At 42.8% G+C, this 243,793-nt stretch overlaps 2 protein-coding genes across 11 annotated transcripts; both read right to left on the bottom strand.

Moving 5' to 3' along the window:
- Positions 1-22,257: 22,257 nt before the first annotated feature.
- On the bottom strand, positions 22,258-113,508 carry ARHGAP25 (Rho GTPase activating protein 25). 8 transcript variants are annotated; one of them, XM_025261265.3, is made up of 12 exons: positions 113,066-113,508; positions 69,069-69,268; positions 62,271-62,358; positions 54,878-54,994; positions 40,559-40,766; positions 34,701-34,833; positions 34,172-34,249; positions 32,627-32,700; positions 30,935-31,056; positions 29,944-30,140; positions 25,618-26,144; positions 22,258-23,146 (listed from the first exon to the last, which is right to left on the bottom strand). In XM_025261265.3, exons 1-12 carry the CDS (start codon positions 113,124-113,126, stop codon positions 22,939-22,941), a joined length of 2,013 nt encoding a protein of 670 aa, XP_025117050.3. In that variant the 5' UTR covers positions 113,127-113,508; the 3' UTR covers positions 22,258-22,938. The 8 variants fall into 8 exon arrangements, with proteins under 8 accessions (XP_025117050.3, XP_044782014.2, XP_045018201.1 ...); XM_044926079.2 differs by lacking the exon at positions 113,066-113,508 and adding an exon at positions 112,780-112,885; XM_045162266.1 differs by lacking the exon at positions 113,066-113,508 and adding an exon at positions 112,780-112,879 and having other exon boundaries at positions 29,956-30,140.
- Positions 113,509-180,585: 67,077 nt separating this feature from the next.
- Positions 180,586-199,182, bottom strand: PROKR1 (prokineticin receptor 1). 3 transcript variants are annotated; one of them, XM_006077652.4, is made up of 3 exons: positions 199,021-199,182; positions 194,134-194,778; positions 180,586-183,121 (listed from the first exon to the last, which is right to left on the bottom strand). In XM_006077652.4, exons 2-3 carry the CDS (start codon positions 194,718-194,720, stop codon positions 182,425-182,427), a joined length of 1,284 nt encoding a protein of 427 aa, XP_006077714.3. In that variant the 5' UTR covers positions 194,721-194,778; positions 199,021-199,182; the 3' UTR covers positions 180,586-182,424. The 3 variants fall into 3 exon arrangements, with proteins under 3 accessions (XP_006077714.3, XP_006077715.3, XP_006077713.3); XM_006077653.4 differs by lacking the exon at positions 199,021-199,182 and adding an exon at positions 198,477-198,681; XM_006077651.4 differs by lacking the exon at positions 199,021-199,182 and adding an exon at positions 197,903-198,470.
- Positions 199,183-243,793: the final 44,611 nt, after the last annotated feature.

The following is a 243,793-nucleotide window of genomic DNA, read 5'->3' as shown; positions in this document are numbered from 1 at the left end:
TGAAATGTGTCCCCTCAAAATATATGTTGAAGTTCTAACCCCTAGTACCACAGAGTGTGACTTAATTTTAAAATAGGGTCTTCAAAAAGGTAGCTGGATTAAAATTAGGTCATTAAGGTGGTCCCTAACCCAATATGACTGGTGTCCTTATACAAAGGGCAAATTTGGACAAAGACACAGACATGCACACAGGGAGAAGATTATGTAAAAATGAAGGCAGAGATCAGGGTAACGTATCTCCAAGATGAGGAATGCCAAAAATTGTCAGCAAACCACCAGAAGCTAGGGGAGAGGCAAAGGACAAATTCTCCATCACACTCCTCAGATGGAACCAACCTTGCCGCCACCATAATCCTAGATTTTTAACTTCAATAACTGTGAGGCAATATGTTTCTGTTGTTCAAGCCACTCAGTTTGTGGTACTTTGTTATGGCAGCCCTAGGAAACTAATACAGATGCTAAGAACAATGTGCTCAGTTGCTTAGTTGTGTCCAGCTCTTTGCGATCTGCAGCCCTCCAAGCTCCTCTGTCCATGGAATTTTCCAGGTAAGAATACTGGAGTGGGTTGCCATTTCTTCCTCCAGGGGATCTTTTTGACTCAGGGACCAAATGCTAAGTACAATACATTTAATTTTAAAATCTATTTCTTTAATGATTGGTGAATTTGAATATTTGTTTTTACATATTTCTTGATTAATTTTCTTTATTCCGCTAATAGACTTGTCCTGTCTTTTACCCACTGTTCACATTCTTCTATCTGGTCTGTTGAAATCTGTATATTATATGCAATCAATCCTTTGGTTTATGCTACCAATGGTCTTCCTGATTAGACCTTTACTTTTCAACTTTCAAAAATATTTTCTTTTTCTGTTCAAAAGTCTTTAACTTTTATTTAGTCAAATCTGTCAGTCTTTTCCTTTGTAGTTTCTTGATTTTTGCATGTTATGCTTAGAAATTATTTCCCTGCCTCAAAATTATTAAAATGTTTGGTTGGCAAAGTAATATATGGTCCAGCTCAATGAAACAGTTAAATGAAGAAGAAATAAAGAGGAGAAGGAAGCTTTTTTCCTGACCAGGACTAAAATAAGCCAATTTCATGCTGGGACTGGAAACGGCTTAAAGCTTTGCTTCTTTCATGTAAGTTCTTTAAAAAAAACCTTTGCTTTTGCAACAGCCTTTGACTCTGTAGTTTCTGTGACCTGAGGGTCTGCTTGCTGCCTCCTGCAACACCCAGGGAACCAGCGGTACCACCCCCAGTCCAGGCTCTTTTGTGCTAATGTCCCTTCATGTCCTTAGGCAATTATATTGGATGGTGTTCCCATTATGCATCACTATATAAGCAACCTTACCCAAATAATCATAGTCATTTGTCTTGTTTATGAAATCTGAGTGCTGATTAGGCTCATGGGGGAAGATCCTTCTTTCCCGTCTAAGGCAGTCAGACAGGGGCTGGGGGTTCATCATCACCAAGGCTTCCTCACTGACATCTGTGGCATCTGGCCTGGGGCACCTTGGGTCTCTCTCTCTGTCTATCCATGCTATCTCTCCATGTGGCTCCTGCAGGGTAGCAAGGCATCTTCTCTGGTGGCAGAATATTTCCAGCGTGCATGTCTAGCCTTGAAAGAAAAGGAATACCACTTCTGCCACATTCTATTTGTGGCCAATAAGCTCACAATCAATGGGATGGGAGTTGGATTCCACCTTCCAAAGAGAGGGGCTTCCCTTGTGGCTTAGCTGATAAAGAAACAGCCTGAAATGCGGGAGACCTGGGTTCCATCCCTGGGTTGGGAAGATCCTCTGGAGGAGGGAAAGGCTACCTACTCCAGTATTCTGGCCTGGAGAATTCCATGGACTATATAGTCCATGGGGTTGCAAAGAGTCAGACACAACTGAGGGACTTTCACTTTCACAGGGAGATGTGTTGATGAAACTTCAGCTATCTTTTAAAACCTCCATAGATAATAGCTAAGAAATCTCGAAGGTGATTCTCTTTCTACTGTGCACCACCCACACAGAGGCCACTGGAAACACGTGCATTCTTGGCTCTGCCTAACTCTGAGACGCCCCTCCCTGCCCCTCACAGTAACTATTCTGCACTCTTCCACCAGAGCAGGTCACCAGCTCATCTCTTGACCTTAGATTTCTTGGGAGGGGCTCAGACTTGAGCTATCCAGGCCCCTCCTTGCAAACATAGAAAACATCTGTCAAGTTCTCAGAGGGGTACAATTTGAGGCAACTCTGACTATGTATGAGATGGACAAGTATTCTTCTCCCTCCCCTTAATTCTAACAATTAGAGCTAGTCCAAATAAATAAAGATACATTCAAAATAAATTAATAGTCACTAAAATTAAGTTTTGAAGGATATCTGTAGGCATGGCAAATCCTTTCTTGATAGGAAAATATTTTTCTTAAGTCAAATCATGATAAGTTTTTAAGCTTGGTGACTCGAGATGGCTAAGCAATGTGTTTAAACTAAAGTTAGAGGCCTCTTTCAGGTTCTTTTGGTTTATTAGATTTTAAAACTCTATTTGGAATTCTTGGTCTTTGGACAAAGGAGTTGCAAAAATATTAAGTAATTTAACTAAAGTCATCTAATTAGTCAGTGGAAGACTTAATCCTAAGACCTAGATATATTACAACCTCAGGTGACCAAGATGATTTTAGTGACGTTATAGACTAATGTTTGCCTCAATTCTTTTTTGTGTTAATGAGCAGCAAACAGACAAGCAAAACATCCCAGGTCCTACTAGACTACATCCTGCATTTTCTAAATTTTCATGAACGTGTTTGATCAAAAGCCAGATTTTTGACAATCAAATATTGCCAAGCAATGTTATTTAGTAAATAGGGATTTACATAATATGGTTGAATGCCATTGGCTTGAGGAGTTGCAAAGTGAGAAGCAAAGTGCTTTTGAGAGAACCCAGGACATGTGTTGAAAAGCTACATGTGGAGTTCAGTAAAGGTTGAAGGCAGTGTGGATTCACAAGGCAAGTACAGTAACCAAGTCCCATGATCCATCACCTTTGGGTTTGTTGTTTTTTGCCATGACAACTGCTTATCTTTGGTAGACGTTTTTGGATCCAGAGCTGACATTGAGGAAGTGGCTTTTCTTAACTGGTTTGACAAACAAAGACTAAATGTGAAATTCAGCAACACAGCAAGAGATTTCCATGAGGAGGATATTAAGGGGTTTATTATAACTGCTCTTTTCATCATCACACAAGTGATGTCAAAAAGACACTGAGCAGAGAATACTTGTTACTCTGAGCTCTAATATTCACAAAAAAGATGGAGTTAATCAACTACGTACAGCTAACTTGAGCCCTTTAGTTCTATTACTAGTGCTATTGCTGGCACAGGAACTTAAAATCAGTGGTAGAAAGATCGAACTACTTGTCTCTAACCCTTGTGTCCAGGCAAATTAGACCAACTTGGCATCCAGAAGGACTCCAGATTTCAGACTTTGCCATGTCTGAGCCTGTATGGCTGTCTCATATTCTGGTACAGCCCTGCTCCCTGCCTTCTTCTTAGACCACCAAAGGATCCCACCATTCTCTTTGAGCTATCTAGAACTGGGATGGCAACCCCAGAGGCCAGGTAAGTGACATAAACAAGTGAGGCGGCCTGGAGACTGTGGATCACTGGAAGACTCAGGCTCCAAGTGTGGGCAGCAGCAGCTGTGAGGAACCAGACATTTGTTGCTGAAGTAGTTTAAGGCCTGTGAGGGTCTGATTTTCCAATTTTAAGATAAACCAGAAATTTGAAATTGTAATTAAAAAAATTTTTTCCAACTGATTCCAGAAAATGTCCACATTCTGGGAAATACAAAGAATACATATCTCTGAGCCTAATTTGGCTTATAAGCCACTTCTTTTCCCTGTCTGTCCTTGGGCTTGGTTAGGACACTGAGAGAATCACATTCCCCTTGACTGGGACGGTGGCTTTTCTGCTGAATCCAGCGATCATATTCACGTTCCTCTTGAGGCTCATTCTCTGACTCCCAGCTGTTTTTCTTGATCAAAATGAACCAGGAGTTGGGTCAGGTGCTTCCTTGCCCCCCACCCCAGTTTGGGGTAGTTTACCTCTGGTCCTTGTTGATGTGAAGTTAACGGCATCCTTAATGTCCCCCACTAGACTGTTGAGCCCTATCCTTGATCCTGGCATTGTTTCTACAGCTCAACAATAAAATGAAGCTTTCTCCAGCAAAGACATGCTCTGTGTCAATGGTTCTTAAACTAATTTGTGCCTTAGAATCATCTGAGAAACAATTTTTAAAACAGAGTCCCTGGTCTTAGCCAAGAGACTTACATTTAGTTGAATGGATATAATACCAGGCAGTAGTCCTCAAATGTTTTATTCCTCAGACCCCTTTACAGCCTTAAAAATTACTAAAGGCCCCCAAAAGAGCTCACATTTCTGTAGGTTATAGCTATTGATATTTACCATATTAGAAATTTAAACTCACAAGTTAAAAAATATATTTACCAATTTATTTAAAAATTAAACTCATCTACATTAATATAAACAATGTATTTTTAAGAATAATAAATATATTTTCCAAAACAAAATTAACATCACAAGAAGATTGGCACTGTTTTATACTTTTGCAAAAATCTTCAATGTCTGGCTTAAAAGAAGACAACTAGATTCTTATAATGTTCAATTCTTTGCAATGTTATTTTGGTTGAAGTTGATGAAGGAAATGTGGCCTCCTACAAATTTGTAGTTGAAAAAGGGAGACATATTTTAATGGCATGTTCAGATACTTGTGGGTATTCTTTGACACTACACTAAAACTCAATCAGTGATAGTTTCTTAAATGTTAGATGCAAGGTAAAATCTTAAATCATATCAGTGAACTCTTTGTATGTAATTACATTAAAATCCATTGGTCTTCTTGCACTTTTAATGGATCTTTTAGACAAGAGTGAGTCTATAATATTTTGCACTTGTTATCTGGAAAATATTTGCTCAAAGATATCCTAAATGTTGACACATTTCATGTTCAATATCAGCACACATTGTGTAGCCTCTGGAAAGCTCCACTGAATAGACTGATAAATTCAAATCATGTCTTAGTATTATTATGAAAATAGCTTTGACTCTGTGGACTCTCTGGTGTAGGAAAATGAGCCCTTTCCTAAAAATATGTCTATCTGGATTTTACCTTAGGGTTTGCTACTAACTGGGCTTCCCAGCTAACTGGGCTTCCCAGGAGGCTCAGTGGTAAAGAATCCACCTGCCAATGCAGGATACATGGGTTCGATCCCTGGGTTGGGAAAATCCCCTGGAGAAGGAAATGGAAACCCACTCCAGCATTGCCTGGGAATACTTGCCTGGGAAATTCCATGGACAGAGGACCCTGGAGGGCCACAGTTCACAGGGTCAAAAATTTGAACACAACTTAGCAAATAACAACATTTTATGGTTCAGTTTCTCAATTGCAAAATGGAAGTTTGGAACTCAGTCAGTGTTTATCAATGGGACATCACTGGCATTCAAGGCAGAAAAATCTGACTTTGTGAAGGACTGTCCCTTATGCTATAGAGCATTTAACATCCCAGGCTCCCTAACTAAACATAGGTAGCACTGCACTCCACCCTCAGTTATCATAACATGCCCAGACCCTCAAAAGAGCCATTTGGAGGGTGACATGGCCTTTAGTTGAGACCGACTGGACTAAATGAACTTAAAATTTCCCTTCAGTTCTGAAGCTAATTCTATTAAACAGTGGGGAAATGAACTAAAATAACATACTTCAATTTTCTCTTTTGATGTTGTAGACATTCTTAAATATATCTGATTTGAACAAATGTTTGTGACCACTCTGGTCTAGTAACATGGAGGGAAGGTAACAAAATTAGAAGAGGGTGTCACCTGGAAGAGAAGAGAAAAATAGAAACAGGAAAAAAAATTCCTGTGTTCCTTGCCACATTTCACAAACTAAGGATTCCTGACATCTTTAATAGGGGGTAGTGCTTTGACCAGAGGTGTGGAAAGGAAGAGCTAAGTTTTCCCTAGAGTAATAGATGGCCAGGCAGACAACTCTCAGAAGGGCGGCCTCCTTTCTGCTCCTTGAAGACCAGTGTTGGCACCGTGGCTAAAAACCGAACTGCTGGAGGCAGCCTGCCTGTTACTGACCCCCTCTGTGCCTGTGTTCCCTCATTTGCCAAGTGAGAGAAATAAAACACCTTACCTTACAGACATACTGAGAGGATCAAATGTGCTAATGCACATAAAGTATTTGGAACAGTGTGTGCCAACGGGTAAGGAAGCAATAAATGACAATTAATAGTGTTACTAAGCAAAGGCAGGAAGCCCCAGTTCCTCTCCATTGAAAACCCTGGGCTACCTTTGAAGCTTTCTTCATCTTTTCCTGTTCCATTTTTCCATTCTTTTCCCATAAGGCTGAGTATAAAGCTGACTTTGTCATATATTTAAGTGTGCATGTGCGTGGTTGATTGTCGTGGCGGGAAGCACCATCTTATAACCCTGGATGGCTTCAAGGAAGAGCTCTCAGGGAACCCACTGATGTCCACTCTAAGTGAAGGCGAAGCCCAGTGGAGCCAGCAGACTATAATTCTGGGGGGTTGAAACACACATTTTTAAATGAGGTTGATCTGAAAGTCTCTGTTGGCAATGAAAGTCCCGGAGAAACAGGCCAAAATGGAATTCCCAAGATTTTCAGTGTTGCGATGACCGCTGAGAAGAAAATTCCAGACTGAAAAAAAAAGAGACCACCCTTGCCAGGACTTTTCCACAGTAAACATTTGAAAAGGCTGGGAGGTGACTCTTTGAAGAGTGCCGCCTCTTCTAAATTTGGCAGTTCATACAAAGGCCGTGTCTTCTTCCTTATCCTGCTCTGGAAAGGAAGAGATTGATTTGCAGTTGTGCATTCTGTTCTCTGAGAAACCTTCCCCCAGGCCACAGAGAATTTTCACTTTCCTGTCACCAGAGGAATGAGGCAGGAGGGGAGATAAGAAAGCAAAGGCACTCACTTCTTGGGTTAATTGTGAACCTTTCTGCAGCTTGGCTTCCGGCGGACTCACGGAACTCTGGGGGAAGAATTCTGACAGATGTGTATATTCCATCAGCATCGCAGAGATAAGGGCAAGGTGACCTCATGGCAGAGCTTCTGTCTGTTTTCGTGTCTCTGGATAAACACTGTAGTGGAGCTTCTTGTTCTGGGTTCTTTAGTGGCCCAGACACAGCCACTGTCTCGTCAAGATTCTACTGATGACCAGCTTAAGTACTTAGTGGGCAAGATGAACTTACGGGCTCATCCAACTCCATAAATATATACATTTATATATTTGTAGAGCTGGAAATGAATTCAGATTTCATCTAGTTGAACTCTTTTTTTCCAAAACAGAAGTGGAAGCCAGAGAGGCCAAATAAACTTTTGGGATCAGAAATTGCAAGACTGAATCAAGAACTCCCAAATTACAGCCCTTTCTGTTACTCTCCAGAGTTCTCGAGATTGGAGTCTGCATGCTTCCTTACAGACATGTGTGTGACTATATGGGCAAGGTACACAAAAGGGAGGGGATACAACTTAGGGTATTTTCCTAGAACTCAAGTCTTGTCTTAATGCCAGCACTTAAATGTCATATCACATGGACCACTGTTCATGTCACATGTATTTCCTGTTTCCCAGTTCCCAGAATAGTGCCTGATCAAGTGGGTAATCAATATTTGTTGGGTGAATGAATAAATGAATGTTAAAAATAAGATAGACTTTTCATCAGAAATTTTAGTTTACAATGCCTTAGAGATATGTCATGAAAATATTTTAGAAAACTATAGTGGTGTTAAAACTAGATGTCTCAAAGAAGTATCTATATTGTGGCCATGTACCTCATCTGTGGCCTCATGATTCCATTCTAAGCAATAGCAAGTCTTCTGGGGATACTTATTTTTTCAGATCAAAGTACAGTGCCTCAAAGGGAGAGGTGCATTTGTTTTCTGCTCCTTGAGTTAAGATGTGGTCAAGTGGCCTCGAGTTGAAGTGGCCATTTTGGAAACATGAGAGAAGCCAAAATGTGAGAGAAGCCAAAAGACTGAGGATGGTGAGGGATATGGAAGCATGGAAAAACCTGAGCCCCTAAGGAATTGTGGAGCTTCCCTCCACTATCTATACCACCTGCCTCCAGAGCTCTCATGAGGAGAGATAGTTATGTGTCTTCATTGCCTGGGTTGCTCTTAGTTGGGTGTCCTTTTATTTACAGCCAAACACTCTTAACTGAATCAGGCTATTGTCAGTATTAGAAGAAGAAACTAAGACTTGAAAATGGTCAGTGACTTTGCTAAGGTTGGTAAAGTGGGGAGAGAGGTTGGCATTGAACACACACAGCTGGACTCCAGAGCCTGCTGTCTGGGCACTGTCTGTGTCTGCCAGGTTATGAGACTTACATGACATGGAGCCGGATGATGGGCAAAGAAAGAGTCAGATAAAGGAAAGTCATCAGGAGAGGACAAATTGAGAAGACCAGACTATAGACTGACTAAGGAGATGGCAATTAGAGAAGTCAGGGGGGAGTTAAGGTTAAATACACAGATCAACAAAACATCTCCAGTAGAGAAAGTGATTTTGAGACTCTGATGATGATGGAGCATAAAAGATTGGATAAGAGAAGTTACTGCTGGGGATGGGGTAGGGCGTTCAAAAGACAGACCTAAAAATACTAGAATTTTTCTCTTTTTCAAAAAACGTTCTGAGCTCTTTGCACTTTCTTCAATACTATATGGAGATCAAAGAAGTAATACAGAGAGTGGCTTGCATGGGCTTGGAGCCATGGGTTTCTATCAAACAATAAAGACCCCATAATAATGGCTCTGTGTTACAGATGAACCCAATTTTTTAAGGCAATAATTCATTCTCCAAAATTCCTAGCCTGAATGTATAACTATTTCAGCTGCCACATCATAAACATAATGAATAGAGCTGATAATGGAGTCAAAGAAAAAAGAGATGAAAGATGACTGCCATCAGGAAAATGAGCAGAAGAGGAAAATTAAGTTCTTAAATTCTAGATTTGCACCAATCTGCTCAGCAGAAAATCTTTAAATGTCTAAGCTGGAGCTAAGGACAAACAACTGTTGACGGCTCTCTTCAGAGAAGGTGAACTGTGAACAATTAATATAAAATCCTGCCACCTTTGACTTCAGTCCCCTCTTTTCTAGCCTCTTCTGGGACCTAATAGCATCCAGACAGACTGATGGCTGGTTTCTGAATTAACTGATGACTCTGCTTTGCATGTGCCATCTTTTCTGCCTGGAACTCTTTCCTCCCCTCCTCCGAATGCCCCACCACCTGCTCACTATAAGTCTACGCTCAAGTGGCATCTTCTCTACAAGCTCCCCCACATCTGGTGTTGAGTGCTCTTTTTCTTGTGTGTGTCCCAACAACCTGTACACGCTTGTATTATGACACTTCTGTTGATTGGAACAGTCTACTCTCAAGGACTGTATTCTTAATAATTTAAGCCTATATCTGCCAGGAACAGTGTCTCTGCCATTTCCTTTGCAGGAATCTCTTTTTTAGGGCTCTCTCAAAAAATCTGTTTATTCTCGAGTAGTGGTGGTTTAGTTGCTAAATTGTGTCTGACTCTTGTGGAGCACGCTATTTATTTCTTTAACGGCATTAATCACAATCTGCAGTTCTTCCATTTGCTCCCATCTGTAGTTCTGCATCTCTCTCCTTCCTGCTTTAGGAGGGCCCTTGTGTGATGGCAAAGCTCTCTTCTGCCTGTCTCTTTCACGGAGCCTGGCATTCACCGGGTGCTCCAAAAATATTAGAATAAATAATGCCTGGCACATGATAGTCAAACATACCTAAAATTCAATCCAGGGCTGCTTTATTGCATATCTTTCAAAAAATGAATTATCTGTGTCTTTTGTTGTTCCTGTTGTTTTTGTGGAAATCTTTATTTCAAGCCAACCAGTATCATTAATATGATACACACAAAAACCAAAATGTTTAGGTGGAAATCATGCAAAAGATTTTTTTTTTAATTTCTTTATTTTTGGCTGTGCTGGGTCTTCACTGCTGTGTTCATCTCTAGTTGTGGTGAGTGGGGGCTACTTTGTCGTTGCGGTGCACAGGCTTCTCATTGTGATGGCTTCTCTTGTTGTGGAGCACAGGCTCTAGAGCACTTGGGCTTCGGTAGTTATGGCTCATTGGCTCATGGGCTTGGTAGCTCTGGTTCCAGGGTTCCAGAGCACAGGCTCAATATCTGTGGTGCACAGGCTTAGCTGCGTCATGGCATGTGGGATTTTCCCAGATCAGAGACTGAACCCATGTCTCCTGCATTGGCGGGCAGATTCTTTACCACTGAGCCACCAGGGAAGCCCCTAAAAAGACTTTTTTGATGGGATAGTCTCTGGTGATGAGGACTAAATACTGCTGTACAAGTACTGGTTCCTCAGAGCTTTAAGCCAAAGCATATTCTCTTTTTTAAAACAGCTCCTTTTGGAATTACTGGAAGCACCCCTTGGGCATTATTCTAGGTCTTAATAGAGCAGGGGCTGTGGCCCAGGAAATCCATTGATCACTGAGGCTCATGCATGAACCAGATAGACACAGTCTGTGCCCTGTGAGTCTATAGGTTGGCAGATGAGATCAGCATTAATCAAATAATCTTACCTGAAATGTATCACTACAAACTACGATAAGTACAGTGAAGTAAAACCAGCATGTTGCCAGCAGGACCTTGTTCTCAGGCCTGGGGGAAGAATCTACATCTGGTTCTCAGCAGGTGTTTCCTTTGGCAGCTGCAGATCCAGAATCATGCTCAGCACCATCCTTCCTCAAACAATGACTTGAAGAGAGGAGAAAACTTGTAGGTTCCAAATTGAGGCATTAAAAATAACAGTGTTAGTCTTAATGAATCCATGTTAGATTCATCGAGGTGGGTTTGAGGATGTTTATGCCAACCTCAGCATCTTTTTGTTACCTCTGGTTCTCAGTAACCATGTTCAGAAGGGGCTCTCCAAGAAAGACTACTTTAGTACAATAAGCCTTTTTTTTTCTATAAATTCTAGAGGTTGGGCCAGGGTGAATGCTCGGGCCTTTTGGAATGAACGACTTTTGTCCAGTTCCTGGGCAAGCTGAAGCTTACAGCCTGGAAGCAGACTGTCTGGCCTTCTGGGTCTCAGTGCTTTGGGCCCCTTAGGCCTCATCTCTAGGTCTGTGTTTTTTAAACTCGCCATGTATAAGGATCTGAAGAGGTGGAACTTCTCTTGCCCAGCTAGCTGTGTGGAGTAATAAGACTCAGAAGATAACACTACAGGGGAGAATTTGGAATACAGCCTGTGGTCCCCTAGTTCAAGGCCCCACCAAAATATCCTCACCCCATATTCTAGCCCATCTCAGGGCTGATAGAGGCATGAACCTAGAGCTCCCACTAGTGGCAGGAGTGGGTCACCAACGCTTCTCAACTTTTCCATTGAGGGTTTCTCAACTTTTCATTGGTTTCTTCCTTCATTCACATTGGGTTTAACACCTAAGCCAGTGGTCTTCAAGAGATATTAAAAAACATTATCTTCGCCTTTATGGGTACAGTTTTTCCAAATGCTAGCAATTTTCTATGGACCTACGGGGAACAATGGATGCCTCCAGGCCTTCATGAATGTCTCCTTATAGTTGACGCCAAAGCCTCAGCTACTAGGAGGGAAGTGTAAGGTCACCTCAATCCTGCCATCACCCCCGCTGACCTCCACTACTTTCTTTTTTTAAGGACTGTTCAGAATCAAGAGATGTGAGTTTTGCCTGCACACACACACACACACACACACGCACATACATACACACACATGATTAGTTTATCTCTGCCTCCTGCCAGCTGGGAGCTTGGAAGAGCTCCTGGGGAGTCTGGAATGAGAGGTTTAGAAAAGCTCTCCACAGGGGTTAAGGAGAGTGGTCTCCTTTGCTTCTCTTCAGGCCTGTCTTTTCTCAATGTCATTATGGGAGGTTTGGGGGCCCAGTATCTAGGGGCAGAGAGGCTGCCCAGTCCTTCTGGAAATCAGGCTGCAAACCCACCTCTAGCCCAGGTACCATGGTGCTGCCATGAGGTCCAGCTCAGGTCACCAAAGGATTAAACTGAAGTTTGGGGTGAAATCTTTATAGTAATAAAGAGCATGCAATTGTCAACATATCCCCACAAACCCACCAGAGTAATGACTGAGTGAGTGCAGGCTGGGGCAGTCAGGGCTCCTGGGCTCAAGTGAAATAGTGCCTCATCACAGCTTCCTATTATTATTAATAGTTTAATAAATAATCTAATTAAAATGCTGTATATTATAAATAGAAATCAGGTTTCCTGACCCCTATCCAATGTCCTTCTCATGACATCCATGGGTTAGTAAGACTTTAGAGTTCTGATCTTGTTCATCTCCTGTGACAGAAAATTTAAAACTAAATAAAACCATAGCCCCTAGTTTCTAGTTGTGAAGATATTAAAATCTTTATTGATGTGCAGAAGAAATTCTGAAACGTGGGGGGATCCCTCTTCACTGGAGACATAAGTTATGAAGTGTCATGTTACCGAGTGTGATGGGTTGAATCGTGTCCCCTCTAAAATTTACATGCTGAAGCCCTACCCTCTAGTACCTCAGAATGTGACCTGTAATTGGAGAGATGGTGCAATTTTGTAATTAGGGGGGTAATTAAGGTAAAATGGGATCACTAGGATGGGCTCTAATCCACCATGATTGACGAGCTAGGAGAAGAGATTAAGACAGATGTGCACAGAGGAAAGACCACATGAACACACAGGCAGAAGGCAACCATGCACAAGCCAAGGAGAGAGGCTCAGAAGAACCTGACCCTTCCCACATCTTGATCTTGGATGTCCAGCTTTCAGAACTGTTAGGTAATAAATTTCTGTTGTTTATGGCAGTTCAAGAAAACTAATACACCAAGGGTGGGAGTTTTTCTGAAGATTTTACTGGTGATGGAGAATTCAAAATGATACAATTGAATAGAGTAGAACTGGCATTCAAATTCAGGGCTTCCAAGGTGGCTCAGGAGGTAAAGAATCTGCCTGCAGTGCAGGAGACATAGGAGTTGCGGGTTCAATCCTTGGGTTAGGAAGATCCCCTGGAGCAGAGCATGGCAACCCACTCCAGTATTCTTGCTTGGAGAAACCCATGGACAGGGGAGCCTGGCGGGTTATAGTCTATAGGGTCACAAACAGTTGGACAGGACTATAATGACTGAGCACAGCAGGGCTTAGGGATTCAAATTCAGGTTAATTCTCACTCTGGAATCCACACAAACCGTAAATGTAATTCACTGTTCACCACCTTGAGCTGGCTTTCAAAAGGCAATTAAAATACACTTGGGGGAGGAGTACTTTTCATAGATAGACTGCTTTCTTAGTGGTGTGGGGGGTAAGCAGGAAGCTTCGACGTCCACCAGAGTCTCTTCACTGCTCTGTCCCACTGCTGAGGCTTCAGCTGAAGGAGCAAGCCTGACTCCTGTTTTTCTTCCAGGTGTTTCCTGCACACCAGGTGCTCTGGTGCAAACACAGTTCCTGGAAGGCAAAATGGAGAAACTAGGTCCATAGGGTTTCCATGAGCTGTGTGAGCAACTCCCTGCGTTGGAGGTTCCTTGTGTGCACATTGGGTCAAAGACGTGAAACTGCTCATAGTGACTTGTGTACTAACAGCCCATTTTCTCGGGCTACATCAGGAGGCCCTGGTGCCCTCCATCCCAGCAGGGACCCTCATCCTCAGCCCAGGCAGTCAGAGGGGCCGGGAAGGATCTGTGTCCTGCTTGGGGAGCCAGAGTGCCAGCAGGCAAGCAGGGTATAGAGCCTGCTTTCAGCACAATTCCTATTCCGGGGTTGTGAAGTGTGGAGTCCTAATCCTCCAGTAGGCCAGTAGCTCACATTTGCTTAGCCCTTTCACAACATCATCCTATTTGGTCCTAAGGGCCATCATGAGCTTTGAGTGAGATAGATCTCCCCATTGCCCCTGTTCATAGGTGAGCGAAGTGCTGTCTCAAGGGTGACTCGGAAGACCCTTGCACTGCCAGTCAGATGAACGGCATGACGACGAGGATAGAGGCGATACCTGAGAGCAGTGGAGTGCAGATTCCTGTGGCAGCTTTGTCTTGGCATTGGTTCTGCCCTCCAGGGGAAGACAGCCAAGGTGGGTTGGGCCGAGCACATGGCAGCTCCTGGGGTAACATGGGGACTGCACGTGTATACATGCGTGAAGGGAGGATGCGGCTCAGAACTACAAAGGGGCTCTGGCCCAGCCGTGGCCTAAGTGCCCCCCACACCGAGTGCAGGCAGTTGGGCTTGTCCTAGTGGCAGGCAAAGCTTTAAGAGGCAGAGTGGTCAGATGGCATTATTAGCTGTGTAGGATGCTTCTAAATAATTTCAAACTAGGAACAATTCTCCCAAGGTAATACCCTTGTTTATACTTAACTAGTACCACGCATCACCTAGACTAGAGAGAGGAGGTAATTTCAGAATGGAAGCCTGGGCATCTCTTGCTAAATTTGCAACCTACTGGTTCTCTCCATTCTTAAATCTTTTTATTTTCTTCTATTGTTGAAGTGTAGACATTTAGGTTGCTTCCATGTCTTGGCTATTGTGAACAGCGCGAACAGCGCTGTTATGAATCTAGGAGTGAATGTATCTTTTCAAATTATAGTTTTGTCTGGATATATGCCAAGGAGTGGGATGCTGGATCATGTGGCAACTCTATTTCATTCTTAAGTCCTTTTGATACTTTTTTTTAATCTATAAGAGAGCTTTTCATCAAGGGAAGTAATAACAGTTGCCTCAGTTACTAACAAAGAGCTATTTTAAGGTGGACGTTTTGGCAAATCTCTTGACGTTTAAGAATCGTCTTTTCTCCTCTGTCTCTGAGTATTCACCAAGTATTTACAAATTACTTGTAATAAGACCCAAACTTCATCATTCTCAACAGCTAGGTGGCCATTTCTGCTTCACCAAGACCAAGTTCGAGAGTCATAAGCAGCCTGTGTGGCTCTTTGGTGTCAGCTGAAAATCACTGTGGGCTGGCAGAGCCCTGCAGGTGCTGGGCTTAGCAAACTGAGTGTGGCTCTGCATGGAGGAAGGCCCCCTTCCGTGGGGTGAGAAGTCAGGATGGAGGGTTAGGGGACGGATCAGGCTGCAGACAGCAGAGTGAAGGATCTGTGTTTGCCCCCTCAGCTGTACAACTGCTCACACAGCCTGGAGGCAGGGTACACTCACCATCCCCCACCCCCGGAGTTCCAAATGGTGAATTTTCCCTGCCTTCTGATCCTCTCTACAGGGTCTGCAACCACTGCCCCAGCTCACCTTGCCCTCGGTCCTGATCTTCAGTTCAGTGGTCCAGGAAGCAACCTCTGCCTGCCTTATCTAATATTTTCCTATCAGGTGTGAACTTCACTGATGCTTTATTGGGGTTTCCAGTAAGTCTCTGTTTCCAGTTGGCCAAGCTAGGCTATTAGCATGTGAAGCAGACTAATTTGCCCAAAGGCAATTTGTCAGATGAACAATTCACCCAATTACTGAATATTGCCCTCATGTGCTCCCAACTCCATCTCCAACCCCAGGAGCTGTCAGAAAACTGTTCTCCTCTGGACGTGAGACAGTTTGCAGAGTCACCATGAAAAGCAGGAGCAAAAGCAGCAACAAATTCCTTTGCTGTAAAAAGGGGTTAGTGCTATCTAGTTCTGGGGATTTTGTTAGGATTAACTCAGATAATACCGAAAAAGCACTTAGAACAGTCTGACTGGCAATATTCAGCACACAATAAAGGTTAGTGATTATTACCATTATAATCATTATTACTTTTAATTTCACACATGCATTTAAACTATATGAGCTAAACTACACTTTAAATTAAAAATTAAAATAACAATTTGAATAAGAATGCCAGGAATAGAAGACAGATTGCAATCACTAGGCTTCCCTGGTGGCTCAGTTGGTAAAAAGTCTGCCTGTAATGCAGGAGACCTGGGTTTGAGCCCTGGGTTGGGAAGATCCCTTGGAGAAGGGAATGGCAATCCACTCCAGTATTCATTCTGGCCTGGAGAATTCCATGGACACAGGAGCCTGGTGTGCTACAGTCCATGGGGGTCACAGAGAGTCGGACATGATTGAGTGACTAACTCACTTTCAGGGCCAGTTCAGTGGTCTGTAACTTTGGTCTCATCATTTACCCGGAGGGTGGGGGGAGAGGGGCTGGAGATTGAGTTTAATCACCAATTTGAAGCATCAATTTGGTCAGTGATTTAATCAATTGTTATTATAGAATGAGGGCTTCCTATAGGCCCAAATGACGAAGTTTGGTAAGTTTCTGTGTTGGTGAACACATGGAGATGCCAGAAGATCAAGGAAGCTCTGTGCCCCTTCCCGTCTACTTTGCCCTATGCATCTCTTCTATCTGGCTGTTCCTGAGCTATATTCTTGTATAATAAACCTATGATCTAGGGAGTGAAATGTTTCTCTGAATTGTAGTTTAGAATTTTTAATTTTAAATTTTAGAAATTTTTAATTTCTCTGAAGTGCTAGTGATCCACTCTAGCACTAGGCAAACTGGACAGACTTGGGTCAGTTCCTAGCTCTGCTACATTGAAACCTCAATTTTGTCCTCTGTAAAACTGGTATCAGATCAGATCAGATCAGTCGCTCTAGTAGCACTTAATCCAAGTGTTGGTTTAAGGCACAGTTCTTGAGGCACAAGCCTATTGTGTTCCCCCCTTTGCCTGGCAAAGTAATAAAGCTACTCTTCCTTTCTCTTCAAAAAAACAACAAAAAAAGAGAAGAGTTGATGTAAGATTTAAAGACGACATGTACAAAATACCTGGCACAGTGCCTTGCAGAGAATATGTGGTATTTGTTGCTTATCAATGGTAGTGACTGTTATGATGTCAATGATGACACTCATCAAGGATCCAGAATGATGTTTGAACGTGACTGGCCTTGCAGGCGGGGAGGACAGCCATTAGTAAATGGGAGGAGAGAGCACAAAAGGAAGTCAAAGTGCCAACTTTGATCCGTTATCAGGTTTGTTTGAGGGCAAATAAGCTTTCCATCCTGCTGCTTGAATCCCCTGTCCCTTTGTAAGTCCCTGCCTCCTCACCCAGTAGTCAACTATGGATGTGAGAGTTGGATTATAAAGAAGGCTGAGGACTGAAGAATTGATGCTTTTGAACTGTGGTGCTAAAGATTCTTGAGAGTCCCTTGGACTGCAAGATCAAACCAGTCAATCCTAAAGGAAATCAAACCTGAATACTCATTGGAAGGACTGGTGCTGAAGCTGAAGCTCCAATACTTTGGCCACCTGATGCAAAGAGATGACTCATTAGAAAAGACCCTGATGCTGGGAAAGAATGAAGGCAGGAGGAGAAGGGGACAACAGAAGATGAGATGGCTGGATGGTATTATTGATTCAACGGGCATGAGTTTCAGCAAACTCTGGGAGATAGGGAAGGACCGGGAAGCCTGGCATGCTGCAATCCATGGGGTGGCAAAGAGTCAGACATGACTGAGCAACTGAACCATGAAACAGCTCTTCACCCATCTCAGATTGTATAACCTGTGCTCTCAGGTGACCAGGGCCCTCACCTGCTCTATTCTGTGGTACATCCCACACTCCATCCACGCCTCCACCCATAGCACAATTTAGCCAGCCAGGTTCCCATCTTAATCACACAGCTCTCCGCTAGGAATCAGATAACTACATGGTATAAAGATAGTATTAATAATTAATGGAAATTTCATGGGTGTCTCCTAGGACTGTCACACTCATGGTTAATATCCCAAAGGCTCCTGGTAGAGATGTTGCTATCTGCCTTGAGTCTGAAAGAGAGATGGTTTGAATCAGAGTCATTCTCAAGACTGGGACTTCCCTGTAGCTCAAATGGTAAAGAATCTGCCTGCAATGAAGGGAACCTGGGTTCAATCCCTGGGTTGGAAAGATCCTCTGGAGAAGGGAATGGCAATCCACTCCAGTATTCTTTCCTGGAGAATCCCATGGACAGAGAAGCCTAGGAGGTTACAGTCTCTGGGGTCGCAAAGAGTCAGACATGACTGAGCTACTAACACACATTCTCAAGACTCTTTAAATCAGGCTCTCAAGGGCTTACCTTCTTTGCTTATGTGAGCATTTAAAGTAAGTTGAGTGTATCCACATATATTAAGGAAGTCTCAGACTCTTTGGATTTATTTATGACTAAGCTACTGTTATATTAAAGTTGCTTGGTAACATCTTCAGGCTCAGTTTTTCCCATCTGAAAAATGGATTCATATCATAAATCCATTTTCTATCTTGTAGGCATCTCTTACCTTATATGAATGAACCCATGATAAACCAACATGTAGGGAGGACAGAGTGTATAGTTGTGTTGATTGAAAATGGGAGAGGGAGCAGGTAGATTTAATATTATTATTAGTCATGATTTGAGCCATACTTAACAGTTTTAGACTCATGTTTAACAATCCTGTCTGTATTAGAAGTAACTGAAAGTTTTTTGTATTTTTTTTTAATTCTTAGGCTCCACTCCTAATATTCTGATTCAGTTGATATGGAGAAGGATCTGATGCTGATTAAGGAGATTCTATTGTGAGGATAAGTCTGAGAACCACTGTCTTAAGACAGCTTTGGTAATGCAGAGAAGGTGGAAAATGCTATATTAGGTGGGTCTTGGTTGTGACCAAGAGCTAAGCCCAGCTCCATATTTTGGAAGCAGTGAAGTGACAGACGTTCAGTGGGTTTCACAGCATTGTCCTGGTCTGGGGGCAGAACCCTTGGACAGAAGCTAAGAATCACAAACATCACTGAACGGTGGAACAGAGGAGCCCTTTAAACCTCTTCCTCATTGCTCTGTGAACTCTGACAATTTACTTGTCTCTGGGCTTCAGTTTCACTATCCATTAAGTGAATAGGTTAGATTAGACAAGTTCAAGGGTATCTTCCAGTCTGTTATTCTAGGATCGTAAAACAGTTTCCAGGCAGCAGAGGAAAGAGAGGTTGGCCTCCCTGTTGGTATTCTGCACTCCCTTCTTGTCTGAAGTCACTCAGCAGCTCTCTCTGTGGCTGACCAAAGGCCAGCCTTGAGCAACAGCTGAATCTCCATCCCCGGGGCCTCCTTTTACCCAGCCTTCCCGGCAGGATGAAAGCTTTCCTGCAATTCTTATGAGGGCAGCCCACGTGAATTGCAGGAGTAGCCTCTGAGTGATCTCTCTGCTCCCCGGCAGCACACATCTGATGCTATCTGGCAGCACGTGACCTGATGCTATCTGCAGAGGAAGTAGTGGAATGTGGAAGTTTACATGATGTCAGCGCATATGCATCCTCCTGTCCTGAACCCAGAGCCCAGCCATCCACTCCTGTGCCATGCAGCTCCTGGCCCTCCCCTTCTCGAGAGCCTCAGGCTGCTTGGGAGCCCTCTGCTCCATGTTTCCTGAGAGGATGGGCATCTGAGCAGGACTGAAAGAATTGGTCAAAACAACAACAAAAACGATTATTGCTTGCATCCTCTGCAGTAGGTTCGGTATTGTGATGTCACATTCCATCTCTCGAGGCTCAGACTGACCAAAATTCACTGGGAAAGAATGGCTCTGGTCTGAATGTTTGCTTCCCTTCCACCCAAAATTCATATGTAGAAATCCTCAGCCCTAAAGATGATGGTAATAGGAGATGTGGCCTATGGGAGGTAAGTCATAAGGCTGGAGCCCTTGAGAATGGGATTAATGTCTTACAAAAGAGCCCCCATGGAGCTCCCCACAGAGCTTCTTCCATGTATGCATACAACTGGAAGCCTTCAGCCCAGAAAATGACCTCACCTGACCTTGATCTCAGCCTCCAGCCTCCAGAATTGTGACAAATAAATGTCACCCCATCTGTGGAATTTTGTTAGATGAAGTTAGGACTTACCCCAGGCAATTCCCTAATACAAAGTCTCTTGCCCTATGCACAAACAGATGGAAGACCATCAGGTCTGCTTCACACATAGGAGAAAACGTGCCATGCTTGAGGCAGTGAGGAAGTGAAGAATGTTGGTAAGAAGAGGGCAAGGGGTTTGAAAGTGCATATTGCAGACTTTTTGAAGTTTTAAGCATCTGTGCAGGTAGAAGAAAAGGGACGGTAAAGGGGTAGTGGCAGGGAAAAGGCAGATTCCTTAGATCCTGCCCATTGCAGGGCTTTGAAAGTAACACTGGGAGCTCCAGGGTCCAACAGAGGTGACAAAGGTCAGTCTGGGTTTGGCTTCCAGAAACTGGCTCCCGGATCCAGGTGAGCTGGAGCTATACTGCTATGCATCTTGTAGGTGGTCTTTTGGGGCTTTGATGACACTGGCCTCAGACCCCAGATCTGCTTCCCTGGCCCTTCCTTGTATTTGAGGGCCTGAGGTCCTGGAGAAATTCTTCTTTGTGTTCTCCTTATGTGGAGAGTGGCACCAGAGCAGGTAGGGGCAGCTTCGGCAAGCCAGATGCCCTCGATTGTGAAGAGGTATTGAGACACTGGCTTCAGAAGCTGGACCGGTCGCTCTGTGATCTTGTGGTTCTGGCAAAAGGCGTGGAATGAGAGGCATGATCTGACCAGGAGGCGCTTGGGACTCAAATGTGGGCCAGCAAGTTCCTATAATGTGGACCCCCAAACAAACAGGCTTCAGGGCTTCCTCGCTGTACCTGCAGACAAATGTTCCCTTTGGAACTATGAAGCCGGCTACTTCCACACTCAAGTCTGTATTAGCATCCAAAGGGTCCATGTCAGGAGCCCATGGGAACACGTGGCACACATGCCTGGCAGAACTACAGACACTCATCAGTGGACATCAAGTATTCAGCAAGTGTTTCTACGTTTGCTACTCTGTCATTGAAAAACAAATCCCAGGAAATCAAATATTCAACTGCTTTACTTAATAATGTCCCAAATCAGTCTCCCTGCCCTCAATGGGCTGTAAGCAGGCCTCTACTAGGAGCTCTATGTGTCATCCTTGTCCTCCATCCGTCTGGTCCTCAGGGTGCTGGAGGTGGGAGGAGCAGGGCCTGGGTAGTAAGACTGGGAAACAGCTCTTGTCCAGGCCTTTCACTCTGTGAGGGATATGATGACCAGAGTGAGGAAAATACAGAAAAGAGGAAGAAAGGGGAGAAAAAGAAGTAACGAGGAGACACAGATGCTGGGGAAGGCTAAACTCTCACTGTGGTAACCGGAGATTCCAAACCACTAACTCAGCCATGTGTCTTCCCGAGTTCAAGCATATTTATGGGAGTAATGGACGAAATATGTAATATGAGTACAGGTAACACCCACTGGGAAACTGGGCTAGGGGCTTCCAGAGCTGAAAGCACATTTGAGAATATTTACTTAGGTCTGTTTTTATCTCATCGTTATTCAGCTTCTTCCTGTGTATGTTTTGTGATATACATGATAGATTAATATAGTAGTATGTGTATATCATTTATAAATAAATAAACATGTTGAGAAGGATGGACTTCCCTGGCTGCTCAGATGGTAAAGAATTAGTCTGCAATGCAGGAGACCCGGGTTTGACCCCTGGGTTGGGAAGATCCCCTGGAGAAGGGAATGGCAATCCACCCCAGCATTCTTGCCTGGAGAATCCCATGGCCAGAGGAGCTTGGCAGGCTACAGTCCATGGGATTGCAAAAATAGGATACGACTGAGCGACTAACTCTCTCACTTTTTTTCATGTTGAGGAAGGTATGCTCAAATATTTTCTATTGATGGGGTACATGATCAAAAGAGCTTAGAGACTACTCAACTAGAACGATGACAAAAACCATTAGAGACTCCACCATGCTTCCTAGAAAGGCCTGGGGCCTCACTAGGGGCCTCTGCCAGGTTGGCTTAATATAGAAGGAAAAGTCAACTCTCAGCTGGGAAAGCCCTAGCTTTTCTCTAGTGCCTTGGGATCATTTAAAGAATAAAATCATATGTATTTTGGTGAAACAGGAAAAATATTATTATATGACTGTTACTATCTAAACTCACAGTTCAGTTCAGTTCAGTCGCTCAGTCGTGTCCAACTCTTTGCGACCCCATAAATCACAGCACGCCAGGCCTCCCTGTCCATCACCAACTCCCGGAGTTCACTCGATGGACATGACTCTAAACTCACAAACAGCGTCTAAAAAAAGTTGTCAATCGTGGCCCCTGAAATGCAAGTGGAACTGGAACACAGCCCATGTCCTGCTCACCGCGTGCCTCGAGAGGGATGTCTCTGCCCCCAGGAAAGGGAGTCATTTACTCTCATAAAGGTGTTGCATGGATTACCAACAGCCCTGCTGCTGCCTTTTTTTTTTCTTTATTTGAATATAATTTTCTAACGGGTTTTGCTTTCATAAATACAGTTTATTGCTTGGTTTGTCTTTGCCTAACACTAATTTTGAGTTTCCAGCCCTGGAGAGTGTGCCTCATGGTGGGGGTGGCAGAATGGGGTCCCAGCTTCAGCAGGTACAGCCCTTCAAAACACAGTTCCCCTCCCCCAAGGCAGAGAACTCAAAAGCTGAATATTATTTTTGGCCCCTGTGTCTCAGAGACATCCCAGTCAGACATCTGACCAAGCAAGTTGTTCCACAACGGAAACACAGCTAACACTTCAGTCCAGCCTCTGTTGGGGGCAGCCTGTTGCCTGTGGCCTGCGTCAGTCTCCACTGGACACAGCCATCCAGTTGTGGAAGGTGCTGTTTCACTCAGCTGAAACCACTGTGGAATAATGCAATCCTTTCAAATACAGCCCCATGGGCTCAGAGGTGTCCACACAAGTCCCCGCTCACTCTTATCCTCTTGCAAACTCCACCGATCTATTTATTGGGAAATGTGATGTTTTTCCCTCCAAATGTCGTCTCCCTCTTAGGGAGTGATGTTGCTTCCTGGCTATTGGTTAGCAGCAAGAAAGGCAGCGGTGCTGGGTCTCTGCAGGCGGTCTCTGTGGTTCCTGGGATCCTCAAGCATCGGTCTTGGGTTCCTTTATCGATCTGACAAACTCCTTGACCTCCTCTTCCAAGGCCTTGTTCCTCTTCTCCACATCCTCCCGGGAGCGTTCCACATTGCGGAGGCTGATTTCCAAGGCTGCTGACTTCTTCTTCTCATTCTCCAGTTCTTCATTGAGCCTCACCACCTTAGCCCACACGTCATAATTTTCCTTCTCGAGGCTACGAAGAAGGGAAGAAAAGAATGGGATGACAAGGCATGACCTCTAGACTCTCCCTCCGGCCTTGCCCACCGCCACCCTGTCCGTTTCACCTTCCACATCACAAGACCCATCTCCAGCCTGTGCCTCCTACTGTGTCCCACCCCAGACAGGAGGACCTCCCAGGAAAGCTGAACTCCCAGAGCGTGTTCCCGCTCCTCTTTCGTCATTTATCATCCATCCTGTGACATTTCGTGTTGTTTTTCATATAGTTTTGTGTTTTGTATCTTCCACCACCCTATAAAGTCTTTGAATGAAGATACCACCTCTAATACTTACAGCCCACTAGCATCTTACATCTGTCCTGCTCTGTGGAAGTGTTGATTGACAGCTGAATCTCACCCAGATTCCATGTGTATGGATCCCCAGCCCCTGTGTAGGGATCCCCAGCCCCTGTGTACACACATGTGCCTTCTCATCCTGCTCCATGCAGACCATGGATCAGAGCCTTCTCTCATGAAGGCTCCTGGAGACCAAGATTTGGAGAATCCAGGGAGCTGCCCTTTGAGAGCAATGGTCTTGCCAGCCCCACCCACACTTCTGAATCCCATTCAAAGTGCAAGATCTACTGGATTCCTGAATTCCCAGGATTTTCACTGTTACTGCCCCAAATCTTAGTCTCATCCCAGGTGCCTGTCTGTCCCCCTTCAGGCTATGCTGAATTAACCCTTGAAAAATGAGCATATATATGACATTTTTAAACCACAGTAGAGAATTTCAGGCCTGTGAGGAGAATGTGTTAGAAAAGTCACTTCAGAGTTTCATTCTGTGAGATACTGCCTCCATGCTACCCAATGGCAGAGACATTCTTAAATGGAGACTTGATCTCCTGTTTGAGCCCATCCCTGGGCTCCCATGGTAGCTCAGATGGTAAGGAATCTGCCTGCAATGCAGGAGACCCATCTCCAGCGTGTGCAGGAGATCCCAGTTTAATCCCTGGGTCAGGAAGATCCCCTGAAGAAGGGAATGGCAACCTACTCCAGTATTCTTGCCTGGTGAATTCCATGGACAAAGGAGCTTGGCGGGCTACTGTCCACGGGGTCACAAAGAGTTGAACACAACTGAGCAACTAACACTTTCACTGGCTTCTAACTTCATGGGCCTGGTCGATGCTGCACGTAATGGCCTCTCATCAGAGTATTGCCTACCGCTGCCCATTTCTTCTTAAAGCCAAATTAAGACATTCCTCTGGAATCCACATTGCAGGAAGATTCTTTCCCATCTTCCCTAGTGACTCAGACAGTAAACAATCTACCTGCAATGTGGGAAACCCAGGTTTGATCCCTGACTTGGGAAGATACTTGGCAGGAGGAAATGGCAACCCACTCCAGTATTCTTGTCTAGGAAATCCCATGGACAAAGGAGTCTGGTGGGTTACAGTCCATGGGGTTGCAAAGAGTCAGACACCACTGACGGACTAACACTTTTACTTTCTGTAATCCTACTCATCACAAATCTAGTTTTCTTCTCAGAGTTCTCCACATCCCTCTTGTTTAGAGGGCAACCTCACGAGACACTGCTAGATCTTGACCACTGATTCCAGTGGTGGAGAGGTAGAATCTGAGTGGGCTCGGGAGGGTGGCTGACCCGGGTTCAAATCCCAGCCCCATCAATGATTAGCTGTGCAACCTTTAGGAACCTTTTTATACTTCCCAAACTCTTATTTCTTCTGTAAAATGAGGGTATTACCTATTTCACCTCATTACTGAAGGGATTATATGAGAAGGGATGTCTGAAGCATGAAGATTAGAGAAAGAATTATGGACTGAGTCCTCTTTCCTCTCCCATGGAGGAGTTGGGTGTCCCCACCCCCCACCCAATTTTGGATTCAGAAGACTTTGTCCCCTTCAGGAGGAGTGGCCACCTTAATAAATATTTGCAGAGTTGGTGAATGACATTAATACAAAAAAGTTTTTAAATTTCTCTTAATGTTTTAAGGCAAATGCGTGAGACTCTTTGTGATCCCATGGACTGCAGTCCTCTAGGCTCCCGTGTCCATGGAATTTTCCAGGCAAGAATACCAGAGTGGGTTGCCATTTCCTCCTCCAGGGAATCTTTCCAACCCAGGGATTGAATCTGCCTCCCATGTGTCTCCTGCATTGGCAGGCACATTCTTTACCACTACTCTACCTGGGAAGCTCGTATTAAGGCACGTTGATGCTTAAACAATCACTTTTTGGAAATAGCTGGTTAAGCTACTTAAGCTACATACTTACTTTTCCATGAATTTAATCTAAAGTTTAGTGTTTTCACTAATTTGGTCATCTCCTCAATCTTTTTGCCCTTGTTCTTCATTAAGCCAGACTACTTACTATAGAATCTGTCGTCTATAATTGAAGTTTCATGATGTCACTCCTTTGGCAGAGAAAAATCCCTATTTGCTTTTAATATGGAAACCAAGTGGCTGCCCAAGCCCCTCTGGGATTGACTTACTTTTCAATCTGTTCCTCATACATTTGCTTCTGTGTTTCTATTTCCTTTCGCAGCTCCTGGACCATCCTCTGCAAAGATTCAAGTTCGTCTTCACCAGAGATTTTTTTCCCAGGCCCAGTTTCAGAATTTAGGCTGGCAAGAGCATCTCTCTTGGAGTCACAGGCCTGGGGTGAGAGTGTACTGGCTTCATCCCCAGGGGACCCGGGCTGGGTGGGGACATTATCATAGGTGGAAGTCCGCTGGGAGTCGAAAAGCTGCGGCACACCTTGAGACATGGTTCTCCTGTGGCCATCCCCAGCCTTCGCCTCTGAAGAGGATGACCAGAATTCACTTTTAAAGATCTCTGTTTTGCAGCTGTTGGCACCTTGCAAAGCAGAGGTCAAGAAGCATTTCCGGTTTGGGAGTGTCTGAGTCCTTTTTCGTGATTGCGGCTTCCAATCCCCTGGCTTGTCCCTGGATGCTTTGTCTTCTAGACACCCATCGTTTGGCTGTGGTCCAGTGGGGCTGGTTGCATCTGAGTCACTGGCCTGAAAAAAAAAAAAGGCCATGGATGTTACATGGGTTTTTGTCACATGCATCATGTTCTCAGGATAAGGATGAGAAACTTGAAAGAAGGTATCTCCTGGGTGCGCATCTATGAAACTCCAGAAGACCATCTCTTTTATTTCCTTGGTATTTTCTTTATTATTGTATTTTAGATTAGAGGATAAATACTTAACAATATTGTGATGGTCTTTGCCACACATAAACATGAATTGGCCACAGGTATATCTATGTCCTTTCCTTCTTGAACCCCCCTTCCATCGTCCACCCCATCCCACCCCTCTAAATTGTCAGAGAGCACTTTGAGTTCCCTGCATCTTACATTAGACTCCCAGTGGCTATGTATTTTACATATGGCAATGTATATGTTTCAATGCTATTCTCTCAAACCATCCCCCCTCTCCTTCCCCCACTGTGTCCAAAAGTCTGTTCTTTATGACTGTGTCTCTTTAGCTGTCCTGCATATAGGGTTGTCAATACTATCTTTCTAGATTCCATATATATGTATTAATATATGACCTTTTTGACTTACTTCACTCTGCATAATAAGCTCTAGGTTCATCCACCTCATTAGAACTGACTCAAATGCATTCTTTTTTATAGCTGAGTAATATTCTATTGTGTATATGTACCACAACTTCTTTACCCATTTATCTGTCGATGGACACCCAGGTTGCTTCTATGTCCTAGCTATTGTAAATAGTACTGCAATGAACATTGGAGTACATGTGTATTTTTCAGTTATGGTTTCCTCAGGATATATGGCCAGTAGTGGGATTGCTGGGTTGTATGGTAGTTTTATTCCTAGTTTATTAAGGAATCTCCAGATTGTTCTTCATAGTGGCTGTATCAATTTGCATTCCCACAAACAGTGTAGGAGGGTTCCCTTTTCTCCCCAATCTCTAGCATTTATCGTTTGTAGACTTTTTGATGATGACCATTCTGACTGGTGTAAGATGATACCTCATTGTAGTTTTGATTGGCATTTCTCTTATAATGAGCAATGTTGAGCATCTTTTCACGTGTTTCTTAGCTATCTATATGTCTTCTTTGGAGAAATGTCTGTTTAGGTAAGAAGACCATCTCTTAATTTGTCACATTAGTTGATTTTCTGCCAGGCATTTTTTTCAGAAGAATATTACATTAATACTTGAAGGAACTCGTGCTCTAGAAGTGAAATGCTGACTAAAATCAATTGCTTGTGGGAAGGAGTCTTAAAATAGGATCTTTTAAAATAACCTTAGAATGGGGAGGCTTTTCCATGACCAAAATCCAGAAGCCATAAAAGAAAAGTTTGATAAATTCAATCTACATGGGTTTCCATGATTTCCCAAATTAAAAGTAAGCCACAGAAATCACTACATGCTAAATCAAAAAAGAATTAACAAACTAACAAAAATATTTGCAATGCATATCACGGACAATAGGCTATTTTCCCTAATACATAAAGTTCATAAAATTTGAGAAGATCAATAATCAATAGAGACATAGGCAAAGAACAAGGTCAGACGGTTTATGTAGGAAAATGCAACTGGCCCTTACACATAAGACAACAATGTTTGGATTCTCTTACAACAGGAAAACTTCAAAATTAAAATTAATGAAATATCAGTTCTTTCCTATCAGATGGGAACCCCCACCCCCTGAAAACTAACATACTCTGCTGGGAAAAGTGTAGGGAAATAGATTATTTCATGCATCACTGGTGGAAGCACAAAAGAGGACAACCACTACTTAACAATTTTAATCAAAATTACATATTACAAATCTATTTACCCTCTGACTCATCAATCCCACTTCGAGGAATTTATGCCAGAAATATATCTGTCTGAGCATGAAATAAAGCATGGTCAAGATTATTTATGGCATCCTTGTTTGTAGTATGAAGGAATAAAAGTAACCTGCTCATCTCTAGGGGCTGGCTGAGGAGATCATGATCCATGCACAGAATGGAATACCATGTGCGTGAGTCGCTCAGTCATGTCCGACTCTGTGACCACATGGACTGTGGTCTGCCAGGCTCCTCTGCCCATGGAATTCTCCAGGCAAGAATATTGGAGCGGGTTGCCATGCCCTTCTCTAGGGGATCTTCTTGACCCAGGAATCAAACCTGGGTCTTCTGCATTGCAGGCAGATTCTTTACCATCATACATCTGCCAAAAACACAGTTTATGAAGTTGCTGTCTATGTATTGACCTGAAAATGTCTCCAGAATATTCCATTAAACAGAAAAATTCAAGATACAGAGTAGCATGTGTGTGTGCCTGTGTGTGTGTGTGTAAAGGGAGAGAATGAGTATGTTATACCTTGTATAAAAAGGGAGGTAAATAACAGTTTACATTCATATTTACTTATGTTTTCATAAAGGAACATTCGGAGGACAAAAAAGGAACTGATAAAGGCAGGGAAGAATGAGGTGGGTGGAGAGAGCAGAGGGAGCTGAAGCTCTAAACATATCTCTTTTTCTTTTGTTTTGGCGTTTTTGAATCATGGATATATATGTTTAGATTAAATTAAGAAGAAAGAGAAAAAGACTGAGCCCTAAATGTAAAATCAGAAAATCAGGGCTCAAGCTGTCATTCAAGGCTTCTAGCTTATCACCTGCATCAGCAACCCCACCTGGAATCAGAAGGGCCTGGGCCCTGAGATGCAAACTAGGTCTAAGTCCCACTCTCCTGCCATTCTAGTACCATCACCTTGGGCTAGCTGGTCCACCTCCCTGAGACTCAGCACCTCAGCTATCAGATGTGTAAGATAAATTCTGCCCTACAGAGGAAGGGTGACGACTCCAGACGTGATCTATTTAAGGTCTCCAGCACAGTGCCTCTCTTTAGTGTTACACTAAATACAGAAACCTGTCAAATGAGCAAAATGGCCACTCTCAAGGATGTCCAGGATGATTTCACTATATGAAGTAGGAACATTTCTAAATATTAATTTGATTTTAGAGTATTAGTAAGATGCACTGTATCCAGACAGGCATCACCCAAGAAAAAAATCACAACCACTACCACCTTTTTTCCAATACTTTCTTCACCATCCACAGGATTAACAGTACTGAAGGCAGCTGACAGCACCTGGTCGACCAGGAATTTTAGATTCATTACTTGGTCACACATCAAGAATCAAGCTGCTACGTAAAGTTCACATATTCTTTTAAAAAATATTTGTTTCTCTAAAGATGTAAAAATAGCTGAGCTTTGTAAATTGTTGGCCTTCGTCTAAATTTCAGAGTCTGCAGAGTTTTTTGACATTGTGAACGTGAGCCGCAATCCTTCAGTACAAATGAGGGGTTGACATTGCTGAGACAGCTTATCAGGGAAAGGGAAATAATACACAAACACATCACATACTCTGAGAAAGAAATCACGTTTCATGGCTCAGCAGGAAACCAGTTCTCTCTGGACTTTCACCCGGAATTTTCAACAACTCTCACTGAAACATTTACACTGTGGTATACATTAATTTCCCTATCAAACTTCCCTGGACTGCATTTGAAAGGGTTTCCTTTTTAATGTGGGCTTCAGTGAGGACTCCCATTGCTCAGTCACTGGGGGGGTGGGCACACATGTCACTAATCTCATCTCCAGGATACCAACAGAAACTAGATTTTGAAAGATGCCAGGCTTTCAAGATGCATTCAAATGAGTCTATACCAGCTGCATCCACTGCCATAGCATCTCCCAGGACTCCCCAGATTGCCAGCCCAGAGCAGCTCCTACATGGAATGACCTGGACTGAAGGAAGAGTTGGATGGAAAGAGGAAGGCTTTTTACACCTTACCACGTTACCTACACTGTCAGTCCTAGAAATTGGAGGGTCCTCAGTGGCATCCCAGCCCACAGAGCTTCGTGCAACTGGAGGTTTCTTGGGGTCATTTTGGGGGGCAGGGGGTGACAAAGGTGCATCCTTGGACTTGGGGAAAAGGACTTCATGGTCTCTGATCATCATGGTCATCACTCTTTGGATTTGAGGAGTCCCTGAAAGAAAGAAGAAAGAGATTTGTAGTGCAAGACCATGGGCAGGGGGCAGGCAGTCCTCAAGGGTCTCCACCCATGAGATGTCACTAAACTTGACTCTAAAACCACATGGCCCCCAAGGACTTCAGTTATTCCTCACAGGACCCTTCTTAATTGCTTGAGATAGGGGATCCTGAAAAGGATGAGACAGAAGGATATGGGACTGGGGTGAAAAAGGGTTGTTTTCAGCCTATAGTCCTCTGCATCGTCTTTGATTAGGAAATAGGGAATACAACAAGAAAAAAAATGAAGACATCTTTCTCTCCTGATGTGGTCCTCAATATGACATCTGATTTCTTACTGCGCGTATACCTAATATATGCCAAGCGTACTGTCCCCCCGAAATCATGGCAGACATCAATACTCTGTGTCAGGACTCTTGTTCACTGAACTAAGACACAGCCTCAGAAGTCTTTTCAGCACAGCTTTACAAGTAGCCTCTTGCTGAGATGTCTTATAAAATTACATTTGTTCGCACTCTCTGGTTAAGGGTGTTTAAAAATACTAAAAGACTAAGAAATACCAGCTAAATGTTTTTGTGCTAGCCTACCATACTGTGTGATGACTGGTAAATCTCTAACCTCTCTGCTCTGCTGTGACCCAGAAAATAAACGGCCTGCTGATTTCACAGGGTTATTTTACAACTCAGATAAGATAATCTACAGAAAATTCTCAGCAAATTGCAGAGCAATTTGGTAGTGATGTCACTGTTATTACTTCCTCTGCCCCTGCCATCACCATGGGACCAGCGGTACCTCTCATGATCACAGCAGGGTCCTCGACCTTCGACCTGATGAGATTCACACCAATCACAGTAGCCAGATTGTCCACACTCATTTTGTTAACTCCACAGTTCAGCTGGATTTCATGGAGGAACCTGCGGGCAGCCAGGATATCCCAGAGTGGGAGACAAGAAGTTGCCAAAAGGAAGTACTTCCAGGTACCAACAAGATCACAGAGGTATGTCTCAACTCTTTCCTCCTGGTCTCAGGAATGGGACCAGTCTGCTTTGACTACAGGAATTTGGTTTTGTCTCGAAAGATTCAAGATCAAGGCAGACAAGAAACAAGCAGCCCAGCTGCTGAGGGTGGTGTAGGGGCCAAGGGTGGGTAGGAAGTTACATTGGCACAAAGCAGGGTCCAGTGCAAGGAGCTAAGAGGAGATGAGAAAGACTAAAATGGGTGTGGACCATGCCTAGTCTTCACTTTACAGGCTTATCTCCCAGGCTTTCTGTACATCCCAGCTGAGTCTCCAGAGAAGAAAATGTTATAGTGAGATTTCATAAATGGGAATTCATGATCCCTCCTTGCTCTCATCCTCAGACTACACCACCGAGCATCTCAAATTTTCAGCAGGTGCTCAAAAACTAACAATGAATTTTCACTATAATTCTACCCAGTTGAGGCATGAAGCTCTCAGACTCATTATTAAAAAAAAAAAAAAAAAAAAAAAAAAAAACTCTGAAAAGATCAGCAAAGGGATTTCTAAATACTATCTCTAAAAAACACTTTTAAAGGAATAGGCTGAAAGAATATAAAATTCCCAATATGGAGAAATTCTCAGAGAAGGGTGTGGTGTCCAAATGAGAAAACTTTATGGAATATTACAGAGTCATATATAACCCTATTTTGCGACATAGGAAAATTCTCAAACTATAATGTTTAGCCAAAAGAAGCAGGTTACAAATATATATATATTATTAACATATATACATATTTCTAATTTGGTATAAAAATTGTTTCCCTATTATTTATATTGATAGATGTGAAGATCTAGCACAGAGGCAACAACATTCAGAAGGAAACACATTCAAAGGTTAATAGTGATTTTTGCTGGGTGAGTGGACTTGGGGTAATTTTTGTTTGTATACAGTATTTTGTATTTTGCTGGTTTCCAAACCAAGCATCTATCTCTTTTATAATTTGGAAACTATAGAAAATATAAAAAAAATAATAAAGAGAAATTCAGCTATGTCTGGGATGGAGATCCAGGTTCCCAACTCAGCCTGATCTGGGTCAATCAACATACCGTGCGTTACCACAAAGTCAGCACACAGCAGGTCCTCAGAAAGGGAACTAAGAAAGATGGCCTGGAATGAATGCCTCTGGGTGCTAAGTTATGATCCAGAGTCAGGAAAATGGGAGATAATTCTAGAAAATTTTAAGGATTCTGGGTTCTAATGTCTGTTCCAGGATTCTGGGCAGCCCTGGAGTAGGTTTGAAGGAAGATGTATGTTTCCTTTTTGTGTTGATCAGATTTTCAGGGGATCCTTTAAATTATCTTGGGGTCACAGGAAAACTACCTCAGTGGTCTGTGAATAGAGTTGATCTTCCAAAGGTCTGGACCAGAATCTCTTGAGTTCACAGAGATCCTCTTTCCTCCTCTAACTGGGGGCCTCTTTCTTGGTGTGGCTGAAAATTATGGAGCTGATTCCAGGGGCCTCTTACCTGCAGATGTAGCTCAGGAGGCTATAGTTGTCTCGGGGAAGAATAGAGAGCTGTTTTATCAACTCCTGCTGGGCCTGGGAAGAGATTTCAACACCAGTGAATGAGGCTGCTCACTTGCCAGCAATGGGACCCTGGAACATAACTGGGGTTTATCTCTGCAGGAGCAACACTTTGGCAGTTAATCCTGTCTGTCGCCATAGTTTTCTATGTTTTTAAAAAAATGTTTCATTTTGAAATAACTATAAATCCACAGGAAGCTGCAAAAACAGCATGGAGATGCTTATTGCTTTTTGTACAGTGTATTTCTTTATTCATCTGCAATTATGCTCTCCTCCCCAACTCAGAGCTACTCTAAAGCAAGAACTAAGTGATAACCATACTCACAATAATTGTTTGTTTCATAAATGCTAGAGATGTAACACTCCAATAAAGAACTGGACCAGAACCAAATGCCCCCAAGTAACTTCAAATGTATTGAGAAGGAGGATGCTTCTAAGAACTAGGATTTCAAGCAATATGGTTTTCCTGGAACATACTGGGACACAAGGCCAGGATGACCAACCTGGAGGGCAGGTGAGAGGTCTGAAGGTTAGAGCTCCATGATGACACTGAATGTCATAGAGAGTCACACAAGGGAGTGCATGTGCCAGGAAGAAGAAGGACTATAAACTTTCTTTCCTGTTTTCACTCCTAGTACCTGCAGGGGCTGCCATCACTATTTTTTAAAGATTTTTTTTTTTAATGTGGATCATTATTAAAGTATTTATTGAATTTGTTACATTGTTGCTTCTGTTTTATGTTTTGGTTGTTTCTGGCTGCAAGGCATGTGGAATCTTAGCTCCCTAACCAGGGATGGACCCCACATCCCCTGCATTGGAAAGTGAAGTCTTTACCCCTGGACCACCAGGGAAGTCCCAAATCAATAATTTTAAAATGTGACTCACTTGTGACACATATCCTTTGGTTCTCCAAACGATCCTGTTATGAAATCTAAGTTTGTACTGTCTACTATAACAGCAACTTGCCACATGTGACTATTATAAAATACAATAAAATTAGAAATTTCGTTCCTTAGTTGTACTAGCCACATTTCAAGTACCTAGTGGCCACATACACCGAGCAGTTACTACATTGGACAGTGCAGCCATGTAACAGTTCAATCATTGTAGAAAGTTCTCTTGGTCTACGAAAATAAACTGAGTCTTACAGAAGATACATCATTTGCTATTAATAAATGGCAAAATCAAAGTTAAATTTATTGCAAGTTTTTCTGCGCACCATTTTGCCAGAGAGAGCTTTTAGCTTAGTAGTGCTAAACACAAATCTCCCCCCGCCCCCAACGTGGGGAGTTAGACCCCTTTAATAGCTGTGTAATGCAAACACATTCATGGACCATTTAGTTTTGCAAATCTTGATTAAAAACCATGAAGGTTTTATCATTGTCAGTAGGGTTTTACTGGTTTATTTTGCTGGTTGGTTAGTTTCTTTAACATGATTCTAATGTGGTTAACTGTTGACTCTAAGGCCTTTAAGGAAACAATTTACCTGAGGATCAAAACTCCTGCTGGTGAAGAGCTTTGTGATGTTGCAGACAGGAACTGTAGGCCCTGCAGGCAGCTGTGGCTGAAATGAGCCAAGGAAAGTTCCTGTCCTTCCTCTCCCCAGCATATGTTCCTCATATACCCACGCCTGCCATGCATGGTATCACAAAGCTAGAACACTGGGACCTCGCATCTGCCCTCCAGGTTGGTCAGTCTGTCTTTCTGTTCCAGCAGGTTTCAGCAAGGCCATATTGCTTGAAACCTTCTCAGAAGCATCCTCCTTTTCATACTAGCTTTAAGGTGACTTGAGGGTATTGATGATAGTCTAGTTCTTTGTTGGCGTGCGATATCCCATAAAGACTGTCACCATGATTGGCTTCATTCAACTTTTTGCTGTTGAGAAAGTTCTAGTTTAACAAAGTATCTCACCAAAAGGTCCACCCTTGACCCACTGTTGCTTGCCTACCAGACTAGTGTTCAGTAACCATTACCTTCTTCTAAAGTAGGACAACTTACTCTAATGACATACAAACCTTTGCCTCATCTGAATTCATGAGCTGCCCACAGAGCAGGAACCCATCGTACTGGCTCCAGGGAACGACGGGCTCTGGGAGGTCTCGGAGGTAGAGCTTCAGCAGGGAGGCCACCGTGTGGACATCTGTATCTCTGGAAGAAAATAAGCAATGCTTTTTGAAAGTAAAGTTCCAGAATTCTCCTCACCTCCCTGCTGGCGATCCACTGAATAAAACCAGGTCCCCAAAAGGAAATTTTGCAAAGTAGACTCAGCAGCAGCAGCAGCAGAGTTTGATAAAGATGCATTTGACTACAATATTTTTGCTACTCCCCCTTCTGGAATAACAATCCCCGACACCATTTCCTTTATCTCTTCTATCTAAGAGCCTCAAAGATAAGTTGAAGGTCTACTTTTCCATTAAACCTGTTAAACTATCTAGCCTTCATTGCTTTCTTCTTTCTCTAAGTTACTTAGTATATTACAACTTAGCATTTTCTATGTAGTCTATAGTTTTTCATGTGATAACTCGTTTATAGCTATGGCCCATTGTTCTCTTTAATCCCTCAGAGAGTTTACATAGTTCTGGGCTTCATTCATATATTTACACGATCATTTATTCAACACTTACTCTCAACAGTAAGTGTTGAGAGAACCTACTAAGTTCAAGATACTATGTCAGATATAGGGATTTCAGCAGTGAACCTGAGAGACACACAAGACCCCTGTCTTCATCTAGTAACAAAGCTGTACAGACTCAAATGTTACCAGTCATTATAATACTGTGTGGTTAGTGCAAAGACAAGGGACGTTCAGGACCTGGGACTGCATCGAAATGTAGAAAAGGGATATCCAACATAGAACTGGGGAGTCCTAGGAGACGCTTCAGAAAAGATTTGAAGGATGATGAGGAATTAAGGCATAGGCCAGGCAGCACATTATCAACAAGGAGAATGAGGGCAAGACTGGGTAAACCATGGCCCAGAAGCCAAATCTGGCCCATCGCCTTTATGTGTACATCCTGTGAGCTAAGAATGGGCTTTACGTTTTTAAAAGGTTGGGGGGGAGAGGGGTGGTCAAAAGAAGAATATTTCATGGCAAGTGAAAAATCATATGAAATTTGAAGTTCAGCATCCATAAATAAAGTGTTATAGGAACATAGCCATGCTCATTCATTTTTGTATTGTCTTCAGCTGATTTCATGCTATAAGAACAGAGTTGAGTAGCTGCAGTAAATATTGTCTGACCCACAAAGCCTAAATATTTTATTTGTGGCCCTTTAAGAAAAGTCTACTGATCCCTGGGGTTTATGGAGCTATTGCATTTATCCCACAGCTCTATAAGAGAAAATGAGTCTGAATATACCATAAACTTGAAGTTCAATAGTGAAAAAACATATGCTTATTTCATTCATATCATGGAAAACTGGTCATGCACTCCACTGTTCAAAGCAGCACTATTTATAATAGCCAAGACATGGAAGCAACCTAAATGTCCATTGACAGATGAATGGATAAAGAAGATGTGCTACATATTTGCACAATGGAATGTTACTCTGCCTTTAAAAAAATATTATAATGCCATTTGCAGCAACATGGATGGATCTAGAGATTATACTAAGTAAAGTAAGTCAGATAGAGAAAGACAAATGTACGATATTGCTTATATGTGGAATCTAAAACAATGGTACAAATGGACTTACTTACAAAACAGAAATAGACTTATAGACATAGGAAACAAACTCATGGTTACCAAAGGAAGAAGGAGGGTTGGGGTAAATTGGGAGTCTGGTATTAACATATACACACTGCTGCTGCTGCTAAGTCGCTTCAGTCGTGTCTGACTCTGCGCGACGCTATAGACGGCAGCCCACCAGGCTCCCCCATCCCTGGGATTCTCCAGGCAAGAACACTGGAGTGGGTTGCCATTTCCTTCTCCAATGCATGAAAGTAAAGAGTGAAAGTGAAGTCGCGCAGTCGTGTCAGACTCTTCGCGACCCCATGGACTGCAGCCTACCAGGCTCCTCCATCCATGGGACTCTCCAGGCAGGAGTACTGGAGTGGGGTGCCATTGCCTTCTCCGATATACACACTACTACATATAAAATAAGTAAACAAGGACTACTGCATAGCACAGGGAACTATAGTCCATATCTTGTAATAACCTATAATGGAAGAGAATCTGAAAAAGAATAGATATATATGTGTGTGTAACTGAATCACTTGGCTGTACACTCGAAACACTGTAATTCAACTATGCTTCGATTAAAAAAGAAAGAAAAAGAAAAACTCGTGTTTGTAAGAGACAGCCCCAGGAGTATTTTAAAAAGCTGTGATGTGGTAAAAGGTTCAGCTGAGTGCTTCCTGGACATCAGCAATGGGGGATACAGAAGTGGATGGGCTAGGTGGGAACCACTCTTGGAGGAGGGCCAGGAGGGGTGGATTTGGGCATGAGGAGGAGAAGGCAGGCATTTGAAGCCTCAGAAACCAGAACATCACAGCTTGACTGTGGAGCTCTCTGTCTTGACATTTCATGTAAATGTTTTCTCTTTGGTTTGTTTCGATGGCTGGTGGTTGGCGCTGCCTCCTGAAAAGGCTCCAGCCTTTGCGGCCCGTGAACTCCAAAGCAGAACTCCAGCAAGCACAGGGCCATGCCTCTGCTCCACTGCTGCCCTCAGGAAACCAGGGGTGGGGACTATTCACTTTAAAGTGGGGATTATGGAAAAGACTTCCCTGCTGAGTCACTGCCTAAAAATACCTTGGCAAAGCCCTCGCATCAAAATGCAGGAGAAGTTCCCCAGAAAATAGCATCTGATACTTTGCAGAGCAGCATTCTCCTAAGTCCAGAAATCTCCTTTGTCCCAGTGCCCCTGAATCACTGTCCATCCAACGTGCATCTCTGGTTTAATTGAAGCCCTTCCCATACCGCACATCCTCTAATCTCACTCTGCAAGTGCCCCTGGAATCCCTCTAAGTCCTGCCCCTCCTTTCCCCGCCCTGTTCCAGAAGGCCATCGTCTTTTGCCAGGATTCTGCCCCAGCCCCTATTTGGCTTCCTACTGCCATGACTCCATTCTCCAATGCATCGTCCATCATGTGGCACAGCCCCCAAAACTCAGAACACACCCACAGAACAAATATGGAAAACAAAGAATTTGAAATGAGAAAAATAGTATGGATGGTACATCAAGAACCAGAAAATTTTGAAGATAAACATAACAACAAAAAAGCCAAACTCTACAGATAGCTCAATCTGGAGAAGGTAATAGCCAACATTAGAACTGAGAAAGGGACTGTAACCACAGATACAGGATTCATACTTTGAAGTTATCATCAAAAAACACAATTAGCCATCTAAATCATCATAGACTATTGCAACCCACTGAAAGCTTTCCAGTACATTTTGTCAGGGGAAGATAATTCTGCTTGGCTTGGCTAAATCCTTAGGCTTGTTTATTGTATCTCAGATTAAGTATCATTTCGGGGTGAAAGCAAAAATACTGGGTTGCCATGCCCTCCTCCCAGGGGATCTTCCAAACCCAGGGATGGAACCCAGGTCTCCTGCATTGCAGGCGGATTCTTTACTGTCTGAGCCACCAGGGAAGCCCCCTAAATCCAGCAGATCATGTCAAAAGCCCCCTGCTGAAATGAAAAATGTTGAAAAAATGAAACTAAAAATAGATGAAAAAAAATACCATCTATTTTTCATTTCTTGGCACTTAACACAATAGAACTATACAGTTTTGTCTCTAAATTTTTGGTTTAATGTCTGTGCCCCCATGGTTACAGAACTGGCTCAAATATTATGGTTATAGTCTAAATTTCCAGCATGATTTTTCCTGAGTTTGCTTTTCCTCCAACCTAAAGAAATGTCCATATATATAAATATATATATATATATATTTTTTTTTTTTTTTTTAATCAAAGACTAAGAACAAGTCAGGAGCCAAGTGACTTCTGAGTTCAATGACTGACCCATCAGAGATTAGCCAAGGCCTCTCAGATGGTCTGCCAACCCTTGCGTTGTAACCTTATAATGTGGCACACTTGTCCTTTTCTCACAGAAATATAGGTATGGGAAGTGAATCATATATGGGCAGTATCCAGCCCAGAAGTAACTCGACAAAGACATTTTAAAATTCTTACTTATATGTAATGAGAACCATATATATCTGCAGTAGAACCTACCAAATAAGAGCACCTTTGTTTTTCTTCTTTCTAGAGAGGTAATTTGGGGGATCTGATGGTGGAACTGCACACATGACCAATGTAGAAGATCTAGACAAGTACCCTAGGGGTCACGTGGCCCCAAGAGTCGGCTCTGAAGAGCCTCAGGTGACCCTTCTTACTTTGAATGTGTAAATTCTACTCCTCAGTCCTAGGGGGTGGAGCAATCAGACAAGGTGTGTGAAACTCTCCTTCCTCCAGCCCCAAATACTTCACAGGAATCAAAGACTCAACTCCAACCACCCAGGCTGACTTTATAAATGTAGGAGCTCAAGCCTCAGGCAGGTGTTTGGCAACTCCCATAATCACCTCTAGTCCTCCTGGCTGACTGCTCTCACTGCTTTAGCAATAACCCATCTGCATCTTTTGATCCATGCAAAGCTAGCTAAAAACAAGAAAAGTCAGTGTAAAGGTAGTGCACTTGGTTGAACAGGTGCCTGATGGTGAAATGTGACTTATGGTCCTCCCAGAAAGCTCTGTAAATCTGATGCCTGTAACCTGCTCTCATTCCAGTAACATCTTCGCCTGTTGCTTTCCTGTTAAAACACAGTACCTTGATAAATTAACCTGCTGGATGCCAAGGACAGCAGAGACAGACATATGATGCTCCAAACCAAGACAGTGGCTGAGAATGGAGAGCAAGAGACGGGTCTCAGCAATGCTTCTGAAGGAGAGTGGGCATCTTTGGTGACTGGAGTGGGAGGTGAGGGAGAGGGAGGGCGAGACAGTCGACACAGTACCACACTTAGCTCTTCATGGTTGCCCCAGGATCAGCCCTAGTCCTCCATCATAAACAAGCTCCTGGGGGGATTTCAATCTTTGGAGACTGGTGAGAGTTCAGGCTCGGCTCACTAAACCTCGGTTTATGGGCTGCTGATTTCGAAAGAACAATGGCTCTTTCTTGCCAGCAGGACAAGCGCGTGCAGGCAACTGAGCAAATATTGCACAACAGGTCAAAAGTATCCAATGTCGTGGCGGTTGTGCCAGTTGAGCAGGGCAGAGAAGAACCTGGGCTGTGTAGCTGCAGTGGGGGAAGGGGGAGGGTGGAAGAAACATCACTGCACCTGAAATGCCCCAAACAGGGCTGGGCAACCTCCACAGACGAGATTGGGAAAACACCAGGCTGCCATGATGTCAGTCTGTACTCCCTCCCAAAGGGTTCTGAATTAAGTTCAGAGTTGCACAGGACTGTGTTCCCGCAGATAAGCAAGAAGTCCTGGCCCTGGACATTTCTGGAAAGCCAAGAAAGACCATCGGAACCCTTGGATATTGACACGGTACCTAATCCACCACCCCAAGTCTGCCCAGCCAGCTCCGCCATTCTCCATCCCTCATCTGCTTCAAATCGTGCGCCTTGAGCTAGGTCCCATCTTTCTCCCTGAGTCCGCATTCCCCTCCCCCCATATCCTACATACCTCTTGACTGACCTGCAAGGCCCTAGTCCTAGTTCATGTCCTCTCTCACACAAATGCTCAGCATGCTTCTCTAACCATGCTCCAGGCTCCCAAATGTTGAGTTACGGACAGAACAAAAGGCTTTTTCTGTTGCAAGCCAGGGATTTTGGAAGCATCTATGCAAGTCCCATAGCTCCACTGGTAGACAAAGGTCCTCTCAGCCAAGCAGGGCACAGGGGCGACGAGGTGAGCACAGCATACCTGTCAAAGGAGGGCCGCTCCCCTGCGTCAAAAGCATCTCTCAGCTGCTTCACCAGGTTGTCCTGCCCAGGCAGTCGGAAGATACCCTCTTCATTCAGACCATGCTCCAGGATGAACTCGGCACACTTCTCCACCAGGATGGGCACCAGGTGGGGGCCAAACTTCTGCTCATAAGCCACAGTCTCATCCAAGCGCTGGCCAAACACGGCTGGGAAGAGAGAAAGCAGAGCCTGCCCGTCACTCCAATTTCCCTTGGCAGAACTGAGCAGTCAGAGTGATAGGATTTTCTGCAATGATACTGAACAAAATATACAAGACAAACCACACATCATATTTCCTGGGGCTCTAAAGTAGGGGCTGTCCATTTGAGGCTGTCAGTCAGTCTGTTTGTCTACATTTATAGTATTCAAAAGAACAACTCACTTTTAATGACTGCTTGTTTTGTGCTAGGAATTGTGCTAAATTTGAACACCTTTCCTCACTTAACCTTGACAGCCAACTCCATGAGATAGTATTGTTATACCTGTGTTACTATTAAAGATACGGAGCCTTAGAGGCGTTAATGAACTTGCCAAGGTCAGGTGCCAGGACACAGTACAAGTCAGAATTCACACCCAAACAGTAAACGCAAGAGAAGCTTTTGAATTCTGCTTGTGTCATTTAGCGTTAAAGCATAATAGTCTATCATATGGATGTCTCGTACTGTATTAAACCATCGCAGCATTTTAAATAATTTATGTTGTTTACTATGTTCTACTGTTGTTAACACTGCCACAGTGACCATGGTCACTAGCCTAGCAGAGGTCCAGGAATGTATCTAGTTCAATGTATAATTTCTAATTAATTGCTTAATTGATTAATTAACATTTGGATTGGATGAACATTGGTTTTTCCTCCTTTTGAACTATCTCCTTAGGGCCAATTCTCACATGTAGAATTACTAGGTCAAGCCGTTTGAACATTTTAATGACTATGGTATGCAAACTGATCTCCAGAAATATTTTTCCGAATTACACTGCCTCCAGCGAAGCATGTGTGGACCAGCTCCACCCAGCTCTGCCAGCATCTGGCTCTATAATTTCCCCACCCCAGCAGTGGAACAAGGTTAGTTTATGAATCAGGACACTGGCTGGCTACCCATTTCCCCACCAGGGCCCCATGCCCTTCATGTCCTGGAGGTCAGAAGACAGTCACGGTTTCATTTCTGTCCTGCCTGGTTTTCTCTCTGGCATCATTAGGGCTCTGCTGCACTGACCACTCCAATCCCTAGGACACTGTGCCCAAAGTCCTTTGGTTTCCCCATGATTCGCTCTCTGGTGGGTCCCCTTTATTTGGTCTCTAATTAATGTGTTTGCCACATGTAAGAGCTGCAGCCATATCTCTGGAATCCGGGTCCTCCTTACTCCCCACTGCCCGAGGCCAAGCTGGACTCCTTCCTTCCCTACCTCTGCTGTGGTCTCCTTTCCTATAATTGTTCAAAATCCTCCTGCTATTTACCTTTGTAAACAACTGGTCTACCCAAGTATGCTTCCATTTTTAATAATCACCCACTTCTTCCCCAAATGCCACAGCAGCATTTTTCAAATTACCCCTCAAAGCTCCAGGGGATCCTCATCACCTCAGACCTGCTGGGCTGTTATCTGTTTTACTTACAGCATTCCAGTGAGACTGTCTGCTTAAATATTTCTGTGGGTAAAAATTGAAAACCAGGGCCAGCATCCCTTAGGTCAGCAACTGGACCAGCCCCTACCTACCTTTCTGGCCTGACTTTCTCCCATGCCCCCAAAGGCACCTCACCCTGATGATCTCAAAGCCCACAGTACTCACCAGACTACACACCCTTGGACAGTCTCTTCAAGCTGCCCAGTCTGCTCATCTCTCTCCCCTGTCTACTAAGATTCTATGTCTTCCTTGAAGTGAAAGTGTTAGTCACTCAGTCGTGTCTGACTCTGCGACCCCATGGACTGTAGCCTGCCAGGCTCCTCTGTCCATGGAATTCTCCAGGCAAGAATACTAGAGTGGGTTGCCATTTCCTTCTCTAGGGGATCTTCCTGGCCCAGGGATCGAACCCCAGTATCCTGCATTGCAGGGACATTCTTCACCATTTGAGCCAGAAGGGAAGCCCATGTCTTCCTTGGCCCAACTCAAATACCATCACCTCTGCCAAGACTTCCCTGACCCAGCCTGAGAAACTCCATCCTCACTCAATGCATTTATATCCCTTCTGTACTGTCCCAATCCTTTTCTCACTGGGTTACTATCACTTATCTGCGCTGTGCCCTCTGCAAGACTGTAGGCTCCATAATGCCAGGAGTAGGCCAGGAGAGTCACCTGCCCTCAGAGCTTCTACTTCTTCTCTTGTCATTCATGTGATCTCTCAGTCCAACTCAACCTGATTTCACCCTTATGTTTAGCATGGGGACAAGGTAGACAGTCAAACAATTTTGCTGAATTACTTAATGAGCTATGCCATCTTTAATCAAGTGCTTTCCACGATTAATGACAACTCGAGCATTTCCGTAGTTTAAACCCTAACAGGGATGCCCTCAGTAAGTGAATCAGCCTCACACTGGCATCTACTGAGTGCCCTGCATGTATCAGCAGCAGGCCATGTGGAATGGGTTCTACAGACAAGGGCCTGTAAGAGGTGACTCTCGCTTTCAATTAGCCTACTACCATGTTACGAAAATGAAAGGACCCATGCAAAATGATAAGAAACAATTAGAAGGTGTCAAGAAATATATAGAATTAGGTTTCTACTTGTCTGTGAAAGGAGCTAGATAGATATTTGCACCAAATTGGAAGGAAACGATTAAATGATCTGACTTAAAGCATAGACAATGGGCATTTTAAAAATTCCCTTTGAGAGTTCTAGGGAGGGCACCTTAGATGGAAAAGCAGATGTGTTTCAGAGCAGTTGACATTTGGGCTCAAGGAGCCCACTGGATCACAGCAGAGAAAGATATCCCAAACACAAAGATGTCAGAGCTGTCAAATGTGAGCTCTATTTCTGAGGTCTTGAGGCAGATGATCTGAAATCAATCTCCTTCTTACACACCTCTGCACAGCCTGTCCACCAGCTTTCCTCCTCATCTGAGTCTCTCAGCCTTGTTCCTGTGTTCATTGTCTCTTCCTCCCATGGTCCACAGTCACGACTTTCAATGTCATTCTCCCCAGGACACGCATTTCCCAATATCCCTTTACCCTCCAGAATCTCCTCGGGTCCAAATCTTCACCACACCCTTGAGCCCACCACCCATCCCCTCCCCTCTGCCTTAGCAGGTGACCTTGTCTCCTCTTGTCCTTATCTCCCCAAACGGAGGACATCATGAAAGAAACCGTGATCTCTAGGCCCTGCCTTTCCTATCTTCCCTCCTCTGTCCATCTGCCTGTCCTCTCTTGGAGGAAGAAAAGTACCCTGTGCTTTTGTCTAAGATGATGTTTCTTAAACGGAGGTACCCTCCTTTTCTGTCTTTTCTAGGACTTCATTCTTCTTTGATATCTTAAATTGAAAGAGCATCTGCATCTAAGTCTTTACCAGTTTATTAAAGAATCATTTCCCACCCCAGCTCTCCTGCAATCAATAAATACTTCCTTTCTTTTCTTCACCAATATGCTTACAGAGAAACATGTATGCTTCTGGAAAGAGTCATCCACTCCCATGGTCTCCATTGTTTCCCTTGTTATTCATGTAACCTCTCAATCTATTTCAATCTGGTATCCTCACCAGCATCTTCCCACCCAATCTGTTCTCTAAGATTTCTCATGCCCTCTTAATGGCCAAGTCTGACAAACCTAAACAGCATATTAAAAAGAAGAGACACTACTTTGCCAACAAAGGTCCATATAGTCAAAGCTCTGTTTTTTCCAGTAGTCATGTATGGATGTGAGAGTTGGACCATAAAGAAAATTGAGCGCTGAAGAATTGATGCTTTGAACTGTGGTATTGGAGAAGACTCATGAGAGTCCCTTGGACTGCACAGAGATCAAACCAGTTGATCCTAAAGGAAATCAATCTTGAATATTCATTGGAAGGACTGATGCTGAAGCTGAAGCTCCAATCCTTTGGCCACCTGATGAGAAGAGCTGACTCATTAGAAAAGACCCTGATACTGGGAAGGATTGAAGGCAGGAGGAGAAGGGGATGACAGAGGATGAGATGGTTGGATGGCATCACTGACTCGATGGACATGAGTTTGAGTAGGCTCCAGGAGTTGGTGATGTGACTCTTTGGTCACAAAGAGTCAGACACAACTGAGCGGCTGAACTGAACTGACCTTCATTCATTCCACAATCTGCTGGTCTTCTCTGAAGACCAATGGTATTGATTCTCCTTCCTTCCTCAAAACTTCCTCCCTACGTGGCAATGAAACCATCCACCCTCATTTTAGTCTCATCTCCCCGCAGGCTCCTCTGCAGGTTCCTGTACTTGTCCATCTTCTACCTGCTCCTTCAGTGTGTCATTTCCTAGCATCCCAGTTCAGACTTCTCCTCACTCTAGATGTTATCCTTGGGAAAGTTCATACAAGTCCATGCATTTGGATAGCACCCATAAACTGACACAAATCTGCATATCTGGTCCAACCTCTTTCTATAGATATCATCTCTGCCTCTCTCATTTCTTTCTCTCTCTCCTGTATTCCTGTGAGCCCAATGTCTGATGGCAGTTCTCCCACTGTCTTCTCCAGTCTCACTCTCATCCCACTCCCAACTCTCCCAAGTCACTGCTCCTTCTATAGATTTTCTCACAAGCAATAGCAATTCAGTCAATTATTCAAGCAGTAGGCACTTTCCTAGGCATTGAGAATACAAAGCCGTTATCACAAGGTACTAATTATTGCACATTAGAATGATGTGCAACCCCTTCCTTCCTTCTTAACAGATCAGGACATTTTCAATTCACTTTAAACTGCCTCTCTTCTCAATCCTCACTTGTACTGCAAACATTATTGTAATGGGTGCTTCTGCAATTCTTTTTTTGCAAACTTCTTCCACTGGAATTCATAAAATCATTTGGCAAATATAGCCTGAGCATCTGCTGCAGCCCAGACTCTTTGGTAACTGTAGATTATGATAGAAGGGAAACCAGCCTTCCTCTTGAAAACTCTGGAGTGAAAGCCCTTCCTCCTCCCCACCGGGAAACCTGATTTTCCTGCAGCCTGAACTCAAATGCCTTCTCCTAAGAGGGAACTGGTTATTCCCTACGTTGTGCTCACGGCACTCCCTGTGTATACCTCCATCACTTCTCATGTCGTCTTATGATGATTTATTTAAGTATCTCTCTTCCACTGGACTGTGGGTTCCTCACAGGCAGACAGCCTGTCTGGCTCACCATCTATTTTTATCTCCTGGCACAGAGCCTGGCACATGACAGACGTCCTCACAGAGCTGTTACCTGCTGTCTCCCATTCCTCCTGTTCCTTGTCCCTTCTCTCCCAAATGCACTCTGGTCAGCACTTCCCCAAACTTGCACTTTACCAAGGAAATCAATTTGTTGTTGTTGTTCAGTCACTATGTCTGACTCTTTGTGACCCCATGGACTGGCAGCATGCCGGTTTGCTCAGATTCTACGTCCATTGAGTCAGTGATGCTATCTAACCATCTTATCCTCTGCTGCCGCTGACTCCTTTTGCCTTTAATCTTTCTCAGCATCAGGATCTTTTCTAGTGAGTTGGGCTCTTCCCATCAGTGGCCAAAGTATTGGAGCTCTAGCATCAATCCTTTCAATGAATCTTCAAGGTTGATTTCCTTTAGGATTGATTGGAAAGGAAATCAATGGCTTCTACATTTTTAAAGTCTGGTGATCAAATTCTCAGTCTTTTTCTGAACTGCTGCATCAGCAACATGTGACACAGCAAATCACCCCTTCCTTCTTGAGACAATTTCTCACATGGCTTTCGGTTCTCCATTTATTTCACCAGCCTCATTCTCGGCCCCCTTGGATGATTCCTCCTTTCTCCCTGTCCGCTAAAGGTTAATGTCTCAAGTTTTTCCTTCCGCCTTTGCATGTACTTTATAATCTCATGACTTTAAATATCACCTATATGATGAAGACTCCAAACTTTCCAGCTCCAGCCTAGAAATCAGTGCAAGCTAGTCTTACCAACAAGAGATGACAACTGCCTGCTCTGGAGACACCAGGACCCCACAGATCCCTTCTAACATGAGAGAAAGGGCAACCTTGTTTCTTCAGTTTGTCTACATCAGGGTTTGTCACTCTTCATGTCACATCACATGTCATGAGTTTGGAGTCCGAAATATCCCTGGAACTTCAAAGACCCAATCCTGAGTTCTACCTACCTCTGAATTCTGGATCCTGATTGCTAGAGTATCCTGAATTCTTTGATCCTGGGTGGACAAAGAATTCAAAGATCCTGCATTCTTTGATCCTGGGTGGACAAGAAATAGCCTAGCTATAAGGGAACAGATGAACTGAGAAATCAAGGGAAACCAGTGAAGGATCAGTGAAGGGGGAAGACAACAGACAGTGGGTTAGAAAGTACTCAAAGACCATTTCCCACCCCACGGATACTAAGAGGAGAAACCCAGCTCCCCTTTCTCTGCCCTCCTAGTTTGCACTCAGCCCTTCAGGGAACTGCCCTTTCTACCCTCTCCAACCACTCGTCCACTCAGAATTGCTCATTACTTTGGACCCATTACCATTAACAAACGCATTTCCATCTAAACAGGTACAAATCTTAAGTAATTATAATATGCCATATAATTATTAATAATTTAATTAATTAAGCTAATTTTATGACAAACTACCTTAAAAGTTTTCATGTGCTCTTTCATTTAGTCCTCATAAAAATAATAAATTAGATATTATTGTCCCATTTTACAGATGAGAAAACTGAGACTCAGGTTACAAATCTGTCCAAGGTCATATTAATGTTTACCCTGGGATTCTAAAACCAGTATACTTTAATCTTTCTTGTGTAAAGTCAGTGGAATAAAATTGTCCAGGTAAAATTTCAGACATCCAAAAAGCTCAAGGAGACAGAGAAAGGGGTAAACTGTGTAGTCTCCTCTCACAAGCCATCCTTCACTCCTTACTTCTCTAGCTTCCACCCCAGATTTGCTGGAAAACCCCTGAACACTGTATTAATTCTGTTAAGCACAAGTAGGATTAGCTGTCACCTCCTTTTTAATCTCATTCCTCCTTCATCATTGCTCAAACACTCCTGGATTCAGGACAAGAGCCCTCCCACCCGGCCTCCGGTCCAGCCCAGGTCACGGAGAGCCCCCTCTCTGCCTCTCTCTCCCACTCCTGTCCCCAGAGGCTCAGTCCTAGGAGCATCCCCCTCTCAGACAGGAGAGGGAAGGGAAACACTGGGCAAAGCCTCTTTTCGTGGAAGAAGCAAATCACAAAATTGGAAAGAAATACCTTTCTTTTGGAGCTTGGGGGTTTTCCTCCTGAAATTCCAGCAAAAGAGCAGTGCCAGGGCAGGAAAGCCACAGCCCAGTTCCCACCGCGGCATCCTGGGGATACGAGGCATGGCGGGGGCCCAGGAATCGTACTTTCTGCAGGGCCAGCCTCAGACCTTCCCTCCTCCACAAGCTGCAGGAACCATTCTCTCTTGTTTCCAGATCAACACATGCTTGTAAACACTGCTCAGGTTCTGACTCCAGCACTGAAACCATGGGATCTGTCGGCACCTGCCCCTGGCCCTCCCTTCCTCCTTCCCACACGTCTTCTCCTCCCCACTCACCTTAACACACATGACTCTTGGCTTTTAAAGAGTGAACATAAAGCTGTCAAGGCCCCCGCAATAAAAATAAGTGCCCCCTTTTACTTAGCAGCTAATTGTCAACTGCCATTCAAGGAGTACCAGGGAGGTGCGTTAAAAAAAAAAGAAAAAGAAAGCCCACACACAGCCCTTCCCAGCATCGCTCCATATATCAAAGCCTCTGGCAGGAACACAGGATTTCACTTAGCGCTGATGAAGCCAGCCCACCCTTCCCTAGAAATGAGTTGCACGTGGCTCAGTTGAGCCTTCAGAGAAAAGGATCTTGGAGGTGGGTTGCTGGGTAAAATGAGAAGATGTCCCCCCTCCCATTGAGAAGACTCAGCAAAGAGTGCAGCAAGCCAGCTAGGCGTGCCCAGGAGACTTGAAATGGACTCTTGGCGTCAGGGGGAAGACAGGGAAGGACAGGGAAGGACTGCCAGGTAGGATCCTGGACAGTGTGATGCTACCAACCAAGTTCATCCCTCCATGCACTCATAGAAATGGAGGACTCATCTTTGATACCGTATTCTCTTTAAGTATCAAATTCACTCCCATGTCTGGGCAATGTTACCCCTGAAACATTATACAAACCTGCTTACTTCTCTCCATCTCCACCTTCCTTACCCTCATCCAAACCACCTTAGCATAAAGACCCAGCTTTAACCAGGCTATCTCCACTGTTCACACCTTCCTCTCACTCCAGAGCCCATTCTCCTTTCTGCCACAGGACTTTTGTACATGTGGTTCCTCTGGCTGAGACACTGTGCCTCTTCCCCCTTCTTTGCCCAGGTTGCCTTTTCTGGCCTTTCAGATAGAAGCTGAATCATCATTAGTTTCCTGAACTTATTAATAAAGACGTTTTCCCCCCATATGGCATCATGAGATTTATTCTTCATGGTACTTTATGCAATTGTAATTTTACGGGTTTCCTTGGAGTTTTAACTTCTTTTCTGTGTCTTTTTATTAGACTATGAAAGTAGAGACTTTGTCTTTTTTTCTCTCCTCTTTCTCTCTCTCACTGTTGTACCCAGTGCTGGCATAGTGCTTGGTACGTGACACATGCTCAAGAAATATTTGTTGAGTAAATAAATATTTGTTGAGTATCTGTCAAGTGCTGAGGCCTCAGGGGGAAGGAGGTGAAAGAATTAATGAAAAGAAACAGAGACCATCCCTTGTAATGTCCCATTTAGCTAGAGAAAAGAAGCAGGGCACACAGGGTAACAGTGAATTACAGAAACCACACTCCCTTAGGCAACACTGGGCTGAGGGTTGTGAAATTTTGCTCTGAGGGCTGCAGACACAGTAAGAAGTGAGAGAGAAAAAGAACCCAAGGAATAGAACAATTGCATATTTATTTGCTCCATGTCTAGTGCTAGCAAACACACAAAGACTCTTAAACCGTGGGACCTGCCCCCAGGCTCTTATATCCTGGTTGGGTGGAGCAAAACTGCACACAACCTAGAGCAGCGCTTCTGTGCCCAGCGATGGCTCAGGAAAACCTCAGAGGCCAGCCTCCAGAGGAAGAGGGCAAAGCGGGTCCCCACTGAGGACCAATTTGCAAACTGGCTAACAGCCTCCTGGGGATGGGCCAGATCCAGGGAAGGCAGAGCCATCTTACTAAAGGCAGGAGATGGTTTGAAGAAAATGGGCAGCTGGGAGCCTGGGGAAGAGTCATTTAAAGTTTAGATGTGATCACTTCCCTTTCTGTTCTCCTTAATTCTAGAAAACTCAAGAATTGCATCCAGAACTTCCGGGAAAAATTAATCTAACCTTTCCAGACAGACCCTTAGGAAAAGCGTAGTAAAAAAAAGGAGGGGGGAGGAGGAGAGAGATAAACTGGTTGTCTAGGAAGGAAAAAGCTGGAACACCAAGGTGCATCAAAATGTTGCTTTCCAAGGTGCAATATCATGATTTATAATAAGAAATATACATTTGCTCTTCCACCCATTTCCTGGCACAGAGTTCCTAAAACTCTTGGAATTTCCTGAGATGAGAGTGATCAAGTGTCTTTTGTTATGTTAAAGAGGTAATTTTTGGATCCTAGCTAAGGATGGGGGCTGGTTGCTAAGGGAACCAACCAAGTGATTATTGGTTTGGAACTTTCAGTCTCAGCCTTCTCAGCCTCCCTGGAAGGGGAGAGGGGCTGGCGACTGAATTCAATGACCAGTGACCACTGATTTAATCAATCCTGCCTATGTAATGAAGCCTCCATAAAAAAACAAACAAACAAAATGGGTTCAGAAAGATGTCAGGTTGCTGAACACAAGGAGGAACTGATAGAAGGGTGCGGGGAGAGGGCTTACCCATACCTTTCCTACACATATCTTCTACTTGTCTGTTCCTGAGTTTTGTCCTTTTATAATAAACCAGTAATCTAGAAAGTAAACTGGTTTCCTCTGTTCTCTGAGCCACTCCAGAAAATTATTAGAACCCAAGGAGGGATTGTTGGAATTTCTAATCTCTAGCTGTTTGGTCAGATACATATGGTACAATATGGACTTGTCGAAGGCATATGAAGTGAGTGTGTGCTTGGGGGCAGTCTTGCAGGACTGAGCTCTTAATCTGTGAAATCTGAAGCTATCTCTTGATGCATGCGTGTGTGCTCAGTCACTCAGTCTTATCTGACTCTGCACCCCAAGGACTGTAGCCCACCAGGCTCCTCTGTCCATGGGGTTCTCCAGGCAAGAATACTGGAGTGGGTTGACATTTCCTCCTCTATGGGATCTTCCCAACCCAGGGATTGAACCCACGTCTCCTGCATCTCCTTCACTGGCAGGTGGACTCTTTACCTTTGTAGATAGTGTCAAAATTGAGTTCAATTGCATAACACCTAGCTCCTGTAGAAGAATAGCTTGAACTTGTGGGGGAACCCTCCCCCTCCCCACAACACATATCCACCGAAGTTGGTCCCAGAATCAGACACAGTTATAGGCATGTTCAGAATCAGTTCCAAGGCAGGAAGAGCCATGGGGAAGAAGTTAGGTTTGCGTGGGAACCACGTGGATTATCTCTCCCATCACGGGAGTTAGAAAAGGAACTGGGGCAGGAAGAAGCCTCAGCTCTGCAGAACTGTCATGAGAATGACTTGATGGGAAAAGGGCTTGATATTAAACAGGACGATTGGGGCAGGGCTTGCTGACATGATATTTGAGCAAGGACTTGAGCAAAGCAAAGGACCAAGTCACACAGCTGTCTGAGAAAGGAGGATTACAGACAGAGAAAGCAGTAAGTGCCAGGGCCCTGAGACAGGACTGTGTCCAGGGTGTTTGGGGAAGAGCATGGAGGCTGGTGAAGCTGGAGTGAAATGAGCACTGGAGAGGGTTCTAGAAAACAAGGTTGGAGAGGTCACAGGGATGGGGGCAGATTGTGTACAGGTTCATCCTAACGCTTCTGACTTTTCCTCTGACAGAGAAAGGAAGCTATTGGACTGTGATGAGTAGAGCAGGATCTTGATATGACAGAGTTAACAGGCTTGCTCTTCTGCTCTGTTGAAAACAGACTGTAAGATGGAGAGGCTGAAAGCCTGGAGAGAGTGTGAAGATCAAAGCCGCACTTGGAACAAGACAGTCTGGCATCTCAACTCGGATGGAGGTAGTGAAGGTGGTGAGATGTGATTAGGTTCTGGGTGAAAAAAAGTCATAGAAAGTTTCATGAAGAGCTGGAAAAAGACAGCAGCAACAGATCTCAGTGTCTTCCCGGTGTTTGAAGGATGCGCCCTGGGGATCCAGTAGACCCAGATCCGCGGCACTTAACAAGGCAAAAGAGGGCCCCCTACAGAGACAGTAGCCTTGCTGCTGCCCCTTGATACCTGGGCCCCTTGGAAAAATCATTTACTTCCTCAGGACTGGACTGTCCTGACTTAAAAACAGGAAGGACAAATGTCTGACTTGTCCCATGGCCTCCGACTGGACTCTGCTGTCTTCAAATGCCTTCTCATCCTGAGATCTCTGAGTTTGGTTTAACGGAAAACTTTTAAGGGTCTGAGATGCCACATCAAATCCAAACCTTGTTCTCTGAATAAATAAATAGTGCCGTGCTCTTATTTGTCCTCCCCTGGACTTTCCTCTGCCTACAGGACTTACGCTTGACTGGCTTTTGATGGTGGTGGCCTCCAGGTGGGGTGAGGAAGAAATCCCCGTTTGTGTTATGACCGTAGCAGCAGTTCACCCTGCCAGGCGGAGCAGAGCACCACAGGGGGCACGGGCGCTGCTCACAGCACAGCCACAGCATTCTGACTCAGAACACGTACATATTTTAGAAGGCATCTACTACCCTTGTCAGTTTAGTCAACGCACTGGATCCAGGAAAGAAAACGTCAACCATCTCACAATCCAGGGCAGTAAGGAAGGTCACAGATAAGACCAGCCAGGGTGAGCATCACCGAATAGACATTTAATAAATAAACATCTCATCTCTACTTGATTAGCACCCCCAAAAATGCCATATTTAGGAATTGGGAAATGGTTAATGAAATCACACTTTTTTTTTTTTTGGTAATAGGTTGCAGCTCTTTGTAGGAGGCAGGCAGTCTTGAGTTTAGCTGTCCCATCCAAGTCACTTCTGTTCTCACAGCCCACCCCTCAACCCCCCATGCAGGTCATAGGACAGCATCCCTGCCCCTGATCCTGACCACAGCTGAGCCAGGAGTTTGGAATGGGGCCATGATAGAGGCTGAGCTCATACTGTTCACAGGGTTCTCCAGGGAAGAATACTGAATGGGTTGCCATTTCCTTACACTTTATCAGAACCCTTCATTATGACCCATCCGTCTTGGGTAGCTCTGCAAGGCATGGCTCATAGCTTCATTGAGTAATGCAAGTGCCTTCGCCACAAGGCTGTGATCCATGAAAGGGAATGAGCTCAGCCTCTGCTGCCACCCCATTCATTGGAAGCACTGTTGCTGAAACTGAAGCTCCAATATTTTGGCCACCTGATGTGAAGAGCCGACTCATTGGAAAGGACCCTGATGCTGGGAAAGATTGAAGGCAAAAGGAGAAAGGGGCGACAGGGGATGAGATGGTTAGATAGTACCACTGACTCAATGAACATGAATTTGAGCAAACTCTGGGAAATACTGGAGGACAGACGAGCTGGGTGTACTGCAGGTCCATGGGGTCGCAAAGAGCTGGACAGGACTTAGTGACTGAACAACAAGAGGCTGAGCTCAATCTCCACTGGTAGTTAAGGGAGAAATACAGGAAAGCTGGAGCTAGCACAGCAGTATTTGGGATTGGCATGAGTGATAGAGGGCTGTTAACTAGATGAAAACAGACAAGCAGGCAGAGAAAAACAGAATGAACAGCTGCATGGCCCCTCAGAAACAAACAGGATAAGCTCATGCTGATCAGTTCTCAGTCTCAGTTCCTTGAGTCCTCCTGGAAGTTCCTGCCCTTGGTTTCCTGAAGGAGCGACTACAGATGCCCAATGCGTCCCTCTTTCTTGTTTAACATCATTTGCATAAATTTTTCCAATTAAGATTATACAACCATTTTGGAAAATTAAACTAGAAAATAAAAGGTATTGGATTGCATATAACCTATGTTTATCATCCTGGGGAAGAAGTGTGTATATATGAACACCGGCTGAAAGGAAAATATAAAAATATCTTCGGTAGCCTTATGGGTGGTTATTTTCCTATACTTTTTCAAATGTCCACAAAATTGTTAAGGTGCTCATCATTTTTGAAAGAAATAATTGGGCAATTAAAAAATACATAATATTTGAGTTGTAAAAGCACCCCCCCAAATGATTTATAAATTAACAGGCAGCATAACTGATAATCATGTATTACACAGTTATCCTGAAGTTGACAAAAATGAGTGTCTTCTTAAAAAAGTTGAATACACTCATTTGTGTTATGTGGTCCCTTGAGATCATGTCCACATCAGTTCTTTCATATTTTTTATGACATGAAAAATCACATACTGGATTCACCTGTTTGTTAATTTCATTTTTTTTCCACATTAGTTATTCACAGGCAGGGCTCCTGGTGGACACAGCATCAAGTTTCTCAGAGAGCTCAAATACTCAAGCTTGTAACCTTGAACTTGAGCTTGTACACTCAAATACTTGTAAGCCAGAAAAGTGCATACCTATAACACTAGACACAAATCCAGAACCTCTCCCCAGTCTGACCCCCACAGCAACTTGCCTTTCCTGTGCTGATCAGCCTTACTTATGCTTTTAGCATAGATCCTGCCATCAACCCTTTTAGGTTCCGAAGTCCTTATAACTGGGCAGACTCTTGGTACCGCTGAAGGTTAGTGCTGCTGGTGACTGGGGTCAGCTGCTCCAATCCATTCATTTTACAGACAAAAGCACTGTGTCCAGAGAGGAGAAAGGACCACTTCAGGGCATCACACACATTTGTCGATGAGTGCAAACACAGATCTTTCCAGCCAATCTAGAGTTGGCTTTGATATCACTGGGGGAGGGAAGTTAGAGCCTTGGCAATGAGCACGGCCTCAGAGTTGTCCCCTCGTGGTCTTCTTTGAACACTGTTCCAGGAAAGATCATGTCTGAAACTACTTCCTTCCCATCTCTGAGATGTCACAGACACCTGTTCAGAAAAGCCTGCAGGGGTCCTTACCTCCAGAGGGCGTGCCAGAGACTCTCCTAAGGAATTTAACCCACTCCTCCATTTCCGCCTGGGAGCTGGCCATGAGGACATAGGAATCCTGTCCTGTACGACTCTGGTCACATGAGGCTGGAGGAAGAAGTAACACTAATGAAGGTCTTACATTTGCCACGGAGTAGAGCAAGGGGCAGCAAGGGGGAAGTCAAGCCTGAATTGCTTCTTTGGTCCAATTAAACAATCAGTCAAACAACACAAAAGCATCTACTTATTCCTAGAAGAACTGAATATCCATGCACCTTTGCTGTTTTTGCTGAAACTCCCAATTCTATAGATGAATCACTGAACCCAGTGGTTGACAATTTTGTTGATTTGGGCTGAGATCTGCTCCCTTGAATGACAGAAGCCGTTTCCTACCAAACGTAAGAGGAAGTGCGAGGGGCAACGTCAGTACTAGAAGGGACAGGCTCAGCCCGTACAAGTTTTGAAGACTTCAGTCTATCATGCCAGTCATGGATACTTTCTTCGGCTACCCTGAGCTCAGCTGTGGGTGTAGGAAAGGAAACAGCAACTCAGGAGGGAGGGACAGTGAGCACACAGGTGTCTATCTTGTGAATCAGTACTTCTTGTTCAGGATTACTGCTCTCCTGCCTGCACGAGACATTGCAAACAGTGGCTATTGATACATAGTTGACAGACCAATGAAGTCTGTTAGGACTTTATTTACTGTTTTCACTTTAAACCCAATATTATAGACATACATCTGTAGTATGTCCTGGGTTGGAGTTGTCAAGTGGACAAAAGGGTAGAGGAAATGACGAGGGGGCAGAGTAGGGACAGGAAACCGAGACAAAGAATGAGAGAAAGTGACAGAGACAAGTAGGGAGAGAGAAGGAGAGGCATAGAGAGGGAACCCGTCAAACATAGGTCTTAAAAACAACAAGAAAATAAGGGCAACGACAAGATACTATTAAATCTCAAATTATTCTAGGGGATATCAACCCATTCTTTTCAAAATATCAGGGCATTTCCTTCAAAAAGAGTTTGTTCTACTACCATATGACCCAGAAATTCCACTCCTGGGTATTTATCAAAAAACAAAACAAACAAAAAAACCCCACTAATTTGAAGAGATACAAACACTTCAATGTTCATAGCAGCATTATTTACAATTACCAAGATATGGAAGCAACCTAAATGTCCATCAACAGAAGAATGGATAAAGAAAATGTGGTATATACATACAATGGGATACTACTCAGCCAGTAAAAAAGTATGAAATTTTGTCATTTGCAGCAACATGGACGAACTTGGAGGGCATTATGCAAAGTAAAATAAGTCAAACAGAGAAAGATAATTATTGTATGATATTGCTTATAGATAACATCTAAAAAATACAACAGACTAGTGGATATAATAAAAAAAAAGAGATGCAAACTCATAGATATAGAAAACAAACTAGTGGTCACTAGTAGGGAGAGGGAAGTAGAGAGAGAGAATCTGGGGTAGAGGATTAAGTGGCACACACTATTGGGTATAAAATAAAATAAGCTACAAGGATTTATTGTACAACATGGGGAAGATAGCCAATATTTTATACTAACTATATATGGAGTACAACCTTTAAAAATTGTGAATCACTATATTGGACACCTGTAATTTACATAATAATGTACATCAAATAAGATCAATTTCTTTTAGATGTCAGAAAACATAGTCCCAATTTTATTTGTTTTTTCATTTATTATTTTTTATTTGAGTATTATTGCTTTATAATTTTGTGTTAGTTTCTGCTGTACAGCAAAGTGAGTCAGCTGTATGTATGCATATACCCCCTCCCTTTTTAGTGTCCCTCCCCCGCACCCTCCACCCTACCCCTCTAGGTCACCACAGAGCACTGAGCTGAGCTCCCTATGTTATACAGCAGCCTTCCACTAGCTATCTATTTTACATGTTAGTATCTATATCTCAATGCTACTCTCCCAATTCATCCCACCCTGCCCTTTCCTCCACTGTGTCCACGTGTCCCTTCTCTATGTCTGTGTCTCTATTCCTGCCTGGCAATAGGTTCATCTGTTTTAAAAAAACTTTTAAAAAGAACCTGTTATATCTGCCCAGTTGGGCCCAAACCTGTATTTTCTTTCACAGCAACAGAATACTTCCAAAGTTCCTTTGTTTCCAGTCTCTTGAACCCACCTTAAAATTACCCAGTCTCACTTTCTTTATGCTTTGGAGAAACCTGATTCTGTAGCCTGGCATGCTACAGTCCATGGAGTCACAAAGTCAGACATGACTTAGTGACTCAACAATGACAACAAACCTGATTCTGAATCCATCTTATCGTTGGGTCATCAACAGCTCTTCTGGTCTCAGTCCACGGAAGCACTGGCTATTGAGGAACATCCAGATGTTTCCACAAGTAAAATAGGCAGTAAAAAGCCCTCGGGGAAGAACTAAGGAATCCCAAAGGAATCACAATATCCCTTTGAAGTAGAATAAGGCTCTACTATCATTTCTGCTCCACAGATAAATGAAGCCCAGAGGTGCAACGGGCCTTACCCATTGGTACCCAGTAAGTGCTAAGTCACTTCAGTCATGTTCAACTGTTTGCAACTCTATGGACTGTAGCCCACCAGGCTCCTCACCCATGGGATTTTCCAGGCAAGAATACTGGAGAGGGTTGCCATTTCCTGCTCTAGGGGATCTTCCCGACTCAGGGATCGAACCCACGTCTCTTATATCACCTGCACTGGCAGGCAGCTTCTTTACCACTAGAACCACGTGGGAAGCCCATAAGTTACCCAGTAAGTTACCACCAAACTCAGGGCAAGGCTACAGATCTTTCTCTCAAGAGTCTCCATCAGCCCATGGTGCTTCAAATTTGACCTTGGCCAAAATTCATCTGGTGTCTTCCATCACTCCTACACTCCAGTCTGAGAGAATATGCCTTTCAATTCACACTCATTCCTGAGAGACTCGTTTGGTTGCATCATGGCAACAATTAAGAAATACCCAGATCTTGATGTTTCTAAATAATCAGAGCTTCTGTGACTGATCTTTCTGATCAGAACAGCTGATGACAAAATGGATTCAGAAGTAGGTTCTCTCAAAGGCTAAGGAAAGTGAGGCTGAGTGAGATTAAGATAGATTTGAGAGACAAGAACCATAAGGAATTTGAAAGTTCTTGTTGCCCTACAAACAAATGAGTGTTTAGACACACTGAGGTGCTAGGAAGAGCTGTCTTTGAGAGAAACTGTTTGACATTAATACAAAGCCCAAGAATAGCAGCTCTGCCCTCAGAAACATACTTTCTCTGACTTAAACAGTCTGTTCAGCATGTGTCACCTATTGGGCTGTTTCTCTTGTTAGGAACCTGCCTTCTTTTTCCCCTTGCCTAAGGAACTCCTAGCCAGCCTTTAAAGTCAAAGTTTAATTGCTCAGTTGTATCCAACTCTTTGTGACCCCATGGACTGTAGCCTGGCAGGCTCCTCTGTCCGCAGATTTCTCCAGGTAAGAATACTAGAGTGGGTAGCTATTACCTTCTTCAGGGGATCTTCCCCACCCAGTGATCAAACTCCGGGTCTCCCTTATTGCAAGCAGATTCTTTACCATCTGAGCTATCAGAGAAGCCCATCCTTTAAAATATAGTACAAATGTTATTTTCTCTAGGGACCCTTCCTTCACATCTCCCCTCCCATTCCAAATCTAGTGGGGAGTCTTTTTTCTAAATCTCTTAACATCATATCCCTACCTCTATGGAAGCAGTAGCTAAATTACCCTGAACATTGTTTTCCTTGCCATTAAAATTGAGTTAACTACTTAATACTAAAACAAAAATACAAAGCTAAAGCCTTGATCTTCTACATGCACAAATCTCAGGAAAGCCAGCTTTCCTGTTTGCGTGAAAACCTTGAAGTCAACCTTGACTTCTCTTTGCTACATCTAATCTGTCAGCAAATGAAGTACTCTCTGTCTTCAAAATGTGTCCAAAAATTGCTTTATTTCTCACCCCCTTCATTGTCTCTATCACTCAATTGTATAATTGCAATAACCTCCTCTCTGCTGCTCCTGCTATATCTTTGCCCCTTTTTAGCCTCAAAAGAGTTTTAAAACAAAAGTTAGATCATGTTACTTCTCTGCTCAAAACTCCCAATGGCTTTCCATCCTTCCAGCACAAAAATCAAACTTTGTGGTTACTGACCAGTGCCTGTGAAACTTGGGCCCACCCCTGACCAAATTGCCTCCTCTTCTCCCCTCTCAGCACTCCACTGTAACCACCTTGACCGCTTTGCTGTTTCCTGAACATGAGAAATAGGCTCAGAGACTTGGCACCGGCTGTTCCCTTCCCTGGAATGCTCTTCTCCAGATACGCACTTGGCTCATGCCTTCACTTCCTTCAGATCTTGGCTCAAAGGTCACCTTCTCAATGATGTCTATTCTGCCTGCTCTCCTTCAAATGATAAATCAACAGTTGCCATCCCCATTTCACCCAGAACTTCCTCTCTCTTACTTTGGTTTCTTCTTATAGTACTGATCTCATCATAAAACTATACAATGTACTCATTCATTTAGCTTGTTGTCAGTCTCCTCCCTTGATTCTAAGCTGCTTACAGTCTGTTTCATTCATTGCTGGGTTCCCAGTTCCTACATGTGCAGCTCATAGCAGGTGCTCAAGAAATTTGGTGTCACATCTCAGAAAGCAGTATGAGAATTAAATCCTACATATTCCACAGAAGGAATAGCCCCCCGCTACCTGATGATTCCCTTTGGGTGGGAGATTGCTATTCTGCTTGAGTTAAGTAGGGAAGGGAAGCCTGCCACAAATCTTTGCCTGCTCCAAATAAAGAAAAGCAGAGCATAACAACAGTGGAACTCTTCTCTATGGGCTTTATACAGCTAACACTGGTGATCACAGAGAGGGGGCCCTGATTAGGAAGGCCATTTCTTATGCCAGGGTTGACCCCTGAGAATCTTTTCGTACAAAAAGATGACCAAAAAAGGAACTGAAAATTCTCTACATTGTAATAGAAAGCACTGTCTCATTTCAGGTTGGGTGAAGGATGACATGTTTGGGAAAATGGCTCCCTACCTTACTATTGCTTTATAAGTGTTGTTTTTCCTTATGTGATGAGTGTGTGCGTGCACCTACATACATGTGTGAATTTGCCCAAGAACTGGCCCAGCAGCCCAGGAGACAACTGCAAGTGTAAGTTACGATGAGAGGACAAATCTTCACCCAACCCTAGCACGGCAGTCTCCAAAGGCACTGGCTTCTTGGTGCAAAGCCCACCGTAAATTTCTAGTTGGAACTCTCAGTAGAGTCACCCTACATTGAAAAATCAGGCTATGGGATGCAAGTTATCATAAGTGGCTGTGTCTCATGATTTGTGCTGGAAAGGGGCCCTAGAAAGAGAAAAAAATTTGTGGGAAAGGGGTGGAGTTCTCTCAGAAAGGAGAGATTGGAAAAGTAGGCTCTTCCTTTCAGAAGGAAGAAAAATGGATAGCTCCTCATATAAAAATCAAGGGAAGGCCCATGAGGTGGCCACTTAGGAAGAGCTGAACTTTAAAAAAATATCCTATTTTTCTTTGTTTTCTATAAACAGTCATAGCCAGTTTGGAGATTGATTTCTGAATTTTACAATTTCCTCTGCTGCTGCTGCTGCTGCTGCTAAGTCACTTCAGTCGTGTCCGACTCTGTGCGACCCCATAGACGGCAGCCCACCAGGCTCCCCCGTCCTAGGGATTCTCCAGGCAAGAACACTGGAGTGGGTTGCCATTTCCTTCTCCAATGCATGAAAGTGAAAAGTGCAAGTGAAGTCGCTCAGTCATGTCCGACTCTTTGCGACCCCATGGACTGCAGCCCACCAGGCTCCTCCATCCATGGGATTTTCCAGGCAAGAGTACCAGAGTGGGGTGCCATTGCCTTCTCCAACAATTTCCTCTAGTTATTGCCAAAACATCAAACACTGACATGACACTGTTATCAGATACTATACCAAGTATGACATATATATTTGTTTACTTAATCCTCACCATCATCATCATTGTCCCTATTTCACAGGTAAAGAAACAGAGGCAAGGAGAAATTAAATAATTAAATTATTAAATTCAATAACTGATCACAATTACACACACAGCAGGGGCTTCCCTGGTGGCTCAGATGGTAAGGAATCTGCCTGCAATGCAGGAGACCCAGGTTCGATCCCTGGGTCAGGAAGATCCCCTGGAGAAGGGAAAGGCAATCCACTCCAGTATTCTTGCCTGGAGAATTCCATGGACCTGCTGAGGTCACAAAGAGTTGGACACGACTGAGCGACTTTCACTTTACTCTATCACACACACAGCAAATGGCAGGGCCAGATGTGGCCCCAGGCAGGCTGGCTCCAATAGTGCATGTCTACCCTCTCTGCTGTACTGCCTTCCCCCTCAAGTTTCTTATGCATACGACTGACTTGTGTGAGGGTTAAAGAGAGAATTAAGGGAAGGGGTACTCAGGGGACTTGGGGCCTCTCCTGCTGTGTCACCATGGCAGCAGCAAAACCTGGCTGCAGAGCTGGACCAGCAGCCCTGGAGCTCCTGGTGGGGCAACAGACGGGCAGAAGCAGCTTCAGTGTGACACATCAACTCCCCTGGAGACAAACTGAGACAAATTCCCCCGTTCCCTACCTGAGTTCGAGGAAGGTAACTCTTGATTAGAAAGAGGCATCTCCAGCGTGCTGTTAACTTGTGTAATAGGGGAATGACAGCACGTGACACGTAATGAGTTCTTAGGAAGTTTCACATTGCACCATATGAGACTGCTGATTACCTACCAACACGGCAGTTTCTCATGGTTCGATTTATACTTTGTTCATTTTATTGTCCCACTCACCTTCAAAGCTAAGTTCCTTTTCATGTTGTTGCTTACTTGCTAAGTCAAGTTCAACATTTTTGTGACCCCCATGGACTGTAGCTTGCCAAGCTCCTCTATCCATGGGATTTCCCAGGCAAGAATACTGGAGTGGGTTGCCATTTCCTTCTCCAGAGGATCTTCCTGATCCAGGAATCGATCCTGTGTCTCCTGCATTGGCAGGCAGATTCTTTACAAACCACTGAGCCACCGGGGAAGCTCCCTTTTAGTTAGCGAGGGTGATGTACTTTCAGATCAGTGTCCCAGTGCCCAGTGAATAGCTGGCTCCAAGCGGGTGCCCCTGAAATACTTACAGAGCTGAATCAGACACACATCCACTTAGTTTCTATGTTATTAATCAATTAGTATAGGATCATTAACTATATATAGAACTATTATGCATTCTTACTAGGTTGGTTGGCTAGCTGGTTGACAGACTCACTGAATGTAGCCTTGATTTCTGGGATCAGAAGTAACCCGGGAATGTAACGAACATCTCTCCCACTTTTTGTCACCTACCTGGAATGACTTCGAAGACAAACTTCCCCGCTTCTTCTGGATTTGTGGCAATCTCCTTGATTGTACTTCCAGGTAGATACATGCAGCCCTGAAAGATTGAAAGCAAGGCCTTTAAGATAGACAGAAATGTCATCAGCTTCAAACTAGATGGGCTGTTGGAGAGGAACATGAAAGTGAGCATCTCAGCTTCAAATGGGCCCTTCGGCTCTTCAGACCTTGGTCAAATTAAGTGGTAGCTATGTGAGCACAAGGGAGGTGCCTGAGGAAACAAAGAGGACAAGGTCTTGACCCGAGAATGAGCTGAGAGGGTGCTATTAACAACCTGTGTCTCTTCCTACTTTTCCAAGGACCCAAATTCATGGCCAAACCATACACCTGATCTCTGTGGAGGCCATGTTGAGACTGGGGGGATCCTAGCACCTGCCAGGTCACCAGAGGGGGCACTGAGGACTGAACCAAGGTCATCAAGGAGATGCAGTACTTAGCAGCAGCACACTCCAGGAGTCTGTGCCTTTGCTAAGCACTTCAACTGTGTATTATTCACTTAGTCCTTTCATCAATTCTCCAAGTAGAGTTTTGCTACACAAATTCACAAGTGAGGAAATGGGATCAGAATGGTTCTGTGATTTGCCCAATGTCACAGAGCTAGGAAGTGGCAGAAATTATCTCAGAAGTGAGTTCACAGCCTGTGCTCTTCACCATCACAGCTGAGGTGCTGAGACCCTTCAGCATAATGTCCCTTGAAGGGACAGGGGAGGAGGATCATGGATTCACGGGGGTGGGTAGGGTAGAAGAGCGAGGGTGGAACTTGTGACCTTACTCATGAAAATGTCATCAGAAAAACAAGTCACCTCCACCACGTGTGCACTCACTGCTTCACCACTGACAGTGCGCAGTCACACGCACTATCTCCTTAGACCTCAGAACAGCCCCAGATCAACAGCAGGGCAGGATGGCCACACCCATTTCACAGATGAGGAAACCAATGCTTTCAAAGTCTAAGTAACTGCAGGAAAGGACATAACTAATTTGTCCTCGAGTTACTCACTCATAATTTACATCTCACTGACTGTAATAGGTAGTGTATCTGATTCAGAGTTGAGTAAACAGGGACGTCTTATTTCTAGAACAATCCACAGATGAAAGGATTGGCAACAGAGAAGTTATAAAGGAAGAGTCTTAAGCAACTCTCATATCAGCTCAGAATCCCAAAAGAATAAATGTTCCTTGGGGGTCTAGAAATTAAAATGTCTAAGACTGAGAAACAGAGTAGAAAATAAACAAGAAGAGGAAGAGGAGGGGGAGGGGAGAAAGGGGAAGAGGAGAAGGAGTGGGAGGAGGGAGGCAGGGGAAGAAGGAAAATGAAAAATATCTGTTTATACTTCTCTAATTTTATTATTTAAAAATAGCCACCACCTACACACTCCTCATTATCTTTAAATATCAGTGGTCTCAGGAAAAAATTGACCCTGAGATTATGCTGCTGGAGAGTATATGCAGGACTTTTAACACAGATCCCAGCACCAAATAACTATTCAATAAATGGTACTTACACATTTTATTTTTACTCTATTTGAATTAAATTTATCAAATAATAGTTTAGAGATGTATTTAGGAGAGACAGACACCTCTGAAATGACATTTTATTTTTCTTCCTACTAGGCAGGGCTCCCTCCTGTCTAAAAAACAAGTGTTATGTTTTGTTCCCATAGCTCATAGCCATTATTAAACGTTAAATTATATGAACTTTCAATGAAATATTTTGTATTAAAAATAAAGATAGTACTATGCAGAATTTATCATTTTCTAATTCTTTTTTTCTTTTTTTTTCTTGCAGTTCTCCTGAGACACAAGTGACATACCACACTGTCCAAGTTCAAGATACACAGCACAATGATTTGACCCACAAACATTGTGAAACAATCACTGTAATAAGTCTGGTGAACATCCATCATCTCATATAAATATTAAAAAAAATTTCTATTTACCTAATGTTTTGCTATATTTTACTATCATTTTTCTTCATGTAGTTACATTTAATCAATTTGTGTGGTAGAAGTAGTGTCTAACACTGTGCTACCGTACTTCCGTTCTCAATTCTGAGTTCAGGGATGCTGGTAGCTTGAATCAGCCACGGTGGGAGTATTTACACCACAGAAATTGGCAAGTGCTTTATCCAAAATAGTTCCTCTACCAGCAGGCTGTTGGTTAAATACTTCCCAGCTTGCCCCCGATAGACAGCCATCTGCTCTGACTTCAGAGAAACCAGATGAAGCAACGGGACAGCTATACCAGGATTGTCTAAAACCATTACTGTAGCACAGACTTAGAGCAATTCACTGAGATTCTGTTTTAAACAACTTCCTTGACAAAGAAATTTTGGAATGAGTTATAGAAAACTAGGTCATGGACTTACAGGGCATTATACTGTTAGAGCTGGACAGACCTTTCTGAGAACTCAGAGGAAAAAATGTACAGATTGCCTTCTCCCAACCCCCCCGCCTGGAAGAGCATAAATAAGAGTCCATTACACAGGGCTCTGTAATTTACTTAATCATTCTCCTTTGTCAGACACTTTATCCAATGCTTCTCATTTACAAATAGCACTGCATATATCTGATTTCTTTTGAAGAGCTTCTTAAAACCAGAATGACAAGGTCATTCTGGATATGATATTTTTGGCTCTTAGAAATCTAGCCAAATTGCTTTCTAGAAAGGCTGCACGTACTCATCATCAGTATACATGAGGGCCTTTTTCGTATCATTGCCCTAAGATGATTGCAGCATTTTTGTGTTTTGAGCTTTTTAGGGATGTGTGTTCTTTTTAAATTTACAACTAATTTATATTTTAGTTATAGAGAAAGAGAAAATTAAAGTTTTGTGTAACTCCAGTACTCAGATAACTCAGTTAACACATCTGTGTATTTCTTTCCAAGTCTTTTCCCATAAATTACAGATTCATGATTCTTTTTTCCCTCAAAAATGGGATTAGCATATAAATCATCCTCTGCTGTTAAGTGCTTTTTTTCAAAGCAATTAAATTATCAATGTCCTTCATTTTCAAAAAGTATCAATTTCAGCATCAACAGCTGAATTATATTCTATTGTATAAATATATATAAGTTCCCTGATATAACTTAGCCCCTTTTGCTATATATTCTTTCTATGTCACTATAAACCCCTACGTTAGGAATGCAGGGTCAAATAATTTGCATTTTTAAAGAGGCATATTACTGTCCACAAAGGTTGTACAGATTCTCATTTCTACCAATTGTGCATGAGAATTCCTGTTCCCTAGTCTTCACTAATATTGGAATTTCTAGAAAATCTTTGCCAGTTTTATAAAAGAACAATGATATCTCATTAACTTCCATTGCATGTCTTTAATTACGACTGAGAGTGAAATTTTTTACATATGCCTTTTGGCTATTACATTTCTTTGGGAAATTGTTTAAGTCCTTTGCTCATTTTCCTATTGCTGTTTCTTATAGGTTTGAGAGTACTTTAGATATGAAGAATATTTACCAGATGTATATGAACAGTTTTTCCTGTTTATTCCTTGCCTTTTCACCTTGTTATTTTGGTTTTTAAGATAGAGAAATTTCTATTCATGCAATTAAAATCAGCTTAAGAAATTAAAATGTGCTTAAGAAATACGTGCTTCCCAAAGATCATGCAGGTAATTACACTTTCTTCTCGGATCTTTATGAACTTGTTTTCACACATAAGTCTTTATTCCATCCAGCATCATGAATGGTGTGAAACATAGGGTGGAAATAGACCTTTATTTTTTTCCCATGAATTTAGTTTATATCTTTCATTTCACTTCAAGATATGTGCAATGTCTATGGATCCCAAAACAATGTTAAATGATAGTATAATAAAAGTTCTTTAGTTTGTATAGATTTTTCTTTATCTTAATGAAATAATGATGGATATATGAAAAGTCTACAAGATGTCCACTTAATTCTTGTTTGTTACAGTAATATAGAAACATCAGCCCAAATTCTCAACTAATTTATAGGATGAAATTGGTTAAAAAATTATAGAATGTCCACACAAGAAATTATTTTGCCACCACTAAGAATTACATTGTAGAAGAATATTTAATAATAAGGGACAATATTCATGACATATTGTTAATTTTTAATTAAAATATTATTATACTAATTTTGCACTTAGAATAGATATTTCTAAATGTGTATGCATAGAAAAAACTGGAAGAATTGAGGATTTGTAGCTATTTCTTCCTAATGGGATAATTTTTATTTTCTACTTTCTGATTTTTTGCATCCTCCAAATTTCCTACCATGTTCCCATATGGCTTTTGTAGTCAAAATGTTCATACCCATATAATGTAAAATATTCTAAGAAACTATCATTTTATTACTAAAAGCTTTTTAAAAAAACTTTTTATATCTGAAATGAGTTTTGAATTTTATCAAATTCTCTTTTCAGCCATCTCTTTAGGGGATGTGTAATTTTTCTCATTTGACTTCTGGATCTTGACTTATTGGCTTGATACATTAATAGGTTTCCTAAAATATAAGCCACACTTGTCATCCTTGAAGCAGCTTTACTAATTTAACCCTGAGAGGATTCTGAGTTTCCTCCTCCCAAGGTAAGGGAAAAAAGTTAAGACCACCAATAAATTTATTTTACCCTTTGACATCAGTTTATGCTTTTACAAAACAACTTTTTACATGTGCTTCATATAATCCTGTGACAGATAACTGTCTCATTTTACAAAAGAAGAAAGAGGGGTCTAGAAAAATTAAATAATTACATGGCAAGATGGTAGTCGAACCAAACATAAGCTCCCCCCACTACACCTCAGTGAAGTAAGTCTCACTGAGCTGCCCTATCTGCTAATTTCAGAAGGCCAACACATTGCTATCTCCCTCACTCTTCGCAGATGGGAAGACTTCCTGACTCACTATTAATGCACTAGGAACTCCATCTTAGCTTGTAATTGCTTGACTCTGATGGGGTCTGTTTGTCAAGTGAAGAAAGTCTGGTTTCTACACACAGGACACTGATCAAGAACTCAGTCAGTGGTGGGGTCTCCAGCCCCTCTCCAGCCTCTGCAGGAACAAACACTCCCTGCCCTCTGGGTGGAGGGCCAACCAGGCATTGCCGATGTGTTACAGAGCCTCAAGCCTGCCCTTAGAGAGAACTGTCCTCTTCCAAAAGAAACGTCTCGTTTCTTTACATACCCTGTCACCCACTTCTAATATCTTCACCCTTTTGGGGGACTTTTTCCCTGCCTCCAGAAGGTTCTCGAGTCTGTTCTCCCAAGTAAACCCTTTCCAGCCAAGCCTACTCTTTCACCTCCACCACTCTAGGAGAGGGTGTCCAGCCCTCCTGGTTGCTTTGAGACATACAGTTAACACCTGGGGCTTCTCAGATGTCACTAATATCTCTTTTTGCTCTCATTTACCACAATGGCCATGAGGCCGGAAGAAAAGACCCAAGCCCAAGATTTAGGATCAAAGTCCTCTCAAGCCCCATCCACTCCACCTGGAAATCCCGTTTACTGTACTTTCAAAGTATACCAGGCAATCTGGTCATTTTCCTGCAGCCCCCAACTCCTATTGAGATTTTAAACATTATAGCCTCTCATCTAAATCACCCTTATGCCTCTCCACTTCCGCCTTGGATCTATTTTGGACCATGGTAGCCAGAACCATCTTTTTACAACACACACCAAGAATGACCCCTTTCTGCTGGAAACCTTGTTAGGCCTCCCATTTACCTCAGTATGAAGGCTCAAGTCCTCACAGAGGCCTACCGTGTCCTTTGCAATTTGCACCCCCACCTCCTGCTCTTTCCTCTCTGACTTCATCCCCTCTGATACTCTCATTCTCTAACTCTTACATCCCCACTCTGCTGTCCTTGCTATTTCCCACACATATCAGACACACTCTACCTCAGGCCTCAGGGCCTTTGCATTGCCTGTCCCTGCCACCTGGAGTGCTCTTTCCCCAGAGATCTGCCTGGCCAATTACCACTCCTTCTTAATCTTTGCTCAGATGTCCCCCTCTTCATGAAATCATCCTGACCACCCTTCTTGAAATACTACCAAGTCCCTCAAATGACCAATCCCCCTAGCCCACTCTATTTTTTTCCTCATAGAAATAGTCATTTTCTAACAAACCACATACTTGTCTTAATGATTATGTTTATTTTCTGTCTTCCCCACCCCATCTTCTAAGTTCTACATGGCAGGGTTGTTGTTGTTGTTTTTTTTTTTAATCTGTTTTACTCACTGGGGTTATTTCAATTCCCCAAAACACTGCCTGGTGCAAAGTAGATGCTCAACAAATACTGATTGAACAGACAAATAAATCAAAGCCTCAGATCAATTTTCCTGAACCCAAATCCACTCTCCCTGAGCCCTTGTGCTCTGCATCACCATCAAGACCACGCTGTCACGGAGTCTCCTTCGCTGTTCGCCTGAAACTATCACAGCATTGTTAATCGGCTATACCCCAATACAAAATAAAAAGTTAAAAAGAAAAGACCGCAGCTGCCAGGCTTGACTTAGTGCTGTGTTTAGGAAGAGCCCCAGTGATCATCTTGGGGCTCCGTGGAGCATCATCACCCTGTCATCTCTGAAGCCCAGTTTATATTATCTTGACAAGGCTGAGAAAGACAGAGAAGTCCTTTCGAATGGACAGGATGTTATCCTAGTGAGAAGCCCCCTGTGAGTTTGTAGGAATCTCCGGCTGTCTATCCGCCTCCCACGCCTGGGAGGGGACCGCTGTAGGAAGAAGGTGCAAAAAGCCTGGTTGGTACCTGTGGCTTTACGTCCTCCTCGTCTTTGTAGTAATAGAGCTGCTGCGCCCTCAGCACGAAGTACCTCTGCTGCCAGTTTCTCACGATGGACCTCTGCTTCTTCAGCCAGCCCATCTTGATGGGCCTTTCCAGCGGGTTGGGGGTGGATGCAGGGTGAAAGGCCGCCATCTGCTCTCCGGTCATCACGCTCCTTGACCGAGCTGTGGAGAGGGACAGACAGGCGGGCTGACCTGGGCTGTAAGCAGTGTGCAGGAAGGGCCCGGGAGGCACTGGGCCCCAGCCTGGCCGGGCTCAGGGCTCCAGATCTGCTGCAGAGAGGATGCCCCGGGACCCAGCGAACCAGCCGAGGGGCCCACTCCCACCAGCGCCGGCCCTGGGGCTCTCCACCCGCAAGGTCCGGCAGCTGGAGTCTGCTCCCTCCTTCTACAAAGCCAGAGATTGGCTGGAGCCGTCTGAAGAGGAAGTGGCCGCAGCATCTGACAAAAGGTGCTTCCTTTTTCCTGCGTGGGAGTCAATATCTGACAAGAGAGAGGAGAAAATAGTGCCTCTTGCTCTCAGGGTTCAGGGTGAGTCCCACGCAGCTGCAGAGCCCCCAGAAGCTGCCTGACTTCTTCCGTAGAAGGAGTTGCTGTGTTCCCCAGCCTCACTGTCTGGTTCTGCCCTGCCCCGGCTGCCCCCAAAAGCCCCTCACCCCTGACCTTACAGCCACCACGCAGGATGTGGGCACCTCCCAAATCCTTCTGCCCAGAGTTGTCAAGTGCTTTCTGTCCCCCTGCCCACTGGGCGAGTTCACAGCCCTTTCTGCTGGACCAAGGGCCTTCTGTGGCTGCCTTCCCATTACCCTTTCGGTTGGGTTGCCCCTCCCATGTGGCTGACAGCATACAAGCATTTGAAAGGAACATGAGTCTGCCAACAGGACACAGAAGCAGAATTTGAATCCAGACCCTTCAACCCACAGCACTGTGTAGTTTCCTTTTGCTTTCACAGGAGAGCTCTGCCTGTCATCAGATTAGGTCCAGGCGCCCACAGCTTGTCTCCATGGTAACTCCCACTGAGGATAACTCTCTCCTTCCCTCCTTTCCACAGCAATTGGTCAGCCAACCTGGGGTCCCCCGCGGGTCAGAACGTCCTTTCTCTGTTTCTCCCTTCCTTGTTTCCCAGCTGGTTCAACAGTGCCCTTAAAATCATGTTGGCGCTCCCTGTCTCCTCAACTTTGTGCTAAGTGAACTCTACCTGTCAGTCTGCAGTGTCTGCAGTCTCCTCCTTGCTGGAAGAAGTCTCCATCTTATAATCCCTTTGTCCAGCTTTTGTCAGTCCCCAGAACGTTCATGACGTCGCTGAACTAAGCCAGCTCCTCTCTCAGCCCATCTCATCTCACCTGGTTAAAGACTGGTTTTTCCTTTCTTGGATCTTTCAGCCTGGATACATCAGGCAACTTCTCTGAGCCTGTTTCCTCACTTGTTAAACTAAGATCATCATAGCCCCTATTCTATGGAATTGCTGTGGAGATTAAATGAATATATATGTATGTATGTATGTGTGTGTATATATATATATATACACACACACACACACCACTTTGCACAGTCCCTCCTCCAAGGTGAACAAATGTCACTCATTATTTTTATCAACAGATGACTTTACTTCCTACTTTGAAAATGGAGATCACCATTGAGGATCTCCTAAACTTCCCTGTTCATTTCAAAATGTTGCTCCATCATCAAACCTTCCTTCTTCCTTCATTCCCACCTTCAGTGCATTGAAGCAACAACTTCTCTCATGGCTTTTGATTCCCTGTTGGTTTTTCATCCTGTATTTCCGTTCACGACATGCTTTCAAATACCAGAATTGTATACAGCATTACAGAGTCTTTCTTCCACAGACCCTAATTGGATCCAGAGTTATCACCCTATTTATACATTTCATCCTGTATTGCTGTCTGAGATGGGCTCTTCCCTAACTAGGCTTCCTTGACCCCACAAAGGGCTGGGTTCCTGCCACATACTGTCATTCCCAAGGTGCAGCTTGCAGCATCACCCCTTGCCTCTCACCAGGGACTGGAGAGATCAGCCTATGTTGTACACCAGGACACAAGACATACTTAATTCACCTCCTTTGCACAGACATCATAACAGTGCAGATACCCCATTGTAGTAAAAAGTAACTTGACATTCTGATGACAATTTAGCAGCATGCTAGCCACACATTTGCTTTATATCCATGTGTCGTGGCATGCCAGTTAAGGATTTTATCTTAGATCTTGCTCTTCCCTTTACTGCTGTCTTCAAGGTCTTCCATCTGTAACTCAAAGAACAGCCACTCTGGGGCTGATCACTTGCTCTAAGGCTGTTTCAATGATCCGAGGGAACCAGAGGAGGGTTTGGGGAGGAGTACCCAAAGGGAGGAGGGAATTTGAAGTGTCTCTCTAGGCCAGAGACTGTCACTTGGAAAGGCTCACATTTGTACTAGAAAGAGGGCAGAAGTGGAAAGAATGGTTTGTACTCAGAATTTTGGAAGAAGACTGAAGACTGAGGGATTCTGACGGATGCACAGGGATCTTCTCTCACCTCAATAGCCTCTGTATAGCCCAGCTCAATGGGACTCATGTGATCATTCAGCTGAAGCAGCACCAGACTTGGGAGGGATGGCATCCCTCCTAGCAAGTGCTTAATGAGAAACCTTCATATGGCTTCTAGGATGGTGCCACTAAAGGCAGCCTGTGCAGGAGAGCAGGGAATCGGGTGGGTGCCATGTGGTGGTTCTGAAGACTCTGGTCTCCCCAGACTCAGGCTACACCCCACCCCCGCCAAGAGATCCACAGAAACTGTTAGAACTCCTCCAGGAGATAGGAGAAACCAGAGGACTCCAGAAGCACTGACGAAGTAGGAGCAGTGGAGCAGGACCCAAAAAGACACTGGAGACTGAAGAGAACCAACTCAGTGAAGAAGAATTCAGATGCTGGGATAGCTCTGGGAAATTTTTCATGCTCTGTAGTGGCAAAAACTGTGACAGTTGGACCATAAAGAAGGCTGAGTGCTAAAGAACTGATGCTTTCAAACTGTGGTGCTGGAGAAGACTCTTGAGAATCCCTTGAACTGCAAGGAGATCAAACCAGTCAATCCTAAAGAAAATCAACCCTAAATAATCATTGGAAGAACTGATGCTGAAGCTCCAACCCTTCGGCCACCTGATGCAAAGAGCTGATTCATTGGAAAAGACCCTGATGCTGGGAAAGATTGAGGGTAGGAGAAGGGGGCGACAGGATGAAATGATTGGATGGCATCATTGACTCAACGGACATGAGTTTGAGCCAAGTCCGGGAGACGGCAAAGGACAGGGAAGCCTGGTGTGCCACAGTCCATGGGGTCACAAACAGTCGGACACAACCGAGCAACTGAACAATAACAACAAAAGTGGCAAAAACAGCAGTAACAGAAACAAACATGCAAAGCTCCACACCTTCCCCAAGAAGCATCCGTGCATTATAGAATAGCCTGGCAAAGGAAGAGTAGATATACGAAGCTTATATCCTCAGACTTGGTTAAGAGGGGTCTTGATGTCCTGGTGGCAAGTAAGTGACCACTTTGTCCGCACGTGTGGGATCTAGGCCTTGGCTGACCATCTGTTATATTTCAGAAATGATCACATTCACCCATACGTCTATCAAATGTGATGTGAGTTGGGGCACTGGGCCATGAGTACAGATGATTCAGAACAAATTCGCACTGCTAGAATCAGGCCCGAATACTGGGGAGATGATAGCAGAGTTTCTGATGAGACAGTAAAGAAGCCGGGGCTCCTTCTGTCCCACATCAGAGCTGTCTCCCATCTCGGCCCTCAGTAAGGCCCCTCAGCCAGCCCGTTCATCATGAGATGAGTCAAATACCAGAGAAGAAAGCCTGATGGGCCCTAAGTTGGACTTAGTTTTAACTACATTTCCTGATTTTTTCCTTCGAACAGTCTCTCTTCTCTGTGGGTGTGACTTGTTCCTGATTAAACAAAGAAATCTGTTACTATTTATGGGAGCTGTTTCTCATAATAAAAATAATAAGTGTGATAAGTTTTGCTTGTAAGCCAGTCATCACATACTACTGCATACTCCCAGCCCTTCAGGCAGGAAGTCTGAGCTGGATTGTGGGTTGGAGAGGAGGTGGTGAGTGGCCAGTGAAGCAAGGTGGGCAGTTGGAAGGCAGTTGTTAAAAGTTTACAGAATACTCTAGGGATGTGGGAAACCCACCTTTCCTCTCATAGATAAAGAAAGAATAGGCCCCAAGACCTGCACTGGCCAGTAATATAGTAACCACTTGTTATGACTGGCTACCTACATCAAAATGAATTAGAATAAATTAAATTCAGTGCCTTGTTCACACCAGCCACATCTCAAGTGCTCAATAGCCCATGAGGCTCATGGCTAGTAATAGACAATATAGAGTATTTCCATCATCACAGAAAGTTCTATTGGTTGGCATTTCAAGCAGGAGATGAAACAGGCCATAACAGTGGGAGTATCATTTCATCAAATAGAGAAATGAAACTGGAGGGTCCAGACAAGAAGTGGCTTCTGATGGCAGAGTTAGAAGTTCAGCCTTGATCTGAGAGGTTAGAGGGAGCCAGCTCACCTACCTGAGCAAGAGAGGTCTGTGATAAAATAGACAAGTGATTTAATTGAACTGAATAGGTTGCACTCTAGTCTGCAGGCGAGGGAGGGCAAGATGAGACAGAAAAAAAGACACAGAAGAAGTGCCATATTCTCAGTGATGAAGTTTCTGCAGTAGAAGTTAGCTGTTTTTTGCCCCAAATTGGAATAAGAAAAAATTAAAGGAGGAAGTTTAAACAGAGAAGTCAGCTGGGGAGGCATTATCACTTCCTTTCTTTATCTTCTCATCGTCTGACCCCTCCCCCTCCAGATAATCAATCACAAAATCTTCTAAGGTCTACTTCACAGATGTTTCTTCCAACTTCTCTCAACTCTGCATCTGTTTAGATTCTATTTTAGAAGCTGTGAACATGTGAGTGAGATGGGAATAGTTCGGTCAAAGCCAGAAATCTCTGAAGATATTTTCTCAATATGTTGATCTGAGCAGTGCATTAGTCTGGGAACCTTGTTTAAATAAATTTGAAAAGGGAGTAGAATTTAAATGGCCACCCCCCACACACCCTCTCCTGAGCTGTGGACTCATCTACCCAACTGCCCACATGTACCACCGTGAAGATCTTAAGGTCATGTGTTGCTAGTTGAATTTAACCACTTCCTCCCCCATCTCCCACCCATTCTTCGTGTTGTGCAACAGACACATTCAAACCTGCTTTTCTATGGTTTGTTGTGACTGACCTCTTCCCAGGAAACCAGCCAATCCAGAAGGCTGCTCCATTCCTACATCCTCACAATCAACAGCTTTCTTTCTCTCTGATCCCTCCTCCATTTTGGGGGGCCCATTTATCCTCTCCCTGGATTTCTGCAATAGTTGCCTGACTTGTCTCCCTCCCACCAATCTCACCTCTAACCCACTGATAACATTGTTTATGACATGGATCTTCTGAAACACAAGTCTAACCATGTCACTCTTTGACCTAGAAGCCTTCAATGGCCCTCCAACATCTTTATCCCAAAAGATGAAGGCTAAACTACCTACCATGGGATTCAGAATCCTTTGTGATTCTCCTATGGTGTTTCCTGCCCTTCCTCCATACCCATCCTGAACTTTATCCATGACAATATTCTAGTCTCTCTGCTGGAATATTCTCCCACCCATCCTTAGCCACCCCCAGTTGGACCTCTTGGAATGTTCTTGTTCATCCTTTAAGACTTCTGGCCACACCTCCCACAAGAAGCCTTTTCAGCTCAGGCAGACTGAATCAAGCCCTGGGCTCTGGTCTCTCTTAGCTGGGGATACATGTCCTTCAAAACACTTATCATGCCTTCTGGTCCTTTTCTTATTCTGTCTTCCCTCTCTACTTGAACTCTAAGAGGACAGGCGTCAGCCTATGTCTGCCTCTTAAAACGTGGGCATTAAATGGAAGTCATAATTGTTAGCATTATTATCATAGTATAGATTTGATTTTATATTAAATGAGAGAAAAGATAGAAGTGATGAAAGGAAAGAGATGAAGGAAGGAAGAGGGAAGGAGGAAAGGAAAAGGGGAAAACTAACTGGACAGTGTACAATATTCTGGGTACAAATCCAGAGGTCTGAATTAGGATGATGGCAGGGGAACAGAGAGCATAGGAGAGGTAGTGGTGAGGTGGATCACTGGAGCCCCACACCCGGCTGAACAGGAGGTGGGGGTGAGGTTTGAGGTTTGAGTGGCTCAGGTGAGGGGGCCTTCTCCATCCATTCATTCTATGCATATTGGCCAAACACTTGGCACAGACTGGAAACAGGGACTGGATCTGGGATCTAAGATCAGCTAGACACAACCCTGCCTCCAGATAGCTCATAGACCTCAGAGGCCCTTTTGTAGATGCAGGGAAAGAAGCAGAGAGCATGGTGGGTTGGAATGGGCAGGAAAGTCCTGTTCTGGGTGTGATGAAATATAAGGGTGGGCTGGTGATTGCAGCCATGAAATTAAAAGATGCTTACTCCTTGGAAGGAAAGTTATGACCAACCTAGACAGCATATTAAAAAGCAGAGACATTACTTTGTCAGTAAAGGTCCGTCTAGTCAAGGCTATGGTTTTCCCAGTGGTCATGTATGGATGTGAGAGTTGGACTATCAAGAAAGCTGAGTGGTGAAGAATTGATGCTTTTGAACTGTGGTGTTGGAGAAGACTCTTCAGCGTCCCTTGGACTGCAAGGAGATCCAACCAGTCCATCCTAAAGGAGATCAGTCTTGGGTGTTCATTGTAGGGACTGATGTTGAAGCTGAAACTCCAATACTTTGGCCACCTGACACAAAGAGCTGACTCATTTGAAAAGACCCTGATGCTGAAGGCAGGAGGAGAAGGGGATGACAGAGGATGAGATGGTTGGATGGCATCACCGACTCAATGGATATGGGTATGGATGGACTCCGGGAGTTGGTGATGGACAGGGAGGCCTGGCGTGCTGTGGTTCATGGGGTCACAAGGAGTTGGACATGACTGAGTGACTGAACTGAACTGAACTGAGAGCTTTTGACTTCCCCAGAATTCTGGTTTTGACAGGTGAGGCCTATGTGTTCAGAAAGAGGTTATTGGGGGAAAAGAGGTATAAGTGAAAGGATGTGAGAGTCTCCTATCTGGAAAGTAACATAACAGATGTTCAGAAATCAAGGAAAAGGCTGACCAGGGGAGACTAGCATTGAGGGAAACATTTTTAAATCAGGGCACTGGAGATCAACTTAGATACAAGGCAGAAAAGTTACTGTTTTCCTTCTCTTTACAGAGAGCTTGCACTAGGTGTAAGTGTGGAAGAAGGGAAGTACAGCAAGAAAATCCAGTCTCCCCAAGAGTTTAATGATGGAGCAGGGGCTGCTGCCTGGAAGGGATGTGAAAGGAGAGGCTGTCATTCCACGCTAAGCAAAGATCCAGGGCCAGTATTGGCCCATCTCACACCCCTGGGCCAGGAGCTGTCCTGGAGGACAGGATAGTACCCCTGGAGGGATGGATGTAGCCACTCGCCAGCTAACAGCTTCATGAGAGGAGCACTGGCTGGGTTTCAGCCCTGATCACTCTTTCTGCCAAGACTCTTGACCACACACTTACACAAACGTCCATGTTCTGTTAGAGGACCCTTAAGGGTACGAGTACTGTTCAAAAGCAAGAGGTCCTTTATAAAGAAGTGTTTGAGCTTCTGATCTCAGTGTTCACTTTCAGAAAAGCATATTTGGCTGTGTAGGTGATCAAAGGCCCCATGGCTTGAAAATAAACATCTCTTTTTAAATTTATGTTTTTATAGAAGCCTAGTTGAATTATAATGGTGTGTTAATTACCATTGCACAAAAAAGTGACTCAGTTACATATATGTCTGTGTATGTGTGTTAGTCACTCAGTCATGTCTGACTCTTTATGACTTGATGGACAGTAACCACCAGGCTCCTCCATCTGTGGAATTCTCCAAGAAGAATACTGGAGTGGGTTGCCATTCCCTTCTCCAGGGGGTCTTCCTGACCCAGGGATTGAGCCCAGTCTCCTGCATTGCGGGTAGATTCTTTACCAACTGAGCCACCAGGGACTCATGTGTCCACATTCCTTTTCATATTCTTTGCTTTTTCTTTAAGGTTTATAACAGGATATTGGATATAGTTCCCTGTGCTATACAGTAGGACCTTATGTATCCATCCTATATTTAATATTTGCATCTGTTAACCCCAAACTCCCAGTCCATCCCACTCCTTCCCCCACTATCCCCTTAGTATTCACAAGTGTGTTCTCTATGTCTGTGAGTCTGTCCCTCTTTTGTAGATGGTTTCATTTATGCCATATTTTAGATCCCACATATAAGTGATATTATATGTTATTTGTCTTTCTCTTTCTGACTTACTTCACTTAGTATGATAACCTCTAGTTGCATCCATGTTCCTTCAAATTGTATTATTTTCATTCCTTTTTATGGCTCAGTCTGAATTTGGCAATAAGGAGTTCATGATCTGAGCCACAGTCAGCTCCCGGTCTTGTTTTTGCTGACTGTATAGAGCTTCTCCATCTTTGGCTGCAAAGAATATAATCAATCTGATTTCTGTGTTGATCATTTGTTGATGTCCATGTGTAGAGTCTTCTCTTGTGTTGTTGGAAGAGGGTGTTTGCTATGACCAGTGCATTCTCTTGGCAAAACTCTATTAGCCTTTGTCCTGCTTCATTCCATATTCCAAGGCCAAATTTGTCTGTTACCCCAGGTGTTTCTTGACTTCCTACTTTTGGATTCCAGTCTCCTATAACGAAAAGGACATCTTCTTGGGGTATTAGTTCTAAAAGGTCTTGTAGGTCTTCATAGAACCGTTCAACTTCAGCTTCTTCAGTGTTACTGGTTGGGGTGTAGACTTGGATTACTGTGATATTGAATGGTTTGCCTTGGAAACCAACAGAGATCATTCTGTCGTTTTTGAGATTGCATCCAAGTACTGCATTTTGGACTCTTTTGTTGACCTTGATGGCTACTCCATTTCTTCTAAGGGATTCCCGCCCACAGTAGTAGATATAATGGTCATCTGAGTTAAATTCACCTATTCCAGTCCATTTTAGTTCACTGATTCCTAGAATGTCGACGTTCACTCTTACCATCTCCCGTTTGACCACTTCCAATTTGCCTTGCTTCATGGACCTAACATTCCAAGTTCCTATGCAATATTGCTCTTTACCGCATCAGACCTTGCTTCTATCACCAGTCACACCCACAGCTGGGTATTGTTTTTGCTTTGGCTCCATCCCTTCATTATTTCTGGAGTTATTTCTCCACTGATCTCCAGTAGCATATTGGGCATCTACCAACCTGGGTAGTTCCTCTTTCAGTACCCTATCATTTTGCCTTTTCATACCGTTCATGGGGTTCTCAAGGCAAGAATACTGAAGTGGTTTGCCATTCCCCTCTCCACCAAATTCAGACTTAAATTGAAGAAAGTAGGAAAAACTCAGATATGACCTAAATCAAATCCCCTATGATTATACAGTGGAAGCGAGAAATAGATTTAGGGAACTAGATATGATAGATAGAGTGCCTGATGAACTATGGACGGAGGTTCATGACATTGTACAGGAGACAGGGATCAAGACCATCCCCATGGAAAAGAAATGCAAAAAAGTAAAATGTCTGTCTGAGGAGGCCTTACAAATAGCTGTGAAAAGAAGAGAAGTGAAAAGCAAAGGAGAAAAGGAAGGATATAAGCATCTGAATGCAAAGTTCCAAAGAACAGCAAGGAGAGATAAGGAAGCCTTCCTCAGTGATCAATGCAGAGAAATAGAGGAAAACAACAGAATGGAAAAGACTGGAGATCTCTTCAAGAAAATTAGAGATACCAAAGGAACATTTCATGCAAAGATGGGCACAATAAAGGACAGAAATGGTATGGCCCTAACAGAAGCAGAAGATATTAAGAAGAGGTGGCAAGAATACACAGAAGAACTGTAGAAAAAACATCTTCACGACCAAGATAATCACGATGGTGTGATCACTCACCTAGAGCCAGACATCCTGGAATGTGAAGTCAAGTGGGCCTTAGAAAGCATCACTACGAACAAAGCTAGTGGAGGTGATGGAATTCCAGTTGAGCTATTCCAAATCCTGGAAGATGATGCTGTAAAAGTGCTGCACTCAATATGTCAGCAAATTTGGAAAACTCAGCAGTGGCCACAGAGCTGGAAAAGGTCAGTGTTCATTCCAATCCCAAAGAAAGGCAATGCCAAAGAATGCTCAAACTACGGCACAATTGCACTCATCTCATTCGCTAGTAAAGTAATGCTCAAAATTCCAAGCCAGGCTTCAGCAATACGTGAACCGTGAACTTCCAGATGTTCAAGCTGGTTTTAGAAAAGGCAGAGGAACCAGAGATCAAATTGCCAACATCCGCTGGATCATAGAAAAAGCAAGAGAGTTCCAGAAAAACATCTATTTTTGCTTTATTGACTATGCCAAAGCCTTTGACTGTGTGGATCACAATAAACTGTGGAAAATTCTGAAAGAGATGGGAATACCAGACAACCTGACCTGCCTCTTGAGAAACCTATGTGCAGGTCAGGAAGCAATAGTTAGAACTGGACATGGAACAACAGACTGGTTCCAAATAGGAAAAGGAGTCCATCAAAGCTGTATATTGTCACCCTGCTTAGTTAACTTATATGCGGAGTACATTATGAGAAATGCTGGGCTGGAAGAAGCACAAGCTGGAATCAAAATTACCCGGAGAAATATCAATAACCTCAGATATGCAGATGATACCACACTTATGGCAGAAAGTGAAGAGGAACTCAAAAGCCTCTTGATGAAAGTGAAAGGGGAAAGTGAAAAAGTTGACATAAAACTCAGCATTCAGAAAACTAAGATCATGGCATCTGATTCCATCACTTCATGGGAAATAGATGGGGAAACAGTGGAAACAGTGCCAGACTTTATTTTTGGGGCTCCAAAATCACTGCAGATGGTGATTGCAGTCATGAAATTAAAAGATGCTTACTCCTTGGAAGGAAAGTTATGACCAACCTAGATAGCATATTAAAAAGCAGAGACATTACTTTGCCAACAAAGGTCCATCTAGTCAAGGCTATGGTTTTTCCACTGGTCATGTATGGATGTGAGAGTTGGACTGTGAAGAAAGCTGAGCGCCGAAGAATTGATGCTTTTGAACTGTGGTGTTGGAGAAGACTCTTGAGAGTCCCTTGGACTGCAAGGAGATCCAACCAATCCATTCTAAGGGAGATCAGTCCTGGGTGTTCATTGGAAGTACTGATGCTAAAGCTGAAACTCCAATATTTTGGCCACCTCATGCAAAGAGTTGACTCATTGGAAAAGACTCTGATGCTGGGAAGGATTGGGGGCAGGAGGAGAAGGGGACGACAGAGGATGAGATGGCTGGATGGCATCACCAACTCGATGGACATGAGTTTGAGTAAACTCCGGGAGTTGGTGCTGGACAGGGAGGCCTGGCCTGCTTCGATTCATGGGGTTGCAGAGTCAGACACGACTGAGCGACTGAACTGAACTATGGCTCAGTATAAGGAATAAATATCTTTGTGCTTTTTATTTCATGTCTGCAGGTGCTAGAGCTATGAAGCAGTTCTTGAGACAAGGACCATGTCTTATTCATTTGGTATCATGAAGGAGCACCCTCACTGTGTCTTGCTCAGAAAAGCTAATTGGAAGTAACAAAGAGAGAGGAAGAAAGTGTATGTGTGTGTGTTAGAAGGAGAGAAAATAATGTTGAATAAGGCTCAGCAGGTAAAGAATCCATCTACAATGCAGGAGACACAGGAAGCGGGGGTTTGATCCTTGGGTCCAGAAGATCCCCAGGGGAGGAAATAGCAAGCCATTCCAGTATTATTGCCTGAAAAAAAAATCTCATGGACAGAGAAGTCTGGCGGGCTACAGTTGAAAGAGTCTCAATGAGTCAGACAGGACTGAGCTACTAAGCCTGCACACAGGCAGAAGATTCATAGGATATGTTCTCTTTAACAAAGAAACTTATATTGTTTAAATTAATCAACCAGTAAAATTTCCTGGGCATTTCCTATGTGCAGAGCATGGTGCTAGGTAATGTGCAGAGTTTAAAATATAGAGGAAACCCTCTAAATTAGTGAACTCAAGACTTACGAGGCTTCAAACATTTGCTGTGCAGCCTGGCACACAAAAATACATTCTACTGCACCCTGATGTCTTATAGTTGACTCCACTCTGACCTAGTTATTGGTGGACCAGAGCCCTCTCATATTCCTCTTTTATAAAAAAGGGGATTCATTATTGATCACAAACCGCAAAGTATGAAAAGACAGAAGTTCAGGCGTGAGAAAGTAGATTCCCAGGGACAGGGATTTTTATAAATTTTTTTCACCAGTCTAACCACACCTCCTAGAAAAGCATTTGGTCAACTAAAGGTTGTCAGCAAATATTTCTTGAGTGAATAAAATAAATATTTTAGTGAGAAATGTGAGTCATCACCAGACGTTGTATATATTTGCAAGCAAGGGATTTCTAGATATGTTCACTTGTGCCCACGCAGTCAGAGCAGCCAGGGAAGATGGAATCCCTGATGTGAAAGATCCACACAAACAGTGCTGTATTTAGCGAGGTCTTAGCTGTGCCAGCCACCGTGCAAGCACACTATCAGGCTCAAGTCCAGCGTGGCTGAACGCTCACCCTGTGTCTTCATGGAAAGCTCTAGATTTTACAGACCAGGAACTGGAGCTCAGAGAAGTGAAGTGACTGGTCCAGGTACACAGCAAGAAATCTAATTTCAAAGCCCCAAATCCATACCTAGGCACACAGGCCATAGAGGCACATGTGCTGTGCACGAAGTTGTTTCAGTCGTGTCCGACTCTTCGTGACCCCGTGGACTGTAGCCCGCCAGGCTCCTCTGTCCATGGGATTCTCCAGGCAAGAATACTGGAGTGGGTTGCCCTTTTCTTCTCCAGGGGATCTTCCTGACCCAGGGATTGAACCTGCGTCTCTTAAGTCTCCAGCATTGACAGGTGGGTTCTCTACCACTAGCACCACCTAAGAGCCCACAGAGAGGCACATATTCTAGTGGCAAAGAGAGACACCAGGACTGGGAATCGTGTGTAAAAATTCACAGAGCTAGGCAGTCAGAGGGAAGTGAAGAGGAGACGGTTCCCCGCCCATCGTGGGAGACACCTGCCTTGGCCTCCGCCCATCTTGCTGCAATGTTATGTGTAAACCACTCTGTGCTACTTTTTCCGCCCAGCGTAAGCTCTGCAGGGCTCAGCAGGCCTTGATGAAAGAGCGATGGGGAACAGTAGCACTGAAAGTGCCACCCGGCACCAAGGCGGTGCTGACCCCCACGGGAAAATGGACATATTAGGCAGTCCTGCTGTGCCTTACTGGAGCACAAGCTCCTTTGAGGAGACCTGAGCAGAGCCCAGGGGCTGAGACCTGGGAAGTAGGAACTTGGAACCAATCCCAGGGGGCCCAGCACTCAGCGCACAGGGCAGCTCACAGCGGATCCCCCACGTGGCTGAGGGGGCAGCCCTGGGAGCCGTGGGAAACAGTAGCCCCTCATGGCTGCCTCCTGGAGATGGTCACTAGGGGTCATTACACCATTGCCTAGACCCTCCATACACCCTGCACACACACCCACACACTCATACACACCCACACACACTCACAGTCACCCCCTACACACTCATACATAGCCATACACATTTGCACACACACACACTCACACCCACCCCTTCTACACTCATACATAGCCACATTCGCGCATGCACACACACACACTTACACTTACCCACACACATATACTTCCCACACTCACACCTAAACTCACACATCCGTCCGCACTCACATACAGTCACACCCCCACCCACACACTATCCTGCCCACCACACATGCAGACCCTCAGCTATCCAGTTAACAGACTGTGGGAAGACAGCTTTCCTAGAAAAAAAATGACGTCTTTTAACTTCAGAACCTCCAGGTCCACTTTTTCTCCCCCTCTTCTCTTTTCCTTCTCCAAGGCAAACTGACCTCTATTTTGAAACACCCACTATTCATGGAGGTGGGGAGCTTTAAAAAATCTTTCCACTTTCAAAACCTGGCATTTAGACTTTAGAATACATTTATCCTGTGAGTACTCTCCTGGAATTTTGTCATAAATTCTGTTTCATTTTTAACTTTGGCTTGAAAAATCTTTGCTCCACCCCCACCCCTGCAAAAGGTAAAGAGATGTAAGACCGAGGACAGCTCTGTGCACCCAGAATGAAGTCACATGGGTCTACCCAGGACACTGGCCTTGAGACAAATTCACAAGACAGAATTCAAAGAAATACCTAAAGTTGTTCCTTGAATACCTGCCTCCAGACCCAGGACCTGAGCAGGTTTAATGCTCCTGTGTTCTATAGCTCAGAGACATTCATTGTTTGACAAGTGAGGCTTTCAGTCTAAAAAAGCAAACTCTGCCTTGCAAAGGGGCTTAACACACACAGCTACGTCTTTTGTAGAAATAGGTAAGAATGTGGTCTCCATAGATTACGAAGAAGAGAGCAAGGGTCTTCAGGCTTTCAAGGTCTACACTTTGAATTCACCTGACCTAGGCTGCCTCTCCAGGGCCACCCCTCTGGTGTTCACATTCTGGAACTTGTGTGTCTCTTGGGAATGCACAGAGCTGTTGCCTCTTGTGGGTGTGTGTCTCCATCCGTTGCAACACTTCACTGGCCCCCTCGGCCGATCTTTGCATAACAGGAAGCCAGCATAAAAACAAGAAGCACACAGAATTGTGAGCACTTCCGAATAAACACTGCTCAAGGCTGCCTCTTCCTCAGCTCATGGTGAAGAGGAGATTTGGCAATGAGTGGCACACACACCCTGGAGTACACACTGTGGCCCCTTCACTGTATCTAAGCTACCTGGCTCCCCAGACATGAACTGAAGGAGGCACTCTGCATCGTTAAGACCGGTAGGACATTAGCACAGTCAGATGTACTCATTAGTATTGACCCTTCCTCTGTCGAAGTCAGTCATGTGTTCTAGGCAAGGGGTTCTGCTTAGTCACTGGCATTCATAAATAAGTAGTGCATTAGAATGCTTGAACTATTTGCATTTTATAAGCCCAAATAAATTCTGTGGCTCCAGGAACTCACAGTAGGGACCCAGCCAGGGCCATGCCCTAGGGCTGGCCCCGATAATCAAACACTGGGCCCTGCTGCTGCTGCTGCTGCTACTAAGTCGCTTCAGTCGTGTCTGACTCTGTGCGACCCCATAGACGGCAGCCCACCAGGCTCCCCCGTCCCTGGGATTCTCCAGGCAAGAACACTGGAGTGGGTCTGATCATGCTACAAGCCATTAACTAGCCTACAGATGTCACTCCAGTCTGTTTCTAGGGGCCCTCTATGGTCTTGGGAATAGTGATTTTTAACATTACAGTTCTATTAAGAGTGTTAACAATGAACAGTTCTTGCAGTGGGATGGGCCTCGCTTACAAGACATGTTTCTCTTACTGTTGTTCAGTCGCTAAGTCATGTCCAACTCTTCGAGGTCCCCATGGATTGCAGCACACTAGGCTTCCCTATCCTTTACAATCTCTCAGTTTGCTCAAATTCATATCCATTGAGTCAGTGATACCATCCAACCATCTCATCCTCTGTCACCCTCTTCTCTTGCCCTCAATCTTTCCCGGCATCGGGGTCTTTTCCAATGAGTCGGCTCTTCTCGTACTGTACAATCTGATAAAAAGATTCTATTAAAAATGGAGGCAATTAGATTATGGATGGAGGACAAAGGATACTTATAAATTATTAGTTTCATAGATGTAATCAGGTATATGGTTAGGAAATTAAGTGTCCATATTTTCAGAGGTGCACACTTAAGTAAGGGGAATAAAGTTACACAGTGTCTTTAAAATATCTCAGCAAAAAAAAGAAAAAGTAATAGAGCAAATGTGATAAAATCTTGATAATTCTAAATTTCAGTAATAGATTTACATGGTGAGGGTCATTATTCTTATTCTGTATTTTGGTATTTTAAATGTATGTATAGTTTTTTTAAAAAGACTCCTTCCAGATTCACTAGTCTTTAAAAATAAATTCTTTTAAGCTTAATTTTTTGCACACATCAGCTGTTGCCCTGAACTTCAACTTGTTGGTTTTCCCAGGCCTGCATTTCCAGACCTGTTGGTTGCTCCTCTGAGCGTTGCAGAGTGATGTTAGACAGATGTTCTGCCACACACGTACGCATTCCCCTCTGGACAGAGCCTGCCCCTCCGTTTCCCAGCTCTGTCACTTTATCAGTTAATGAAGGGGAAGAACCCAGGAACCCCTGACGCTTTCAATTTAGGATGATATTTCCTGTAAAGTCGGCTTTTACTCAAACTGTTAGTGGTGGTGATGGTCTGTGTGTGTACATGTACATACACACACACATAATTCCCCAGAGTTGCAGAAGGAGCTTTAAAAACAGCTGTTGCAAGGCAGGCAAAGAGGCTTCATCTTGCTTGACAATTCCTTCTGGCCGGAAGTAATGTCTGGGATGTTGGACGCTTAATTCAAGATCAATGGAAAGAATGGAGTGACTGATTATCAGCATTTACAATGACAAGAATTGAAGGAAGTGCTAGTCCATAGGCTACTGAAACCTGGTAACTCGTTTACACTTGATGATGGTGACCCCAGCCTGCAGCAGACAAGCCGGCAGGCAGTCAGCCTAGAGCAGTGGAAGGCCATCTCATTGGCCGTCAAGAGACCGAAGCTCAAGTTCCAGCTCAGACACAAAGCAGCTGTGTCATTCTCTGGGCCTTTCTGAGTCTTCATTTCCTCCTTTGTAAAATAAAAGGATGAGAATAAAGCACCTTGAATGCTTTTTCCAACTCTTAATTAGAAACAAGTTTTTTCAACTCTAAATTTTTCTGATTGGCCTATTAAATATCTTTCAGCCAACTACTTTGTGCTGTAATTCTGCTTTTCAGATGCAACATGTCTAACAATTTGCCAACCCAGTCAAGACTGCATACCAAAATCACAGGTCTCTAGCAATGCATTTATGTAATTGATTAAGAAAAGTTAATGTGGAAAAAGACATAATCTGGTGATGTTAATCAAACCAGATGATTTGGCACGCTCTAGTTATAGTGCTAATTTCAATAGAAGGCTAAAGAAGATTCCTCTGAGAAGTCCAAGTAATAACACAGGATAGGAAACACAAAGACAAAAGCCTCTGTAACTATTCCTCAACGACTGACAGTTAAATAGGCTGCCTGATCAATTTATTCTGGGGTGATACCTTAGCTCCCAGATATTATGGACCCATCATCTTTCTGGATGCATCTCTCCAACTTTAAATCATGCTTTCCATATCAACATCTGCGGGTACATCCATGCCTTTTTGACCAAGAAGTCTTCTACTAATTTAGTTAAGGAGACAATAATGTAAGTAAAGGTACTCACTGCAGCATTATTGTTTAAAAAATGTAAATATTAAATGTTCAACAACATGGAATCGGTTGAATGAAGTATGGTGTGCCCATAAAATAAAATGTTGTGCATTAAAGTTGATGCTTCCTTGGGTTATAATGACATGGAAACATTGAATTTATATATTGATAGCTAGGTTAAAATCTACTTACTCCAAAATAGCATATGACTTCATTTTGTTAAATACACACACATATACATTATAGTGCAGGAAATTCACAAATATGTGTGTGGCATAGCACAGAAAAACATAATGCAATATTCACACCAGACTGATGTAGGGTTATAGGTTATTTTCCTGGTAGGTGGAATTATGGGTAATTTTTATGTCTTCTACCTGCTGTTATTTTTTCATAAAGAAAACAAGAGTTATTTGTAAAATCTCTACATCAGCTTTTTCTTCAGGGATCTACAGGCTATCTCCCAATTTAAAAATTTTAAAACTTAGTGTGTATGAGTCAAGAAAGAACTGACTGAAACTTTAGAATAATTCATTATTATTCATAAACAAGATTGGCCATGTGTTGAAAAACGAAAGAACTGAATGAGGGGGATCTGTCCCAATGTTAGAAAAATTTCTATAATCTAAACCAAGGTAAAGTCCAAAAGTTTTCAAATAAAGCGTTTCAGACACTAGTATGTTATCTTGGGCAAATCCCCCTTCCCTGCCTGATGGTATTATTTGCCAGCAGGATACAATACATAAATGTCCTATACAGGAGGGGTAGGACATTTTGCTTAGTATTATCACCATTAAGCAGGCTTCCCAGTTACGCTAGTGCTGCTAGTGATGAAGAATCTGCCTGCCAATGCAGGCAGAAGAGACGTGGGCTCAGTCCCTGGGTTGGGAAGATCCCCTGGAGGAAGACATGGCAAACCTCTCCAATATTCTTGCCTGGAAATTTCCATGGGCAGAGGAGCCTAGTGGGCTACAGTCCGTGGGGCCCCAAAGAATTGGACAACTGAGCAGCTGAGCACACACTCACACTCACACACAGCATTGTCATTTAAGAATAATTTCTGCACATCTTGGTTTCTACATATTTTAAATGGAGTGGTTGGGCAGGAGTCTTGCTAAGGTCCTCTTCAGCCCCAAATTCTTCTACTCTCTGTATCCAAGCAGTTTCTACTAATACGATATGCACACAGAGTACAGAATTAGAGAAAAGGAGAGCAGAGCCGACTCATTTTTTCAGAAAGAAAATAAGAGAGAAAGCACTCAGGGAGGAAGGGAGAGCAGTATAGTTTGGAGCCGTCAGCCAAAACATCACAGAAACCATAGAACCTGAACAAGTTCTTTGGGGCTAAGAAGGGCAGGGCTTGGGGAAAAAGAAGAGGCAACCTGAGGGATCCCAGGAAGGAAGGATCCCCTGGAATTCTGGATGATTTGACCGTATGGTATAACAGCCCCACTTCCAAATTTCCATCAGAACGACCAAAGAATGACTTCAGTAATAAGAGGACATGTGAAATGAAAGTAAAACTAAAAAAGAAACAGTGTCAGCTGCTGGTGGTGAGGAGGATTTCTGTGACCTGGAGGCTAAGCAGGACTAAACTGAGAGAAGAGTTGACCAACCCACAGTTCAGTGTCTGTGGAGGGGCAGTTGTCCATGAGATGGGGATGGTCCCCCAAAGAATCTGCCCACCTCCTCGAGCGGAACGGCAGCACTGGAGAGGGGAGTAGAGGGAGACCCCCAGAGCACGGAGGCCTGGCTGGGCAGGCTAGGCCATGTCCAGCTTACACCAGTCCTGCCAGAAAAGCAAGGGATGTCCTGTCTTGCAGATGCCTAACCTGGGCCACTGAACCAGTGAGAGCGGGGGAAATTTTTTCAGCTAACCTGGGGCAGCCCCAAAGAGGAAAAAAAAAAATGGCCCATGAACAAAGCTGAACTTCCTAAACTGAATGCTTCTTTAAAAGTTACAGGTAAGCTTTACCATGCTGCCCCAATTCCACTTCTAGGAATCTACTCAGGAGAAGTGAAAGCGCATGTCCACAGATTCCTTGCATGCAAGTGTTTCCAGTAGTATTATTCATAATGGTCAAACTGGAAATGATCCATAATCCATCAGCTGCTGGATGGATGAACACAAAGCCATGGCTGTGCAATGCATCACTGCCCCACAAATAAAAAGACATGAAGAACTGATACATGTTGCTACATGGTGACCCTCAAGAGCCTTATGCTGAGTGAAAGATGCTGAATGCAAAAGATAGCATACTGCAAATCCATGTAAGAAATATCCAGAAAAGGCAACATTATAGAGACAGAAAGCAGATGAGCAGTTACCTGGAGCTGAGAGTAAAAGTAGAGACTGAATGTGCATGGGCAAGAGGGAACTTTCTGGAAAGATGAAATTGTTCTAAAACTGAATTGTGGTTAATTACTGTACAAGGAACAATTCATAACTCATGTTACAGTGAAAGTCTCTCAGTCGTGTCTGACTCTTTGTGACCCCATGGACTATAGAGTCCATGGAATTCTCCAGGCCAGTATACTGGAGTGGGTAGCCGTTCCCTTCTCCAGGGGATCTTCCAAACCCAGGGATCGAACCCAGGTCTCCCGCATTGCAGGCAGATTCTTTACCAGCTGAGTCACAAGAGAAGCCCAAGAATACTGGAGTGGGTAGCGCCACTCCATTTTATAATTCCATTTTATAACTCATTTATAAAGGCTTGGAGAATTCCATGGACTGTGTAGTCCATGGGGTCGCAAAGAGTTGGACACAACTGAGTGACTTTCACTTCACCATTTAAAATAGATCATTAAACTCCACAAATTAAGTGATTTGCCTGTTTTCCCACTTAGGTAGCCCAAGTGTCTAGAATACTCCAGGAAGGCAAATATTTCATTATTAAGAAAATTATACAATGGTTTATTACAGCAATAAAGAATTGAAAAGCCATTTTTTAAAATATTTTGCATTTACATTTGATAAATTAACAATATCGATTGATATTACAAAATTAATTATCAAGAATAGAATACATTCTTAGGTGGTAAGAAAGGTCTATCTCAAACCAGAAACAGGAAGCTGAAAGGATACTCTACATTGCCTAAAATTCAACTACTGAAATTTGAAAGCATCTTTAAGAAAACTTCAAGAAAGAAGTTCTTAGGAGCAGGGCCAAATGTTTGGTGTTTAGCTGTGTAAGGCAAAGTGATGAAGGTGAGAGTTGCAAAGAAACTTCTGTGATGACACAGCAGAAAATTTCTGCCACTTTTCCTGGGTCGTATAATCGAGGGCTGTGGAATGTGTGAACATTTCCATTGCGGGGACAGTTTACAGTTCCATGAAACATTTTTTTGAGGATCGACAGAAGAAATTAAAGTCCACAAAACATAATCCGATAGAAAAAAAACCTTAACGTCAAGGTCTCACATAGAGCTAATGATGTGGGAAATCATTGAGATTTCACTTTTTTGTGAAATAATATTCTTTACCAGCATTTCCATCCATTTCAGGCTGTGCATCACAGTATTTGAGTGAGGCTTCGAAGAAGACAGAATTTCCCCTGTGAGTCTGCTGCTGGCATCCTGCAGTTGTGCTTCCTCTTCAAAGCTGTCAAACGTTATCAGCTGTCTGAAAAAAAATGCTCAAGGGGGTTTCCCTATTATCGCTCAAGGTCCTCACAAAAATGTTAGGATTTTTTCTGAAAGCATCTGTCTGAAGTGTGGGCTTTTTTGACAGGCAGACACAGACCTTTCCCCTGATGGCTCTCTGTAGCTGACCATTCCCCCCTCTACCCTCGATGGTCCTCCCAGCCTCTGCACTACATCTCTTGTTGTCCATAGAAGATCTAGAAAAACATCACTTTTCTTTCTTCCTCCATTATCCATTTGTTTGCTTTTAGCCAACGGCCATTGGAAGACAAACTAAGCCTTGAAGTTGTAGGTGCACAAGTTGAAGAAGCAGGAAGCCCAGATGGATAAACAGGAAGCAGAAGACAGGGAACCACACATGGGTGACTTAGTGATTGGAACTATGACACGCAAGATTTGTCCCCAGTCCCAAGTCCCTCTCTCTGGTCTGGCCCATCTTACAGCATAAAACGTAAAAAATCACTAATGTTTGCATGAGGTTTTGTTGAAAGGGAATGATTTCATTCAACTCAAGGTATGCACTAAATAAAGATAAAATAACTGACATGTTTTATAATGACTTCCATGGGGTTCAATCAGAAAAGAAGTAGCAAGCATCTTAATGTGGAATTTTAAACATGGAAGAAAAGATTTATTCATGTGCTCAAGAATGGATCACACTTTTTTTCTCCTTCAATTCCTTAACTCCACCCTTCCCCTCTCTTCTTCACTTTTCTGGCATTTCCTTAGTTTGTATCAGCTGTGAAATGGGAGGACTTCAAATCTCACCTAAGATAGTGACAGGAAGCTGTACCCAGACTTAAAAATAGTCCCCAAAATCATCTGTTCCTTTGAATATATGGAAAGATATTTCAAAATACAAGTAGACAAACATAGCTGATTAATTCACTTGAACATTAAATCCCATTGACACAAAGTGTGAGCTTTGTTACACAAGGGATGGATGTATTTGCAGGGATGAGATTCCAGAATGCCATTTTTACTTGCATAATTTTGAGACAGAGGCTTCACAATGATGTTCTGGACTGTTTGGCCATTAAAAAGAGCACTGACCGTTCCGATCTCCAGCACTTTCCTCTGCATGATAAAAAGTACTTTGGAAAATGTGACTTCTGTGATCATTGGGAGGAGGCCTGGAAAGGGAGGGCTGAGGTTTCAGAGTGACACAGGAAATCTGTGCTTGTAATGCTTAAGTGTGTGGGTGTGTTCACGTGGGCAGTGCTGGAGAGGAAACATGAAAGAAAATGTTTGCAAACCATTGCAGGCAGGAGCTGAATGAGAGACTCAAAGAGTCTATAACAACTACAAAACATTTGATATCCGTGGAGTGTCCTGGATCAGAGTTAGCGGAAACTACTCCTGCCACCGAAAGCACAGTCTAAAAGAGAAAAAATTGATGGTGGCTTTCGTCAAAATTAAAACCTTTTGCTCTTTGAAAGGCACTAAGGGAATGAAAAGCAAGCCACAGATTGGGGGAAAAAATGTTTGCCAATCACATATCTGACAAAGCTATTGTACCCAGAATACATAAAGAATTCTTAAAACTCAACTATAAGTAAACAAACAAACCAATTTTTGAAATGGGTAAAACACTGAACAGATAATTTGCTAAATGAAAAGATGCCAAACAGCATCAACCATTAGGAAAACAAAGGAAAACCACAAGAGGTACCTTTACAATCATATTAGAATGACTGAAATAAAATTTCAAAACAAACAGTGTGGACTGGCAATGATGAGAAGTCTCTGGAACTTTAAAACCTGGCTGGTGGGAGTACAAAATGGTTCAGCTACTTTGGAAAACAATTTGGTGATTTCTTACAAAGCTAAACACACACTTACAATATGACCCAGCAGTCCCACTACTCAAAATATTACCCAAGAGAAATGAGACATTATATTTATACCAAACCTGTAAATACCATATTTATAGCAGGTGATTCATAACCTCCAAAAATTGGAAGCAATCCCAGTGTCTTTGACAGGTGGCTACATCTATATGATGGAATAATACTCAGCAATAAAAAGGACACAACTATTGATAGAAGTAGGAACATGGATGGACCTCAAATACATTCTGCTGTGCAAAAGAGATAGGACTCCAGACGGGCTACATCCTGCACAATTGCATTTACACAGCATTTAGGACAAAGAAAAACTATAGGGACAGAGAACAGATGAGAGGCTGCCCAGGGTTGGCCCAGACGGGTTGATTAAAAAGAGATGGTGTTGGACCTGTCTGTATCTTGACTTTGATGGTTATCACATGACTCTAGGCACTTTCCAAAATGCACACAACTGCAGACCAAAGTAAATATGTTTCCCTAGATGTGAATTTCAAAATAATTCTTTCATCCACTCTCATTTGTTGTATGTTTGTTACACAGAACCACCTGACATTCTCACTTCCTCCTGACCTTCAAAAGTTTCCATAGCTAATATAAGTTCTGAATGGAAAAAAAAGTGACTCCTACCATCCTACAGTGACTTGGGCGAGGTGAGTGACCTCAAAAAACAAGGGAATGTCAGGAGGACCAAAATATTAAGCCAAATCTCCCCAGACGGCAAGGGAGCAGGATCACAGGAAGGATGGATGGTAGCCCTGCAAAGGCTGGTCCACCTCATGGCCTGCCATCCCCAGCACCAAGCCTACATCCAAGGAAGAAAGTCTGACCATGGTCCTCACCCGGATGACTCATGTTGGTGTCCCAGGCTAACAAGGCAACGCAGCCATGCTGTTTCCTCACCTCCACACCATTTCTTCATTGCAGTGTTACCATGTTGTAGTACAAGGAAGAGCACAATGATAGGAAGCTGGTGGGGTGAGAGACCCCCAAAAGGAGTTCTCTGGCAGCAAGTCGTAGAAGTCCCACTGCGCAGTGTTTCTGAGATCTGATTTTCCAGGCCTGGTTTTGCTGCTAACTTACTGTGTGCTTATTTGAGCAGTTTACAGAATTTATTCATGTTTTATCATTGTCTTACTAACTTTTTTTTTTTGGCTGCAAAAAACAGACTCTGAATCAAGCTGGTTAATATAGATGGATAGATAGACACATGTGTACATACATACATATATACACACAAACACACATACATGAACCAATAGCTAGATCAATCAATCGTTCTTAATGGGGGACGTTTTTACCCTGGGGTATATTTGGCAATGTCCAGAGATATTTTGTTTGTCACAACTTGGAGGGTTGCTATTGCCATGAGGTGGAGAAGTCCAGGGATGCTGGTAAACACCCCACAGTGTTCAGGGCAGCCCTCCCAGGAAACAGATGTCTAGACCAAAATGGGCCAGTGCTGAAGCTGACAAACCCTGATATAGACACACGCATACATGTGCATACCTTATGTATGTATGTGCATGTGTGCATAATTTTTGTAAAGACAGCAAATTATTTTAAAAAACTAAGGCAATTTGTGGAAAAAGACCATGGCTCAGGATGATCAGAAATTAAGATAGATTTTGCAAGTTTTGAGCTCTTAGAGTTCAAGGACCTTTCTCTCAGTGCCCTACAATTTGCAGGGTTTTGTTGCAAATGCCCATTCTCTGTGAACCTCAGGCTGAGAGAGAACAAGCTAGATGCAGCTTGAGCCAGCTCTGTCCAAGGGCAGACTTGCAAAAGCTGAGCCTGTGGCCACCCATGCAGATGGGTTAGAAGCCAAGAGGGGGAGCTGGGAATACATCCCCCAAGACGTTATTGAACGTATCTGTAAAGTGATGACAAGGCCACCTACCCACTAGAAGCCTACCATTAAATAAATGACCGTGGTTCTCAAGTCCCTTGGAAGTAGAAGCAGTAGGTTTCTCCTTGAAATGGAATTCATAAGCTTTCTTTTTTCACCCTTGAAGAACAGTTTGCATTTTTTTATGCTACTATACAACAAATAGAACCATAACTTATGTTCCCCTGTTTGCATAATTGATTCCACAAACATTTATAAGTTTTGCTTGCTTATGTCAGTCCCAAGTTATACTCTCTTAGAGCTATCAGGATATGAAGGGTAATTTTCCACCTGAACTTTATGGTTTGAGGACCAAGTCAGTGTACAGAAAGTACAGTCAACCCCCGCCCCAACATAGCAAGTGGGGGCCAAAATAAATCATCTGCAGCACAAGACCACGTTATTTTGAATCGAATGAAATGGCAAGGTGGCCTTGAACCAGCTCAGTTGCCCAAGGGAGCTTCAGAGGTCTGGCTGGGCCAACAGATCCGTCCCAGCTGCCGCTGAGTGTGCTGCCCTCTGGTGGCCACAGTCCACTTCAGCTTACACATCCACGACCGGGATGTGGTCCAGGATGCCTGGACCTGCAGGTCAGCATCAAGAAGCAGTTCTAGGAACTTCCCAGTTAGTTGTTTCCCTCAAATTGCCCCAGGCCAGGAACACTGTGGGGCCAGGAAAGGCCGTGAACTAGGGAACCGTGTGGCATTTTCCCACCACTCAGTCTTCTCTCCTTTCACTCTCTACACACGACACCCAGAAAATACCCTTGGACAAGACAGAGGACGGACCCACGTGCCCACTATATTGTGTTTAATTATCACCAGGTTCCTTAGTGAGGGTTTGTGTTTTTTTTTGGTGCTTGGAAACATAAAACAGTGGTTTTAGCCTTTGTATAGACTCCTTTGAGAATCTGCACATATAATTGTTCATACAAATTTGGGAGGGTTGTGGGCTTGCCAAAGCCAGTCCAGTTTGTCACCCTATTCAGCAGCTTAAACCCTGTGACTTGGTCCTGACCTCTCTTGAGAACAGCTGACGCTCAGTCACCTGCATGTTCTTCCAAAATAGCTTCAGAAACCAAAAGTTCTACTTCCTTCTCTTAAAGAAATTCAGAATCATCTCTCTGAATCAAATCATTGCTCCACACTAGTAAGGGCAGCAGAAAAAAACATGCATTGATCTTATTTTTACTCAAGAAATTCACTGGGGTGGAGAAAAGTTAGCAGGCCACAGGACAGTCCCCAGATATACCACAAAAATCTCCAAGATCACCCGTTTAGATTCCAGGCTCTGTTCTTAGCAGCAATGCCCTAAAAGTGAGGGAAATAGACAAAGCCCTTCCTTCAAGGTGCTTATAGTCTAGTAGGAATTGGAGATCATAAAATGAAATCAAATAAATATCATTTCTGATACTAAAGTGCTATAAAGAAAATAGAATAAAGTAATGAGATAAAGAGAGACTGGAGCAGGGGGATGTTATTATACTAGATACTGTGGGCAGGAAAGACATCTTCAAAGAGAGGATATTTGAACTGAAGCCAAATGGACGAAAGGTCATGGTAAGAGCTGGGGAAGGGCATATCAGAGAGACAGTGGCAAGACAGACCTCTGGGTGACCTTGAACTCCAAGTGTTTAAGGAACTAGAAGGTGAGTGTGGCTGAAGGGCAATGTGAGAGAAACAGAGAAGCAGCAGGTGGGTTGGGGAAAATGGTTGGGGTCAGATTCCATAGGCAGGTCTCATTGGTTTGAATCTCATTCTAAATATACTGGAGAAAGCATTCCACAAGTTGATTTCTGCTTTTAAATTCTACTGAGGGGGTGGTTATTCAATGTTCTGAGAAATCAGGACTGTTGTTGTAAAAATTATCTGGATAACAACTTCATTATATTAAAGCAAATAATTGAAGGGGGAAAAAGAAAAAAAAAAAAACACTATTGAGACTGGCCACAGTGCAGATTGTAAATTGTATAGGACAAGATGGGAGACAGGAAGACTACTTAGCAAACAAATGCAGAAGACTTGGCCGGAAATGATGGTGTTTACAGTATCAGAAATAACAACAACAAAAAAATCAGATGGGGAACCCAAATCATTAATGAATCAAAAAAATTTTTTCTGATGGGTTAGATGCAGGGTGGGAGAGAAAAAGATGAGTGGAAGATGACTGTAAGTGGAAGCTTGAGAAACCTGGTGAAAAGTGGAGTCTTTTATTGAGATCTGGTAAACCGGGTAGGGAGGAGTGAGAAGAGAGAGAATTCTGGAGTCTGTGTTGGATGTACTGGGAGAGCGAAGCCCAAGAGGGATCCAATTGGAGATGGTGAGCAGTCTGGAGCCCAGCAGAAAGACTAGGGTGAACACAGAAAAGGGTAGATGGAATTTAAAGCACCCAATGAGAGCATCCAACGAGTGAGGCTGGATAAATAGAAGAAGACCAGGGAACTGAGTCCTGAGCCTGGTTGGCCTCACAGACGCACAGCCTGCGAGGTCGCGCTGGGCCCCACATCTCAGCACCTGCATCGGTGCTCTACTTGAAGTGCTCTTCAAGCTCACCATCTTGAAATTCTTCATAACTTGGAATGAGGGGCACCACATTTTCACTCAGCACAAGGCCCTAAAAATGATGGAGCCAGCTCTGCCTTGAACATCTCAAAGCTAAGTGTCTGGTGGAGAAGGAGACTCCATTAAAGAAGACTCAGAAAGAGTGGCTAATGCAGTAAGGAAGGCCCCGAGTGTGGCAACTAGCCAGCCTGGAGACTATTTCAAGGCAGAAATTGCTAACATGGTAAAACGCTGCAGGGTAGTAAAATGAGACCAGTACAGCCATGCACCCTTGGCCCAGATATCAACAATCAGTGATGCTGACAAGGACATTCTTAGTGGAGTGGGGTCCCCAGTGATTACCTTGGCTGACTGTAGATGACAAGTGGTCAGGTTTTCACCACCAACCTTGGAGAAAGTATGGCAAGAATACAGATAGAGGCCCCTCATCATATAGCCCACACCCCTTCTCCTCCCAATCCCAGCTCCATTTAGCAGAGTGAGGGGCTTCACATACATGCATGTGGACACACCAGCCCAGACATCTAAGCTCTATTCTGGGCCTCCTTGCCAACAACCATCTGCAGAACAACCACTGGGGGGACCCAGGAAGACAGCTCTGGCCATCCTTGTAGGAATTTCACATTCCCAAGTGCTCTAGATGGCATGCAGGGCCCAGGCTACAGGTGGGAAGATGCCTTGTCTTATGAGGAGGAACACAGAGCCAGACCTGAGCAGGACCCTATAAGATCCAAGTCTCCAAATGGGGGTCCCATGTCCAGATATCAAGGGAAGTTCTTGAGGAGAAGATGGGGTTAGATGTGGGTAGACAGAAGCCCTTGGTGGTAGGAAAACAAGGCGGTTCTCAATCAGTTACACACACTTTTCTCTAAGAAATGTAAAAGTGAGTGTGACTGTGGAAGTAGGTGTTAAAGCATTCAGAAAAGAAAAAAATGTTTCAGCAAAAAGGAAAGGAGATTTATTAGGTAGGCATAGTAGGCTTCTCTGGCTTGGCTTAACACCCACCTAACATGATCGAACACAAATTTTAAGTAAATCCAGGCAGCTCAGTGGCCTGATTTTCCCTACCATTGATTAGATGCCAAAGGCACCAAGAAAGTCAGTTGTTGAGTTTAAACATAGTGAAGGGTTTTACCAGGTGATTATCAAGGCAAGATGGAAAGGCAGAGGAGTCGAGGGTGTCTGTTTAACAGCTCTGCAATCCCAAAATTATCTGTCTATGTTAAAGAGAATATAATGGATGATTGATGGTGGAAACGTGGTAGAACCAATGGAATGGGAGGAATTGCTGGAGTGCGTAGCCTGGGCAGGTAAGATGTGGTGGTCACATCACATTTCCACATGGGAAGCCTGCAAGTGAGACTTCAGAGAGGGTACAGTGATAAGAATGACATGGTTTATTTAGGACTATGAGCAGTTCCTTTCAAGAAACAGGTATTATCTGGAACTCACTTTGTATCTCTAAAGTTACAAAGGTGACTTTTGTTATAATGCTGGGTGTTTCAGGCCACAGAGGAATGAGATATGGGGACAACTTTATGATGATCACAGCCTGGTTAAGTCCAGGGCTTTCTGGAGAGAAACCAGGGAAACAACCCGTTTGTTAATGTAGCTATGTTGTCTTTGGGCGCCCTCTACTGGCACTTAGTCAGAATAGCCACCTGGAGTTGGAGGCTTTTGCGGGGCGGAGGCGGGGCGCGCGCGTATTATAATTAACAAGTGAAAACTCGCCCCTTGTAGATACTTAGGGGCTGTGGTTCAGTTGGGGCTCGGAAACTTTAGTTACAGAACAAACCCTGCGTCAGCTTTTTAAATGTTACAATCGCACTTACGTCATTTATGACTTTCTGATTCTAATGGGAGAGCCCTGCTTTCCTGTCTCTCCAATGAGCCTGAGCTACTTCAAGTGAAGATCATAGTGTTTCTTATCTTCTTACACCCCCAGCCTAGCACAGTGCCCAGCACATTGTAGGTGTCTGATAAATGTGTTCGTCAAAAGAGAAGCAAAATGGAACAATTTCACACAAGCAGGGGGGATTAATCTTACTTGGGCAATTTCAGGAAGGCTTCCAGAGGCAGATGGGTGGTGGCCATAGTGGTGGGGAGGAAGGGGTAGAATTGAAAGAAAACCCAGAAAGTATAATGGCAAACCCAGGGGCCAGATATAGATTCCACAAAGGGGGGATTTTTGTGTCATTCTGGGAAGACGTTCGGAGAAGGCAATGGCACCCCACTCCAGTACTCTTGCCTGGAAAATCCCATGGATGGAGGAGCCTGGTAGGCTGCAGTCCATGGGGTCGCAAAGAGTCGGGCAGGACTGAGCGACTTCACTTTCACTTTTCACTTTCATGCATTGGAGAAGGAAATGGCAACCCACTCCAGTATTCTTGCCTGGAGAATCCCAGGGATGGAGGAGCCTGGTGGGCTCCTATCTATGGGGTCGCACAGAGTCGGACATGACTGAAGCGACTTAGCAGCAGCAGCAGCAGCAGCAGCAGCAGCAGCAGGGAAGACGTTCCTTGCCATGACTGACAGGTGTGGCTCTAAATCTTCAAGAGAAAGTATGAGCAAGAATTTTAAAATTTCATGAAAACAGAGGAAGTTAGCATGGCAGATTCAGGTAGCTGAAGGAAGAATCTGGAAGGACTTTTGATCATAAGTACCAAAAAATAAAAAGTCAAGGTTTAAAGATGTTCTTCCTATTTATTTTTACCCTAAACTATACAACCTCATTGGAAATCCAGTTCAATGAATAGAGAGACTATTAGAATAATGGCAATTTTCTGTCAAAACATCTCAAACTTAGAGCATGGGACTAGGGTGACTTTTCTGGTTTCTATACTAGTTTCAAGAACCCGTTGAGGTCCAGGCCAGTCAGGACAGCTGGTCACCCTAGCTGAGTGGGAGAACTCAGGATGGCTCACACAGAGAAGAGAGGTGCCCAAGCTGGTCTCAGGACAGAGCACAAAGAGCCCTGGCTAAGCATGGACTGAGAGTGACAACTATGCTCTGTACCTGTGATCCTAATAACTCTAGGTTGCATGCCCGGTGAGATTCCTCATCTACCAGCAGAATGGGTTTCCTGTATCTAAATGACCAAATGCCCAGAGCAAAATGCAGAAGGACAGGGAAGGGAGAAGACACTCACAAGAGCCCTTCAGTTGCAAGAGCAGAATTGAGGCCGAGAAAGACAGAGCTCTCATTTAGAAGGTCCTGCTCTTTCTTCACTTGTATCTAAAAATAATGATGTGGAAATGAATAGATGGCTACCTGCAGGATTCTTACAGAACTGGAAAATCTAGTCTGCTGCTACTGTAACTCACATGTAAGTGATCACAGACATTAAACATTGACCCGAGTGAGGCCCAAACAAACAAGATGCAAGCTCACATCAGAGGCCAGAGACTTGTGATGTGGGCGATGCCTGCAGCCCTGGAGGAGACAGCTTCTCAATAAAACAGTAGGAGGTCTTCCCGGTGGTGTACCACCCAGAGTCACTCACTCTTTTCCCACCCAGAGTTAAGAGAAGCATGAGGAATGGCCCCCATCACAACAGCATGGAGACTGAACTTTCAACAGCAGGCATCCTACAGGAAACTTACCGGAAGCTCCTCCTTATCCTTATAGGAAAATCACAACCCAGGTTCTTTACCAACTTGGGAGAGAAATGTCAATAAAAAAAAGAGAGAGAGAAAAGCAAGAAGAAAGAAAAAGAAAAAATGACAAAGTTATATAGACATAATGGATGAAATTTGTATGTCTTAAAGAAGGATTGTGGATTGAAAGACTGGAGGTAAGGGAGTCAGAAACAAGACATGCCAGGCGACCAACACTGGGCAGGAAAGTGGGTCAGCAGATGTTGCAAAGACCATCTGTCTAAAGAAAATAGAGAGGAACTAAAATGGACCAAGACAAACCAAAGTGGACGCTAGCATTGCTGGCTGTGGCCTTCACCAATGGCTTGGCTAAAAGGAGTTGTAGTAGAAAACCTAGATTGTAGTAATGCCCTTGATGGTGATGATGATAAGTGATATTTATGAAACACATGTCAATGTCTGCTGTTATGCTAAAGGATTTTTACCAAGATCATCTCCTTTAATTATTGCAATAGCCATATGGGTTAGCACTGTGATTATGCCCATCTTACAGATAAAGAAAGTGAGAACCAAAGTCACACGACCAGCAACGAGTGACTGTGGTATTCAAATTTAGGCAGTCTGACTCCAAGGTAACTTTCTAACTACCATACTATACATAGTTGGCTCATGCCACTGTAACTAGTTCAGACTTTGTTATAAATTTCTTTGGTAAACTTTATAAAATTATTTGTAAATATTAAAAAATATTTTATATAAGCAACAGAAACATAATACTGTACCACTCCCCCTTTCACTTTGAAACCCCCAAACCAACAAGGAAACATACAGATGGTTCAGAAGTCATAGGCCAGAGTTCCAGCAGTAGAGTGTCACCAGCCCCATCTGGAAACAAGATCTGTGTGTACACATTTTGGGGGTGGATCACTATGAACAAAGCTAGTGGAGGTGATGGAATTCCAGTTGAGCTATTTCAAATCCTGAAAGATGATGCTGTGAAAGTGCTGCACTCAATATGTCAGCAAATTTGGAGAACTCAGCAGTGGCCACAAGACTGGAAAAGCTCGGTTTTCATTCCAATCCCAAAGAAAGGTAATGCCAAAGAATGCTCAAACTACTGCACAATTGCACTCATCTCACACACTAGTAAAGAAATGCTCAAAGTTCTCCAAGCCAGGCTTTAGCAATACGTGAACCATGAACTTTCAGATGTTCAAGCTGGTTTTTGAAAAGCCAGAGATCAAATTGCCAACATCTGCTGGATCATGGAAAAAGCAAGCGAGTTCCAGAAAAACATCTATTTTTGCTTTATTGACTATGTCAAAGCCTTTGACTGTGTGGATCACAATAAACTGTGGAAAATTTGGAAAGAGATGGGACTACCAGACCACCTGACCTGCCTCTTGAGAAACCTATGTGCAGGTCAGGAAGCAACAGTTAGAACTGGACATGGAACAACAAACTGGTTCCAAATAGGAAAAGGAGTACGTCAAGGCTATATATTGTCACCCTGCTTATTTAACTTATATGCAGAGTACATCATGAGAAATTTTGGACTGGAAGAAGCACAAGCTGGAATCAAGATTGCCCGGAGAAATATCAATAAGCTCAGATATGCAGATGACACCACCCTTATGGCAGAAAGTGAAGAACTAAAGAGCCTCGTGATGAAAGTGAAAGAGGAGAGTGATAAAGTTGGCTTAAAGTTCAACATTCAGAAAATTAAGATCATGGCATCCAGTCCCATCACTTCATGGCAAATAGATGGGGAAACAGTGGAAGCAGTGGCTGACTTTATTTTGGGGGCTCCAAAATCACTGCAGATGGTGATTGCAGCCATGAAATTAAAAGACGCTTGCTCTTTGGAAAGAAAGTTATGACCAATCTAGACAGCATATTAAAAAGCAGAGACATTACTTTGTTAACAAAGGTCCATCTTGTCAAGGCTATGGTTTTTCCAGCGGTCATACATGGACGTGAGAGTTGGACTATAAAGAAAGCTGAGCACTGAAGAATTGATGCTTTTGAACTGTGGTGCTGGAGAAGACTCTTGAGAGTCCCTTGGACTACAAGGAGATCCAACCAGTCCATCCTAAAGGAGATCAGTCCTGGGTGTTCATTGGAGGAACTGATGTTGAAGCTGAAACTCCAATACTTTAGCCACCTGATGCGAAGAGCTGACTCATTTGAAAAGACCCTGATGCTGGGAAAAACTGAGGACAGGAGGAGAAGGGGATGACAGAGGATGAGATGGTTGGATGGCATCACCGACACAATGGACATGGGCTTGGGTGGACTCCGGGAATTGGTGACGGACAGGGAGGCCTGGTGTGCTGCAGTTCATGGGGTCACAAAGAGTCGGACACAACTGAGTGACTGAAATGAACTGAGTAGCACAGGGAGGAAGTGAACCAGCTATCACTAGGCGTGATATTGAGGATGGTCCTTAAAAGGGTCTATAATGTAAAGGTGAGCAAATAAATGTTGCATGAATGAATGAAATTAAAATGTTTGGTCTTAGTGTACTGAACACACCATGATTTGATATAAGTAGTGAAAAAATATGAGTGATCATAGAAATGTGTTTTCATTTGTGAACTAAAAGAATTGATTCTCAGCACCAATATTCTCTGAACACTGGTTTTAGAAAAATTACAATATCCAGTTGCCACTAGTAAGTAGGAAATCTACTCCCAGGATACCTGAGGAGGTATATATTGATAGATTGCATATATTTATACTCTCTCCTTAAAAGAAAAGACTTCATGGGTTTTCATATTCAAATAGAAAACTCATTTGCAATGAACACATAAATTCATACCAAAGACAAAGGAAAATATGCGTGCTAGCTGCATGGGTGAAAGTTGTGATGGAGCTTCAATTTAACTCTGAGCTTCCTGGCAGCCAAGATAAAAAGAGAAATACAGTAAGTTTCACAACTGTCTTAACAGAAAGGAGGAAGAATGCCAATCCCTCAAAGGAGACAAAGCACAGGCACTGAATTCTCAGCGAATTTTCTCACCTAGAATTACATCTAAGAGTCACCTGCCTTGTTCATTTCTTGTTTTCCTTGTTACAAAATAATCAGGAGCAGATTTCAAGAACTCATTACTTGTGGTGGTGATCAAAACTGATGATGTGACAGTAAAGCACAGCTCAGTGAGCTCATCTCACCGAGGATGCCAAGGGAAGGCAGCCCTAGTACAGCTTCTCATTTGATCTGAGGTTAGAAATGAGATTATCTATAAAGAAAGGAAACAGGTGTTTGCTAAACATCTACTGTGTTATATGCATGAAATGTCTTCCTCTCAACATATGTATTATTAATTCTGTTTAATAATGAAGTGAATGTTTCTGCAAGTCAGAAAAGGCATCCCAAGCTCGTGCACTGTCTTCAGTTCCACACACACCCTCTTGTTCTCCTACACTCCTATCAAGAAAAACCAATGGGCAATTCATCCCTTAGACACACCTCAGTCAATGCCACTTTCTACAGACAATTCAAGTTAATTCTCTCCAGGGAGGACCTAGGGCACCGGTGTTGCACGTTATTGATTAAGGAGAAATGCTTTGTTTAAAACCAAGTGATCAGTTAGTAGGTTTGAATCATATCTTGAATGTTCAGGAGCCTTCACTGAGTTCACCACAAAGGAAGTCTACAGTTTCTAGAGCTGTGAGTGTCTCTGTTTAAATGGGCTGGGAAAGGATTGCTATATTCTCCTTCCAGTGATTTGCAGGCTCAGGAGCTCCCAGGGGACAAGACGTTTATGCTATGACTAAAACATGATAGAGTTTCGATTTAGCTCTGAGCTTCCTGGCAGCCAAGACAAAAAAGACACACAGTCAGTTTCACAACTGTCTTTACAGAAAGGAGGAAGCATGTCAGTCTGTCAAATGAGATCAAGGGAAGGCTAAAACATAAGCAGGAATTGGGTGGTGGTTAAGGGGGCCCCGAGGAGACTGGCTTCCACACAGATGAGAAAGGGCAGGAACTGTAGAAGGTGTGACTGGGGTCTAGAGTGTGTCTGTCTGTGTCTGCTTGGGGAAGCAGGTGCTACAAGAGACAAGTGGGCAGGTGTAATCCCTCCACAGGGAGGAGCTACACAAAATTATCGAACTTTTTTCTTCTCTGAAAGAACAAAGACCATGTACAGGAAAATCAGTGTGAGAAGGATGGCAAGTCTGGGACTCACTGAAGAACACATGCATCTATATATTAAAGAAAAGAGATGGCAGTGATGGGGAGAGAGGTGGCGGGGCCAGAATGCAGATTCCTAGGCGCCCTCCTATGGCTCCCATGACTGTTCTCATCACAGGACTTGTCTTGATGTCCTGTAATTGCTTATCTGTGTCCCACTAGCCTGTAAGCCTTGCAAAGCAGAAAGCAGGACTGACTGCCTTTATATTTGTTTGCCAGACCTATGGGTATCATTTGTTTGCAAAGTGATTTTGATTTTTTAGAACATTTTCAAAGGAAAAATCAAGTTTTCAAGGAGAAAAATGGTGATGAGTAAAGTATCAAGAAATGTAAATTATCTTCTCTGTTTGTAACTTCTGCATCTCAGTTCCTGTCTGGGGATTATACAAAATTTACATACCACGCTCTAGCTTGAATCCCTCCCACTGGCCTGTGCCCCACGCTGGTTCTCCCTGCGGTATTTCCTTGAATCTCTATGAGTGTCCTTTGGTGTCAGTTGCTGTGGCCGCAGCTGGGGCTTCATAAAAGCTGCTTATACACTCCCTTCTCATATCCAGTTAATCAACAACAGAGCTGCCTCATGAGAGGTTACATTTTTTTTTTCTTTCAAGCTGTCTTGTGTGTGGTGGGACCATTATCACCAACTTAGTCTTTTTAATCAGTCACAGGATCTTTCTAACTGCCATATAATGAGTGTCCTTTTCTCAAAGGACCACGCTCCAGCTGTGAAGGGAAGGGGCAGAGTTTCCCTAGTTCTCCCATAGGATGCTCTCTGCCAATGCTTTATAAACAGAGAGCCAGAGACAACAGCTTGACCATGCCTGGAAGGTACTTAAGTCTGTGTATGCCCTGCGTAGGTGTATGTCTAGGCACGTCTCACCCTAGACACATTTTTGGAAGTTCATGTACCAAGAGCAACTGAACTCACCTCTGCCAATCCAAGGGCATTTGGCTCCAATCTAACAAAAGTGCAGAAGCTAAGTCAGAATCTAAGTCAGCCTTGCCTAGTGTCTGCCAGGAGGACTTTATCTGTAAGTGAGCAGAAAACAAGATTTTGACTTCCCATCATTACTCAAGTTGGTCTTCGCTCTGCTGCTGTTTGGGATGATGTCAGTCCCCGTTCCCCAAGTGGTCAGGAGGCTCTCGACCTCGGCAGCAAGAGGCATGTATTTAATTTGTATCTAAAGGTAAGTCAGTGACTACATAGGGAGAGACATTTTTACTGGAACAAGGAACAGAGACAGGGGTGGGTCCCAAGAGGAGTAGTACCCTTGTGTCATGGGCTGAGGAATCAACACTCCTCCTTTGGACTCGGCCTGTGTGTGTGTGGTGGGGGGGCCCTTATGCCTCAGGGACCAGGAGCTGCTCGGGGTGTGCAAAGGCAGCTACAGCATATAGCCCAACACATTTGGGCCAGACCCCAGGCTGGTCTGGATGAGCACTTTGGAAGTTTGGCAGTGAATTATAAAGAAAGCCTTCACCTGAGTCGAATGCCACAAACATAGACCAGTCACCGCAGGCTACATGATCTTGGTTGTTCCAATCTGAGGAGTTCAACCAGGCTGGCCTGGTCACAGAAGGACCATGTAGATCCAGGAAAACCCTGTATCCCAAGGCTAGAGGCCCAGAAAGTCTGCAGATGGCCATGTATAAGTCCTGGCTGGTTGCAACCTCTGCAGCTGGAGGAGGGCTTTGCAGCTGGCTCTAAATCACCAAAGAGCATGTGCCACCTGCCAAACCTCATGTCAACCTGCCTGGCCAAGCACTGGAATTTGTTTTGTGTGGTTCAGTGGTTAAGAATCCACCTGCTAACACCGGAGCACCAGGAGGCATGGGTTCGATCCCTGGGTGGAGAAGATCCCCTGGAGGAGGAAATGGCAACCTATTTTAGTATTCTTGACTGAGAAATCCCATGGACAGAGGGGCCTGAAGGCCCACATTCCATGGGGTTGCAAAGAGTCAGATACAACTGAGCACCCACACATTCTTAATGATGTAGTTATTAATAATATTTGTTCACTATAGAAAGTCTGGCAAATACCTATGATGTAATAGTACATATATGTGTGGGTATACCTCACCCATAAATCCTTCACCCATAATTAGCTACTATGGTTGACCCTTGAACAACATGGGTTTGAACTTGGCATGTCCAATTATAGGTGATTATTTTTTTGATAAATATAGTTTCTATGTTTTCACTTTACAGATCTTTAAATAAATTAAGTGTAGCAAAAAGTTTATGTCCAATTGGAGATTCTTTTCCTATTTCAATATCCTACCTCCTTGGGTGAGTCATTTATCAGTTCCTTTGTTCTGGTGGCAGAGATAACAGTACCCAGATTTCCAACTGCACGGAATGGGGAGGGAGGGCCCTGTGCCCCTAATCCCCACCTTGTTCAAGGGTCAATTGTATAAACAAATTGCATACCTCCTTCCAGATTTCCGAGGGTTTATTTACACCTTTCTTTCTTTGTTCATTTTATACACATTAATAAAATACCTTCTTATGTGCCTACCAATTAAGATTAGTTAGGTACCTTTGTTGTTGTTGAGTCACTAAGTCATGTCTGACCCCACACCAGGCTCCTCTGTCCATGGGATTACAGGCAGGAATAGTGGAATGGGTTGCCGTTTCCTACTCCAGGGATTCTTCTGATCCAGGGATTGAACTCACATCTCCTGCATTGGCAGGCAGGATCTTAACCGGTGAGCCCTCTAGGTACCTTTGGAGTTTCCAAATGTATTTCCTGTTCTTTTCCCTCCAGAAGTAACAACCACCCAGAACTTTATGTTAATTGGTTTCTCTATTTCCCTTATAGTTTTGCCATATACATATGTAGACATACATAGTTTTTAAGTTTCTTATAAATGAATCCCATTCTGATTTTGTGACTTCCCTTTTCTGTCTAATATTAAGTTTTTGCCAATTCAGTCTCATTGAAATACATCACAATTAGTTTTTTGCTCTTGGATAGTATTACATTTCATAAATTTATTATAAATTTATTTTCATTTTATAAAGATACTAAAATTTCTTTTTCTTTTCTTTTATTGATGGGCACTTTGGTTGTTTCCTGTCCCTTGTTATTTCAAGAAATACCACTGTGGAACTGCTATATATCTCTTCATGTTCATACACACAATATTTTCTCCAGGGGGCACTCTCCAGAGGGAAATGACTACTTCATAGAATTTGTATATCATCAGTTTCACTAACTGCTACTGCTAAGTTACTTCAGTCGTGTCCATCTCTGTGTGACCCCACAGACGGCAGCCCACCAAGCTCCCCCGTCCCTGGGATTCTCCAGGCAAGAACACTGGAGTGGGTTGCCATTTCCTTCTCCAATGCATGAAAGTGAAAGTGAAGTCACTCAGTCGTGTCCGACTCTTAGCGACCCCATGGACTACAGCCTACCAGGCTCCTCCATCCATGGGATTTTCCAGGCAAGAATACTAGAGTGGGCTGCCATTTCCTTCTCCAAGTTTCACTAAACTGAATGTCAAATTGTTTTCCAAAGTTGTTATTAGTGTCTGACAGTTCCTATCACTCCACGTCCCCAACAACACTTGGTATTGTCAGACTTTTTATTTTAACCATTTTTGTGGGTGAGAGTAGGTATATTATTGTACTTTTAATTTACATTTCCTAATTACTGTGATTAACCATATTTCTATGTATTTATTGGAATCATTATTCCTATTCTGTAAAATGCTTATTCATGTTCTTGCTCATTTTTTAAAGCATTTTTATGGATTCTTGGACTTATTTATATATTCAGTTCTCTCTGTCTCTGTTGGTCTATCTATGCATCTATCTAAAACTATACTTTCAAATCTAACTTCTTTAAACAAGAATAATAATTTACACTGGAAATTGATCTAGTTCTAGGGCCTTAATTAACAAATATTTTTATTCTCCTTATGCTAATTTTCTAAAGGACAAAACTAGATTCCATATCAGAAAAATAATGATTAATCAAGTGGGGAAAAAACCCTCCTCTACTGTCATTATTCACTGTATTACTTGGGAGATTAAAACAATGAATTTTTGTTTCTGAATAAGTTTTTCTCAACATTAAACTTCAGCAAGAAAAAAAAAGTTGAGTGGACTTTCCTCTCAGTCCAGTGGTTAAGATTCTCCACTGAAGGGGCTTCAGTTTCGATCCCTAGGTGAAGGAACTAAGATCCTGCATACTACCACAGTCAAAATATAAATAAAAATAAATTTGTTTTAAAAGTATAGCTCATTCACTTTGGTGTACAATAGAAGCTAACACAGCATTATAAAGCAACTATATTCCAATAAAAATTTTAAAACTATATGTCCACACACAAAAGAAAGTTGAAAACAGTAGCCCTCCATAGTCACTTCTTTTTAAAAATGTACCTCAGAGTCATATGCTCTCTAGGGCCCATTCTCCCCTAGTTCGGCTTGCTGCTGCTGCTGCTGCTAAGTCGCTTCAGTCGTGTCCAACTCTGTGCGACCCCATAGACGGCAGCCCACGAGGCTCTCCCGTCCCTGGGATTCTCCAGGCAAGAACACTGGAGTGGGTTGCCATTGCCTTCTCCAATTCAGGAAAGTGAAAAGTGAAAGTGAAGTCGCTGAGTCTTGTCTGACTCTTAGTGACCCCATGGACTGCGGCCCACCAGGCTCCTCCATCCATGGGATTTTCCAGGCAAGAGTGCTGGAGTGGGATGCCATTTCTCCCCTAGTTCGGCTTAGGGTACCCGAAAAAAAAGTAAGATGTGCCTGCAACTGGATGGATACAATGAAGTCCTGAAATTCACCCAGTCATCTTCTAACTAAGCACTTTCCAGCCGCAGGGCAGAAGGGGCTTTCCCTCAATGGTCACCTTCTCAATAGAGCACCTACATTCCATCCATTGGATGTGCCAGATCCTTGGACAGAGCACAAGAAAGGACACTGCATTCTAAAACCACCCTTCAGGGCTTACAATTCTGTTAGAAAGACAAATAAGCGATAGAACATATTTGCAAAGAATAAGAAAAAACACTGCAAGAAAGCAATGGAGAGCTGTTGCAATTTTAAGTGTTGCGCTAAAACTGAAGATGACAAAGGATCAAAGGAAGAAATGTGTGCTCTTGGCTCCATCTCAAGTCAAGTCGTTGGCCCAGCATTTCCCCTACCTCCAACCCCTGTTCCCTCCCAAGACCAATAGATCAGATCCAGGGTGGCCTGGGTCAGGTTCTCCCATACATCCAGACCCATGGTGTGGTCTTTTATCCACCTCCCATTCACTGGGGTCTCCTCAGTCTCTGAGATGGAAGTACAGAGTTGCTCCCCACCTTGGAAATTTTCACTTTCATTCAAGCCTCAGCTCAGCACTCTCAAGATAAGATTTAGGGCAACTAGAAGTGCCACTCAGCAAAAAGATATTGGGCCCTTTCCTGGGCCACATCAGTGTCTTGCTATTTCCCTAAACAAGTGCTGAACCTGGTATCCTTCTAGGGTACTGTCCAGCCCCTGAAGTTATAACTTACTAAGAGCCTCTTGAAAGTTGCCCTTGACAATGAATCATGAGGTGGTAGTTGAATTCCAGATCCAAGTGGCCTGATAACCACACCTTCTTGATGATAATCAGCTTCAGTGATTTTCAACTAGGAGAACTGTCTCTTCCCAAGACATCTAGTAATGTCTGGAGATACGTATGGTTGTCACACTAGTGGTGGTAGGGGGGTGCGGCCACCATCTACTGGATAGAGGCCGAGGATGCTACTAACACCCTAGAATGCAGGGCTCCCCAAACCCCAGGCCGTGGACCAGTACTGGTCATCATACCGGACAGCATACCAGTCCCCAACCCCCAGGCTTAACCAGTCAGTTAAGAATCCAGTCACACAGCAGGAGGTGAGCAAGTAAGTGAAGCTTCATCTGTGTTTATAGCCACTCTCCATTGCTCACATTACTGCATTATCACAATGTAATAATAATAGAAATAAAGGGGACAATAAATGTAACGCACTTGAGCCATCCCAAAGCCATCCCCCACTCAGCCCATGGAAAAACTGTCTCCCATGTAACCAGCCCCTGGTGCCGAAAAGGTTGAGGACCACTGCTACAATGCAGAGGATAACCCCCATCACAACAATCAACCAGCCCCCAAATTTGTAGTGTCCAGCTTTAGAAACTAATCTACTCCTGACTCGCCCAGGCTGGAGAAACTACAGGTCGTTGACACCCTGACATGTCTTAATAGATATGAGCTTCACTGGTTATTCTTAAGTCAGTTCCTACAGTCACACCTGGACCCAGGATGCTGGAGAGGGAACCGGAGGTCCCATGGCTGAGTCAGTGACTCTCCTCCCTCGGAGGGCTCAGTTTGTGATTTGAATTCTCACCAACGTGATATTCATGAAAAGTATACTGGCTGCAGTCCCATCCTTGGGGTGACAAACTTGTAAATGGCATAGATAATGACAAGGGCTCCTCTGCATTTCATTTTGTGATTATCTTTTTTTTCGTTATTACTGTTGTTAGTTGCTAAGTCATGTCCAACTCTTTTGCAACCCCATGGACTATAACCCACCAGGTTCCTCTGTCCATGGGATTTCCCAGGCAAGGATACTGGAGTGGGTTGCCATTTTCTGCTCCAGGTGATCTTCCTGACCCAGGGACTGAACCCTCATCTCTTGCTTGGCAGGTGGATTCTTTACCACTGATCCACCAGGGAAGCCTGATATTTTCATTAAATAGTACTAAACAATATCATCTGCTTGTACTCAATCATTCATTCAGTCAACAAATATTTGCTGTGTGCCCACTGGGACCAAGCACCATGCTATATAAGATGAACGGCAATTTCCCAAATCCACTGACTTAGACCACAGCCCCTACAGCAGGACTTCTTGATGAGGTGAGATGGAGGGCTGGAGGCTTATTAAATTGCAGATGCTTGGGTCTCCCTTCAGAGATTCTGATTTTACAAGTCAGGATGATGCTCAGGAATCTGTATTTTTACCTAACACTTATGGTGACTTCTGACACAGGCTAACTATGGGACCATGGTTTAAGAAACATTGGTTGATATCACATGAAATCTACCCAACCTAATCCCAAGTCTGAGATTATGTAGGCCTGTACTCTAATGTGGTAATGTCCTATATGCTGAAAAAAAACCTTAATTATTTAATCAATTAATCATTTAACCATTAATTGTCTCATTTCCCATTTTTTAAACAGAAGGAGAATAAGACTGAAACACAGATGATGAGAGGGTAGAATGACCCCACATAAATAGAAACAAGACACTTTCAAAGGAACAGAACTATAGAAGTTTTACTTCTAAAAGCAAATTTTTATGACTTAACAATAGAATGAGCATTAGCCAAGTACCTTGCTATCAACAGTAGTTAGGAGAAAAGTCTCTGATTATATAAAATCTCTTCTTATTCTCTGAACCAACCTGCAATAGTTCCCAGCTTGATTAGAGACCACTAATCCTCTCTGGTTACCAAGATAAATGGCTTCTCTGATTACTCTCATTTTTTTTCAAATCTTTTCTTAGACCTGTAATCATTAACACTTAGATATGTGACTTTCTGCAACACATCCTTTGTTTGAGTAGCACATTAACCATCATTAGAAGTCCAAGTTAGACCTGTTCCAAACTGAACATTTCTAAGTCATTAGAAACACCTTAATACTTGTCTATGTCTAGTATCAAGGAAGTTATCTCACTATACATGTATAGGGGTAAAACACGGGAATCATTTCCAAGTCAATTGCTCTATTGTAAATTACTGTGATCAATTTAATTGTAGAACAAACCCATATAAAGAAACTGATGATAACAATTATGGAATACATTAAAATCAAAGGATCACATGGTAGACCTAGAGATAATCGTACTAAGTAAAGTAAGCCAAAGGAAGACAAATATCATATGATATTGGTTACATGTAGAATCTAAAAAAATGACATACATGTATACTCAATATCTTATCATAACCTGTAGTGGAAGATGATGTAAAAAAAAGAATATACACACACACACACACACACAGCCAAATCATTTTGCTGTACACCTGAAACTAACACAATATTATAAATCAACTGTATTTCAATAACAATTTATTTAAAAAATCAATATATCACCAATATTGTTAATGAGAAGAGGCCAGAATTAAAGGCCAGAGTATCTCAGAAAGCATACCAGAGTCCCTTAATTTAATTTATCTAGAATGCATCTATTTCAACTCCTCTAGATTTCCCTTCCATTCTGTCCTTTTTAATTAAAAGTATCTTTACCTTCAAATGCTTTTGTTCCACACTGTTTACTTTTTGCTACAAGTAACACCATTTCGGCCCCAAGTTCACAGAGGTCTGGCGACCCAGTGGGCTCACAAAACAGAACAGATCAAGCACTTCCAAGACTCTGTCAAAACCCACTCATACATGGATATGTCCAAACAGGAGGGAAATTATCCTTCCAAGATAAACAGAGAAAAACTCACCATGTTTTGTGAGATCTGTAGCCTTAGTCCACGCCAAGTACCCCAGATCCCACATGCCAAGAAGCTCCATTCCCACCACCTCCAAATAAACCAAAAAAAAAGAAGCCTTCCCCTGGTGCTTGGGGACTTTGAGCCAATATATCAATCTGAATGCAAATTTCACCCCACACCCAGCTTTGCCCAGAGATCCATTTTTAAGCAGACTATGCTCCCTGCAGACCAACATGCAAATGGTGGGAACTCAAGTGTAAGAACCACAAAAGCAGCAAAAAGACGTTGACCGTACCTATTTTGCCAGCCTCCCCTCGCAAGTTGAAATCCCAGTTTCTTGGCAACTTCAGGGACATTTTGCTTCTGGTCTGGGTGAGTCGGTGCTGAAGCGGGGAATCTGCCACAATTCGCGCCCTTCTTGGCTTTTTGGTCTTCTTGCCTCTCGAGCGTGTGTGTGTGTGTGTGTGTGTGTGTGTGTTTCCCCTTTACGATTGCTTCACAAGCAATCTTGGGTTTGAGGTTGATCTGCCCAAGTATCTTCTCCTTTCTCAGATGAAAGGTCCATCCATCTGTCATGGGGGATGGCACCCCAGCCCTCCCACGGTCCTTCGGGGGGCTGGTGCCTTGTGAAGTGTACACCCTGCTTCTCTTGCTTTCAGTATTACCAGAAATATCCCAGTTGACACTTCGCTCTGCGTCATGGGAAGCAAAGCTCCTGTTCGAAAGAATCTCAGGCCTCACTGAGGCAAGGTCGTGATAAACAACGGCTGCCTCTTGGCTTTTTTTTTTTTTTTAACTGTCTGCTTCCTTGCATTTGAGGAAGTGGGTGGCTGTTCAGTGTAGATGATACATTGAGCTCTGAAGTTCTTTTTTCAGAGAATAGGTTTTAGAAATGCTTATATAAGTAGAGTAAGTGCTGTTGGGGTATAAACTTTATAGGTTTGATTAAAATTAGAAGACTCTGGCCATATACCTCTAAGCCTCCTTTCTCACTGAACAGACTGCGCTTCCAAAAATGATCAGTAAGACAATCAGCACTCCCTCAAAGGCACCCTCTTTGAGTTCTTCCTGCTATAAGGCCCACATAGTAAATTCTCCACCTGCTCTGGGTAAAGGTTCCAAGTGATCTCAACCTGATGTCAGGAGGATTCTGATGTATTTAAGTCAACATTAGCTAAGTAGACCCACTTAGGTGTTACAATGGTTCTTTGACCTTGTGTACAGGCTGTGGGTTTGGGAATCAGGCTGATAAGGGTTCAAAACTCAGTTTTTCTACTTTTTAGTGCTTAGTTTTTCTACTTTTAGTACTTAGTTTTTCTACTTTTAGTACTTTTTAGCTTTTAATAAGCAACAGTTTTTCTACTTTTTAGTACTTAGTTTTTCTACTTTTAGTACTTTTTAGCTTTTAATAAGCAACTGAATCTCTCTGGGCCTCAGTATCCTCAGCAGTAAAATGGGTCAATAATAACCATGACTGCACAGAGCTGTGAAGGCATCTAGTACACACAGAGGGTGCACCACAAGCGTATTTCAATCCTTATTCCATTTAGTTCGGTTCCATGACAGGCTTTCATATGTTCAACTGGGCTGGACGAACTTAATTATTAAGTACTTGGGCCCAGAGCCAGACTGCTTGTGTTCAAATCCTGGCCCAACCACTTTCAAGCTGTATGAATTTGGACAAGTTTCTTGACTACTCTGTACTTCAATAGTCTTATCTGTAAATGAGGTAAACAATAGGACCTACTTCACAGGGCTGTCATGAGCCTTAATAAAGGCAGTAGGTAATGAGACTAATGAGGCCATAGGGTAATGGGGCTAATAAAGCAATAGGTAAGAAGGCTCACAAGAGTCGCTACTGGCCAGCATACTAGCTGCAAATCTTTGGTTCATTCCTTTTCCCACTCTCCTAGAAGACTCTGCCGTACTTTCTTTTTTTGCCTCCCACATGCTCACTCTGTTGGTGACCTGGCTTCCTGTTTCACTGAGAAAGTTGATGCAATGGAGGAGAATTTCTGTAAGCTCCCACCACTGTAGGTCCCACCTCCACACAGGAAAGTTCACACACTCAATCTTGTCCTGGCTACAAAGGATGAATCGTGTCACCACTCTTCCATCTTTACTGCATCATCAATTTCTTCTCTCTTGGATCATTCCTACCAGCATTCAAACTTATTCTTTTTCATCCTATAGTTTTAAAAAATCTCTCTTGATGCTTCTTCCCCCTTTGGTTATGGCTCTATTTCTCTCCATTTCTGAGCAAAGTTTACATAAGAATTTTATGTATTTGCAAATATCTGTCTTATAATTCTCTTCTGAATCTCTTTCGTATATCTTTTGATCCCATGACTCCCCCAAATATATTCTTATCAAGTACATTGATAACATCACTGTCACTGAACCCACTGGTCAGTTCTGCCTGTCATTTCACTTTGGACACATTTGATTACTTTCTCCAGCTCCAGGCCCACTCTCCACTTGGCCCCCAGGACTCCTTGCTGGCATGGTTGTTTGCCTGTCTTTCTGCCCCATCTCCATATCCTTGCTGACTCCATCTCATCTCTCTGAATTCTAAATATTGGAAGAAACCAGGATGCACTCAGTGAACTTTTTGTCCATCTATACCAACACCTCAGTGAGCTCATTTCTCTCAAGGCTTGCATGCTATGCATCTGCTGATCCTTCCAATGTACATTTCCAGCCCAAATTGTTCCCTGAACCTCCCAGTCATACACATCTCTGCTCATATAATGAATAACCATCTCAAACAAAGCTGTTCCAAAATGTATGTTTGGGGAACCAGGCTGAAGGGGCAAAGGTGACCTGAGGCATATCCTTCTTGTGAGTGAAAAGTCTGTAAGAGGGAAGAACCACAGGAGCACATTTAAAGCTTCTGTTCTTACCATATCTGCTCACATTCCAGTGGCCAACACATATCACGTGACCAAGTCCAAAGTCAGTGAGACAGGAAATACTCACAGCCCTGAGGCGGAGGGGGAAGAAGGGAGGAGAGACTAAAAGAGACTGATCAATACTCCAATCCATCCCACCAACCCAGCTCATTCAGCCACCTACCTTCCAACCACCCCAGGGGTGCTGGATGCCTCTGAACTTGACTCAGCCCCCTGCACATTTCACAGCCCCCACTCTGCATGACTGCCTGCCCAACCCAAACAATACTATTCTTTTTCTGTCCTCACTTGCACAGGGCATGGGGAGGGGGCACAGGTAGATAGCCATCCTGAGCTCAGCCCAGCAGCATCTCAACAGGAAACTTGATATTACCCAAAGTTTCAGTCCTGAGACCTTAAACTCAAGGACTCTGAAAAGATCTTAAAGGTAGCATGTAGAAACATGCAGAGAACTTCCCTTACTCTTCAGGGTACGTTCCTATAAGTCTTGGAAAAACTCGTGACTGATGGGGAAGTTGCTTGTGAATACTTAGAAAGGCAGCCAGAAGAAAAGCACCCCGGAAAGGCCCAGCACAACTGCCTTGCCTCCAAGAGCCTGCTCTGGGGCCCTCCGCTGCCAGTGTAGAGGTGGAGGGCAGCACCACTGCTGTGCTGCTCCCGATTCCTGGGCTCCAGAAAATGAAGAACTAGATGTCTTGTCTGGTTCCGAAGATTGAATCAGCATCTGCAACAGCAAAAGGAAAAGCAAACATTCATGCATCTATTTGCTTATTGAATGCTAACCAGCTATTGAGAACTTAATTTATATATGCATTAATATACAGTATTTGTCTTTCTCTTTCTGACTTATTTCACTCTAAATAATAGGCTCCAGTTTCATCCATCTCATTAGAACTGGTTCAGATGCATTCCTTTTTATACCTGAGTAATATTCCATTATGTATATGTGTATCCGTTCGTCTGCCGGTAAACATCTAGGTTGTGGTTCATTTTTAAAATCTTTATTGAATTTGCTACAATATTGCTTCTGTTTTATGTTTGGTTTTAGGGGATGCTGCTGCTGCTGCTGACCAGGGATCAAATCCTCACCCCTGCACTGGAAGGTGAAATCTTAACCACTGGCCCATCAGGTCAGTCCCAGGACTTAATTTTTTCCTGGATATTGGCAGAATGTTCACGTTCAGAATGTTAAACAAGCTGCTCTTGTTTTACATTCAACTTACAGTCTGTTGAGAGAGAACAATTAAGTAAACAATTAAATATGACATGCGAAGGGGCATGTTGAATTGAAAGTTTGGAAAGCATGAGACTTTACCTTCAGTTCAGTTCAGTTCAGTCACTCAGTCGTGTCCAACTCTTTGCAACCCCATGAATAGCAGCACGCCAGGCCTCCTTGTCCATTACCAACTCCCGGAGTTCACTCAGACTCACGTCCATCGAGTCAGTGATGCCATCCAGCCATCTCATCCTCTGTCGTCCCCTTCTCCTCCTGCCCCCAATCCCTCCCAGCATCAGAGTCTTTTCCAATGAGTCAGCTCTTCGTATGAAGTGGCCAAAGTACTGGAGTTTCAGCTTTAGCATCATTCCTTCCAAAGAAATCCCAGGGCTGATCTCCTTCAGAATGGACTGGTTGAATCTCCTTGCAGTCCAAGGGACTCTCAAGAGTCTTCTCCAACACCACAGTTCAAAAGCATCAATTCTTCGGCACTCAGCCTTCTTCACAGTCCAACTCTTACATCCATACATGACCACAGGAAAAACCATAGCCTTAACTAGACGGACCTTTCTTGGCCTTGGAGGGGCCTAATTGAGCCTTAGGGAGTTAGGAAAGGCTTCCTGGAGGAAGTGTCTTTTAAGGCTTCATGAATGAGTTAGGGAAGCAAAAGGGTTTAAAATGTTTTCTAGATGAAACAAACAGCATGCAAGAGGCACAGAAGCAAGAAAGAACTCATCAGATTGCTCCTAAAATGGATAAAAGAGGAAGGATGGAGGAGAGGTGAATCTGGGGAGAGAGACCAGGGCTGGATCAGGGCTGAATCCCTGGAAAGAGGTTTGACTTTACACTGGAGGAAGTAGAAGCCACTGGGGAGCTTTTTATTGGGATAAGGATGGGGAGGCTGAGATAGACATCCAAGGGAGAGTGAGAGTGAAAGACGGCAGGAGGGAAAACAAGGTAAGAGCCAGCCAGGTGGTAAGATTGATGGCACCCGACGAGTTCCTATGGGAGAAAAAAGATGCCCACGGTCCTGGCCCCTGTCCCTGCAGAGATGGAAGCTCCAATCACAGAGATGGAGGGTGGACAGAAAGAGTGAGCATTGCTAATGAGGAAGGAGAGATACCCCAGGCTCTGTCCATCCAGGGCAGGTTGGAGCTACTAGGTGCTAAGAGTAGATGTTCTGCTGGTGTGAGAGCCCAGAGCTCACATTCATTCGTTCCCCGCTTCACTCCATAAACATTTACCCAGGACTGTGCTGGATGAATGCTGAGTAAACAGGATGATTAACAACCTGACTAATCCTCAAATGACTCAGAAGAGAGAAGTGTAAACATCACGGCAATGTCACTGGTGGCATAAAAATAGTGCACACACAGGGCAGGGTGAGAGCAGGAAATGTGAGCTCTGCTTGGGTGGCCAGGGTGGCTTCCCAGGAGAGACCAGGCAGACAAGGAGCAGGGTCGGGGTGTGGGAGGAAGATGTCCTGGCTGATGAAAGACCAGAGAGCTGCTACAACAGGAAACCCATTTAGGGAAGTACCTGGAGCGGTATATGGCTGCGGGGTAAGGCTGGAGGAAGGAAAAAGGGCCAAAGGGGCAGGGCCTCAGGCACAGGCTGAGGGGTTGGACTCTACCCTGAGATGAGAGTCAACAGTAGATTTCTTAAACATTTCTTTTATTGTTATTTTTACCATTAGAGATGTCTATGCAAGTTTTTTTTTAATTTATTTATTTTAATTGGAGGATAACTACTTTACAATATTGTGGTGGGTTTTGCCATACATCAACATGAATCAGCCATGGGTGCTCCCAAACCCCCCCATCCTGAACCACCCCCGCCACCTCCCTCCCCACCCCACCCCTCTGGGTTGTCCCAGAGTACTGGCTCTGAGTGCCCTGCTTCATGTATCGAACTTGCACTGGTCATCTATTTTACAGATGGTAATATACATGTTTCAATGCTATTTTCTTATATCGTCCCACCCTCGCCTTCTCTCACATCGTTCAAAAGTCTGTTCTTTGCATCTGTGTCTCTTTTGCTGCCTGGCATATAGGATCATCATTGCCATCTTTCTAAATTCCATATATTTAAATAAGTATAAAGACAATAAAAGTCACTGTGTACTTATGACTAGACAAGTTCATAATGTGACCATACTGTTTTTTAATTTTATATTAGAGTTTATATATAATTTTATAAAATAATTTTATATAAGAGTTTTGAACTCAGGAAATAAAGGATTTTATTTTGCTGTTAAAAAAAAAAAAAAAGTCACTGTTATTGTTTAAGATGTAATGAAAATGTTTCTCATTCTCTGTCTTCTCTGTGGGTGTACTGTGTGTGTATATGTATTTTTATCTTTATTAGGGAATAATTGACAAATATAATTATTTATACTGAAAGTGTACAATGGGATGATTTGATATACATATACATTGTACATGTGTGATTACTAAGATTAAGATTATTCACACACCCATCATCTCACATAGTTAACATCCTTACTCTTTGTGTGTGTGTGTATGTGGTCAGAATGCCTAAGATCTACTCTTAGCAACTTTCAAATATATAACATTAGTTATAGTCACCATGCTGTACAGTACATCCTGTGTTTGTGTTTGTGTGCTAAGTTGCTTTAGTCGTGTCTGACTCTTTGCGACCCCATGGACTGTAGCCAAACAGGCTCCACTGTCCATGGGATTCTCCAGGCAAGAATACTGGGGTGGGTTGCCATGCCCTCCTCCAGGGGATCTTCCTGACCCAGGGATCAAATCTGCATCTCTCATGTCTCCTGCATTGGCAGGCGGGAAGTGTCTGTATATATATTTATGTATATATACCTGGGAAGTGTCTGTATATATATTTATGTATAGTTTTAATTTTTAAAACATTAGAATGCATGTTGTTTGATAAACACTAACATGCCTTGACAAAAACACATGAGTAGTTATCTTGACGTATTCTCACACTGTCCTCCAGAAGGTTCTACCAGTTCGTGTTCACATCAGTGCTATAGGAGGACTCCAGTTTCATCATGGCCTTGCTAACAGTTGGCATGTTTTCTTTTGAATCATTGCCAATTAAACAAACAACTTCTTATTAATAGTGAAACTGAAGTTACTTTTTAATATGCATATTGGCCATTTGTAGGGTTTAACTATGCCTAGGTATCTATGTGTCCGAGCAGTCTGGAGCTCGCTCAAGAGGGAGATTATCTTATACCTTTACTTGTGACTTGTTCCGCTGGCACTTGGATCTCCAGAAATTCCAGTTAGCTACCTGCTAGCTCTTTATTTGTTGCCTCTTTGTCTTTCATTTTGTCACTTCTGTTATCGTCCTCTACATTTTGAGACAGTTTCTCATGTTTGTTCTTCATTTCACTGGTTTGGTTGTTTAACGCTTTATTGAGATATGATTAATAATATACCACACAATTCACACATCTAAAGTGTAAAATTCAGTGATTTTCTTTACTATATTCATAGAGTTGCACAAACATCGCCACAATTTTAGAACATTTTCATTCAGATCAGATCAGTCGCTCAGTCGTGTCCGACTCATTGCGACCTCATGAATCGCAGCACGCCAGGCCTCCCTGTCCATCACCAACTCCCGGAGTTCACTCAGACTCACGTCCATCGAGTCAGCGATCCCCCCAAAAAAAACCCCATGCCCTTTAGCAGACCCTCCCCGTTCCCCCAACCAGCCCCAGGCAACCACTAGTCTACTTTCTGAATCTATATATGTGCCTATTCTGGACATTTCATATAAATGGAGTCATATAATATGTGTTTTTTTAAAAATAATACTCACTTTCACTTGGCATAATGTTTTGAAGGTTCATCAATGTTGTGGCATATATTAGAATTTTATTTCTTTTTGTGACCAAAGAATATTCCATTATATGGACACATTTTGTTTATCTGTTCATCAGGTGATGGAAATTTGAATTATTTTTACTTTGGAGATATTATGATAATATTGCTGTGAACATTCATGTGTAAATTTTCATGTAAATATGCTTTTGTTTCTCTTGGGTATATACAGAGCAGTGGGATTTCTGAATCATATGGTGACTCACATTTAAACTTTTGAGGAACTGCCAGAATGTTTTCCAAAGTGGCTGCCTCATTTTATGTCCCCACTAGCCATGTCAGAGGGTTCCATTTTTTCCATATTGTCCCTAACACATATTATCATCTATTTGAGCCATTCTAGTAGGTACGGAATGGTATCTCATTGTAGTTTTGATTTGCATTTTCCTGAAGGCAGTAATGTTTCCATCTATTTATTGGCTGTTTCTGTTTTTTAAAGCTTAAATTCTGCTTCTTGAAACATCCAGAGAAGTAGCTATAAGGAGTGTACATTTCTATAAAACCACATTCAGTTAAAACGTGACTTCCAGTTTTGACTGCTTCCAATTTCTACTACTTTGTTTTCGTTCCTTCAAGCCCTTCTTTAAGGAGAAGCTGATGCACATCATGCTGAATTTCATTCCAAATTTCTGGTGGTCTTTTTCCTATGTACTTCTGAAGTACCACTTTCCCCTACCTGCTGCCTGATGAATGTTTAAGTGATGTTGGGTCTGAAACCACAGTCCCATCTTACCAGCAGTGGTCAGGTCTGCTAGAGAGAATCCTTTGCCCCCTGCTTCCTCCCTCTCTTTCCCCATCACATGCTCCAGGTCGTGTTTGTCATCATCGTCCTCATCATCACTGCTATTGTAGCTGGTATTTTCTGCAGGGATTTGTAGCAGTGCCTGGAGAGAAGAAGGGAGGATGATACAGTAGCCACCTCACTGATGATCATCAGAGAGATGTACGACAGAGAAGGCAGTTCAGCTTTCCAGATTCTCCACGGTGTGTGTCTCTGAGTGAATAACAGACTCTGGGACAAACACCTGAGTGTCCACCTTTGTCAGGATGTTTCTGCCTATGAGACAAAGTCAGGGAGGTTTCTCTGAGCCCAGATTCTTAGCTTCTTGTGAAATAGGGCAGTACCTTTGGACTTCCCTGGTGGCTCAGATGATAAAAAATCTGCATGCAATGCAGGATATCTGGGTTCGATCTCTGGGTCAGGAAGATCCCCTGGAGAAGGAAAATGGCAACCCACTCCAGTATTCTTGCCTGGATAATTCCCTGTACAGAGGAGCCTGGCAGGCTACAGTCCATGGGGTCACAAAGAGTCAGACACAACTGAGTGACTAACGCGTGCACACACACACCACTCATACACACACACCGGTGATCAATAAGATTCTCCTTAGGAGGAACAGAGAGAAGCTTTGTTGCTCTTGCTGGCCCAATGGTTTTCCTTAATAGCCTTGCTTGTATATTTTGGGAGGTGGGATATAAACAAAGATAAATCTTGAGCATCTTGGCATTGGAAGTGAAACAAAAGAGGCTTTCCATTTCACTATTTAACAATAAAATCTTGGAGTCTAACAGGAGGTCAAGGATTGGCTGCCATCCCACCTGTTTCCCCTAGTCCTTGAAGAGATGCTTGGTCAAATAATAATAATAAGGCATTGTCCATGGTGGCAGATCTCTGAATCTAATGTCTTTATTTCTCAGTAGTGAGTGTGAGGTGGGGCTGGGGCCGGGAAAGGGAGCAATGGGAGGCACCTGCCCTAAGCAGACAATAGATGTCATTGTCTGCGGAGAATTTAAAAAGTATAACAAAATTAAAAGCCATCCACTTTTTTTTATTATCACCGCACATGATAATTCTAAATAATATCTGCTAAAACACTCCTCCCCTTAGTTGGACCACTTCCAACCCCCACTTTGGTAGGCCCCCACAACCCCTGCTGATTTTGATCCCACCTCATCCATTGAGAACTCTCTCCTTTCTGTGGACCCCACCCAGGGCTCATGAATTTTGATTGCCCACCTGCAAATATTAACACCATCCCCAGTCCTTTCCGATCCTTCCCACGCCAGCTGTCTGGGGATTTGAATCTCTATTCCAGCGCCTACCCCACCTTCCCCAGTCATCGTCTGTAACAACCCACCTCATCTTGTCAGCTTTTCAGTGAGCGTGGAATTTGAATCAGATGGTTTGGCTTAGAAAACCATCCTGCAGAAGCTCAGCAGGGGCTACCCTGGTCACATAGGTGGGGAGTGCCGAGACTCTTCTGCTCCAGAGAGGCGGGGCCAGGCGCCATTTGTCGTCACACTTGTGCTGCTCTTTTCCTTGGGCTAGATTAAAGAACAAGAGTATGATACTTTGCACTCATGTCTCATTCTCAGTTCAGTTCAGTTCAGTCACTCAGTCGTGTCCAACTCTTTGCGACCCCATGGACTGCAGCACACCAGGCCTCCCTGTCCATCACCAACTCCTGGAGTTTACTCAACTTATTCTAGAATGTCTCATTCTAAAGTGGGGAGAATAAAGGTAGTCTGGGAAGGTCAAGACATTTGGGAGAAAACATTTCTTTGTGGACACGAGTGAGCTAGTCTCACACACTTATATTCCTTACCTGGCTCTTCCTGGCACTGGGATGTGTGCCCCATATTGGGTGTGCACTCAACCAGCAACTGTCCTTTAAGTTACTACTCAAGTGAAGTGAAAGTCACTCAGTTGTGCCCGACTGTTTGTGACACAATGGGCTGTAACCCACCAGGCTCTCTGTCCATGGAATTCTCCAGGCAAGAATACTTGAGTGGGTTGCCATTTCCTTCTCCAGGGGATCTTCCCGACCCAAGGATAAAACCCAGGTCTCCTGAATTGCAGACGGATTCTTTACTGTCTGAGCCACCAGGGAAGCCCTTGCAGGGTTAAAGGCTGCACCTTCAGGGATATAACTGATTCCACAGAAGGTGTGTTCTGGAGTGTGGCATTTAGAGACACCAAGAGAAATATCGTGTTTCATATGGGTTGTAATAGTCTGTACCTTTAAGACAGTGAAATTTTAAAAGCACAAGTTCAATGTCTTATTCCTTTTCCCTTGGCTATAGGAGTAAAATAGATTTTAAAAAAAAATCCAGCCTGGTAGAGGAAGAGACTCTGCCCACTGAACACTCTGTCTGGGTCAAGGGATGGCAGACAAGCATCTCTGCTGGGATCCTTGTTCCTCCAGGCCTGAACTGTGAAGAGAACCTGCCCTACTTGATACTAATCTCATCTCTGCCAAGGCTCTAGGGTTGATTTTTATGGTTGCTCATAGTTTGACAGTCTATTAACCTTCACTGATTCCAAATATCCCATAAACATATATATATATATGGATATAGAGCTAGAAATAGAGATATATAATGCTGTTGAATTTTACCTAGAGGAAGGTTGTTCCATCTATCATAGGATTAGGAAGACAAATGTCCATTTAAATGGGAAATTTGTCACCCAAGGATTACACAGAATCTTAAGTTTTTGATTGGGAGCACACAGAGCAAGTGTTATGTGAGGAAAGTGTCCCCCCACATAATACATCCTTTGGGCCAAACATGGGTTACACTGTATTAGACTGAATGAACTGCATGAAGTTCCTGATATTTGACCACTTTTAACCTGCAAAAACAACTTCATATATTTCAGTGTAAAAGTCCCACTGTGCTTCCTGCCGCTCACTCACTCAACAAACAGCAAATAAGTTGTTCGCCTGTGATGTTCCAGGCACTGTTCTAGGTGCTGGGAACACAGCCAAAATCAAGATAGCCAAAACCTCCTGCTTTTGTGAAGTTTATTCTAGTGAGAGGAGAGAGATAACCAACCACAATAATAAGTAGAGTGAGTGTGCTATGTTAAACAGGGGTGAGAACTGTAGGGGAGAGTAGTTGTGCCCTGGGAAGGGAAAAGTGGTGCTGAGTTTCAGGAGGGGGTGGCTGCAGCTGTAAGTGGGTGGACGTGCCCCACTTGAGTAAAGACCTGAGAAAGTGAGGAATGAGCCAGGTGCATATCTGTGGAAGAACATTCCAGAAGAAAGGAGAGTGAATGCAAGGGCCCCACTCAAGTACAACTGTGAGACAGCCTTGTACATGGCATGGAGGGAAGAAAAGGAGATCATTGGGGATGGGTCGATGAGGTAACAGGGGGCTGATTTCACAGGGCCGTCTAGAACCTGGTCAGGACTCTGGCTTATGCTTGGAGTGAGGTTTTGAGCAGAAGAGTAACTTGACTTGTAGTTTTAAAAGACCACTATGAAAAGATGCTCAACATTGCTAATCAGCAGGGAAATACAAATCAAAACCACAATGAGCTATCACCTTGCACCTGTCAGAATGGCTACCATCCAAAGAACATAAGTAATGAACGTTGGTGATGATGTGGAGAAAAGGGACTCTCATGCATTGTTGGTGGGAATGTAAATTGGTGTGGCCAGTATGGAGAACAGTATGGACATTTCTGAAAAAAAAGTAGAACTATCATCAGTGAAGTCACTCAGTCGTGTTCGACTCTTTGCAACCCCATGAACTGTAGCCTACCAGGCTCTTCTGTCCATGGGATTTTCCAAGCAAGAATACTGGAGTGGATTGCCATTTCCTTCTCCAGGAGATCTTCCCAACACAGAGATTGAACCCAGGTCTCCCGTGTTGTAGGCGGACACTTTACCGTCTGAGCCACCAGGGAAGTCCAAGAACCATAATAAAACCTATTAATTCCACTCTTGGCTATATATCCAAAAAAAAAAAACCACACTAATTCAAATGTTTATAGCAGCACTATTTACAACAGCCAAGATATAGAAGCAAACTAAATGCTGATCAACAGATTAATGGATAAAGAAGATATGAGCAATATACATGTAATGGGATACTATTCAGCCATAAAAAAGAATCAAATTTTGCCATTTGCAGCAACATGGATGGACTTGGCATTACACTAAGCAAAATAAGTCAGACAGAGAAAGACAAATACTATATGACATCACTTAAATGCATAATCTAAAAAAAAGTACAACAAACAAGTAAATATTTTTTTAAAAGAAGTGAATTCACAGATAGAGAAAATAAACTAGTAGTTACCAGTGGGGAGAGGGAGGGGGAGGGGCAGGGGGTTAAGAGGGAATAATCTACAAGGAGGGGTTGCACGGCAACCGGGAACATATCCAGCATTTTATAACTATAAATGGAGTACATCGTTTAAAAAGTGTGAATCACCATATGGTACACCTGTAACTTATATAATATTGCATAGCAACTGCACTTCAGTAAATAGAAAAAAAAAAATCACTATGGCTTCCATGTTGAGGGCTGGGGAAGAGGGGATAAGAGATCCCAGCTTAAGTAGGTGGGAAGGAAACGAAAAGGGGCAAATTGTGTGAAGGGTGAGAAGGGCAAGGACAGAAGCAGAGACTTCAGAGGTTGACTGCAACAACGCAGGTGAGAAGGCATGGTGGGTCTGGATTGGTGTGGACCTGCCAGCACACCACACATGGTTGATAGTTTGCAGAGGCACCGGCCATACCAACAGGTTGAAGGGGTCCTGGGATCCAGCCAGAGCCTGAGTATGGCACTGCATTCCTCCAGAAGAAGGGGAACCATTCCTTTCTCAAAGGCTCTGTCTACCCATTAAGTCATGGAGTGATATTTTTCTAAATATTACAAAAGCATCACTATATGGACCAGCACAGGCTCTGGCAGTGGCCAAGGAGCTAGTGAGAAGGGGTGAGATTCTGAATGCATCGTAGACGAGTCCTGTCAGTTCTATTAACAGGGTGAGGGGTGTGAGAGAATGAGAGGAATCAAAGGAAAATACAGGGGTCTTGGCCTGAGAAAATGGAACAATGAGGCTTCCATTGGCTGAGATGGGGAAGGTTCAGGCCAGGCGGAGAGGGTGGAGGTCAGCACATCATGAGCTAAAGATGCCCGATAAACCTCCAAGTGGAGATGGTCCAGTGGGCAGTTGGGTGGGAGTCTGGCGTTCAGGGCTTAGATCCATTGGATGGATATTTTACATCATGTAAACAAACACTTCCTTGACCTTAAACTATTTTGGTCCCCCTAGTGGCTCAGGAAGAACATCAGTAAGTACAGTTGGTATTAACCTGAGGGCCTCAGGAGCTCCTGGCCCTGTTTTCCCCGCATCCTGCAGAGATAATGCACTGTGGGCCTTGCCCCCGTGGGGATGCTCCCCCAGGTTGTCCTCCTTTTCCCTGGGGCTGGCATGAGAGGTCTTGCCCAGGAGATATATACCATTTAGGCTCAGATGTCAAGCAGGCTCATATGTCAAGGGGCCTCAGGGACAGCCCAGGTGTTCAGGGGGTTGGGGGAAACATCCGCTCCTTAACCTGGAGAGTCAGGGCCCCCAGTCCAGTGGGAAGTTGAGTCCAGGGGTGCCTCAGCCTCTCCCACTGGTAGAAGAGAAGCCCCGTGTTTCCTGGCCATGTAGTCTCCACCGGACATCCCTGCTCAGCTCTAATTCGGCTCTCTGACCCCAGTGGCTCGGCACACAGAGCATAGCTCTGTGGTGTCTGGATTGGGAAGTTACCCTACTCCACCACCTTCCGGTGTCAGGCATGTCCATGGTCAAGCAGCTGGGGTCTTCCATTCCTTCCCAAGTGAGTTAGGTGATGTGTGCCTCTCTTTGGAGCAATAGGCTCAGAGAGGAACAAGGAGTTTCCATCCTGCCACTAGAAGGAACCTCTAGGGACCAGAAAGTGTGTTAGTATAAGCCCACGCCCATCTTCAGGTCCAGTTGTGTCCATCCCAGACTGACTGGCTATAAGCAGTACTAGAGCCTGTCTTCTCCCAGTCCCCTCATTCAAGCCCTTTTACAAGTGTCTTGCAGTGAAGGCAAGGAGGAGAGGTCAGAGCAGCTCGGAGGCCAACATGCCAAGCAGGCCTTGTGAGTAAGGGATGGAGGACTAGCTCTCCCACCCCTCCTTCATCCACTCTCAGGGGCCCAGAGGTCTTCCATGACAGAGGAGCCTGGGCCTTATGATTACCTCCCAGGAAGTGCCTACGGACCAGCATTTCCCAAGCACTCAGCTCACCCCAGACCCCAAAGATGGGTGGAAATGGTTGAGGTGCCCAGATTTAGTGCCCTTTATTTCCCCTCACTCTTGGAGCCCAGTGGGGAGTAGGGGCTTGCTGATCCCTAGAAGGAGCCCTAGGGCAGGAAGGGAGTCCTGTTGCTCTTTCTCCTCCTTGACCTTGACCGTGTTCTGGATGATCACCCTCCCTCTCATACCTGCTCGAGGTTTTTAATCTGTTCCTTCTTACTCTGTCCAACTATCACAAGAGAAATTTCTCAATAAATCTGGTCCATTCCTGTCATTTTTTAGAAATGGCCCATCCAGGCTTGCAGGGAGCCCACTGGTTTTCTGTTTCACAGCTGGTCCCACAGTAGGGCCACAGGTCTGGACAGACTGCCCAAGGAGTCCAGCAAGGGCAAGCCCACCCAAGTGCCCCTCACTGGGCTGACAGCCCTGCTTCCTTCGCTTTGATTTTGCTGAGCCTTCTTTGCTATTAACCAGCAGCCAAAGTGCTGGCACCTAGGTGGCTGCCCACAGGCTCTCTGAAGTCCAGCTGGGTCCCCCGGCCTTGAACACAAGCCCGCTGCCCCATGCAGAGATGGACAGAACTCAAGCACACGTGTCCGGGTTCCCCTGAGACTCTGCCAAGCCTGGTTCCCCTTTCAGGCTTTCAGCATTTCCCCCTATGGCTTAGGAATTGGGAACTCCTCCATTTCTTGTCTAACAAAACTGCTCTTAGCCCTCCTGCTTCAGGTGAGGGCCTCTCATAGCGATTTGACCCAAGCTCCCTTCTTGGGCTTTCTCTACCCTTTTTCCCCTCTTTCCTAGATGGAGCCCTGGGGGTTGTACCCATTATGCCTGGGATTTCATAGGACAGGCTGATCCAGGTGCTGCCTATGGTCTTGGCAGGGCTGTGAAACTTTCCATCCGGGGTTTCCCATGTTCCCCACATGGGTATGTAAATGTATCCACTGTGAGTCCAGTTTAAGACTGAGCTGGGTGTGGGGAGAGAGGAGGAGGGGCAGTATAAGGATGAGGGGTCAGTAGGCACAAACTTGGAGAAGGCAATGGCACCCCACTCCAGGACTCTGGCCTGGAAAATCCCATGGACTGAGGTGCCTGGTAGGCTGCAGTCCATGGGGTCGCTTAGAGTTGGACACGACTGAGCGACTTCCCTTTCATGCATTGGAGAAGGAAATGGCAACCCACTCCAGTGTTCTTGCCTGGAGAATCCCAGGGACGGGGGAGCCTGGTGGGCTGCCGTCTATGGAGTCGCACAGAGTTGAACACAGCTGAAGCGACTTAGCAGCAGCAGCAGCAGGCACAAACTATTGGGTGTAAGATAGGCCTGATACAACCACTATGGAGAACAGTATGGAGATTCCTTAAAAAACTAGGAATAAAATTACCATATGACCCAGCAATCCCAATACTGAACATATACTTTGAGAAAACCAAAATTGAAAAAGACACATGTACCCCAGTGTTCACTGCAGCACTATTTACAATAGCCAGGACTTGGAAGCAACCTAGATGTCCATTGGCAGATGAATGGATAAGGAAGTTGTGGTACATATGCACAATGGAATATTACTCAGCTATAAAAAGGAATGTATTTTAGTCGCTTCTAATGCAGAGACATTACTTTGCCAACAAAGGTTCGTCTAGTCAAGGCTATGGTTTTTCCTGTGGTCATGTATGGATGTGAGAGTTGGACTGTGAAGAAGGCTGAGTGCCGAAGAATTGATGCTTTTGAACTGTGGTGTTGGAGAAGACTCTTGAGAGTCCCTTGGACTGCAAGGAGATCCAACCAGTCCATTCTGAAGGAGATCAGCCCTGGGATTTCTTTGGAGGGAATGATGCTAAAGCTGAAACTCCAGTACTTTGGCCACCTCATGCGAAGAGTTGACTCATTGGAAAAGACTCTGATGCTGGGAGGGATTGGGGGCAGGAGGAGAAGGGGACGACAGAGGATGAGATGGCTGGATGGCATCACTGACTCGATGGACGTGAGTCTGAGTGAACTCCGGGAGTTGGTGATGGACAGGGAGGCCTGGCGTGCTGCGATTCATGGGGTCGCAAAGAGTCGGACACGACTGAGTGACTGATCTGATCTGAATGAGGTGGATGAACCTAGAGCCTATTGTACAGAGTGAAGTAAATCAGAAAGAGAAAGACAAATACAGTGTATTAATGCATATACATGGAATCTAGAAAGATGGTATCGACAGTCCTACACACAGGGCAGCAAAGGAGACACAGACATAAAGAACAGACTTTTGGACTCAGTGGGAGAAGGAAAGGGTGGGATGATTTGAGAGAATAACATTGAAACATATACATTAACATAAACATATACAAAAATATGTAAAATAGACAGCCAGTGGGAATTTGATGTATGATGCAGAAAATACAAAGCCAGTGCTCTGTGACAGCCTGGAGGGATGGGGAGGGGAGGGAGGTAGGAAGGGATTTCAGGAGAGAGGAGACACACGTATGCGTATGGCAGATTCATGTTCATGTACAGCAAAAACCATCACAATATTGTAAAGTTAGTGAAAGAAAGTGAAAGTCACTTAGTTATGTCCGATTCTTGGCAACCCCATGGACTACAGTCCATGGAATTCTCCAGGCCAGAATACTGGAGTGGGTAGCTTTCCCCTTCTTCAGGGGATTTTCCCAACCCAGGGATCGAACCCAGGTCTCCCACATTGCAGGCAGATTCTTTACCAGCTGAGCCACAAGGGAAGCCCGAGAATACTGAAGTGGGTAGCCTATCCCTTCTCCAGCGGATCTTTCCAACCCAGGAATCAAACCCAGGTCTCCTACATTGCAGGCAGATTCTTTACCAACTGAGCTATCAGGAAAACCTCTAGTAAAGTAACTATCCTCCAATTAAAATAAATAAATTTTAAAAAATATAGGCCTCAGTGATGCATTGTACAACACAGGGAGGATAGTTAACATTTTGTGATAATTGTAAATGCAAAATAACCTTTAAAAATTGTATTAAAAATGAAAAAAAAAAAAAAGGCTAGGCCAGGTGTGTCTGCCCACTCTTGATCAGATAGTCTAGATACTTTATTTTTCCATTAAAAAAACAAAAAATGTCTGCATTAGCCCTTTGCTGCCTGTCACTCCATAGCACAGAGATTTCATCTAGAGATTCTGGTGGCTCACACCTTAGGGACCCCAGTTCTCATTCTTCCAGAGGCTGGACAGTGTATTCATACAGTAACTGCTCCATCCAAGGGAAGTATCTTGGGTCCCATTTTTCCCCTAGTCCTTCCGGATTGTGAGGAGAAGCAGAGGGATGGAAGGCTTGCAGGCTGATGGCCCCAGTTCCCCCAGGTGGGGAGTCTACCATGCATGGCCACCAGACTGCCACGCCTTCTTAGGGTCTGTACCCGCCCTCTCAGGGATTTCAGTGGTCTGCTGACATTGTGGCCACTCTGATTACTGCTTTCTCCTGACCTGCTAGCACCCTTGGGGTGAGGGAGACATCTTTCCACCCTGGGGACCCCCTCCATGCCCTTCTACACACCTAGTTGGGCAGCATTTACTCAAAATTAACACACTTCACCAGAGGAAACACTGGTTCCATCACTTGTGCAGGGTTGATCGTGGGCAGGAGGGTCAGTGGGTACCCAGGGTCTCCCTCCTCTTGGCTGCAAATGTTGGATTTGCTCTACGGGGGTGGGTGAGGGGTCCACTTATGAAAACTAAAAATACTTGGAATGAAAAACCACAAGGAGCCTTTGGGTACAGCAGCCATGATAGTGAGCCCATAGCACCCAGAGGCCTGCAGGATCCATGCTCAGAACCAGCACAGTGAGGGAACAGCCACCAAGGACCAGGAAGGCCAACTAGGAATCTATCAGATATAGAAACACATTGTCTGCCAGCTAAGTGAGAAGGCCTCCAGGGGTCTGGCCAAAACAAGCAGATGAACTTTCCAGGCTCCCTGCTCCCGAACAGGGGGCTCCGCTTTAGGCCACAGAATTGCCCATCTCTCTCAAATGGATGGCCACACACTGTTGGATGATAAATGATCCCCTTTATCATGTGCTGGAAATCTCTGACTAGAGAAACTCCATTTATGGCCACTCCTCCCAGTGGGCCCAGCATCACGGAATCTGCTGTCTATTCCACTCTCCTTACCATCTGCAGCCATGGGGCTATGTGAGCACGGGAATGGCCAGCTCAGGAACAAAACATAGCCATTGTCACACTTGCCTATAAGGAGAGAGAGCAAAGAGGTGGTGGTGTCCCTCTGCTGGAATACAGGCCCATATGCCAGCTGAATCCAGGCCTAGTGCACTCCCCTCAGTGTGAACCCAGGCCAAGCTCAATCCTTACAGTGTGAACCCAGGTTGAGCTCAATCCTCACCATGTGAGCCCAGGCCAAGTTCACTCCTCTCATTGTGAATGCAGGCCAAGCTCACTCCTCTCAGTGTGAACCCAGGCCAAGCTCACTCCTCACAGTGTGAACCCAGGCCAAGTTTACTCCTCGCAGTGTGAGCCCAGGCCAAGTTCACTCCTCTCATTGTGAATGCAGGCCAAGCTCACTCCTCTCAGTGTGAACCCAGGCCAAGCTCACTCCCCTCAGTATGAACCTAGGCCAAAGTTTACTCCTCTCAGTGCGAACCCAGGCCAAGCTCAAGCTCACTCCTTTCAGTGTAAACTCAGGCCAAGCTCACTCTCCTCAGTGTGAACCCAGGCCAGGCTCACTCCACTCAGGGTGAACTAGGCTAAGCTCACTCTCCTCAGTGTGAACCCAGGCCAAACTCACTCCACTCACTGTGAACCTAGGCCAAGTTTACTCCTCTCAGTGTGAACCCAGGCCAAGTTCACTCCACTCAGGGTGAACTAGGCCAAGCTCACTTTCCTCAGTGTGAACCCAGGCCAAGCTCACTTCCCTCAGTGTGAACCTAGGCCAAGTTCACTCCTCTCAGGGTGAACTAGGCCAAGCTCACTTTCCTCAGTGTGAACCCAGGCCAAGCTCACTCCTCTCAGTGTGAACCTAGGCTAAATCCACTCTCCTCAGTGTGAACCTAGGCCAAGTTTACTCCTCTAAGTGTGAACCCAGGCCAAGTTCACTCCTCTCAGGGTGAACTAGGCCAAGCTCACTTTCCTCAGTGTGAACCCAGGCCAAGCTCACTCCCCTCAGTATGAACCTAGGCCAAAGTTTACTCCTCTCATTATGAACCCAGGCCAAGCTCACTCCTTTCAGTGTAAACGCAGGCCAAGCTCACTCCTCGCAGTATGAACCCAGGCCAAGCTCACTCCACTCAGGGTGAACTAGGCTAAGCTCACTCTCCTCAGTGTGAACCCAGGCCAGGCTCACCCCCCTCAGTGTAAATCCAGGCCAAGCTCACCCCCTGCAGTGTGAACCCAGGCCAAGCTCACTTCTCACAGTGTGAACCTAGGCCAAACCCACTCTTCTCAGTGTGAACCCAGGCCAAATTCACTCCACTCAGGGTGAACTAGGCCAAGCTCACCCCCCTCAGTGTGAACCTAGGCCAAAGTTTATTCCTCTCAGTGTGAACCCAGGCCAAGTTTACTCCTCTCAATGTGTACCCAGGCCAAGCACACCCCCTTCAGTGTGGACCCAGGCCAAGCACACCCCCTTCAGTGTGGACCCAGGCCAAGGACACTCCTCTCAGCGTGGACCCAAGCTAAGTGCACTCCCCTCAGTGCAGAGAGTGGGGAAATGGTTCACCTATTCCCCATCTGCCCAAGGGCATCCACACCTACTGGCACCGGCCGGTGTTTGTCCTGAGTCTTTGGCCCAATGCTTCACAAAGCTGTCCTTGAGGGCTCAGGAACCCATCACTGATGTGGAAAGGTTGGTGAGGGGTCGGGGTGGGGTGTTGGGAGGGTCAGGAGCCTGAGTTGGGGTGGGAGTCACCATGGGGAGCAGGGCCTCTAAAGCCAACTCCCAGGTTTGAATCCTCCTTGCTCACTAGTCTACCTGTGTGACTGTAACCATGTTAATGAACCTCTCCAAGCTTTACTTCTCCCATATACAAAATGAAGGTAATTACATCTATCTCATAGCGCTGATGAGATGATCAGATGAGACAATACATCAAAAACACTGAAGGTAGTGTCTGCCACATAGCAAGTTCTTAATAAAGGTTGAAGAAGAATATGATTTGTACTGGCAAAATGATGCGTCCTGAAGAGTCCTTGAAGTTCCACTTCATGTGATTTAATAAGAAAGTAAGCTGATGGCTTGGAGAAGGCGATGGCAGCCCACTCCAGTACTCTTGCCTGGAAAATTCCATGGATGGAGGAGCCTGGTAGGCTGCAGTCCATGGAGTCACAAAGAGTCAGACACAACTGAGCGACTTCACTTTCACTTTTCACTTTCATGCATTGGAGAAGGAAATGGCAACCCACTCCAGTGTTCTTGCTTGGAGAATCCCAAGGACAGGGGAGCCTGGTGGGTTGCTGTCTATGGGGTCACACTGAGTCAGACACGACTGAAGTGACTTAGCAGCAGCAGCAAGCTGATGGCTAGCAAGTTAACACGTGCTGTATTAGCTACCACTTGGGGAACAGGAGGGCCCGGCCTTGTTTCAATGGTCCGTGAGGCTGCAAAGCCAACTTGGGTTGGTTGGGGAGGGGCGTGGACAGGAGTGAGGAAGGGCGCTGTCTGTCCACAAAGCACTGCAGGGCTGAGATGCTGAGAGTAGTGACTAATTCTGGACCACAAACCAGCACTGTGGTTTAAAGAGCTCCCCTCCCCACCACCCCACAGCAGCCCAGCACGTGGGCAAACAATGACACACCCAATTCCACCAGCCTGGACACATTGGAGGAAGGAAGTGGTGTTGTGGGGAGGGGGTAGCGTTCTAATCCCAACACCGAGATGACAGAAAGGGATTCAAGTTGCAGAAAGGTAAACGTGTTGTCTCTAGTCTATCTGGAGCTTTGCCACCAAGAGGAAATCTAATCCAACAGTTGGGCAGCTATATTGTTAGGCCCATCCTCTGTCAGCCAGCTTCTAGTTCCCGGAGATCCCGAGATGTTCAGCAGGGTGCTGCCAGAACAGGAAATGACAAGGGCAGCTGATTTCATCGGTGATATAAAACCCATGGTTCACATTGAGTGATTATACACAGTATAGCCAAACCCTGCTGCTGAGGGAAGGGAAGAGTTGGTGTTAGCTTGGAACTTTAACTCCACACGTTGGTGATGAGAACAGTTTGACTTTCACACCCGTTGCAAACCCTCATGGTTTTCATAACAAACTTGTACGACTCATCCCATTTTACAGATCAGAAAGCTGAAGCATGGACTAGAGAGCTAACTTGTTTAAGAGTAAGGTCAGACATGTATGTTTTGTCCATGAGTTGTTGCAAACCTTAATCCCAAAACATACAACATAATCCTTAAAAGAAAGTATAAAATGCAAAATAAAGCAAGGAACTCATTTCTTTTTTTTAATTTTAATTTTATTTATTTTTAAAAAATTCTGTTGAAATATGGTAGATATACAATGTTGTGTTAGTTTCAGGTGTACAGCAAAGTGATTCAGTTTTATGTATATGTATATGCGTATACTAATACATATAAGAACATATGCATATTCTTTTTTTACGTTCTCTTCCCTTATATGTTATTATAAGATACTGAGTATAGTTCCATATGCTATACAGTAAGTCTTTGTTGGTTATCTGTTTTATACATAGGGATTCATTTCCTTTTTAAAGTATTTATTTGGCTGCATGAGGTCTTAGTTGTGGCACCTGGAATCTTTCATTTTCATGGTATGTGGAACCCTTAAATCGGGGTGTTCAAACTCTTATTGTGGTACGTGGGATCTAGTTCCACAACCAGGGATCCAACCCAGATCCCCTGCATTGGGAGCATGGAGTTTTAGCCACTGGACCATCAGGGAAGTCCCAGGAATTCATTTCTGTTTGCTAGTTCTGATGGTAAAAAGAGGAGTTCAGTAAAATGTCTGAGTTTTGGCCAGTCTTATAAAAAGAGTCGACATACTTTATATGCTATTCCAAAAAAGCTTTGTTTATGAAATTTTACATAGCCAACACAAATTAAAACTTGGACACATTTTGAAACATCACTCTTTTCAGTGTTAATGGAGAGATGGTAGTAAAGTTGTCACCAAGGAATTTCATGTGTGGTTCCAGACACTTGGGCAGAAAAAAGAATGAAGACTTAAACCCATGGTAAGACCTTGGAGCTTGGGCATATTGTAAGTGTTTCTGCATTCAGTCTGTAAGCACAGCTGGATTTCTACAAAAGCTTATTTTAGGTTTGAAAGATAATATTGCTCAAGCAGAGGAGTCTAACAAGATCACCTTCAAATATTCCACAACATCTGGTGGGGAGTTGGGGTAAGTGTATCAGAAAAGAGCCTACACATTTAACAGTCGCATAGATTTTGCCCACCTTTGCCAAAGGATGTTTGAATCTGGGGGATGGGGCAATCCTGAAAGCAAACTGTGGTCCTTGAACTTGCCCTTTAAATGATCCCAATAACAAGGTGATTATGGCCACATATTGAGAGGAATTTGACCTCTGCCCATAGCACAGCTTCCAGAGCAAGTGTAAGAGAAAAACAAACTTTTTTTGTTTGAAAAAATTTTTTTTCTTAGAAAAACAAACAAATTGAAACATCTCCATGTCTGCCACCTCTGTTCTGTCCCAGCTTCATTCCTCTGCCCACAGTTTGCCTTGGAAGCTCATCAGAGTGGCATCTCACAAGTTGCCTCCTGCCAAGGGACAGCATTTCTGACTTCTGCAGTTTTAAGGATGGAACCTTTCCTGTCTAGGTGTGTGATTTCTAGAAATGGGCTGATCACTCAGTTGATAGCGCACAGGAAGTCATTTGGGCTTTTCACAAAAACCAACACTTTAGTCTTTGAATAACATTTCAAAATTTCTTCTCAAAATTAACATGTGCTTTAAGATCAGTGGGCATAACAGGGAACTGGACAAGCCTGGATTCATCACTTGTGCTGAGTTAACAAGCCAGGTACCAAGGGATGCTCAGTAGGTCTGGACTCATGAGGGTCTGGGTAACAGTCTCTGTGTTACTGTGATGTCTGAATTCCAGACTTCTCATCTACAAGGACCAGATAATAAAGATTAGGCTTCATGGATGTAAAGTGCCAGGACATAGCAGGCATTGTTAAATACTGACTTCCCAGGTGATGCTAGTGATAAACAACCTACTTGCCATTGAAGGAGACATAAGAGATGCAGGTTCAATCCCTGGTGGGGAAAATCCCCTGAAGGAGGGCATGGAAACCCACTCTAGTATTCTTGCCTGGATAATCCCATGGACAGAGGAGACTGGCAGGCTATAGTCCACGGAGTCGCAAAGATTCAGACACAGCTGAAGCGACTTAACATGCAGCACACCCACAATGATAATAAGGCTGCTGCTGCTGCTGCTGCTAAGTCGCTTCAGTCATGTCCGATTCTGTGCGACCCCATAGACAACAGCCCATCAGGCTCCCCCTGGGATTCTCCAGGCAAGAACACTGGAGTGGGTTGCATTTCCTTCTCCAATGCATGAAAGTGGAAAATGAAAGGGAAGTCGCTCAGTCGTGTCCGACTCTTAGCAACCCCATGGACTGCAGCCTAGCAGGCTCCTCCGTCCATGGGAGTTGCCAGGCAGGAGTACCTGGAGTGGGTTGCCAGTACCTTCTCCAGATAAAAAGGCTAACTTTCCCTAAAACAATGTCTGACGATGTGGAATGCTGAATAATGGTCAGCCTATAGATGTCCACATCCTAATCCCCAGAAACTGAAAATATGTGAAAGGACTTGGCAGGTGTGATTAAGTCAAGGATCTTGAGATGGGAACACGATCCTGGACTAGCCAGGTGGGCCCAGTGTCAACACCAGGGGTCTTCTAGGAAGAAGACAGGGAGATTATGTGAATATGGAAGCATGGTTGGAGTGAGGTGAGAAAGGCACCACAAGCCAAGGAATCCAGGTGACCTCTAGAAGCTGGAAAAGGTAAGGAGACAGTCGGTCTTCCCTCAGAACCTTCAGAGGGAACTAGCTCTGCTGAAAGTGAAGAAAGTGCAAGTCACTCAGTCGTGTCCAACTGTTTGCAACTCCATGAACTGTGGCCCACCAGGCTCCTCTGTCCATGGGATTCTCTGGGTGAGAATACTGGAGTGGGTTGCCATGCCCTTCTCCAAGGGATCTTTCTGACCCAGGGATTGAATCTGCGTCTCCTGGATTGCAGGCAGATTCTTTACAGTCTGAGCCATCAGGGAAGCCCTTCTAAGACCTTGAATTTAGCCCAGTGAGACCGGTTTTGGAGTTCTGATCTCTAGTATTATTCAGAATAAATCCAGGTTAAGTTACTGAGTTTGTGGTAATTTGTCATTAGAGCAAGCAAAAACTCAAAGATTCTAAAACTGATTTTCTTGGGTGGTTCACAAGCTAGCTTGGGCCAGGGAGGCAATTTCCAATAAAACAATCTTTCCCTTTTTTTCAGAACAAGATTATAACCTATCCATGACATAGCTTTTTCAGTATGGAGAGTGGGAAGAACAGAGGCCTTAAAGCAGACACAGAGCAGTGATTCTCAGACTTTTCTGTGACTGAATTATCAGGGTTCTTGTTAAAGTGAACCTTGTATGCCCCCGGCACCAGACCAGTGGATCTGCTTGCCCACTTCCTCCGGACCTCAGCCTCAGCTCTCCTCCCGAGGGGCCCCCAGCGCTCCTGTCCACTGGCAGCTCCTGCACCCGAGGGACCTGCGGTGCAGCTCCCGCAAGGAGAACTGCTACTCCTGCTGCCCTGGAGGCTGGGCGAGTGTGCCCGGCGCTGCATCTGCAGAGGGGCCTTGGACAAGCACCGCTGCTCGGTCTGATGTGGGGCGAGCCTGCCCAGGTGTCAGTAGAGCAACCGCAACAATCTGCATTTATTGCTTTTTATACAACCTGATTGTGTGCCACATTCCTTCTTCTATGAAATATGTGAATTGTAAGAAAAGCTGTTGAATTAAAAATAAATAAAATGAACATTCCGATTCAGGTTTGGGGTGAGGCCCGAGACGCTGCATTGCTAACACATTCCAGATGATGCAACGTTGCGGGTCCCCAGATCAGCCTTTGAGTAGCCAGGCTCTCTAGAGGAACATGCATTTTTAAAAATTGAAGCACTGTTGATTTACAATAGTGTGTTGGATTCAAGTGTGTGGTAAAGTGATTCAATTATCTATATATTTTCAGGTTATTTTTCATGATAGGTTATTAAAAGATGTTGACTATATAGTTTCGTGTGCTATATGGTATTTCCTTGTTGCTTATCGATTTTATTACATAGTAGCTTATAACTGTTAATCCCATACTCCTAATTTACCCCCTGTTCTCTTTCCCCTTTGGTAACCACAAATTTGTTTCCTATGTCTGTGAGTCTGTTTCTGTTTTATACATAGATTCATTTGTATTATTTTTTAGATTCCACATATATTTGTCTTTTTCTGTGTGACTCACTTCACTAAGTATAATGTTTTGTAGGTCCATTCATGTTGCTATAAATGGCAATATGTCGTTCTTTTTAATGTGTGTGGGTGCATGTATATGGCTTCCCAGGTGGCTCAGTGGTAAAGAATCCACCTGCCAATGCATGAGCCACAGAATGGCACCCTATTCCAGTATTCTTGCCTGGGAAATCCCACAGACAGAGGAGTCTGGCAGACTACTCCATGGGGTCACAAAAAGTCAGACATGACTGAGTGACTGAGCCTGAACACATGTGTATACACACACACACACACACACACATATGTGTGTGTATGTATGTATGTGTATTCATATATATACATACATATATATGTGTGTGTATATATATATATATCTTCTTAAGCCAATGTCTGTTGATGGGTGCTTGGCTATGTCTGGGCTATTGTAAATAGTGCTACTACGAACTAAGGAGAATCTTCTCAAATTAGAGTTTTTGTCTTTTCCAGATATACACCCAAGAGTAGAATTGCTGGATCATATGGTAATTTTATTTTTAGTTTTTAAGGAACCTCCATACTGTTTTCCATAGTGGCTGCACCAATTTACATTTCCACCAACAGTGAACAAGGACAAAGGGAACACATTTGCTTGGCACCTTCCCAACTCTGTCCAGTCCTCTATAAAACTTTGACAGGTGTCTGAGGCATGCCCAGGGCAGGTCGCATCACTCATTTCCACTCCTACCAAGTATATTCTACATATAAACTCAGTTGGCTCTGTTCCCAAGTGAGTGTGTCCCAAGGCAATACAAGCTGTACTTACTATTCTAATTATAGGATTAAGTTGATTACCTAAACTAATGAAATATGAGTGTGAAGAAAAAAGCAGAACTCTTTTTATGAAAATTAAGTTAATGGCTTTGGAAAGAGAGAGTGAATGTATGTCACTATCAAATATGTCAAATCACAGATGGGTAAATGCAAGGGAGAATCATAAAAATCTCTACACTGAGTGTTTTAAAATGTGGCTTTAAAATTTCACTCTTATTTTAAAGAAACCAAAACTTTTCTGCCAGTGCATTACAGACAAGATTTAGACAAACAAATATGCATCAGGAATATCCACCTACTTTTTAAGTGCAAATTTAAAAGATCAAGTGATTGTTGCCACTCTCAGTGGTGGGGATGGTGTATTTACTTCAGACCTTTGATTTTTCTTACACAACATTGCAGTCAGTTTTATCTACCACCCCTGTCAAGCCTCAGCACCATAAGCCTGTCAGAAGCTGCGATTAATCTCTGTATTTTGCAGAGGAAGAATCTGAAGGTCAAAAAGAAAGGCATATATTGACTAAGTTCTAGAGTCAGAAAAAGCCTCTCCATCCTGGCCGACCCTCAACAACCCAGGGTTGCTCTTCTAAACAACAGAATGTCACGTTCTGACCTTTACAGAGAGCAAAAGAATCACATGTATTACTCAGTTAAGATCAAAGCATAAATTGAAATAGCTGTGGCAAAACCACATCTGATTAAAAGAAGTATAGATTGGAAAATTATTCTATAAAGTAGAATACAGATGCCTATCCAAAATAGCTCTAGAGATCCCATGGCGGTTTCTCACCAGTGTAAGTGCTACTTCAAGATTACATCGTGTGATAACCTGTATGGGGAAAGAATCTGAAAAAGAATGACTATATGTATATGCATAATTGATTCACTTTGCTGTACACCCGAAACGAACACAGCATTGTAAACCAGCTATACTCAGTAAAATTAATAAATAAATCAATGTATGCTAAAAGAGATTACTTCATGTGGTTGAGGGTTTGGATAAAACTATACACATATTTTTTAATTCTCTTGTACTAGACAGTTGAAACTTCAGTTTCAATTACTTCTGGGAGGGAAGGATGTTGTCCCAAGCTCCAGGAAATGGTAGAAGCCACACAAGACGAGCTCAGGAGCCCTGCTGGGCTTCTCTACTGCCACACTAACTCACTGCAGTAGTCCTGTCTCTCTTGAAGGAGCCACATTTTGGGAGAAGCCACAGCATGAAAAAGTTAAGCATAATTTCCACATACGGAAATGTCTCACAAGGGTTACATCGATGTCCCAGAAGAGACCACTCTGAACAGCTCTCCTCTTTCTCTATGCACTTCCTCTTTCTTTCTCCTTTTGAAATGGGTTACCAGGGAAAATGGGTGTCAAGTCTCAATAAGAGCAAACAAACAAACCAGGACTTCTGATTCAAGTTGGCAATGCTACGTATATTCCTTTTCTTGCTCTGCTCTCCTCCAATCTTATCTAAATGACAATATAAAGAAAATCAGGAAGAATGGAGAGCATAGGAGAGGATTAGCAGACTGAGAATTTTCATGACTCTCTGGAAGTGAGCCAATAGTTAGAATTATACAGAGGTATAGACACTGGCAGAAGGGATGTCAGCTCAGAACATGTCCAAGAGAAGCCTGCTGCAGAACAGGGGTACTGGACTCAGGGATGAAAATGACTGAACAAATGTTTATGAAATAAACTGCAGAGTAGGTCCATTCTCCTGTCCTCTCTCCTCTCCCATGCATACAACAAAAAGTCCATGTGAGGATAATTTCAGGACAGTTAATTTCAGAGCCCCAGAATATCATTAGGACATCAGATTCTTTCCACCTCTCAACTCCTCCCTGTTCACTCTGTCACTTCACCCCACCACCAATAGATGCCACGGGAGTTCCACCCTCTCGCCTGGTAGAAGGACCAAGGATGGCTCCCTTTCTTTCATGCATCCCTTTTAAGAGAAAGCACTCTTTTCCCAGAAGCCCCCAAACAAACCTGCCACATCTCAGTAACCAGAACAGGGTCACATGTCTATCCTAAGCCGATCGTGGACAAGAGGAATATGATGCTGTGGCTGATTTAGGGCAGTACCTCTCAAACTTGAGTGTGCATCAGAATTGCCTGGAGTATGTGTTAAAACACCCATTGCTGGATCCCACCTCAGAAGTTCTGGTTCAGTAAGTGTCGGGATAGGGCCAAAAACTTGCTTTTCTGAAGAGTTCCCAGGTGATGCTGACAGTGTGGTTACTGGGTTTGAGGAAGCAGCCAACAGTGAAGGGCCCATTCTCTTTCAGCATTTTAAGTCGTTCTAACCTGACTTCCTGCCCACACGTTTTAAGCTAAGCCTTCTAGTGCTCACGGTACACCCTCATGCTTAGAGCTTAGTCATCTCTCTCATTCAGGGAAGTTATGATTGTAACCATCAGATGAACTAAAAGCAGAAACGGCCAAAAGTGGCAGCCCCTGGGGAGCAGATGGGAGAAGAGGGGGTGGGAGGAAGTGATGAGATATTTTATTATGCTTATGTGCCCATCTGAACTGATTGAACTTTTCTTTTCATCTGTATTATTGCTTTATTAAGAATGCTTTTGTAACGTGTGTTTTTCTTACTAAAGAACATTTTCCCTCTCTTCTTTTTTCTAATCATCCATTTCTATGTCTCAACATCAAGGTTGTGAATGGAGCTTAATGTAACTGAGTTAACTGTATCGAGTAACTGAGTTAAAATCATCATCATGAGCTTGAAAAAATATTTTTTATCATTTTTATTTATTTACTTTGACTGCACTGGGTCTTTGTTGCTGTGTACAGGCTCTCTCTAGTCATGGTGAATGTGGGCTACTCTCTGTTGCAGTGTGCAGGCTTCTCATTTTGGTAGCTTCTCTTGTTGTGGAACACTGGCTCTAGGCACATGGACTTTAGTAGTTGTGGTTCAAGGGCTCTAGAGCACAGGCTCGGTAGTTGCGGTGTACTAGCTTAGCTGTTCCAAGGCTTGTGGGATCTACCTGGACCAGGGATCCAATCCATGTCCCATGCATTGGCAGGGGGATTCTCAACCACTGGACCATGAGGGAAGTCCCGAGGTTGACAAAATATTAACCTCTGGTTTGCACCAAAATTCGTCTGAGGAAGAAGACTCTTCCCCTTTGGAAAAATAATTTGAAAAGAACCTGAGGAAAAATATCGCCTCCACTGCTACTCAGCATGAGTAGCTCCATTAAGGCCAAAATGAAGGCTCAAGAGAAGAGGGCTGAAATGACCTACAAATGAAAGGAGACGTCATTGGACCTCCTCAGGAAATCCACTGGAAAGCAGAGAGGAGGAGAGAAAGCTGGGTGCCACTGAGAAGGAGGAATTGCATTTTGAGCTGTGAACTCTCACTTGGATCTCCTTCATCATTTCGCCGGGTCCTTCTTTCTGTTAAGAGTCTTACACATGCTTGTTTGAGTGAGTTTTTGCGGTGGAAACTAAAGCAGCTCTGTTTCACATTTGGCATGGGATGACCCAGACAACCCAGGAGGAAGCAGAAAGCCTAAGAGGCAGAGGAGACTCAGAGAGCAATGTAAGACTGGTCCACCCTAGGGAAATGTAGCAGAAATCCTGTTTTACTTTCCACAGGCCCAGTTACTAGAAGGTCAAAAGTAATTTAACCTATGTCTCGAGGGGAAGGTCAGCCCCTAGTTGACAACCCAGTTAGTTATGTAAGAACTAGAAAAAACCACTGAGTCCATATCAGGGAACAAATGTTTCACCCAGTTGACTGAGGGCTTTGACCTTGAGAAAACTGTTACCTGCTGCAGGGACATCTTCCAGAAAGAAAGAGTGGTCTGGGGTATCAAGAGTCACCTGAAATGGGAGCGAATGACCAAAAACTGATCATGTCCTTTAGATGGAACAACTCTGAGCAATCCTAGGCTGATGTTCATCTATGCAAAAATCAGAACGCCAAGCCTGACTTATCACGGGGGCTAAGATAAAGTCCTACAACTGTTTTTAGCCTGATTTACTCTAGATCATTATCCCATTCACCATCTAATGAATAGGCTCTCCTATTCCAATAACACTTCTGTTCTATTGGTTCTGGTCATCATTCTCCACTAATACCCAGGAAATATAATCTGAAGTTCTGCCACTAGAACAAAATTATTGTCATTATTCCATTTACTCAAGAACTTAATGGATTCTATTCAACAATAAGTCAATTTAAGTTTTGTATTTTTTTCAAAGTATTTCCATTTCTCTTTACAATCGCAAGGCTAGATTGAATTATATTTTTTCCTCCCTTTATATGGCTGATTCTCTTCTTCCTTTATAAATTATCTATTTAACTCATTTGTAGACCTAGCATAAAATCAACCTCATGCTATCTGTCCTGAGTAATTAACTGTTCTTTTTTAAGATTAATGGAAGGGCTTGCCATCAGACTTTTCACTAAGTGCAGACTGGTTACAAATTGGGAAAGGAGTACGTCAAGGCTGTATATTGTCAACCTGCTTATTTAACTTATATGCAGAGAACATCATGTGGAATGCTGGACTGCATGAAGCACAAGCTTGAATCAAGATTACCAGGAGAAATATCAATAACTTCAGATATGCAGATGACACCACCCTTATGGCAGAAAGCAAAGAGGAACTGAAGAGCCTCTTCATGAAAGTGAAAGAGGAGAGTCCAAAAGCTGGCTTTAAACTCAACATTCAAAAAATGAAGATCATGGCATCAGGTCCCATCACTTTATGGCAAATAGATGGGGAAACAATGGAAACAGTGACAGACTTTATTTTTGGGGCTCCAAAATCACTGCAGATGGTGAATGCAGCCATAAAATTAAGCTTGCTCCTTGGAAGGAAAGCTATGACAGATCTAGACAGCATACATATTAAAAAGCAGAGACATTACTTTGCTGACAAAGGTCTGTCTAGTCAAGGCTACGGTTTTTCCAGTAGTCATGTATGGATGTGAGAGTTGGACCACAAAGAAAGCTAAATGCCGAAGAATTGACACTTTTGAACTGTGGTGTTTGAGAACACTCTTGAGAGTCCCTTGGACCGCAAGGAGATCAAACCAGTCAATCATAAAGGAAATCAACCCTGAATACTCCTTAGAAGGATTGATACTGAAGCTGAAGCTTCAATAATTTGGCCACCTAATGCGAAGAACTGACTCATTGGAAAAGACCCTGATGCTGGGAAAGATTGAAGGCGGGAGAAGGGGATGACAGAGGATGAGGTGGTTGGATGGCATCACTGACTCAATGGACATAAGTTTGAGCAAGCTCTGAGAGTTGGCAATGGACAAGGAAGCCTGGCATGCTGTAATCCATGGGGTCGCAAAGAGTTAGACACGACTGAGTGACTGAACTGAACTGAAATTATAACCTATTGGCTACCCACTCCAGTATTCTTGCCTGGGGAAGTCCATGGACAGAGGAGCCTGATGGGCTGCAGACCATAGGATTGCAAAGAGCCATACACGACTGAGCCACTAACACTCATTCTAAGAAAAGAGCTTCTTCATCCATAGCCACAGGAATATTTGGCAAGAGGAAAGCCCTTGTTTCTCAGCTCCCTCTGCTGGCCTATCAGAAAACCACTTGTCCCCTTACTACCAGGGGTCCTGTGGTTTGCATGTGTGTGCTCAGTTGCTCAGTCATGTCTGACTCTTTGAAGCTTCATGGATTGTAGCCCACCAGGCTCCTCTGTCCAAGGAATAAATTCTTGTCCAGGCAAGAATACTGTTGCCATTCCCTACTCCAGGGGATCTTCCTGACCCAGGCTTGAGCGTGTCTCTTGTATTCGCAGATGGATTCTTTACCACTAGCGCCACCAGAGGGCTATTTTCTTGCCATACATGAGCTGATAGGGAAGTTAGATTCACATCAGCGGGGAAAGTCTTCTCAAGAAGCCCAGTGTACCAAAAGATGAAGATAGAAGAGGGGCCTTCCCAGTGATAAATCTAACTAAAATGGAGATTCTCCAGCCCACCCTACAAAGAAGTAAGCTTGAGATGGGCTCAGAGATATTTATTCTGAAAAAGAATCCAAGATGATTCTATTGGACCTCCTGGTTAGGAACCACAGGTTCTAAAAGTTCCCTTTTATGTTTTACATTTATTCTGGTTGTTACAGGTCAGATTTATATCTGTTTTACAGATTTAGTAGAGGTGGGGAAAGGCTAAGCACTAACCTGACCAAATATGCTTGGTTTTTAAAATGGTACGTACAGCCTTGCTTCCTTAGGCTGCTGCTGCTGCTGCTAAGTCGCTTCAGTCGTGTCCGACTCTGTGCGACCCCATAGACGGCAGCCCACCAGGCATCGCCGTCCCTGGGATTCTCCAGGCAAGAACACTGGAGTGGGTTGTCATTTCCTTCTCCAATGCATGAAAGTGAAAAGTGAAAGTGAAAGTGAAGTTGCTCAGTCGTGTCTGACTCTTAGCGACCCCATGGACCACAGCCCACCAGGCTCCTCCATCCATGGGATTTTCCAGGCAAGAGTGCTGGAGTGGGGTGCCATTGCCTTCTCCTTAGGCTAAAAGCCCTAATTACATGACCCTGTCTTCACAGTTCCTATCCTGAAAAATTCTCAGAAACTAATCATAGCAATTTGGGGAAGCATTCAGCACTGCATACACCCAAACTTCTGAACTTTTGCTGATTTCTTATCTTTGGTTTTCTCATTTCCTTTCCTTAAGGGTTTTGCTAGTATCAGTGCATTCCTTCTGAAGCTGGTGAGGAGTCACCCAATGACAAAAAGGTCATATCTCCCAACCTGCTCAAGCTGTTTATTGTTCATGATGACCAGGAAAATGAGGCATGATGCTGAATGACACACACAGCATCCTGAGCCCACAGTCCTGACGTCTATACATCAACCCTATCCCTGGCAAGAGAAGAGATCTTGGCATGTCAGCTCAGCAACTGAGACGTTGCTTCGCACTGATCAGGGCTTGACTTATGCTCAAATCTATCAATATTTTACCTCAGAGCTGCTATGAGAAAAACAGTTTCAAGCTTCCAGGTATACCCCTGACCTTAGCTAGATCCCTTGCAAATGTATGGTCTTGGTTATTTCCTACCAAGGGAAATAACTCAAAATTTGTCCCAATAACCAAGGGTTAGTCAAAGTACACACAAAACAAGAGAAAAAGCATGTCCATAATTTGCTTTATCTAGGAAAATATTATACACACATAATATAAAAAGGAACCAGCCAGAACCAAAGAATAACATACCTGAAATGAAAAACACATCAGAAGGAACTAACAGCAGAGTAGATGATACAAAAGAATGCATAAGTGATCCGGAAGATAGAAAAAAAGGAAATTAACCAATCAAAACAGAAAAAAAGAAAAGCAAATTAAAAAGTGAAAACAGATAAAAACCATCACAATATTGCAATTATCCTCCAATTAAGATAAATAAATTTTAAAAATGAAAACAGTTTAAGGGATCTCTAGGATGACATCAAGCATACCCACATTTGTATTACAGGGGTCCCAGAAGGAAAGAAAGAGAGAAGTGGTTCAAAAGTGTATCTGATGAAATTGCTGAAAACCTCTTGAGCCTGAAGAAGGAAACATACCCAGGTACAGGAAGCACAGGGAATCCCAAACAAGTGAACCCAAACAGACTTACACCAAGACACAATCTAATTAAAATACCTATAGTAGGAGTGACTGGACCTGGTATTCTTTCAGAAAGTGTTGAGTACTACTTTAGACGGTAGTTGAAAAGAACTGGAAATCTGGAACTCTGGAGTTTATCACAGTTATATTATCAAATTCTCAATGGTGTTTTTAAAATTGTCTTGTAAAATAAGGATTTTTCTCTTAGTGGTATAAAAGTTTTCCCCCAGTTTGTAAGAAACATCTTTAGTCTTTAAAAATACTAAAAAAAAAAAAAAAAAAAAAAGATAGAGACAAAATGCTAAAGGCAGCAAGAGACAAACCAACAGTCATGTACAATGGAACCCCCATAAGACTAGCTGACTTTTCTGCAGAAGGGCCTTTTTAGGCCAGAATGGAGTGGCATGGTATATTTTAAGTTCTGAAAGGGAAAAAAATTTAAACTAGGATAAGTAAGCTAGGATACTCTACCCAACAAGAATATCATTTAGAATTGAAGGAAAGATGAAGACAAGCAAAAAAGAAGAGTTCAACAGTATTAAATTGACCCTAAAAAAAGTTAAAGTGTCTTCTCTAAGAGGAGAAGAAAAGGCTACAAAAAGAAGGAAGCCTCTATAAAAAAGGAAAAATCCCTCTAGTAAATACAAATATATAGTAAAGGCTGAAGAAGAGCAACCTCTTAAACAAGCTAGTACAAACATTAAAAGACAAAAAAAAAATAAAATCAGCTGTAACTATAATAAACAGTAAGGGATAAATATAAAAAGGTAAAATATGACATCAAAAACATAAGATGTAGGGGAGGGGAGTAAAAATGTAGATCTTTTAGACTATGTTTGAATTTAAATGACAAACAGTTTAAAACAAGTAGATATAGTTAGAGGTCAACATATATGAATCCCATGGTAACCACAAATCAAAAATCTACAACAGATACACAAAAACTAGAGAGAAAGGAACACTAACATACCACCAAAGAAAATCATCAAATCACCAGGGGAGAGACTAAGGAAGCAAAGTACCGGGAAGAAGTACAAAAACAACCAGAAACCAAATAAGAAAGTAAGTAAGTTTATTTCCTAAAACAAATAAGGAAAATAAGTAAACACCTATCAATAACTATTTTAAATGTCAGTAGACTAAGTGCTCCCAAGACAGAGGGTGGTTGATTGGATAAAGAAACAAGGCCCATGTATATGCTGCTTACATTAGAACTGTGAAGAGATTCACCTCACACTAAAGACACAGACTGAAATTGAGGGAGTAGAAAAGATATTTCATGCAAATGGAAATGACAAGAAAGCAGGGGTAGCAATATTCATATCAGACAAAATGGACTTTAAAATAAAGTCTGTAACAAAAGACAAAGAAAGACATTCAGTTCAGTTCAGTTCAGTCACTCAGTTGTGTCCAACTCTTTGCAAGCCCATGAATCGCAGCCTGCCAGGCCTCCCTGTCCATCACCAACTCCCGGAGTTCACCAAGACTCACGTCCATCGAGTCAGTGATGCCACCCAGCCATCTCATCCTCTGTCGTCCCCTTCTCCTCCTGCCCCCAATCCCTCCCAGCATCAGAGTCTTTTCCAATGAGTCAACTCTTCGCATGAGGTGGCCAAAGTACTGGAGTTTCAGCTTTAGCATCATTCCTTCCAAAGAAATCCCAGGGCTGATCTCCTTCAGAATGGACTGGTTGGATCTCCTTGCAGTCCAAGGGACTCTCAGGAGTCAATGATAAAAGGATTAATACAAGAAGAAGTTATAACATATATTAACATATATGCACCCAATAGAGAAACACCTAAATATGCAAGGAGCTTCCCCGGTGATTCAGTGGTAAAGAATCTGCCTGCATTGCCCAAGATGCATATTTGACCCCTGGGTCAGGAAGATCACCTGTAGGAAGGCACTGCAACCCATTAGAGTGTTCTTGCCTGGAAAATATCATGGACAGAGGAGCCTGGCAGACTCCATGGAGCTGCAAAGAGTTGAACACGACTGAAGTGACTGAGCATACATAAATATGTAAAGCAAATATTAACAGACATAAAGAAAGAAATTAACAATAATACAATAATAGAAGGGGACTTTGACACCCCACTTACATCAATGACATATCCGGGCAGAAAATCATTAAGGAAACAGTGGTTTTAAATGACACAAGGTTGGACTCTACCTATAGGACATTCCATCCAAAAACAGCAGCATATACGTTCTTTTCAAGTGCACATGGTACATTCTCCAAATGTTCCAACTAAAATGAAGAATCTCCAGCCCACCCTACAAAGAAGTAAGCCTGAGATGGGCTCAGAGATGTTTATTCTGAAAAAGAATTCAAGATGATCTTCTGAAAAAGAATCCAAGATCCAAGATGATTCTATTGGACCATTTGATGTCTATTAAAATCATAAGATCACATGCTAAACACAAGTTTCAACAAATTTAAGAGGATAGAAATTATACCAAGCATTTTTTTCAATTACAGTACGAAACTAGAAATCAATTTGCTACTGAAAAACCAATGGGTCAAGGAAGAAATCAGAAAATAGCTCAAGACAAATGAAAAGAAAAACACAACTCCCCAAAACCTATAGCATGAAGCAAAAATATTTCTAAGAGGTAGGTTTATAGAGATACAAATCTACCTCAAGAAACAAGAAAAGTCTCAAATAAACAACCTGAAGAAATTAGAAATAGAAGAACAAGCAAAGCCCAAAGTCAGCAAAAAGGAATAATAACATCAAAGAGGAAATAAATGGAGACCAAAAAAAAAAAAAAAAACCCACAAAAGCAAAACAATAGGAAAAAAAACAATGAAATCAAGAGTTTATATTTTGAAACTAGGTCTTCCACATTGGGCTGAGTCACTAGGGAAGCCCAAGAATACTGGAGTGGATGGCCTATCCCTTCTCCAGGGGATCTTCCTGACCCAGGAAATGAACCAGGGTCTCCTACTTTGCAGGCGGATTCTTTACCAACTTGAGCTACCAGGGAAGCCTGGTATTTTGAAAAGATAGACAAAATTGATAAACTTTTAGCCAGGCTCATCAAGAAGAAAAGAGAGAGGATCTAAATAAAATAAGAAATGAAAGAGGAGAGGTAATCACTGATATCACAGAAATATAAATAATCATAAAAGAATACTATGAAGAATTATATGCCAACAAATTGAACAACCTAGAAGAAATAGATTAATTTCTAGAAACATACAACCTTCTAAGACTGAATCAGGAAGAAATAGACAATCTGAACAGATTGAATGCTAGCAATAAAATTGAATTTTCAATAAAAAAAAAAAAAAATCCCAGCAAATGAAAGTCCAAGACCAGATGCCTTCACAGGTCAATTCTATAAAAAAAAACATTTAAAGAAGTATTAATATTTATCCTTCTCAAACTATTCCAAACAATTAAAGAAGAGGGAACACTCCCAAACTTATTCTATGAGGTCACTATTATCCTGATATCAAAACCAGATAAAAACAATACAAAAAAAGAAAATTACAGGTAAAAATTATATTGCTTAGTTTTCAATTATTTGAAGGTGTTTCAGACAGGCTTTTATTTTTTTTATTTTTAGTTAAGTTCAATTTGTTCAAAGGTATTTGTTTATACCTTATGTAATTTGAATCCTTTGCGTACACAGAGAAATCTCTCTCCCATGGTGTCTTCATGACTCCCTATGCATGCACCATGATCTCTGCACTGTGGTCTCTCTTCAGATCTCCACTGGGCACAGCAGTTTCCCCACCTATGGCCGTCATTACTCCTCCAAGCAGATCCTGCTCCAATGAAGCTCTGCCAGAGATGACCATCACTACCGTTCCCCTGGGCTACCTGCTGTGAACAATGAGCCACGGAGCACCAGAGTCATGCAGTGTTCTAAAGAGGAATGAGACAGAATGAGTCCCTCTCTTTTGTGTTATGTTTTATATGAGAGATCTCAAAACAGGATTATCTTACATTTCTGTTCTCTAACAAACTAGATCCTCATAATAGAAATGACTGCTGGGGAGGTAGAGAACATGGTCAAAGGTAAATGCCAAGTCAACAATGCTAGAATTTCCAGAATTTTCCTTGTGGACAAGGAGGGTCAGAGGTTGAGTATTTATGCATTCTTTAATTTCACCTGTATAGTACAAGGAAGACAGGATCTCTGGGAAAGGATCGAGGTTTTTGTTTTGTTTGATAGAGAGGAAGATCCCTCCACTACTTTTGTATCTGATAAGGGGCTTTATTGAAAAAAATTAAAACAGGAGTGGTATTTCCTGAGGCTGGCACTAACAGATCTCAGTGGCCCTTCTTCATTATAGCTATAAGCAAACCCCTTCTGCTAGAAGTGGCCACAGTGATGACAGCCTTAACCTAGTCCATGAGAATCCTTGGAAATGTAAGAACTAATGTGAAATCTCTGAGCAAGCGGTCTCAAAGACCTTGAGTGGCTCAACTCATCAATACCAATGACTCGGGAAAGGTCTGGACTCCCCTATCATTTGCTGTTTGCCGCTCAAATTTCAGTAGGGTTTTTTTGTAACTGTCCAGAACGATCACCCCCACCTAGACAAGAATTTCCAGATCAGGTCCCTGTGAGAGACAAGAGTGAGATCGTCCTGCTCCAGCTATTGATAGAGTCAGGCTCATTCATTTACTCCTGCTGCTTAAAGCTTAAGGACTCACAGGCCAGGTGCAGAGAGAAGGTCCCAGTCAGTGACACCTTTCTGTGAAAGCTTTGTTCTCAGTTGAGCACCTAGGGGCTTACCCCAAATCCAACAATACTGAAGATCTGGCTTCTCTCCCAAAATGCTTTACCCCTGTGGGTTCTCAGGAGAGTAAACAAACCCTTTGCTGCACAGCAGAGCCCAGGCCAGCTGTACTGGGAACAACACAGGCCCCTGATAAACACCCTCTGAGGGGGAGAGGCATGTTTTACTGACCTTTATCTTAAAATCCATTTGTTGGGAGGCACATCTAAAGGGCCCTTCATATTAGACGTGTTGATGTCAATTCCAGATGGGGTCTGCTTGTACCACACTCCTACAAGTGATGAAATATCTGTTTGGAATCAAAATGCAGTATTCCAATTTTAAAACAGAAGAACAAATTAAAACATTAACTCAGATTGGTTAATAGTTATATGGTCTTTTGTCACCTTTGAAGCCAAATATATGCTGTATTGGGCTTTATAGGGTCTTCCCAGGTAGCTCAGTGGTAAAGAATCTGCCTGCCAATGCTGGAGACACAGGAGACCCAGGTTAGATTCCTGGGTCAAAAAGACCCCGCTGAAGGGGGAAATGGCAACCCATTCCAGTATTCTTGCCTGGAGAATACCATGTACAGAGGAGCCTGGTGGGTAACAATCCATGGGGTCGCAGAATTGGACACAACTGAATATGCATATAGGCACGCATTTGTGCTTTGTTACTGCCACGATACCAGGAGCTAACAAACGTTGAACACATGCATGTGTCAGACATATAATATGTGATTTCATCTAACCCATGGCCTGCTCCTACCGGTCACTTCCTTCTGCTTCCACTGCAACTCTCCACACCAGATGGGTTCAGACCTCCAGGGAATGGACACAGTGCAGAAGGCAGAAAGTAGCCACAGGCTTTGTTCCAGGCCAGTTGGGAGTACACTTCTTCATTATGAGCATTTATGCAAATGCAATTTAAATGAAGCCTGACTTAATCACTCAGTGGGAAGGCAAAGCAAGAAGAATTCAAAAACAGCCTTGCAGAGAGAAGCTGGAGAGCCATGAGTGGTAACTGGCCATCTCATTTCCTGCCAGAACTTTCTCATCACAGCACACCATTTCTCTGTCTTTCTGCTTTATCTATCATGAAATGAGAGCCTCATGACAGTTAAGCCCATAGCCCAGAGTTGATGATTAGATGCAATATTCAAAATCAGCTTCAACAGAACTAAGCTCTCATGAAACGGAAGAGGAAGATGGCTTAACTGCTCTGGTTTCAGTTCTTTTCCTGTGAAATGAATTGCTGGACTTCATTTTCTCTAGATCCCTTAATATTTAAGCCCGTTCCCACCCACCTGACCTAAACCTGCACAGGAGACTGTTTTGTGGCAGAAGGACAGAAGATGCACAGTTTGACTTTGGAGGAACACAGCTTCTGGAAAGCTCTGTAATTAATGTGTCCTCCCCAGGGGGCTCAGTGGTAAAGTATCTGCCTACCAATGCATGAGGCACAGGTTCTATCCCTGGGTCAGGAAGATCCCCTAGAGAAGGAAATGGCAAACCACCAGTATTCTTCCTTGGGAAATCCCATGGACAGAGGAACCTGGCAGACCACAGTCCATGGAGGTCACAAAAGAGTTGGACACGACTGAACAACTGACCACACACACCCCCCAAAGCGAACAATCTGTCCTTCCACCCAACTCCAGCCCCTGACCATAAGCCATTCACAGTATTTCTCTTCTCACTTACTTGAAGTAGAGGAAAGAACAATGAATCAAGGGTTACAAAAACCAGATTCTTATCCAAATCTCAAGATTTATTTAAAATTAATACACAGAAAATAATAGCTCATATTAAATAAATGAATAATATGAATAACTGATATTTTCTAACCAGTCTATTTCCTACCATTTGTATGGGTTCCTCATGAAAGTAATCAAACTCAAAGTAATCAAAGGTTACGATGCCTTATTATAGTCTAGAAACTGTATATACTAACTTCTAGAGATTCAGAAACGAGAGATCACAATCTATTTTGAAAAGGGAGAAAACAGAATAAATGGTGAAAAGCAATGCAGTTGTAGTCAGCTTTCCTTTAAATTGCTGCTAGTTCAGTTCAGTTCAGTTCAGTTCAGTTGCTCAGTTGTGTCCGACTCTTTGCAGCCCCATGAGTTGCAGCACACCAGGCCTCCCTGTCCATCACCAACTCCCAGAGTTCACTCAAACTCATGTCCATCGAGTCTGTGATGCCATCCAGCCATCTCATCCTCTGTCGTCCCCTTCTCCTCCTGCCCCCAATCCCTCCCAGCATCAGAGTCTTTTCCAATGAGTCAACTCTTCCCATGAGGTGGCCAAAGTATTGGAGTTTCAGCTTTCACATCATTCCTTCCAAAGAACACCCAGGACTGATCTCCTTTAGAATGGACTGGTTGGACCATCATCAAAAATTCCACAAATAAATGCTTGGGAGAGTGTGGAGAAAAAGGAATCCTCCTACACTGTTGGTGGGAATGTAAACTGGTACAGTAACTATGAAAAACAATATAGAGGTTCCTTAAAAAGCTAGAGTTATCATGATCCAGCAATCCCACTCCTGGGCATATATACAGAGAAAACTCTAATTCAGAGAGATACACACACCCCAATGTTCATAGCAGCACTATTTACAATAACAAAGACATAGAAGCAACCTAAATATCAATTGACAGATGAATGGATAAAGAAGATGTGGTACATATGTACAATGGAATATTACTCAGACATAAAAAAGAATGAAATTATGCCATTTGCAACAACATGGATGGATGTAGAGATTATCATACTAAGTGAGGTAAGTCAGAAGACAAATATCACATGATATCATTATATGTGGAATCTAAGAAAAATAATACAGATGAACTTATTTACAGAAATAGACTCATAGAAAACAAGCTTATGGTAAATGAAGGGGAAAAGTAGGAAGGATAAATTAAGAGTCTGAGATTTTCAGATACATGCTACTACATATAAAATAAACAACAAGGTCCTACTGTATAGCATACGGAACTATTTTCAATATCTTATAATGAACTACAAAGCAAAGGGAAAAAATAGAATTCCTTATCTGAGGCTCCCACTCTTACCTTTTGTAGGGTCGGGAACCAGGCAGGAGAAGCCTATGGATGGGGGGAATGCTGTTTGGTGCTCCCTCTCAGAGGAGCTGGGGAAGGTGCGCTAGTGTGGGTGTTCTTATTTTCTGAACTGCTTTCATGGGCAATTTCTCCAGGATCACCCAGCTCCCTAAAAAGTACTGATACAAATCTGGTTATGTTTTAATGGAAATTTCACATTTTTCTGGCAAATACAGAGTAACAAAAACATTCTTTCTTGTGTGTGTGTGTATGTGTGTGTGTGTGTGTGGTGGGGGTAGAGACAGGGCACCATGAATAACTATGTGCCTCGACAGGCTCAGTGGCCCAGAATGGGACATTGGTTGTATTCAGGGGGATCATTTCTATGGGAAACTGTAGAGAAGGAACACAGAAGTCAGCATTTTGTTGGAGGAGCTATATCATTTTGCATTCCCACTAGCAATGTAAGAGAGTTGCACCTCTTCCACATTCCTGCTATGTACATTGACTGAAAAAATATATATATACAACCTAAACATTGAAAATTACATTTTATTCCACAGACTTACTGAAGAATTGAACCCAGGATATAGCCTCTCAGATAGCTCTGAGGGACTATCCCCAAAAGGTAATGAGAAGCCAGGATATATAGGAGGTTCTGCAAAACAAAAGCAAGTCAAAAAAAAAAAAATTAAAAGTAGGTAGTGGAACATTGAAATTTTACTGCTAATTAGAGAAACAGACATCTCAAGTTAATGAATTTAAGTGCTTTGCTACGTATGGGAATATGTCTGGGCTTAATGAAATTACTCCTTTGATATGTACCTTAACGCCAGTACCTGGTTTTTCTCCATCCTGAATTCACTCAAGGTGCACAGTTGGGAGTGGTGGCAGTGGTTGATGGCATGGTGGCCACAACATCCTTTGTTTAGTGAATTGGCAGGTGAAGTTCTTTGTCCACGTGTATAGTATTGTCCATTTGACTTCACCCTTCAGGATGTCTGACTCTAGTTGAGTGACCACAGCGTCACGGCTATCCAGGTCATTGAGAACTTTTTTGTATAGTTCTTCTGTGTGTCTCTTGCCACCTCTTCTTAATCTCTTTTGCTTCTGTTAGGTCCTTACTGTTTCTGTCCTTTATCATGATCATCCATGTATGAAATGTTCCCTTGGTATCCCTAATTTCCTTGAGGAGATCTCTAGTCTTTCCCATTCTATTGTTTTCCTCTATTTCTTTGCGTTGTTCTTTGAAGGCCTTCTTATCTCTCCTTGCTATTCCCTGGAATTCTGCATTCATTTGGGTATATCTTTACCTTTCCCCATTGCCTTTTGTATTTGTAAAGCCTTCTCAGGCAAACCACTTTGCCTTCTTGTATTTCTTTTTCTTTGGGATGGTTTTGGTCTCTGCCTTCTGTACAATGTTATGAACCTCCATCCATAGTTCCTCAGGCACTCTGTCTACCAGATCTAATCCCTTGAATCTATTCATCACCTTCACTATATAATCATAAGGTATTTGATTTAGGTCATACCTGAATGGCCTAGTTGTTTTCCCTACTTTCTTCAATTTAAGCCTGAATTTTGCAATAAGGAGCTGATGATCTGAACCAGTCAGTTCCAGGTCTTGCTTCTGCTGACTGTATAGAGCTTCTCCATCTTCAGCTGTAAAGAATATAATCAACATGATTTTGGTATTGACCATCTGTTATGTCCATGTATAGAGTCAACTCTTGTGTTGTTGGAAGAGGGTGTTTGCTATGACCAGTGGGCTCTCTTGACAAAACTCTGTTAGCCTTTGCCCTGCTTCATTTTTTACTCCAAGGCCAAACTTGACTGTTGTTCTTGGCATCTCCTGACTTTTACATTCCAATCCTTTATGATGAAAAAGGACATATTTTTTGGTATTAGTTCTAGAAGGTGTTGTAGGTCTTCATACAACCAATCAAGTTCAACTTCTTTGGCATCAATGGTTGGGGCACAGACTTGGATTACTGTGATGTTGAATGGTTTGCCTTGGAAATGAACCAAGATAATCTGTCATTTTTGAGATTGCACTCATGTACTTCATTTTACTCTCTTTTGTTGACTATGTAGGCTACTCTATTCCTTGTAAGGGATTCTTGCCCACAGTAGTAGACGTAATGGTCATATGAATTAAATTTGCCCACTCCTGTCCATTTTATTTCACTGATTCCTAAGATGTTGACATTAAATCTTGCCATCTCCTGCTTGACTACGTTCAATCTATCTTGATTCCTGGACCTAACATTCCAGGTTCCTATGCAATATTATTTTTTTACAGCATCAGACTTTACTTCACCACCAGATACATCCACAACCAAGTGTCATTTTTGCTTTGGCCCAGCTACTTCATTATTTCTAGAGTTATTAGTAATTGCCTTCTGCTCTTATCCAGTAGCATATCGGACACCTTCTGACCTGGGTGGCTCTGTGAATACCAGAAGAACTATACAAAAAAAGTCTTAATGATCTGGATAACTATTAAGGTGTGGTCACTCACCTAGAGCTGGACATCTTGGGGTGTAAAGTCAAGTGAGCCTTAGGAAGCATTGCTATGAACAAAGCTAGTAGAGGCGACAGAATTCCAGGTGAGCTATTTAAAATCCTAAAAAATGATGCTGTTAGTGCTGCACTTAATATGTCAGCAAATTTGGAAAACTCAACTGTGATCACAGGATTGGAAAAGGTCAATTTTCATTTCAATTCCAGAGAAGGGCAATGCCAAAGAATACTCAGACTACCATATAATTGTACTCATTTCATATGCTAGCAAGATTATGTTCAAAATCCTTCATCAGTATGTGAACCAAGAACTTCCAGATATACAAACTGAGTTTCGAAAAGGCAGAAGAACCAGAGATCAAATTGTCAACATTTGCTGGATCGTGGAGAAAACAAGGGAACCCCAGAAAAACATCTTCTTCTGCTTCATTGACTGCACGAAAGCCTTTGACTGTGCTATCGTTCAGTTGCTAAGTCATGTCGGATTCTTTGTGACCCTGTGGACACCATGGTGTCCCTTTGCACACTAGGCTTAGCTGCCCTTCACTATATCCTGGAGTTTGCTCAAATTCATATTCATTGAGTCAGTGATGCCATCCAACCGTCTCATCCTCTGTCACCCCTTCTCCTGCCCTCAATCTTCCCCAGCTTCAGGGTCTTTTCCAATGAGTCAACTCCTCTCATCAGGTGGCCAAAGTACTGAAGCTTCAGCTTTAGCATCAGTTCTTTCAATGAATATTCAGGGTTGATTTCCTTCACTGTGTGTATCATAACAAACTGGAAAATTCTTAAAGAGGTGGGAGTACCAGACCACTTTACCTGTCTCCTGAAAATCCTGTATGCAGGTCAGGAAGCAACAGTTAAAACTGGACATGGAACAACAGACTGGTTCAAAATTGGGGAAGTAATACAACAAAGCTATATATTGTCACCCTGTTTATTTAACTCATATGAAGAGTACATCATGCGAAATGCTAGGCTGAATGAATCACAAGTTGAAATCAAGATTGCTAGGAGAAATATCAATAACCTCAGATATGCAGATGACCCCACTATAATGGCAGAAAAGCAAAGAGGAACTAAAGAGCCTCTTGATAAGGGTGAAAGAGGAGAGTGAAAAAGCTGGCTTGAAGCTCAACATGAAAAACACAAAGATCATGACATACGATCCCATCACTTCATGGCAAATAGAAAGGGAAAAGTGAAAGCAGTGATAGATTTTCTTTTGGGGCGGGGGCTCCAAAATCATTGCAGATGGTGACTGCAGCCATGAAACGAAAAGTCACTTGGTCCTTGGAAGGAAAGCTATGACAAACCTAGACAGTGTATTAAAAAGCAGAGACAACACTTTGCTGATAAACTTCAGTATAGTCAAAGCTATGGTTTTTCCAATAGTCATGTACAAATGTGAGAGTTTGACCATAAAGAAGGCTGAGTGCCGAAGAATTGATGCTTTTGAGTTTCGGTGCCGGAGAAGACTCTTGAGAGTCCTTGGACTGCAAGGAGATCAAACCAGTCAATTCTAAAGGAAATCACCCTGAATATTCATTGGAAGGACTGATGCTGAAGCTGAAGCTCCAATACTTTGGCCACTTGATGTGAAGAGCCAACTCATTGGAGAAGACCCTGATGCTGGGAAAGAGTGAAGACAGTAGGAGGAGACAGCAGAGGACGAGATGGTTAAATAGAATCACTGACTCAATGGACATGAATTTTAGCAAACTCTGAGAGGACAGAGGAGCCTGGTGTGCTACAGTCCATGGGGTCGCAAAGAGTTGAACACAACTTAGTGACTGAACAACAACAATGGTATTGCTAATATTTTTTATTTTACCCATTCCAGTTGGTGAAAATTGACATCTTGTGGTTTTAATTTTCATTTTCTTAATATTTGATGATGTTTGAGAACACTTTCAAGTGCTTATTAGGACATATGAATCATATATTTTCTTTTGTGAAGTATCTATACAAGTCTTTTGTCGTGTTTTATTGGGTTGTTTGTCATTTTTATTGTTAATTTTAGGAGTTGTTAAATACACTTTGGATTCAAGTTCTTGTCAGTTTTCTGTATTGCAAAAATTTTCTCCCAGTCTGTAACTTGCCTATTTCCTTAATGATGCCTTTAAATGTGCAAAATGTTTTGTTTTGATGAATTCAACTCATCAAACTTTTATTTTATGTTACTCTTTTCATGTGCTAATAAACATGTTTCTCAGAAAGAGACTCACAGACTTAGAAAATGGACATGATTACTGAGGGGTAGAGACAGCTAGAGACTTTGGGAAGGTCATGTACACACTGCTATATTTAAAATGGAAAACCAACAAAGACCTATTGTGTACCACATGAAACTCTGCTCAATCTTACGTGCCAGACTGGATGGAAGGGAGGTTTGGGGGAGAATGGATACATGTCTATGTTTTTTTTTTAATTTTAATTGGAGGCTGATTACAATATTGTGGTGATTTTTGCCATACATTGACATGAATCAGCCAGTGTACAGGATACATGTATATACATGGCTGAGTCCCTTCACTATTCACCTGAAATTACCACAACATTGTTAATCAGGTAGACTTCAACACAAAAGGGTTTTTAGTGTTAAAAAGTTAAAAAAATTTTTTTTAGAAAGTCTGTTTCTGCCCAGGATTTTGAAGATATTCTACTGTCTTCTGGTTGAAGTCCTGTGGTTCTTGCCTATATTTTTAAGTCTTTGATCATCCAAAATTGAATATATATTGTTTGGACATTGATGGCTCTAAAATTTCTAACTCCAACTCCAATTTTTTTTGTGACCTCTAGAGTTGTATCGGAGAAGGCAATGACACCCCACTCCAGTACTCTTGCCTGGAAAATCCCATGGATGGAGGAGCCTGGTGGGCTGCAGTCCATGAGGTCGCTAAGAGTCAGACCCGACTGAGCGACTTCACTCGCACTTTTCACTTTCATGCATTGAAGGAAATGGCAACCCACTCCAGTGTTCTTGCCTGGAGAATCCCAGGGACAGAGGAGCCTGGTAGGAGGCCGTCTATGGGGTCGCAGCGAGTCAGACACGACTGAAGCAACTTAGCAGCAGCAGCAGAGTTGTATATCCAAATGACTTTTAAACTTCTTTATTCTGTATTAACACTTAAACTAAGTCTTTCTAAATGCTCAGTTGACTACCCTCCCCAAACCTGATCATCCTCAGCGATTTCATCACATAAAATGTCATCATTTGTCCAGCTTTTCAGGAAAAAAACCTGCTCGTAGGTGCTTCTATACCATATCTGATACTGATGAAGTCTGATTAGCTTTGTTTTCCAAAATATAATATGAATCCATCCATTTCTCCCCCTGCCTACCATTACCATCCTCGTCTATGATACTTTTATAACATATCTGGACTACTGCTTCCTAACTGGTCCCCCTGCTTCTACCCTTGTCTACCACAGTCTATTCTACACACAGCAGTGAGGCCAATTCATGTTGGTTATTTCCTTACTCAAATCTTCCACAGTCTTAAAACCAATATTCTTCCATACCTATAAGATCCTGTGAATTTGCTCTCTGGCTGCCCTGTTCCTAGCACCCATTTCCCCCATCTATTCACTCGGCAGCTCCACCATGGCCTTCATGCTGTTCCTCACACACTCCAGCCTTTTTTTCCCTTGCAGGGCTTTTACACTTGCAGTTCCTTCAACCTGGAATGATCTGCCCTAGATATTTCCACAGTTTTTTCCTTTCACTTTTTTAAGGTGTCTGGTCATGTGCCCTTCCTCAAAGAAAACTTCCTTGACCATCAATCTAAAATAGCCATCACCTCCTGCTCACTGTCAGCCTTTTTTTTTTTTCATGTTTTGCATCTTATATTCAATCGTTTGTTAGTTTATTCCCTCTGCCAATCCCCACTAGAATATGAGCTTCATGAAGCTGAAACTTTGTTTGATGGTTTACCCCAGGAATTCCGATATCCATAGCACCACTTGCCATATAGTTGGCCTGTAATGAATATCTGTTGAAAGAATAAATGACTTTCAACATCCTCTGCATCCCTGTGTGAAGGGGAATTAAGTTTTTCTAAAATTCCACTATGAGTTAGTTAACCTTAAAGGAGATCCAACCAGTCCATTCTAAAGGAGGTCAGTCCTGGGTGTTTTTTGGAAGGAATGATGCGAAAGCTGAAACTCCAGTACTTTGGCCACCTCATGCGAAGAGCTGACTAATTGGAAAAGACTCTGATGCTGGGAGGGATTGGGGGCAGGAGGAGAAGGGGACAACAGAGGATGAGATGGCTGGATGGCATCACTGACTCGATGGACGTGAGTTTGAGTGAACTCTGGAAGTTGGTGATGGACAGGGAGGCCTGGCGTGCTGCGATTCATGGGGTCGCAAAGAGTCGGACACGACTGAGCGACTGACCTGAACTGAACTGAACTGAAGCAAATCCCTAGGACCAAATTCCTTTACTATTAATATAAAACATGGATTAAGTAATTGCTAGGGTCTCTTCCAGCTCACATATGGTCTAATGATAAGCCCTGAGATTTCTGTAAAGATTTTCATTCATTTAGGTATTTTTAAATGGGACCATTCATAGCAAGTGGGTAGCAGGGGTGGAACCTGAGTTTACGGAGATTCGGCAATAATTGCTGAAATGGAGGCCCAGGTCTATTGGATTGTTGATTTCCTGCAGTTTTTCATGTACCAGGAGTGGTTCCCTCCAGGGTCATGTTCAGGGGTTCATGGGCTGGCAGGTAAATACTGATAAAATATCAAACATTGTAGGCACCTATTGTTCTGAATTACAGCAGACTCCAGTTAACATTTTGACACATATTATGGCAAGGTTTTCTCTTTTATAGTTAGGATAGTCACAACCCACAAATATAAGAACTTCGGCAGATAAAACTTTCCAATTTCTCCTCCTCTACCACACACCAGCCCATCCTGTTATAAGACTCATCTTAATTTTCCTTATTTGATCCTAGCCCTGATTGGGTGCCATTTCCCCCTCACCCCAACTCATCCTCTATATTATTTCACATTCCTTTGTCTTATACACATAAGTTCATTGTCTAGCTGTGTTTCAACTTGAGAGGAAATATCTATCATGTCTATCATTTAGTTGGTCTATATCTCATTTTATTGGGCTCCAAAATCACTGCAAAAAGAAAAGCTATGACCAACCTAGACAGCATATTAAAAAGCAGAGACATTACTTTGCTGACAAAGGTCCATCTAGTCAAAGCTATGGTTTTTCCAGTAGTCATGTATAGACATGAGATTTGGACCATAAAGAAACGTGAGCACTGAAGAATTAACCTTTTGAACTGTGGTGTTGGAGAAGACTCTTGAGAGTCCCTTAGACATCAAGGAGACCAAACCAGTCAATCCTAAAGGAAATCAGTCTTGAATATTCATGGGAAGGACTGATGCTGAAGCTGAAGCTCCAATCCTTTGGCCACCTGATGCGAAGAACTGACTCATTTGAAAATACCCTGATGCTAGAAAAGATTGAAGGCAGGAGGAGAAGGGTTTGACAGAGGATGAGATGGTTGGATGGCATCACTGACTCAATGGACATGAGTTTGAGCAAGCTCCAGGAGTTGGTGATGGACAGGGAAGCCTGATGTCCTGCAGTCCACAGGGTTGCAAAGAGTCGGACATGACTGAGTGACTGAACTGAACTGATATATCATGTCGCTTAAAATTCAGGGGAGTTTCACCATCTTTATGAAAATTAATTTCTAAAAAGGAAGAGCCTCCCTCAGGTATTAGCCCACTGTGAGGGAAAATAGCTGCTCTCCAAAGCACAGATGACAACTTTATGGGTAAGAAGTGTGGGTAAGAAGATGGGGCAGAGGTAGAATCAAAACTTTTCAAGCTCTAATAACAGCCTGGAGGCCAGAGTGGGCTCTTTGATCTTGGCCATTGAGATCATAAAGGGAATTCGCTAAGCTTTATCAAATCAGGCCTCTTGAGGCTATTCAGAGTTAGGATGAGGTAGTAGTAATGTTATGTTCTGCAAGTTTGTGTCTCCCACAAAATTCATATGTTGAAAACTAATGCCCCATATGATGATATTAGGATGTGGAGCCTTTGGGAGTTCTTAGGTCATGAGGGTCCTGATGATGGGATTACTGCTCTTATAAAGGAGACCCCAGAGCTACCCTTTGCCTCCTCCTTCATATGCAGACACAGTGAAAAGACAGCTGTCTATGAACTAGGAATTGGGCTCTCATCAGACACTGAACCTGCCAGCACTTTGATTTTGGACTTCCTGGCCTCCAGAATCATGAGAAATAAATTTCTGTTCTTTCCAAGTAACCTTGTCTATGATACTCTTTTATAGATGCCAGAACAGACTAAAACAAGTAGAAAGAGCATTTGGCCCCAACCAAAAGAACCCAGTCCTACCTGAATGTTGTCTCCAACCAGCTTTGTAGCCTGCCTGGACCTCAGGCTTCAAGTTTCTAAAAGAAAATAATAATAAGGGGCTGAATATCTAATTACAAATAACAGATTGAATACTTATATGTATCTCTGATCCTTCCTAGTGCCCATGAAAACAACTGCAAAGGAATTTTTAACAAAGAAAAGAAAAATGAAAGAGGAAAAATAGCCATAGTATTTGGAAATTGGAAAACAGGTAGAGTTAGGTGTTCAAGAAGCCAAAATTCCCCAAATCAGTGAAAACAGCTTGAGAAACAGCCCTGTTTGCACCACTGAATCCCCAGAAAATCCAGGAATTAGTAGGCTCTGGCACTTTGGAAGTGAGAGTAAAGATGAGGCTGAAAACAAGGAGATGGAAAGTGTGTGGAAGAGAAAATTGAACTCCAGATTTTCTCCCAACCTTAGACAGTTAAATGTCTTTCCCATCTTATCCAGGAGAAGACCTGTTCTTTGGAGATCATTAAACAGGGAACTCTGGATTTATGGCATAAAGCACAGTTGATGGATGAATGGATAACACTCATTTGGCACCACTCGCAAACAGGGGGATTAAATGAAAGTTTATAGCCTGAAGGTTGAGAACTCTAGTTCTTTTTCATAAGATGGCACAGCTCAGCCTGTAATCTCCAAACTGGAGAATGGGAGATCCTTCTCTATGAACATGATCACTCCGAGAGAAAAGAGCAAGTTAGATTTTTTCCCCAAAAGGTATAATTTAACCAGGGATGCTAGAATCATGCCCACAGTAGACAAGCCTTTCCTCTGTGCTTATAAGTTTGCACAGTGAGTCAAGAATTCCCAGAGAGTTGAGGCAACCATCTAATGTAACAATTAGACCAAAGCAAACAGAGAAAATAAAAGCTGACCGTTATTGAGCATATATGTGACCTAGGCACTCTTCTAAGTACTTTATATGAATTTACTCATTTAAACCTTAAAATCAGCATTTGAGTTAACACTGTTGTTATCTCCATTGAAATAAAGAAACAGAGGCAAAAAGATAGTAAGTAACTTGCCCAAGGTCACACAGGTAATAAGTGGAGAAGCTGTTATTTCAACCAGGCAATCTGGCTTAAATCTATGCTGTTAACCACAAACCCAATAATAATAGTAAGTTAGACATACTTTTTAGTAATAAAGGCAATTATTAGAAAATGAAACTTCAAAAATTAACAGTAATATAATCCTGAAGTTTTATCTAAGAAAATAAGAATCCTGAACAAGAAGAGAATGCTATTAAAATGGAATACTAAGAGAACCAATGAATCTCCTTAGCAATTAAAAATATGGAAACATACTCCTTGGAACGGAAATCTTCCAGAAGCTAGAGCAAGTCATAGCTCTGCAGCTGATCTCCAAGCTTCCAAACTTGGCCCACTTACTCTACGTTATTCTCAGTGCAATGGGCAGAATGCTTAATTTTAAACCCTAGTTTAGACCCATATTAATTCCTTGCTTAAAGCTCTCCAGCTAACTCCCCTCACAGTTAGGATGAAATTCACACAGTTACTGTGGCCTGTGAGGTCCTGCATTGTCTTATGAATTCCTCACCAAGGGCAGTTCTGGTCTTTCCCTCCTGACATTCCAGCCACACTAGTCTCTTGCTGTTCATCACATGAACTTGCTCCTTCCTCAGGGGCTTTGCACTTGCTAGATCCTCTGCTTGTAGTAAAGCTCTTTTCCCAGATCTTGACAGAGCTGGCTCCTTCATTTCATTTCAAGTCTCCAAGAAGCCAAGTAGACCTCGAACCTAAACCACCTCCAATTCCTTTAGACTTCATTCCGTGAATTGTCACTTGCTGTCCCTTCACCCTGCTGTACTTTTTTTTTTTTTAAATAATGGTTACCACTATCAGAAATTATGTTTATGCATGTGCTGTTGTTTGTTTAATTGATTGATTGATCTAGACTATAAGCTTCACGAGGGCTGGAACTTGGTCTTATTCACTGCTGAATCCCCAACACCTACATGGTCCTAGTACAGAGTAAGCATTAAATGCAAGATTTGTTAAATTAATAAATAATGTCAGATGGTAAAAACAATGATTCCAACTGCAATAACTGTTTTTATAGCGTCTCTGATTTTCAATCTGAAAAATAATAAAGTAAAAGTTTGTGCAAAACAAAAGAAACTGGTTTCATCTTTGTTAGGCCCTCAAGCCCTCAAGGGAGTAGCTGCAGACACCGTATTTAGACTACCAGCATGCACTGACGCTTCCTCTGTGAGCCCCAGAGGCACCGCCCTTCTGTCAGAGCCTCAGGCACAGAAGAGGAGCAATACAGCACCTCTGTTAGCCAAGTATATAAACAAGTCAGCTGCTGCCTCACTTGTTATCTGCATATAAATAAAATGCTTTCACTGGGACACACCAAAGGAGAAGCATTCTCAGTTCCAAGTGAGCTAAATTCTCCAGGAAAGTGATTCTGTTTTTTTAAATTGAGGTATAGTTGATCTACAATATTATATAAGTTTCAGGTATATAGGGGTGATTCACAATTTTTAAGGTTATACTCCATTTACAGTTATTATAAAATATTGGCTATATTCCCTGTATTGTACTGTATGTCCTTGTAGCTTGTTTATTTTATACATAGTAGTTTGTACCTCTTAATCCCTATCCCTATCTTACCCCTTCCTATTCCTTCTCCCCACTGGTAACCATTAGTTTGTTCTCTACATCTGTGAGTCTACCTCTTTTTTTTGTCATATTCACTAGTTTTATTTTTTAGACTCCACATATAAGTGATATCATACAGTATTTGTATTTCTCTGCCTGGTTTATTTTACTCAGAACAATACCCTGCTCCAAGTCTATCCATGGTGTTGCAAATGGCAAACTTTCATTATTTTTTATGGCTGCTGCTGCTGCTGCTGCTAAATCGCTTCAGTCGTGTCCGACTCTGTGCTACCCCAGGGACGGCAACACACCAGGCTCCCCCATCCCTGGGATTCTCCAGGCAAGAACACTAGAGTGGGTTGCCATTTCCTTCTCCAATGCGTGAAAGTGAAAAGTGAAAGTGAAGTCACTCAGTCGTGTCCGACTCTTCACGACCGCATGGACTGCAGCCTACCAGGCTCCTCCGTTCATGGGACTTTCCAGGCAAGAGCACTGGAATGGGGTGCCATTGCCTTCTCCATTTTTATGGCTGAGTAGTATTCAATTATACAAACATACATACATATATATGTATATACCACATCCTCTTTATTCATTCATCTGTTGGTGGACACTTAAGCTGCTTCCATATCTTGGCTACTGTAAATAAGGCAGCTCTAAACATTGGAATGCATGTATCTTTTCTAATTAGTGTTTTTGGTTTTTTTTCTGATCCAGGAGTGGAATTGCTGGGGCATATGATAGCTCTATTTTTAGTTTTTTGAAAAACTTCAATACTGTTTTCCATAGTGGTTGCACAAATTTATATTCCTACCAAAGATGGACCAAGGACCTACCAAGGAAAGTGGTTCTTGACTGATGGTTCAAGGAGAATCCTTTGGAGGAAGAAGAGATCAACTGATCTGCCTTTTCACAGCTGGGGCAGTTTCTCTCAGCTCCAAGACATGAGGAGGAGTGGGGAGAGGAGAAGAAGGGGAGGGTGAGGAGGAGGAAGGACAGACTTTACACCACGAAGGAGGCTTTTCTAAGAAGAGCATTTATTCATTTAGACTGTCAACTCCTATGGACCATCTACACTGTAATAAGGGGTAAAGAGAGGACAATGAAAAGAAATTCAGTGGTAGTCAAAATATCTCATTTACCACAATAATAACCTCACTCTCTAAAAATGCAGTCCCCCAAGGAAGGCCTTGGCAGGCATTTTCAGCATGACAGGGCAGATTTGGCAACTGGAGCCTGAAATCCAACGGCAAAAGGAATCCAGAGTTGAGGGCTTTGCATGAAGGCAAGACCTACCCTGGAGTTCCCACAAGTGATTCTAGAGGCAGATCTGAGAGGGTTGAAAAGGAAAGTCTCGGGCAGCAATTTTAAGGAGAGTTTGGTGTCATCTAATTGTTCTGAAGGCCAGAAGTCCAAAAATCAGTTTCACCGGGCTAAAGTCAAGGTGTTGGTGGGGCTGACTCCAGGAGAAAATCCATTTCTCTTCAGCTTCTAGTGGCCTTGGCTTGGACCCCCTTCCCCGTCTTCAAAGCATGTGACTCCAACCTCAGCTTCCACGGTCACAGGGCCACCTTTCCTCCTTCTGTTTCCCACTTATAAGGACATGTGATTACATTTAGGGTCCACTTGGCTAATCCAAAACTCCTCATCTCACAATCTTTGACTAAGTCACATCTGTACTGTCCCTTTTTATATAACAAAGTATTCAACAGGCTCCAGGGATTTGGGCCTGGGTATCTTCAGGGCCATTATTCAGCCTATCACAGTATATAAAGTAAATTCTATATACTTGTTAGAGGAAGGAAGGGATGAAAAGTGTCCATCAAACCATCTTGAGACCAAAAAAAAAAAAAAAATTTGAGGAAGCTAGCTCTATATAATCAATGGATTCATTTATTATAGGGTTACTTACTTCCAGGGTGGGATCAGGATCCCATGGACAATGATCTGGAAGCACTTGAAGCTACACTCCACATAGCTAAGGGGCCGTGGGGACAATTTTATAGTTAACCTAGGAGATGGCAGTAGATGCTATGGAAACAGAAAGTACATTCCTAAGTGAAAAATTAATGAATGGGGGATTTCCCTGGTATTACAGTATATAGGAATCTGCCTGCCAACGCAAGGAACATGGGTTCAATCCTTGATCCCTGAAGATTCCATGTGCCATGGAGCAACTAATCCTGTGAGCCACGGCTACCAAGCCTGTGCTCTAGACCCACAAGCTGCAACAAGAGAAGCCCCACATTGAGAAGCCCATGAACAGCAACAAGAGAGTAGCCCCCACTCACTGCAACTAGAGAAAGTCTGCACACAGCAGTGAAGACCAAGCACAACTAAAATAAGATTAATTAATGTTTTTTTAAATTCATGAATGGGTAACTAGTCTCTCGAGTGCTGGGAATATGTCAGTGAAGGTTTTCATCATTGTTTGGAGATGAACAGGGCAGAGAGGCCACCTGATCCTAATGATTAAACAGTATCCATCAAGTGCAAAGCCATCGACCACAGAGAAGTGATTTATTACACAGTACAGTCCCTGGTAGGGTCAGCGAAAGGACAGGAGAATCTGGAAGAGCCCAGGATGGTGTTAGCTCATGTAGTACTATATATGTATTGTATATATATTAATAATAACCACTCCTTATTCACTGTTCATGGAGAAGACACCATTACATGATTGTTGATACTTCAGACTGAGATAAATTTGGCATTCACAATGTAATTCGATATATCATTGGTGAGACTATGTCCTTACAACCAAAAGCGACCTTCTTCTCCCCTGTCAACAGATACACCCCAAGTGTGGATTTTGAATAATCCCTAAAATTAAGAGTTCATTTTTAGTAGAGGTGCATGTATATTTTTCCCAAAGATTTACTGACTGAATAGCACTTTCTTAAGACCACACGTTAGAGCCAACTGCCCCTTACCTCCCTCTGAATGGAAGGCATTAGACTTCCTGGCACAAGTCAGCTGAGGTGGATTACTGGTACCCACACCCCACCCCATGCATTAAAGACTAAAAACTCAGATTGTAAGTGAGTACATGCAAGCACACTAAGCCACTTCAGGTGTGTCCAGTTCTTTGCGACTCTGGACTGTAGCCTGCCAGGCTCCTCTGTTCATGGGATTCTCCAGGCAAGAATGCTGAAGTGGGTTGCCATATCCTCCTCCAGGGGGTCTTCTGGACCCGGGGATCAAACCCAAGTCTCCTGCAGCTCCTGCACTGCAGGCAGATTCTTTATCGCTGAGCCACTGGGGAGAGAAATGTCAATAAACCTCTGGGTGAGAGATGAGAAAATTGTGCCAAAGGAAATGCATGCAGCCTGGTCCCAGACTGGATGAGCCTCTGTCTTCTATGTTGAAGGACCTCAGGAGAGGCAAACAAATGCTTACAATATGCAGGCCATCTGGAGCCCCCTTGTGGAGGGCACAGCCTACAGACTCAAGCAACAGCTGGTGCAGACTGTGGGCATGAGAGCCTGGCTCAAGTGATGAGCGAAAACCAAGGAGAAATTTGTGGGAGCCAGACCTTCCTTGGGAAGCCTCAGTAATACTTCAAAAGAGAATCACACATGAGGACTTGCTACTGTTATGGACAGGTGACAATGAAATGATAATTACACTAAGCAAATGTGATATCAGTGCACTCTCACAATTGGGGGAGGGGTATATTTGTTTGGTTTGGAAATAGGTTGCCATGGATACACTGACTCATTCCTAAGGACATTTTATCTAAAGACCTGACCTCCCCCTCAGGATCCAAAAGCTTTTTAACATGTCTGGAGGTACACGAAGAATAAGGTGTGGTTTATTTAACAAACTGCCATTTTCAGAGTCTACAGACTTTTTTTTCTTGGTGGAACACAAAAATAACTACACTAAAACTCAAATACCTATTTCAATCCAAGGAGTCTATAAACTTCTGTGGATGTTTACATGAAGATGACCTTCTTTGTCCCATGCTTTTTCAATGCTGTTAAAAAAACAAATGTACTCATTAGGTTGTGTATTATTTATTGATGCTCAGACGGCTCCTCCTTGAAGTTCATAGAAGACTTCGGTTGGCCCACTTCCTAAATAAAAAGGTTAGAGCTAGAGACATACATTTTAATGCCTCATACTGAGAACTGTTCTAACCCTGGGTTTCTGCGAGCTTACCTCTCAACAACAACAACAAAATCTATTAATTTTAGCTTTCTGGTACTTCAGAGAGCCCAATTTTGAAACAGAATCACAGGTGCTCCATTATTTTCTATCCACAGCCTCAGAGATCCCAACTTAGTGGTCAGTTTGAGATCTTTTCTAATTAGCAGTATGGAGAAGCCGAGAGTTCCACTGGACATTGGAACCACCAGACCTGTCTGTGGTCTTTCAGCTTTAGAGTCAAGGACAAAAATTCATAAACTTTGTATGCTTAGATAGAATTCTCATTACAAGATAACTAAATGGGGGCATCCTTGTCCTCAGACGCTCCTCAACATAAAGGTAGTAGAGGGGAAAAATGGAAGATCAGATAGGGTAGTTCCATCTCTCAGCAACAATATTACCACCCATCTTACTGGGTTATGATGTGTAAATAAAATCATGCTTGTAAAGTGCTTAATAGAGTCACAGAGACACTTGATTAACTAGAAGTAATAGTATAATATATTATTATTATCATTACCACTACTACTATATTCCATATCATAATAGCTGAAAAGAAAATTTAAAAAATTCTTTTTCTTACAAAGAAAAGCTTAGCTATGATAAGGAAGCATCTTAAGGTCAGATGAAAAATCTTCCTCATGTGTGTGGTACAGATTCAATTAGAATTGTTCAGATTCTGTTTTTATTAAGGTACTAATACACTGGAGAAGGCTGAAATCCTGTTCAGGTAGTTGCATAACGTAATTTCCATTGAGAAGACAGTCATTGGAAGACAAATGTAGTCAGGCTAGTTGATACTGAGCCATTCTGGATACAAAGTTAGGTAGAAGCAGACATCCTTAAATAGTAACGCAAGGGACTTCCCTGGCAGTCCAGTGGTTAAGACTTCCTATTTCTACTGCAGGGAGGATGGGGAACCTGCAAGCTACTTGACAAAAAAATTAAAATAAATTACTTTCACCTCACTTAGGAGAAATACAGAGCTAGTCCAGTGTTGGAATGGATACCACAGAGTTACTATGGGCCCATTATCCTTCCAGGACTCCGGTCCTCCAAGCTTATACTGCAAGCCTTATTTTCATTGTACAAGATCGCTGCTGGGGCCTTCACATCTCATTCTAAATAATGAGATTTTGAAAAGGAAAAAGAAAGGCACTTTCCCCTGTTTAGGGAAATGAGTTCTCTACTTTCATAACTTTTCCCCTAGGTTTTACTAGTCACACATTCATCCTTAACGGCAAGGAAGACTGGGAAACATAGTCTTTACTCTGAAATAAAAGGTCCTTTTACTAAGGAAAAAGGGGATATTAATGAGTTAAAGAAGCTAAAATTCCCAGTCACACTAAATTCATTCTTCTCTGAATATTCTCTCTCTCTTTCCCTTTTCATTCCTGGTTTTCCTTCTTTTATTTCTGAATGATCATTCTACTTTTCTGTCTATATTCTGTACTTTCAACTTTATCCATTTCAAAGGCTTCAATTGTCGAGTTTGTACGAGGCTAGGAAGGTGTTAAACCAGCTGGTTTGTGGTCCATTTCTCTCCATATTATCAGCGGGGTGTTCACAGGTGAGAAGGCAGATCATTCAGTCTAATCTCCTTTTAAATCTCTTGATCACTGGATCTTCTATAATCAATGAATGATTTCATATGAAAAGAGTCCTCATCAGTAAAATTCTCTTAGCAGGATAACCCTGTTTCAGGATTACTTATGCTAAATGAAAATACAGTTTGTGCATTTACGAGTTAAGACCTCTAAAAAAGTCACAAAATCCCTGTGATGATCAGTGTAAAAAAAAAAAAAAAATTATTTCAGATTTTAAATATCCCCTACCCAATGAAATGACCCACAAATCTCAGTTAGAGACCTCATCTTTCATTTGGGAGCAAAGGCAATGTCTGATATAGGAAGGATGTAGGTAACCACTAGATTGTCCTAGAAAATCCCTCCTTGACCTAAGCCTCTGGATTTCTTGAGACTTGAGATCATTAGTAAACCTTGGTACTGAAAAGGAGCTCTAATTTGTGAGTCTAATTTGACAATTTGATCCTTTGTGATAATTCAGTGTGGATGGTAGCCACACTATCTAACTTCCTATTTTCTCCTATATTCCTCATCAATAAAAACTTGATGGATATAGCCAAATATTTTATCAGTACCTCAAAATCAATATATCTAATAATAATAAAACTTATCTGCCCCTGCTTAAATCAGTTTCTCCTCCTGAATTTCCAGTCAGCCAAACTCAAAACATCAGCATCATCCCTTCCTGGTCCCCTTTCCTTACCTCCAGTAACACTTTAAAACCTTCACTCCATCCATGTCTTCCTCTGTATTTTTAACTCCCTTGTAATGATCTCAGATGGTAAAGAATCTGCCTGCAATGTAGGAGACCTGGTTTGAAGATCCCCTGGAGAAGGGAATGGCTACTTATTCACTCTAGCATTCTGGCCTGGAGAATTTCATGGACAGAGGAGCCTGGCAGGCTACAGTCCATGGGGTCACAAAGAGTTGGACATGACCGAGTGACTTTCATTTTCTTTAACTTTCTAATGATCTATCTGGTTCTAGTTCTTCTGGCAAAAATCCTTCCAACATACTAATCTTCCTATAGTACTCTTAACACATATGATGGGCTTTTAGGGAAATATGGTAAAGGAGACATAGGACCATAAAACTTAATTATATATATCACAACCATATATATATATATATATATATATAGTGTATCTTTTAGAAGTGGTACCATGAACAAGATGATAAGATGAAATTTTGAAAAATAGTACAAAGGAAGTACATTCTGCATGTGGGAGGTAGACATCTTAGAGGAACAAACTAAAAATTCCTTTCTGGGTTAAAAGCTTTTCCCACTACTATGGGTGATAACATACCAGAAATGAGAAAAATTGCAGGATTCACCATTTTGTTTTTCACCAACTGGGAAGAAGTCAAGAGAAGGTTTTAAGAATGACCACCCATGGTTAATATTTCTGAGAATGAAAAGTGACTTAGCAAAATGGAAAGAGAAAATTAAAAGTCAGATGAGAACTTGTTTTTAAATCTTACAGGGTAGGTAATCCATAAGAGATATGCATGATTGCTTTCTTTCACTAGAATTCATAGTGCTGTGATTGATATTCTACCAGCCAGGGAACTATCAGGAAAAATGGGATTGGGGGTTATCCTTAATAAAGGACAGGTTTGTAATGGTAAAGATAGGACTAAGAAGTAACCAGGAGTAGTGAGCTCCCTAAAGCCAGCAACAAAGGCAGCCAGGATCTCCCCCAGCCCTAAAGAAAAAGGGGAGGAGCAGTACCCAAGGGGACCAACAGCTATAGAATGTAGCCCCTGAGATCTGGAAAGTTGGGAGTCAACTGAATAAATTCCCATCTTCATTCTGTCTTATCCTCTGTCCCTTTGCCAGTGTCTGCCATTGACTTAATCCAACAAGAAGCTAGAAGAAATACAATATATGGCTTATCAATGGTACAACCCCAAAGTCAGTCTCCTGGGTTCTAGAACAGAGTAGAGGGAGGATTCAGAGACACAAAGAAGAAATTGTTGTTGCTTTTCATTCACTGTCCAACTCTGCAACCCCATGGACTGCAGCACGCCAGGCTTCCTTGTCCTTCCCTATTTCCTGGAGTTTGCTCAAACTCATGTCCACTGAGTGATGCCATCCAACCATTTCATCCTCTGTCACCCTCTTCTCTTCCTGCCTTCAATCTTTTCCAGCATCAGAGTCTTTTCCAATGAGCTGGCTCTTTGTATCAGGCAGCCAAAGTATTGGTGCGCCAGCATCAGTCCTTCCAATGAATATTTGGGGTTAATTTCCTTTAGGATTGATTGGTTTGATCTCCTTGCTGTCCAGGGGACTCTCAACAGTCTTCTCCAGCACTAATTCGAAAGCATCAATTTTTCAGCGCTCAGCCTTATGGTCCAACTCTCAAAGCCATACATGACTACTGGAAAAACCTTTCATGAAAGCCTTCAAGTTCTATTTTTCCACCAAATGACTAGTGGAAGAGAAAGAGAAATAGGAGGGGACTGAAGTGAAGATTCAGTGGCCCTCCTTGAGTTGAAGAACAATCCAAAACCCAAGGGCAGGATGTGCACCTGTTTAGCAACAGTGAATCCCAGGATGCACGTGTGTGTGCTAAGTCGCTTCAGTCATGTCTGACTCTTTGTGATGCTATGGACAGTAGCCCGCCAGGCTCCTCTGTCCATGGGATTCTCCAGGCAAGAATACTGCAGTGAGCTGCCGTGTCCTCCTCCAGGGGATCTTCCCGAACCAGGGATCAAATGAATGTCTCTTAACGTCTCCTGCACTGTCAGGCAGATTCTTTACCACTAGGGCCACCTGGGAAGCCTGAACCCCAGGATAGGAGTTTAAAATAATAGATAGAAGACCCAACCCACCAATCATGGCTATAAATAGTCCTCTCTTCCCATCCTAAGCAAAGCAGAACATGGAGCACATACTATCTAGCTGAAGCTCAAATGGAAGAAACAAACAGACAGAACATAAAATCACTGTATTTGGGCAGTAGAGTTGGTTCTGCCCAAGGTCAGTAAAATAAAAAACAACAACAACAGGACAACAATGCACATTTATGCAAAAAAGAAAGTAAGAAAGAAGAAAACAGAGGAAAAAGAAAGAGATCCTGCAAAAGAAAAACGAAGTCTACTATGGAATAAATAAATATCAAAGGAACAAAGAGAAACAAATACAGCAAATGTTGGAAATCTTAAACACATAGAGAGAATATGGGAACTCTGAAGAAAGAAATACATTTGTCAAACATAATGAAATAAAAAGATATATTTCAGAGGTAAGGATACTCCACACTTCCAACCAAGAGTAAAGCTCTAAGGAGAGAAAGCTTGCTCCCTTAGTTACTTACAAGACACAGAAAGAATAAAAATAAAAGAAATGTATATTCAACTCAAGAATGTATGAAAGGGTCAACAATATTAAAATGAGGAAAATAGAAACAAAATAAAACTATTGGGTTGGACAAAAGTTCATTTGGGTTTTTCCAGAATATCATGCAGAAAAATCTGAGGGAACTTTTTGGTCAACCCAATATAAGACCTAAAAGTAACAAAACAAAAGAAGCAAAGCAGTCATTTGATAGGTAAATCTGTCTCGTGTTTTCCATCAACCAAATGCCTGGTCTCTTTGAGACCAATTGCTAAAGAACAGGAGCTGAAATCGTGTTGTATTCATTTTTGTAACTTCACAGTCTAAGACAATATATGACTGTTAAATAATTTTATGAAAGAATCCTGAGTATCCAGGTTATAAGGAAAGAGACCATCTCTAGCTTCTTGAATGAATTTTTGCTACATGGATGAGGTTTGGGGCCACTGAGAAGGCACAGAACAGACGGTGAACCACAGAGCCTCTTAGAGGTGTTTTTTATAAGAAAAGTACCCCCAAAAAAGATCTGTTGATTTAATTCCATCCACATGCACATGCATCTTCCTTCCTGCCATCTCCAGTTTAGGGGCCATAAACACTGATGGTGGGCTTCCCTGGTGGCTCAGACAGTAAAGAATCTGCCTGCAGTGCAGGAGACCTGGGTTCAATCCCTGGGCTGGGAAGATCCCCTGGAGGACAGCATGGCAACCCACTCCAGTATTCTTGCCTGGAGCATCCCATGAACAGAGGAGCCTGGAAGGCTACAGTCCATGGGGTTGCAAAGAGTCGGAGACGGCTGAGTGACTGAGCACAGCATAAACATTGATGGAAAAAATCCATTGTTACTCTCACTAACCTATAATTAAATTTTAGTAATTCCTGCTATTATGACATAAGCAACAAATCCCTTGAATATTAACATTCGCTGAAACTATTCCCAAGAGAAATGATAAGCTACTTTATATTACATTGCAGCTTGAAAAGAGAGCTCAAAATGTCATTCACATTCATCACTACTTCGAAAGCATGGTAGTTATTCAGTTCAGTTCAGTTCAGTTGCTCAGTCACGTCCGACTTTTTGCAGCCCCATGGACTGCCGCACGCCAGGCTTCCTTGTCCATCACCAACTCCCAGAACTTGCTCAAACTCATGCCCATGGAGTTGGTGATGCCATCCAACCATCTTGGTAGTTATAACAACCATCATGGTAGTTAATAACCCTGATCTTAATCTGATAATTTAAGGCCTTAAATATTTAACTTAAAAAATTTAATATAAATATTGATGTTCTACTGGGGCTTCCCTGGTAGCTTAGATGGTAAAGCGTCTGCCTACAATGCAGGAGACCTGGGTTCAATCCCTGAGTCAGGAAGATCCCCTGGAGAAGGAAATGGCAACCCACTTCAGTATTCTTGCCTGAAGAATTCCATGGACCGAGGAGCCTGGTAGGCTCTAGTCCATGGGGTCGCAAAGAATCGGACATGACTGAGCAACTTCACTCAGCTATTATACTATAAATTTTAAAAAATATTTTGATAAGAGTATGTCCATATAATTTATTTTTTTGGCGTACCTATGTATCTTATTTAATACCTTTTATCCATTACACTGTTTTGAGAAGGGGCTATGAACTTCAGATGTCAGAAGCACCCATGACATTCAAAGGTTAAGAACTCTATATCAGGGTCAGCTGATAAGGGTAATAAAAACTTCTCAGAGAAGGAAAAATGAAGGTGGGATTTGGATTTTGAGAAAATCTGATTAAGAGATGATTTATCACAAAGGAGACAGGCATTTATTTGGTGTACTAGAAGGCACATGGAAGATCATGCAAAGGCTGCAGCATAGACTGACCACAAGCTCAAGCTTGTGACCACATCGAGCTTGTGATCACAAGCCCGAGCTTGTGGTCACAAGCCAGAGCCCACGAGTGGAGCTTCTTGTGTTAAAATCTCAACCATTCACTCCTTGAGTGGCCTTGAGCAGCTCTCTGTTTCCTCATCTATAAAGTGAGAGTCATTCACACCCCCACCTTGGAGGGTCTCTTCTGAGGACTGTGCAAGATAATTCCTGTAACCTGCTCAGCTCAGCCCCTGACACATGGTGGATGCCCCCCACTGCAGGTTTTTTAAAGTCAGCCAAATTTGTTTTCAACTTCCTCCTCCACATCCTTTCTGTACTTTTTCCGCCTAATAATGAGATGCCTCCCTCACCCCATCATACAGACCGGCTTCTCAAAGCTGCTTTCTGTCTCTCCTTCCCTCCACCCTCTCCTCCTATCAGAACCCACTCTCAGATAAGCCCTGTACTATTGCTTATGTCTCTGCGTGTTTTTCAGTGCTTAGTTACCTCTTCCAGGGATGACAATCTTATCGTTGAGTGAGAAGCCTTTTCTCCCGGCAAAAGATCAATTTCAGTTTACTGGAGCAGATAAAAGTGATGTTTCTCTTCCCATGTAAAGTGCTTGCCTTCTGCTTTTCTACACCCCACTTGTCCTGTTCAAGTCTGACCTTGTCCACAGTCTCTTTACCTCTCATCTTCACTTCTGATGCCACTGAACACATAGGCCTGCCCTTCATCTGGACACCAGACTAAGCCAGTCTTCTTTATCACTTTCCTCTGCTTTTCTAGGGCAAGGCAGCTATTCTCAGGGACAGGGGCCTCATACCTTTCTTTTATTTTCCTAGGACCCCCAACTAAGCATTTAAAGAAAGAATGGCTATAAACATTTTTAGGAGTTCTTCCCTAAAACCTCGTGATCTCCATGTCTGTGCTGAAAGTTCCCAGGGGTAGGATGAGTTAAACTTGGCTTGCAAAGGAACCAGGAATGTCTCTGTTAAACTCTTTAAGGGTCTCCAGAGAAGGTCAGGCTGGAGATGAACAGTCCTCTCAAGGATTCTTGGAAAGGATCCTTCTCTTTCCAAGATTGATGCTCCCTACATTCATGAATACTGTGGTAGAAAAACTCTGGACTGGGCTTCAGGAGCTTTGGGGTCTAACCCTGGCTCTTACAGTTACCAGCTGTGTGATATTGAACTTCTCTTCCCCTCTCTGGACTTCAGTTTCATTACCTGCAAAATAAATCATTGGAATTTGATATTCTTACACTCTAGGAAGGAGAACTGGATTCATTCTTCATGAACACATTCCAAAATTAATCATATTTTTCAAGAAACAGGACGTGTGTTTATAATTTTCTGGCAATCTTACAATTTCTTGAGCATTCTTTTCCACATTGAGCATGGAACTTGTTTCACGCTTCAGGGCTTGCTATGCTGACTGCCATTTCATAATGTGTTTAAGAAATTATTCTTTAAATGTATACTCATTAGGCAAAACCTCTCAAAGTTTTACTCTAAACCTGCCCTCCTCTTTTATTTTGCTTAAGGAGATGGTTTGATTTTATAAAATCATGTGTTTATTCTTCTGTACGGGACAATGTGCATATCTCTTTGCATACTGAAAGTATTCAGAAAATAGAAAAGAAATACACAAGTACAGGTGCCACCTTGTTGGATTTTCTACCAGTTTTTAGAGAAGCCATCAGCTGGACAGACCACTGCTCAGTTCAGTGACTCCGCCGCTAATCGGAAAGAGAGGTGGTACCTTAGGTTCATCTCCTGGCTCACTTTCCACGTGTGGACATTGAGCCTGTTCAAAGATTTAGCCTTAGTTTATGAGGACCAGCCAGAGAAGGCAATTGCACCCCACTCCAGTACTCTTGCCTGGAAAATCCCATGGACGGAGGAGCCTGGTAGGCTGTGGTCCATGGGGTTGCTAAGAGTCGGACACGACTGAGCGACTTCACTTTCACTTTTCCCTTTCATGCATTGGAGAAGGAAATGGCAACCCACTCCAGTGTTCTTGCCTGGAGAATCCCAGGGACGGGGGAGCCTGGTGGGCTGCCGTCTATGGGGTCGCATAGAGTCGGACATGACTGAAGTGACTTAGCAGCAGCAGCAGCAGCAGCAGCAGCATGAGGACCAGCATAAAGTGGTCCTCAGATTTCCAGTCTTGGCACTCAGGTGCTATGGATTTACCAAAGTTGATTTATAGGAGAAAAATATAAACCAGCTAAATCTCTTTAGGATGGAGAGAAGTTCACATGCAAGAAGAACATGAAATAGCATTGTTCTCAGAATTCATATGCGGAGAAGGCAATGGCAACCCACTCCAGTGTTCTTGCCTGGAGAATCCCAGGGACGGTGGAGCCTGGTGGGCTGCCGTCTATGGGGTCGCACAGAGTTGGACACAACTGAAGCGACTTAGCAGCAGCAGCAGCAGCAGAATTCATATGATCATGGAATCAGCCCCTATTCAGTGTTCACTCAGAAAACCATTACAGTGTAACTGGGAAAAGAATGAGGGAGGGAGGAAATTACAGGAATACTATGGTTAATAATTATATATAGAGAGAGACTATTTATTTCACTTGATAATAACATTTTCATTCATTGTACAATCACAAATAGACATAATATCTAGAAATATTACAGACAGGCAAACAAGTGAAAATTTGATATTTTAGGCTGAAAATCAGGAAGAGGTTTGATTGTCACATGTAAAAAGCTCCCATTTAATATAGTCAACTCATGTTTAACATTCCTAATGGAAAAGATGAACATAAGGACAACAAGTTACGTCATTTTATTATTTTTCAGTTCAAAAATTAAACTTTGCTAGTTTTATAATACAATAGAATTGCCTTCCAAAGCAGATTGGCTTCAGGCTAATATTTTAATTAGTTTGCATTCTCTAAGAGTATTCTAGTTAAACCAGAGGGTAAATCTGCTGGATGATGAATAAAAAGAAACAAATAGGTTTTAGAAATATGTCTTCCAGGCAAATATAGTAACTATTAAAAAAAAAAAAAATGCCACCAAAACTAAAGAGTTGACTATATTTGGAGGGGGAAACACCATACATACATCACTTAGATAGCATTATGTCAATAGATGTGCTGCTCTAGAATTATTTAATAAGAAGACAAATCCATTCCACATCTATCCACCCCCATGAGATGAAACCAGACTGAGAAACAAGTATCACATCCCCCAGATTCATGCTGGCTAGGAACAGGCATGACTGATACTTCCATGACCAATCACAAAGATGCTCTGATTCTAAAGTTTCTAAAATCCTGAGCTCATCTTCTTACCGGAGACCTATCTACCATTTCCTTTCACAATTCCGCCACCAAATTTCAATCCCTTATTGTACCAATCTGTTATTAGGAACATAATACACATACAGAACTGCTAACAGGTGTAAAGGAATAATTCACACAAACAATATGTAAGGGGGAGATGGTGAGGATTCTAGATATATAAGCTAAGATGACAAGCTTTTCCTTTCCAGGGCACTACACATAGCTATTAGTCCACTCTTGATTACTTGCATGGTTCAAAGAGTTTTCCCATATATTATCTCATTGGTTCTTCACGGTCACTGCATTGGTAGCTGTCACAGGTATGATATCATCTTCATTGCCTCTGAGAGGCCTTACCCAGGTCCATACAGGTGATAGATCCAAGGCTGGGTCGTATCTTCTGGTTCCAAATTTCCAAATTCAAAACACCAAACAAAGGAGGTGGATTAAAAAGAGGGACAAGCCCTCAATAAGCCTCTGAATCTCACTGTTGGCCCCACCACCACCACCTATTTGTATGTTTCTTTCTTTCCTGGGTGCCCAGGGTGAGAGTCAGAACCAGGGATAGAAGGGAACATTGCAGAAAGAGCCAGGAACCTGCTTTGTATTCTTGCCCCAGGCCAGCAAGTGTTAGGAGTGAACTCAAGCCTAAGAACAGTCCCAGAGATAGGTTATCTCAGTGTCTGATGAGTAGCTGAGATGATCCAGAGAGAACCTCACCCTACAAACATATAGACCACAGTTTTAAGTGACTACTCAGGCTCCCTTCTGGAAAACCCATCATTCCACACTATGTCCCATCATTTTTTTTGTTTGTTTGTTTAATCCCTATTTCTTTCTGCCAATCAAATATCATCAACAGATATAGATTTCACCAGTGCCTACACTTTGCACAAATTAGATGTTCATTGAATGTCGGCCACTGGTGATGGTGTGGTCACACCAGTTTTAGAGATTCTGAGCTCCCTGAACACAGCACTGACATATTTGTCCATTTCTTTTGCCCTATGTGGCAAACCTAGAGTTCTTGGTTGATAGTGTGGGCTTAAGCACATTGTCAGGGGCCCAAAGGTCCTGTTCTGGAGTTATTTCAGCCTGATGCAGTCCACCTCTTCTGTGGCAGGCACCCCCGTGGTTTTGAGGTCAAGGTCCCCACTGGACTTACTGCCATTGTAAGAAGCCTTCCAGTGGAGCAGCATAATCTTCTTGAAGTACTTGATGGTGTTATTCTTGACAGTCACGAAGCACACGGTGTTGATCATGCTGTTGCTCATGGCAATGCACTCGACCACGTAGAAGGCCGTGAGATAGTGTTTCTCCTTCACAAACACTGTGGGGAAGAAGTCCCGCACGATGGCGAAGCCGTAGAAGGGCGCCCAGCACAGCACGTACGCCGTGAGGATGCACATGAGCACCAGGACGGTCTTCCGGCGACAGCGCAGTCGCTTCCGGATCTGCTCTGTCTGGAAACCAGGGACGGCCTTGAACCAGAGCTCTCGGGAGATCCTGGCATAGCATAGGGTCATGGTGACCACTGGGCCCACGAACTCGATACCAAAGATGAAGAGGAAGTAGGACTTGTAGTAGATCTGCTGGTCTACTGGCCAGATCTGGCCACAGAAAATCTTCTCCTGGCTCTTGACAATGATGAGGACCGTTTCGGTGGTGAAGTAGGCTGACGGTATGGCAACAAGGATGGACACCACCCACACCAAAGCAATCAAGCCCGTGGCTGTTTGGTACTTCATCCGGGGTCTCAGCGGGTGGACAATGGCCAGATATCTAGGATAAGGACACAGCTGGTATCAACATGTAGTAAGGAAGTGCTGGAGGATATTATTTTTGCAACATTGAGGCACAATCAAATGGCACCTATGGTATGCAGGCTTCCCGGAAAGGCAGACTTGCATGCCAAGCTCCAGCCCCACATCTGACTAGCTGTGCAACCTCAGGCAAGTTATTTTTAATTGAAGGACAGCTGTTTTACAATGTTAATTTCTGCTGTATAGCAAATATACATCCCACTGCTATACAGTAGGACCTTGCTGTTTATCCATTCTATATATAATAGTTTGCATCTGCTAACCCCAAACTGGTCATCTATCCCTGCCCCAACCCCGACCCCTTGCCCCTTGGCAAAAACAAGTCTGTTCTCTATATCTGTGAGTCTCTTCTGTTTCATAGATAAGTTCATTTAGGTCATATTTTATGGCAATCCACTCCACTGTTCTCACCTGAAAATTCCATGGACGGAGGAGCCTGGTTAGGCTACAGTCCATGGGGTTGCAAAGAGTTGGACACGACTGAGCCACCTCACTTCACTTCACTTCTTAGATTCCACATGCAAGTGATACCTTATGATATTTATCTTTCTCTTTCTGACTTACTTCACTGAGTATGATAATCTCTAGGTCCATCCTTGTTGCTGCAAGTGACATTATTTCATTGTTTATGGCTAAGTAATATTCCGTTGTTTATATGTACTGCATCTTCTTTATCCATTCAGCTGTCGATGGCCATTTAGATTGTTTCCATCTCTTGGCTATTACAGATAGTATGGGTGTGAACATAGGGCTGCATGTATCTTTTTGAATTAGCATTTTCTCCAGATATATTCCCAGAACAGGCAACTTATATTTAATCTCTCTGAATCTCGACTTCCTTATCTGCAAAAGTTTTTGCTTGTTTGTTTTTAAAGATTAAACATGCCAGTATATACACAATTTCTGGCACAGTTTTAAACATGGTATATACTCAATAAATGGTAACTTATTATTAAATTTAATAATAACATCTCTTATTGGTTTCTAGCCTGGCACTATTCCCAGGTCCATGCTGTTTTCAGGGAAATTCATCCTAATTACCCCACAGTTTAGAGTTAATAGGACTTGAAAATTCCAAGGACTTGTTGGGAGAATTTGCCTTTTCTGATAGAAATAGTGGGCAAGGTTTTGCTTTCATTCCATACTTTTAAATACATTAAAAACATTGCTCTACATGCAAAGGTGAAAGAAAAGCATGTGATCATTTATCTTATTCTTCAGGCTGGAAAAGGCAGCTTAGTGAGAAATGACCGACTTTCTTAAGGTCATATACCATAGTACTCTCAATAGAAAACATTTAACCCTATCTCACATGGTTGATGTGAAAATCAATTGGGAATATACATGAACATGTTTTTTGAACCACAAAGCAACAGACAGTAAAAGATATTGCTTTTGTCCTTTCCCCCTAAACCACACTGCTGTTACCACAGTCGTCCAGGAAAGAAAAGAGAGCATTTTCTGGGGGATGTGAGTCATTCGTGCAGTATGAAAGCATCCTTCCCAGAGAGAGTGCACACACTTAGGCAGACAGCTCTGATTTCCTGGAAGACATTCTGTCTGGCAGGGGGTAGAAGCAGGAGAAGGAGAAAGATAGAAAGTGAAGTGGGAGGGAATGACTAATCAACACTGGAAATAAACATATCCTCACGTGTCCACAGCTTATTCCTGGTAAAACCAAGGGCAAACATGACAGGGGCCTGAAGAAAGCTAAACAACTCTGTTTTCTTTGCAACTGATCCCCTTGAGGTCATCTTACTTGGGATTCTGATTGGAAGAGGAGGTTCATTCTTTTTCATATCATATTTCTGTCCACCCCATAACACAGCCAGCCAGCCCCACTGAGTGTCACTTGGAGAGTTCACTGGCACAAGACTTCTGCTCTCTTCCACATGTTAGATGAAGTTGGATGGGTTGGGTTCACCCTGGCCACCCAGCTGACTGCTTGACAGGTTCTACCACCAACAACAAACCCTGGCAGTCACCAGTCTCCCAGGCTGGATGCTGAGGGTGAAATGGGAATGCCTGCAGCGTGTTGGCAGTGCCTTTGTCCGTGCATGCAGTGGACCTCCCGGAAGACCACGTCACTCCTGCTGTTAGGAGGGCATCCGATCTGCTCTGAGTCATAACAAAAACTAAGAGTGTAGAGCTTTTGTTCTCATCATCTCTCTCCCTTATCTACCCCACCATGTTCTGCTGATTACTCTGTCAAAGAATGTTTTGTATTCATACTTGCTTGCTATCTGAACTCACAATATACAATTCTATTCCTTCTTTTCCCACTAGTAATTTCCTAAGTTTTTATGATGTTTCGAACTCAGAGTGTTTTTTCAATGACCATGTAGGAGAGAATACTGACCCAGGAATGAGAATATTAAGAATCTAATCCCAGCTTTGCCACAGACTTATTATGTGAATTTGTCATTTTCTTAGACCTGTGGACTCAATTTCCTTATCTGTGACATGGGAATATCAACTGCCTTTCCAAACTCACAGAGATACTGTGAGGCTCCAAAGTGATACTGCGTATAAACAATAGACTATTAATATGCAAAATTGTTAGTATCCTAAAATGTATTTTTCAGAGCTATTTTATATAGCAAGCAATTTTCTTTCACCTGTTACTTGCAAATCCTGCATTTGCAAATTCTCTGCTACTTGGCTCTATTTTATTGGATCTACTTTATTGGATTTATTCATTTTTGCATCAACACTAATCTTCAGGGTAATCTGTGACTGTTCATCAGTTCATCCTGACATCACCCCACCTCCATCCCCAAGGTTAGCACCAGGAGGTGTGCAAGAGGCCTTTCAAATATATTTACCAATAAGGAAATTGCAGAAAACTGTTTCAAGGATAGCCACCAGTTTGGCTATGCTACATTCTGAACTCCATTATTAGTAAGTAAAAGTCACTTAGTCATGTCTGACTTTGTGACCCCATGGACTGTAGCCCACCAGGCCCCTCTGTCCATGGGATTCTCCAGGCAAGAACGCTGGAGTGGGTTTCCATTCCCTTCTCCATGGGATCTTCCCAACCCCGCGATTGAACCCAGGTCTCCTGCACTGCAGGCAGATTCTTTACTATGTGAGCCACCAAGAAGGCATATTATTAGTAATACTTGCTTAAGTTTGTAAAGCAGCTTACAATTTACAGAGCGTTTTCAAATCTACTTTCTTGTTAGATAACCCCAACCCTATTGCTAAGGAAGCAAAGATACTCATCTTACAGATGAGCAAACTGAGATGGGAAGAAGTTAAATAACTGTCAAAAGCCATGCAGCTAGTAATTGACAGAACTAGGCTGTATATTGTCACCCTGCTTATTTAACTTCTATGCAGAGTACATCATAAGAAACTCTGGGCTGGAGGAAGCACAGGCTGGAATCAAGATTGCGGGGAGAAATATCAATAACCTCAGATATGCAGATGACACCACCCTGATGGCAGAAAATGAAGAAGAACTAAAGAGCCTCTTGATGAAAGTGAAAGAGGAGATTGAAAAAGTTGGCTTAAAGCTCAACATTCAGAAAATGAAGATCATGGCATCTGGTCCCATCACTTCGTGGCAAATAGAGGGGGAAACAGTGGCTGACTTTATTTTTCTGGGCTCCAAAATCACTGTAGATGGTGATTGCAGCCATGAAATTAAAAGACGCTTACTCCTTGGAAGGAAAGTTATGACCAACCTAGATAGCATATTAGAAAGCAGAGACATTACTTTGCCAACAAAGGTTCATCTAGTCAAGGCTATGGTTTTCCAGTGGTCATGTATGGATGTGAGAGTTGGACTATAAAGAAAGCTGAGCGCCGAAGAATTGATGCTTTTGAACTGTGGTGTTGGAGAAGACTCTTGAGAGTCCCTTGGACTGCAAGGAGATCCAACCAGTCCATCCTAAAGGAAATCAGTCCTGAATATTCATTGGAAGGACTGATGCTGAAGCTGAAAATCCAATACTTTGGCCACCTGATGCGAAGAGCTGACTCATTTGAAAAGACCCTGATGCTGGGAAAGATTGAGGGCAGGAGGAGAAGGGGATGACAGAGGATGAGATGGTTGGATGGTATCACCAACTCAATGGACATGGGCTTGGGTGGACTCTGGAAGTTGGTGATGGACAGGGAGGCCTGGCGTGCTGTGGTTCATGGGGTCACAAAGAGTCGGACATGACTGAGCGACTGAACTGAACTGATACTGATGATGCAGATCCATCCGTATCTTGTTCCAAATCCAGTGGGTTCTCCAGTGGGTACTCCATTTGTTCTTTCCATTTCCAACCAGAACAAGCAACCCTTCATCCTTCCCTCCTGAAATCCTAGCAGCCCCTCTCTTCTTTTCATCATAGTCAGTTTCTACCTATAGATGTTCCAAAATGGAGTTAGATAGTTGGCAACTACTTTTCTTTGCTTAGGAGTATGCCATTGGCTTGACCAGTGTGTCTAACACTACAGTGGCTCAGGTTCAGATCCACTTAGAGTCAGCATTTCCCAGAGAACAAAGAATGAAGGCTGCCAGACAAAGCAATGTCCAGCCACTAGCTGTGTGATGGCAGTGGGTTGTGTGATTAAGCAAAGAGGCTTGGAGCTCCTTTTCTGTCCCCGGGACTCAGCCCCAGATCTCATCATGGAAATGGTGATCACAGTGGCTACTAGGTGGCTCATGGGATGGGCAGCTAATGCACAACCTGCTCCTTAAGCAACCAATAAGCTCACCAGGAAGTATCTGTGCTTCCTAAGGCTGAGTGCTGTTCCTCCTGCCTTAGTTGCCTCATCCAGACAGTAGAGAAGAGCGGCCAACAGGCAGGCTGACTGGTCAGCTTCCCCTCGATCCCAGATAAAAGAAGAGACTCCAGTGCCCTATGTGCCTTAGATCCAAAGATACACCCCAACGATTGTGCGGCTGTCTCCACATCAAAGAGGAAACCCAGACTAGGGGACAGGGTGCTCTCAGGGCTTTTCTCAGTTCCCTGCTACCCTCAGGACTAACTCCCTGTGCCCAGATTTTGTGATCCTGTAGAGCAAGGTCCTACGTTTTTTTTTATTTTATTTTAATTGGAGGATAATTACTTTACAATATTGTGATGGCTTCTGCCATATGTCAACATGAATCAGCCATAGGTATACATATGTCCCCTCCCTCCTAAACTTCCTTCCCACTTCCTTCCCCACCCCACCCCTCTAGGTTGTCCCAGAGCACCTGCTTTGGGTTCCCTGTATCATACAACAAATTCCTACTGGCTATCTACTTTACATATGGTAGTGAATAATGTTTCAATGCTACTCTCTCAAATCATCCCACCTTCTCTCTCCCACACTGTGTCTAAAAGTCTGTTCTCTATGTCTGCATCTCCACTGCTGCCCTGTAGATAGGTTCATCAGTACCATCTTTCTAGATTCCATATATATGAATTAATATACAGTATTTGTTTTTCTCTTTCTGACTTACTTCACTTTCTATAATAGGCTCTAGGTTCATTCATCTCATTAGAACTGATTCAAATGCATTCCTTTTAATAGCTGAGCAATATTCCATTGTGTATATGTATAATTTCTTTATCCATTCATCTGTCAATGGACATCTAGAGTGATTCCATGTCCTAGCTATTGTAAATAGTGTTGCAATGAACATTGGAGTACATGTGTATTGTTCAGTTATGGTTTCCTCAGGGTATATGCCCAGTAGTGGGATTGGTGTTGCTAGTTTTATTCCTAGCATTTTAAGGAATCTCCAGTCTGTTCTCCACAGTGACTGTTTCAATTTGCATTCCCACCAACAGTGTAAGAGGGTTCCTTTTTCTCCACACCCTCTCCAACGTTTATTGTTTGTAGACTTTTTGATGATGGCCATTCTGATGGGTGTGAGATGATACCTCATTGTAGTTTTGATTTGCATTTCTCTAATAATGAGCGATGTTGAGCATTTTTCATGTGTTTTATTAGCCATCTGTATGCCTTCTTTGGAGAAGTGTCTAAGTCTTCTGCTCACTTTTGAGTTGGGTTGTTTGCTTTTCTAGTATTGAGCTTCATATGCTTGTATATTTTGGAGATTAGTTCTTTGTCAGTTGTTTCATTTGCTATTCTCTCCCAGTCTGAGGATTCTCTTGTCACCTTGCTTATGGTTTCCTCCTTTGTACAAAAGCTTTTAAGTTTAACTAGGTCCCATCTGTTTATTTTTTAGAGCAGGCCCCTGTTCTTTCTGATCTCTACTCTCTTACATTCTTTGCTCTGTCCCCACACCTCCTGTCCTCCCCGGATCTCACTCTCACCGCAAGCATTCTCACCTCTCAGCTTTTGCAAACACCATTCTACCCTCTTGGAAATCCTTTCTTCTTCTTTACTGATAGTCACTGGTTGAAGCCAAGTTAAAAATCTGCCTCCTGCATGAGGCCTCCTTTGACTCTTCCGGTATCGGATGATCTTCCCCTTTTCCAAATTTCATTTCAAACTGACGCTTTACTTCCCCTCTAACTCTTCCGTGTTAGTTCTCACCCCTCCCTGCACTCTGGATGACAAGCTTCCCAAGAATAGGGATCATGTCTTACTTCTTTCATAACTTTTGCTGACTGTGAAGTCCGGGTACTTAGAATCTTAATAAAACGTCACCCTCGACAAGTACCTAGCTCTGGATGAACAGAAATGTAATAGGCCACGGTGACAGTTCTCAAAAAAATTGCAACCTGTTTTTGGAAAACAGGACATCAATGTGTTTACCCAGCATGAGACTGGCAGGTGGTCTGGAGCTCAATAATAAGACACTGGAAAAGCAGATGAAAAGATTCCAGCCGTGTTCTGTAGACAATGGTGGTGTTAGAGGTCTTTCAAGCAAGAGAGGGAGGGGTGTATGAGGCAGAAGATGAATTTGGCCGTAGTCTTGCTTTCTTCCCTCAGTCTACAGGGCCCTTCTCACTATTCCTACAACCTTCAATTTTGCTCCCATCTTGAGGCCTTTGCACCTTGTGTCTGGAATACTCTTTGCCAGTCTTTACAAGGCCAGTTTTTTTTCCCCTCCATCATTCAGAGATCTGTTTCAATACCTCTTCTGAGACACTTTTCCTGACTCCCACCTAAAGCATCTCCCACGCTCCGTCACTCTCACTGTCTGCTTGTGTGTCTGTCTGTCTTATTGAAGAACACTTAATTTACAATGTTGCGTTAGGCTCAGGTGTGTAGCAAAGTGATTCAGTTTTGCTTACATGTACTTGTTTTTTGGATTCTTTTTCATTATAGGGTATGTATATTTTTGCTTTTACTCGGAGTATTTCTAATGTTCTGAAATTACCTTCCTTCTTTGCTTGCCTGACCGGTCTCTCTCCATCAAGCTCCATGAGTGCAAGGAATTTTTTTGCTTATTCACCATCATTTCACCCGTGTTTGTAATAGTATTTGTCACATTGAAGGCTCTCTATAAAAATGCATTGTTTGAATGAACAAATGAGTGAATGAATGAATGTTTAGGATGGATTGTGAGGGAGTAGGGTTGGCAAAGGGGCAGAGCCAAGAAACACTGGTGGCAGGAAGACCAAGAGAAGACTGTGATAGTTCAGCCCTTGCTGGAAAAGTGGGAGATGGGAGCAGGGGTTGTGGGTAGGGGGTACTGTCAGGCCCTGGGAATAAAATGAATGGTGGAGAAAGGGAGAAAGCAGCAAGGACAAAAGGGATTTGCCAGGTTAGATGCCTGGGAGAACCATGGAACCAATAGTAGAGACAGAGAACAGGTAGGAGATAAACAGTTTTGTTCTACTATAACTTGAGAGCTGTATTTCTTAGAAACTTTGTAGTATTATTTCTTTAATCAAATCATAAAACAACCACTGTGATGAAAGCAAAAGAGGCGAGCCAATCAGAAATAGTCATAGGTAATCTGGTTCTGTTATTACTGTTCCTTTAAAGGGTAATTTACATATTATAACATCCGCTGTTTATTTAGTACTTACTCTGCTTTAAGCATTGTTCTAAAGAATTACAGAGTCCCTTGGACTGCAAGGAGATCCAACCAGTCCATTCTGAAGGAGATCAGCCCTGGGTGTTCTTTGGAAGGAATGATGCTAAAGCTGAAACTCCAGTACTTTGGCCACCTCATGCAAAGAGTTGACTCATTGGAAAAGACTCTGATGCTGGGAGGGATTGGAGGCAGGAGGAATAGGGGACGACAGAGGATGAGATGGCTGGATGGCATCACTGACTTGATGGACATGAGTTTAAGTGAACTCCGGGAGTTGGTGATGGACAGGGAGGCCTGGCGTGCTGCAATTCATGGGGTTGCAAAGAGTTGGACACGACTGAGCGAATGAACCGAACTGAACTGAACTGAAAGAATTACATGTGTTATTTCATGTTATCTTTAAAGCAATCCAATATATTAGGTTTTCTTATCATTCTCATATTATACATGAGAAAACTGAAGCAGAGAGGGGTCAAATAACAAAACCCTGAAGCCAATAGACAGTGCAGTAGGAGTTTAAACCCAGGCAGACTAACTGCTTGGGATTATCTGGTGGCTCAGATGGTAAAGAATCTGCCTGCAATGTGGGAGAGCCCAGTTGGATCCCTGTTTGGGGAAGATCCCCTGGAGAAGGAAATGGCAATCCACTCTAATATTCTTTCCTGGAGAATTCCTTGAACAGAGGAGCTTGGCAGGCTAGAGTCCATGGGGTCACAAAGAGTTGGAGGTGACTGAACAACAGACTAACTGCTCATACCATTCTTACAGAAATTTATAAAATTAAAGATATTTTTATAACTGTGGACATATTTGTTTTATCAAGATAAAAACTAGTTCCCAAAAACAAAATCAAACCTGAAAATCACTGATTAAATCCTGAACACATGAGGCCAAACAGGAATCTATTCATGAAACTGAAACTTGACATGTAAAAACACATAAAAATCTAAATAATTTGAAACAAAGATCACAATCATCACTAAATGAACTTAAGGCGTTGGAGCAGTCAGTTAGTCGGCCAAGGCCATTGGATGGTCCCGTGCAGGCAACACGGTTTCCTCCAGTGTCTGGGTTCAAGTTTCCAATCACAACACTAAACAAGAGCAGTCCCCAGGATGCAAAGCATGCTCCCAATTAAAATCCCTACTATAAAAGAAATGCCTGCAATATTTCAGACAAGCTGAGTTTCATATGAAAGTTGAATAAGAATTTGAAAGAGTTTGGTAGATGGAGGTGAGTTGATTGACATAATAATAGATAATATTATCTTACATGTTCAGAATAGCCTGATGTCCTGATTTTACCCTGGCTTCCATTCCCCTTGAAGCTGCTTCTTCATTCAGTGTTACCCTTTTCCACCAGTAGGCCCCTCCCTGGTAAAATGGGTCTCACGCAGGCAGCAGGGGCCCACCCCACAGCAGGCATCTACCTACCCGCCCACAGTGGCTGGGAGCACCCTCTGTGAAAAGATGTCCTACTAGAGCGAAACTTCAGGAAATGACCCCTTGGTTTTATCCTGCTCGTGTGCTAAAAGAGATGGTGCAGCTTCCACTTGCAGAAAAGTTCAGAGACAAGGTCCCTGGAGATCTTCCTCAACAGCTGTGAGGAGGACTTGGGAAGCAGGTACTCTGCTTGACTGTCCCCCTCCTGCTCCTTCCACATGTTCACCCAGGGTCTGTTCATGGGTGGACAGAACACCATGGGGCTCCATGGCTCACACTGAGGACCTCAGCCAAGCCTTCTTCAGGGATGACACTTCTGACACCTTCTACAGATGACAGACCAAGGGCTGATTAATGTGCTAACCCTCTGACATGCCTCTAGGTTTTAAAGCCAGGCTCCTTCTCAATCCCCTCTCAATCCCAGGATGTCCTGATTGCAAGGAGTGGGCCAGATGCCACCAGAGCCCTCGGGCCATGGGATACAGAGAGCATCTGTGATTCAGGCCCTCTGGGTTAAGACGGAGAGACAGACTGTTGAGATCCAGGTACACAGAGGCCCAGTCAGACCCTCAGGGTAACTGTCTCTATACTGCAACACAATGTTTTGTAACAAGAGTTCAACTTTGGGCAGAGGAGCCTTCAAAGACTGTCCCAAGGGCACAGAAACCACTCTGGTCCATTAGCACAGGTGATTATAGTAAATGAAAAGCCTGAAGATATAAGATTGGCAAAGGCTGCTCTTACTGATTTTATTTGTCTTACTAGAATCAGCTCTTCTGTACTGTTGCATGCTAATGTGTGAAAAGGAGCAAACTGATTATTGCAACAAAAACAAAGAGTAAGTAAGCATATGCTTTGTTTTGACTTGTTTTATTTGTTTGTTTTTTCAAAACAAATTCCTCAACCTTCTTTAAAATCAACCAGTGTCAACACTGCTTATCTACTATAGTTGTAGTAGTAGTGTTAGTCACTCAGTCGTGCCGGACTCTGTGACCCTACAGACTGTAGGCTCCTCTGTCTATGGAATTCTCCAGGCAAGAATACTGGAGTGGGTTGCCATGCCCTTCTCTAGGGGATCTTCCCAACCCAGTGATCGAACCCAGGTCTCCCACATTGCAGGCAGATTCTTTCCATCTGAGCCACCAGGGAAGCCCTAATCTACTATACCCCAATATAAAATTAAAAATTTTTAAATAATAATAACTATTAAAAAGTCAACTGGTATTAGTAGGGTGTCATGTTTAGTATAGTAGGTCTTGATGAGATAGAAACCTCCTTTAAGATTACCAAGTTGACTCAGGAGGTTACTGCCTGCAACTTAAACTTCTCCCTCCACACCTCCTGGTGGCTGTCTGCCTCTAGGCCTTGGACAACACCTAGCAGCAAGTCCATAGCAGAGAGATCAGCAGCCTTCTGGCTACCCAACTCTAGGGGCCTCTACTATCTCCTTACAGCTAGAAAACTAGAATTCTCACTTTCAGTAAATGGGCCACCTTTGGCCCCTCCATGCATCCACAGTTCTGGTGAACACAGATACCTCTCATCAGTCACAGCTGCCCTTCCTTGGTGGTCCCCACCCCCACTCACCTGTCGATGGCGATGGCCAGCAGGGCGTTGGTGGAGACGTAGAGAGAGACCGTGCGCAGGTAGTTGACAGAGGCACACAGCACGTGGCCGTGCTCCCAGGAGAGCTGGCGCACCACGTAGTAGTCCATCTCGAAGGGGCAGCAGACAATGGCCACCAGGAAATCAGAGATGGCCAGGTTGGCGATGAGCAGATTGGTGAGGTTGCGTAGCTTCTTGTAGCGGGCCAGGGCAGCGATGAAGATGAAGTTGCCGATACCACAGACCAGCATAATACCCACCAGCGCCATGCCAATGACAATCTTGGCGGCAAAGAAGGTCCGGGAATTAGTCACATCCTCATCTTCATCCAAGGGCATATCATAGTCACCGTAGCTGAAGTTGAAGGGGAAAGAAGCAGCTTGGGCTCCGAGGGGGTCAAGCAGAGGGAAATAGTTGGTTGACGTATTGGTGGCATTCTCATCCGTGACCCCCATGGTGATCTCCATCTGGCTGGTTGAAGCCTTGAGCCACACTCTTGGGAATTCCTCTGGGGTGATGTTGCTAGGCTGAGGTCTCCCTTTTCTGCTGAAACTCAGCTTTTCCTTCATGAGTCAGTGTGACCCTGCAAACATCCATGGCGTCCAGAATCCAAGCTTCATCCTAAGCCTTTGAAAGACATTACACACAATCGGCACACTAAAGACATTACACACAAACCAGGCCAAATTTAAAACCATCGTGTAACCTAAGCTGGCCCATTAGGCACCTGCCCAGAGTGAACACTGGGTTGGAATAGAAATAAAGGAACCAGGGGAAGAAGACAAAGGAATCCAAACCACATACCCACTCATTTAGGTAAGGTTAGATTGCTATAGAGACAAACAGGCACCAACTCAGTTTATTTCCATTCCACTGAAGATTCTGAATGTTGCACTTTTTCTCAGGGGCCAAAGTAAGGAATGTGGGGAGGCTGAAGAGAACCAAAGTAACCTGCTCCAAACTCCTTTCCTTGTCTCAACAGCCTGAACTATGTCCTTGTGAAATTGTCCCATTCTGTGGCTTAAAAGAAATTGTTCTGAATCCCACTGAAGAAGCAAGGCTTTGAGACAAACCTGACTACTCTCCATGAGCTGGCCTCCTTCCTTCTGGCAAAACACTGCTCTAAAATCACAGAGCCTATGTAGCAGCTGCCTGTCCCTCTCCTTACTGGGTTTCCTATTCCTACATCCAAGGCAGCTGAGACCCTAGAAGCCACACACAGCATTTACCAAGGCCTGTCCCCAGACAGGGGCTGCAGGGTGAATTCCCAGCCTAATCACCGAGTGACTTAGAAAGGGGACACAGGAGCAAAGTCCTTCCTGGGATGGTTGTGTGTCCTGAGATAAAGAGTTTAGACATCCTCCAGGCAAGAGCTCAATGATGTCTGTAAAGCACTGAGCTCCGTGGAGAGGGAGGGTGTTACACCCTGCTGCTAAGTTGCTTCAGTCATGTCCGACTCTGTGCGACCCCATAGACGGCAGCCCACCAGGCTCCCCCGTCCCTGGGATTCTTCAAGCAAGAACACTGGAGTGGGTTGCCATTTCCTTCTCCAATGCATGAAAGTGAAAAGTGAGAGTGAAGTCGCTCAGTTGTGTGCGACCCTCAGCGACCCCAAATGAATCAAGTTTAATGGTTATAAATGGGGGTGGGAATGGCACAATCAGACTGAACTTTAGAAATACCACTCTGATTACAAAGTGGAGAACAGGTTGGAGGCTTTTGGAATTTTGTGAGATCACAGTGATGGACAAGATGGACAGTAGGGGGAAGATGGAAGAGAGAGGGAAACAGAAATGATTCAATGATAGACCATATGTGGGAGACTGGGAAAGCCAGAGAAGTTAAAAATATTTCCCAGGTTTCTAGCTTGAGCAAATATGAGGTTTTTTTTTTTTCTCCATCTACCCAATGTGGACATTAAGAGGTTATGTGACTAGCCCAGGGCTGTTCAGCTTGTAAAGATTGGAAATGTCTTTTTGCAATTATTGATAGTGATTTTTTCCCCTTCTATACAGTTTATTACGGCAACTTTCAAAACCCAATTGAAGTTTCAAACAGCCATTAATGTTTCATCTGTACTCCTACCTACTTCTCTCTGCCCCCTATTAGATTATTGTGAAGCAAAACATATACAGGTATTTCACCTGTAAATATTTCAGTATATCCCTAGAAGATATAACTCTTGGGCTTCCCTGGTGGCTCCGTGATAAAGAATTTGCCTGCCAATGCAGGAGACACAGGTTTGATCCACGATCTCGGAAGATCCCACATGCTGCAGAGCAATTAAGTCCTTGTACCACAACTATTGAGCCCGTGCTCTAGAGTCTGGGAGCTGCAACTACTGAAGCAGTTAGGCTCTAGACCAGGCGCTCTGAACAGGAAAAGCCACCACAAGGAGAAGCCCGAGCACCACAGCTAGACAGTAGCCTCTGCTTGCCACAACTAGAGAAAACCGTGAAGCATTGAAGACTCGGCACAACAAAAAATAAATTAAAAAAAATTTAAAGTAACTCTTCCTTAAAAAAAAAACCAAGATGATGCTTTAAAGAAACAACCATAACCATTGTTGCACCCTAGGACTGCAAGGAATTACTAGTGAGGACCCAAGCCTCCTCGGTCAGCTGCAAGGAAGAGGAGGGTCCACCTGACCCAGATGCTGGGGCTGGGGTATCAGGAGGGGTTGTCTGCTGCACCGATGGGGACAGAGAACCAAGAGCTAGCCAGAGTCCCCATGTCCCCTGCACTCTCCCTGCAGACCCAGTCCGTCCCACAGTCTGCAAGCATCAGACCAGGTTGCTGGGATAGAATAAGAAGGCTGGAGTCTGCAGAGCTCCGTGGAGGGCAGGAAATCCGGAGAGGGAGGGGAAATGTGGGAGTCTGAGGTTCCTGGGACAGGGAGACACAAGGAAGACTCCAAGGACCCCAGAGAAAGCTTGCTGTCCACATCCCTCAAAGGTGACACGCCTGGAGCCTACCTTTGGGGGTAGAACTAAAGTGCCTCTGCACCCTAGGGAGGCTCGGCCCGTTCCATCTCTCCCCCAACTCTTCGCCTCTATTTGCCTCAGATAGTTTTTTCCTCTTCTGAGCATCAGTTCTGCCCCTCTCAGGGCCTGCCCTTTGCCCCTGTCAGATGTAAGAAGCAGAATCCAGAGCCTAAACGGCAGAGGATGTCAGGCTTGCCACCCAGGCAGGAAGGACCCAGTCAGGGTGGGACAGTCCTTGTCCCTGGCGGGCCCTGTGTGTCTCCGAGGCAGGGCACCTCTGGAAAAGGCCCTGCAAGCTTGCTACCTGGAAGACTCAGTCTTTTTTAAAACAAAGAGCATAGAAACTTCTTGGGGAGACAGGGTGTTAGAAGCTTTGGGATTTGGGGAGAAATTAACCAGCGATCTTTTCTTTCTCCTTTATACCCACCTCCCCGAGAGGAAGCCCACTGTCACCTGGTGTCATCTGGAGCCCCAGCGTTTAGCGCCCACCCCCCACCTCCCCAACCCCCGGCCAGACCCCTCCCATCTCTGGAAGCCTCCCTTCGCAGCCCCTGCTGGTAAGCCGTCTCCAGCTCGCAACTTTGTCCTGCGGAGCCTCAGAGGCCACACCTAAGGGCAGAAGGAGCGGGCAGCCCGGCTCCCGTGAAGATATGAGCACGAGTGTGAGTCTCTTGGAAAGCCCCCTTCCCACTCAAAAGCCCCCGCGCCCCGGCGGCCAGTGCCGCCTGGAATCCTTGGAGCATCGCTCCGGAGGGCGCGCTCTGTACCTGATTCATCCCGGAGTCCCCAGCCAGGCAGACGAGGTCCTGGGCTCTTTAGCCCGGGTCGGAGGGCAGGAGCCACTGCTCCCAGAAGCCCGCAGGAAGCGGTCCCCGCTCGGGGCTTTCTCCTGGCTGGGCTCTGCAGGAGTTGCTCTCTAGCAGCCGCAGATCAGAGAACCGCGGCTCCGCGGCGAGGCCACCCCCGCCCAGCACTCGCTGTCCCCGCCCCGGGGGCCGCGGGGCGCCCGGGGCCCGGGTGGCTGGCTCTGGGAGGCGTGCTCCTCCGGGTCCGCGAGGCTCCGGGAGACACCGAGGCTGGGAGGTCCGGGCTCCAGGCGAGGCCACGTCGGGGCGCCCAGGCCAGAGCGCGGCTGGGGACCCGGGAGTCGCCCCCGGGCCGGAGTGTCGAGGACGCAGAGGCGAAGCTGGAGGCGAGGACACGCCGCAGGGAGCGCGCGTTCGCTGGGCTCAGGCTCCGGAACGACCGCCCGGGGCGGGAACAAGGGCGGCGGCGCTGGGAGCGGGCTCAGCGCCGACTTCGAGGTACCCACCCTGCAGTCCCCGGGGCTCGGCCGCTCACCTGGTCTGCCCCGGAGCCACCGCCAGAGTGGGCGGTCGGGCTGATGAGCCGGCGAGATTTCAAAGAATCGGGAGGAGCCTTCCCTTCTGCCCACACCGCCCTCGCAGGACACACTGGGAGCGACTCAAACGTCGCTCCCCCGGGCAAGCCCAACTGGACGCGGGGGTCAGCTTCATTTCAGCCGTTTGACCCCGGTGTTAGAGGCTCAGAGAACTGCTTTCCGGAAAGCAAGGAAGTTGGAGGAGGGCAGCGGCGTGGATGCCGGAGAGAAAGGAGCCCCACCGCCCCACCCCAACCCATCCACCCATCCACCCATCTACCCAGGGATATCTGTTCAAAAGGCTAGGATTCTCAGAGCTAACTTACAGAGCACTGATCTCCTTCAAAAGTCTACAAATTTCTCAAGAACTTAAATATAAAATCACATTGGGTAGCCTTTCCCTTCGCCAGGGGATCTTCCTAACCCAGGTATCAAACTCAGGTCTCCCACATTGCAGGCAGATTCTTGACCAGCTGAGCCACAAGGAAAGCCCTATAAAATTACCTTATGATCCAGCAATTCCACTTCCAAAAATATCCAAAGCCGGGACTCAAATACTTGCACATGAATGTTCACAGCAGCGTTGTTTACATCAGGTGAAAGGGTGGAAACAACCCAGTGTTCATCAACTGATGAATGGAATTTTTTAAATGTGGTTATGGCAGAAAGTGAAGAGGAACTAAAAAGCCTCTTGATGAAAGTGAAAGTGGAGACTGAAAAAGTTGGCTTAAAGTTCAACATTCAGAAAACAAAGATCATGGCATCCGGTCCCATCACTTTATGGGAAATAGATGGGGAAACAGTGGAAACAGTGTCAGACTTTATTTTTGGGGGCTCCAAAATCACTGCAGATGGTGACTGCAGCCATGAAATTAAAAGACGCTTACTCCTTGGAAGGAAAGTTATGACCAACCTAGATAGCATATTCAAAAGCACAGACATTACTTTGCCAACAAAGGTCTGTCTAGTCAAGGCTATGGTTTTTCCTGTGGTCATGTATGGATGTGAGTATTGGACTGTGAAGAAGGCTGAGCACCAAAGAATTGATGCTTTTGAACTGTGGTGTTGGAGAAGACTCTTGAGAGTCCCTTGGACTGCAAGGAGATCCAACCAGTCCATTCTGAAGGAGATCAGCCCTGGGATTTCTTAGGAGGGAATGATGCTGAAGCTGAAACTCCAGTACTTTGGCCACCTCATGCGAAGAGTTGACTCATTGGAAAAGACTCTGATGCTGGGAGGGATTGGGGGCAGGAGGAGAAGGGGACAACAGAGGATGAGATGGCTGGATGGCATCACTGACTCGATGGACATGAGTCTCAGTGAACTCCAGGAGTTGGTGATGGACAGGGAGGCCTGGAGTGCTGCAATTCATGGGGTCGCAAAGAGTCGGACACGACTGAACGACTGAACTGACTGAACTGAACTGATGCATACATTAGAATATATCTCATCCTTGAAGAAAGGAAGGAAGTATAAAAGTGTAGTTGAGGACGTGGAGAAATTGGACCTTCGTGTGCAGTTGGTGGAAAGGTAAAGTGATGCAGCCACACTGGAAAACAATATGGCAGGACCACAAAAATTTAAAAAAAAAAAAAAAAGAATTACCATATGATCCAGTAATTTCACTTCTGGGTATATCCCCAAAATTACTGAAAGCAGTGTCTGAAAGAGATATTTGTACACCCATATTCTTAGCAAGGTTATTCACAACAGCCAAAAGGTGGAACCAGCCCAAATGTCTATCAACAGATGAATGCATAAATACAAATGTAGCTTGTATTATACACACTACAGAATATTTTTCTGACTTTAAAAGGATGGAACTTCTGACATATGATATGATATGGATGAGCCGTAAGGACATTATGCTAATTGAAATGTCAGTCACAAAAAGACAAATGCTGCATAATTCCATTTATCTGAGGTACCTAGATGCATCAAAATCATAGAGACCAAAAGTAGAATGGTAGTTGCCAGCGACTGGGGGGATAACGAAGGGGAGTTCCTATTTAATACAAACAGGATTTTAATTTTGTAACATGAAAAAAGTTCTGCTGGTGGATGGTGGTAATAGTTGCACAATAATATGAATGTACTTAATTCACTATCTGCACACTTAAAACAGTTAAGAAGGTAAATATTATATGTTGTTACATTGTAACCCTATGGACTGTAGCCCACCAGTCTCTCTGTCCATGGAATTTCCCAGTTAAGAATACTGGACTGGGTTGCTACTTCCTTCTCCAGGGGATCTTTCCGACTCAGATATTGAAATGGCATCTTCTCCATTGGCAGGCAGATCTTTACCACTGAGCCACAAGGGAAGCCCAAATATTATATGTATTTGACCACAATAGAAAAAAATGGGGCGAAAAAATGAAGTCTTGATATATGACAATACAGGTGAATCTTGAAAACATGTTAAGTGAAAAAAGCCAGACACAACAGGACACACACGACTCCACATATATGAGGCACTACAGCAAGTAGATTTATGACGACAGAGAATAGAATGAGGAGGAGGAATAGCGAGTAATTGTTTAATGGACACAGAATTTCTGTTTGGGCTGATGACAAGGAAATGGATAATGGTAATGGTTGCACAACACTGAATACACTTCAGTTCAGTTCAGTCAGTTCAGTCGCTCAGTCGTGTCCGACTCTTTGCAACCCCATGAATCGCAGCACGCCAGGCCTCCCTGTCCATCACCAACTCCCGGAGTTCACCCAGACTCACGTCCATCGAGTCAGTGATGCCATCCAGCTATTTCATCCTCTGTCGTCCCCTTTTTCTCCTGCCCCCAATCCCTCCCAGCATCAGAGTCTTTCCCAATGAGTCAATTCTTCACATGAGGTGGCCAAAGTACTGGAGTTTCAGCTTTAGCATCATTCCTTCCAAAGAACACCCAGGACTGATCTCCTTTAGGATGGACTGGTTGGATCTCCTTGCAGTCCAAGGGACTCTCAGGAGTCTTCTCCAACACCACAGTTCAAAAGCATCAATTCTTCGGCGCTCAGCTTTCTTCACAGTCCAACTCTCACATCCATACATGACCACTGGAAAAACCATAGCCTTGACTAGACAGACCTTTGTTGGCAAAGTAATGTCTGTGCTTTTGAATATGCTATCTAGGTTGGTCATAACTTTTCTTCCAAGGAGTAAGCATCTTTTGATTTCATGGCTGCAGTCACCATCTGCAGTGATTTTGGAGCCCAAAAAAATAAAGTCTAACACTGTTTCCACTGTTTCCCCATCTATTTCCCATGAAGTGATGGGACCAGATGCCATGATCTTCGTTTTCTGAATGTTGAGCTTTAAGCCAACTTTTTCACTCTCCTCTTTCACTTTCATCAGAGGCTTTTTAGTTCCTCTTCACTTTCTGCCATAAGGGTGGTGTCATCTGCATATCTGAGGTTATTGATATTTCTCCCGGCAATCTTGATCCCAGCTTGTGCTTCTTCCAGCCCAGCGTTTCTCATGATGTACTCTGCATAGAAGTTAAATAAGCAGGGTGACAATATACAGCCTTGACGTACTCCTTTTCCTATTTGGAACCAGTCTGTTGTTCCATGTCCAGTTCTAACTCTTGCTTCCTGACCTGCATATAGGTTTCTCAAGAGGCAGGTCAGGTGGTCTGGTATTCCCATCTCTTTCAGAATTTTCCACAGTTTATTGTGATCCACTCTGTCAATTGTACGCTTAAAATTGTTTGAAAAAACAAACGTAAGCCGTCAAAGAGCTCAGACCTCCTTAGCACCGCATCAAAGTTTGGCCTCCAGTTGTCCGCACTGGAAAGGGGGCTGCCAGGGACCTGACCTTTATTCCTCCCTGCGGCTGTCAAATTTTGGACAAGTCACAAAACCTTTCTGAATCTCTCTTTCCTCATTTACTAAATGAATGAGCTGAGCTTTCCCTAGGAGATCACTGCCAGGTTCCAACACTCCGTGCAGTAGTCTTCCTCTGGTCCGTATCCCACAATAGACAACTTCTGTTATGTCCATGAAACTCCTGTCTTTTGCAAAAATGTCACAGCCTTTTCACATCAGCGAGTCTCATGTCCCCTGGGACGTGGAACACCCTAGTGGTTAAAAGCATGGCAGATGGAGTCAGCTGCCTCCTTTTTCCCTAGTACTGCACACAGGACCTACATGACCCTGAACCATGTGCTAACCAAAACCTACTCTCTCATTTGTAAAATGGGGTGACAGAGCTCCTACAGCACAGGATTGTTGGGAGGACTGGATAAGGTGATGCAAGTAAAGTTGTGCCTGCTCGGCACAATACAGGCCCCTGATAAATGCCATCAGTTACTCTTACTCCGTGACTTTCCATGCATTGCTCTCCAAAGTCCTTACCAACCCCTGAGATCTTACCCGTGTGTCACTCCTTCCAGGAAGCATTCCTTGATTCCCTCAAGGCTTTTCACACCTTTTCTTGCCACTTCATGCCTCTCTTTGAATGTATGGCTGTATACCAATTTGCTTTTTATCTTGAAGTTTCCTGCAGAAGGGCTCTGTCTCATTCTTTTTTTTTTTCCTAAATTGGGGTATAGTTGCCTTACAGTGTTGCTAGTTTCTGCTGTGCAATGAAGCGAATCAGCTACATACATATATACATACACATCCCCTCACTCTTGGATCTCCCTCCCCTCCCCACATCCCACCCATCTAGGTCATCACGGAGCACTGAGTTTCCCATGCTATACAGCAGGTTCCCACTAGCCATGTGCTGTATACACAGCACTGCACGAGCGCCAATCTCAGTCTCCCAGTTCACCCCCTCCCCTGCCCCATTCCCATGTCTGTTCTCCGCATCCGCATCTCTATTTCTGCCCTGCAGATAGGTTCATCTGTACCATTTTTCTAGATTCCATATATGTAGAAATGTGGATGGACCTAGAGTCTGTCTTACAGAGTGAAGTAAGTCAGAAAGAGAAAAACAAACATCATTCATTTTTGAATCCTGTTCCGTATTGTTTCCAGACTTTCCTGATCATTAGAATTATTTGGGGTGTTAGTTAAACATACAATTCCCAATCCTGCCCCAAACAAAGGGAAGATAGAAAAGGCTTTTCAGACAATTGTTGACTTGTCATTCCAGATAACATATATGTGTGCATTCCACATAGTGTGTCTTCCCATTTACTCAAAAAATTAAAAGTAAAGCACACTGTGCTTTAGTTATCTATTTCCACATTCCAAATTATGCCCAAACTTCAGAGCTTAAAGCAACAAACAGGTATGGTCTCACCTAGTTTCTAAGGGTCAGGAATTTAGGAGTGGCTTAGATAGGCAGTTCCAGGTTCAAGGTTTATCTTGGGATTGATGCCAAATTGTTGGCCTGGGTGATACCTTATCTGAAGTCTCAACTGGGGTGGAGGGGATCCACCTGCAAGTTCACTTACAAAGTTGTCAGGCCTCTAGGTTTCACTAGCTGTTGCTGGAGACTTCAGTTCCTCCTATTCATGTGGGGCTCACCATAGACTGCCCAAGTGACCTCACTACCTGTAGTTGACCTCCTCTTTTCTGCAGTATGTATTTGTCACACACACACCTCTTGCCATGATGTGGGAGGGGACCTCACGAGTGCATGAATACCAAGAGGGGGATCACTGGGAACTGATTTGGAGGCCATCTTGGAAGCTAGGTACTAATGCAAAACTAGAATTTTCCTATTTCCCCATCAAAAACCTTATAATGAATGGTTCTTGAGGCTAACAAAGTTAGCCACAATGAAGACTTTTTGACCTTCAGAGTAGGGAAGTACTGGGTGGCTTCTGGAGTTGGGGTCAGGAGGGCATAATTGGAATACCTTATTGGCCAGGACCCTGCTGGGGGAAATAGAAATATTGGAGGCAGACACAGTCTGGCAGGTTCTATGCACTTCAGGTCTTGATGGGGACTCCTTTGAAGGCCTTGGTCCCTACAGATCAGTCTCTGCCAAAGGCTTCAGGGGAGCTCCCTCCATCTGAGAAGCAGACATCCATCTAGCAGTCAGTTTTAATCATTCATTTCTGTGACAGAGTTAAACCCAGACTTATAGCAAAATCTGGAACTAAAAAGTTGTGTTTTTTTTCTTAAAAAAAAAAAAAAAAAAGCTAAGGAGAAGAAGGAAAGGAAAGGTGTTTTAAAAAATTTGGAACTCCAATAATGTCATTTTTTCCAAATTGGTGTCCGAAAGACACCAATGACCTGCAAGTTTTGTGTGTGTGTGTGATTAGAGTCTGCTGCCACAAAGGGCACATGCTTTGCCTCATCCCGCCTACAAAGCAAGTCACAATACCTGAGAGAATGTCATCCCGGGGAGCCCTCGCCAAAGAAAACTGAAAGAAAGAACTGGTTTGGAAAGTATTTTTTTAGTGCTTTTAGGTGTCCCTCACCCCTAAACAATGTTCTTGAGCTACCTTGGATTTTTGTCCTCGCCTATTCCTGGTGGCTCAGATGGCAAAGAATCTGCCAGCAATGCAAAAAACCCGGGTTTGATCCCTGGGTTGGGAAGATCCCCTGAAGAAAGGCATGGCAACTCACTCCAGTATTCTTGCCTGGAGAATCCCATGGACAGAGGAGCCTGGTGGGTTACAGTCCATGGGGTTGTAAAGAGTTGGACACAACTGAGTGACTTACACTTTCACTTCACTTCATTCCACTAGTAGGAATCATCCTAAAGGCCCTTTGAAATTGCATTTCTTCATTGTATCATTCTATAATTAAGTTCATTGGTTTAGACATGAAAATTTAACATCTTGGGGCTTTTTTCATGCAACTCCCATGATGCTCTAGCAAATGCCACTTAGAATCCGAGCTCAGGCAGGGCCTTAGAGGGCATTCTGTGAGCACTCATATTGAGAAAGGAGCAAACCCATGCTCAAGAGGGAAGGCCTCTAGACCAAGGGAACAGGCTGACTTCAGATCTCAGATTGGAATCCAGTCTTCTGAACTTCAGCTCAACCCTTGCCTCTCTGGCCAGCCATACCCACAATACACATCACTACCTATTCTCAATTTGCCCCTCTTTCCATGATCCTTGGCTCCAGGGTTCAGCCACAATTCCTCCTGTCTGGCAAATTTACTAAAACAGCTTATTTTCTGCTTTCATCAGATTTGTTCCCTGGGCATACACTCTCATTCTGTGCCATGAAAAAAATGAAGGATTCCTGGAAGACACCCAGAGCTGGCTCAGAACTCAACCTGCCTCCTTTTCCAATGACCTCCCCTATACTCAAGCCAGCAACGCTTGATCGGCTTCCCAAAGCCCACTCAGCAGGTCATTTGGACTGCTCTCTGCCTTCCTCTCCAGCTCCCCAAATCCCTCAGGAGGAGATGTGAAGAGAGATTCAGCTAGGCACAGAGACATGCTCTCATTCCCAAACACACCAAAGATGTCAAATCTCTTGTTAATTTAATTGGTTTGATGTCATCCCTGACAACTTTTAGTGGTTGACAAAACTATCATGTTTATCTGGAAAAGTAAACAGATTATGGCATACAAACATGTTTTGCAAAAGAAGAGAAATAAGAGGAAATTTTCCCTGTTAATATCAAAAATATGAAAGTTCAAGAAGGCAGCAGGTAATGAGTTTGAGCAGAAAGTGTGCCCACTGTTAAGACCTAGATACATCCCAGAGTTGCTGATGGACAGGGAAGCCTGGCATGCTGCAGTCCATGGGGTCGCAAAGAGTTGGACATGACTGAGCGACTGAACTGAGCCTTGTCTTCGGGCTTCCCAGGTGGCCCAGTGGTAAAGAATCCATCTGCCAATGCAGGAGACACAAGAGACAGGTTTGATGCCTGGGTCAAGAAGATCCCCTAGAGGAGGAAATGGCAACCAACTCCAGTATTCTTGCCTGAGAAATCCCATAGATAAAGGAGCCTGGTGGGCTACAGTCCACGGGGTGAGCACACACACACACAGCCTTTGTCTTACTAAGTACACTGTACTCATATTGTCTACTAGTATTCTTTATTTTAGATAGTTCATTCTTATAGTTTCTTCTAAGGAAAACAATAAATATTCATAACACTATAGTATAACAAAATGTTAGAAAAACACCAAAGCCATCAAAACTGGGCCATCAGTCTCCTGGGGCTGTCGTAGCAGAGTACCACAAACTAAGTAGCTTAAAGCAACAGAAATTTATTCTCTTATAGTCTGGGGGCTAATGTCTGAAATCAAGGTGTTGGCAGGACCATGGTCCCTCTGAGTCTCTAGTTGGAATCCTTCCTTGCCTCTTCCTAGCTTCCAGTGGTCACTGTCAACCCATGGTGTTCCTTGGCTTGCAGCTGCATCACTCTCATCTCTGCCTCCAGGGTCACATAGTCTTCTCCTCCGCATGTCTCTGTCTTCATGTGGCATTTTCCTCTTGTAGGGATACAAGTCATATTGGATGAAGACTCACCCTAATGACTTCATCTTAGCTTGATGGCATCTGCAGAGACCCTATTTCAAAAAAGGTTATATTCCCAGGCACTAGGGGCTAGGTTTTCAAAATATCTTTTGGGAGGACACAATTTAACCCAAAGTAAGTATATTTTGATGCATTTATGTATGATGGAATACATTTAGCTGTCAGAAATAGGACTGTGAAATGAATCTATGGTGTGATGAGTCAGGACAGAAGGACAGTGGTTACCTTTGGAGAAAGAAGATCACAGGCAAGAGCCATCTTGAAGGTTTTGGGGTGCTAGTAATATTCTTTTTCTTGATCTAGTAGCTGGCTACACGAATGTGTTCAGTTGTAAAAATTCAATTCATCCATAAGTACTTATGTACTTATGTCATGTACATATTTCTGAATGTAAAGTATATTTCAATGAAAAGTTACTTAGGACATAGTACTGTAAAAGGATATTGATTGACATGGAAAGATAGTCATGATGCATTACTGAATGGAAAAACATCAGGAGAAATATATGCATCCTCTAGAGAAGAAAATGTCTTTAAAATTGCTAACACTCAACTCAGAATGGAAAGAAAATACAAGTGTTCTATCCCTCATTTCAAATATTTTTATTTTTCTTATTTTTAAATGAATCTATATTATTTGTATAATGCTTTAAATTTTATAAATGAGAAAAGGGTGAATTAATCAATACAATGAATAGGAGAATCAACTATTAAGGGAAATCATTAATTTAGATCTTTATTTCACACTGTATTCTAAAATGCAATAAGGAAAGATGAAAGAGTTAAATTCAAAGAATTAAAAATTGAAAGAAAACACTGATAAAAAAAATTTATGAAATTCATGAGATTTCAGAGTAGTGATGGTGAAGGCTTTATGAAGTAAAAAACAAAAAGGTAATAGATGATCTCCAAAGCAATGGATAGATTAAAAACATTTGAAAATCAGAAAAACTATAAACAAAAGTCAAAACTAAATGTCAAACTAGGAAAAATATTTATGGCAAATATTGCAAACAAAAGGTCAAGATTCTTGATATATGAAGTACTGTTACATTATAATAAGGAAAAAGCTGGTATCTCGAAAGAATAATGAGCAAAATATACAAATAGACAATTCATGAAAAAAAATGCCAATAACAATCAAAATGTATTTTAAAGTGCTTACTCTCACCAGTAATCAAAGAAATTTCATCTAAAAACAATGAGATGCAATTTTGCCTATCCCCAATTGGCCACAATCACAGACTGTAAAAATGGAAATAAGCCCTTTCACTTTGAGAATATCTTAAGCTTTCTCTGATTCTTCAGCCTGTCTTGCATTCTGCCAAGAGTTGCTTTATAATAAATGTGAGTTGATTCAGTTGATTTCACACAAGCATTTTTCCCTCCTCTGATTTTCGATCTGCCTAACATTTGCTTGAACTGCAGCCACAGGCCGAGAGCCAAGAAGATGATGTCATTCTAAGTCAAGTCCAGTGTCAGAGTTCTGTGCTTCTTGTACTTGTAGAGAAATGCACAGGAAGGTGTAATTGATCTTTTACATGTTTTACTGAATAATGTACAAAACTGCCTTATATTCAGACCGTTTTCAAGTTCTGTGTGTGCGTGTGCATGTCTGTGTGTGTGTGTCTGTGTATGGTTTTGCAAGGGTGTGTAGAGGAGGTGGAAGACAAGCGATATACATGGCAACACCTGGAAGCACTTTTATCACTGGCCAGAAGCCAGACCGCAGTGATAGAGCTCATCTAATGAAACTGCTCTCGATGTTAATTAACCCAAAGGGTGAAAGGAGTGAAGACTGAAACAAAGTACATGACTTTTTGTAATTTAGGTAAAGTAGAGCAGATGCCATGACCTAGATGGAAGGGTCTGAGAAGAGTTGAAGATGTTCAGACCAAAATGCTATTTTGTATGGCAGAACTTCATCTCCTCAGCTTCTTACCTCTTGATGACATCGCCTCATCCAAGCTCAGGTGTGTCTCTAGACTCCTTGCTTGTACCTGCTCGTGCGCTCTCTCTCCCCCCAACATCATATACTGTTCTCAAGAACAAAGAAATATGTAACACACATATATGGTGTTTAATTGGGCATAGTACATAAAGTATATATTTTAAGGGTCTTTAAGTTTTGTCTGTGATCACAAAAGTAACATTTGTTGTTGTAAAACAAAATCTCAAACCATATTAAGTATAGAAAATGCAACTTCTCACACTTACCTTTATCCTTAATCCCATTATTAGCAGTTTGGTGTAGGTATTTTCCTAAGAACAGAGTGTCTTAAAATCATTTTATACAGAATTTATTAATGTGATGCTAACATATGTCAATGTACTTTAAAATACACGTAGACAGTAGACTATAAAGTCACAAATGTTCAAAACATACACCTCACGGGAATTCCCTGGTGGTTCAGTGGTTGGGACTCTGTATTTCTACTGCTGGGGCCACAGGTTCAACCCCTTTTCAGGGAACAAAAATCCTGCTTGCCACAGGGTGCTACCAAAAAAAAATACCCACCTAAGGGCCAGAGCATTAGTCTAACATTCTATTGGTGAACATGGTTTGTTAGAAGACTCTCTGTGTATGTTTTTTTAATAAAGAAACCAGGTAGAAGACTGAGCAATCTGCACTTTGGTAGAATTCCAAGCTCAGACTATTTTCCCTGCAGAGACTGTCTCCTGGAAGCTGTGAAGACAGGAATGCAGCTACTCTGCATATCAGTTTTACTCAGGCAGGAAATTGGTGAGCCTCGGACCTGCAGGAGGATAGAACTGGAAGCATGTGGCTGGAGGCATGGAAGGGCCATAGGTAAGGTCCAGTGGCAGAAGTGAACTGCCCTGGTCTTAGAGAGACAAGATGGTTATGTGGTCAGACCCTTCCTCCACTTTCCTCTGATGATGATGGGAATGACTGAGCAAAGGCTTGGTGGTGTGTTGGAGTCCCAGGTTCTAGGCAGCAAGCCTCAGTGCCACCTCTAGCCAAGACAGCAACTAGAACTGACCCTAGGCACCCAATATAAGGGAGAGATGCATTCTGGTACTGGAGGCAACAGTGAGGAAGAGAGGCTCCTGGTGAGAGTCTCTGAGTTTCATGGATTAAGCAGTGACAGTCACAGAACTCAGCTCCACACCCTGGAGGAACCAGGTCGGGTAACTGTGTGGAGTCCTCCAGCCTTTAGGGGGCACATCTGAGTTCTGACTCCAGTAGCTGGACAGAAGCACACAGAAAAGGGCTTTGGATACAAAAGTATCCTGGGGAACCCTGGATTTGTTCCTGGAGGGAATGACAAGAAGGAAATTCTCATAAAGGACTGACATATAGGCTCACTGACATTTACTCTGAATTGTAAAAGGAATAGACCTCACTTTGGAGTCCAGTCTAATGATGTGAACACGTCAGGGAATTTACACATATATACTTCTATAAGATAATAATATATCTTGTATTCTGCTCTGCAATTTGCTTTATTCACTTATCAATGTGATCCTTTCCATGCCATTGTATATATAATAGATTTACTCCATCCTTTTTAGCTGCTGTATTGTGTTCCAATGAACGGATATACCACAATTTCTTTATATAATCCTTCACTGATAGATATTTCTGTTGTTTCCAGTCTTTCACTATTACAAACTGTGCTTGAACACATCACCTTCTCCAACACAGCTGTTTTATAAAGGATGTTTTCAATGTGTTATGGAGAAAAAGCCACAAGCTTCATGACTGAGCCTCTGTAATAGTATTTTAGTAACTTGCTAGTTATTGGGAAAGGTAGGTGAGGTATAGACTCACCCTTCCTCAGACCACAGAAACTGGGAAATAAGTCAGCTCCCTGACTTCCTGCACTATCCTTCCAGATCAAGGGCTTCCCTGCAACTTTTCTCCAACCTGCCAAGCTGCTGAGTGAGACTGTTCAGGGTGTATCCTACACAAAGTAGCTGGACAAGAGAGCACACAGAGACTGAAGCCCTGCCCACACACATCATGCCAAGCTGATGGCCTTCCTGTGGCCCGAGTCCACCCAGAGGAAGGGGTGACTTTATGCAAATGAAATGCTAGCTGTGGCCCAGATCCGTCTACTGGATCGATCCTTGGTCCTTAAAAGTCGGCTTTATCAACTCAGCATGCCAGTTGGTCATTGGCATCCAAGTTTGTATTCCTCCATTCTACATTCTACATTGGAGAAGGAAATGGCAATCCACTCCAGTACTATTGCCTGGAAAATCCCATGGACAGAGGAGCCTGGTAGGCTACAGTTTATGGGGTCGCAAAGAGTCAGACATGACTGAGAGACTTCACTTTCACTTTCTATTCTACATTCAGTTGGGTAAAGGGGCTCCAGGACTAGTGCATGTGTGTTAAGTTGCTTCAATCATGTCTGACTGTGATCCCATGGACTGTAGCCCATTAGGCTCCTCTGTCCATGGGATTCTCCAAGCAAAGATACTGGAGTGGGTTGCCATTTCCTTCTCCAGGGAATCTTCCCAACACCAGGGACCCAACCAGAGTCTCTTATTTCTCCTGCATTGGCAGGCAGGTTCTGTACCACTAACACCACCTGGCCAGAAGACTAACATGCTGTAGCTAGTACAGTAGTTTGTACAGTAGCTCAAATTTCTACTTTGTTCTTGTCTGGGTGGTGGTGTATAGCTTGCCTACCTTCTCTGGGATTCTGCTTTGCCATAATCTCTAAGAATCTCCCAGGTCCCTTCAAGTTCTAAAATTACATGATTTCTTGTGGCATCAAGTTTGAGAAATTTGTTCTGCCAAATTTGTTCCAACTAATCAGATGATCTTCCTGGGCTTTGAGATCATGGCCCCCATCTCTGAATGGCTGCTGGGAGAAGCTGGAGAGCACACATTTGTCAAGTCGACCACACTCTCACTGAAGCCATCCACCTTCACTTCCACATCCTTCAGACCCTGGTGCATGTCCCTAAGATGTCCTGTGGTTTCCATGGGATCCTACCCTGCTCAACCTCCCAAAACTTCCAGTGGTACAAAACTTCTGTAGCTGGAAGATGATTTGAGTAGATTTCTGGTTCTTCAAAGACCTGCTTGATGTGGGCGATCTGCTGCTCATCTGCACTGCTGGAAAGCCTCAACTACTCATCAGTGTTGTCCTCTAGGATGTTTGTACAACCTCAATCTGTTATGTATACTCCAGAATCTTCTGTCATGGGTGAGTGACAGCAGCTTTTATGCACTGAGTATCTGGTAGTCTATCCATGGAGTCCACTGGATGTTGCCATTAGGGCTAGTGGAAGTCTGGGCAAGGCTACTTACTTCCAACTACTCCAATCACTCTTGGTTGAAAGGCAGCAGCAACACAAGCTGTTTCTGCCATTGCAGAGCTGGTAGAAGCATCAGTCACAGACAGAGACCTGGGCTGGCCTGACTATAACAACTGCTATCTTCTGGCCAGATACATATTGATTTGGTGACTTCCCCTTGGGGTCTCTGGCTTGCTCCATCTACTATGAAAATTCACCTCTTTCTTTGTCTTGGGTGGCAGCTGGACCTGCTGTGGGACTTATTCAATGCTGCGAGGATGGTGGAGACACCATCAGTCTCAGCACGTGCATTCTTGCTTTTCAGATCCATTTCAGGCTCTGGGTCTGCCTGAATTGGCTGCATATCATGTGGAGACACTGAAGACCTCCTGCCCTGGAGCTGAAAGAGGTCCTTCAAGCCTTGGCCAATCACATTTTTGCTCTCCAGAAAGCATAACAGGTCATTTTAATGATGTATGTTCTGAGTCTGTCTGCCTTCTGGCCCCTTATCTGCAAAGCAGTAAATGTGGCATTTTCTACTTTGACAATTTTTGATGCTATTTTTCCTTTCTCTCTCTTCCCCTCATTAAAGAAGATTTGCAGCTAAGTCACCCTTCTCTGACTGGACACTGTACCAGTGGTCCAGGCCCTCCACCACCCTACCTTCCAAAACATACCCTTTGGTTCTTTACAACACATTGTGTCTTTGATACTGACTGCCAGCATGAAAGCTTTCACCTGACTCAATGAACAAGTACTCTTCTGCTCTTCTCAATAGACAGCTCACTCATTCAACAAGTACTCTTCTGCTAATGACTTAGTTGTGTGACTGTGCAATTAGACTATACTTGGAGGCAGTAACAGGAAACAATAAGCCACACTAATTGCAAAATTCTTTGGCTCTGTTTTTAATTCCATGGTAGTAATGTGGAGAAGAGCAGAAACTGAACTAAATATAGGTCTGGCTCTAACTCTGCCACTAACTAGCGGTATGACCTTGAAAGTGCTACTTTACCTCACAGGTCTCAATTTTCTCACTATTCAAAAATATCTCTTGAGTACCTTTCATATGCCAGGTGGGGCTTCCCTGGTGGCTCAGACAGTAAAGAATCTACTTACAATGCAGGAGACCCAGTTTCAATCTCTGGGTCAGGAAGATTCTCCTGGAGGAGGGCATGGCCACTCCAGTATTCTTGCCTGGAGAATTCCATGGATAAGGAAGCCTGGTAGGCTACAGTCCATGGGGTCACAAAGAATTGGACACGACTGAGTGACTAACACACACACACACACACACACATATGTAGTAAGTTTATCACAGGTAAAGAAAATAGTCCAGATTTCTTTGCTGATGGGTAACACAAAGAAAGAAAGAAAAATAAGAAAAAGAAGGAATGAGGGAAGAGAAAAAAATAAAGGAAAAGATGGAAGAGAGTATAGAGTGTGGGATGGAGAGATAAATTAGGAGTTTGGAATTAACATACATACTCTCAGTTCAGTTCAGTCGCTCAGTCGTGTCCAACTCTTTGCAACCCCATGAATCGCAGCATGCCAGGCCTCCCTGTCCATCACCAACTCCCAGAGTTCACTCAAACTCATGTCCATTGAGTCAGTGATGCCATCCAGCCATCTCATCCTCTGTTGTCCCCTCTTCCTCCTGCCCCCAATCCCTCCCAGCATCAGAGTCTTTTCCAATGAGTCAACTCTTTGCATGAGGTGGCCAAAGTACTGGAGTTTCAGCTTTAGCATCATTCCTTCCAAAGAACACCCACGGCTGATCTCCTTTAGAATGGACTGGTTGGATCTCCTTGCAGTCCAAGGGACTCTCAAGAGTCTTCTCCAACACCACAGTTCAAAAGCATCAATTCTTCGGCGCTCAGCTTTCTTCACAGTCCAACTCTCACATCCATACATGACCACTGGAAAACCATAGCCTTGACTAGACGGACCTTTGTTGGCAAAGTAATGTCTCTGCTTTTGAATATGCTATCTAGGTTGGTCATAACTTTCCTTCCAAGGAGTAAGCGTCTTTTAATTTCATGGCTGCAGTCACCACCTGCAGTGATTTGGGAGCCCAAAAAAATAAAGTCTGACACTGTTTCCACTGTTTCCCCATCTATTTCCCATGAAGTGATGGGACCAGATGCCATGATCTTCGTTTTCTGAATGTTGAGTTTTAAGCCAACTTTTTCACTCTCCTCTTTCACTTTCATCAAGAGGCTTTTTAGTTCCTCTTCACTTTCTGCCATAAGGGTGGTGTCATCTGCATATCTGAGGTTATTGATATTTCTCCAGGCAATCTTGATTCCAGCTTGTGCTTCTTCTAGCCCAGCGTTTCTCATGATGTACTCTGCATAGAAGTTAAATAAGCAGGGTGACCATGTACAGCCTTGACATACTCCTTTTCCTATTTGGAACCAGTCTGCTGTTCCATGTCCAGTTCTAACTGTTGCTTCCTGACCTGCATATAGGTTTCTTAAGAGGCAGGTCAGGTGGTCTGGTATTCCCATCTCTTGAAGAATTTTCCACAGTTTATTGTGATCCACACAGTCAAGGGCTTTGGCATAGTCAATAAAGCAGAAATAGATATGTTTTTCTGGAACTCTCTTGCTTTTTTGATGATCCAGCAGATGTTGGCAATTTGATCTCTGGTTCCTCTGCCTTTTCTAAAACCAGCTTGAACATCTGGAAGTTCACAGTTCATGTATTGCTGAAGCCTGTCTTGGAGAATTTTGAGCATTACTTTACTAGCATGTGAGATGAGTGCAATTGTGCGGTAGTTTGAGCATTCTTTGGCATTGCCTTTCTTTGGGATTGGAATGAAAACTGACCTTTTCCAGTCCTGTGGCCACTGCTGAGTTTTCCAAATTTGCTGGCATATAGAGTGCAGCACTTTCACAGCATCATCTTCCAGGATTTGAAATTAGCTCAACTGGAATTCCGTCACCTCCACTAGCGAATTTGGTGGTAGGGAGTGGAATAATAGGCTTCCTGGGGTTTCATTCAGTTACCTCTCAAAACATGATGTTTATTATCTGTTGTTCATCAGAATTACCAGAGGAGCTTTTTCTTTATACACATGCCTGGAATTTACCCACTGGAAGATCTGGTTAGTAAGAGAAAAAAGTTTATTTATATTTCCTTGTAATATTTAGAAAAGACACCAAATAAAAAGAGTGAGAGAATGAATAAAGCTCAAAGGAAAAGTATTGAATAAAAAAATATATTTTAATTAATTGGAGCTACCTTATTAGCTCTTAAAGACATCAGAAAATCTCAGTAGGGTGGTATTCTGCTTTCTTGTTTGTAATCCTTGACTCAGACAAGGTTGTCTGGGTCTCCATCAACAGCTGTATTTAAAGATTTCTTTTTCCTGTCCTCAATTCAATTCAGTCATTTTTTATGAATGCCTGCTTTTTTAAAGACTACTTTTTTACAAGTCACATCAAGAAGAAAAGGTTAAATTCAACAATAAATTTAACAAGTATTTATTGATTGCTTGATGTATGCAAAGCCCCATGCCAAATAATGCAGATTTTGAAAGGAGAAATGAGGAAATGGAGCTGGGGAGGGGATTTCAGGACAATCAAACAAAGTGATGGCTCAGAGAACTTCTACAGATTAATACAAATATGACTGTATATATAGATGTAGATATATAGACATCATGTGAAACAAACCAACAAGCTTATTTTAAGCCTGACTGTGCACTAGACAGCATTATTTGTTACTAATTGTTTGTTCATACTTGTCTAGGTAGAGTATACTTTGCTAACTCCATTAGCTACAAGCCCCGCCCCTCCCGGGTTGACTTTGGGCATGGTCTTAGGACTTGCTTTGGCCAATAGCATGTGCATGAACATATTATGACCACTTGCATGGTTTGACTTGGCCTTCTGAACTCCTATCTTCCACCTGCAAATAACATGTCTAAAAAGTGGCTGCTCCTTCAGTCTTGGTCCCAAAACAAGAGGACAGAGAAGTCTAGATCTTTCCCACATACTGTCAAGTCCAGCACAGCCCAGCAGCATCAAGCAATGCCACAGGCACAGACCCACAAGTGAAAAATAACTGTTTGGGATTTGAGCTACTGAGCTTTGAGGTACTTAGTAATGCTCCATTATTGCTGCAAATGCTGACTAATACAGTTTGTAATGGTTCACAAAGACGAACAGCATGAAATGCTGGGGTATCTAGAAATAATCCCTGAGAGCCCATCTAGGGCCAGTTTTCTACTGCTGCAATAACAAAGCATCACGATCTGAGTGGCTTAAAAAACAGAAATTGATTGTCTTGCAATCAAAGCTCAAAGTCTGAGATCAAAGTGCCAAGTTGGTCCCTGCTGAGAGCTATGAGGAAGATTCTGTTGTGTGTTTCCCTCTATTTGTGGTGGTTGCTGGCAATCTGTGATATTGTAGAACCATTGCCCTATTTCTCTCTTCATCTTCTCATGGCATTCTCATGTGCCCAAATGTTTTCATAAGCATGAATTTTTTTTTTTTAAGGACACAAGTCATATTGGATTAAGGGTCCACTCTACTCCAGTATAACTTCATCTTAACTAAATACATGTGCAGTATCCCTATTTCCAAGTCTGTGATATTCTGTGCTAGTGGGAATTACAGCTTCAATATCAGTCGAGGCAGGGACACAGTTCAATCCATAACAGTGCTTTTTTATAGTTACATTCCTTGAATGAGGGGAAGACTAGAGACTCAACACTACGGCTTACCGTCCCCCACCTAGGGCCACTGGCCCTTATTATAATAATTCTCACTTTGAGAGGAGTGGGTTGTTCATGACATGGTGTGTGTTTGAGCTTTAGGCTTACAAACTTTGTAAATTTTGGAACCAGGCTTAGAATCCAGGTGTCTGGCTGGATTTTAGAATATTTTTCCTATTCGATTATGCCTATTCAGTGGTCAGTGATCTGAGGAGGCAGCTAGAGCAAACAGAATAAAGGAATTAACAGTTAATGCTAGGAAAGCAAGCAACAATCATACACATCAATCACCTACAAACCTCATTTACCATTACCAAGGCAAAGTTTCAAAGGCACAAAATTTCTGAAGAAAATAAACAGACCAGTGACAGAGGATAGCTTTAGCAATCAAAAAAGGAAGTAAATATGGTTGTACAGGAGTTTTTAAAATATGACAGTAAAGTTTTATGAACTTGAAATGAATCATTTTTTAGAAATTACAAAAATTGACTCAAAAGAGGTAAAAATCACAACAATTATAGATTAGATGAAAAAGTAAAGTCTCTTCCTATGAAAGTTAACAAAGCCAGATTTATGTAAAAAGTCTTCTGAAGGGTGAGTAACAAATGATGGAAAGTGAAGTGAAAGTGAAGTCGCTCAGTCATGTCCGACTCTTTGCAGCTCCACGGACTGTAGTCTACCACACTCCTCCATCCATGGGATTTTCCAAGCAAGATGATGGAAATCCCCCCTAAATATTTAACCACCCTTCTTATGAACAAAGATCAAAACTTATGATAAATATTAGTAAAACTGGGTACAGTAGAAGAATCACAACTAGGATATATTCCATGGTTACAAGCGTGGTTCAGCATTAGATATCTACTATGTAATTCATTACATGAAGCAGCGAATGGTGAAGAAACATACTTACTAGATGCTAAAGAATTTCATTAATTAAAAAACAGTTTTTCTTTAAAAAACTCTTCATAAGCTGTGAATAAAAGTAAACTTAACTAGAAATCTATCGTACAGAAAAAAACAGACCCACTATCAATAAAACTTCATGTCACATATTGCAGATCTTAATCTCTCAGCAAAGAATTATTTGGGCTTTCCTGCAGGTGCAGTGGTAAAGAATCTGCCTGGAATACAGGAAGGGCAGGTTCAATCCCTGGGTTAGGAAGATCCCCTGGAGAAGGAAATGATAACCCACTCCAGTATTCTTGCCTGGGAAATCCCACGGAAGAGGAGCCTGGCAGGCAACAATCCATGAGGTCACAAGAGTTGAATTATTTAGTATTTTATTCCTCTAGACCAACTTCGTGATCTTTTTATAGATCTTCAGTGCTTTACAAACAAAACTTCATAAAATTCTAAGCCTTCTCCTTGAAAAGATGTGAGGGTGCCTTTGCAAATATTTTTCCGGACAAATAATGTGTGTTTTCAAAGGTTATTTTAAGCGGACCTTGGAAATAGATGGGGAAACAGTGGAAACAGTGTCAGACTTTATTTTCTGGGGCTCCAAAATCACTGCAGATGGTGATCACAGCCATGAAATTAAAAGATGCTTACTCCTTGGAAGGAAAGTTATGGCCAACCTAGATAGCATATTCAAGAGCAGAGACATTACTTTGCCAACAAAGGTCTGTCTAGTCAAAGCTAACCCTAACCCACTCCAGTGTTCTTGCCTGGAGAATCCCAGGGAAGGGGGAGCCTGGTGGGTTGCCATCTATGGAGTCGCACAGAGTCGGACGCGACTGAAGTGACTTAGTGGCAGCAGCAGCAGTCAAGACTACGGTTTTTCCAGTAGTCATGTATGGATGTGAGAGTTGGACTGTGAAGAAAGCTGAGTGCCGAAGAATTGATGCTTTTGAACTGTGGTGTTGGAGAAGACTCTTGAGAGTCCCTTGGACTGCAAGAAGATCCAACCAGTCTATTCTAAAGGAGATCAGTCCTGGGTGTTCTTTGGAAGGAATGATGCTAAAGCTGAAACTCCAGTACTTTGGCCACCTCATACGAAGAGTTGACTCATTGGAAAAGACTCTGATGCTGGGAGAGATTAGGGGCAGGAGGAGAAGGGGACGACAGAGGATGAGATGGCTGGATGGCATCACTGACTCAATGGACGTGAGTTTGAGTGAACTCTGGAAGTCAGTGATGGACAGCAAGGCCTGGAGTGCTGCAATTCATGGGGTTGCAAAGAGTTGGACACGACTGAGCGACTGAACTGAACTAGAGTTTCTAAATTATGACATAAGTACCACTTTAATCTTCCTTTTTGAGTGTCTTGGGTCTTATCTCCCCCAATTTGATGTCATGAGACCCCTTTCCTCCTTGCTTAAAATAATGCAATTTTTTTTGGCTGCCCTGGGTCTTCATTGCTGCATGCAGGCTCTCTCTAGCTGCAGCAAGTGGGGGCTTCTCTCTAGTTGCGGAGTGAAGGCTTCTCCATGAGTGGCTTCTCTTGTTGTGAAGCACAGGCTCTAGGGTGCACAAGCTTGAGCAGCTTAGGTCATGCTAATATTGTAAAAAAAGACCCATTGATTTTTATATGAAAAAGACTGAATTACTGTGTTTCCCTCATTTCTTTCTCTATACAATTATTTATACAAAGAACAAAAGCTTTGTAAAGTTCTAAGTCTATGATCTTTTTAATCTATAATGGGAGTGAGTCCCATACCTCATGGTGAAACCTTAGAAGCAATCCGTTAAAATCAGGAACAAGGTAAGGAATCTGGCTACAAGGTCCCATCATTCAACACTTAATGCAACAAGAAAAATAAGTGAAGTGCCAACATTGGAAAGGAATAAACAAAGCTGCCATAGTTTGCAGATGGTATCATGGTCAAACTAGAAAATCTCTCAGAATGTGTTAAAAAAAATTCTAAAACTAATAAGGCTCTCCATTAAATTGGTCTGATAAAAGGCCAGCACAGAAAATGTGGGTTGTTTTCTTATTCACAGCAATGGCCATAATCAATTAGAAAATGCAAGGGAAATATATGTTCCCTTCACAAAGGCAATAATAATTATGAAGTATTTAGAAATAAAGGTTATAAGAAATATATATGCAAGGCATTATTTTAAAAGCTATAATGCTAAAGCATATAGAAGAAACAAACAGATGGAGGGACTGGTATGTTTATGGATGAGACTGAATTTTGTAAATATGTTGCTGCTGCTGTTCAGTCACTCAATTATGTCTGACTCTTAGGGACCTCATGGACTGTAGCCTGACAGGTTCCATGGGGTTCTTCATGCAAGAATATTGGAGTGAATTGCCATTTCCTTCTCGAGGGGTCTGTAAATATGCATCACCCCATTAAATTATAAATTTTGTGCATTTCCATTAAAAATCAGAATAGAATTCCTTACTAAATTTGACAAACTGATTCTAAAGTTCATCTGCAAGAATAGCCATGACAACTTTCAAAAAGAACAAGGAGGGCTGTGGAAGGAAGTTTCTAAAGTGACCTCCAGTGACCCCTGCTTCCTAGTATTCATGCCACATGTAACCCCTTCTGCTTAAGCAGGCCAGTCCTAATGCCTCACTTCTAATAAATATAACATAGCAAAAGTGATGACATTACTTCTGAGATCAGGTTTTAAAAGACTGTGACTCTGTATTGGGCACACTCTCTTGCTCCCTCAGTTGATCTAGAGCCAGGAAGCTGTGATGATATGAGCTGCCCTTTGGGGCAACTGTTCATGGAGCAAGAAACTGATGTCTCTGGCCAATGGCCAGTGAAGACATAAGGCCTGACGCTCCATGTGAGTGAGCTTGGAAGTGGACTCTCCCAGCTGAGCCTTGAGATAAACACAACCACATCGGCCACTTTGGTGGCAGTCTTGTGAGAGCTCCTAACCCAGAGGCTCCCAGCTCAGACACGCCTAGATTTCTGACCCATACAAACAGAGAAATAATAAGTGTTCGTTGTTTTGGATAATTTTTATACAAAAATCAATAATTAACACGCCCATAAATATTCAATTTCCTTAACCACAACTGCCTCAATCTTTTTCAACATCCATTAAAACTTAAGACAGAGAACAGATGAGTCACGGGGCTCTGCCATCAAGGCTCCTCGGAACTCCTACTCTTATTCCCATGTTGAGGAGTTTTGTGTGGAGCAGCAGGTACATTCATGGAAAAAAATGGCCTGAAGCCTGGCTTACCCTCCCAGGGCAATCTTTAACTCCCTATGTTCACAACCACTCAGCTACAGTCCTCAGCAACCTGATTTTGTGGCCAAATAATAGCTGATCCATCTCTTAAGAGGGCTCATATTAGTCAACCATGAGAGACTGAAGAATAAAATTATTTCCATTTACAAATTTAAAAGGAAAACAAACGCACACGGAATCATGAGTATACCAGTCTCCATGAATCACCCCTTCTCTCTGGGTAAGTTTCTTGGGCAGCAGTGGAAGATGAATAAAGTCGGGAAGTTGGTTAAAGGAATCAAATTAAACATTAATCATTTTAATTATCGATTGCTACATACAAATCACCCAAACCAAGCAACTTAAAACAACCACTTTGAAACTCTGAAGTGCTTCAGAACTTAAAGTGCTTACGATGGAACCTGGCAGCTCTCAACAAACAGGGGCTATAACAGTCATCCATTATCTCTGTTCTCACCAGGGTTTAGGTACGAGCCAGGCAGCACCGAGTCTTGGACAGAACATGGGCCTTGAAATCAGATAAATCAAGGTCCACGTTCCTGCACTGTCATTTATCATCTGTACTTTCTACTTGGACTGCAGGAAAGGGAGCAGCACTTTGCTTCTGTCAGAAGTACTTGAGAAAGTTAGTAGATAGATAGAAGAAGTATTTGAGACCATCTCTTGAATTTGTGCATGCTCACTCATGTCTGACTCTGCAACACGCTAGGCTCCTTCGTCCATGGAATTTCCCAGGCAAGAAAACTGGAGTGGGTTGCCATTTCCTTCTCCAGGGGATCTTCCCGACCCAGAGATTGAACCTGCATCTCTGGCATCTCCTGCATTGGCAGGTGAATTCTTTACCACTAGCACTGCCTGGGAAGCCCTAGATACCATCCAGATACAACAAATAGTAAATGAACCTTAGAGATGCAATGCACAGTCTTGTGTAACATATTGCACCATGATTACCAAACTTGCTAAGAGACCATAACTCAACTATTCCAACTCCTAAAAAGAACAGAAAACTATGCAACGTGATAAAGTTGCTGCTGCTGCTGCTGCTAAGTCGCTTCAGTCGTGTCCGACTCTGTGCGACCCCATGGACTGCAGCTTACCAGGCTTCTCCGTCCATGGGATTCTCCAGGCAAGAACACTGGAGTGGATTGCCATTTCCTTCTCCAATGCATGAAAGTGGAAAGTGAAAGTGAAGTCACTCAGTCGTGTCTGACTCTTAGCGACCCCATGGACTGCAGCCTACCAGGCTCCTCTATCCATGGGATTTTCCGGGCAACAGTACTGGAGTGGGGTGCCATTGCCTTCTCCTGATAAAGTTGCTAATTTTCACTAAAATGGCAATCAAATCACAATATATAATTGCATCCAATTAACATGTGATCCAAGTCAAATATGTTTCAATAATAAAAAATAAATTAAAAATAAAACTAGATAATACGCTGCTACAAGAAAAAGAAAGCAAAGAAAGAAATCATCTAAAGAAATCCAAGGATGATAAACAAAAATACACCCTTCACTAGACTGAATGGTGAAAGAATTTTAGAACCAGAAGTGACAAACTCAAACATCTGCCCGGAAGGAAGTCTAAATAGATGATGCATCCAGGGGCAGATAAAACCAGGTTTGAGAGTCATATAAGTCCTTCAGGTCTTCACCATTTCTGTTCCTGCCGGCTCCTTGGTAAACCAGCCAGCTGTGCCATGGTCCGTGTGCTGTGGCCTGTGAGATGCCCCAAGCTTCCTGCCACCAGCTGTCAGGCAGGGTCCCTGGCAAACAGAAAAAGTGATAGACAGGACTGTGGGAACAGAGGCTGACTTGTCCTGCCTTGGAGTTTATAGAGAGTGGTCTGAATGCTTGTGTTATACTAGTTTCATCATTTTGGGGACAGTGTAAATCCAGATCTGTGTATTTATTTTAGGGTTTGTGTGTTGTAATAATTCTATTACTTAAAATGGATCTTTTGGCTGATCAGTGAACAGACACAGAATAACATCATAGAGAGACATGAATGTGCAAGAGATTTATGATGTTCACAGGTCCTAGAAGAGATAAAGCCAGCACTATGTGCAGGGGGCCACACAGGAGGAGTGCCAGGGGAGTGGGCTCACCCAAGCAGGTGGGGAGCCAAGAGAGAGTGAGGCCCTGCGGACAAGTGCCTATACTGGGGGTTACGGTGAAGTACATAAGTAAAAGGTGTGACTGAATTGCACTGGGGTGATTGGAAGCCACTAGGTCACAGTCAGGGAGGGCAAGAAGGGGAATATGTGGCAGGGACCAGTCTTATCTCCTGGTCACCTGGGCAGGGTGCTCAAAGTCTATTTATGGGAATCTTCAGGCATCAGAAAAACATGAAGTTTTAAAATTTTACAATATGGTTTGGTGCCTTTGAAAAATTATTTTGCAATAAAACCTTTTGGTAGCAATGAAATTACATAAAGGAAATACTAATTATTTTTTAAGGGAAATTGATAATAAATGTTTACTATGGGGGCCATAGTGATATCACTGACCACATGAAAACAGGAAGATACATATCTCTTGGAAAAGCATCAGTATCTACTACAAGAGCTAGAGATTAAGATTGTGTCTAATTTGCTATCACCAACTGCAGAAGGTGCATTTACTTATCATTCTGTGAAGTATAACTTTTCATTTAGATCAAATGATCAGTCTTCTAAGTTCTTACTTTCTAAACTAACTCTGCTTTAACTCAAGTTTTTTTGATGTGTAGAAACAAAGTTATGGCTGTTAGTATATAGGCAGGCCCCATTTATCAAAGAAAAGAATTCATGTATTTTACATTGATATCATCAAATGATTCTAATTGAAAATCAGCTGGATTGATTCCAATAATGGTTTGACTACTTTTTTAAAATACTCACAGAATCATAGTAAAGCTTTTGGAACTTCATTCTGGCAAAGACAAACATTTGCCAGTATATTTAATGCTACTATAGAATCAAGTAATAAGTTCAACATTTATGATAAAATTGTTTGAGGGGGATGTGTGTGTTTGTGTGTGTGTTAGTAATCTGAATTTCAGTGGAGCACAGTGTTGTAATAAGAGCTATGTTCTTATTAAATGAAAAAACTTATGGGGAGAATTCTATCTCTAGAATTAGTTTTTTGCACACATAATTCATAATTATACTCAAGCTTTCAATATTCTACAAAACCATGTAGGAGCTGCAGTTGACAACATTTATAAATATGTGTGGAATAGTACAGAAAATTAAGTTACTGTTAAATACTGAAAAAAAAAAAAAAAAAAAAGCCCTTTTGGGATTTCCCTGGTGGGCCAGTGGCTAAAACTCCATGCTCCCAATACAAGGGGCCCAGGGTCGATCCCTGGTCAGGGAGCTAGATCTTATATAACACAACTAAGGACTCTACGTGCCATGAAAATCAAAGGCCCTGTGTGCCACAACTAAGACACAATACAGCCAAATTAACTAATTAATTTAAAGAAAAACCTTTAGCTTGGCAGAATCTATTGTCTCTATTTTCTACTGTTAACCAGATCTTATAAAACTGGGGCCCTTAAGGAATAATTTTGTAAATTAAAGTGTCTTACAATTGTATTAAATTTTTAAAAATTTTAAATTTGGATGCATTTTAAGCATTTATAAAATGATTAAAAATCTGCAATTCAAGTGTCACTAACTATAATACCAAAATAAGTCAAGTTTTAAAGCTTTTAGCAAATTACAATAATTGAAAACAAAGCTTATAAACAGAAACATTGACATTTATTCCTATGTATGCTACAGGACCTTTAAAAATTAAATGAAAATTTTAACTGATATTTTCTAATTGTGCTTTGAAATGTCTCTACTTATAAGAATTTTCTTTTTAAAAACATTTTTAATGGGGCCTAGTCCCACAGCCAAAATCACTGCAGATGGTGACTGCAGCCATGAAATTAAAAGATGCTTACTCCTTGGAAGAAAAGCTATGACCAACCTATAAAGCATATTAAAAAGCAGAGACATTACTTTGCCAACAAAAGTCTGTCTAGTCAAAGCTATGGTTTTTCCAGTAGTCATGTATAAATGGGAGATTTGGACTATAAAGAAAGTTGAGCACCAAAGAATTGATGCTTTTGAACTGTGGTATTGAAGAAGACTCTTGAGAGTCCCTTGGACTGCAAGGAGATCCAACCAGTCCATCCTAAAGGAAATCAGTCCTGAATATTCATTGGAAGGACTGATGTTGAAGCTGAAACTCCAATACTTTGGCCGCCTGATGTGAAGAATTGACTCATTGGAAAAGACCCTGATGCTGGGAAAGATTGAAGGCGGGAGGAGAAGGGGACAACAGAGGATGAGATGGCTGGATGGCATCACTGACTCAATGGACATGAGTTTGAGTAAGCTCCAGGAGTTGGTGATGGACAGGGAAGCCTGGCGTGCTGCAGTCCATGGGGTCGCAAAGAGTCGGACACGACTGAGCGACTGAACTGAACTGAGTCCCAGAGGCTAAAGCAGGTAGTGGCGACTGCTAGTTGGGCTGGGAAGGCTGGTAGATGCTACCATTTGGGAATTGGGGGTTGGAGGGATTGGAGAGGTGGTTGAGAGGGTAGGTGAGGTTGTGGTAGTGAGGCAACTGCAGGAAGGTTGATGTAGGGGGCTCCCCAGGCTCCTCTTCTCACCTCTGCCCTCTTTCTTTTCAATTGTGTTAAAAATACATGTAATGTAATATTTACCATCTTAGCCATTTTAAAGTGAATAGTTCACAGTAATATTAAGTATATTCACATTGTTTTACAAGGAAATCTCAGATCTTTTTTATCTAGCAAAACTGAAATTCTATACCCATAAACAACAATTGCCCACTTTCTCCCTACCCCAAACCCCTGGCAACCTGTCTCTATGAATTTGACTCCTCTAATACCTCAAATAAGTGGAATCATAACCCTATTTGTCTTTTTATGACTGGCTTACTTCGCCGAGCACAGTATCTTCAAGGTTCATCTATGTTGCAGCATGTGTCAGAATTTCCTTCTGTTTTAAAGTTGAAAAATACTCATTGTGTGTGTACAGCACATTTTGTTTATTCATTAATCTGTCAGTGCACATTCGAGTTTCTTCTGCCTTTTGGCTATCGTAAATGACACTGCTATGATCATGGGTATACAAATATATCTGAGTCACTGCTTTCAATTCCTTTGCGTGTATACCCAGAAGTAAAATTGCTGGATCTCGTGGCAGTCCTATTTTTAATTTTTTAAGGAACCTCTGTACAGTTTTCAACAATGGCTTCATCATCTTTTATCCCACCAACAGTGCTCACATTTGTGTGCAAATTTCTCCATATCGCCATCAACATTTGTAATTTTCTGGGTTTTGTTGTGGTAATAGTTTGTTTTTGGAAAGTAACCATCCCAGTGGGTGTGAGGTGATATTTCACTGCAGGTTTTATTTGCATTTCCCTAATGATAAGTGATGTTGACCATCTTTTTATAAGTCTGTTTGGATTTATCCAAAATAATTATTCTGCTGATGTTATTTTTTAATATTAAAGAAAACCTATAAGGGAATTTTAAATTTTGATCTACTCCATGCTTTTATGTATTCAAGTTTTTAAAAAGATTTTTAGTTTTGAAAAATAGTTTTGGATAAAACTCTTTTGCAGTCTGCCAATACAATGAAACCAATTTTTTGGTTAAGTAAGTATTTTAAAAATAATTTAATTCTGATAATTTTAGCATCTCCATTCACTTTCAGAAGTGTCCCAGTGGGGTGGTATATTATACGGTCACTTTGGCTTTACATAACATGTCTGGACATCCTGTACCCCCACCACAGGCCTCTAAGGTTTATGGGCTTGTCCTTACTCCTCTTTAGACTCAATTCAGATGAGTTCTCAGAAATGGAATCACCCTTTCATTTACAAAGGAGGTTTCTTCCTTGGAGTCAGCTGAGTTCTTGGAGGTGGAAGCTTCCAGTGTTTGGAGAGGACTGGAGAAATTTCAGGGTAAGGACTAACCAAAGAAAGAGTCCCAGGATGTTCTGAAATAGCTAAACCAATGCTGATAAAGGAGAGAGGGGAGTTTTCACTCAAGAAATTTATCCTCTTTGAAGGATTTTAGAAATGTGCACAGTTTTTTAAAAAAAAAAAGGAAGGGAGACCACATACAGCAAGAGAAATCAAGGTCATAAAGAAGACTTTGGATATGTAAGAAAATAGCAGCAGTTACATGGATCCAGCACCTACCACAACATGTGCCAAGCACTTGCTAGACACATTACATACATGGTTTGACCTCATCCTTTCAATACATCTATGAGATGGCTATTATTCTCCATTTTACCCTTGAAATCCTGAAATTTACTCTTTAAACCAGAGGGCTCTTTACTGCTGCACCATCAGCTCTTCCCCAGTAGAGGGGGATGGAGAGCAACAGGGAAACAAAGGAAAGACAAGGTGAAGACAGGTAAGAAAATCAAGACTACATATGGACACCTTATCTTTAACAAAGGAGGCAAGAATATACAATGGATTAAAGACAATCTCTTTAACAAGTGGTGCTGGGAAATCTGGTCAACCACTTGTAAAAGAATGAAACTAGAACACTTTCTAACACCATACACAAAAATAAACTCAAAATGGATTAAAGATCTCAACGTAAGACCAGAAACTATAAAACTCCTAGAGGAGAACATAAGCAAAACACTCTCTGACATACATCACAGCAGGATCCTCTATGACCCACCTCCCAGAATATTGGAAATAAAAGCAAAAATAAACAAATGGGACCTAATTAACCTTAAAAGCTTCTGCACATCAAAGGAAACTATTAGCAAGGTGAAAAGACAGCCTTCAGAATGGGAGAAGGTAATAGCAAATGAAGTAACTGACAAACAACTAATCTCGAGAATACACAAGCAACTCCTACAGCTCAACTCCAGAAAAATAAATGACCCAATCAAAAAATGGGCCAAAGAACTAAATAGACATTTCTCCAAAGAAGACAGACAGATGGCTAACAAACACATGAAAAGATGCTCAACATCACTCATTATCAGAGAAATGCAAATCAAAACCACTATGAGGTACCATTTCACACCAGTCAGAATGGCTGCGATCCAAAAGTCTACAAGCAATAAATGCTGGAGAGGGTGTGGAGAAAAGGGAACCCTCTTCCACTGTTGGTGGGAATGCAAACTAGTACAGCCACTATGGAGAACAGTGTGGAGATTCCTTAAAAAACTGGAAATAGAACTGCCTTATGATCCAGCAATCCCACTGCTGGGCATACACACTGAGGAAACCAGAAGGGAAAGAGACACGTGTACCCCAATGTGCATCGCAGCACTGTTTATAATAGCCAGGACATGGAAGCAACCTAGATGTCCATCAGCAGATGAATGGATAAGAAAGCTATGGTACATATACACAATGGAGTATTACTCAGCCATTAAAAGGAATACATTTGAATCAGTTCTAATGAGGTGGATGAAACTGGAGCCTATTATACAGAGTGAAGTAAGCCAGAAAGAAAAACACCAATACAGTATACTAACACATATATATGGAATTTAGAAAGATGGTAACAATAACCCTGTGTACGAGACAGCAAAAGAGACACTGATGTATAGAACAGTCTTATGGACTCTGTGAGAGAGGGAGAGGGTGGGAAGATTTGGGAGAATGGCATTGAAACATGTAAAATATCATGTATGAAACGAGTTGCCAGTCCAGGTTCGATGCACGATACTGGATGCTTGGGGCTGGTGCACTGGGACGACCCAGAGGGATGGAATGGGGAGGGAGGAGGGAGGAGGGTTCAGGATGGGGAACACATGTATACCTGTGGCGGATTCATTTTGATATTTGGCAAAACTAATACAATTATGTAAAGTTTAAAAATAAAATAAAATTAAAAAAAATAAACATAAATAAATAAATAAAATTAGGGAAAAAATCTTATCCAGAGGGGGAGTGGCATTTCCAGAGAGGAAAGAGAGATGCTGAGAAGAAAGAACAGATGTTCACTCTTGTGGCAGAATGACCCAATAAATTGTTATATACCAAAAAAAAAAAAAAAAGAAAGAAAATCAAGACTACAACTTGACAAAACTATTTGATCATATGAACCAGCATGAACAAAGACCTTAGTAAAACATGAAAAATCTAGTGTTCAAAATAAATAGATTTTGAAGGCTCTTGAGAGCAGTGGTCAGCTAGAGCCTTTATGCATCCAATCAAAAACAAGTATGCCCTCTCTTAGGTAATGAATGTGCAGATAGCCAAAGCTCAGAATTAATTACAGAGAGGCTACAATACCAGTCATCCTCTGGAAGTCTGCTGCGAAGTGGAATGTAGAAATAGCACAGGTAATCAGATCCATGGTTTGCTGGGGATGATGCAAACACATTATTTCCCCCAAATTAAAGCACTCTGTTTATGTCCAGAGCTTGAAGACTCATTTCTCAGTAAAGGTCAAGAAAAGCAAACACTCCTTGAATTTAATTATTAAGCCAGCTGTCAGTCACTGGCAGCGAGAGAGACAGGAAGACATTTCGAGGCAGGAAATTGGCTGAAATTAGCAAGACAGGGTCCCTGCATCTTTAATCAGAAACTCCTCTTTCAGAAATATTTTATTTATCACTGAAAGAATGATGCCAAGTTGGCACCTATTTTATTCCCTTATAGCTCTCATTCTTTTATGTAGCAAATCTAGCAAACCAGACCTTAGTTCACTAAGAGGATGGATTTCAGTAGGGCTGATAATAGTATTAATCTGTCAATGACTGTCCACATCCTAAAGTAGTGCCCTGAAGCAAGATCAAAGCTTGAGATAAAAACCTGACACTGTGGCTTTGTTTTGTTTATAAGATTAGGTGTGAGAGAGTTGGTTCAGGCATCAGGTGAACAAATTTTATCCCTAAACAAATCTACTACTACCTAAGAGGCCGCTTCAGAAGGTAGAAAGGACCCTAGGCTGGAAGGGAGAACTTGAACTATGTAGAGCGAATGACAAAAAAGCCTAAATCATCTGCCATCCCCTCCTAGAACTACCCTTGCTACTAATTTTTCATTTGTAACTTCGGAGGATTCACTTAACATCTCTAATCTTTAATTTGCCAATTGTAAATGGGAATAGGATACTCCGAAAGAGAAGCAGTAGTGATGATCTGAGGTGGTGGTGATTAGGGGGACTTTTATGTTATTCTTTCTGCCTCTCTGTTTTCTCTGGTTTGTTGGAAATAAAATCTTAAGCATATTATAAATTTAAATATTATTTGATCTTTACACATTGATATTACTAATATTTCCTTAGGGTTAAGTGACTGCCTCCCTACTGATGAATGTTCTATATTTTCTGATGGCTCTTCACACACAGGGTCACAACAGAGGAAACAAGCTCATCACTGTCTCAAATTATAGTCAACATTCTTCCACAGTCTACATTGCTTCTCAATAAATTCTCAAGCTTTTTCCAGCAATAAAATTAAATGATAATGATACCTTAACTACTTTCAACCTGTACATATTCTCCAGTCATTACGGTGAAACAGAAACGCTTTCTGGGGTTCATGTCTGGCCGGGAGTTAATGAGCCCTACAGAAAAGTTCAGGAATATTAGCTAACCTCTCATCAATTCAAGAAACTGCTTTACAGAAAGGGCATGATTAGTCACATTTTCAATAGCTTTTAATTTTTTTCCAGCATAATGATGGCCAGAGAAGAAATTATGTTTTTAAGTTAGATCGAATTACAGACAAGACTTAGCAACTGAACAATTAGATAAAAATGATATGAAGGTTTTTCTCTTTTACTTAAGGAGGGAAACAAAGATTCAAATACACACTGAACATCAAAGAAGGTTTTAAGCTTAGTATCTCTTCTACACATATCAACACATGTATAATAATACATGATTTATTAACATGAATAAATATCTCTTATACACATAATACATGTAAAATAATACATGTTTTATTAATATGCATAAAAGCCTATTTTCATTTGAAGTGTTTAAATTTTTAATATTATGAGTATTATTAATGGTTATAATAGAAATATTCATAAGGTTTCTTGTATTGTGAATCTATCTTTCTCTCAGATATGGATTTGGATTCTGTTGTTGTTCAGTCACTAAGTCATATTCAACTCTTTGCGACCCTGTGGACGGCAGCACTCCAGGTTTCAGCTTCCCTTTTCTTCACCATCTCCCGGAGTTTGCTCAGACTCATGTCCATTGAGTCTGTGATGCCACTCAACCATCTCATCCTCTGTTGTTCCTTTTTCCTCTTGCCCATAAACATTCCCAGCAATGTTTCCCTGATCAGCTCTTCAAATCAGGTGGCCAAAGTATTGGAGCTTCAGCATGAGTCCTTCCAATGAATTCTGTTGGCTATACTGCAAGTCACTTTCTGTTCTAGATTATTCATCTCAAAGTCACAAGATCTAAATTCAATTCACTGGAAAAAACAGTTAGTGAAAATCAGCTATGTATACAGCAAGGGGCTAAGAAATGCATAAGAAAAAGAGAACATAGTTCTCACCCTCAAGGAAACTGGACCCGCATGACCATCCTTCCCTGCTGGGACAGGGCCTTTAGTTAGAAATAATGAAACCCTGATGAGTTCTGAATGGCCCTGGTAATATGCTTCCTCTTCCTCTCCTTCAGGACACCACAAAAGACTCAGCTGCCCATAGACAAAGCCTAATTGGAGCCTGCAATTCAAGCTAATTATTTTCCATCAGATCCATCTCATCATGCCCCACAGCCCTGTTTGCTACAGTCAGGTCTAAGATCACTTCTCAACTAGTATCTTATATCAACTTCACCTCAGTTCAGTTCAGTTCAGTTCAGTCACTCAGTCATGTCCGACTCTTTGCAACCCCATGAATTGCAGCATGCCAGGCCTCCCTGTGCATCACCAACTCCCGGAGTTCACCCAAACTCATGTCCATCAAGTCGGTGATGCCATCCAAATATCTCATCCTCTGTTGTCCCCTTCTCCTCCTGCCCCCAGTCCCTCCCAGCATCAGAGTCTTTTCCAATGAGTCAACTCTTCACATGAGGTGGCCAAAGTACTGGAGTTTCAGCTTTAGCATCATTCCCTCCAAAGAAATCCCAGGGCTGATCTCCTTCAGAATGGACTGGTTGGATCTCCTTGCAGTCCAAGGGACTCTCAAGAGTCTTCTCCAACACCACAGTTCAAAAGCATCAATTCTTCGGCGCTCAGCTTTCTTCACAGTCCAACTCTCACATCCATACATGACCACTGGAAAAACATAGCCTTGACTAGACGGACCTTTGTTGGCAAAGTAATGTCTCTGCTTTTCAATATGCTATCTAGGTTGGTCATAACTTTCCTTCCAAGGTGTAAGCATCTTTTAATTTCATGGCTGCAATCACCAAATGCAGTGATTTTGGAGCCCAAAAAGATAAAGTCTGACACTGTTTCCACTGTTTCCCCATCTATTAATACCTATGTGTTCAACATATATGCAAATCTCAGTTTCTCACTCCTTCCCAACTCCAAAACGTACTCTCTGTAATTCACAGTCTGTCACCTCCCAGATGCCCTAACTGTTCACCCCTTCTCTGAACATCCCCATGATCTGGCCCTCCATGATCTGGCTCTGCCCTCTGCTAAAGGGAGAAGTCTCTTACCCCTCCTGGCCTCCCACTCCCCTCAGCCTTGCTCATTCTACCTTAAGCACTCTGGTTTTCTTAATGGTTCTGGAACAACCAAAGCTCCTTCTTGCCTGTGGCCTTTGTACTTGTTACCTCTGTTGGGAACACTCTTCCCCTAGTGACCACTACCTTGCTTCACTCATTTCTTGACTCAAGTATCATTCCTCAAGGACACCTTCTTCTACCAATGATCTAAATGGTTTCACTTATATGTATATATTCAGAGACAATGCAAATATGGCAAAAATGTTAATTAATGTTGAATTTACATGGTGAGTACCCAGATGGTCATTATACTATTATTTTAACTTTTCTGTGTTTTTTTTAAAACTTTCTTTAAAATCTTAGAATAAAGGCAAATAAAACACGGGGGTGGTTTCTTAAATTACAAAAGAAAGTGATACATAGCTATCCTAGTTAATCTGAAGACAAAAGAATCCTGTTAAAAATATTATTTCAAGCTGACCTCATCCTTTAAATTTTCTGATTTTCTGTTTTACAGCACATATAATATATTATCATTTTATTATCTTTCCATGAGCCTTAGGTCCAGGAAACACTGCAGCCAAAGCCATAGGGAGCTCAGCTATAGGAAATTTCTTGATCATATTACATAGACTTCAAATTTCCAAGGGGTCAAATAAGTCGTTGAAGACAGAGAAACACAGTCTAGAGAGCTCTCTGCAATTTTGCTTGGTACAGCCATAATTTTAACTTCTGAGGCTTAAGTGAGACACCCCTCACCAAACACTCCCAATCTTGATTGAAGCCCCCTAACAAATTCTTGCTAATTGATTACTCTGCTTACTTTCTGCTCTATAGACCCACAAATAGGTTATTCTACCTGCCTTAGTAGCAGTTCAAAAGTTGACCCAGAAATATGAGTAATTTTAAGCATAGAACTGGTCTCCAAATGTTTTTGATTGCACATTGCATCAACAAGAAATTTTGAGCATGTATATTTTTTAAATCAAGTATCCACATAAATACTTGACATAAACTATTTATATGCACCACTATATTAATATATTAATTTTATATGCACTACAAAATACAAAAAAATGAAACATTTTAAAGGATGAGATCAACTTGATATACTCCATATTTTTAACAGAATTCTTCTGTCTTCAGATTGACTAGGATACAGCTATGCATCACTTTCTTTTGTAATTTAAAAAATCACCCCCATGTTTTATTTTCATTTATTCTGTTCTAAGATTTTTTTAATTTATTTATTTTAATTGGAGGCTAATTGCTTTACAATATTGTAGTGTATGGCAAAAACCACTACAATATTCTAAGATTTTTAAAGAAAGTTTTTCAAAACACAGAAAAGTTAAAATGATAGTACAATGAACATCTGGATATTTATCACCTAAATTCAATATTAATTGACACTTTTGCCATGTTTTCATTATCCATATGTTGTTCGGTCGCTAAGTCATCTCCGACTCTTTGCAACCCCATGAACTGCAGCACACCTGGCTTCCCTGTCCTTCACTATCTTCTGGAGCTTGCTCAAACTCACGTCCACTGAGTCAGTGATGCCACCCATCATCTCATCCTCTGTTGCCCCTTCTCCACTTGCCCTCAATCTTTCCCAGCATCGGGGTCTTTTCAAATGAGCCAACCCTTGGCATCAGGTGGCCAAAGTATGGGAAGTTCAGTTTCAGCATCAGTCCTTTCAGTGAATATTCAGGGTTGATTTCCTTTAGGATTGACTGGTTCAATCTCCTTGCTGTTCAAGGGACTCTCAAGAATCTTCTCCAGCACCACAGTTCAAAAGGATAAATTCTTCAGCACTCTGCCTTCTTTATGGTCCAACTCTCACATCCATACATGACTACCATAGCTTAAACTATATGGACATTTGTCAGAAAATGATGTCTCTGCTTTTTAATATGCTGTCTAGGTTTGTCATAGCTTTTCTTCCAAAGAGCAAGCGTCTTTTAATTTCATGGCTACAGTCACCATCCACAATTAATTTGGAGGCCAAGAAAATGAAATCTGTCATTGTTTCCACATTTTCTCCTTCTATTTGCCATGAAGTGATGGGACCAGGTGCCATAATCTTAGTTTTTTGAATGTTGAGTTTTAAGCCAGCTTTTTCACTCTCCTCTTTCACCTTCATTAAGAGGTTCTTTAGTTCCTCTTCACTTTCTGCCATTAAGTGGTTTCTTCTGCATATCTGAGGTTGATGATATGTCTCCTGGCAATCTTGAGTCCAGCCTGTGTTTCATTGAGTCCCGCATTTAGCATGATGTCCTCTGTATATAAGTTAAGTAAGCAAGGTGACAATACAGAGCCTGGACATACTCCTTTCCCAATTTTGAACCAGTCCATTGTTCCATGTCCAGTTCTAACTGCTGTTTCTTGACTTGCATACAGATTTCTCAGGAGGCAGGTAAGGTGGTATGGTATTCCCATCTCTTTAAGAATTTTCCACAGTTTGTTGTGATCCACACAGTCAAAGGCTTTAGAGTAGTCAATGAAGCAGAAGTAGAGTTTTTTGAGGGATTCTCTTGCCTTTTCTATGATCCAGATGTTGGCAATTTGATCTCTGGTTCCTCTTTTTTAAATCCAGCTTGTACATCTGGAAAATCTTGGTTCACATGTTGTTGAAGCCTAGCTTGAATGATTATGAGCGTAACCTTGCTAGCATGTGAAATGAGCACAACTGTGCAGTAGTTTGAGCATTCTTTGGCATTGCCCTTCTTTGGGATTGGAATGAAAACTGACCTTGTCCAGTCCTGTGGTCACTACTGAGTTTTCCAAATTTGCTGGCATAATGAGTGCAGCACTTTCACAGCATCATCTTTTAGGATTTGAAATAGCTCAACTGGAATTCCATCACTTCCACTAGCTTTTTTTATAGTAATGCTTCCTGAAGTCCACTTGACTTCACATTCCAGGATGTCTGGCTCTAGGTGCGTGACCACACCATCATGGCTATCTGGTTCATTAAGACCATTTTTGTACAGTTCTTCTGTGTATTTTCGCCACTTATTCTCTTCTGCTTCTGTTAGGTCCTTGCCGTTTCTGTCCTTTATTGTGCCCATCTTTGCATGAAATGTTCTCTTGGGATCTCTAATTTTCTTGAAGAGATCTTAAGTCTTTCCCATTCTATTATCTTCCTCTATTTCTTTGCCTTGTTCACTTAACTTCACTGTATAAATGGCAAAAAGTATAAATGGAACTGTTTGAAAATAAGCTAAATATTGATATATTATGCCACTTCAGCTATAAATACCTCAGCTTATATCTCCTACAATTAAGAACATCCTTCTTCAGCATCAAAATGTTATTATCACAGCCAAAGGAATTAAGAATTTTCTAATATTCAGGTGATATAACTGGGTCTCCTACATTTCAGGTGGATTCTTTTACAGCCATGCCACCAGGGAAGCCCTCAAATTTCTCCAATAGTCCTTAAAATATCTTTTATAGCTGTTCCCCCCACCCACCCCAAAGAAAGATCAAATCAAGATTTGTGCATTGCTTGTGATGCTCATGACTTTTTATTCTCTTTAAGTCTAGAGTGGTCCCCCGCCAATCTTTTTAGAATACTGTCTTTTTTTGTGTTTATCTATTTTATTGTGGTGTCATTTACCACGGTTCTCTACCCACTATATTTTCTGTATCCTGGGAGTTAGTTTCAAAGGCTTTATTAGATTCAATAAAATATTGTGGTAAGGCACATCACTTCAGGAAGCACATAAGGTCATGCTGGTGGTGACACCCGCCCTCCCCATTGTAAAGCCGTATTCACTCTCTCGTTAGTAAATTCTCTACAGGGTGATACTTTGCAGGCTGTGCTGATTGTCCTTGACTGAATCTGTGATTACCTGGCAAGTCAGAAAATGGTGATTTCCTAGTTCTCTCATTTCTTTTCCAAGTATTAGCTGGCATTCTACAGTGAAACAAGATTTCCCTCCTCTACTGAGGAGGAAATGCATTTCCTCCTCAAAGGCAGGATAAATGTTGTTTCAAATTTCCAGAGCAGAAAGTTAATGAAAATGACTTTCCCTTGTTTTACTTTGCAAAAATATTTATTATTAATATTAGTAACAGTAGTATTTCTATGTAATCATAAATTCATATTTATGTAATGTTTTATTATGAACTAGAGTCACTGTTTTTTTTTCTTTCACTTCCAACTTTGGTAGTTTAAAGCTATTCTTAAATCTCTAATCAGGTGAATAAATGCTGGTGTACTGGGGTCTTCCTTTAAGAAGACCCTGTACATATTTGAGCTTAGGAAGCATTGAAATAGCACCTGTATAACAGAATACATTTTGAGACTCATTACTTGATAAAATGCCAAGAAGTTCACCTGAAAGCGTTATGTCAGATGTTTTAAAAGACAAACAATATTTTTTTTCAACATTTCTATCGCAGCCTACCTCTTTAAGTACTGACTTTTGAAGAAAACAGAAGATTGTAACAATGATTAAAATTCCCTTAATTAAATGAAAACTGTAGTGTTGACTACATAGCTTAATCATAATGTATAGGGTAATAATTAAAAGGGTTTTTTTTTCTTCTTGCTGGATACAACAGACATTAATTCCAGCTAGCTTAAGGAAACTAAAAAAGACCCTGTGGCAGTTCAGTCAAATGTCTGGAGACCCGCTCTCAAGACAGCCACAGTGCCAAGTGCCCCAGCTCCAACTTCTCCTGTCTGTCTTCATCCAGGACAAATCTCCTAGAAGGAATACCTGATGGGCCTGGTGGGGTCTGAGTTCCCCCTGCATCAGTAGCTGAGGTTAGAGAGGTAGGATCATGGAGTTGGGGTGTGGTCCCCTGAATCACTCCTGGGCACGTTCTTAGAGCCTACAGACCATCCCCAGTGGGCAGCCTCCACTAAGAGAACTTCCGATGTTCTTTAAAATGAACCAAGAATGTGTTGAGTAAAAATGTGGGAATTTCATTAACTTTGTCATTCTGATAGAGCTGATAGTTTTGTTTTGTTAAAACATCTTAGGTAACTGTGATTTTTTTAGTATTTAGGGGAATACAGATAGGGTGCCAGTTTGGAAAAAAAGTTTTGGGGGAACAAATATGTGTCATTGATTAGGGAAAATTTATCCAGTCTGCTCATTTCAAACACTATTTCACAGACCAATCAACCTGCTAAGTCATAAAAGGGTCATCTCTTTACCAGGTGGCATGGTTAATATTTAGGCATAAATGATTTGTTCCAGGGGCTTCCCAGGTGGCTCAGTGGTAGAAGAATCTGCCTGCCAATGCAGGAGACACAGGAGATGCTGGTTTGATCCCTAGATGGGGGGAAGATCCCCTGGAGGAGGAAATGGCAACCCACTCAGGTATTTTTGCCTGGAGAATCCCATGAACAGAAAAGCCTGGTGGGCTACAGTCCATGGGGTCACAAAGAGTTGGGCTAGACTGAGTTGAATGAGCACACACACAAGCTAGCATTAACACAATTAGGGAATATTCTGGACTTCTCACTTAAGCACTGGAATGGGATGGGAATTATTTGGGGTCTTAATTAGCTCACATTCTTCAATGTGCATTTCCTCATCCATTGTTCAGGACCAATAGGTGAGCCCTCCTGGCTTTTCACCTTGCTCTGTGATAATACATAGGATATCAACGATCATGGGCGCATGCGTGCTGACCTAATGACGCTGACACAGTGGAAGAGCTCAAGCACCAAGACATCTCAGAGAATCCAGTCACTCAGTACTTATGATGGATGCTAAACACCATGGAATGCCAAGAGATTGCCAGGAGGAGGGGAAAAGGTTCCTTCTAGGATGAGGATATTGCACTGAGCTGATTGATCCTGTCACACCTTTCGATGCTCCTTCTTCTGTAGCTTCCTCCAAACTCCTCATCCAGGAGTTATATTGGTTAAGTGCTTGGAATTTGGAGGGAACTGGGAAAATTTAGCTTAGTTTTTTTGGTAAAGTCTCTCATATTTCTTCATTGTTTGACACCCATGGCATAGAGTATACCCTGAATCTGTAAAAGCTCTTACATTTCTACTAGTTAAATTGCTTTTATTTGAATTTATATTTTGGTAAAACCCCAGGAGCCATGGGCATAGGAGGGATTTGTCCTGGTCACTAAAATAGCTTTCAGTGACAGAAATGTTCTTGACAGCAGCAGAAATAAAGCATGAGTCTGAGGGCTTGATCTTGGGACTGCACTGCTGCCTCTTTCAGTTTCATCCTTGGGGATCCTCAGCAATGATCTTTTTTTTTCTTTTTTTGGACACAAGTGGTACTTGAATATATTCTCCTTATAATAATATATTCTGGCAATACATTAGTAAGTAGACCAAATTTGACAGTCTACCCTTAATCGCCTTCCCTTCCCACATCCATTCCCAATCTCACAGGTAAGTACTATTAACAGTTAGCTGTGTCCTGTTTTTTTTCTATTCAAATGTACATAAATATACACAGCACTTCTTTGCATAAATGAGATCATACTGGCCTCATTATTCAATTATTCTTTTTTTTTTTGAAATAGCATTTCTTGGCGAGCTCTTCATATTTGTACAAAAGTCAAACACATTCTTCTTCATGGCTGTATAATACTCCATAATATGGTGGCTTCATAATTTATTCAATTATTTCCCTATTGATAGTTGGAAATTAAGGGTTTTTTCCTTTTCTTTTTTTTTCTTTCTTATTAGTGGAAATGGCAACCCACTCCAGTGTTCTTGCCTGGAGAATCCCAGGGACGGGGGAGCTTGGTGGGCTGCCGTCTATGGGGTCACACAGAGTCGGACAAGACTGAAGTGACTTAGCAGCAGCAGCAGTGACAAGGCTGCAATGGACTTTGTAGAATATTCATCTTTACACCTGTTTACATCTTTAAATTTGTTACACAAATGTTTGAATATTTATACTTATAACTACAGCTAAATTGTCTTCCAGAAAGACTTGACCAATGAACCGTCCTCCTTATCACTGAAAGCTGTCAACATTTTTAGATTTTAAAACTTGGCAGTCAAGAACTCTTTCATCATATAAAATGATCTTAAAGGATACATCCATCCCAATGCTCATTACAACACTGTTTACAACAGCCAAGACATGGAAGCAACTTAAATGTCCATTGACAGAGGAATGAATAAAGAAGATGTGGTACATATATACAATGAATGTTACTCAGCCACTACAAAGAATGAAATAATGCCATTTGCAGCAATTTGGATGGACCTAGAAACTGTCATACTGAGTGAAGTAAGTCAGACATAGGAAAAATGTTATATGACACCCCTTACATGTGGAATCTAAAAAGAAATGATACAAATGAACTTACTTACAAAAGAGAAACAGTCTCACAGAGAATGAACTTTAAGTTGCTGGGGGGAAGGATGAGGGGACAGGATAGGGAGTTTGGGACGGATATGTACACACTGCTATATTTATTTATTTATTTATTTTTTAATTTTATTTTATTTTTAAACTTTACATAACTGTATTAGTTTTGCCAAATATCAAAATGAATCCGCCACAGGTATACATGTGTTCCCCATCCTGATCCCTCCTCCCTCCTCCCTCCCCATTCCATCCCTCTGGGTCGTCCCAGTGCACCAGCCCCAAGCATCCAGTATCGTGCATCGAACCTGGACTGGCAACTCATTTCATACATGATATTTTACATGTTTCAATGCCATTCTCCCAAATCTTCCCACCCTCTCCCTCTCCCACAGAGTCCATAAGACTGTTCTATACATCAGTGTCTCTTTTGCTGTCTCGTACACAGGGTTATTGTTACCATCTTTCTAAATTCCATATATATGCGTTAGTATACTGTATTGGTGTTTTTCTTTCTGGCTTACTTCACTCTGTATAATAGGCTCCAGTTTCATCCACCTCATTAGAACTGCTTCAAATGTATTCTTTTTAATGGCTGAATAATACTCCATTGTGTATATGTACCACAGCTTTCTTATCCATTCATCTGCTGATGGACATCACACTGCTATATTTAAAATGGATAACCAACAAGGACCTACTGTATGGTACATGGAACTCTGCTCAATGTTATGTGGCAGCCTGGATGGGAGGGGAGTTTGGGGGAAACGTGTGTATATGTATGGCTGAGTATATGTATGTATATATACATATAAATATATATATATAAACATAACATGTATATGTTTATATACATACAAACACATATGTGTTTATATACATATAAACATGTATATGTAGAGCCCCTCACTATTCACCTGAAACTATTACATAATCAGCTATACTCCAATACAAAATAAAAAGTTAAAAGAAAAACCTCATTAATTTGCAACCATGTACACTGAGGCTGAATACATTTTCACATACACATTCTAACTTGTTCCTGCATATAGAAAGGGAAGCTGTTAATTTTTGCTGACCTTGTATCTAGCCAATTAAAAAAATAGCCTTGTTAATTTTAATAATTTTTCAGTTCACGTGTTTCCTAAGTTGCCAAATATGTTGCAAATAGTAACAGGCTTTTTTTTCTAGCCAATACTGAAAACTATTATTTCTCTTCATTTCTATTACCAGGGGTGGAATACTCAGAACATGAAATTGTAGAGGTGATCATGGAGACCCTTGTCTCATTTCAAACTTCTTCTCTGGGAATACTTCTTTTTTTTTTTTTTTAATTTTATTTTATTTTTAAACTTTACATAATTGTATTAGTTTTGCCAAATGTTTCCCTATGAACTGGGATATTTGCTGTAAATTTTTAATATTGGGTTAGCAAAAAAGTCAGAATGAAATTTTTGGCCAACCCAATAAATACTTTCATCAAGTTAAAGCAGTTTAATTCTACTCCTAGCTTTCCAACTGTTTTTTTGTTTTCTGAAGAACAGTGTTGAATTACCAAGTACTTTTTTTGGATTTTTTATGAGATCATAAGTTGCTCCTTTCTTAATGTGATCAGTGATGTTAATGTGATGAATTACGTTCATAGATTACCTGACACTGAACTACCCTTATATTCTCAGCATAAATCCTGCTACGTCATGATATCTTAATGCACTGTTGAAGACAAGCTGAGTAATAATTTAGGATATTTATGTCTGTGTTCAAATTGAAATAAATCTGTAAGTTTTACAGTGATGTCTTTGGCTGATTTGAAGAACTGGAGAGTTATTCATGTCTTTCCACACTTTGTAATAGTTCTTATAACAGGAGAACTATTTGCTAAACAAAGATTTAATAGCCCTACTTGTAATCCCCAGCATTTAGTACCGTAGTAGGAGCAGAATTTTGAATACTTTCTATTTCCTCTAGAGCTATTGATCTATTCAGATTTTAAATCTATTTTAAAGTAAATTTTGATTATATTTTTCCAGAAAGTTATACATTTATCTAGATTTACAAATTTATTAACAAGGAGTTGTACATATTATATTATAAAAACTTTACATCATTCCTATGTATAGTTCTAACCCTTTTGGTTTCTAATATTTGTCTTTTTTCACAACAGGTCTATTTTATCAATCATTTCAAAGAATTATTTTTGTGTATTATTGATCAAGTCTACTGCTTTTTGAATCTTTTATCCCAAGTTTTACTTTATTAATTCTGTCCTATTTTCTTTGGGTTTCTTTTGATTCTTTTGTCTTATTTCTTGAGAAAACTTAGTTCATTTTTAGTCTTTTATTTGTAGTCTTTTTCCTAATATGTATGTGCGTGCGTGCTAAGTCACTTCAGTTGTGTCTGACTCTTTGCAACCCTATGGACCGTAGCCTGCCAAACTCCTCAGTCCATGGGATTTTCCAGCAAAGAGTAGTGGAGTGGGTTGCCATGCCCTCCTCCAGGGTATCTTCCCAACCCAGGGATTGAACTCTCATTTCTTATGTGTCCAGCATTGTCAGGCAGGTTCTTTACCACTAGCACCAATTAAGGCTATATATAATTATATATTAAGGCTATATATAGCAGAAGAATTATACAAAAAAGGTCATCATGACCTAGATAACCACAATGGTATGATCACTCACCTAGAGTCAGACGTCCTGGAATGTGAAGTCAAGTGGTCCTTAGGAAGCATCACTATGAACAAAGCTAGTGGAGGTGATGGAATTCCAGTGGAGCTATTTCAAATCCTAAAAGATGATGCTGAGGAAGTGCTGCACTTAATATGCCAGCAAATTTGGAAAACTCAGCAGTGGCCACAGGACTGGAAAAGGTCAGTTTTCATTCCAATCCCAAAGAAAGGCAATGCCAAAGAATGCTCAAACTACCACATAATTGCACTCATCTCACATGCTAGTAAAGTAATGCTCAAAATTCTCCAAGTCAGGCTTCTTTCCTTTTTCACAGTTTATGTGAACTGTGAACTTGCAGATGTTCAAGCTGGATTTAGAAAAGGCAGAGGAACTAGAGATCAAGTTGCCAACATCTGTTGGATCATCAAAAAAGCAAGAGAGTTCCAGAAAAACATCTACTTCTGCTTTATTGACTACGCCAAAGCCTTTGACTTTGTGGATCACAAGAAACTGTGGAAAATTCTTCAAGAGATGGGACCACCTGACCTGCCTCCTGAGAAATCTGTATGCAGGTCATGAAACAACAGTTAAAATGGACATGGAACAACAGACTGGTTCCAAATCAGAAAGAAGTACGTCAAGGCTGTATATTGTCAATCTGCTTATTTAACTTATATGCTTATTTAACTTATAAACATCATGTGAAATGCTGGACTGGATGAAGCACAAGCTGGAATCAAGATTGCCAGGAGAAATATCAATAACCTCAGATATGCAGATGACACCATCCTTATGGCAAAAAGCGAAGAAGAAGTAAAGAGCTTCTTGATGAAAGTGAAAGAGCAGAGTGAAAAAGTTGGCTTAAAGCTCAACATTCAGGAAACTAAGATCATGGCATCCTGTCCCATTGCTTCATGGCAAATAGATGGGGAAACAATGGAAACAGGGACAGACTTTATTTTGTGGGGCTCCAAAAATCACTGCAGATGGTAACTGCAGCCATGAAATTAAAAGACACTTGTTCCTTGGAAGAAAAGTTATGACCAACCTAGACAGCATATTAAAAAACAGAGACATTACTTTGCCAAC

Source organism: Bubalus bubalis, chromosome 12, assembly GCF_019923935.1.
Source record: "Bubalus bubalis isolate 160015118507 breed Murrah chromosome 12, NDDB_SH_1, whole genome shotgun sequence".
NCBI classification, from domain to species: Eukaryota; Metazoa; Chordata; class Mammalia; order Artiodactyla; family Bovidae; genus Bubalus; species Bubalus bubalis.
The sequence above is the reverse complement of the archived record's forward strand: the minus strand, read 5'-3'. Positions and strand labels throughout refer to the sequence as shown.

Coding starts and splice junctions, on each gene's coding strand:
- ARHGAP25 (XM_044926079.2), bottom strand. CDS start 112,849: ATGGAGCTTCTTGGCATGTGGGATCTGGGGTACTTGGCGTGGACTAAG. Junction 69,269..112,779: donor TACAGATCTCACAAAACATG/GTGAGTTTTTCT, acceptor CCCTCTCCACAG/CTCGGTCAAGGAGCGTGATG. Junction 30,141..30,934: donor CCCTGCTGTGATCATGAGAG/GTACCGCTGGTC, acceptor TCTTTCTTTCAG/GGACTCCTCAAATCCAAAGA.
- PROKR1 (XM_006077652.4), bottom strand. CDS start 194,720: ATGAAGGAAAAGCTGAGTTTCAGCAGAAAAGGGAGACCTCAGCCTAGC. Junction 183,122..194,133: donor CTGGCCATCGCCATCGACAG/GTGAGTGGGGGT, acceptor TCCTTATCCTAG/ATATCTGGCCATTGTCCACC.